We start from the raw sequence: 288,358 nt of genomic DNA on the forward strand, positions 1-288,358 counted from the left end.
ATTCGGTAATTTTACCTTAAATTCTTCGGAACTCCATCCACGATGTATGGAAGTGTTGTATTTTACTTTCACCCGATGTTCAAACCTCAGAAAACCTTCAAGCAGCATCATCTAAGGAACATCCTGTTATCAATCACCAGTCCCATTATGAATGACATCACTAGTTCAGCACACTACAAAGTAAATCAAACAGCTAGGTAGATACGGTATAACACTGTGCACACAGAACAGTTCTATCAAGAGTTTACACATGTGTACTTCAGAGAGTGTCATATCGCTGTCTTGAGGACTAGGCCTCACCGCGCATCAGCTATCAAGGCATAAGTAGGTTCTGTTTATTTTCCTAGAGCTAGAAGTGTACCAAGCCACAGTTTTACTTTCCCATCGTTGGATCCGTTTACAGTTGACAGATGTGTCAACACTTTCAAGGAGTTGACACATTGGTTCCAACAAACGACGTTCACGGTTCAAATTGTAACGGTATTGTCGTCGTCATCGTTCCTCGTGACAATGTCGCGCCGCACCCATCAGGTCTGCTCCGACTCACAATCAAAACTTCGAATGTTTTCCATCCGCAGAACAGCACTTTTCCAATTGGTTTATTTCAATAATCCGAGACGACCCGAGCAGAAGAGAAAAACAACAGCATAACAAAATGCGTTATTTTGGCAAAATAACTGCATAACGGAATTAGTAATTTTCATGTTATTAACATAACATATTGAGTTATAAACTTGGCTGTCATAAGCGGCAAAATAACAAGTCACATAACAAAAATTTGTTCCTGAAAAATCAATTTAATAACATGTTTTGTTAGTGGCAATAACAACTTAATAACAGTGAATTTGGGAAATATTTCAATAACAAATTTTGATATTAAAGAGTTATTGTTCGAAAGCAAAATTAGGGTAAAAACTAACTTTTTTTACTCATTTTTGGGTAATTATTTTAAGTGTGTTATTCTATTTTTAGAAAATAACAGGTCACATAAAAAAATTTCGAATTCATTATAAAACTTACAAACATGGACGAGATTTGAACCTCCAATCCTGCTATCGTAAATTTTCAGTCGCCTTTACCAATGAGGCTATCACAGCACTTGCAGTGAGGGACGATAGAAGCTTTACTGGTTCTACGTATTGCCAGTTTCTCCATTCCCCCATTTCATGTTTGCCTGTCGCAGGACAAAAATAGACAGAGATTTGAATGCAAGATCAAACAATGAACCTCTCTCTCTTACCAACAGCGCTATCGCGGTGCGCAGACATGTGCACTGTAACACTAATAACAGTGGTGGCGTTCGCATGGCCCGTCGTCGGCTGTTTCGGAACAAAGAGAACGACGAAAAAGTTGCTAGTCGACTATTTATGATTGAGCTTCGTCATGGGGTGCATTTTGGCGGTGACAAAGATTCTTTCCAGACGGAGATGATTTTTTTTAATTTTTTGTTTTGTTCGCGTTGTGAGAACGGCGATTATACATGTACCTACGTGAGCGAAGGTAAAAGGTAATTATATCATATGCCGATATGATTACTTCTGCAGAAGCTGTTTAGTTTTATTCTGTTTTAGATTATTTTTAGTAAGATATTTATGACATAATGTCAAACAATATATGATCGAATAATAATAGATCGAAAGAAAAAAGTTATAATAGACAAATGCAATCATCATTGAGCAGAATTGTCTGTATAGTTGACATTTTTATTGATGAGAATTATTTAGTAGGTACCATATTTGCTATCTCCACTCTCACTAACATTCATTACTTCGTAATACATAGTCTGTTCGGTACTTTTTGAAGTTATAATTAGAGGTTAGAATAGCAGTACTGTTAAAATGACATATAAATTCAACTAAGTTTACTCAATTTTGAGATAAAAAAAAAACTCATTTGCAGATGTATCACTTTTTGAAGGTAAAATTTTACTTAACCTATAAGAATTGGGAATCGTAGAAAAGTGATAGGAATTTGGCACCGTAACGGGACTGGGATATTGAAAGAAGGAAATTAACACAAAGATAAACATATCAATAGCTATGATGCTATATTTACCCAAAACTCAAATTATAGCAATGAATAAAATAAAAAATACGGAAGAGTCTGATGAAATTTCTAGAAGTTGCAATGCCTTTATTTTTTACTTCATAATATGAAACAGCAGACAATAAAATAAAGAAGGTAAACTATGTAATGGTTATATCTGCGATGAATTTTCTCCGATTTTAACAATATTGATCTCATGTGATCCAGATTTATTTTTTCCATCAACAACAAATCCGACTGAACCGATCTGGTCATCGTGAGTTAAGAAAAAACCCGAATTGCCATACACGTGGAATTTTCCATAGACCAGCTGCAATTGGCTTCTTTAGTGGTGTTGAGATAATTCCATATTCACAATCTACATGCCAAACTGAGCCGACATCCAAATTTTCATGAACTTTAATGCCCGGGAACCTATTGAAAAATCGATTTAAAGTTTGTATGGGAGCGATTTGTCGAATCACCCCTCGTCGCATTTCGTACTGGGCGGAGCTGTCAAGCAGTTGCCCAGCTGTCAAAAGGTGATTTCAAAAAATCTTTTTGTAATTGAATTTAGGTATCAAAATAAAGTTTTAAGAATCTGAAAAAAAATCATACTGGCTTAAAAAAAAGGTGCTCTTTCGAATAAAATCAAAAAATCAATATATTATTCTTAATTTGAAAACCCAATGGGTGATTGGTACAAATTAAGTACCTTACCAAGAAAAAAATGTTAAATTTAAATTTATACGTTCAATATGTAGTCCGTCCAAAGTCTTACACCGTACATCAAACCGTTTTTAATTAGATTTTGTTTTAGATTTTATAGAGGCATTTTAAAATCTTCTCCTGTGTGGTAGGGATAGGATTTTTCAAAACACCATCGTTCTTCTTCTTCTTCTTCATGCACCATCAAATCACCAATAGCATATCTGCCCAGCCTAGGCCCAAAGTATTGACTTCAAAGTAATCATTACGAAGCATAAATGTCAATTTCTTGATTTTGCTTTGGCTGACCAAGCCAAGGTTGACCGTAGCATTTTCATAATTCAAATCTCAATTTGTTCATCGAGCACATGTTCTGTTGTGCTGCACGTGGATGTCAAAGCGTTTTCAACAGTGTAATTACGAAGCATGTTTCATGGGAGACCATATCTTTTCAATACGCTAACTCCACAACAACGCCGATATTACTGCGCCACTTGGGCAGTGGCTGGTATTTTGGGTACTTTTCAGCTACAACTCAGTCAATTCCAGAAATTTAGCAAAACCTCGCGCCGCCCAGCAGGGACTTTGTTTTGTACACATTACAGCACCTCCATGTCACGTAATATACCACACCTCTTATCAAATGTGATACCGTAAGCGTACCATACTTTGTGCACCTAGGGCCTAACTGCGCACTTTTCAAAAAATCGTTAAACAGTTTTTCTGGTGCATTATGCAAACTTTTTCCCACGGAATACTAGCTAGTGATATGGGGCATGCACTTTGTCTCAGTTTGGATGTAATGATAAATGGAAGAGGAAGACAAATTGATGAGTGAATATGCAGTTGCTTTCCCTCAAATGCTGTAAATAACGTTGTAGAATGACGTAGGTTTTGTTTCAAAATTTGTTTTAGTTTAGATAGCAATACCATAAAGTATTTGTGCACTCCCAATAATACAATAATAACCAAACTTGTTCCACAACAGAATGTAATATTGAAATGTTATTTAAGGGCTGCATACCAATTGCTTGGTCATAACAAAATAAGATTGACCAACGAAACATGTTATGGAAACGTAATGCCTTGATAATTCAATAATAACAAAACAAGATATAAAAACAGGTTTTGTGATTTCGTAGTTATTAATTTGATATTCCCCTCTGCTCGGGGAGACCACCCCTTTCGAACATTTTTGACGGGAACCGTCGTCAACATACGCGCGGGCTCGCTACAATACACTACAATCCATCACAAGCGAGCAGACTGCCTGCGATGTGTTTCCGCATCGTTTCCATTTCTACAAACATTCCGACTAAGCAAAAAGCGATAAAAAAAAATCTGCACACGCCATTTCGCGAAATACAAATGTTCGTCTAATATGCTGACATGTATGCAGTGCAGCTCAGTCAGTCAGTCTCCCTTTTCCCCCGGCGGCGATGCCCCCAGCATGCCTCGTAGTCGTCAACATCAACATTGCCCCGGATTTTGCGATCGTTTTTCATTGCCAACAACGCCGTCGCCGCGCCGCCGTCTTCGCTTGAACTACGCTTTGGCCAAGCAGCTCCACATACCTACCCAGAAGAAGGAGGAAGTGGGAACCAACTCAGCGTGTCGTCGTCGACGTCTTCGTCTTGGCCATCGTCGTCGTCGTTTAGTGCTCTCTGCCTTCCTCCATGCCAGCCTGCCTGTTTGAACAGATTTCATTGATTAAACAGAATGGTAAATAACTTTATGTAAGTTAAATATTAACATAAATATTTAAGTCATCGCATGTGTGTTTGCACAAGCCAAACAGAGAGAGAAAGCCTCGAGTGAGTCGGTCGGTCGGTACATTGGCAACAACAACTGTAATAATGTTCTCTCGTTGTGGTTAGGGAACGTTCGTAATGGTCTGGAACACTCTGGCGATGATCAGCAGTGATTCAGTATGAAGGAAGAGGCTTTCATGAATTACGAAACGAGAATAATTCGAAAGACGATAGTACCAGCTGTATCCATACTCAAATTACTGTAAGGAATGCATGGGGACCTTATTGAATAGGCTAAGGATAACCACGAACTTTCTCTCTCTTGAGTATAGGGCATTGGATCTACAAACATAACTAAGTGAACGTTTCTAACACTATTAAAAAATCACGTTCACCCAACATCATGCAATAGTGAGCTCAATGATTGTTTAGGTGCCGGCTCTCCAGGTAACCAATAAGCATTTTAATAAGCCCAACAGCAGACCATATTAAGCATTTTAACTGCTTGTTGCCTTACATAAACAGTATGAATGCATAGCTGCCTTGAATCAGCATAAGCTGTGCTATTCAAAGGCTTTCATCTGTTTATTAGCGTTTCAACTGCTTGAGGTGTTTTCGCTGGGAAGCAATCAAAATGCTTTTCAACTGCTCTACAAATGCTAAGAGCAAAGAGTATGGGAGATACGTTATGCATTTGATAGCTCATGCTGCCTCTCTCTTACAGAATATATGCCCCTGTTGACAAATTTTGACATCTGAATTGCTTATTCGTTTTTCTCTCATTCATCCAAAAGCTCCGAAGCAAACATTGCTGCAGCTGGTTTGGATGTCTCTTTGAAAACATGCTCTGGGTGTCGGAACCCATGTAACCTCGTAGAATTCTACTGGAACAACACCTGTAAACGCTTTGGAACCCCTTTGAAACCCTTTTGGAACTACCCTAAGAACCTCGTAAACTTATCTTAAAGCACCTGTGTCCCCTTTGACCCCTCTAAAACACCTTGAAACGCATAAAAAACAATCTGAAATCTTTCAGGAACCCCCTAAGAGCCTCGTAAGCTATTGTAGAAGTTTTCTGACTGGGGTTTTTACATAAAACCACAGTAAACTTCTCATAAAACCCCATAAAAACCCGTATCTAAGGGAGGTTGACCGCAGCCGCTGTTGGTTTATGGAAAGGGTCACAGAAAGTGAGGGATTAGAGGTATTATATAATTTATCGAATCATAAAGATCAAGCTTTTACCTTTGCCCTTGCCTTTGCCCTTAAATTCCTAAACACACAATTGAGGATCTACAAGATCCCAATGGTCTCCTTTGGCAACCATCGTCTACGTTCATGTTTCAGGCAAGCCAGAATCATCTGGCGGCTACTGCTGAAGGATGATGGTATTTAGCTGCTATTTATAGAACAACCAACACAAACACTTTCCTGAATTCATTTAAACAAACAGACAAAAGCTACAAAATCCCTCACACCTGCTGAACGGACACTACGAACCCTTACAGAATCTTAAACACCTTGGATTCCCTTTAGAACACTTGCGAAACGTCTTAAGAACCCCAAAAACTTCTCACAGTCTCCTGGAATTCTTTTGAAACACCCGAAGTGCCTTGAAACCCATCTGATTCCCGAAAACTTCTTCAAAAGTCTTCTAAGACCCTTGAAATTCCCTGTAACTCTCTTGAACCCATGGAATGTCTAAAGCTTCTATAAAGTCTTCCTGAGACCCCCAATAACTTAATTTAAACCTTGAAAAAGTCCTTGACTTCCACTAATACCCCTATGTAACCAGTGCAAACCCCACAAAAAGCACTCTGAATAGGCTAATCACCTAGCCATTCAGCTTTCTAAAAGTTTCTTCATCGCCAACCTAGAGCACAGAGCCGTGCTGCGGTAATGTGCCAAAAAAGTTCAGCTTATTGGTCGCAGTGGCTTAATTACCCCAACAGCGGAGGAAAAAAATGTGACAGCGTAGAAGCTCTATTCATCGTCATCAAAAACGCCTTTATCATCACCAGCAAGAACAAGTTGACTGAGCTACGTACTCAGAGAGGGCATTGGATCACAGATGTCACTAGGAGGAAGACAAGATTGAGTAACGAAGGAATGCCAAAGCCGCGAAAGAGCGAAAACAAGAGGTGCCAAAGCCGTACCCCGTCAGTGCTATATGGTCGTCGAGAAGGAAGTGAATCGCTCATGTGAAAGAGCCAAAAGAGCGTGAGTCGACTACCTAGGCAATGAAGGCAAAACCCAGCGACAGTCGCCTTCTCTAAGATTTCTCAAAAAATCTTTAAGGAAATTTTAGGAAACTCTGCCAGCTATGGCTTCGGAGATTAATGTGAGAATTTCTTCAGGAATTCTTCCAATGTTTCCTTTAGAAAATAGGCAGTTTTTTTTAGATTTTTCTCCAATATTTTCTTGAGATTAAGGAAACTTAAAAATTATAATTATTTTAAGAATTTAAGAATTTAAAGAATTATAATTGTTTTAAGAACTCATTTATAAAACGTTCCTTCCAAAATTGCTTCATGAATTCCTTTGGAAAATATTTTAGGATTTCCTGTCAGAAAGACTTCCTCGAAAAGTTCTTTTAGAACATCTTCCATGGATTGCTACAGAAATTTCTCTAGATTTTCCTTCAGAATTTCGTTTAGAAGTTACTGCAGAAATTTCTGAAAGAATTTCTATTATTATCTTTTTCAATGAGGTTCCTCAGAAATTCCCACATAGATTCTTTCATAAGTCCTTTAAAAAATATTTTAGGAAATTATCTGTGAGTTTCTTCAGCGTTTGATTGAGATGTTAAAAAGTAGCAACTACATTAAAATAAAGGTACGTCCAGAAAATAAAAAACTCCAGATATTCCTTTGAAAATTTCTTTAGAAAATCTTCCACAAAATTCAATAGAAAGCCATCCAAAGTTCTCTGGAGATACCTTCAGAAAATCTTTATAAGATTCCTCCAAAAAAATGTACAAGAATTTCTTTAAGACATCTGCTATGGATTCCTTCCAAAATGACTCAATGGATTTCTTCAGAAACTTTCGCATGAATTCGGTCTTAAAATCTACCAAGGTTTCTTTCAGAAATTCTAACAAGGAATTTTAAACAAACATCTGCAGGGCTTTCTTCAGTTATTTCCTGTAGAATTCCTCCATGAATTCATTTATATAGATTTCCATCGGATCCTTCTGAAACTTCACCTGCATTTACTTCAGAAATTCTTCTAGGAATTTGTTTAGAAAATCCTTTGGAAGTTTATCCAGGAATTCCTTCAGAAATCTATACATGAAATCATACAGGTATTCCTCCATGTATTTCTCCACAAATGCCTTCGGCATTTCCTCTAAGAATTTTTCTTCGAACTCTTTAAAGAATTTATTCAGAAATATTTCCTATGAACTGTTACAGAAGTTCTTTTAAAAATAACTCAAAAGATTGTGCTAGGGATCTTTATAAACGCTTATCTTGGCGTTGTTCCAGGCATACCTAAAGGAACTCTTTCTGAAATACGTTCGCAGATTGCTCCAAGAATACTTTTAAAAAGTGTCCAAGAATGTTTGAAGGATTTATCCAGGATTTTTCCTTAAAATTTCCCCATAATCTCTTCTAGGAATTCCAACACGGGATTCCCAAGGAGTTTCACCAGGCACTCCAAGTTCTCTTGGGATTTCATCAAGAATTTCCCTGGCATTGCTCCAGATATTCCTCTAAAGATATATTCAGAAGTACTTCCTCAATCTAAATTCAGGATTTTCTTCAAATTTTCTCCAGAGACTTATTATATGGATTTCTTCAGGCAAGTGTTTCTTCAAAAGATATTCCATGGAGTTTCTTTTCAGAGATTTCACTATTCTTTTAAAGTTCTTCAGAGATGCCTTCAAATATTCTTCAAGAATTCTTTGAAAAATTCGTCTAGCGATTTCTGTACTGCAAGGATTGTTTCCAGAAACTGCTCCTGAGCTTCCGTCAGAAACATTTCCTGAGATTCCTTAAGAGATTCCTCCAGGATTTGTTTCTGTTTTTCTTCTAGGATTTTTACAGAAGATCTTACGGAAATTGATCAAATATCCTGGAAGAATTATTTGAAAAAATCCTAATATAATGTCTAAATAAATTTGAAAATTTTCTGAAAGGATTCCCAGACAAAAAATTCTGAAGTAATTTCTGAAGTTATTTGAAGACATTCCTGGATGAATTCATATAGAAAATTCATGAGGAACTTTTGGAGGAATTCTGGAAGTAGTTACGCAGAAAATTAGCTTGAGAAGTTTCTGGAAAGATTCATGGAGAAGTCGGTGGAAAAGTTTCTTAAGGAATGTCTGTAGAAATCTCTGCAGAAACTGTCGACAAAGGTACTTGTGGAATACTTGAAAAAATCTCAAAATAAATTTCTAAGGGATTCATATAGGATTTTTAAACGAAATTAGGATTTTTTTTTTGAAAAATTCTGGAGCAGTTTTTTAGAGAACCACTGAAGAAATTCCTGAAAAAATTGGACTTCTTGGAAGAGTCTGCGAAAGAATACCCTCTATAGGAATTCATAGATACAGAACATCTTGGAAAAATCCTGGAAAATATCCAAAGCATAGGGGAATTCTGAAAATACTCCTGGAGGAGTTCCTTCACAAAGGTTTAAAGAAAAACTTGAAGAAATACATACACGAGCTTCGGTAGAAATCATTGAAGGAAATAATCCTTGAAAGAATTCCAGGGTAAAATCCTGACAGAAATTTTAAGAAGAACTTAGGAAAATTACTTAAAGAATCCCGGAAAGAATCTCTGGAGGATTCCCTGGAGAAGTTTTCAAAGAAACACATGGACAGGAATACATTCCAAAGAGATATTTGGAGATCTTTTTGGAAAAAATCTTAGTTAAATCATTCTAGTAAATACTCGGAGATAATTCAGGGAAAAGTTGATAAATCCTGAAAGAATCCGTAAAGCAATTTCAAGCGGCGTATCTGGAGCTTATCGTGGCAGGAATACATTCTGAAAGAATTCTAGAAGAAATCTGCAGAAAGATTCTTGCTGATATAGAACGGTATAGAACTCATAAAATGAAGTCCTGTTATGGTTCGCGATCGTGGAAAAGTGTGCAGATTTATGACTTGATTACGGCACGGTGGCACCCCTCCAGAAGGTCCTTCTGAGATTCCACGGGAAATCTATCCGGGATTCCTTCAAGATATCCTTCGCGGTTTGTTCAAAAATTTGTTCCAGGACTCCTCCAGGAGTTTTATGAGGGATTCCCAGGGAGTTCTTGATGATTCTCTGGGGTTCTTTCTGGAGTTTCTTCTGAGATTCCTAAAGAGGTTCCGTCTTTGATTCCTTCAAAAGCTCTTGCCAGGAAGTACTCCCTAGATTCTGTCCGAGATTTTTCTGGGATTTCTCAAGTAATACGTCTTGAGATTACTTCAGGATTTCCTACATTCCTTCATCCTACAGGAATTCCATCCTAGGTTCTCCTGAAAGTTTCTTTTAGAATGTAATGTCTTTAAAAGTTTTTTTTTTTGGCTTCCTGAAGGTATTCCTATGATTTTCAGCAATTTTACACGGAATTTCTTTCGGGATTCCCCAAGGAGTTCTCTCGGGGATAGCTTCTGGAATTCGTTCCGAGATTTTTTTAGAAACTCCTTCCAAAATTTCAACTGTAAGAAATTCCTCCCGGGAACTCTTCAGGAATTCTTTTAGGAACTACTTCTGGGATTGCTTCGAGAATTCCTTCCAGGATTTCTACGGTAATTCCACCGGGAACTTCATCCGGTATTCCTCTAAGAACTACTACCAGGATTCTTTCGGGAACTCCTACCAGGAGTTCCATCAGGGATTCCTCCGGAGTTTTGTTCTGATCTTCTAACAGGAATTGCTACTAGAATTTCTTCAGGAACACCTTCGTGGATATCTTTGGAAACTTCTTCCGGGACCTTTTGGAACTCTTTTTGAGAGTCCTCTTGGAACTTATTCTGAGAAGTGCTTCTGGAATTCTTTCAGAAACTGCTTCAGGAACTCTTTCCAACTCTTTCCATTCATCTAGGAACTCTGGTTTCCCTCAAGATTTCCGTTTGGAATTCCTGCAGATTCTTCGGGAAGTTCGTTTAGGAATTCTTTCAGATGTGTTTAATGGAAATTCTTCTGAATTTTTTAGTATTCAGTATTTCGAGAATTCCTGGAACTTTTTGAGAAATCTCAGAAGAAACTCTTGGAAGGACCTCAGAGGAAACTTCGGAAGGAACCCCAAAAAGAATCTCAGATATAGCTCCCTGAGAAATCACTCAAAGTTGATATAGCAAAAACCAGAACCGTACACAAAAAAAAAAAAGAATCGGGTGTGCATTAGCACATAAGACATGTATGAGTGATTATCAATGAATTTACATTCTTAGTCTTCAGAACACGGAGATGGTCAAGTATCTTCGTAACTTAGAGGTACAGAAACAGATGTCTAGAATTGTGAGTCGTGGGATCGATTCCCACCCGAAGCACATGAATTTATTTCAAATCTTAATTTGGTTACATAATTCTGTTGTGTACATGAGTGTCAAAGCATCATCAACATTGTGGTGTCCACTTGGTTTGGTTAGTCTAAGCAGAAATCGAGAAACTGACAACTTCGGATTGCCAAAAATGTTCTCAAAATGTATGTTTAAAAATATTAACTGATATATTATTGAGAGAAAAAAAACAACCCGAAAAAACTGTTCCATTCAAATCCTCAATTTGTCAGAACCCTTCACTTTTGCGAGTCTGCTTCTCATTGGCGTAGCTAGGGGGGTTCCAGGGGTGCCTGGCACCCCCTAGAACAAATTTGGCACCCCCTAGAATTTTTCTATGACAGTCACCCAAATTTTAAATTTCGCACAATAAATTCCAATATTTATCAATGGCACATTTGAATGAAACTTAAACACACCCAGAATTACTTATATACCTGTTGTACGTTTTGGTGTTTTGGATATTGGTTAGAACAATCAACAGAATTCTCCATGGATTCCTCCAGAAATATCTTTATCTATTCATACAGTGATTTCTCTAGGCTTTCTTTATGGATTCTGATAGGGTTGCACATTCTAGAAATTTATGTAGGGATTAATTCAGCAAATTCTTGTAGGCTTTCATTCAAAATTATTACTATGGTCCTTTTTATAATTCCTCTAGGGGTTCTCCTAAAAAATTCTTTTAGATTTTTTCCAGGAATTCCTGGTGGGATTATTGGATCCTTTCAGAAGTTCCTCCGGTGATTACCCAAAAATTCCTTCAGAGATTTTGTTCAGAGATTCTTCCAGAGATTTCTCATAAAATTCCTCCAGGAGCTTATATTGGCCATCCTCCAGGAACTGTGGCTTGGATTCCAGCAATTTCTCTTAGAACTCCTCCAAAAATTCTCACTGTGATACCTTCAAAAATTCTACTAAGGTTCTAGTTCTTTCAAAAATTCTTCCAGAAAATCACCCTGGGATTTTTCTAAAAAATCCCTTCGGTGATTCTTCCAGAGATTTCTTCAAGGATATATCCAGGACTTCCTCCAGAGGTTCTTCCGGAAATTCCACAAGGGATTTCTCCAAGAACTTCTGTTGGATTCCCCCAGGCATCCCTATCTCTATAAATTCCTGTATAGTTTCCTCCTGCTATTTCTCCTAGGATTTCTGCTGCAATTTCTACAATGATACACCCCAGAGTCCTTTTAAGAATACCTCTTGAGATTTTTCCTGTGACTTTTTGAGAACCTTTCCGGTGATTACTCCAGGATTTTTTATCGAAGATATTTTATCCAAGGATTCTCTCATAAACTTCTCATGGGTTCTTTCAGCAATTCCTCCTAGAACTCCTCCAGAATTTCTTACTGTAATACCTCCCGGAATTCTTCTAGAAATTTTTCTCCAGGGTGTCATTCAAAAACTTACAGGGATTGCTCAAGGAAATCTTTCTAGGAGCCTTGCAGAAGTACCTCCGGTGTTTCCTCCTGGAAATCCTAAAAGTTTTTTATCCTGGGATTTCTCAATATATTTCTTATTGGACTCTTCCAGGAAATCCTCTTGACTTTCATCCAGGAACTCCCCTTAGGATTCCATAAGTAATTCCTGCTGCTTCTAATATTTCAGGAATGCCTCCTAGGTCTCCTGAAATTCTCACTGTGATACCTGCAGGAATCCCTCTAGGGGTTTCTCCTGGCATTATTGCTAGGATTCTTCTAAGCAGTTTTCCTAGGATACTTCCAGAAATGCCTTTGATTCTTCCAGTGATTTTTCTAAAGACTCATCCAGGAATTCCTCTAGAGTTTTTATTCGTGGATTACTATAGAAATTTATAACGGTTTAACTCCTGGAAATCCTTTTGGGCTTTTTCCAGGAATTCCAGTAGAAATCTTTAGAGGAATCCCTAAACGTATTTCGGGAATAGTTGTAATTTCCAGAGAGATCCTAAGAGGTATTAGGGGCTGTCCATAAACCACGTGGTCATTTTTTTGGGACTTTTCAACCCCCCCCCCCCGCGTGGTCATTTGTCCATACAAAAATTTTAATTTGTGCATACAAAATGATCATTGGCCGAAACCCTCCCCCCCCCCATGACCACGTGGTTTATGGACAGCCCCTTACTAGAGAAATCTCTAGTGGAATCCAATAGAAATATATGGGAAAAAACTTGTAGGTAATTACTTAGAAGGCACAGAATTGACAAATTGAGAGATGAATCTGCGAAAAAAAAATTCGCGTTCTGGTGGGATTTGAACCTACGACTCCGTATTCGCTAGACCGTAGTATGGTCATTTCTTTGAGGATTCCTTCGGCATGGTTGTTTTTCTTTTTTGAAATTTCTGCGGAAGTTTCATTAGAATTTCATCAGTAATTTCTTTGGATTTTTTTCTATTATTTCAATGGCTATTCCTCTGAAATTATTTCAGCAATTTCTTTATCAGTTATTTTGCAAATTTATTAGCCAATTTAATCGTGATTTTTTTTAATTCTTTATGATTTATTTTAATTGCTTCTAAAAATTGCTGAATTTGAAAATCAGTAATTCTCAACTGGTCTTGGTCAAAGAAAATCCTTTGAAATTCACGAAAAACTTACTGACAAATTCCCAAAGAAATTGCCGGAACTTTCAAAGTAGTTGCCAAAAGAATTCATATAAGAAGTATCAGAGGAATTCCTGAAGAAAATATTACGACTTTTCAAGGAAATTGGTCAAATCCAATCTCAATATAAATCACCGAAATATATTCAATAAAAAACAAAACAAATTTTGAAGAAATTCTCAAATAATTTTCGGGAACCGTCAAAGAAATTTTTGAAGAAAATTTAAAAAGAACTCCATTAGTAATTGCCGTAGAATCACCTTGATAGAATTTTTAGAGAACCGCCAAAGATTTTTTTTTCAAATAAATTTCCTAAGGAATTCTCTAAGAAATTTTCCTAATCAATTTTTAAAGGAATTACCAAAGAAGTTCCCAATAATACAAGTTTCCAAAATTTCCGAATAAATTCCTGATGAAATTCCCAAAAAAAGTTCAATGCAAATAACATCGGAATTTCGGTTTTCGAAATTATCTGCTGCAGGAATTCCTTACATAAAAACTGAAGAAATCTAGAAGAAATTGTCTGAACAATTTTCAATAAAATTATAGAAGCGATTTATTAGAGAATTTCCGAAGGAGTTTTTGGAGGAATTCGCGAAGGAATACCAAGTAGCATAAATAATAAAAGTCCAAAAAAATGACTTGCCGAAGATATTTCGAAAAAAAAAATGTGAGGATGTTCCCAGAGTCATTGTCGAATGGATTACCAAAGGCTTCACTAAAAGAATTCCCAAAGGAATTGCCTGAAGAGCAATCCCGATGAGAAAAATCGAAGTTTGCTCGCACCAAATTCCGGGTTTCAACTTGATTGATAATATGTTAGTGAAGCTTCAGACCGGAACTCAGGATAATCGAGTGCGAATTTTGTAGTTTTGAGAATCATACTCACATTTTTTCTATAACAGTATTTTCATGTCCAAGTGGATTATTACCAACTAATTAAAAACGCTTTTTAGCCATTAATGTTGTGGCCAAACCAAAAATGCAAATACGTATCCTGATTTTGTAATTTTAAGTATTTATAACTCTTAAAATTTTTCTTGAAAACTATTTTTATAGTAAACAAAGAGGATATGAATATGAATACTAGTTACATGCAAAATAGCTTCCTAGATTTACACGTCTAATAATTGCTTCGAAAAAGTTCTAATGGACCTGATTGTTTTCAATCAGGGTTGTCGCGATGATTGTTAAGTAGTTAAGTTCAAACTGAAAATACAAATTCCATGTATTTTATTTTTCCTTCGATGCAGTATATCATTATACTAAGAAATTGAGGGTGGATCGGTATTTCTTCTTACAAAAAAAAGCAACAGGGAAGCCACTGAAATTGGCACCCCCTAGGCACCCCCTAGGAAAAAATTCTAGATACGCCAATGCTGCTTCTTCGAACAAAGCAGATCATGCAAACCTATAATTACGCACCACTGACTGCTGTTATTCCCTGCCCTTCGCGAGTTTTTCACAGCCTGCGCTCGGTCTTCAATGATCCTGATGAGTCGGAACACACCTTTTGATGTTCAAGAGGCGCCATCCCTCTCAACTCAACGTATTTTTTGCACCACTCGAACTGGTTTCCTCTGCGCATCGGGAAAAAAATCGCGTGTTCGCTTAACTGGGGTCGGGTGATACATGTAAGTTTACGTTCTCAACCGCGCTGGACCGAAGAGAAGCTTCAGCATCAGCAGAACTCATTCATCATACGACCTACCTGCCTCCGCGAGATCACAAACCATAAATTGATACACAAAAAGTTGTAATCATTTAAAATGTACAAAGCAGAACACGCTTCGCCTGCACCGGCGAAGCCGTGTGAAAAACTCGTAAATTTAAACTACACGTTGATGATGCCCAGGCAGGCCCACTTGGCATTGCATAGTGCACCGGTGCACCGGCCGGCCGGCAGTGGCGCAGCGCGGCAGCATATCGTGGAACAGTGACTGGAACCATGCAGGGTAGGTAGAAGACCTCCCAATCTGATTACATATGCATTAAATATCAATATGCACATCACATGAACTCGAGCCGTCGTCGACATCGTCGCCGCGTCTTTCGCGGTGGATATAGGAATGTGCTCCGTTCTGTGCAAAGTGGCAGAAAAGGGAGTGGGCTTTGCTCACATACAGTGGTACAAATTCGTTTAAACGCACATACTTCTCAAAACATTATCTTTATGTTACTGCATAATAAAATTCATGATAATAACGCTCTAACTATCACTAGTAATAGTACTTGTTGAAATGTATATTGATATCAAAAATTGTGAAATAGTTTGCCACTAACGAATATGGAAAAACCGAAAAAAGTGCGTTTAAACGAATTTTCCTCCAAAAATTAGACAGTTATTCCCTGATAAAAGTAAAACGAATTGAAAAGAATTCTTCGTCACTAGTGCAGATAGCACATTGCGTGAGTGGCTATTAAAATGTATACTAATGAAACACAGATGACCTTAAAGTAAAGTTAACCGTTAAAAAATTAAGTGCGTTTAAACGAATTTGTACCACTGTATGCACCACTGACTGACTGCTGCTGGTTGCAGTCGTCGGCTATCGCGATGTGATATGGTTGCAACGTTGAAACTTTTACCGGGGAGGCCGCCTATCTGCTGCATGATGATGATGGTTGTGGCGCCGTGCCACGTTCACGTTCGGTGGATGAGCAGAGTGGCAAAGACCACTCGTGGAATATTCGCGAACAGCATAAATAAATGTTTTTATTATGTGCGCGGCGTGGCAGGGCTGCTACATTTATCAAGCCGGCAATCCTATGGCAATCCATTACAAGTTGCACGGGAATCTGTACTTCCGTACTCGTTAGGATTTTCAGATGAGTCACGCTTCTTCTTCATCTCCTTCTTCTTCTTCTTCTTCTTCTTCTTCTTGGCGTAATCCCCACTGGGACAGTGCCTGCTTCTCAGCTTGGTGAACTTCTATAAGCACTTTTACAGTTATTAGTTGAGAGCTTCCACTGCCACCACGAAGATACTGTATGCTCAAGAAAGTCATGGAAAGCTTCCTTTATGAAAAGTTCATGATCAGACCGGGAATTAAACTCGTCAACTTCAGCATGGACATCCAGAATATCCACGTCTTTACAACTGTGGCTACTTTTTCTTTTCTTCTTAAAGGGCTGTTTGCAATTCAAAAGGAATTTATCAGCCTATTCCTTACCTTACCTGTATCGCTCATGAAACCGTTTTTTCTTCGATCGCAATTCGCAGTTGCAAAGAAAGGACATTTTAAATGACAGTCATCGTAGAAAGTTTCTGCCAGGAATCTCTCAAAAAGCTTCTTGAGCGATTACTTTCGAACACGAAACTGCGCCAAACCAGGGAGGGATAATCGGCTCAATAGACACCCGAACAGTAAGGTCCAGGTAGTGTGGGGTTAAAGACTGCCTTCTACAACAACAGTGATAGCCATGATCACTCTTTCCTCGACTCACTAAACAACATTCCCATGGTCGTCAAACCTTTCGTCTCTCCGGAATCACCAAGAATGCGTTGCTTCAAAGAGGGACTAGGGCACATCGCACCCTCGAGGTTAGCTGCGTAGCCTGCAGCAACGAACATTGATGATTCGCTTCGGAGAGTCCACCAAGGTAGTTTCCCAAGTGGTCATCACCACTCCCTTTGTCCTCGGAATGCATCAGGCATTAAGAACTGATGCCTAGGTACAGATCTGACCTGCTGAAGGCAAGGGTATCACTACCCTTCAGGCCCTATTAGCTGCACCAGAAGGTTGCTGACAGTAGAGTCTCCACTTGCCCCGGCCCTTACCGGGGACCCTTTTCCAACCGCGGGCTCGGATCCAACCCAATAGACCGACGCCACGACAGAAACGCCACCAGGACGTTCTCTCCGCGGCCACTTAATCGCTGTACGGGTTGATTTCGACCGCAGGGTGCCGGCATGACCTACGAAACCGACTCCGAAATCCTGGACCACCTCTTGTACCGTATCTGAACTAGCCATTCTCCGAGTCCACGCGCCACCTCCTCTGTAGCTCCAAGACGATGTGGGCGATAGCCGTTGAAACGGCATTTCAACCAAACTCACCCCTGCACATCCTCTGGCCAAGATTGTCCGGAGTTGTGTCCTCCCCGCATGCGGCAAGCATATGGCCACGCATTGTGCGAAAACGCGGGCACACAAACAAAACGTGTGCCGCCGGTTCCTCTAAACCAGCTCAAACCAGATATGCAGGAGAACCCGCATGACCGAAACGATGTATTGCAGACTACATCCCAAATTGGACTATGTATCACACTTTTTTTGGTATGCCAAAAAAGTGTGATAAAAGTGCACATTTTCCTCGGATCGTCTCGACGTCTTCGATGCACTTATTCCTTCATTTACAAGGAATAAGTGCACCGAAGACCTCAACTCGATCCGACGTGTCCCTGCGCTGCAATCACACTTTGAAGATGTGCGCACACTATTGTGTCAGTCCAATTTGGGGTGCAGTCAGCAATATATACTGTCAAATGCAACTGTCGTGACCCGGTGGACAATCACGAAGTGCGGCGGAATCAGTTATTATTCTGGGGGGGGGCTTGTGTCCGGATTGGAGAAGAGAAAGCTTTTTTATAATCTTTTCTAGTTTTATTGTCTTCATCTATCTCCTACAATTTCTGTCACAAAACTGTCTATTTTTCTCTGCTGAAAATTATAGCCTACTAATTATTCTAACTATCCATATTTTGTGTTACCTTCTTAAGAAATTTTTCGGCCTATCTTGATGCATGGGAAATTCCTTGCCTGAATCGCCCAAGAAACCGTTTTTCTTCGATCACAGTACGCAGTTGCGAAGAAATGACAGTTCAAATGGCAGTCACCGTGGAAAGTTTCTGCCAGGAATCGGTCAAGAAGTTTCTTGAGCGATTCCTTTCAAACACCAAACTAGGCTTTAAACATTAAATTCTTAACATTCATTACTATTAATCTCATTCTCTACAGCAACCATGCCCTGGAAGGACCTGAGCCAGATGGAATGTTACTTCCCCATGGCGCCTGTTAACCCAACTATTAACCCTTGGAATCAATCAGTGGGTCTACTTTCCTTTAGTGGAACTGTCCTACGCACGCTGCCATTTGACCATGGAGGCCAATCTGACAGTCCTACGCATGCCTTTTATTTGACGGAGCGCTTCGAAGTGATAGTAGAATTGCACTGATCACCGCTTGCTGTTCCAAGCTTCGGTTGTTCACAACCACTACCTCAGTTTTGTGGTGAGCCAATTCCAGTATCCTGGAGATTATCCACTCCTCCACAACTACGATCGAGTGGATAGCAGTCAATTCCACTTCTTCGATGGATTCACCGTAGACCTCCAGCGTTATGTCGTCAACGAAACCGACGATTGCCACTCTCACCGAGAACGTTAATCTCAACACCTTGTCTTACATAACATTCCATAACACCGGACCCAGGATGGAACATTGCGGGACTTCAGAGGTTATGTGAAAGCACTTCCGACCACCTCTGTGTCTTAAACTAGTACTCGATTCGGGAAGCAACTTGCGAGAATATTATACAGATACCCGGGTATCCCAAGACGCAGAAGCGCATCGGCAATAGTCACTCAACTGGCGCTATTGAACGCGTTCCTTACATCCAGAGTCACTACTGCACAGTAGTGAAGAGGATGATCTTTTCGTGCACCTTCCCCGCCGTGTCGATCAAGCATATTGGTCTATATGCCGACGGGTGGTTTCTCCGTCTATGGCAATAGAACCAGGCTCCGCCGCTTCCAAACTTCTGGATAAACTCCTTCGTCCAGGCATTTCTGCATAGCAGACCTGAACTTCCCGGGAGCCTGTACAAGATCTGCTTTTACGGCCAAGCTCGGAACTCCATCTGGGCCTTACTTACGTTCAGGGACTTTGCTATCCCCGCAAGTTCCACATCGTCAGCCCCAGTTCTCGGTTGTCCTACGAAAGGAGGCCAAGGAGTCATGACGCGGAAAAAGCCTCTAGATGATCCTCTCCAACATCTCTGGAGACTGCTCTGTAGGAGTCATAACAACGGATTTGCATTGGCACTCTGACAGAGACCTGTCCTTATCTCAGTCTTCAGTGCAGTTTTAGCAGTGGCGAACACCACCAGCCGTTCGTTTCGCTCTTCCTCAGTTCGTACTCGCTGCATCCTCCACCTATCCCCTCGTTGAAGTATGTCTTCCACCTGCGAGGGCTTGATCTTGGCCTAGTCGCTCCTTTCTCTACCAGCTGCATGCTGTTGTTATAGTCGATACTGTAACGAACCGCCAAATGATCGCTGTGAGTGTAACCATCGTTTACCCTCCAGTTCGAACTACTTGTTAGGCCAGGACTAGGAAAAGTAACGTCGATAATCGACTCCACTCCGTTCCGACTAATGGTACTCTGTGTACCTATATTAGCCAGGACGACAACTAGATATCTAGTAGGATCTGACCTCAGTGGTTCGTAAAACGACTTCCCCATTCCTTGGCCCTGGTATTGAAGTCACCCGCTATTACCACCGCCTTACCTTCGTCTTGTCAGCACCGTCTTCATACAGTCCAGCTACTGCACGAATTGCTCTATCGACCTACAGAAGAAGACCGTTTATTTTGGCGACCACGAATCCCTCAAAGGTAGTGAACACCAACTCCTGGACGGGATATTTACTCGTCGTCCATATTGCCGCCATTTTTACGAACCCATCCGCGACCCAATTGCTGCTGACGGCGGATACTCTGTATGGGTCCGCTATGACGGCGATATCCGTCCCCCACTCAGAAACTGCCTGCCAAAGAAGTTGCTGAGCTAGGTCACAGTGGTTCAGGTTCAGCTGCGTTACCTGCACTGATTTGTTCGCTACGGCTTTTCATTAGGCCGGATACCTTAGACCACCCGTTGGGTGCTTGTTGTTCGCGGATTTCTCGATACAAATCATACACGTGGGTGGACTCGTGCAGCCTTGTACCTTATGGCCTCCGCCGCCATATCGCCTGCTCAGCATGCTCTTGTCAGGGCCTTCGCAGCCCCATGATTTGTGTCATGCAGAAAACATCCGATGGATCGTGCAAGGTCAGTTGGCATACTGACCAGCCCACCTTTAGCTTCCCTACTCTAACGGACTTATAAGCGTCCGCCACAGGTAACTGAACCAAGGCTACCTGTGTTCCTGCCAAGCTCTTCCCCAGCCGAACGGCTGCGGTGGCCACCTGCACCTCACACTCTTGCCGCACTGCCATGGCGATCTCTACCGCTTCGCTGATCTTGTCTAGGTTCTGCACCAGAGGGTTCCGGGTCGTTTGGCCGAATGCCATTTGGCCGAATGCCGTTTGGCCGAACGCCATTTGGCCGAATGCCGTTTGGCCAAAAAAAGAATGATTTACTCCAAGTGGCATGCCACTGTTCTCCACATCAGTTTAACTCGCAAGAACAGCCTATGATTCAAAGAAGGTAAAATCTCTGACAAAAAATCAAAGTTTCAACGCCAACTGATTCCCTTAATGGTAAAACTAGACAGAATAGCCTATGATTAAAAAAAGGAAATACTTCTGATAATCACATTGGCAGCTAGAATGTTACCCCGAGTTTGTACTCTCTTCTGAATTCCTTCTATCATAATTCGGCCAAACGGCATTCGGCCAAATGACCCTTTCGGCCACATGGCATTCGGCCAAACGGCGTTCGGCCATACGACATTCGGCCAAACGGCATTCGGCCAAATGGCCGGACACCACACCAGAGTCGCCTCTGCTGTAAAAACCCTCACATCGACTCCTTCGGCTAGGATCTCTTCCGCTAGACTTTTGTAGGCGGCGATCTTGTGCCACTTTTTGCGCTTGAGCTAATACTGCGCACGTAGACTATTAGATCCATGAGCTTGGCGTCCGTCCGAGTACTTAGTTTGTTCAGTCTTGATGACGAGCGCTTGGCACCTTACCCCTACCTTGCCTTGGTCTGGTGTCCCTGCGCTTCTGTTCTTCCGACTTCTTCTTCGCCTTCTTTTCCCTGTCCACTAGGGTCCAAGGGGCTTCCTCCCCCTGACCCATCCTAACATGTGGTGGCTGAGAACCTATCAATGGTCTTAACTTCCAGTTCCCTTTGATCCGGGACGGGTCGGCCTTTTCAGGCCAATTTTTACCAGCTTCCCGGAACGCCTGGGTGGGGTCCGACTTACCGGCATTTCTGCACTGGTTAACTGGCTCTAGGACAGAAGGTCGAAAGACAAATGGTCGAAGGACAAAAGGTCGAAAGACAAAAGGTCGAATGGACAAAAGGTCGAATGGAGAAAAGGTCGAATGGGACAAAATGTCGAATGGGACAAAAGGTCGAATGTGACAAAAGGTCGAATGGGACAAAAGGTCGAATGGACAAAACGTCGAATGGGACAAAAGGTCGAATGGGACAAAAGGTCGACCTTTTGTCCCATTCGACCTTTTGTCCCATTCGACCTTTTGTCCATTCGACTTTTTGTCCCTTCGACCTTTTGTCCATTCGACCTTTTGTCCTTCGACCTTTTGTCCTTCGACCTTTTGTCCTTCGACCTTTTGTCATAGATTCGGTTAACTAGCCTTGCGAATGCCGTCTGGTAGCTCCACACCTGACGGCTGTCTCACACGCTACTGTGAATGCTGATCATAGTAAGCATATTGTTAATACTATCCGTGAATACAAAGGCCTTCATCTGGGTGATTTCGGCACCTTCAACATCACGAGCTCTGTTTAACCGTCATCGTTGACTTACGAGGTCTCATTAGGGCCTGCTTAAGGTCTTACTGATGTTAAACTTCGAGGAAGCGAGCTGCCCAAGTAACAAAATTAATTTTATAATGCTTTTGAAGTATTCTTCAACACCTGTTCTTTAAAACCATGCATAAACCAAATTGCTCTACAACACGACATCAACTCAAACATAAACCCGCCATAAGATCAAAGAGGCCCATCCTAAGATGCTCTTGGAGAGTTGTTTTTAAATTTCTCTTAAAACTTGTTGTACTTCCCAAGTTGTCCTCAAGGCGAATTGCTCTCTCCTTATAGAATTCTTCAAGTGCACGATAAAACGATAATAAATTTGTCAGTGTTGTTGCTGATGCAGCTTTTCTGTCGACAGAAAAGTTCGGCGAATTAAATTGAAATTAAAAACACAATAAAAATGACACACTATTGTAATCTGGATTATTTTATTACACAAATTGGAAATATTTCCGGGATGTAGCAAGGATGCCAAATGCCAAGCAAAATTCATCGTATATATGTTGCAAGATACTTCCAAAAATTTCAACGCGCTTCCATTATAACGCACTAATAAAATATTTAAAAATATTATTCCTGGTCATGCGAACATTGCTCATGAGATTTCTCAACATGGCTTCCATTGAAATCTAGGCCGGTGGTCGGTCCATCATCGATGGTTTTAATCAACATCACCATAAGATCGTCTTAAATTTCTTTCAACTCATGCCAGAGCTAAAAGTATAACTCAAGAATACTAGGATTTATAACGTTCTCAATGCAGCCTGGTTGGCCTCCATCAAGAACGTCTTAAATTTATTTCATCTTATGCAAGGGTAAGAAGTATTACACAAGAGTACTCAGGTTTATAACATTCTTGATTTAGGTTTATGCAAACTCCGCCGAGAACGTCATAAATCATGTACGCCAAATTGTAAACAAACAATAAATTATCGCACCGCGGTGGATTTTGTGAACTTCGTGCGATAAATTTAATCATCAGCCCGGTACCGTTGCCAACCAGGCAGACCTTTTTCGGGAACCGGTCTTGATGTGGTGCAGCGCCTTATTCCTCCGGTTAGCATTTCCAACAGGTAAGTGATTTTGCAGGTCGATTATTTGACTCCCGATTACAAGGGAATCGACGTCCTGGATGAACAAACCAACCTCATTTCGGATATGACTTAAGGGCAAAGTCTTCGGTATACCAATCCGTGTGGTCAATTAATGATTTTTAATGAAACTCAACGTACATATGTACAGATGGAAATATTATTAGTAAAATTGCGAAAAAATCCACAGCTCAGGTGAGATTTGAACTCACGACCCTTATACGCTAGACAAGTGCTTTTCCAACTAAGCTACCGAGCCAATTAATGACACGGCATTTTGGTTGGTACAAGGTAATTCCAATCTCATCGATCATGCTTCATCTTTCCCTTAAATTTCACCGCAAATATATCCATCTCTTATGTACACATGCATGAAGAGCGATGCGATTTATTTACTGTTGAAACTGTTTGCCTAACTTTCAGGCGTCTCTTCATCACCGACTGTGGTGAGGAAGAACAATTGAAACCTGGTAGGCGACCAACGTGTCGTTCGCACTCTTTCATATACGACAGATTACTACAGAAGAGGTAGAAGCTCGAATATGACTTAAGGGCAAAGTCTTCGGTATACCAATCCGTGTGGTCAATTAATGATTTTTAATGAAACTCAACGTATGCTCAACGTATAACTCGGATGCTGCAACCGGAGGAACTTGGCACTGCACCGCGTCGCGGTTGGGTTTCCGGGTCAGTGTTCTTGATTGGTAGCAATAATGGAATGATGAGAATCAAAATCTGATGCTTAAGTCTTTTATTGTATTTTTCATGTACCAAACTGTTCTTATGCGAGAACAGTTGCTCTTGATCAAGAACGGATGATTGAAGCTAACTACAAGAGCCTTATAAAACTGAAAATAAGTTCAACAGTTCTTGTTGTGTTTATGGTTTTATGAACTGAACCTCAAGTATTCTCGGAGGTGTTTTTAAAACCAAATATTGACGAAGAATAGTTGTGCTCAGCTGAAACTCCGATAAGATCAACTAGAATATACAATGTTCCGATAAAACTATCATAAAAACAAATAAAACCAAATAGAATCAAGTTTGTTACTTGGGGATTCATTTGGTGGAATTTTGGTCGGTATTCGAGAAGGAATTCAATTAAAATATTTAAATTTTTCATTTCATACACAGATAGAATATTTGGTAGTTTCTGTTCGAGATAGAGGGCTCAATTTTCATATAGTTTGCTTATATATCCGTCCTAATGCATCATTTTCAATTTTCGACTTGAAGGCCATTTTAGATAAGGTCCCTTCTCTTTTTTTTCGTTTTGGGAGATTTAAATGCCCATAATTTTGCTTGGGGTTATGAAAAAAATGATGGTGGAGGTTCCTTGATATTAGATTTGATTGACGAGTTAAATCTTAACATTTTAATTTAAATGATGGGTTATTCACTAGAGTTGCTGTTCCACCTTTAAATAGTTCTTGTATGGATTTATCTCTTTGCTCAAGTAGTTTGTCGTTTCGTTCATCTTGGAAAACAATTGATGATCCCAATGGTAGTGATCATCTTCCTTTATTAATTGTAGTTTGTAACCCTGAGCGTAATAAATCTTCATCAAAAATAATAGTTCCTGATTTATCAAAAAATGTGGATTGGGTTAAATTTGCTGATTAAATATCCTTATCATTAATAAACCTCAATGGTTCAGTTTCTCCAATTGTTAATTATGAACAATTTAAAAATGTTCTCATACAATGTTTAACTAAATCCCAAAAATATATTCCAAATTGTAATGTTAAAAAGAAAAGTCGTCCAACGTTTTGGTGGGATAATGAATGTTATTTGGCATTGAGATCCAAATCTGACGCTTACAAAACATTCCGTCGTACAGGTGCTAGAGAGGATTAGTTTTCGTATTGTAAAGCTGTAGCATTATTTACCAGGATTACCAAATTTAAAAAAAACGAAATTATTGGAAGACTTTCATTGAAAGCCTTGACAGAGAGACTTCTTTATCTACATTATGGTCTGTTGCCGGGGCCCGTGGCGTAGTTGGTCACACGTTCGCTTCATATGCGGATGGTCATGGGTTTGATTCCCAGCCCCGGCACTTGCAATTTTTCGTCAGTTGCTTTTCCCCCGAGAGCAACTGACACTGACCCTCTTCTGAGCCCCATGGCTCAAACGAACCCGGATACCTGGACATCGGCGAACTGCTACTCATAATGGACCCCCCAATCGGACGGGAAAGGAACAACGGTCATCCATCATCATCCTTGTGCTCATCATTCTACTAGGTAAAAAGTAGAAAAAGTGAAAGCAGCAGAAAGGCAACCAGTTCGATAAAGTAGAATAGAATCTAGGCGCTGTACAAAATGTAAGTGCAGCTGTCAATTGAAATTGCTCACGTAGTGCCCCAGTGGACAATAGAGCTGTAAATTAGGTTAAGTGATTAAGAATAAAAAATAAAAAAATATGGTCTGTTGCAAAAAATTTAAGAAATTATGATTCTTCTTCGCCAAATTCTGTTGAATATTCTGGTAATTAGATTGATCAATTTCCATCAAAAATTTGTCCTGATTTCGTTAAACATTCAGTGAAAATCAAAAATTCACAGTCCAATTATTATTTTCCTGAATGATCTAGTGCTACAAAAATGTTATAGCCTAAGCAATTTTTTGAAATGGGTGCCAAAATTTTCTAAAATCTCATTTTTTGATATCGACGATATCTGCGCCAATACTCAACCGATTTTGATGAAAATTTTATGGTATTAGCTACACATAATATACTATTCATGGTCAAAAATTAGCTATTTTGGCGAACGCAATCAAAAGTTATACAATATTTTCTGTGTGCCAATTTCATCGTGGACACCCTTTATTCGTGGAAGAATTTACAATCGTCAAATTTTTAGTTCGGAATATTTCGCTAAAATAAAAACACATTCAAATGAAACTTGCCAGGCTGATTGGAATTCTAGTGAGAAAGGTCGTTATTGTCATTCAATATATTCAGTGATAAAAAATAATGCATGTTTCAAACATTTGAATGTTGGGCGAAATTTTATTTGCACATTCTCAAGATTAATTTCAAATCATTACATTTGCAATAATCATTTATTCCGCATCAATATTGAAGAATCTGATTTATGTGATTGTGGTGAATTATATCAGGATATTGACCATATTGTTTTTAATTGTAAACGTTACCATTTACCTCGAAGAAAATTTATTGAAAGTATTCAAAATTCAAATTATTCTTTACCCTAATCCGTGCGTGATATTCTTGGCAGTAAAAATTTATCAATTATGAAACTCCTCTTTTCATATTTACAGGATATTTCCTATAATGTTTGATAATGCTTTTGTTTGTTATTTTTTCAGTCTTCGGAATTCCGTTCCAGAAAGAGTACATTGGCCTTTGTTCATCCCTTGGCGAATCCTCGATCTTTAGCCTGTGGGGTACCTGGGCACCCCCCCCCCCCCCCACAGGAAGCTGTCCCTTACCGCGTTAATGCAGGGCTCTGGCGTGGTGGACATTCTTTCCCGTGCTACTCGTGGGATTTAATCATGAAGTCAAATAAAAATCAGAATCTAGGTGGAAATATTGGTGGGATCAACCCCTTCGCAAGAAGCGGGTTGATGAGATCTCCGACAAGGAGAAGTGAGGAGACAGGCGCTGGGAGTTGCGTACGCAGCTCAAGCGTGGGTGCTCCAGTTCACTTCCCGGCAAGCCAGCCGGTGGAGGTTATGGACGGAGCGTGGTTGTTGAGGGCCGTCAACCGAGAATCCAAAGGACGGTCCGCAATAGAGGTGGCTGAGCAGCAGCTTGGCAAAATCATCGACTTTGCGTCCACTAAGTCGAACATAAGCAAGGACCTGAAAACGGCCTTGCTTCGACTTAGGGCGTCGATAGACGATGCCAAGCAGGAGCACGCGGCACTCGCGTTGCTGACTGCTGCAGCAGCGGAGCCTGCAAATGAGAAAGTGCCGAAGTTTACCCAAACGGAGGCCTTCTCCTTCGCAGGAAGTCCGAATAAGGCGGAAGCGACTGCTCGTGACAAACGGGGCAAGCACCGAAAGTCGGTAATAATGCCGGAAGGTCGGACCCCAGCCAGGGTTCCCGGAAAGCTGGGAAGGGTGGGCCTGAAAAGGCTGGCCCGTCCCGGAACGATGGGAACAAGGGGTTGCGACCGCTGGTCGGCCCTCAACAGCCACAGAGTAGGGCGATCCAAGCGGAGGACCCCCCTTGGACGAAGGTAGAGCGGAAGAGGAAGAAGAAGGAGAATCCGCAGATAGTAGCGCAGGACGCCAAGCCAAGGCGTAGGAGGGCAGGTGCCAAGCGCGAGAAAGGCGACGCGATCGTCATCAAGACCGAACAGTCCAAGTACTCGGACGTCTTGAAGATGATGCGAAGCGACGCCAAGCTTGAGGGTCTTGGAGCCGACGTACGCAGTATTAGACGTACTCGTACGGGCGAGATGATCCTGGAGCTGAAGCGCCAGAAGGAGCACAAGGGCGCCGCCTATAAGAGGCTGGCTCGTCACGGCACTGCGGCAACAGTGCGATGTGCAGGTGGCCGCCGCAGCCGTTAAGCTACGGAAAGGGCCAGCAGGGACACAGATAGCTTTGGTTCAGCTACCTGTGGCGGACGTCAAAAAGTCCGTTAAAGTAGGGAGCATAAAGGTGGGTTGGTGTGTATGTCACCTGACATTCCACGAGCCACCAGAGGTTTGCTTCAGGTGTCTGGAACCAGGACACAAGTCGTGGGACTGCAAAGGCCCCGACAAGCGCAAACTGTGCAGGCGATGCGGCGCTGAAGGTCATAAGGCCCAAAGCTGCACGAGTCCGCCCATCTGCATGATCTGTACCGGGAAATTCTCGAACAACAGACATCCGATGGGTGGTCCAAGGTGCCCGGCCTTCAAGAAAGCCGCAGTGAACAACAAATCACAGTGCAGGTAACGCAGCTGAACCTGAACCACTGTGATGCGGCTCAGCAACTGCTTTGTCAGGCAGTTTCTGAGTGGGAGACGGATATCGCCATCATATCGGACCCATACCGAGTACCCGCCGGCAACGGCAACTGGGTCGCGGATGGGACCAGAAAAATGGCGGCGATATGGACGACGGGTAAATACCCCGTTCAGGAGTTGGTGTCTACTACCTATGAGGGCTTCGTGGTCGCCAAAGTAAACGGGGTCTTCTTCTGTAGCTGTTATGCGCCTCCGCGGTGGCCGATCGAGCAGTTCACGCAAATGCTGGACCGCTTAACGACCGTGCTAACAAAGCGAAGGCCGGCGGTAATAGCGGGCGACTTTAATGCCTGGGCCGTGGAATGGGGAAGCCGTTTCACGAACCAGCGGGGTCAGATCCTGATAGAAACACTGGCCATCTTAGATGTCGACTTGGCTAATGTCGGTACCAAGAGTACCTTTAGTCGAAACGGAGCGGAGTCAATTATTGACGTGACCTTTTGTAGTCCTGGCCTAACAAGTAGTTCGAACTGGAGAGTAGATGATGGCTACACTCACAGCGACCACCTGGCGGTTCACTACAGTATCGGCTACAATAACAGCAGACAGTGGATAGAAGAAGAGGCGGCTAGGCCAAGGCCAAGCCCTCGCAGGTGGAAGACATCATACTTCGACGAAGGGGTATTTAGGAAGGCGCTCCGCCGTGAGCGAAACTTAATCGGTTTAGCCGGCGACGAGCTGGTAGCGGTGCTCTCACGTGCGTGTGATGCGACCATGCCTAGGCGAGTCCACCCTAGAAATGGGAGGCCACCGGCTTACTGGTGGACCGACGCGATTGCGGACCTGCGCCACGCCTGCCTACGGGCTAGGCGGCGGATGCAGCGAGCACGATCAGAGGAAGAGCGAAACGAACGGCGGGTGGTGTTCGCCGCTGCAAAAGCCGCGCTTAAGACCGAGATAAGAGCAAGCAAAAAGGCCTGCTTTGAGGGTCTCTGTCAGAGTGCCAATACGAACCCGTGGCTCCTACAGAGCAATCTCCAGAGATGTTGGAGGGGATCATTGGAGGACTTTTTCCGCGTCATGATCCTAATCCTTGGCCTTCTTTCGTAGGACAGCCGGGAACTGGGGCTGGCGATGAGGAGAGGGTCACCGTTGTGGAACTTGCGGGGATAGCTAAGTCCCTTAGCGTAGGTAAGGCCCCAGGTCCGGACGGAGTTCCGAACCTGGCCTTAAAAGTAGCTATTGCAGAGGCTCCCGAGATGTTCAGGTCTGCTATGCAGAAATGCCTGGACGAGGGAGTTTTCCCAGAAGCTTGGAAGAGGCAGAGCCTGGTACTATTGCCAAAGGCGGGGAAACCACCCGGAGACCCGTCGGCATATAGACCAATATGCTTGATTGACACGGCGGGGAAGGTGCTCGAAAAGATCATCCTCAATAGAATGTTGCGGTTCACCGAGGGCGAAAATGGTCTTTCGAGTAACCAGTACGGCTTCCGGAAGGGGAGGTCCACCGTAGACGCTATCTTGTCGGTTACAAAAACCGCAGAAAAAGCACTCGAGCCTAAGAGGAGGGGAATTCGCTTTTGCGCGGTAGTGACTCTGGATGTAAGGAATGCGTTTAATAGCGCCAGCTGGTCTGCTATTGCCGATGCGCTCTTGCGTCTGGGGATACCGGAGTACCTGTACAAGATTCTCGGAAGTTACTTTCAGAATCGTGTACTAGTCTACGACACGAAGGTGGGTCGGAAGTGCTTTCACATAACCTCAGGAGTCCCGCAAGGTTCCATCCTGGGTCCGGTGTTATGGAATGTTATGTACGACGAGGTGTTGAGGTTAGAGTATCCAGTGGGAGTGATGATTGTCGGATTTGCCGACGACATTACGCTCGAAGTCTACGGTGAAACGATCGAGGAGGTAAAGTTGACTACCAACCACTCGATCAAGGTTGTGGAGGCGTGGATGCGGTCCAGGAAACTGGAGCTGGCTCACCACAAGACAGAGGTGACGGTTGTTAACAACCTGAAGTCGGAGCAGCAGACGGAGATCAGTGTAGGAGAGTGTACTATCCTGTCAAAGCGCTCCGTCAAACACTTGGGCGTGATGATCGACGATAAGCTTACCTTCGGTAGCCACGTCGATTATGCCTGTAAAAGAGTCTCCACAGCTATTGCGGCACTGTCCCGGATGATGTCCAATAGCTCTGCGGTGTACGCCAGTAAGCGCAAGCTTCTGGCTAGTGTTGCTACGTCCATACTTAGGTATGGCGGCCCGGCGTGGGGCACCGCGCTAAGTACTAAATGCTACCGACGGAAGCTGGAAAGTACTTACAGGGTTATGTGCCTGAGGGTTGCGAGCGCGTACCGTACCGTGTCACACGACGCTCTCTGCGTCATTACTGGTATGGTGCCTATCAGCATTCTTATCAGTGAGGACATGGAGTGCTTCGAAATGCGCGGCACAAGAGGCATACGCAGGACTGCCAGGATGGCCTCTATGGTCAAATGGTAGCGCGCGTGGGACAGTTCCACCAAAGGAAGGTGGACCCATAGGTTGATACCGAGGGTAGATAGTTGGATTAATAGGCGCCATGGGGAAGTTACATTCCACCTGACACAGGTCCTTACAGGTCATGGTTGCTTCCGACAGTATCTACACCGTTTCGGGCATGCGGATTCTCCCGAATGCCCAGTGTGCAATGGTTTAGAGGAAACGGCGGAACACGTTTTGTTCGTGTGCCCGCGTTTTCGCACAATGCGTGACCGCATGCTTGCCACATGCGGAGAGGACACAACTCCGAACAACTTGGTCCAGAGGATGTGTAGGGATGAGTTTGGCTGGAACGCCGTTTCAACGGCTATTACCCACATCGTCTGGGAGCTACAGAGGAGGTGGCGCGTGGACTCGGAGAATGGCTAGTCCAGATGCAGTACAAGAGGTGGTCCAGGGGTTCGGAGTCGGCTTCGTAGGTCATACCGGTGCCCTGCGGTCGAGATCGACCCTTACAGCGATTAAGTGGCCACGGAGAGGAAGTCCCGGTAGCGGTGCTGTCGTGGCGTCGGTCTACTGGGTTGGATTCGTGCCCGCGGTTGGAAAGGGGTCCCCGGCAAGGGTCGGGGCAGGTGGAGACCCTGCTGTCAGCAACCTTCTGGTGCAGCTGATAGGGCCTGAAGGGTAGTGATACCCTTGCCTTCAGCAGGTCAGATCGGGTTGCACGTGGGCATCAGTTCTTGATGTCTGCAAAGCAGTTGGGCGCGGGCGGGGTTGACTCTGCCCGCCTTCCGAGGACAAAGGGAGTGGCGAGGACCACTCGAGAAACTGGCTAAGCGCCAGCATGTTACCGTGATGGACTCTCCAGAGCGAGTCATCGATGTTCGTTGCTGCTAGGCTACGCAGCTAACCTTGAGGGTGCGATGTGCACTAGCCCCTCTCTGAAGCAATACCTTCTTGGTGGTTCCGGAGAGACGTAGGGTTTGGCGACCATAGGAATGTGTTTAGTGAATACGAGGAGAGAGTAGTCATGGCTTTTACTTTTGTTGTAGAAGACGGCCTGTCAGACCTACACTACCCTAACCTTCTGTTAGTGTCTGTTGAGCAGATTATCCCCCTATGGTTTAGAAAAAAAATCCCTTGGCGAATCCCATTCAAGACTGCGGCTCGGTTATGGATTGTTTTCCGGAGGAGCCTTTAGATATAGTTTATATTGTAACGTTTTCTGAAAAGATAAACAGGTTTTCTGCCTTTTTGAGAAAGATTTCAAAATTGCGGAAATCACTGAAAGGGGCTTTTCCCTTTATCAAGATTTTTAGTTAAAAAAATAAATAATAATAAAAGACACTACACCGTCTTCAACCAGAGGTTGTACAGACTGAACAAGCACTAACATATGACAACGGACAACACACATAACACCCAGTGGCCCAGTGGAGAATTTTCCGTTTGACGAAAAGTTTTCCCCGACTGGAGCGGGAATCGAACCCACACTCCGAGGCATACGGAACGCCTAGATGACTGACGCCTCTAGCCGCACGGCCAGGAAGCCCACTAATAATAATAATAATAATAATAATAATAATAATAATAATAATAATAATAATAATAATAATAATAATAATAATAATAATAATAATAATAATAATAATAATAATAATAATAATAATAATAATAATAATAATAATAATAATAATAATAATAATAATAATAATAATAATAATAATAATAATAATAATAATAATAATAATAATAATAATAATAATAATAATAATAATAATAATAATAATAATAATAATAATAATAATAATAATAATAATAATAATAATAATAATAATAATAATAATAATAATAATAATAATAATAATAATAATAATAATAATAATAATAATAATAATAATAATAATAATAATAATAATAATAATAATAATAATAATAATAATAATAATAATAATAATAATAATAATAATAATAATAATAATAATAATAATAATAATAATAATAATAATAATAATAATAATAATAATAATAATAATAATAATAATAATAATAATAATAATAATAATAATAATAATAATAATAATAATAATAATAATAATAATAATAATAATAATAATAATAATAATAATAATAATAATAATAATAATAATAATAATAATAATAATAATAATAATAATAATAATAATAATAATAATAATAATAATAATAATAATAATAATAATAATAATAATAATAATAATAATAATAATAATAATAATAATAATAATAATAATAATAATAATAATAATAATAATAATAATAATAATAATAATAATAATAATAATAATAATAATAATAATAATAATAATAATAATAATAATAATAATAATAATAATAATAATAATAATAATAATAATAATAATAATAATAATAATAATAATAATAATAATAATAATAATAATAATAATAATAATAATAATAATAATAATAATAATAATAATAATAATAATAATAATAATAATAATAATAATAATAATAATAATAATAATAATAATAATAATAATAATAATAATAATAATAATAATAATAATAATAATAATAATAATAATAATAATAATAATAATAATAATAATAATAATAATAATAATAATAATAATAATAATAATAATAATAATAATAATAATAATAATAATAATAATAATAATAATAATAATAATAATAATAATAATAATAATAATAATAATAATAATAATAATAATAATAATAATAATAATAATAATAATAATAATAATAATAATAATAATAATAATAATAATAATAATAATAATAATAATAATAATAATAATAATAATAATAATAATAATAATAATAATAATAATAATAATAATAATAATAATAATAATAATAATAATAATAATAATAATAATAATAATAATAATAATAATAATAATAATAATAATAATAATAATAATAATAATAATAATAATAATAATAATAATAATAATAATAATAATAATAATAATAATAATAATAATAATAATAATAATAATAATAATAATAATAATAATAATAATAATAATAATAATAATAATAATAATAATAATAATAATAATAATAATAATAATAATAATAATAATAATAATAATAATAATAATAATAATAATAATAATAATAATAATAATAATAATAATAATAATAATAATAATAATAATAATAATAATAATAATAATAATAATAATAATAATAATAATAATAATAATAATAATAATAATAATGAAGGCGAAGTGTACAAGTACCTCGGCTTCCTGCAACTTAGAGGTATTCGCCACACAGCGATCAAGAAGGAACTGCAGGACAAGTTCTTGCATCGTGTCAACTGTGTTCTGAGGAGCTTCCTGTCAGCCGGCAACAAGGTGAAGGCGATCAACACGTTTGCTGTGCCCCTGTTGACCTACAGCTTTGGGGTGGTAAAGTGGACCAAGACTGACCTCGAGGCGTTAGAACGAGCAGTACGAGTGGCGTTCACCAAGCACCGCATGCGCCATCCAAAGTCGTCCATTGAGAGAGTCACCCTGCCACGCGCAGTAGGAGGAAGAGGCGTCACCGATATCCAGGCACTGTGTGTCTCCCAGATCCAGCAGCTGCGGGCATATTTCGTAGAAAGCCAGAACCGTCACGAAATGTACCGCACTGTATGTGAAGCTGACCACGGTTACAGCGCCCTGCATCTGGCGCAGGAGGATTATCAGCTGAACTGCGACATCAAGACCGTCGACGAGATGATCGTAACGTGGAAGCAAAAGGAGTTGCATGGGACGCACCCCCATCAACTGGAACTCGAGCATATCGATAAGGCGGCGTCAAACGCGTGGCTGGTGCGGGGTGACCTCTTCTCAGAAACAGAAGGTTTCATGGTAGCCATCCAGGACCGGGTAATTGCGACGAAGAACTATCGGCGGTACATATTGCACGAGGACGTGGAGGACCGTTGCAGGAAGTGTAATTCAGTAGGAGAAACGATCGAGCATGTCGTTGCAGGCTGTTCAGTGTTAGCTGGATCAGCTTACCTCGATCGTCACAACGAAGTTGCCAAGATTGTGCACCAACAGCTTGCTTTAAAGCACAACTTGGTCGACAGATTTGTACCCTACTACAAGTACCAGCCGGACCCGGTTCTGGAAAATAGTTGCATAAAGCTGTACTGGGATCGCGAGATCATTACGGACGTCCTCATTCGTGCCAACCGGCCTGACATTGTGGTTTTCGACAAAAGGATGAAGCGAGTAACTCTCATCGACATCGCTGTACCGTTAGACCATAATGTCCAATCAACGTTCTCCGGCAAGATAACCAAGTACCACGACCTAGCGGAGGAGTTGAAGCAGATGTGGCACCTGGAGGACGTCCGTATAGTTCCGGTTGTCCTCTCGGCAACCGGCCCTAAATCTCTCCTGAGGTCCCTAGACGAGCTGGAATTGAAGAAGGACCTGAACAGCATCCTGAAAGCGGTGATTCTTGGAACCTGTAGTATAGTTAGGCGGTTCCTGAATCATCACAACTGAAAGTACATCCAAAAGCAGACTCATTAGGATAAGCTAAAAAACCGGCTAATGAGATCCACAGAGCCTAATCCCCTTTGGCATTCCGATTGCCCGGGGTAGGTGAAAGTTTCCAGCAATTTTTGCTGAGAAGTGCCAAAACTCTATAATAATAATAATAATAATAATAATAATAATAATAATAATAATAATAATAATAATAATAATAATAATAATAATAATAATAATAATAATAATAATAATAATAATAATAATAATAATAATAATAATAATAATAATAATAATAATAATAATAATAATAATAATAATAATAATAATAATAATAATAATAATAATAATAATAATAATAATAATAATAATAATAATAATAATAATAATAATAATAATAATAATAATAATAAGCGCAGAGGGAATTGGGAGAGGAGAGGACAAGATCGAGCGATACGTCGAGAAGGAGTTCTGACGGGCTGGATGCATCGAACGCGAGTGAGAGTCGTGATACGACTGCACCCACTGCTCCAGGACCAACAGCGGATATGCAACGACAGCAACTACGAGACGAACTAGCGCTCCACATGGCCACAGCAGTCACGCAGTTCCGTGGGACAGACCCCATGTCCCGGCACCGAATACCAAAGCTGCGGAATTCCTATCGGTTAACAAGTGCAGTAAGCATCCTAAACCAGGATATTTTGCCACAGTACTTGGAGGCCGTACAGCACCTTGAGGATCTGCAGTTTACGGTGTATTCAGCTGCGGTGGCTGTTGTCAAGACGCTGGGACTGCGGACGCGCCCGCAAGGCGACGGTGAAGGTCGCACACGCCCCAGCACACAGAAACCCGCGTGGATGCGACGTTTGGAGAACCGGATCGCCACATTGCGGACCAAGATTGGTCGATTAACACAGTACAAGCAGGGGAATCGATCAACGAGGCTAGTTCGTTATGTTGCTGAAATTGTGAAGCCCGCAGAACTCCGAGATCTCACAGAAGTCAACATTACGGAGATCCTCGACACCCATGTACAGCGGTTGAGTGCTCTTGCGAAACGATTGCGGCGTTATGGAGAATGTTCGAAGCGGAAGGAACAAAACCGGATGTTCAACATTAACGAAAGAGAGTTCTACAACTGCATCCGAAACGACAAGCCTGACTATGGAGAAGGCCTTCCGGAGATTGGCGAAGTCACACAGTTCTGGGCCAATCTATGGGAGAACCCTGTCCAGCACAGCGACGATGGGATGTGGTTGGCAGAAGAAGAGCGACAGTGTAATGGAGTTGGAGACATGACCGCGGTCGTAGTAACCGCTCAGGATGTACGCGAGGCTACCCGGTATACCAGAAATTGGGCTGCACCAGGACCCGATTTCGTGCACAATTTTTGGTATAAAAAGCTCACGACGATCCACGGGCGGATGGCGGAATGCTTCAACATGGTGCTAGAAGACCCCACGCAGCTACCAGAGTTCATTACCAGGGGTATCACTTATCTTCTGCCGAAGGACCAAAACACAGCTGACCCAGCAAAGTACAGACCAATAACGTGTCTTTCGAGTCTGTACAAAGTGCTGTCGTCGGTGATAGCGAGGAGGATACAAACCCACTGCGATGCCAACAACGTGATGACCGAAGAACAAAAAGGGTGTCGCAAAAACACGCAAGGCTGCAAAGATCAGGTCATTATAGATGCAGTCATTGTGGGTCAAGCCGCCGATAAGCAGAGGAACCTGAGCATGGCGTACATCGACTACAAGAAGGCGTACGACTCAGTGCCGCACTCGTACCTTCTTAAGGTGCTGCAGTTGTACAAGGTAGACGGGAACGTCATCAGGCTGATGCAACACGCGATGGGGATGTGGAGCACGTCCCTACAAATCACCGACGGAACAGCTGTGTTGCGGTCCAGAACTCTCAGCATCAGGAGGGGGATATTTCAAGGCGATACCTTCAGTCCGCTATGGTTCTGCCTTGCAATGAACCCCCTCAGCAGAGCACTCAACCAATGCAACTATGGCTACCAACTGAAAAGTGGGGGAAGGAGTACACGAATAACCCACACCTTCTTTATGGACGACCTGAAGCTGTTTGCGGAATCAGTACAGAGGCTGCATCAACTGTTGCAGCTTGTGACGGTGTTCAGCAACGACATCCGGATGGAGTTTGGAATTGACAAATGTCGGTCAGTCCATCTTCGCCGGGGTCAAGTAGTGGACGCCAGCTGTTTCCGCGTCAACGAACAGGAGGAGATTCGGAATATGGTTGAAGGCGAAGTGTACAAGTACCTCGGCTTCCTGCAACTTAGAGGTATTCGCCACACAGCGATCAAGAAGGAACTGCAGGACAAGTTCTTGCATCGTGTCAACTGTGTTCTGAGGAGCTTTCTGTCAGCCGGCAACAAGGTGAAGGCGATCAACACGTTTGCTGTGCCCCTGTTGACCTACAGCTTTGGGGTGGTAAAGTGGACCAAGACTGACCTCGAGGCGTTAGAACGAGCAGTACGAGTGGCGTTCACCAAGCACCGCATGCGCCATCCAAAGTCGTCCATTGAGAGAGTCACCCTGCCACGCGCAGTAGGAGGAAGAGGCGTCACCGATATCCAGGCACTGTGTGTCTCCCAGATCCAGCAGCTGCGGGCATATTTCGTAGAAAGCCAGAACCGTCACGAAATGTACCGCACTGTATGTGAAGCTGACCACGGTTACAGCGCCCTGCATCTGGCGCAGGAGGATTATCAGCTGAACTGCGACATCAAGACCGTCGACGAGATGATCGTAACGTGGAAGCAAAAGGAGTTGCATGGGACGCACCCCCATCAACTGGAACTCGAGCACATCGATAAGGCGGCGTCAAACGCGTGGCTGGTGCGGGGTGACCTCTTCTCAGAAACAGAAGGTTTCATGGTAGCCATCCAGGACCGGGTAATTGCGACGAAGAACTATCGGCGGTACATATTGCACGAGGACGTGGAGGACCGTTGCAGGAGTTGCAGGAAGTGTAATTCAGTAGGAGAAACGATCGAGCATGTCGTTGCAGGCTGTTCAGTGTTAGCTGGATCAGCTTACCTCGATCGTCACAACGAAGTTGCCAAGATTGTGCACCAACAGCTTGCTTTAAAGCACAACTTGGTCGACAGATTTGTACCCTACTACAAGTACCAGCCGGACCCGGTTCTGGAAAATAGTTGCATAAAGCTGTACTGGGATCGCGAGATCATTACGGACGTCCTCATTCGTGCCAACCGGCCTGACATTGTGGTTTTCGACAAAAGGATGAAGCGAGTAACTCTCATCGACATCGCTGTACCGTTAGACCATAATGTCCAATCAACGTTCTCCGGCAAGATAACCAAGTACCACGACCTAGCGGAGGAGTTGAAGCAGATGTGGCACCTGGAGGACGTCCGTATAGTTCCGGTTGTCCTCTCGGCAACCGGAGTTGTCCCTAAATCTCTCCTGAGGTCCCTAGACGAGCTGGAATTGAAGAAGGACCTGAACAGCATCCTGAAAGCGGTAATTCTTGGAACCTGTAGCATAGTTAGGCGGTTCCTGAATCATCACAACTGAAAGTACATCCAAAAGCAGACTCATTAGGATAAGCTAAAAAACCGGCTAATGAGATCCACAGAGCCTAATCCCCTTTGGCATTCCGATTGCCCGGGGTAGGTGAAAGTTTCCAGCAATTTTTGCTGAGAAGTGCCAAAACTCTATAATAATAATAATAATAATAATAATAATAATAATAATAATAATAATAATAATAATAATAATAATAATAATAATAATAATAATAATAATAATAATAATAATAATAATAATAATAATAATAATAATAATAATAATAATAATAATAATAATAATAATAATAATAATAATAATAATAATAATAATAATAATAATAATAATAATAATAATAATAATAATAATAATAATAATAATAATAATAATAATAATAATAATAATAATAATAATAATAATAATAATAATAATAATAATAATAATAATAATAATAATAATAATAATAATAATAATAATAATAATAATAATAATAATAATAATAATAATAATAATAATAATAATAATAATAATAATAATAATAATAATAATAATAATAATAATAATAATAATAATAATAATAATAATAATAATAATAATAATAATAATAATAATAATAATAATATTAATAATAATAATAATAATAATAATAATAATAATAATAATAATAATAATAATAATAATAATAATAATAATAATAATAATAATAATAATAATAATAATAATAATAATAATAATAATAATAATAATAATAATAATAATAATAATAATAATAATAATAATAATAATAATAATAATAATAATAATAATAATAATAATAATAATAATAATAATAATAATAATAATAATAATAATAATAATAATAAAGTCATAAATAATTGTATAATGTTTTACACTTGTTTGTGATAATTGTATCAAATTTCAATTGCAGTTGGTATTTTCATATGCCAATAGTTAAATTATCTATGAAAGTAGACGAACCAACTGATTGGCGTAAGCACAAAACGCACCACTTTGACTGTGCTCATACGCTACTTTTCCGCCTCGTTTCACCAAAATTACCACTTAGGCGCGCGCTGTTTTCCAAACCGGTACAATCACAAACAACTGACGTGATCACTAGGTTGTCCGTCCGTACCTACGTACCAATCGGCAGAAAATTTCCAAAGTAAAAAAGCCTCATTAATTTCATCAGAAAACCACCATCGTGGTGCGGCTGGTCGTTTCGGTCCGCTCCAGTTTCGATTAGGCGCCGCACCGCGTCAGCATCATCATCATCATCATCATCATCATCGCCGTTTGAGCTTCTGCTCACTCGTTCGGGGTACGATGACGCTACCGATTCACACTGACTGCTTGCCGCAAAACTCCGCGTTTTGGCCGTTTCCCGTTCCGAAAATCGTTTCACCTGAAGAAAATATAACGACTTGATTGTCATTAATCACGCGAAAGGCAATCTCCTTCCCTCCCCGTTCGTCCCTTCTCACATCCACCCATTCACAACACAATGGCCCCTTCAATCGACCGCCCAGCCGACCGGCATTTCGACTGATTGAGACCCCACAGAAGAAAGCATTGCAACGCCGAGCCAACAACAGGGGAAAAAAATCTCAATTTGCGGCTGGCCCCTCTAACCTTTCTTTTCCGCTAAAAACTCGACGAGCGATACCGGCCGTCCGTCCCGTATGTACACTGTTTCACGTAATGGTATGACTTGAGAGAGACCTGATAGTTCGTTCAAGCAACGATTGCGTTGTTGACAAGCACACATGCTCGAGGCATGACCTGCAATTCGGTTCAAATTAAGATATCTTGCCCTAGCCAGCCGAAGAAAACCGATTGACCTGGTACCAATTGGACTGGATGGATATTTATCTTTAACAATAACTATCTGGAGATCCTACCCTATTGAACTGCCGTGAATCGCATATCAGTCCCATCTTTGCTGGATTTCCTATGCAAATGGGACAAGTATGCGATTCACGGCAGTGAACGTGTTCGTTCATACACCATTGAAAAGCAGTACCGGTATGTACGTAGATATTTGCGCGGCTCAGCTCAAACTGAACCGAACCGAACACAGCGTCATGAATCAACCGTACCTACATGAGTAGGAAGCTGGAACGCTGATGATGGAATGAGGGCGGCGCGGCGGATGAGGAGGGTACTACCACCAGCCACCATCTCCTCCCCAACTTACTCTCCACAGTATGTACGAATCAGAGTTGGGGTTGGGGCTCATTGCTCACAGTACAGTATCTACCTACCTACATACCTACCTATCGCGCCGATGATGATGCCGGTGCCGGCTGTTGGCCCGAGAGTGCGCGCGAATGCGCATAATTTTCCATTTCGTTTCGCGTGATTATCATAATTTCACAATTATCATGTTGTTTGATTGCGCTTAATGAATGCGCGAAGAATCGCAAACGTGTGGCGGCGTACGGGCTCGGTCTCGGCGGTCGGCGGCCGGCGGTTGTTGATGGCGGCATACAGCACGCCGAGGGTGGGGAGGGTCGGTCTGAGACGAGGGGTTGTGGTGTGATGCCGCGATGTGTGATCGCGAGATCATCGCGTCACTACATGAGGAGGCGGGATGAGTGCGGAAGGGAAGATTCGGATGTAGGTCGGTACTTTACCAGGGTACTTGCAGCGGAATCTAAATGTTTTGCTCTTCTTCTTATATTTTTTTTTTCAGATTATGTATCAATAATTGTTGCAACTTTATTATAGGTTGGTTAATGAAAAAAAAAAAACAACTTTTTTAATACCCTACCAATCGTAAGTACGTTATAGCGGCATGTGTCCAAATAGGTTCATCTGGCCAAATGATCCCAGGCTTTATAGTTTTCTCCATGAACATAAATCAGTTTTACTGCGTGCTGACTGTTCTGGAGCTTAGTGCTTCAAATCTATAACATAAAGCCTTCCCGTGCAACGAATGTCTTGGAATCTCTAAGGTGATCCAGCTTAAGGGTAAAGCTCACGCAAATGAAAAAATACTATATAATTGTAGCCATTTTCGCTATATTGAACAAAATTGCATTACACTGAATCTCCCTGAAGTTCGATGGTCGTTATACATTTTGTGATATTCTGGATAGTTTGACTGGTTGGTTAGTCTACACCACTTGGAAGTATACTGGAAAATGATAGAATCGATAACTTCTATCATTTGTCTTATCATTATCGATACTTGCAATGCTTCGAAGATGCATCACCGACCAGGCCTACTGTGCAGCGTCATTGAATACAATTGAACAAAACCAGAGAGCGGCGACATCTCGTCAGCCACTCCATATAGTATGTGCTACAGTGTAAAACAAAAACGATGGCAGTGACGTTGCTGAGATAGCTAATGTCACTCCATTGCAGCTCATGTTCTGGCTCAAAAGCCTAGACTTAAGCGCTCTCTGAAATGAGAAGAAAATAATATGACAATCTCTTCCTCGGCTTTACTGAATAACCCAAAAAAGGGGATTAGCGGCATTTCAGGAGGTTTCAGAGGGCTTTAAAAGGGCTATGCTCTCAGATGAGCTTCACGATTATTTCAGAGGGCTTTAAGCACGTAGATGACATCGCTCCCAATGGATTTGTATGCAACTGGTGTGTGGCAATGTGGCGTTTCAGGGGTATCGAGGGATTCCAGGGGAATTATAAGATGGGTCCAAGTGTAGTTCCAGGAGAGCTCAGGGGTGTTGCAAAGATTCTCAGAAGGTTACAAAGGGAGTTCCAGGATGTCCAAGAGTCATTTCAGATAGTTTCAGGGGATTTCAGGGGAGTTTCAGAGGTTCTCAGGGGGTTTGAGGGAGCGCTCAAGAGTTCTCATGGGCGCTCCAGAGGGACGAGGGGCATCTACACGGTCAGAAAATTCACTCATTTTCGAGCTAAAGTGGGACAACTCAAAATTGAGTAAATTTTTTTCCCAGCGATAGCGCTGGCCCAAGTGCGAAAATCTCATCAGTTTAAGCCGTATAATATTCTTGATGATGCGAAGAATATTATACGGCTTAAACCAGTTGGATTTTTGCACTTGGGCCAGCGCTATCGCTGGAAATGCAATTTACTCATTTTTTGAGCTGTTCCAGTTTAGCTCAGTTTTGTGTGAATCTTACTCATTTTAGAGTAACATTTTCTTAGCGTGTACATGGTCAAAATTATACCTTCGTGGTTTATGAACAGACCCATATTACTAGATTACTATACGCCAAAATAGATCGTTACCTCAGCTTGGGAACCACTAAGCACACCCCTTTACTGCAAGTAATCCTTGATGACTCCTACAACTTTCGGCTTTTGAGAAATTAGCATGGTCCGTGACCCCAGATTGGCAACACCTGATTGCATAATCTCATCGCACTTTAGGCAGCATCCATTTATTACGTAACGCTAAAATTGACATTTTTTGACCCCCTCCCCCCTCCGTAACGTATTTTTGTATGAAAACCCTAAAATTTTTGTATGGGCCGTAACGCTCGACCAGACTCCCCCCTCCCCCTAGAGCGTTACGTAATTTGTGGACGGCGCCTTAGATACTTGAGGAATTTGCATGGCCCGGGAGCCCAGATTGAAAACCGCTGATATTTACAACATCAGTACATATATTGTAATAAGTACTACTTGAGATGCAGAAACTTAAAAACATTCACACCTTTCCATCGTACTTTCTATTCTTGTGAAATCAGGATGGCCCGTGAATCCTGCTTGAGAACCACTGAATTTTGAAACGCTTCTATATTGTAATAATTGCTTCTTGAGATGCAGAATCTAAAAACTATTTTCACTTTTTCATCGCACTTTAGATTCTTGAGATTGGAAATTAGCAATTGCAGGTGCATTTTCGGTCGTCAGGTTACTTCCCAAGCAACACACATGTCGTATAAAAGTTACGACCAGGGATGGGAACACTCACTTTCAAAGAGTTACACTCACTTGTTGTTTTCTCAACTCAGAAGTGTGCGATCAAGAAACGATGTATGGACGACTTTTGCCTTGTGGTTTTGTCAAAAAGTATGCCGAATAGAGTAAGGGTCGCACACGCATGCTAAAGGCGTGCAAGAGCCGTGAAAGCGATTCTCCACGAGGTGAGTGTAATTTACATTCACCTCGTGGAGAGTTGCTTTCTCAGCTCCCTGACGACTTCGGTATGCGTGTGCGACTCCTACTCCATTCGGCAAACTTTTAGACAAAACCACAAGGCAAAAGTCGTCCATACATCTTACCTTGATTGCACGCTTCTGAGCTGAGAAAACAGCAAGTCAGTGTAATTCTTCGCAAGTGAGTGTTCACATCTATGGTTACGACAGCGTAAGTTTTAGTTGTATAGAAGTTACTTTGACGCAATTTCAACATTGTGTTAGAATTACGTTAAATTCACTTCTATGCAACCAAAAATTGCACTGTCATAACTCTTATATGACATGTGTGTTGCTTGGGTTATAAACAACAATTTTAATTGTAGCCGACGTTTCGATCGTTTATTCATTCATCTTGAGAGTAAAATTAAAAGTTGTTTTAAGCTCAAGTGGATTGGAACATGGACAATTTGAACGGCTGACAACATTACAACAGCTTTCACCAAGGCACATCTAAACAGGGTTGGAAACTTCCTAGCACCCTTTTATTACAAGTGCTCCTTGAGATCCAGAATCCAAAAAGCATTTACACGTTCTCCTCGAACTTTCGGTTCTTGCGAAATCAGCATGGCCTGGGACCCCAGCTTGGGAACCACTGAACTTTGAAACGCCACTATACTGTGATAAATTCACCTTGAGACGCAGAGTCTGATAATCTTTTTGACTTTTCAATCGCACTTTCGATACTTGAGAAATTAGCACGGCCCGTGGCCTCTGCTTTGGTGCCACTGATCTGTGCAACACCTCTTTATTGCAATACAGTCAGGTCTTTTTTTACGCGGTTTACATGAAATGTATGTCATGCTCCTTGAGACGCAGAATTCGCAAAGAATTTTACCCTCTCCTAGAACTTTCCGATCTTGAGAAGTTCGCGCGGTCTGACACTCAAGATTGAGAGCCACTAAATTTTGCAATACTGCTGGTGGTAGTGCTCCGGGCAATTTGAGAAACAACTTCAAATTTCCATTATACATTATGTATCACATGTTAGTTGTTCCCGCATACCTAGAATCCCAATTTACGCCTAAGGAAATTAGGGGAGCGCTATTTGGGAATAAGTGCGTAAATGGGGGGGGGGGGGGGGGGGTCGTAAATTGAGGTTGGCGCAAACCAAGTGAGCGTAAATTGGAGTTTAGTGTAACTCAGTACTTGATAGAACATATATACCTGAGACTATGTGAGTATGAACTTATTCATAATTGATGTAGATACAAATAGTGGCTCTTGTACATTCGATGACCTTTACTCAAGGCCCGAGCAGAGGAGAATATCAAATTCATAACATAAGAACCACATTGCCAGTTTTTATATCATAATTTGTTATTATTAACTTATCAAAGTATTACTTTATTATAACATGTTTTGTTGGGCAATCTTATTTTGTTATAATCAAGTTATTGAGGTTCATCCACTCAATAACATTTCAATAATATACTTTGTTGTAGACCAAGTTTTGATATTTTCTTACTATTGAAAATGTACAAATATGTGACGAACTATAACAAAACAATAACAAGTTTTCAAATTCACTGCAAGATTCATTGTTATTAAGTTGTTATTGAATCCAACAAAACATGTTGTTAAGTTGGTCTTCCAGGAACATTTTTTTGTTATGATGTTTGCTATTTTTCCGCTTATGACAGACAAGTTTATAACATAATAAGATATGTTAATAACATATATATTACTGATTCCATTATACAGTTAAAATAACATATCCTATTATGCTGTTGATATTTTCTTCTGCTCGGGGGGATTTCTTGGAGACAGTCGAAGAATCATCTAACTCACCACTTGTTAGAACATCTTAGGCAGTGCATATGAATATGAAACCTTAATCATAAAGCTCTTAGAGATACCAACTACATTGGTAGATCCGATGACCTATACTCAAGGAAGTTCTTAAAGATCATCAAACCGGCAACGAACTCACCACTTGACAACACATAGTGTGCTTGGCGGCCGTGCGGCTAGAGGAGTAAATCATCCAACCGTTTCGTAAGCCTCGGAGTGTGGGTTCGATTTCCTCTCCAGCCGGTGAAAACTTTTCATCAAACGGAAAATTCTCCACTGGACTACCGGGTATTTCATGTGTTGTCCGTTGGCTCAAGTTTGTTATTATTCAGTCTGTGCAACCTCTGGTTGAAGATGGTGTAGTATCTTTTTTTTACATGATGCTGTGTAAGCATAAATTTTGTTCATAATGTTCCAATAGATCACTGCCCAAGTAACCAAAAGTTCCGCTTCCCATGGCAAAATGCACTTTCAAGTTCCGCGAAGTTCAGATAAAGTTTCAAATGGAACTTTCTGGCTGCTTAAGAGGCTATCGATGAGCCCTGCTGGATCTTCGGTCACAAGTTCCGGCAAGGCTCATTGTTAGCCTCTTAAGCGGCCAGAAAGTTCCATTCGGAGCTTTATCTGAACTTCGCGGAACTTTAAAGCTGCTTAAGATGCTACTCGGAACTTTGTCGGAACTTTCAAGTGCATAGAAGTTCAGTTCAGTAGCATTGTGTTTCAATGAAGATTAAATTTATTTCTTTTACAAAAAAAACAACGGTTTAAGCATACACGAATAAAAGACAAATATAAATTTATCACATCAATGAATACTAGGCTTGAGCAAAAAAAAAATGCTGCCCATCGGATTCGAACCGGTAGTCGCTGCGTGAGAACCCCACGCTCTACCTCAGTACTATAGTTGCGATTGAGTGAATAGCAGGTAAAGTCTGACTTAAATCGATTTTCTGTCGGTAGCTAGTTTGGCACATTTGTACAGTAGTGAAGTTAACTTGACTTTGTCAAGTGTCTTCAGCAGCGCAGCGGTAAGTCGGCAGGCTATCACGCAGGAGGATCCGGTTCAAATCTACATAGCAGCGACATGTATGAAAATATAATTATCAGAAACAATTTCTAGACATGAATCACAAACCCACCATCAGGGTTGTGATTCTGAAAAACACATTTTTGTTTCTGCATGAATCTTGTCAAAGTTCTGCCAGAAGCTGCTTAGAAGGCTATCCACACCCGGACAGAAGGTCCAGGTAGTGTGGGTTTGAGGGCCGTTTCATTTTCATTTATTTAGTTCACATCAAATTCATGATAATACTGAATCAACAATTTGCCGCCATAATACTCGATTTGCAGCTGCAGCTCTCCATCCTCGGTCACGCCCAACACTCGCCAGATCACGCTCCACCTGGTCCGCCCATCGTGCTCTCTGCGCTCCACGCCTTCTTGTACCAACCGGATGGTTAGCAAACACCAACTTTGCAGGGTTGTTGTGCGGCATTCTTGCAACATGCCCTGCCCACCGTATCCTTCCAGCTTTGGCCACTTTCTGGATACTGTGTTCGCCGTAAAGTGCAGCGAGCTCGTGGTTCATCCTTCTCCGCCACACACCGTTCTCCAGCACACCGCCGAAGATCGTCCTTAGCACCCGTCGCTCGAAAACTCCGAGTGCTTGCAGGTCCTCCTCGAGCATCGTCCATGTCTCGTGTCCGTAGAGAACCACCGGTCTTATTAACGTCTTGTACATGGTACATTTGGTGCGGGGGTGAATCTTTTTTGACCGCAGTTTCTTCTGGAGCCCATAGTAGGCACGACTTCCACTGATGATGCGCCTTCGTATTTCACGGCTCACGTTATTGTCAGCCGTTAGCAAGGAACCGAGGTAGACGAATTCTTCTACCACCTCGAAAGTATCCCCGTCTATCGTAACATTGCGGCCAAGGCTTGTCCTGTCTCGCTCAGTCCCACCTACCAGCATGTACTTTGTCTTAGCCGCATTCACCACCAGTCCGACCTTTGCTGCTTCACGTTTCAGGCGGGTGTACTGTTCTGCCACCGTTCCAAATGTTCTGGCAATAATATCCATGTCATCCGCAAAACAGACAAATTGGCTGGATTTCGTGAAGATCGTACCCCGGCTGTTGAGCCCGGCTCCTCGCATAACACCTTCCAGGGCGATGTTGAATAGTAGGCAGGAAAGTCCATCACCTTGTCGTAGTCCCCGTCGAGATTCAAATGAACTGGATAGCTCACCCGAAATCCTTACGCTGTTCTGCACACCGTCCATCGTTGCTCTTATCAGTCTAGTCAGCTTCCCGGGAAAGCTGTTCTCGTCCATAATTTTCCATAGCTCTGTGCGGTCGATACTGTCGTATGCCGCTTTGAAGTCGATGAACAGGTGATGCGTTGGGACCTGGTATTCACGGCATTTCTGGAGGATTTGCCGTACGGTGAAGATCTGGTCCGTTGTCGACCGGCCGTCGATGAAACCGGCTTGGTAACTTCCCACGAACTCATTTACTTTAGGTGAAAGACGACGGAAGATGATCTGGGATAGCACTTTGTAGGCGGCATTCAAAACGGTGATCGCTCGAAAGTTCTCACACATTAACTTGTCGCCTTTCTTGTGGATGGGACAGATTATCCCTTCCTTCCACTACTCCGGTAGCTGTTCGGTTTCCCAGATCTTGACTACTAACTGGTGCAGACAGGTGGCCAACTTTGAGGGCCGTCTTCTACCCAAAAAAAGTGAAAGCCAGGACTACTCTTCCCTCGACCCGCTAAACAACATTCCCATGATCGCCAAACCCTTTATCTCTCCGGAACCACCAAGAAGGCATTGCTTCAGAGTGGGACAAGTGCATATCACACTTGACATCACTCCCTTTGTCCTCGGAAGGCAGGCAGGGTCAACATCTCGCCTGTATCAAGAACTGATACCACGTGCACAGCGATTTGACCTTCCCGCCCCGACCTTGCTAAAGACCCCTTTCCATTCGCGGGCTAGGATCAAACCCAGGAGACCGACGCCACGACAGCAACGCTAATTTCGACTGCAGGGCACCGGTATGACCTACGTAGCCGACTCCGAACCCTTGGACCACCTCTTGGACTAGTATCTGATGAAACTAGTTCACAACTGCAATTTTTACGTACTATTCTCTTACATCCCACCTGAATTGAACGTAAAAAGTGGGGTGTTGCTGATCTATGTTGACTAGTAAAGTATAGGTTATAATGGTTTACATCTTCAACAAATACAATTTAAAAATTCTTGAAGGTTTATATTCGAATGATGTAACATGGTCTTCTGGTGAAACTTAAATTACCTACTAATTTGAATCATAAATCATTAAAAAAATGACTCAATACAAACATTCAAACCATGGAGCTTCAGTGATTCGAAAGCAAACCAACGATTACTGATTCAATTAGCGCAGCAGTAAATAGTGTGCTGGCCCCGGCATAACATCCTCCACCAATTCGCCCTTTCAACATCCGTTTGTTCCGCACATTAGCGCACCCATTCCGATTGATCAAATCTCCAAAGTCAATTGATGAAATTCAAATTTTCGAAACTCGGTGGACAGTTCATGTAGGGTATCGCGCCACTTGGGCGGTGGCTTCTATTTTCGTCTGTTTGCCACTATAACTCAGTCAATTTTGAATCAATTGACTTGAAATGTTGTACACGAGTAGATACTATACCTATCTCACCACATTCCAAAAGTTGTGCCAATTAGTTCAAATTTGACTGAGTTATAGTGGAAAACAGACGAATATAGAACCACCGCCCAAGTGGCGCGATTCCCTACCTACCTTGGTATGGTAGTTGCCATAGAGAGAGGTAAAGCTTCTGTTGATTCTAGCCGGTTCCGAAATTCACGATTCATGTGTTGCAAAGCAATAGTGTAAACAAAACACTCACTCTCACCCTGTATGCAGCCAGTCAATGTGCCCTCTAAAGCACGCGGGATTGGTCGGTCATCGACGAATGAGTTCGCGAAGCAGCAGCCGTAGGGGCGAGAGAGACACACGGGATGGGTGCCTTATTTGCCTTTATATTTAACATTGATTTATTTACTTTATCCATCGACTAATTTGTTTGCTTTATTTTTACGAACGTTGTCGCTGCTTCTGGCCGCGCTCACTCGGTTCCTCAATTCCTCGCACGTAGAAAGCAAGCTCGAACTGAACTTGTTCCCCGCATGTTTACCCAACAGAGCGATGTTGGTTTTTCCCTCGCCTGGCGGCTCTTGGCACCTTCTTCCCTTCATTCAATAGATATAGCCTGTCTGTTCTGTACTAATTCATTTGGCTTTCAATGCCTACAAACAACAATCCAACAACGACGACGACGATGATGACGACGTTGTTTGTGTAATTTCCGTTTAGAGTGCAAGAGAAAACTATCCAGCCACCCAACGAATATCGAATCGGCTTCAGTTTTGTCTGTCCGACTGAATGATCCGAACCGTTGAAAGAAGTGTTAACTGTTTGGAAGTTGACTTTTTCACACCCAAGTGTTGCTGGATCGAAAATTGTGTTTGAGTGTACTCTTGCTGTTTGCTGAACGATGCTGACTAATTCTGGTATTTGTTGGACAGGAAATAATTTCACCACTTTTTTGGAGGATTTCAGCAGGTCGTATTGGTTTCAAATGTGGCTTGGGAGAGGAGTGCGATATATACCTTTAAATAACGAAGAATTACGTTTCTATTTCTATAAGCTTAAAACTTTATGCCTGTTGTTGATAGTTTAGAGATGGAAGAGAATTAAACCTTTTATAATGTAATGAGCACTTTTTCATCTTATCGCGACACGAAAAAAAAAGTTTCACATATGTCTGTAAGCAGTAGCTAGTTTTCATCCATTTGTTTGGTATACATGATTTTATGGCGCTGCTTTATGATTACATGACTCAGAATCATGATGTTTGAAAAATGAAACCAAGAACAGGTTTGTCGTGACGTTTTTGGCAATCATGTTTGTTTTCGTTAAAAGGGTTAGAAATATTTATGATAAAAGTCATATGCGCCATGATGTCATGAACCTGAGTGATGATTTCATGAACTGTTTTATGGTTTTATGAATTCAGGATCGGATTTCTTGCCGTATACGCACCGCAGTTTCGCGACTTCATTCTTATTGAGCCATTTTGGATACCATTTTTTCTGGCTACACTACTAATTATCTACGGTTCAAATTATTCCACATTGACGACTTTATTTTTGTATTTGTTTTATTTTTTATCTGTATTAACGAGATTTTCAGCCCTTCATCTCGGGACCCACGCTTTACTTCCCTTCCGAAGGAAGAACTCACATTTTTGCGAGTTTGTCGGGAGTGGGATTCGATCCCAGGTCCTCGGCGTGATAGTCAAGTGTTCTAACCATCACACCAGGTCCGCTCCACACATTGACGACTTTGAAACTATTCTAAACATATGAATGTTCTTAAAAGTAGTCCACCACACTTACTGATTTAGTACTTGAAACTACAGAGGGGTTAGTATTCATTTTATTACATTTCTGACTTATACGTTCAGTCTTAAACATATGTGTAACTCGAGCTGTAGGGTGCCTAATGTAGGACATGATTATTAGAGTGGGTCAACGTTGTATGGAGAAACTTTAAATTTGATCGTATCAACCCGGAACAAAGCTTTTTCAATCCATATTAGCGTCCGAAACAACTGTGCAAAATTTGGGAGCGAATGGTTGCGTCCCCGTATTCCGCATTGCGATTGAAATTTGTATGGAAGTTAGTATGGGAAAACGTACTTTTTGCATTTTTCTCATAAATTGAAATTTTTCGTCTAAAACAATCCAACCAATGACGTTAAAGTATAGCCTAGGATATGCCGAAAAACTTTGCCGAAGACCGCAAAGTGATCCGACGCTTGTGAAAAAAGTTATTCGCCTTGAAAGTTAGACCAAAAATTGAGATTTTATTATTGATGTTATTCCTTTACATGTTAACTGTTAAGCACCACAGGGCAATCTGTACGTTATAACTTTTTTCACAAGTGTCGGATCACTTTGCGGTCTTCGGCAAAGTTTTTCGGCATATCCTAGGCTATACTTTACCGTCATTGGTTGGATTGTTTTAGACGAAAAATTTCAATTTATGAGAAAAATGCAAAAAAGTACGTTTTCCCATACAAAATTCCATACAAATTTCAATCGCAATGCGGAATACGGTGAAGCAACCAATCGCTCCCAAATTTTGCACAGTTACTTTGTACGCTAAAATGAGTCGAAAAAGCTTTGTTCCGAAAAATCGACTTTGTTGACCCAGTCTAAGATTATATACCGACATAAACCCAATTAATCCACTTTCGGTTACGAATGCTTAGCCATATCAACACCTTTCATCTATTCTCCATAAAAGCGCAAACGAAGTAACGCTTTGCTGCACTACTAAACCATATCGCGGTGGCAATGAACGTCAATAAAAACGACATGAACGGAGAAACAAAGACATTAAAATACAGAAGGAGAAACAATACAATACTCGTCGTGATTTAAATAATGCATCGCGCACACCTCTCCCCTTGGGGCCTGGGTCTGTGCCTGGGGGACGGGACGTGGCCGGAATAGAGCAATAAAAGCGTGTGGCTGGCATTGGCAACCGGCAAGCACCACACCAAGCCGCCGCCGCGGTAAGGAATGAACCACCGCAGCCGTCTCACTGGCGGCGGCGATGATAGGAATCAACGAGGTTCGGTTGGAGAGAAGTGGCTGAGCAAAACATAATAAAATACACTCGTCTATAATTACAACAATAAGCAAATGGGAAATGATAGAAACAACAATCGGAGGAATTCCACAGCCAGCGATGTGAAGACGAAGAAAACAAACACACCTAGCGGAAGAAATGGTTTTAAAAGAAAAACGAGCGAACCAAAAAAAAAACGATAACAGTTTTAAAGACAATCAAATCAAAACCGCGCGTCTGACGGGCCACGGGCAGCAGCGCAGTCGGTACCTAGTTGGTATCGGCGCGGCGTGGTGTAGCTGACTAGGAGAGAATTCGAAACCAGGCAAGAAGCAGACAATCGTAAAAACAAAACAACATTGTTGTAGAGGTTGTTGCAGCTTAGCTGTGTGGTACTGCGATTGGCATAAAAAGCAGAATGCAGCAGAAGAGTGGGAAGATAAGTGAGGGTGGAGAGGTAAAGAAAGCAACAGAAGCAGAAACATAAATACAAAATAAATGAAGTATAGTGTAACGTGGATTTGAATTGGCCCCAACATCACCCCCTCGTGGTCGTCAGCCTCGTAATGTACTACCTACCTACTGCTATACAGAACGGTATGAGGAGGAGGTCTTCTGCACGAATGTTGAAACAAAACTGTCCGAGTGGCTGGAGGAGAGTAGGAAGACACTTCGAATAGGAATACACCCAGGAACAATAAGGTCTTTCAAACGCATGCTGGCTGAATGGTGTGTTGTGCGGAATTATTTGTTTAAAATATACATATGTTTCTGTTTGGCGGTTCGTGCTAATCGACGCTTCCCTCACAATAGGTTTTATTTTACGAAATTAAAACGAAGCCGTTCTAAGTAGAACTCTGTATGCAATTGTAAAGAGGATTCTCAAGTTGTGACGAGCTTGGTGGTCTAGTGGCTTCCGCTTCGGATTTGTATGCAGAAGGTCCTTGGTTCAAATCCCTGGCCCGCCCCTTTCTTCTACTTCGTATCTTTCTATACACTTTCTCTATCCTCTCTACATATACAACTCATGAATCTTACGATGTAGAAATATCCATTTCCCTTCCTTCCAACTGTCACAGCTCAGTGTCAGTCTATCAGATAATTCCTACAAGTTATGCAAGCGAATATTTGGCCGCTTTAGCTTCACACAAATCTATCACATTACGCCTGGCATCCACACCACCAATGTGTGAACCCTTTGCCAACCATATCCCACCAATACTCCAACCTCTACATGAGTTTTTGCAGACGCAGAGGTATATTCGGTCTGCTGTGGATACAGACGGTTACAATCAACACTTGCTTCCCCTTCCCCACATTGATCTGCAACTCGACGTGGCAGGCGCCATTGCCGCCTAAAATTAGAAGATCATCAACACTCACACACTGAAGCTGCCTGCTAGATCCCGGCAGATTATCTTATTGGTTCCTTGTGTGAGTGTAGTTGGTCTGGTGATACTAGGAGTAGCATCCACGGGCAATCAAGCTCAGGTTCAAGCTCCAAAAATATGCTGCTGTTTGGCGTTACGTGTTAATCGACGCTTCCAAACAACAGGTTTCATTTTACGAAATTGAAGGAAAGCCGTTATAAGTAAAACTTCGTATACAATTGTGAGGAGGATTCCCAAGTTCAATGGTTATGAAAGGTTGACATGGAGTTAGTAAGTAGTGAATGCGTTATTATTCAGGAACACTTCAGCTTGCGTCGATGGAAAAATCATGAGTACATATTTGACGAGAAAGGCACTAGCACTACTAGGTGGGTTAGTCTGAGTTTTTAGATAAAGATTTTCAAGAAAAGTATTTTAAAAACCTTTTATCAGTAATTTCAGAAAAAAAACTTATTTCAGTAATTTTGCAACAAACATGTTTGAAAATTGGCATCCAATTTCCCAAGAAAATTTGGAAAATTCTAACAAAAATCTCAGGGATTCGCCTGACACCAGAAGTTTCATTAGCAACTTGAACAAAGATTCAGCTACCAGAATATCTTGCAGGAATGTGTATGTCTGGAGAGTTTACCAACTGTTCCAGGAATCCTCATCGTATAGCTCATAATTCACGACTTTTCACTAGTATTTAATTCGAACAAACGTCTATTTGCGTGACGGTTGTTTGAAGTGAATACTACTGCAAAAAGACCTGGGATTTCTTTATGAAACCCTCCAGGTGCACCTTCAAAAGATGCTCCAGGAATTCCTCAAGGGACTTCCCCAGAAATTTCTCCTTCGTGAATTCCTCCATGGTCGTCTTGCGAGGTTCCGATAGTGATTGTTTCAGGGTGTGTTAAAAAAAAGCTTCACAAATTCCTCCCACGATTTCTTCAGAAATTCTTGCAGATACAGATTCTGCAAGACTGCATCGACAAATTGATCGAGAATTTTTCCAATAGCTTCCTTCAGTGATTTCACTATGGATTCCTCCAGAAATTGCTCCAAGAATTCCTTTAAGGATTCCACTCGACATTCCTCCGGAAATCTTTCCTGGGACCTTTAGGGGTTCCACCATTGATTGTTTCAGTGCTTTATTAAAGAATTCTTTCAGTAGTTTCTTCAAGGAAGATTTCTTCAGGGATTTCTCCATATAGTTCTTAAAGAATTTCGCTAGAGATTGCTTGCTGGAATTTCTTGCAGGAATTCTTCCAGAAAATTCTTCCAGAGATTATTAAAAAAAATAATCAAAGATTTCTTTCTCAACTTTCTACAAAAAGTCTTTTGGAAGTTCATCCAAGGATCTTTTAATAATTCGTCCAGAAATTACCGTAGGCATGGATTTCATAGATTTTTTTTCCAGCGACTTCCCGAAATTCGTTTAGAAACCCCTTCTGGGATTTCCAAAGGAGTTCCTCATAAGATTACTTCCAGGATTTCTTTTGGGGTTCCTTCAGGAATCCCTCCAGCCATTCCTCCAAGAATTCCTCAAGCAATTCCTTCAGGGATGTCCACAGAAACTTCTTCAGAGTTTACCTCGGCATTTTCATATGGGATTCTTTCAGGAACAGCTTCAGGGATTATTTTAATAATTACGGTTCTTGAGATTACTTCAGGAATTTCTACTGGAATTTTTTCACGAGCTCCTCCATGGATGAATCCCGAAATTTCTCCAGGAATTGCTTAGATTCCCTTAGAAATTCCACTTGAGATTACTTCTAGGATTTCTCAAGAGAATCTTCCGGAATTCCTTCAGAAGTTTTCCACGAACCCTTCCACGGGCTTTCTTCAGGATTTTTCAAGAATTCCTCCTGCGATTTCTGCGATTTCTTCAGGAACTCTTCTCGGGATTTCTTCATAAATTTCTTCTGCGATTTCTTCAGAAATTCTTTCTGGGATTCCCAAGGAAATTCTTCTGAGATTCCTCTTGAAATTCCTGGAGGGATTTATCCGGGAATTCTTTTAGAAATACCTCTAGGAATTCACCCATGATATTCTCCACGAATTGCTCTAGGGATTCCTCCGGGAATTCCTACAGAGTTTCCTCCAAGTTCATAAGTTCATCCAAGGATTCATCCGGGAATTCCTGCAGGGACTTTTCCAGGCGATCCCGCAGGGGTTTCTCCGGGAATTATTTTTGAGATACCTTCAGGAACTCCTTCGTAAATAATGACCACCGAACAAAATGCGCCAAATTTGGGCCTATAAATTGCATGATAGTAGCTTATAGTAAACATTGCGAAGCGATTGACTTTACCATGTCTACTCAAAATTTCAAATATTCACATACCATTAGAAAAAGAAACTTTTAAAAACACCACTGAATTTATTTTTCTAACGTGTATTTCATAATTATTATATAATAAGGAAAAAAATATGTTTATGTATAATGTACCAGTCCACGTCAGTTGACGAAATAAAACAATTAAGAAAATTTTCAGGAATTCCCCCAGAGATTCCTCCGAGAATTATAGCAGGGATTCCTTCGAGTGTTCCTCTAGGGATTCCTTCAGGATTTCATCTAGAGATACCTCCAGGAGTTCCTCTACGAATTTCTCTCCTCCAGGAAATGCTTCAGGGATTCTTCCTACAAATTCTAAAGGAATTCCTCCAGGATTTTCTCGTGGCATTCTTCCAGGCATTCCTTAAGAGATTTCTCCAGGAATTCCTCTAGGCATTCAGCTTCGGAAAGTTTCCTTCCAGGCATTCCTCCAGAAATTCATCCAGACATTCCTCGAAGAATTCCTCTAGGTATTTCTCTCCAAGCATTCCAGGAATTGCTCCGGAGATTTCTCTAGAAATTCCTCCAGAAATTACTCCAGGTATTACACCAGGAGGTTAAGCACACAGCGTACTTCCTGAATGGAATACGCCAAGTATTGAGTGCTTTGACCAAACGCTCATTAACCATCACCATTGCTTGGGTCCCTTCACATTGCTCGATTCCGAGCAATGAGAAAGCGAACTCACTGGCTAAGGTGGGCGCTAGCGAAAGCGATATTTACGAGTGTCAAATCGCCTTCGACGAATTTGTTGCATTGGCCCGTCAGGAGAACTTGATCAGCTGGCAACATAAATGGAAAGATGGAGAGATGGGTAGATGGTTGCACTTCATCATTCCACAGGTGTCGAAGAAGCCATGGTTCAAAGGGTTGGATTTAGGCTCCGATTTCATTCGTGTAATGTGTCGGCTGATGTCCCTTGGTTTCGTTGTCCGCCATTTGGTTTTGTTGTTTGCCCCTGTCTGTCGTCGTCCCCCTTCCGTTTGTCCTCTTCTTGTCGTTGTCTACCGATAAAGTCGTTTCTTTTTAGTTCCGTTACAGATCTGGACAATTTGTCCCATCAATGTTTTAGTATAAGTCAGCAAATAATTTAGCTTCAAACCCATAAATCCCTCCTTTCCATTTTTATTTTTCCCCCAACGTCGAAACAGCCGCGAGTACTTCGGCTTCCCAAACTAACATAGTATTAAGGCAGTAATAAATTGTAAAATGTTCAATCACTGTAAAACAACAGATTTCGGTTCAGTTATGCCCATGTGGCACCCGAGCCTTTCAAATAAACGAATAAGTAAAAAAAAAAAGATTCCTTACTATTGTGATATGTTTTTATGAAATATTCTGAAAATCCTCTAGAATTACTTCAAGGTTTCTTCTGGCATTCCTCCAAGAATGGTTCTGGGTTTGCAGTAAATGACAATGCAGATCCCGAAGCTTCCAGGAATGAAAACACACCCAATATGGAGACCAGATCAAGACGAAACCGAAGAATGCCATCGCCCGAGGAGGGAGCCCCTACTGGAGCTGGTCCTGGAAGGGAGGACAGAGCAAGCGGCCAGCGGCTGGAAGCAGGCCCGGATTTGAGAGGGGCCCCAAGAATCCTGAAGCACAATATATTTTCTTCTACAAAACCATATAAAATGTACTTTATTTGACGATTATATTTTATACATGTACTAGATTATGTATAATTGGGTTCTTAATGGGTATCCAGATTATTTCGTAAACTGAATTTTAATTCGAAGTTTTATAATTTTTGATAATTTCACATCAAAATCCTAAGTTTCTCTTTCGATTTAGCTTAAATAACTATATTTTATTTGCTAAACAATCCAACCATAGAATTGAAGTATATTTCTCAACCCGTTTTAAGGTATCGGTTCTGATGCTTGGTTGCAGCAAATTCATATATGGAGAGGCATTACTGTATACAACAAACAGGTAAAACGGCGATTTTGGTATACGTGAGTTTCTACAAAATCCCTTGGAAGTTTATGATGAATTAAGTAGAAAACTTTTTTAGAACTTTTAATTACAACAAGATGTCCATCTGCATCAGTTCGTTGAGGACAGATGTTATATCAAGGGAGAGAGAAGTTGATGATTCCTAGAGATGTTCGGGAAATTTGGGACAGACTTGGATACCAAGTTTTCGAAAACATCTCGTGAACATTTGTTCACTCGATGCATATTACAATTCGAATTGAATGCTTAGTTTTGAAATTTTCATAAATCGAATTTACAATCTAAAGAAAGTTGAAAATATATGTACTATCTGGATAAGGTAGTTTACGCCGTAAAACTTAATGCGGCATCTCGACATTTTAGCAAAAATATTCGCACTATATAGCGCATTTAGTTCACCACTGGACTATCGCACTAGTTTTCACGAGTGCGAAAACGCTAATAAAAGTGCGCGATTGCATCAAATCAACTCGGTGTCTTCAGAGCACTTGTTCTCAGTAGATTGAAGAAATAGTGCGCTGAAGACATCAACCTGATTTGATGCAATCGCGCACTTTTATTTACGCTTTCGCACTTATAATGTCGCAGTTCGCAGTCCAGTAGTGAACTAAATGCGCTATATTTACATCAATAATCTTCCGATATTTTGGAGATTAAGTTTGGATAAGGTATACTTTTTAAATGTATCCTTCGAATGAACAAAACAGTTGTGTGACATAGTTTTTCCTAAACCGTAAAAATAAAAAAAAGGAATAATACACAACATTGAAAACAAAACGATGTATGTTTAATATATTCAAATTCTTGTTTATGGGGCCCACATTATATGGTTTGCCCCTGAAGCCTAAATCCGGCACTGGCTGGAAGAAGATGTGGTACAAGAGTGGCCTTCCCATGAATCATGTATGAGCCTCTGCACGAATTTGCCCTGTCCCGCTCACTCCCACAGAACATTTGAAAACAGCGCGCACAGTAAAAGTCAAATTTGACTTTTACTGTGCGCGCTGTTTTCATGTTTTCTGAGGGAGTGAGCAGTAGGCCAGATTCGTGCAGAGGCTCATACCTGATTCGCTGCTATTTTGTCTACACGAGGATGGAAACGGACATGTTCGGCAGATCAGGGATGCTGGAAATGTTCAACGAGAGATTCCCTCGCTTTGCGAATAAGCTTGACTTGAACAAGCTGTACACACGGCAGCGAGCAATTTTGCTTCATAATATGCTCACAGCTGCAGAAGTGGAGTGTATAAAGCTGGAAAAGCAGCGGGAATTGGGAGAGGAGAGGACAAGATCGAGTGATATGTCGGGAAGCAGTTTTGTTGAGCTGGATGCATCGAACGCAAGTAAGAGTCGCGATTCGACTGCACCCACTGCTCCAGGACCAACAGTGGATATATATACAACGACAGCAACCACGAGAAGAACTAGCGCTCCACATGGCCAGTCACGAAGCAGTCACGAAGTTCCGTACGACAGGTTGCGGCGTTATGGAGAATGCTCATAGCAGAAAGAGCAAAACCAGATGTTCAACAAGGAAAAGGAGTTCTACAACTGCATCCGAAACGACAAGCCTGATTGTGGACAAGGCCTTCCGAAGATTGGCGATGTCACACAGTTCTGGGCCAATCTATGGGAGAACCCTGTCCAGCACAGCGCCGAAGGGATGTGGTTGGCAACGGCGCAGTATCATAACGTCCGAGGCCATAATGTCTCAGGACTTTATGGCGCATTTTTACGGGGCATAACGTCGAAACATGTAGATATGTCACGAAGTCCAAGGAAAGAAGGCACATAGGATATTCTGACGCATTCGTATAGTGTAGAGTGTAGACCACAATGTCCAATCAACGTTCTCCGCAAAATAACCAAGTACCACAACCTAGCGGAGGAGTTGAAGCAGATGTGGCATCTGGAGGACGTCCGTAAAGTTCCGGTTGTCCTCTCGACAACCGGAGTTGTCCCTAAATCTCTCCCAAGATCCCTAGACGAGCTAGAACTGAAGAAGGACCTGAACAGCATTCTAAGAGCGGTGATTCTTGGAACCTGTAGTATAGTCAGGCGATTCCTGAATCATCACAACTGACAGTACATCCAAAGCAGACTCGTTAGGATATAAGCAAACCGGTTAATGAGATCCACAAAGCCTAATCTTCTTTGGCATTATTGCGCGTGACTTTGGAATACGGCCGAATATTTTTTGCAAAATAACACATTTCTGCTCTTTTAGCGCCCAACCTTATCCAATCTTTTAAGCCAATTTCGTTTCAAATAACTGAATGACTCCTCTACTAAGGTGACTAACAACTGGAGCAGAACAAACGCCAAACGTTACATGTTGATGTGATGATAAGAAAGATATAGACTTTTTCAGAAATTATAAATACACTTTGTTCATTAAATAAAATGAACTGTTCAAAAGATTTTTACCAACTTCTTTCAGAATATAGCATATTGTACTCCATATTTTTGAATTTCCTTTCAATTGTCTTGATATTTAGAAGAACAGTCGAGTTCTCTAACAATTAACAACATTCTCCAAATTTTCATTCACACAAAGATGTTTTTTAATGAATTCAACATTATTAATCACTAAATACCAAACATTATCTAACTTTTTACCACATTCGCTGTCTCAACAAGTTGTCTAAGGAATGCCTTGATCAAAATCTGGGAAAAATCGATATAGGCATTTCCACAACATTTTTTCTGAGATCGAGTTTCTTATTTTTTAAGGTTTTCTACGGAACATAAGAACTACCACACATTTTCTTAGCTTTCCTGAACGCATTTAATTTAAACAAATTTATTTTTTCCGCTCATTTGATCGTTGAGATGGCAAAGCTTATCATACCACAAAAACGAATGCAGTTACCAATAATAAAGACATTCGTATGCTTAACGTTTGTTGCTACTGGTGTTGTTGTGAAATTTGAAAAACAAATTTTTGCCTTGAGAAGGCCCGTAATGATGGTTCTTGATCGAATATTCCAGTAAAAATTACTCATACCAATCGAGAAATATCTTTTCTTATCGATACAGTAATTGTTATTATGTTTGGATATTAAATATTTGATTTGTCAGATTTTTTCCTTTTCTATTATGCTACATTTTTTGACCACTTTGTGCAACTGCAAATTTTAATCATCTAGTTTACAGAGCCCTATTTTTTTAACTTTTACAAGAAACATCAACAAAGTTGGTATTATTTTCTTCGTTAGCATGTTTATTATAAGAACTAGAAGAAACTTTTTTGGATATTGTGCCTAAGCTGAAATAGCAGTCAATCGTTAGTGTATTTATAATTTCTGAAACAGTCTATATCACCAAACATGTGACGCTGGAGTAAAATCACTCCTCAACGAAATCTCGTATCAATATGGAACAATGCAAAATTTGTTTCTTCTTTTCGGAAACGTTTCCAGGGACTCCTGCAGGGATATATGCAAGGATTGCTTCAGGAATTTATGCCGGGATTTCTCCAGAAATTCCTCCATAATTTTCTGCAAGGATTTCGCTACGATTTTTTAAGGCTGCACCATAAGCTCTTTTCGGGATATTCCTGCATAATTTTTTTCAAGAATTTATACAGGAACTCGTCTAGGAATGTATTGATAATTTTGTGTAGTATTTTTTTAATAATACCACTCAGAATTGCTTAGTGGATTTGTCAAGGAGTTTATCTAGGGAATTCCTATTGCGATTCCTCTAGGTAAATTCTGCTGCAATTCATCCAGAAATTTTCACTGAGATTCGTCCAGGAATTTTGTTGGTGTATTTTTATAAGATTCCTTAAGATACTTTCCTAAATTTTTCTCCAGTCATTCCTCCTGTGATACATCTAAAAGTTTTTTTTTGTACTCCTTAGGATCGGAAATTCTTATCAGGTATCAGAAGGCCGGCTCCAGAGGCACGTTATCCTCCATTTGGGACATTTGTGCCATCGCCAAAATAATAGCCTATTTCATCATCTACCTGAGGGAAAAGGAAGGAAATAAGGATAGGGATGGGGATAAGGACAGGTAGGGAAATAGGAAAAGTACCCTGGAAGATGATACTAACGCATAAGCGTACCACAACGGGTTCAAACAGCGCCCTGAAAAGGGTACTGTAATAACGCATAAAGCGAAAGAGAGCCTATAGCTCTTTACCACAGCGGGTTAAGAACAACAGAATATCCTGAATATTCAGGTCTCTGTAGTCAGATTCACTTAATAAATGTTTACCGAATACTCGGACACGCAGTTGCGTAAAAACTGGACAGTTACATATCAAATGATACGAAGTTCCATATTCGGATTTACAGCTATCACATGCAAATGAATCAGCTTGTTGAATATTCGCCATGTGATAGCTGAGTCGGCAGTGGCCAGTCAATGCTTTGACCAGAATGCTGCAATTCTGCTTTGACAGATTTGTAAGATACTTCGCCACCCTTGGAGATGGCTCAGTACAGTACAATTTGGTTTGACGACATGACTCCAAACTTTTGCAGTGTTGTCTGTGTTGAGTAGCAGCCCAGGTGTGAATCTGAAGCTTTACCCAACACTTCGATATCGGAATAGCTGGCTCAGGGCCAATGAAGTCATGTGATGCTCCGGTGTGAGCTAACTCATCAGCCAAATCATTTCCAGCGATGAAAGAATGGCCAGGTACCCATACAAGGTGAACAGCGTTTGCTGAATTCAGCTCCTCGATTTGAGTTGGATAAGCGATAACTATCTTCGACCTGGAGTTGGCCGAAGCAAGTGCTTTAAGGCTGAAGGATTCGTCATTGCTATAATCGTCATCATTGAAAATTCCAAAGCAGTTTTCTCGTACAAAACTAAAATTTCCGCAGTGAAATTGTATTCACTGTATTGTGGGAGGAGAATGTAGTACAGTGAATACATTTTCAATGCAAACAATTGAGTTTTGAACTAAAAAACTGCTTTTGAATTTCCAATGATGACGATTATGTCAACGACGAATCCTTCAACCTTAATAGCAGCCTGGCTATCTGAACGGAAGTATATTACTTTGCCCATTACGTGCTGCTGAAGTGCTGATTGCACTCCGCACATAAGAGCAAAGATTTCGGCCTGAAAAACGGTGCAGTGTCTACCAAGTGAATAAGACTGATGCAGCCTTAGCTCACGACCTTCGAGAAGGGACCCATCAGTGTAACATACGATGCCGTCTGAAATACTTCTTTCCAGATATCCAGATGTCCACTCTTCTCGGGAAGGGAATTTCGTGGAAAATGTCCTATATGGAAAATTACAAGCAATTGTAAGATCACTTGGAGCAAGGACAATTTTGTCCCAATCCACCAAAAGTGGAAACAACGAGGTGTGTGTTGATGTGCGGTTCACAGGAGTTTCCTCTAGTAGACCGAGTACCCGTAGACGGTAAGTGCAAGAAAGTGCTTCTTGTTTGAGATGAATGTGTAGTGGAGCAACGTCAAAGAGAACTTCGAGCGCTGCCGTGGGAGTTGAAGAGAACGCTCCAGACATCGCCATTAAGCACATCCTTTGGAGATGGCCTAACTTTGATTGAATTGTTCTCATTTCGCCTTTTTGTCACCATACAAGACATCCATAGGCCAATATTGGCCAAACAACAGTTGTGTAGATCCCATTTGATGTACTTGGGTTCTAGACTCCAAGTTGTACCAAAGGTTCGCCGGCATTGACCGAAGGCCATACAAGCTTTCTTGATTCTGAACTCAATGTGAGGTGTCCAGGAAAGCTTGGAATCAAGAATGACTCCAACGTACTTTACCTGTTCAGTCACATCGATTTCAGAATCAAAGAGACGCAAAGGTCGAACGCCATTACGGATTCGCCTTTCCGTGAAAAGAACAATAGATGTTTTACTCGGATTAACCGAAAGGCCATATTGGCGACACCAACCCTCAACTACCTGAAGAGCGTTTTGCATCAAGTTGAAAATGGTGGTGATACACATACCAACTAACAATGTTAGGTAGTCGTCGGCAAAACCATAAGTAGGAAAACCGCTATTATTGAGTTGCCTCAATAGCGTATCTGCTACGAGATTCCACCAAAGCGGTGATAAGACTCCCCCTTGGGGGCATCCACAAACACTCAATTTCCTAATCCCTGCTAGACGCAATGTCGAGAAGAGATATCGGTTTTTGAGCATTTGGTGAATCCAATTGGAAATCATTGGAGATATACCATGACTCCGTGCGGCTTCCAATATGGCATCGAAAGGCACGTTGTCAAAGGCACCCTCGATATCTAAGAAAACACCCAAACAAGATTGCTTTTGAGCGAATGCTTTCTCGATATCTTAAACAACCTTGTGTAAAAGAGTCACAGTGGACTTACCAGATTGGTAGGCATGTTGGTTCACATGAAGAGGCACGTTGGCCAGATGAACATCACGGATGTGATGATCCACAATGCGTTCTAAGCATTTCAGAAGAAAAGAGGTCAAACTGATAGGTCTGAAACTCTTTGCTTCTTCATACGACGCACGACCCACTTTCGGAATAAACTTCACATTAATATCCCGCCAGGATTTGGGAATATACCCTGTAGCAAAACTGCAAACAAGTATTTTTTTCAAAACATGTTTGAAATGATCAAATTCCTTCTGAAGCAAAATAGGATAAATCCCATCTGCCCCAGGAGATTTGAAAGGAGCAAAGCTATTAAGTGCCCACTCAATCGGTTCTATAGCTACAATACTTCGAGCCGAAGCCAGAGAATCGTAACTACAAGAAAAGACATCAGGTTCATCCGAAGATATAATATCCACACATCCAGGGAAGTGTGTGCTGAATAAGCATTCCAGAACTTCCTCATCAGAGGAAGTTAGATCGCCATTTGGCAAACGAAGTTCGTTCACTCGGAAATCCTTAAATTTCGCAAGGATTTTATTTAACCGACTGACTTCACTCAAACTGGAAACATTTGTACAAAGATTTTTCCAGCCGGATCGTTCAGCAGACCGGAGAGCTTTCCTGTAGGCCTTGCGAGCCGACCTGAAAGCCTCCGAACCAGCCGAACGTCGTCTGTTCCAACTCTTTCTACATTTTTTCCTGAGTTTCGCCCGATCAGAGTTCCACCAAGGGGTTCCTCTTGTGATCTTCATAGACCGTAGAGGGCATGCTTCATCAAAAGCTTCCATGATGAAGGTCGTTGTAGTATCAACGGCATCATCTAAATCACTTGGAGTGTCAATGGATGGTGAGTATCCATGAAATTTGGCCGCAATCAAATCAGTATAAAAATCCAAGTTTGTTGACCGGGGATTCCTGAAACGCAATGTTTGCGAAGTAACATTCACATGTTCAAAAAAGATGTAGCGATGGTCAGATAAAGATTCTCCATCTGACACATACCAATTGGTCAGCTCGTGACTAATTCTACTAGAGCAAAGCGTTATGTCTAACACTGCTTCTCTAGCAGATACCATGAAGGTTGGGCGGTTGCCTATGTTAAGTAATGCAAGATATGTATGTACTACTTAAGTAGTCCATCATACTGGAGCCTCTCAAGTTAATGTCTGAGCTGCCCCAGATGATATAGTGAGCATTAGCATCACTGTCAACAATTAGCGGAAGGCCTTTTGAAGTACAGTATGCGAAGACTTGTTTGAAAGCATCCGTAGGGGATGGTTCATCATGCGGTAAATAAACCGAACAATAGATGTATTTCCTGTTGAGGTTTCCAACAGATACATCAATTGTGATAGCACATACATCTCTGGTGGTTAGTTCAGAGATGAGTGTAGCAACTATTGCGTTGTTGACAAGCACACAGGCTCGAGGCATGACACGTGAGTTTTCCATTTCATGTTTACTGAAAGTAGCAAACACCGGGTTCACAAGGTTTCCTAGATAGAAATTCCCCTTACGGAAGTAAGGTTCTTGGATCAAGGTCACTTGGGCTGAACCATTTTGCATTAGTCTGCAAAGATTGATTGTTGCTGTTTTTTAATGCTGAAGATTGATCTGAGCTATCCTAACCTTAGCCACTACCCAAACTAGGCAAGATTAAACTCTTCGCAACAACAGCACAACAAAGAACAGCAGCAACAAAACCAGATCGGTATCGATTGGAAAACGTCAAAGGTGAGGATACACAGAATACTCTGTGTAAATCGTATAATGCGAAACCATATAGGTGAAAATTTAAACTAATTAACAACATCTTCAAAATCCCGCCCTTATTTAGCCTCATGTGAGACTAAAGAAGGGCAGCCGATTGTCTCGGAGAAACACAAGGTCCACTGCACCATTGCTCCGGTTAGCGCAGTAAGGGCTACATACTGTGGAGGGCGCCCTGGTACTCCACAGGCTCCGTTTGCGGTTAGGTTTTTATTGGACCCCCCTAGCCATTCATTCCTAGGCACGGTAAGCATAAAGCCGCATCACACCATGAACTAGGGGTCACCTGTTGGTGGATTCTTACCAGCGGAACAGGCGGTCCGTAGTGTTATTCTTGAGACAATCACTACCGACACTACACAGCTATTTAGGCTGATCGAGAAAAGAAGTTAATATTGATAATCAACTTCATACGGGCCCGAACAGCCGTGATACATCTAAAAGATTTTTTTTGTACTCCTTAGGATCGGAAACTCTTACTAGCATCCCTCCCCCACTATATTATCTTTTAGACATGTATCCAGCAACTTCTGTGGATTTATATTTGGAAATTTATGGCTTTGTCGGTCATTGTCTACTGAAAGAGCAAGGGAGTAGAACGATATCTGTGAATTTATGCAGGAATTTATCTTGGATTTTTTCTGGTAACTTATTTAGGAATTTCTTTAAGAATTATTCAGGAACTTCTGCTGGGATTGCTTCAGAAATTCTACCGGGGATTCATCTAAAGTTTTCTCCGGGATTTTTTCAAGGATTTAAAAACAAGATACCTTCAGTTATTCCTCCAAAAATTATTCCACCAATTTATAAAGGAATTCCTCTGAAGATTTCTGCAGGAATCCTCTATAGATTCCTCTGTGGATTTACCGGGGGTTCCTTTTGGGGTACCTCCAGGACTTCCTATTGGTATTGCTACAAACATATTGTATTGCTTTGGGCAGGAATGTCTGTTGTGGTTTCTTCCGGATTTCCTAGAAATCCTTGCTGGAAGTTATCCTGGAATTCATGCTGGAGCCTATCATGCCTTATATTCAGGGATTTCTCTAAGGATTGCTCCAGATATTCCCGAAGAACTTTTTTTCAGGAATTCCTCCGTTGATTTCCCTACGAATTCTGGAATCCTTACAGGGATTTATTTTTAAATTTCAACGAAAATTATTCCAAAGTATTTGCTATGTGCCATTCCAAGTATTCATCCAGAAATTCCTCAAGAAATGTCACTAGGGATTTCTTCGGAGATTGCAAGGAAGAAATTGGAAATTGCAGGAGGGATTCCTTCAGAAAAAACTCAAGGGATTTATCCGGGAACTCTTTTAGACGGTTCTACAACAGTTTCAGACGGTATTACTTCAGAAATTCTTGTGAGATTTTGTCCAGCAATTCCTCGAATAATTACTGCAGGAATTCTTCCAGAGATTCCTTTAGAAATTTCAGCTGCAGTTTCATTAAGGATTTCTCCAGTGATTACTTTCTCTTAGATTTCACAGAGATGTCTCCGAAGGTTTGCCAAGAGAATCCTCTATGAGTTTCTGAAGGCATGCCTTGCTGGAAGAGCAGTGGAAAGGAGGCAGTATACATTTTAAGGTACTTTATGTTGGTACATTATCATTCGTTGTTTATCTAATGCTACAGCTGCAGCTGTAGCTGCACAAACCGGATCTGCTTTACCTGCCGTCTACTGTCTCATGTAGCCCACAATAGTATTAGCTGCGAGAAGGCTGTCATGACAAGAAGAACTAAATGATTCAAAATTTCTGCTGTAAAATGCAAAAAAAAAAATCATTTGATTTGCAACCTAAAGCAAAGCAAGACACTATGCCACGGTGCTTCATTTACCGTTATAATAAAATAAAAATGACCATCAAAACCTTAAACGCCATTCTTTTTCTTTATCATTCCTACACCTCTGGACAAATTTTTAAAAAAATCGTTAGACGAAATTTTGAGTTACGCCCTTTTAAAGGGCCTAACCCCTAAAAAATCAGGGTTTCTATAGAAAAACATCATATTTCATAACGGAAGCATGCTTCTGCCAACAAAATTTGAAACGCCATTCTCTTTCTTTATCATTCCTACACCTCTGGACAAATTCTTAAAAAAAATCGTTAGACGAAATTTTGAGTTACGCCCTTTTAAAGGGCCTAACCCCTAAAAAATCAGGGTTTCTATAGAAAAACATCATATTTCATAACGGAAGCATGCTTCTGCCAACTAAATTTGAAACGCCATTCTCTTTCTTTATCATTCCTACACCTCTGGATAAATTTTTAAATTAATCGTTAGACGAAATTTTGAGTTATGCCCTTTTAAAGGGCCTAACCCCTTTAGAATCAGGGTTTCTATAAAAAATCATCATATTTCATAACAAAAGCATGCCTTGAAGTCCCAAGTAATAAAACGTATCATAAATAATGCTACAATTTGATACTATGCGCTTGTATTGGCTATTTGTATTGATGTTTGTATAAAAAATGGCCATTACGCTAATATAAGGGAAGTATTTTCAAACATGTAGGAAGCAATCATTGTTGTATCAATTGCCATTCATAGCGTGGGACGTAAGATTTTTGTATTGCTTTTTTATAGACAAAACAAGCAATGACATGCGCCTTTGTCATTCGTTAGTTTTATTGGTGAATGCCGTTTTCAATTAATAAACATACAAAAATAAGGATTGAGATGATCAATTGTAATGATAGTTCTATATGTAACTGCTAAACTACGTTACCGAAGAATAAACATGATTAAATGAAACTAAGTTTTATAATAAGTACTTATGACCTTCAAATGGGCGTAACTGGAGAATTTGATCGACATTTTTTTTGAAATTCAGTCTATGGGTGTGCAATAACTATATTAGTGAAAAAGTAAATGAACTGTCGTTTATGTTTTTCATTGTATATTGTTCTGGCTATAATAGTAAATGTAGCCAACAACGTCCGTATCCTACAGGTTAAAGAATACTTCCCTTATACTGGCGTTATGGCTAATTTTTATACAAAATGAAGTCAATATTAGTGCATAGTATCAAATTGTAGCATTGATTATAATACTTTTTTATTATTTGGGACTTTGAAGCATGCTTCTGTTATGTAATATGATGGTATTCTATAGAAACCCCTATTTTTTAAGGGGTAAGGCCCTTTAAAAGGGCGTAACTCAAAATTTCGTCTAACGATTATTTAAAAAAAAATCCAGAGGTGTAGGAATGATAAAGGAAGGGAATGGCGTTTCAAATTTTGTTGGCTGAAGCATGCTTCCGTTATGAAATATGATATTTTTCTATAGAAACCCCGATTTTGTAGGGGTTAGGCCCTTTAAAAGGGCATAACTCAAAATTTCGTCTAACGATTAATTTAAAAATTTATCCAGAGGTGTAGGAATGATAAAGAAAGAGAATGGCGTTTCAAATTTTGTTGGCAGAAGCATGCTTCCGTTATGAAATATGATGTTTTTCTATAGAAACCCTGATTTTTTAGGGGTTAGGCCCTTTAAAAGGGCGTAACTCAAAATTTCGTCTAACGATTTTTTTAAAAATTTGTCCAGAGGTGTAGGAATGATAAAGAAAAAGAATGGCGTTTAAGGTTTTGATGGTCATTTTTATTTTATTATAACGGTAAATGAAGCACCGTGTATGCATGAATCCCTGTAGGGTCCTTATAGACACAACTCTATTTTTTTAAATCCAAATCAAACACAATCAATGCTTCTTTGGCCCATCAACGCTTCTCTCCGTATCGTCAGTCGGCCCAGCTTGAGTCCTTTGAATGAACGAAAGAACCATGCTTGCTCTAGCTCTGCTAGGTACCGTTGGACGCCATCGTCGCACCAACACACCGATCCCAGCGCATGTGTTGGTTCCGCCGCGCCAAACTACCGTTTGCTCGGCCATTGCAGCTCACTACCACCATCGTCCAACGGTTTCCCAGCACCAGCAGCATGGCGCACCATGCGCTCCGTTCATGGCTCAAGCCTACCCAGTCAGTCAGTAGTAGTGCAGCGTTGGTCCCGGTCAGATCGTTCCGTATTCGTTCCCGCCGCAATCAACCAGCGTCGTCGTCGCCGTTGTCGTGTACAGGCCTCTAGGTACCGTACAAAAGAAGTAAACCGCGCGAGTGAGCCGTGCTGCTGAATTACCGCGAGCGCGCCGTCCGTCGCCACCGTTGTTGTTGTTGGATTGGAGCGCGTGGTGTGTGGCGTGAGAGAGGGAGAGAAAGTGAAACCGCGCGTTGTTCCGCCGCGCCTGGTCGCGTATTCTGGTCTAGCGGGACGCGCGTCGCCGCCGCCATCATCACCCACAGTGACCTACCCCGACCGTGTGTGTGAGTGTTCTTCGTGCGGGGAGAGCGGGTAGAAGAAGAAGACGTGTGTCGGTGAGTAGTGTGCTGGTTGAGTGGGGTATTCTGCGGTGTGTAACCACACGGCCACCCACCCGTTACCTCCTCTGCCCCGTGTGAGCGTGTGACAGTGGTGGAGCAGAGCAGATCTTCCGTTTCACCACAGCTTTTAATTCATTCAAACCGGCGAACCGCCACCCGTTTGTAACCGCTACCGCCGCGACGCCCCTCTGGAGCGGTTGTCATTCGTTTGAGTCGCCCGCCGAACCGAAAGTCCCACATGGTGTGAGCTCTGAGCTGCTGATGGTGCTCTCTGATGCGGATGCGGGGCGAGTGGGATTATAAATAGTTTGACTAATCAAGTTGTAGTGTGTTGAGGGGGGAGGAGTGCAACAAGAAGCAAAAGAAGACGAAAACACGGCCGCAGAGAAAGCCAAGCCGAACGAAGCAAGTGAGCGAGCGTTGGTGTGCTTTAATTTTTCCTAAACGATCGGACGCGTGTTTGACATTTTGGGTCACCGTCCGCCGTCGTTCTCCGCCTTTGTTGATTGGTGTCGTGAATGCCGTCGTGGCTCAGTGATTGTGCGAGACGAGCAGTATATTCACGCGGGAATTAAAACCGTTGATTAATATACGTAGGAAGATAAGTGAACCGTTTAGGGAAAAGTCAGTGATATTATTGGCCGAAGAAGCGGCATCAACTACTTGAGAAAAGTGTCGTTGAGATTATTGAGTGACGAGTTGTTGACGAGAAGAAGAACGTGAACCCCACAAGATTGGATTACGCCGACGGTAGTTTGAATCAGTGAAAGGTAGGTTCTATTCACGGAATAAAGGGATAATGAAACTTTCAATGAATGTTTTATGAAATTTTGAATATAGGAATCCATTACGAGCGGTGGTATATTTCACTGAGAATCGAAAATTGCGCCTATTGTTCTTCCAAACTTCACCCTTAAATGAAACAACACAGCGCACGAGTAACTTTCACGCAGCGAGCAAAAAGACAAAAGAATTTTCACGCAGATTTGTGTAACACCGGATCAGCACATTTTTTGTGTTGATCCGGTGTTACACAAATCTGCGTGAAAATTCTTTTGTCTTTTCGGTCGCTGCGTGAAAGTTACTCGTTGCGCTGTGTACATCGAGTTCTGCGTGTTGACACATAATGATGAGAGCTTCGTAGAGCACTTCTCTCGCTTCTCTCACTGAAATGAGATTAAAAAAAACATCGCATGTCAAAATCGGCAGAACAATTGGCATACTGCAGGGATGCCAGGTGAAATATATTCAAAATTTGATGTCTGCATACTGTATTGTGGTTTAAGCACTGAGTAATTGGTGATTTGTTTTTGCATGAAGAAGAAGAAGAAGAGCGATGATGTTTTGAAAAATCCCTATCCCTATAACACAGGGGAAGATTTTAAAATGCCTCTTTAAAATCTAAAACAAAATCTAATTAAAAACGGTTTGATGTACGGTGTTAGACTTTGGACGGACTACATATTGAACGTATAAATTTAAATTTAACATTTTTTTCTTGATAAGGAACTTAATTTGTAGTCCGTCCAAAGTCTAACACCGTACATCAAACCATTTTTAATAAGATTTTGTTTTAGATTTTATAGAGGCATTTTGAAATCTTCCCCTGTGTTATAGGGATAGGGATTTTTCAAAACATCATCGCTCTTCTTCTTCTTCTTCTTTTTCATGCAACAACAAAACACCAATAGTTAGAGCATTTTTTACTTCTGCTGTAATTTAAATACTTAAGGCGAAACTGGAAGCATTTCCTCATTTTTTTGGTTTTTGATTTTTTATTAAATAACGAAGGAATATTTTCAAAATCGGTTTTCGTGCACATGTAGAGTATGGATCAGGGTATCTTCTGATTTTTTTACGCGATCGAAAATATTTTTCGTTTTTGCAGAAACCATTTTTTAGTGAAATTTTGTTCAAAAATGGTTTCTGCAAAAACGATAAACATTTTCTACCGCGTAAAAAAATCAGAAGATACCCTGATCCATACTCTACATGTGCACGAAACCCGATTTTGAAAAAAATGCTTCGTTATTTAATAAAAAATCAAAAACCAAAAAATGAGGAAATGCTTCCAGTTTCGCCTTAAAAGGTTGTTGCAGCATTCGCCAAATTCGCGATTCTCGAGAAAATCGATCCAAGATTTCTTTGGTGTTGAACAATACATTAAAAAAAAGCGTTGCGCAGAGGAATACTGAGAAACATTCTGGAAAAAAAAGAGAAACATTCTGAAAAAAAAAAAACATGGATGAATTCAACCTTGTAGTTTTGCCGAAAGCTTGCCGAATAACATTGGGGTCGCACACGCATACCAAAGTTGTGAGAGAGCTGTGAAGGCAACTCTCCACACGGTGAATGTAAATTACATTCACGCCGTGGAGAGTTGCGTTTACTGCCTTCTGTTGACTTAACTATTGATTTTACGCTAATATCACAGACAAACAGACGTAACACTTCGAACATTTTTCGATTCAAATCATAGTCACGGAAACATATTCGCCCAATGCTAAAATGACTATGTTTGGCCGACCACCAACTAGGTGGCGGTAGTGAGCAAACGTCAAACTCGAACAAAAACTATGCGAGCCCCACGGTTGAGCAGTTGGCCAACTATCAAATTTTGAAAAAGACCGTTAAATCGGTGTACGATGGGAATTATCAGAGTGTTACGTCTGTTTGTCTGTGCTAATATATTCTTCTACAAAGTTTCAGGTAAAACAAAAATGAAAAAGTGTTTCATACATTGATTTTTGCTACGATGTTTCTGAAGCGAGTTAACAGCAAGTGAATGTAAATGATTGCAAATGAATGATCCCATCCTTGGCTACAGCAACTATTTGAGCTACAGGATTTGCTGGATGAATTCCCGGCTGAGCTTGTTCAATATTTTTTCCGAGGGTATGGAAAAAAATCTGAAGGACTTCACTAAAGAATTTCTGGAAATTTATAGAGGATTTTAGGAATCAATTTCTAGTAAATTCTCGCAGAAATTTGTAGAATAATCCTTGAAAAAGTTTCTAGAAGAATTCTTTACATATTTCTAGAAAGAATTTATGGAGAAATTTATGAAAATATCTTTGGAATTTATCATCGGAAGACTTTCTGAAGCAAGTTTTGGACGAATCTTGGTCTAGGAGAGAACTTTTAGAGAGATCTTCTGAATATATAACGGTGTTCTCGGCCTAACTTTCAGAAGCAGCATTAGAAAAAACTCCTGATGAAGAGAGATCTTCTGAATATATAACGGTGTTCTCGGTCTAACTTTCAGAAGCAGCATTAGAAAAACTCCTGATGGAAAATTCGTTGCAATTTATTTCAGGGTGTCTACTACCTGGAAAAACCTGGAAAACCTGGAATTATCAGGGAATTTTACTCGACCTGGAAAAATCCTGGAATTCTCAGGGAATTCTGGTGACAATCAGGGAATATCTATGTTTATCATTTCAATCCAAATTTTCAGTTAAAAATGCCTCAAAGGGAATAAAAATTTCGGCTGAGCCGCTACTAACTACCCGCTCGTTAGTAACAAAAAAAAAAAACAAAAAAGAAATCCCAGTGGAAACAAGTTCCTTTTAAGGGATCTCGTTAATTATTATTTATCAGATATTCATTAACCTTGACGTTGATACTAACTTGTACTTTTTCCACAGCAATCTCCAATTTTATGCTTTACTACTTTTCAGAAAATTCAGTCCACATGCTTTTATAGTTAAGATTATGAATTCTCAAATCTCTCAGTCAATTACAGCGTTAAATATTGGCTTAGTGACCTAAATTTTATAAGCTATTTTTCTTTAATTCCATGTAAATGAACTAACTGTAAAGCAGGATTTATTGAGGTTTGCCTGACAAATTCGCAATTGCCTGTAGATGTTGTAAAATGCCTGAAGGAACTTAAAGAAATATTTTAATCGTAGTTCCTGCAACTCCCGCAGAATATGATTGATCAATCGAAACTCCTGGCGGATTCGATGTTAGAATTTCTAGCGAAATTAAATAGATGACTTCTGGAAGAAGTTTTGAATATTTTTCTGACTATTTCTGAAACGTTTTTAGAACAACTCATACATTATTTTAAATAATGTTGAAAATAATTGTCTACTCCCTTTTTCCCATAGTTGGTTCTGAGCTCCACATATTTTAAAGAACTCGAGAGAGACTATTTTCGATGGACATTATGCAATAGTTTTAGAACATGGGTACCAACTTACTAGTATATTCTGAATTGTCAATTACTTCTTTCAAGAGTGAAACTATAGACAACCAAAACTATTGATTTAATACATTTTTCTCTATTAATATATATAAATAAACATATCCTAATTTTTGCCAGCAATTTCTATAAAAGGAGAAATCGCTGAGAGAAAAAATTAGCGAAATTCTTGAAAAATACATATTTGAGCGATTCATTTGCGAAACCAACGAAGGTCTCGTGCGCATTAACTGAAGCTATGCGTGATGGTTTCTTGGAGGATTGTTCAAAATCGTTAGCTGCAATTTGTTTAATTTCTGACAATATTTAAGAAAGTTTGGTTAGGAACTACTCGAAAGATTATCTGGTGGAACTGCCAAGCTTAACTTTTATAAAAATAAAGTGTAATTTCTTGTTGTTTTCCTGGTTAAATTCCTTCAGAACTTGATAAACAAAATTTTCATCAAATTATGCAGAAAATTCTCATAAAGTATCGTTAGGATTATTTTAAGAATTCCATCAGAAAATCATCGCGTGCTTCCGCCCTAAATACTGGTGGGATGTTGTCCATAAATGTCATTATAGTTGGAACTAGAAGTTTCCCAAAAAGTGCGTTTCCACGAATTTCTAGAAATCTGAAATCATGTTTAGTTTAGTCGATTTGTTAAAGTTTCTTGAACCTGGAATTACTTTCAAAAACCTGGAAAAATCCTGGAAATATCAGGGAAATTCATTTTCATAATTGAGTAGACACCCGACCCTTGAAAGAATCTTCGGAAAAATAAAGAATACTGTGGCATATGGCTAGTACCTTTTTAAACCTTTCAGTGTTAAAACCTCATACAATAATGAGTCATCACTGAATTCATAGAAATCCGAATTAGCAAAATATCTATTGGTGGGTCGGTTTATCCCGAACAAACAACATTGTCTACCTAGGCATAGAGTAAACTGTAACAAGAACATACATGAGTATGTGTTACAGCGGAAATTAAATATTGCCAATCTGTTACCTAATCTTAATCTGTAGTAACTTCTGTCTACATTGGTCATTTCTGGAGGAATTCTAGGAAGAATCATCGCATTAATATCAAATTTTTGAGGTGGAGGAACTTTAAAAGGAAGCACTTTGAAGGAATATCTGAAGGACTTTCTAAGAGATTCCTTTTTTTTAATCATTAAAAGAATCCTTTGAGAAATGTCTAGAGCAAATTTCGTAGAAATTCTCGGTTTCATCATAGAAGAAATTTCGGTGGGAGTCGCATGAGAGTTTCTATGGAAACCTTCGAAGCAATTTCTGGAGAAATATTTAGAACTTCTTGATAAAACTCTTTGGACAAATTCCTGGAGGCATATCCTGTGCAACTCCTGGAGCGAATCATAGGAATATCTGAGGATGTCCTTCTAATTTAAATTTTCAGGGCTAGCACAAATTTGTCCGCGGTTTTGCGTCGTGACATGAAGAAATGATGTTATATATTAGCAAATTAGAAATATGTATGGAATATCAACGTTAAGTAGAAACAATGGTCACAGTCCCAAGCTTATCTTACTAGATAAATTGCTCTGCCTTTGTGCCTTTGTGAACTAGTAAACAAAAGATGTACTATTTGCGCAAATATCTTTTTTAGAGATGTGCATCGTGAAACTTTTAAAGCAATGTTCAATCGTTCTACTCAGTTTAATCATATTTATCAACTGCCCTTTCGATAAGTAAGTTTTAACTCTGCTGATGATTTTCGACTGGAAATTCTATGTTTTGGAGGTTTTGGCTTCGTAGTCTAGGGAATCTTGTAGCATTTCTACACATATAGATTTTAGGTGAATTTTTACGCTTATTTTTGAAGGGACGTAGATACTGCTTGTGCACATTCATTAATTCACTTGGTACTGAGTTTTGACTATCCATAGATCACAGAGTTATATACAGAGTTCCTGCAAAAAATAAATCCTGTGAAAGACTTTGACTCGATTTCAGGTGCATTATTGGGAGCTTTTTCATGGATCTTTTAGGAGAATTTATGGTTGAATATTTCAATAAGGTATTGAAAAACAAAATGAAATTCTTTAGACACTTCTCAAGGCCAAACTCGTTAGCTTCCCAAAATTGCCGCCACAATCGCTAGCATTTGTACCTAGTCACAATTTTAAGCGCTCCAATTGCACAATACACTGTACAACCACATCGGATCGTTCTTTACTCCTATTATGAATGAGCAAGAACCAAAAATTATATTAACGTTAGATGTTTACTTCCTGACATTCGTGTTTGTGTGGTTCTTGTACAATATTGAACTGAAGTTTCACGACGTTTGTCCTTGAAAGATTTCCTTGGCGAATGGGTGCCTAATGTGTTTTTGGATGGAGAATTTCCAGTAACCTGTAAGCTGACAGAGAAGATTATTAAGTTTATAAATTATTCCTAAATAAAATATGAATTCAGAAATATCCTTACAATTCCTGGAGTAACTTTAAAGGTATTTTCTAACGAATTTTATAGCGAACATCTGACAGATCCTCTGCTGGATTTCCAGTAATACTCTTGTAGTCACGGCTGTTGCCTTAGCCGTAAAATCATTTATTTTTTGCTGATCTTTTAGAGCAATGCCCATGATTTTTCAAGTGCAGAAAATCACGGCAATGTTTCTTAAATAAAAATCGAAGCTTCTTGGTAGTTCATAAAATGTGTTAGATGGAATCTCGAAGAATTGCATTGCATTCTCTAGAAGAACATGTTGTGAAATGACAGATATTCGTCATATTCGACAGACATCGTCTACAGAATTGTCCCGAAAACAGGTAATATCGCGCCCGAAACCGGTCGACAGAAAGGGTATGTTTTTTTTAAATCCTTGACGATTGTAAGAACGATAGAGTAAAGTGGGGCAAAAGTTCGAGTGGGGCAAGAGTTTCTTTTGAAGTTTTTGAGCTCAAATCAAATTATTTCTTTCGGGTGTCAAGGTTGTTCGAACCCTTTTTGAAAAAGAGTCTTTCACTCCAAAAATCATAAAAATTGATCTATATTTCGAGAAATTATGACAAAATGTTGGTTTTTGATCAAAAAATTGTAACATGCGATGGCCCTTCCAACGCATGGAATGAAATTTTAATGAAATCGAATTCGATATTTTATTTTGGGGCGTAACTAGGTATATTTTGAAGATGCTCTAGCATGTATAACTTTTTGCAAAAAAGATTTGGAAATCGTATTTTACACATAGTGGGGCAAAAGTTCGAATTGTGGGGCAAAAGTTCGAGTCATGTGGCAACTTTAGGTATAAAACTAAAATTCTGCAAAATGTACATATTATCTCTAAGAGTGATGGAATTAGTGAGAAAATTCGATTAAAGTTGAAAAAAATGTTGTTTTATCTGAATTTGGCGGAAAACTACTAATTTTTGGTGTAGCAAATTTAACCCTGATTTGGGTAAAATCCAAATCGAATTTTAAAGTGTATTCCAGTTCTAACATCAAATATTAAGTGGTTTCAGGTATTCCTATTACCAAAGTGTCAAAATAGTGTGCTACGGTTAACGAAATTCCACAAACACTAGATTCGAACTTTTGCCCCAGTGGTGGGGCAAGAGTTCGAATAAAACACACATACAAAAAGTGTTGTAACTCAAAATTGAAAAGACATTTGGCGTAACTTTGTTCAGCAAAATTTTAGCTCATGGATGGTAGAATCCCCACACGGTATTTATTTATTTGTATCTGCTTCGATTTTTTGAAATAGGTTGAATTTTCAACTAAGGTCGAACTTTTGCCCCACCCTACTCTAAGTATTATGTCTTGTCTCGCGTCGCGTCTCGTGAATGTCATTTTGTTCTTACGTGAGCACAAAACATAAAAATGAAAGCTTCGTAGAGCAATTGTATTTTTTTATCGATTTTGCGAAGGGGTGCTTTATGAAAATTAACCAGATTTTGTGTTATATATTCTGTAAATTTTGTGTAGAATCTATATTTGTTTATAATTGTTACTAAAACTAACACATATGTTCACCTGGGCGTCCCACACGCATCGTACTTCTGTATAAACATTCTAATTCCAGAAACAATGTGGATGTCATGTTTAACCCTCTAATACCAAACCCCGCCTTTAGACGGGGTATGGTTTGAGCATTTTTGTAATTTTTGTTTCGTGGGAAATCAAAATTTTTATATTTTTGCCTGATATTTAGGACTGTTTTGTATATCTCAAAATGGTTTTTGGTGTATTTTAAAGCATATTTGAATTTTTTAAAAATCATTGAAAAATTGATGTTTTGGTCACCTTTTAGAAGTCATTGTTTATTTTGTATTGAATCGCTACAATTAACATATTTTAAATTTTTCTCAAATCATTCTATCCTAGTTTAATATTTTAAGGGAATCAAATACACTCTAAAATTATTTTCCTGAAAATTACAAGGAAAATAAAATTTTATATGAAAAAAAAAATAAAAATATTTCAACAATAATCATAAAATCTCAAAATGGTTTTATCTCAAAAAAATCCGTACCCCAAAAAGGCTTCCAGGAAAAATATAAAAGTGTGAGGATGTTCAAAATTAAAAATTAGAAAAATCAAAAACTGAATTTCACGAAATCGAGAATTAAAAGAATCATCTTCCAAAACATGTTTAAATCGATTTTAGATGACGAAAAATGATATTTAGATCAAAATCAAAAATTTGGGTATTAGAGGGTTAATGCTTCCTTCAACTAGAAACTACTCCAAAAACTCCGCCTCTGGGGCGATTCAAATATGACGTCCATCACTTTTCGGGAATTTTAGACCCCCCCTCCCCGCTCTGTCACGCTTTTTCGTATACCTTATACATGGAGTGTCACACTTTCTCAAACCCCCCCTCCCCCCTAAGCTATGGACGTCATTTTTGAATGACCCCTTAAAGGCCAACAAATAAGGAATTTCGAAAGTATTCAGTGTAGATTTTTACCAATTTTATCGCAAATTATTTCGAGAGTTGCAAGTTCAAAAAACCACCTAAGATCAGGGATAGAATAATTCACTTGCAATCAGAAGTCACAGTACAGATCATTCGCAGTGATCAGATCGTGATAACAAAAGTTAGATTGGATCCACTTCGTTGAGAGTTGTGTTCGTGTACTTCTGTTGCCTTAATCCTCCTAAGATTATAGGTTGTTCGCACCACGATGGTGTAGTGTATGTTTAGCGTGCCTGTCTGGGTCGTTTTGATCCCAATATCCTACTACGGTTAAAAATATTAACACTACACCAGATAAATGACAAAGTTTCAGGTAAAACAAATTTGAAAAAGTTCTCCATCCGTTGTATTTTCATTGAATGTTTCTTAAGCGAGTTCATGGCAAGTGAATGTAACTAAGGCCGGAACAAATCTCATTTTCTTCTTTTGTCACTTTGCTCGTTGGCTCGTCAAAATTACCCAAACAATAAGGCAAAATCGTAAAACGCATCGGATTTGTTAAGAAATTTTCTCGATAACTTTAATTTCAGTTCAAAATTTTTAAATTTTTGAATAATTTATTTGTGTCCCCCCTCAAAATGTCGAATTCCGACCAAAATTTTTTGAGGGGGGGGGGTGACATTAGAGAAAATCGAAATTTGTGTCAGACTAATTGTAAATGAATGATCCCACAAGTATGAAACAAGGATAAATGCTAGGATGAATGTCTTCATAGATCTCTAATGTGCTTGTGCTATCCTTATGTAATTCGTTTTAGAAAAAGGTACATGGTTAATGTTCTACAAACACCGATTTTCGATAACATGCTTCTGAACTGAGATAGTAACAAGTAGTTGTAACTACTTGCAAGTGAATTATTCCATCCCTGCAAATAAATCGTTTTCAGATTTTAAAATGTCTTTGAATGACAGAATGTTTTCTTATTAGGTTTCACGGGTATCGATGCTATTTCACAATTTGAATCTCCCCTAAAAAATCATTCCAAATCCTAAATTTCAAATGCATTTGAAGTTTGTTTGGGGTGAGTTGTCATGGTGTTGATGGAACAGTCATTTTGTTCACAAAAATTGGGTTCTTCTAGGGTATCCAGATTATTCCATAATCAGAATATTTCAATCCGAGAATGAATCGAAATCCAAAATTTCATATGTTTAAAAAACTTTTCAAAATTCATTTGAAGTTTGTATCAGGGCTTTTTTTTCGGAGCGAGCTGTCATTCAATCGATGGAATTGTCATTTTATATGCGGAAACTAAAACTCACGCGCTACATTTGAAAAGAGCCTATCCCTAGAACGTAAACATTGAGAAAAATCGATGCAAAAAATTTCCATCACATTTCCTATTCGTATTTCACAGTTTGAGAATTTTTCAACATGCTTTCCGTTCTAATGACACAAGATTGAATGTATCTGTGCATCAATAATCAAGATTGCATTAAAAATTATCAAAAAAGTATGAAAAATTATAGATAAACATGTTAAGCTAATTTGGAAAGTTTCACCCGGTGTAGGCCTTATTATGAGTCTTTCTAAAATTTGCTTAGCGTGGGTTGGCCACCCGAGTGAGTCTGTTGTTGACATCGAATCAAGGCTCGGCCCATTTCGGAAAATTTTCGGTTGTCGGCCTCTTAAACGAGAAGGCCTACCAATGTAAAAAAATTTTTTCCGTTACTGGTCCATTTGGAGCACGGGCTTATGAATGAATGAAAAAAAAAGCAGTGATTGGCCGTTTTGAAGATGGGGTTTATTCTGATAAGGTTTACGATTACGCGGGTGATGTTTGCACAGTAAGTTACTGTTGGGAGATGCTATGGAATGGTATCCAAATCGATTTGTTTACATTTTAAGGATAGGCCCTTTTCAAATGTAACGCGAGAACTGTTGTATTGATTTCACCATCGAAGCAAAGATTGCATTGCGCATTTAGTTCACCACTGGACTGCGCACTCAGTCTTCATAAGTACGAATACGTAAAAAAAGGGAGCGATTTCATCTAATCCAGTGATGTATTCGGCGCACTATTTTTTGCCCTATGCTGAATAAATGCTCTGAATACACTGAGCTGATTTGGGGATCGGTGCAGGCTGTGCGCGCGAGCGGCTGCATTTTCGAAACTATCACGTGTTTTCTTTGCTCCACGTTGTTTTGATTATGGCCGGCCGAATTGAGAAACGGCTGGTGTTGTAAATTTTGGCTCGGAAAGTGCTTGTAAATTGATCTCCGGATAATTCGCGATTGTTATGAGAATTTGTCTTATTCCGGAATTCACCTTCGCAAATGGCAGTCAACAATTTCGTCTCAAGAGTACTGGAATTTGTATAATCCGATTAGTCTGTTTATGTACATCGTTGTGGTGCCTAAACGTTGACCAAACGTATCCTTTGGACTTAACCCTTCCATTAACAATAATAAAATTCTCGTAGCACCTAGGCCTGAGAGGACGTATTGGTCTCTGCATGTCTTTCTTAGGTGTCCTACTAATCTTACTTTCCCATCCCTCAGCTGTTGCAAGGACGTGGCCACGACAGCTCTCGGCCGTTGGTGGATTGCGTCAATGTTGACTTAGAATCAGTGATTAGCCCCAAATCTCTGTGCTTTGGTAACGGACGGGAAGGAGGCGATTCTCTTTACTTGCTAATGCTAATTAGGACACCGAGCTAATTTGGTGTAATCGCATTCTTTTATTTACGTTTTCGCACTCGTGAAAAACTGTGCGTAAGTCCAGTGGTAAACTAAATGCTCTATATTGACAAATATTATCATTCGATCAACATAATTTTTTTTAATCGCTATAAGCATCCCAATTGAAGACACGTCTGCTCATCTGGCATCCCTGCTCCAGCATTTCTCTCACTGGAATGAGAAAAAAACATCGCATGCTAGAACCGACAGAATCGTATCCGATTCACTGAACCCAGGCTCAAAAAATGCTATTATTTTTCAATATGTACAAACAATATCGAAGCGTTATTTGCATTGTTCAATGCAACTTTGAAAGACTTCGTCGCGTCGGTTAGCTTTGTTTAGATAAATCTCAGCACTTCTGCTACCGACCGACTAACAGACTGTTCAATATTCCTCGTATTTTTTTTTTCAAATCAAAGTGTGACGCAAGCGACGGCGACGGTTGAGTGATGAATAAACAGAAGCTGACGCCGCCGCCGGTATTGTCGCTCTACTAGACTACACTGAAAGACGGCTTGCGGTTGAAATTACTATTCTGAGGGTCAACATAAATGCACAACGCCACTTGATTTGTGCAGACTGAGTTTCGTTTCAAATCAACAGAATTATGTTTTCAATTTTACCATGGACTACATTTTCAATTAAAAAAAGTTTCTGTTGGCAACCGGATTCGAACCAAGAACCTTGCCATCACCAGGCTCGCACGCTACCACTCAGCTATCGAACAGGTTGATGTGAGAAGAAACAAAACGCACACAAGAAGCGTTGGTGGGTCGATGATCATGTTTTGCCATGGTAAATTTAAAAACATTTTTATGCTTGTCATTACTGCAAGCCGCCTTTCAGTGTAGAGGAAAAAAAAAATGCCGTCGGCTCAGTTTCACATAGAGATTGCTGTTTGGTATTTGCTGTTTGCTGCCATCGTTGTCGCCACTGCTTTGTTATTTTTGTAGTCTGGTCTCTACAGAGGCAAAAAGAAGAGGCATTCATTGGAATTTGGAATTAGACTAAATAAATAGCGAAGCGAGATTTAAATTTTGCTTTTTTCTGCGTACTCACTGTTGGGTTTTTTGATAAATAACATGCTAAACGATTCAGTTCCCATTGGAAGTCGATGAACTGAACTGAACAAAGTCCACGTGGCTCAGAGTTTAGAAGTCAAACTAGTATCTCTAAGAAGTTGTTTGTTGTAAAGATAGAGTTACCAACGTATTTTTATTGATTTATTCGAATATCGATATATGATGATCATCAACAATGGAACGCATTTATATTATCAAAACTCATCATACGCAGGAAATTAAGATTAGATAAGTTTCTCTTCCGAATGAGTGAGTTTTTAAATATAGATTGTCTACTCATTACCACCAACGGATGCTCAGCTCATCCAACTAAGCATCCCGTAATTATCAGATTCTGATTAATTCATTACCCCTTTTCTTTCTCTTTCTTTTCCCGTAGGTTCTCGTTTTCCCACCACCAACAACTATTGGATTGAACGCGCCGAACAACAAACGAAGGAGAACATCAGAGGATAATCACAACCCATCAGCGCGGAAGTGTTTTAACGAGAAGTGTGGTTGCTGCTTTTTTGGTTCAGTGTAATAAGTTGTTTTTCGAGAGGAAATAAAGTGAAATTAGGCCTCTTTGTTCGAAGAGCAGTATAGTGGAAGATACCGAATAGGGGAAAATTTCGATCACATGTGAGATTCGCAGTGTTCACAGAGAAATCAGAGTGTGAAAAAAGTGTGGATAATTAAACACAGTGAAGTCGTCTTCCGCGGGAAAATTTCCGTAGCCGTCGAATCGAATTCGGGATAATTCGATTAAATATGCCGTTCTCGGTGCTGCTGGCAGCTGTCTACCAGAAATCAAGCCGAAATCTCTTTGCCGTCGTCGGTAGCCGCCGTCGCCTCTGCTGTCAGCGCTGAGTGTGTGGATTACCAGTGTTGCCCCCCTGCAAGGTTAATCGGTTGTGCGTGTGAGAAAGAAACCGCTGAAAAGCTCCAGTGCAGTGTAGTGCAGTGCAGCAGTGTGAACAACAATAGCAACGACTAATTTCGTTAGTGAAGATAATCCCTCCATCGAAGCAAAAAGTGAGGCGCGATGTATCCCAATTCAGGAATCAACGCGGCGGCCGTCGCCCGACATCCGGTAAGTGCAGAACGAGCTGCGGCGAGCTCTCTTCGCTAAACGGCTTTTTTAACACACCTCCAGTGACTTTTTATTGACCGTGACTGTGACGGACGACGACGACTGTTGATAAACATTTGCTCACAGTTCCTCAGCCAGCAGCGATCAGATCTGCTGTGAAGTGATTGCGATTGTGCGGTGGCGATGACTTGGGGGATGGGAGCTTCATAGGTTGGGCGCCAATCGTGTCGCGATTCGGGCGATGCTGGGTTCAAACTCTCTCAAGTGCGGCTACGCGATGCGATTGTTGTTTGCTGATATTGCCAATTAGCGCCATCGAGTGGCGCAGAGGAACTTGCCTTCAGCTGTTTTTCAATACTTACCCTACGGCTGCGACCGTGGTTCGGCAGCCCACTTTTGTGGAAATGTGTATTAGTTCAAGAGGATTGTCTTTTGCGTCGTCGCTTTTCTGGTGTGGAGTGGTTTAAAGTGGCCGATGCTTGTGAAATTGAGGAGGCACTCGAGATGGACCGTTGTATCACATTTCGCGGGTTTCAAAAAAGAAATTTCACACGGAGGAATTGAGTGTGAAACGAGTAATATTTGAAATTTGGCTTGATTGACCGCCAATAGTCAGTGTTCCAACATCATCCGATCAAATGCACTCACACAAGAGATTCTAAGAGCCATCATAAAACCTAAATTCTCATATTAACCTAATCCTAAGGATCAGGGATGCCAGATAAACGAACACACTAGGAAAAACATGTGTGGATATTTGAGTGCTTCTGTAGAACTTAGAGCTGTGCTTCCCTTCTAAAACTAGTTTGTTATGGACAGAATAGTAATTCCTAGTTAGTTCTGATGTCTGAAATTAACATATCTGAAATTCCTCAGAACATCCAAACCATTTGTCCCTCTCCTAGAACTCAAAAATTCCACCACATCTCATTCTTTCAGCGTCCGGAACCCCTATCCACCGAAATATTTCCCATCGCCAATTGAAAAACTAATAAATTACTCTCACACAATCAAGACCTTGATTATCGTTTTACCCCTCTCAATTCTGACAAATCTCTTGCTTTGCTTCGTAAGCCACGCGGCCACGGTAGCAGCGGCGGTGGCGACGGCTTCCCCGTAATAAAAATACCAACAACGACACTACTCTACTCCTCCCCTCTTAAACAAGCTCATTTACAAAAGGAGAGAGAGAACCCTTCTTCCTTAACTTCGGTACGCGTTTCCCTGCAACCTAATAGGGAGACATAGTCATTCAACTGCTACCGTCGTCGTCGTCGTCGTCGTCGTCGTCGGCAACGAGGCCGACGATGACAGGAAGACGATAATGGTTGTTCTATACGCACTTCAGTAGACGACGACTCCCGTCCCATACTACTGGTGTCGGCTTCACTCGACGACGACGATGACGATATAAGAGCAATACGAGACGAGCGTTCTAACAATCCAAGCAACCAACCAAGGAAGATAGGGGGACATAAACAAAGGAATCTTCAGGGTTGCTGTCGGTAAAGTACCTTCCTGCGTTCGTGGCAGAGGTTCCCAGATCGCACTCTCCAGAGCAGTTGGTAACCCGTGAACCTTAGGCAAGTGGGCCGTGATAAATTTAGTCTTGCCTAGTCATCTTGAATGAATCTTGGAAATTGATAAAATCAACTACTTTTATCATTTTTCTTGTCATTATCAATTATTACAACAATTATTACAACAACATCTTTGACGGCTTCCAAAGCTTCTGATGGATTTTTAGAAGTGTCTGAAGAAGTCTCCGCCATGAATTATTTTCAGGCGAAACATCTGGATATTTAGAATAGTTCTTGAATGGCTCTCAGAATATTTTATGAAATAGTTTGAGTTAGTTTCTAACAGTAACACGTTCTATGGATGAAAAAGTTTCCGTTAACGTCGGTGTTTAAACTAAAAAAATACTTAAAGGACGTACCTGCTATTGTCCAATGCAATTGAAGGACAATAAATTTTTGATTTTGACACAGTGTTTGTTTTGATTTCTTAGAAGCTTTAGAAGCTTTCAAATTTGATAATAAGGTCGCACTGTTTAGACTGATTAACCCCCGAAGGATTTCCGGGCAGAATCGCCGAAGTGTGCCCAAGTGGAATCTCTGAAGTAACTCGTGGATGAATCCCTGTAAGACATCCTGGACTAATCCCTGCAGGAACTGCTATATGAAATCCGGAAGGATCTTCTGCAGGAATCTCTGGTGATTCTAGAATCACTCTTAGAGAGATCTCTGCAGACACTTCTAAAATTCCCAGATTTTAATTTCAGTGGAATTCCAGGACGAATGTCCAAGGAAAGTATCCCAGCAGGAGTTTCAGCAGGAATCCCCTTGGAAATTCCGAAGGATTTCGAGAAGAAATGACCCAAGGATTTCTGGGAGGAATCAAATAAAACTATCCAGGATGAATCCTCGAAGGAATTTAATGAAAGACCCCTGAAAGAATTCGAGCTGGAATATCAGCAGGAATCCTTAAAGAAATTCCAGCGGGTATTTCTAAAGGAATTAGAGAAGGAATCCCAGAAGTTTTCTGGGAGGAATCAACGGAAAATATCCAGGGGAAATTCTCGAAGGAACTTCTGAGGGAATCCTAGAAGCAATTCCTGGAGGAATTCCCCAAGGAATTGCATGAGGAACCTCTAGAAGAATTTCAGCAAAAATTGCCGAAGGTATATATTCCGGGTGGAAACTTCGAAGAAATTCTTGGAGGAATCCAGAAAGAATTCCAAGAAGAATCCCCGAAGGAATTTCAGGAGCAATCCAGAAAGAATTCAAGGAGAGGTTCTTGAAGGATTTCCATACGGAATCGTCGAAGGATTTTGAAGAGGAAACCCCGAAGGAATTTCAAGATGGTGAATTTTTCCAGGTAGAAAAGAGTTCCAGGAAGAATCTTCGAAATGATTCATGGATGAATTCCAGGCGAATATCCTGGTAGAATCCGTGCAGAATCTGAATGGGAAGTATTTTTTTAAGAATAATTTAATTGTACTTTTGTGGAAATACTTTTGAAAAAGAATTCTTGGTGTTATTGTTGAATAGGGTCTGGGACCATTTGGGCAGGAGCACCTATTTTGGGCACTTGCTGCTATAACTCAGTCAATTTTGAACCTATTGACTTGATTTTTGATATACGATATGGCACGCACAATAACTAGGCATGTGTAAAAATTCAAGTCAATCGGTTTGAAATTGACTGAGTTATAGCAGCAAGTGCCCAAAATAGGTGCTCCTGCCCAAATAGTCCCAGACCCTACCTCCGTTATATTTGTGAATAAAGTTTTGATATAATGTCGATAACGTCTTTTAATTTGTTAAAAAAAATCGTGTTTTATAAGACAATTCACATCGTCTTCACACCTGTATTTTTTTTTTGCATCATTCCTTGTCAAATAAAAATTAATGTTTTCGAATTTTCAAGAAGTCATTTATATCAAGAATCTGGCCCTTGATATAAATTACATTATATCTCACCAAGGAACTCGATCACAAAGTGTTTCGGAAGTTGCTTCACTTGTAACTGATATTGGGACAGATTTTTTTAAATTTCTACAAGAGTTTTAGATTAGTTTAGTTTAGTTTAAAATTAGAACATTTTTTACTTTGATAGGGTGGCTATCAAGTTCGGAATTTTTGAGAAAACCGGAAACCACCACAAAAAGTAGATAAAACCTTGTTTTAATTGTGTGAATTTCCGGCAACTAGTCAAATTTTTAAAATCCTCCATTGAAGCTAAAAGCCTCTGGATCAAGAATGTTTATTTTGAAAAATGGTAATTTCATTTAAAAGTGCAGTTTCTGGAAGCATTAAAACGATGACATGCTTTCAAAAACTATTGTGTTGTTCAATACTCATACTCAATCAGGTAATGGCAATTTAATCATTTAGATTTTCTAGACTGAGAAAGTCAAACATTCCAAAACATACAATTCCGGTCAAAACTCTCCAGCAAATCGGTATAAACTTATGTAACCTATCAATTTTAAGAATCAACTGGATTAGATTCTGGTGGAAATTCTGATAGATTTGATAAACATTTCTTATTATTGTTAGATGAAAAAAAAAACTTTGTTGAAATTGAACAAGCTACCGAATAAAATTGGCTTGAACTCAGTTCGGTTTGGTTGAGCTATGTAAACTCAATAAATCCTAAAAAATAAGTAATTTATTCTTGAAAAAAATGCCAATTCCAGGACGAAATCTAAGAGTCTCTAAGAGAATGATTGATAAAGGCTTGAGACGAATTTCTGCCTCTGCCTAAGAAGTTCTGATGGGATTTTGATAAAAATTTTACTGCACTTTATTAGTGAATTAGCTAGGAAAATTCCTCATGTAATGTCAGAAGAAATTCAGTGTAAAAACTATAAAAATTGTAGCCTATCAGCTGCTCCGACGGAATTATGACAGGAAGGTCGCTGAGCACTGGGTCGTAAATTATAAATAGCAACGATTCAAACACTGCAAAACCGATCACTCACCTGGAATGAGTATCAGTTTGTTTCAGTGAGCGGAAAGAGAAACCAACCGGTTCCAAATAACCAAGGTGGACAAAACAATAATAAGGTCGAATTCCAAGGAAGACTACCCAAAGCCGAGGCTTGGATACCCCTTTCAGGTACGGAATCGATCCAAAAGTAGAAGAGATGTATATAACCTGAGGGAGTGCGTCCGTTAAATGACGTAACTACTGGTAGTTAACTTAACATTATGCTTTTATTCGCCCATTGGGCATTTTGGATTGAGAGAGAGGCGAAAGTGGTATACTTGCGGGTTACATAGACGTTTGGCGGCGGTGAGCAGGCATGCGGCGGCGATCAACGTTGATGGCTAACGGCGGTAGCATCCTCCGGAACAATAACCAGGGTCCACGGTCCACCAGTGGGCAGGCACAGGCGGGGTAGTTGTCGTGTTACACTACCGGTAAGGCTATGGCCCACCAGCGCAGGCGAGATAGGGCGGAGTTTCGCTGAACCCCAGGGCTGCGTCGCACAACCGGAAAGGCTAGGGCCTACCAGCGGGGCGGGATAGAAGCGGGTACTGCGGGCTCACCGGAAAGGCTACGGCCGTGAGCGGCGTGAGATCGATACGGCTGTTGCTGGACCATCGGAGAGGCTACGGCCTACCAGCGGGGCGGGATCGAGACGAATCTCCGACTTCCACTCGGTTGAAACACCCACGTGGCATGTGATCGGTTGACCCAGTTCGCAAAATAGTGGTTTACTTGCCAATCGACGATGGTCTCAAGTCCGGCCTTCTATGACGTCCTTGATAATTGGCGTTCGATTCGTCCTGGGAAGGAAAAAGATGTCCTCCGGGAATCGCCGGAAGCCGCGAAAGGAAAAGAAAAGGCCCGGTATTACGAACCTGTATCCCACCATTAATACCCTTTGTCTCTCTCTTTAGTAGCTAGGTACAATTACCTTTTGTTACGTTGACTAACAATGGGTTATTGTTCTCAACAAAGAACCCTTTTTGTCACTGCTCTAGTCTAATTGAACGGAAAGAACTTTACAAATTATATACATCACATAAAAAAAATAATATAAAGGTATATTTACTTTTAATTACTCTAACGGCGCGCACTACTAAGCACTTGGGTAGTCGAGTGTGGAATGCGAATTGACCAAATCGGTTCAGCAATTTTAGAAATTTTCTTTTTTTTTCAGACTTCGGCAAAAACCCGAAGTTTGACAACTTGGTTCGGAGCAGTTGGCAGCCCTTCCACCCTGGGGGGTCCACCGATTAGGTCAACTCCGTTTGTAACGGGGTTGTTGTCCTGGCTCAAACACGAAAATAATGTGTCGGAGTGAGCGAATGTTTCGACTGCTATTTAAATGTACGGTTCGGTCAAGCTTATCTCTCGAACAGCTAGGTTACGGCCACCAGTAAGGCTGTCCAAACAGTTTTAAGGTGCGGATTTGGTTGTAGGTGCTTACTGGCAGGTCATGGATTTAGGATACAGGGAACTTGTGGTGGAGCCAACAAGCCACGAATTGGGACCAACGGTTACAAAATCTGGAGAACCTTTTTCTAAATTTTTGATTAATTTTTCGAAAACCCTGTTATTTCAATATATTAAAAAAAAACATTGGTAAAATAAATTTCGTGATCGGTGTGATTTCCAGAAAAGCTTCCTAATAATTGATCTGCCCGTACTAAAATTTCAACGACTCAAAACTCAAAATCAAGTTCAAATATGTACTCAAAATCTAGTTTTGATGCAATCACGCTGTTGACAACCACTGAACAATTAGCGTGATGCATTTTCATCCAAATCCGTTCAACGGTTCTAAAAAACGGTTCTCTAGAAACTTTAAGCTATGTACTCCAAATACCTTGTCCTTTACGAATAAAATCTAAGATTTCTTCGTTCTCAGAAATTACTACTAGAATTGTTTGAATTTTCGAAAGAGTGTCTGACAAAACTATAGGATTTTCAATTTTATTAACATTGGAACATTCCAAAATAATTCACTAAAGAAATTATGCAGAAACTTGTCCAATTACGGATATGATGAACTTTTTTTTGATTTTCGATGAATGCAAGTTGCTTAGAAATCATATTTGTTTCCAGGGATTCCATTCATCACAAGCTATTGGAGGAGTTCCGCTAAAAATCCACCAGAAGTACTGATGAAAATTTCAGTATGATTCGCTATATATTTTTGCAAGAAATTCTCTATTTCCGAGAAAATCTATAGAGAGAAACTCTGGAGGGAAATTATTAAAATTGCGTACACCATATACATCCCTGCCAGAATTGCGAGTGAAATTTGTAGAGCAAATTCTGGGGCATCTTAGCAGACACTCCTTGATAAATTACGTGACAATGTTTTGGAAAACCCTTTAAAAAATAAGAAAAAAAAACCCTGTAAGAATTTAAAACTATCTTGCTGGAGAAAATCTTGAAGGGGCTCCAGTAAGCAAACCTTGAAAAATTTGAAAATTTTTCCTCCGCGAACTTTTCCAGAGGTTGCTTAGGCATTTTTTCGGTATTTTATTTATTTATTGTCGTCAATCAGAAGTAGACCGCTTGTTACATATTTTTACATTTATTTTTTTACATCTACATTTATTCGGGGATTCTTCCTAGAAGATTCCTTTCCAAGGATTCCAAGAATGACTCACAAGAATTTTTCTAGGCATTACTTAAAAATGTTTCAAGCTAAAGATAAGCATGCCTTCAGAGTATTCTCTTCAAATTGAAGCTTAAAAAAAAAAACTTCTAAAAATATTGCATCAGGTACTGATTTTTTTAAAATATTCAAAATTTTCAAGAAACTCGTCGCCGTTTATATAAGTTTTTTAGAGATACTTTTATGAATTTAAAGGAAAAATTTCTTTAAGGTTTTTTTCTCGAATTCACTAGCGTTTAGCATGTTTCTCCTGGGATTTTGTCTTACGGGCACCGACAGATATTTCTCCAAGAATGCCATATGGATTGCTACAAATGCTTTGAGGGATATTTTCGAAAAATAAAATGAGCGGAAGTTCTGGCGAAACATCTTCGAATTTACGAGCAGAAATCTTACAATAAACAAGATAAGTCGCGCTGTATTACAAAATAAAGTTTTTTTTTCAAAAAGTACTAAATTAGTTAATTTCAGTTGAAAGTTTTTTTTTTGTAGATCAACTTATGATGGACGTAAAAAGGACAAGGTGTAGAACAGAAAAAAAGCCAATTTATCCTCACACTCTTGAGGATTTGGCGCGGATTTATTTTTACCCTTCCTGTACTAACCCTGTAACTTTTCCATACAGAAGCCTCTTTTGGATTTATTAGTTTCGCAAACAGAAACTTTTAGAAGAGACTGTTGGAATTTTATTAAGTAACCAGGCCCCGTGTTGAACTAACATCTGTTAAAAAACACGTTAATAAAGATAAAAAAAAATTAAGTAACCATCCAATCCCTCTTAAAGGAATATTTCAGAGGATGTTGGGATTTCACTAAGTTACCATCCAATCCCTCTAAGAAATATTTCAGTGATTTGTACAGCGTTTTTTTAGCAATATGATACCAGCAATTGCTCCTTCGTTTGAAGAACTCTTTCACTACTGACCAGAAAAGCTACCAGAATTTTTATTTTTATTAGGTTATTAGGCCTTGCAAATGAGGTTGTCTAGAGTGTTTTGATTGAAAATGCTGGATTGCTTTCAATTGCAGAGAAATAATACAAGATTTTCCAATGGGGTTTTATTGTATATTGTGAAGTTTTGAAGCCTTACTGGAGAAATTCGTCAGTTTTCTCTATTCTATGATTAGAGACGAACAATTTTCTTATATACCCAACAAGGAACAATTTTCTTATTAAAACATTCCGAATATAGTGAAATATTTTTGAAATTAGTTACAGTATGAGATTCAACGCCCATGTAATAATGAGCCTCAACATACCAATCTGAATCCATAGTTTCGACCCACCAAACTTGTTAAAATTCAAATTACAGTTTTTTTTTTTACCAAAAAGTGCTCCGCAAAGTACAACACCCTGAAAACCCCTGGAAATATAAGGAAAAAAAACGTCTCCATGTAAGAGCAATCCATGTGCGCTTTCCAAATGGCTTGACGATTGAAAGGCTGAAGGTCTACCGTAGTGTTACAGTTTCTGGAATATGTCGTGTACTTTTTGTGTGCCTTGTCCCAACTTCTAAAATATCTTCTCCATTACATATTGATGAGATTTAAACATTCTATATTCTCAGATCTCAGATTGACCACATTCATTTGCTATTCATGTTTTCTTGAAAAATTATAATAGTTCGCTCACCAAAACTAACTGTACGTACATGTCTAGTCTATCTATGACGATGTTTTCGATTACCTCGGAGTTTAAAAACAGTTCGAAATATGTTACATCATTCCGTAGACTCACTCTTCGGCGTCACCATTTAGGGAAGCTTTAGAAGGGAAATAGGAAACCCTCATCCAGAAGTCGGATATTTCATCCAAGAAGAGTAACATCTTCGCGTTGTTGTTGGGAATCTTCCTTCGTGATGACAAGGGACGCATGGAAAATTCCCTCTTTCTGATGAAACGTCGATATTTTCACATTCGCTGTGGGAGATTCACTCCCAACGATTTGTATCGTCGTAGTCGTCGTCGTCGTCATCGTAAGGCACTGACACAGTCAGGCGATAAAAATCAAGATTGCTGTTTAGTGACTGTGGGTCGTGGTGGGAGACGCACCGACAGCGGGAGTCAATCAGCCAGTGATGAAAATGGACAGCCGACGATTGTGAATGGCCCCGGGCTTTCCACCAAACTGTCGAAGTTGAGTCAGCACTACCGACCAGTCAAAGTGGAATGATGATCGAGGGTTGAGTCGTAGCCACCGTCACCAACGGATGAAATCTGACGGACGACGACGTCTGTGAGCTCGTTAAATGGGAATAATTTAATTCCATGAAGTAAGTTTCTGATGGGTCCTGGTTGGGGGTGGGTATGATGGGGCCCGAGTCCGACAATGACGAACAGCGGCAATGATGATTGAGGATGATGTTATTTTTTGCCAGTTGATGGGGTGCCGACTTCGCTGTGGGAGATTTATTGATGATGAAATGTGCGCGCCGCGCGGGGTATGAATGGATCGGATTGAGTCTTTTGGGGAGGAAAAAGATATACGTGTAATAGGATGGGAGAGTCGTTGACTCGGAGGAATTGGTTCAGCTTGAATGATAGAAGATTTACGATAATGTCTTCGTCAAACGTCTTGAAAAGTAGCATGGAGAAAAATGTGTTGAACATCAGATAACGTGAGAATTGTAGCATATGTTCTTAAAAATAATATGTTTGTTTTTCTCATGTGCGATCTTTTCTACGACATGTTCAAATATAACTGAAAACTATTAAAAATGTTGAAGAATATTACACTTGGCCTCCGTAACTTATTTTTATAACTTTTTTCCGACAGAATCTTTTGAAAAAATTTTAGAAACGGAATGACTCAAGACCAACATGGGGCTGTCCATTAATTACGTAAGGGTTTATGGGGGGAGGGGGGGTTTGAGAAATCTTACGCGCCATACAAAAATTTTTTTGTTGTCATACAAAAAATCTTACAAGGGGGGGAGGGGGTGTCAAAAAATCGTAAAAATTCCCTTACGTAATTAATGGACAGCCCCCATGTTTTCATTCTAGTCAACCGCTCATTCCTCCGAAAAAAAAAGACGTTTCAAGAACCTCTCCATTCCCTTGCCCATAGAAGAAGCACTTGCACCACTTGACGATACGAGCCTGTAATGAAGCACCCACTTGAAGAAACGCAGTAGTTGCAAACTGTACGTACTCCCGTTTGCTCTTTTGTTTCCTTTTGAAATTCTATCCAGATGGGCGCAGGCAGACAGACGGAGGGCGACTCCGACTCCGACTTGGACTCAGACGCCGTCGTCGTCAGCCACAACCGGACCATTTTGCACATTTTTCATTAGAAACCTAGAAACCACTCAGACATTTGCGCCGCCACCAACTGCTCTACCACCAGGGCTCTGGGTGGGTACCCTTTTTCATTGAGGAGCAAGGATCCCCACATCCCAGCAGCCTCGCCCGTTGTCGTTTCGGTCGTTATTCGAGGAGAGCTTTATCGCACTTGAACTTATCCTGCACACGTTGCTCGCCGTCGTTCGTCATGCACGGTCGCCACACAGTGAGAAGGAAGTGGATGTTTGACAATTCAATAAGTCTACTATCTAGATTTTGGTCTTCAGTAAAAGAAAAGTAATGGTTTTCGTTGATTTCATCGCCAATCTTTCGATCTGGAAGTTGGAATCTTCATAAAAAACTACTTGGTTTGAACTATATGGCGACCGTGACTTCGTAACATCCAGCTGAAAAAAAAAAACAGTGTTCTAGAATTGAACCCTGATCTGTCTGTGAGGGTAGACCGCGCACGATACTCCTTGGCCATCTCACCCAGATGAAAATAAAGCGATAAAATTGCGACTAGTTGGGCACTGCTCACCAAAATAAATTTCTTAACACTTTCGAATAATTTCAACCTAACATTTCTCAGTAATTTTTACTGTGAGTCAGCCTCTGTCGCCGAAACTGCAGCCAACCCGGGACAACGGAACAACGGCACCGAACCCAGTTTCATATTCCACCAAAAGAAAGAACGAGAGGAGAGCAGCCGGAAATTGAAACCGCACTTTTGGCCGTGTGGTTTTATAATTTACGTGCCGCACACACCTCCGCAGCTGCTTGGGTTCGGTTCAACCAACCCGACCAACCGACACATGCACACATGCAAGGGTTGGTCGGTCACATATCCTTTTTTCGAGGACGATGACGACGATAAGTCGGGCGTGTGTGGGTGGGCGGGTACTACGACCGACGTGGTTCCCTTCCTTCCTGTGATGACTGCGAGTTAACTACCGTCCGGGGATCACTTGATGCTGCTGCTGCGAGACCTCGGAAAGTGCTCTGCTAGCTGAATTGAATTTTTGCCTTTTTTTGCTGCCGTTTCCTGTGTGACGACTGGTTGTGTGAGAGTATGTGTATTTGTGCGGTTGGCTTTGTTCAGCAAACTAAGTGCAGCAGCAGCAGTAGCAGGGTGGCCATTTATCCGCCGGAACGAGGGGGACACAAGTGGTTCCTGCTCTCGGAATATGCTCCTTTGGGTTCGAGATTAGGAAATGAGCGTTTATTAAGAAAAGGGGTTGTGCGACTGGGAAGGACTAGGATGGATAAATTGGTTGAATTGGTTGAGAACACCAAGAGTGTAAATTAGGGTTGGTCGTGGATAAAATGAGCGAGAATGGAGATGATGTTGAAGGACACTATGGAAGAAATAGAAAACCTGAAATTATCAAGAATTTGTATTTTGATGGGTAAAATTTGACTGATACCTAGTTAAAACTCTAACTGAAGTCACAATAAATTTATTCCTGAAGATTTTTGTGACAAAACTGATTTGCTTAAGATATTGAATTCTTTTGAATCATTTTGTTAGATATTTTTTCAGTAGAACTTGTACAAATTTGGCTGCATTTTTAGTGACAGTCTTGAATTGTTTTGCACCTAATCACTTCAGAGATTTTTTGGCAGATACAACTAACAGAATTCCTATCAGAATTGAAGCGTAATTCTAGAGAAAGACTGAAGAGCCGAGCTCCAGAGGAAATTTCAACAAATTTCCTGGGAGGATTGTAGCCTACCTACGTTGAATTTCGAGAATAAGTTCTGAAGGAATGTTCTGTAAAATAAACACATAGTATAAGATGTAGTGGAGGGAAGTACCAGCGGTACCCACGAAGGGTTTTTTGGACGAATTTCATTAATATTTTGAAAATAATGCCTGGCGAAGTATCTCACCGATTTTCTGAAAATTGTTGATAAAATTCTGAAGGCAAACTTTTGAAATAATCCATTTTAAGTTTAATTATAGGTATACCTATTGGATGAGATTCTGTGAGTGCTCATGGTGAGCTTCCTGAGGATGAAATGTAGAATTTATCAAATAATTTTTGGAAAATTTTGTTAAAATTTTAAAATACTCTGGCTGATTTGCTTGAAATAGTTGTTGAATACATTTCTGAGTAAATTTCAGAAAAATCCTAAATATTACCTTTGGCATCTGGTTTATTAAATCTTGGATTTAACAAAGATTTTCTTCACGACAGAAGACAGAAAAACAGAAGCAGATGATATATTCCATAGAAATGCCTCGTTAAATGAAGTAAATTATTCTAACGAATTTTCATGATTGTTATTACTATTTTTTCATTAAAGAGATTTCCAGCACGTGGCTGTTTCAAAGACTGCACTCGAAAAAAAGTGAGACAAAAAGTGTAGCTAATACCATAAATATTTCATCAAAATCGGTTAAGTGTTGCAGATACAACAAACACTTTAAAAATCACTTTTTACTTAAAACTGTAGAGCCAAACATACTAAACCGATTTTATTGAAAATTTGTCACTACGCAAAGCATGTATGTAGAACCATTGTGTCAAAATTTCATTCAATTTGATCAAACCGTTAAAAAGTTATAGCCAGTGCACTATATCACAATAAACAAATGTCGTTTTTGGTATAGTGAAATTCAAACTGCTTTAACATCGAAAGTATTTGACCAAAATGGCTGAAATTTTCTCTGAAAACAGTTTAACACAGCAATTTTATACTGTCAAAGTATTATGAAAATCGAGACAGTGTTGCCAGTTTTACAGTCAAAATAGTGCACATTGATATTAAAAGGTTAAATTTGCCCAAAATTTGAAAAAAAATCCTTGGTTTTTTTGTTTGAATTGCCAAAAAAAGTACTAAACCGATTATGATGAAATTATTTTACCACTTGTTATGCCTTACTTGGAGAACTTACAATCAAATTTTCAGACGTTTTCATGAGATAACAACAAAGTTATAGCCTAAACTATTTTTAAAACGAATGAGCAAAGTTTCCAAAATCACATGTTATTTTATCGACAATATTTGCGCCAATACTAAACCGATTTAGATGTAATTTTTATGGTATTTACTACACATAATATGTTATTCCTGGTCAAAATCAACTATTTTTGTACACGCAATCAAAAGTTATACATTATTTTGTGTGTCTCACTTTTTTTTAGAGTACAGTCTTTATTACTTCATGAATACTTCCAGAAAAATCTACTTTCCTTGAAGACCATGAATTCATGGGATTAATACAAAAGTGTGTTTCACTTTCAATGGTTTTTGCCGAAAATGTTGCGAAGGAATCCACCAAGTGCCCGAAGATTTGTTCAGAATCCCTCATCGATTTTGGTAACAAAAATTCTTTGGATTGCCTGCAAAATTTATCTGGAATCTCGCCGTTAATTTTAAAGGGAGGCACGCCAACTCTACCAGAAGTTTCGATTGAAATCAGGGGAAAACCTGAAAAATCGAGAAGATCAATTTTCGCCAACACCTTGTTTTTATACGGTTGTTTGAACTGTGTACTCCTTGTCAGGATACAATTTGATATGATTTTGCGCTTCTCGTTAATGCTGCAGTCAACTGCAAATATTTGATGTAAACAAATGTAATGTGAGATAATATTTCAAAAAAAAAAAAAAATGCTGGAACAAAATGTATTTTTTGAGAATTATTTCAGTCATTTCATTGGGATTTCCTTCGTCATTTTGTTGAAAAAATCCTTTCGTAATTTCTTTTGGAAATCCTAGGACAATTTCTTCAAAAAATATTTCAATAATTCCACTGGAAGTTCAATAAACTGTCAGAAATTTAGATTTGAAATTAATTTGAAAGTTTTTCTAAAATTTTTCTGGCAATTTCTTCCGAATTTTCCGGGAATCTCTTTGGTAATTTAATCGAAAATTCTTACGGTGATGCCCAAGTGAATTCTGTCGGAAATTTATTTTAGAATTCTTTCAGTAATTATAAAAATTATTTATTTAGATTTTTTGTGAAATTTCTTTGGGATTTCTACTTATGAAAACTTCAAAGTGAATAGCGTCGTAAGGTTTTTCAAGAGTTCCTTCTGTTATTTGTTTGAGAATTCCTAAAATAATTGCTCTGAAATTCTTTTAGCATTTTTTTTGGAACTCTTCCGTTGAATACCACACGATCAACGTAGTAGATCCCAAGTGAACATTGGCACTTGTTTGGAAATTTCTTCGGTAAATCCGACATTCGGGATTTCTATTCTAGCAATTTCTTGGAAAGTTTCTCCGACAAATTCTTTTGAAATTTCTCAGATCTTTGTAAGCATTTTTATAGATCTGGTAATTCCAAGGGGAATTCTTTCCGAAAATTTTTGTTCAACTTCCTTTGGAAATTTATCTAAGTATTTCTTCAGTAATTCCTTTTGAAATTTTCCCAATGAATTTCGGCAACTCCTTTCAAAAGTTTTTCGGCATTTCATCGAAAAGTTTTCGGTGATTGCTCTGGAAATTCCTTATAAAATTATTCTTTTGAAGAATCTGTCGGAAATTTCATCAGCATATAATTTGTATATTTTTCAGTATTTTCGTTGGGCAGTTCCTATACAAGTTTCTTAGAAGTTACTCCTTTTGGATTTTTTGGGGTTTCTTTCGGCAATTCTCAAGAGAACTTTGATAACTTTGAAATGATTTTTTTTTATGATTTTTATGAAAATTTCTGACAATACCTCTGAAATTTGTTTCCAGAGTAATAAAATAAAAATGTAATAATACTGGTGCATGATACCTTAAACTCATATTTTCAGGGCAGGAAATATTCCGAAGCAGGTTTCACTGACTTCTCGTGAATTTTATCTTCGATTTTCTTAATAATCTAATGTGACAGTGGTAAGATTTTCCATAAAATTCCTCCATCGATTTCTCTAAAAATTTCGTCAAGAATTCCTTTGATATTTTCTCCAGAGATTGTCCGACGATTTCTCAAAGAAATTTTCAGCGAAATTTTTGGACAAATATTTTAGAATTTCCAAAGAAAGCAAAATACTGGACGGATTTTGTGGAGACATTTTTTAGAAATTTTTCCGATAATTCTTCTAGAAATTCAGTCGTCAGATTGCCTGAACTTGTTTGAGATTTCCGACATAAATATGTCCACAAAGTATCCCGAAAAACCTTTCCATAATTTTCTCAAAGTGTTTTTGCACGGATTTTGTTTCAATTTTTCTCTAGAAATCTATCCAAAATTCAGCAAAGAACTCTTCCAAGGATTTCTTAGGATATTCTGAGATAATTTGTTCTAAAAATCGAAATTTCTTCGAGAATTTCACCAGGGGTTCTTCCGAAGGATTCACCAGGATTTTTTTTTTCAAAAAATTCTTCCAGGAATCCAAACAATTGCTCAGAGAATTTCTCTTGGAATTTCCACAAATATTGCCTCAGGAGTTTTTATTAAGGTTTTTCTTTTTTGAAAATGTTCGACTTAATGTCTGCAAAACATTTTTGGGATTTTGTAAATTTTTCGCAGATTATTGCAATTTTTCTGGGAACTATTTGTTATTTCCTGCGAGGACTTTTCCCTGGATTCAAGAATTACTTCGAAAATGCTTTCTGTATTCTGCAAGGATTCCTCCACCATTTTTACTAGAATTTTTCCAGAACTTTCTCTGATGATTGCATCAGAGAATTTTCTGCAAGATTTCCCTTAAAATTCCTCCATTGATTTATCTTAGGATTTCGTGAAGGATTTCTTTTATGTTTTCTCTAGGGATTTTTCAGAAATTTCTCCGATGATTTTCCTTGAAATTTTTCCAAGGGTTTATTATGAAACTCTTAAAAACTCGTCCTAAAATTTCTCTGAAAATTTCTTTGATTATTTCAAGTCTTCCGAAGGATTCCCCAGAATTTTCAAGAAGATCCCTTCAAGAATCCAAACAATTGCTCAGAGATTTCTCTTAGAATTTCCACAAGTACTGCACCAGGAGTTATTTTTTTTAAGGTTTCTCAAAAAAAAAGTTAAAATAAAATCTTGTACAGAATTTTCGAACCCTCTAAGCAGAATACGCTCTTCGAATGAGTGTAATCAGTCTCGTACCTTTTAATTCCGCCCTATGTTGCTTATCCTTTGACAGATACGCGTATTTCGACTACCACTTGTAATCTTCCACCATGCTATGGGGTGAGATGAGCTATGTGAGGGTTTGATTCCCGCTTCGGGCGTTGAAACTTTTCGTGAGAATATTTTCTTCACCGTTTCCACTGGTGCATGCTCCGTTGTCCGTTGTCTAATGTTAAGTTTAAAACAGTCTGTACAACCGAAAGCTGAAGACGTTGTCCGTGTCTTTTTTTTTAATTAAAATTAAAGTAAAAATTACGACGGGACGTCTGCAAAACATTTTCGGGATATTGTGAATATTTCGCATGTTATTGCAAGTTTTCTGGAAACTGTTTATTTCCTTCAAAGACTTTTCTCTAGCTTCAAGAATAACGTGGTATATACTTTCAGGATTCTGCAAGGATTCCTCCACAATTACTAGAACTTCTCCAGAACTTCCTCTGATGATTGCTTCTGGAATTCCACCAGAATTTTCTGCAAGATTTTCCATAAAATTCCTCCATTGATTTGTCTAAGGATTTCGTTTCTGATGATTTTTCCAGAAATTTGTCATCAGATTGCCTGAAATACTTCTTGGAGGATTCCGGCATAAATTTCTCCAAAAAATATTCACAAAAATCTTCCAAAATTTTCTGCCAGAGTTCTTCTACGAACTTCCTCCGATGATTTCTCTAGAAATCCGTCCGGAATTCTGCTTGAAATTATTTCTGAAGATTCATAATGAAATTCTGAGATAATTTGTCAACTGCTCAGAGATTTCTCTTAGAATGTCCACAAGTATTGCACCAGGGGTTTTTGAAGCTTTCTCCAAGAAAAAAGAAAGGTCCTCAAATTCCTCAGAAAATTTCATCGAGTATTTCACCAGAAGTTCTTCCGAAGTATTCTGTAGGATGTTTTCAGAAGATTCTTTCAAGAATCCGAACAATTGTTCAGAGAATTTCTCCTAGAATTTTCACAAATATTGCGCCAGGGTTTTTTGTTTGTTTTGATGGCGAAGGCTTGGAGAATATTTCCAAGGACTTCTCCAGAGCTTTCAAGTGTTTTATCCGCAAATTACTTGTGAAGTTTTGCAGAGGATTTATTCAGAATTTTTCTTCGTAACTGAATTCAAAACTGGATCATATAGAAACATTGTGAAACATTGCTTTTTTTAAGTCCCCATACATTTTTGATATGTTGCCAAACTCTATTAAAACATCAATTTTATTTAATTCTGTACTTGACTAAATTTTCTGCAGCATTCCCAAGTAACATTTTTGAGTCAAGTAGCCTATAAGAGGTTTCTACAACCATCATAAAACCACATTAAATTATTAGGTTTTATGACCTCTACAAGAGTAACTGGTAATCAAAATGTTACTTGGGTTGTTGATGGGTTATAGAATGGTGGAACCTTTCGTGAAAGTATTATTTACAATAATTTTCTTGTAAAATTCTTAAACTTATCTATCCTAGAGAATTGTGAGATGAAGTCCATGCATTTTGTTTTCGAAATTCATGTACCATGCTTTGATGTATTCGAATTTCTTTTGACTTTCCGTTTGAAATCACCTGAATTTGATTTTCGGGATTCTCCTAAGATTCCTTCGCCTACCTCTGCTTCCAGCGAAACTTTCAAGCAATTTGCTTATTTCTCTATTAAGTCACACCCTACTTGCTAGTACAATCAACAACGTCGACGTTGCCGACGGTTGTTTATATAAATTCAGTGGTGGCAAAGTTTTCCACCCTGATGAGGACGATAATGATGCTGGGTCTACTCATCCCATGCCACTCTCCGAACCGCCCCCGCCCCCCGTAGCGGTGTGCAAAATCAACAACAGCCACGACACGACCCACACACACGTATACGTAGGGAACGAACGATCTCACCAAGTTGAGATTATGCATATTTGAAATTCCGCCCCACCTCTCCTGCGAGGTATCCTTCTTCACCGCCTCCCGCAGCCGCTTAAATCAACAAAACGCGTCGTGTGTTAGTAAATATTGAGGCTACATAAACAAACTCCTCGTGCAGCAGCACTTCTTCCAGGGGTTGTGAACTGACTTGGGAGCGAAGCGAGCGAGAATCCGAGGAGAAGAAGCAATGCCTTTCATCACATTTTGCTTCCTGTCCCGATGCGGAGACTCTGCTGGAGTGCCAGTGCCGAGAAAACCAAGCTGTCTGACGACGACGACGGTGTTGGCGTGGATTTCGAAGAAAATGTGGTTCCCTGCCTTCTAATCTTTTCTTTATTGCTATCCCTGGGCCGTACTCCTCCGACGACTTCCGTCGTCGTCGTCCTCGTCTTCGTGAGCCTCATGGGGGCTAGGAACTGTTTGTTTATAAAATTTCAACTTTTCTTCCCAACTTTTACGGCTCATGGGCGGTGTCGTCGTCTTCGACGTCTTGGTCGACGTTTTGCAAATACTAAGTTTTGGAGAAGGAAGCGTTGTGTATCCATATGGGATGATTTTAGTGGAAGGGAGGACGAGGTGAGGCCTCCCACGCCTTTCCGCTGCTCGTTGTACACAGCAAAAAGTTAATCAAAAGCTATGAAAGAAATCTTGTAAAATTTGTTTTGGGGCAGATGAGTTGCAGCTTCTCGATAAAATGATCATGAATATCGCTGCTGGTAATAAAATAACATCCCAAAGCGTTATAACAAATTTGATCCACATGATTACCAAAATTTAACTCGGTGAGCTCGTTCCATGCTATTCCAAAAAATAGCTATTCTAAATAATTTTCCAAAAATTTCTCCATGGATTACATTGATTAACCCTTCTGAAGCTGTGTCACGAAATGCTAGTATTTCAGTCAGACTTCTGCTAAGAGAAGCTGTCAGAAAATGCGCCATGAATTTGTCGTTGGATTTTTAAATACTTTTCCAGGAATTATTTTACTAATTTTGTTAGAAATTCCTTGAGATTTCTGTGAAATTTTTGTTCTAAATGTTACTTAGAAATGTGAAAACTAAAATTGACTGTTCAAAACATTTTTTTAGCAATGGTGATCTCGAAAAGTTGGTCAAACTTATCACAACTGATAATTAAACCAGTTATTAAAAAAGCTTAAACATGTATCGGTTACTATGCTAAATACAAACACCACTCTTCACGATTGGTCTGCTGCTATGAAGCTTTTCAAATTAATGAACACCCAATCGCCAAGTTTCATCGTTCAGTCATAAAATTTGAATTAACTCCATACCTACCAAAGCGTAAAATTCCGAAATAATTTCACGCAACCTGATTTACGCATTTCCATCCTCCCCCTTCACCCGTTTACTCCAGTCCAAAAAATTCTCCGCCACACTTAATCCACCGCAGAGCCACAAAGAAGAGCCAACGCATCGTTTGTGTGCGCACTCGGCTTGCGTAAATTCAATTCTTAATGGGTTTCGACTCCAATTTCATTATATTAACCTTACTTTCGAATCCTCCGCCGCACATCATCCATACAGTCAGTAGTATTGTGCCATACTACACACCTACACGGCTGCTGTTTCCGTACGAATCGGATCGGCTCTACGCCGGTCGGTATATCATTTCGGTGTTATCCGATTACTGCCCGTCTGTGCTGATCTGAGGGCAGGCGGCCCGGAGAGCTGGGAAAATGCCGAAAACCCCATTAAGCCAGCAAATTGCGCGCAAATCATAAACTGAATAATTGCCAATCGTAATGAGGTGTGTGTGTGTGTGTTTGTTTGTGAGCCATGCGCGGGTTTTCGCTATCGTTTCCCATGTGCTGCTGCTGCATGGTTGGGTGATTGGGTGCGCTTGGTTTCGCCTGAAAAATCCGAAAAGCTTGGCTGATCATCATCATCACCGGCGTATAGGCGTCACACGTTAACATCGTCGGTGCGGTTTCTGACTGCGGCTGCGGTGGATGATCCCTCTGTGAGAAGCCGTTACAGGTGGTAACGTTGATCAGTTTAAGACGTGTTGTAGCATTTGTACGTGTATACGTGTAAAAACTCGTAGGTTTTGAAATAATTACAAAAATGACGGCGAGTCTCAAAATAGTAACATGGAAAGAGCTCACCAAGTTTTAATCTTATAGTTATTGTGCAGGCGGTGAATGATCTCTATTCGAAGCTGTTCGAGTTTTAAGAATTCTCTGTCATTTGAATCATGTGAAAAATCTCTGGTTTTCATACAATTATAAATAGCAGCATGGAACGAGCTCACCAAGTGTTGACTCATAGGTTATCGTTCATTGTAGTGTTCATTATTTGCAGGAATTGATAACGAACAGCTTTACTCCATTTGACGGTACCGGATGTATCACTTTTGGCGCAAGAAGTGTGCGCGGTTCGAGTCAGCGCAGGTGGAGGAAACAAATTTATTTATAAACATTTATAAGATAATTAAGTGTAAAGCCCCGTTTGCGTTTTGCGCGTTTATTTTTTGGCGCTCTTTCGTTCTGAATTTACGGACCTGGCACAAGTTGGCGATTCGCCACCGAGTGGGGATCGATGGGAGGGGTCCCGTCGAATTATGCCGAATGTATCCCCAATTGATTGGTCGGATAAATAAACCATTGGGTAAATATTTGCGGAATACTTTCGAGTGGCCTCAAATTGGTGAGAGGGCCTGGGGCATGGGTGCGATGCGAGACTCGTTGATTCAAAAATCAACGAAACGACAATTTTATCCAACGAAACGTGTCGGCGTAAATCATCTTGCCCGGAATTCGGAACCCTCGTCGACGAGAAGCAGTAATTGTTAATTAAGAAGGTTTCACGCATCTCGTACAAAACCGTTGCTCAGCGCTCTCCCCTCCGAGTAAATATTAATAGCTATCCGCAGCACCCCATGCTTGCTGCACACACCAAAACTGTGCTTCTGTGTTATTTCCCTCGTGGGAGATCCCCGAACGGCATTTGGCACAGCTCCGGGCGATTTTTCCTGCCTCGCTTCGTTGCCCTGAAGAGACTTAAATTAATCCGGAAATTATTATCTGTGAAATGTTTTGCCTGATTTAATGCTGGTACCGAGACCGAGAGTCGTCACCCCTGCTTCTGTTTTGCTGCTGCTGCTCCGATATCTCTCGGCCGGTCCCCTTCGTCGTTTTATGATTTACGATCGATACCGACCCCTATTCCCGGATTCCCGGCCGGCAAAAATTGACACTTTTTTCACGCCATATGCTGTCTTCTGGCGACGTGCTCTTCTTATGTGCACCGGATGGCAGAAATTGCTGGACAAACAGCAGCGATTTCCCCTAGGGGGAATAACACCACTTTTATTGGAATATTTTCATTAACTTGAGCACTCCGAGGTTCTGACGATTCGAATCGAGACAGGAGTGGAAGGGACTGAAAATTACAGAAATTCAATTTTAATCATTTTGAACCGGGTGTCGGAGTGAGATCTGCAGCAGTGTCGTCCTTTTGGGGATTTGCTTTTAAAATGAGGGTGACACGTCAAGGACACTTATTGCTTCGTCAAAACTTATTAATCGTGGTTTCATCGAACCACTGTACTGTACTGTTGAATGTTTTTCATTAATCTTAATTTTAGAACACTTTCAAGTGTTATTTTCAGTCAAATAGACTGAAAGAGGTTCTTAGAACCATCATAAAACCAAAATAAAATGTATAATGTTTTATAACGGTTTCCAAAACCTCTACAAGGCTGATTGGTCCTGAAAATGTTGCTTCCCAAGTAACATTTTGAAGGCCAATTAACATTGTAGAGCTTTTCAGAACCGTCATAAATCCTTATAACGTTTATTTTAGTTTTATGATCGTTCTAAGAAACTCTTCTAGTCTGATGATTAACCTGGGCTTGTTAGGGGAATATCTTTAATTAAAAAGAGAATCGCGTTAAGTACTGTTCCTTTGAATTCCACTAAGGGGGCATCCATAAAGTACGTCACGCTAAGAGGGGGGAGGGGGGTTCTGAAAAGTGTGACAAGCAATGTATTAAGTATAGAAAAAACCCGTACGAGGGGGGGAGGGGGGGTCGAAAATTCCCATTTTTGGTGTGACGTACTAAATGGATGCCCCCTAAGAATTTGCATCCTTTGACAGATACGTATTTCGACCTCAACTCAGACGACCTTACAGTTGAGGTCGAAATACGTATCTGTCAAAGGATACAAATTCTTAGTGGAATTCAAAGGAACAGTACTTAACGCGATTTTCTTCTTCTAGTCTATTTGACTAAACAAATGTTACTAGGGTTGAACTTGCCCTTACATTCCTGATCATTTTTACATAAGCTCACATTCTTTTACGTGGTCTGAATCTCAAGATATAGTAGTTGTAAGCATTCTAGACTTACTAGCACCACCTAGCGGATAGAGCCGAAATCCATTTGTTGACCATCGGACAGCCTCTGATGTCCTGATCAACTTCATCGAAGACAAAATTCTTCTACGTTCTATGAATCTCGAGATGTAGAGCTTCAAATTCTTAAACTCGCTGGCACCACCTAGCGGATAAACCGGGAATCAACCTGTTTGCCATCTGATAGGTTTTGATCTTCAGATCAACTTTTCCAAAAAATAAAATTCTTCTAAGTAGTCTGAATCCTAAGGTGCAGAAGTTTGAAGCATTTAATACTCGAGAGCGTCGCCTTGCGGATAAATTTAGAATCTATCAATTTGCCTAAGCAACTTCTTGATGTCCAATTAGTTTTGTAGAGGTTTTGAGTCCGTTTAAAAAAAGGTTTCTTGAGTATCATTCAGCAGCCCTTCACCTCCTGATAAGTTTTGCCGATATTGATGTTCTGTTATGTAACCTGAATTTCGAGATATCGAATATAGTAGTTTTCAATACTCACACGTCATCTACCAGATCAACCAGCTCATGATCGAATTGCACTTAATGACCTGGCCAACTTTTACAAATACATAGTTAGTTACCCTGTTTAGTTTGAATTTCAGGATACTGAAATTGCATTTTTACATTCATGTTTTATTCAAGTGAATAAAACTAGAATAAATCAGGTTATTATCATCTAATAGACCTTGGCCTCATGATTAACTTTGCCGACGGCGAAATTGCCCCATGTAGTCTGAATTTCAAAATACAGATGTTCAGAACTTTCAAGACTCACTAGCGCTATCTGACGGATAAAGCCAGACTCCATTAGTTAATTATCGGATAAGCCTTGAACTGCTGATCGACTGTTTCGAAGATGAAAATATTCTATGTAGACTGAATCTCGAGATGCACAAGTTCGAAGGTTCCCAGACTCATTTACGCCATCTAGCGGATGAGCCCAGAATCAACCAGCCCATCCTCGAATAGCACAAGGCGTCGTGATCAACTTTGCCAAAGACAAAAGTCGCCTACGTTGTCTGAATCTCGAGATAGAGGTACAAGTTGCAATGAGGAAAACTTACAAGCGACACCTGTCGGATAACCCTAAGATCGATCGGTACATCATTTAATAGCTGTTGACTTCCTGGCAGACTATGCCGAAAATAGAATTCGTCTATGCAGTTTGTTTCGGGGGCACAGAGTTTCAAAATGTTCAAGGCTCACTAGCGTCACCTAGTGAATGAAGTCAGAATCAATAAGTCGACCATCGCCCAGCTTTATCCAGGATGCAACTCCTCTATGTACTTTGAATATCAACATACTGAAGAGACGAGATTCTATTGGAGGCTCAGTAGCGCCACCTGTTGGATAAACCCAGAATCATGCAGTTCATCACCAAATAGTCCTCGCTTTCTTGTTCAACTTCACGCCGAAAACTAAAGTCTTCTATGTGGTCTAAAGTTAAGATAAAGCAGCTAAATGTCAAGACTCAGATGGCACCCTCACAAAGTATAAATCTAGAACCAATCAGTCCACAATTAGGCAAACACTGATGCTCTGATCAATTTCGCCGAAGACACAGTTCTTTCTTGTTCTTTGAAACTCGAGATATTGATTTTAACAATAAATTGAGACTAACTAAGGGTCATCATACGGATAAACCCAGAAAATATAATTTTATCGTTAGATAACCCTCAATATCCTGATCAACAATGATGAATACAAATTTTGCTATTTTTGTCCTTTGAATTTTGAGAAGCACCTTATCGATCATCGGACAGCCTCTGATGTCTTGAACAACTTTGCCGAATATTAGCTTCATCTACGTTCATTAAATGTTGAAATAAATGTAGGATTCAACCAGCTGATCATAGCACAGCCCTGCATATCCTTATCAGCTTTGTCGAAAACGAAAATCTCCTATGAAGTCTGATTCTCGAAATAAAAAAAAAAATCCAATTATGTAAGATCACTAGCGCCACCTAGCGGATAAAGCGAGAATCAATAAATCTTCCATCGGACAGCCAATGATGTCCTGATACTCCAGCACCGTCTAGCGGACAAATCCAGAATCAACCTGCTCATCATCGAATAGCACTTGAGGTGTTGATCAACCTTAGCGAAGACACAGTTCTACTATGTAGTCTTGTGTATCGAGATACCAAAGTTTACCACTTTGAAGACACATTAGCGCTACGTCTATCAAATATGTAAATCCAAAATCGTTAAGGTGTCTATCGGATGGTGCCCAGTCTACTTAATCAATGTAACCGAACCTAACTAAGTGCTACACTTGTACTAGCTATGACGTGTTTTGAAAAACCACTCTGTGAGCGCGATGATACTGGTAGTGGCTGTTGACGCGACACCTATCGGAGGAGAATGTATCATGCTTACTAGCGCCACCTATTGGAATACAGGTACCTTATTTTCAGAGTAGCTTCGTCAAAGACTCCAGGCTGCTTAATTTTAAGCAGTAATTACTAGAGTTATCTATTTCAAGACAGGTCACTGGGTCACTGCACATTCGAGGATTCCAATCTCAGTTGGGTGACTCATACATCGAAAAACTCAGCGTATTGATGTTGAGGTTATGTCACTGAGCATCAACATTTTAAATCTGATCAGAAAACGAAGCCTTGATTGCGTTGTAACAGGCTTCATGTAGGAACAGATCCTACAACAGATAAGGATGTTGCAAATAGGTGAGCTCGTTTCATGCTACTATTTTGATATCGATTACTGATACCAACAAATTTCACAACGATCAGCCGTTCCTTTTACAAAAAAGTTCAACAAAATAACATTCCATTTATAGCCCTCCCGGGTAGAGCTTATTTGTTTGTTTGAAATAAGAGTTAAAATAACAAAAATAATAACAAAATTTTGGTAGCAGAAAAACTTAAAAATAACTTATTTTGCCATTGTAATAACAAAGTAATGGTAAAGCATGCGGATTAAATTGAAGAACAAAATAAGTTATTATTGAGATATTGATAACAAAATAAGACCCAAATTAACTGTTATCGGTGAATAACAAAATATGACATTCTTGAGTTATTGATAACAGAATAAGAACAAATTCAGCTGTTTATGTGGCGATCAAAATAATGGTAGGTAGGTTGAAATTAGTCTATGGTGTAGTTGTTTAAATTCAATTTTAAAATAATGGTAGATTCAGTTATTATTTCAAAGTAGCAGAAGAAAGGTAAAATGAGCTATTTCTTTTTTTTTTCTTCAATAAAATTTAAGTTCATCAATCAATGTAAAAACAGTTTTATTTAATGGAAACTAAAAACTCAAAACGAAAAAATCCGGATTTGTTTACTTTTGCGAGATACGTCGAATTGAAAAGTTATGCTTGAAATACATATACAATATAATAGTCAATGGTATATTAAGAATAAATTATTTTATGGTGCCTAATGTTTATAAATAATTTCTCACAATATCAAAATAATGGCAAATTTAGCTAGGAATGTAAATTATGTTATTGTTTTGATATTTTATACAATTCATTATAAAAGGTGCTAAATTGCAAGTTTTACCATGATAGTAATATTTGTTATTGATGTGTTATTTAGCATTATTCATGTATAACATATCAATGACAAGATTTGCTATGATTGTATATTTTGCTATTGATTTGCCATTTTAAGTTTTTTATAATAACAGAAGAATGGCAAAACGAGATATGATGTCAAAACCAGTTATTATTTTATCCTTTGTTTGCCATTAGCCTCTACCCGGGCTACCAACAAAAATCAGCTTCATGACGAGTGTCTGTACTGATCACAGAACAGTTGTTTGCAATATCACTCAAAGTGTTGGATGGTCTTATACATTTTTCCAAGTTGTTTTCTGTTCTATTTGCTTTAAAGTCTTCATAGTGGCTACATTGGTGAGCTCTTTCCATGTTACTACCATTATTATTGATATATTTATCATCGAGGTGTTCAGCCAGGAGCTGGTTCATCTCCGTCAGTCAGTTATTGATACGAAAAAAAAAACTATCAAACTGACTACATATGTTTAAAAGTTATCCTTATCCACTTTTAAACAGCAACGATTGTATTTTGAAAAAAAGTGTTTGTTTCACATTGAATTTATTTCCGGCTCTACCAGTCGTCTCAAGTTTGTCTGAAATAGACGTAAATACTTGAAGTATTTAAAGGCCATGTAAGTTTAATTGGCAAATTTCTATTCCGCAGAATCGTAACTTGATCTGTGGCTTAGTTGGTTAAAGCGCCGGACTAGCGATACAGAGTCGTGGGTTCCAATCCAATCAAAACAAGTGGTAGCTTTTTCACAAATTTATCTCTCAATTTATCAATTACTTTAGCTTCAACGGGATTAATGACCCATAAAAGGTGGAAATTCCCAACAGCAACTTTACCTTCAAATACTTCAAGCTCTTACGTTTATTTGTTTCCTAGAAGAGGCTTGTGCGCATACCAGACAATGAACATAGCTTCGTTTTCGGTCGGTTGAAATGTCAACGCGAAATGTTGCTCAGTCGTTTTGATCTTCTAGTGTATTGCTTATTTATTTTTTCTTGTATTTGTTATTTTTTTTGTGACCGCTTGGCCTTTCTATAAAAAAGACACTTTACCGTCTTCAACCAGCAGAGGTTGCACCAACTGAACGATCACTAACATGAGACAGCGTGCAACACACGAAACACCCAGTGGTCCAGTGGGGTAATTTTCCATTTGACGAAAAGTTTTCACCGACCGGAGCGGGAATCGAACTCACACCGTCACACCAGACTTACAGATAGACGTTGATTGGTGAGCTCGTTCCATATTAGTATTGTTATTGTAAATAATAATCATGTTAAAATTGTTACAATACCGTTAAGAATTGATGAGCTCTGACAGGACTTATCGAGAGATGGTTTTAATAACATGGAACGAGCTCACCAGTTTAGCTCTTTTGGCTGTGTGGAGGCGAAAGACTACAAAAATATGATGCCTCAATTGTAAACCTGCTAACATCAAATTCACAATATTTGCTCTAAATTGTAAAACAAATAGCATAGAACGAGCTCATTATTTCGACCCCATGTGAATAAAAGCTCTCAAACGCTTCAGGATGACATTCATTTTGCCAACTTCGAGATACGATAACTCTGAAGACGAACTTCGATACTTTCTATCTACGAATTTCCCCAGAAATATCAGTGTTTGTAATTAATTTATTCTTATGGAATCAATAGTGGAATCTCTTTATAGAAACTTGCTTAGTAATTGTAGCCCTATGTCGATAAAATTTATGTAGAAATTCATAAGCAATTTCAGTTAATTTATGAAAAAAATCTTGAAATCGTGTGTCTAGAAAGTCATGCGAGATTACTAAACACATTGGGAATTTTCGACTAAATACAGAATTTTGGGAAAAATTTTGTTTGGCAGAATTTTACTCACGAGAGTAGTTCTGTGTCAATTTTTCTTCCGGGGTTTCTATCGAACTTCGTCGAATTTCTTTACCAGTTTTTGATTGAGCAATGGAATCTGGAGTAACTAAAACAGGTGTCGCGTTTCAGATGCAATCAAAAATTTGGGCAAAGTATTTAATTTTTGCTGAAGCTTCAATAAACATATTCGAGAAATCTGTTCACATATTCTTTACAAGGTTGTACACCAGTTGTTTTAGAATAGAGATACCATCAGAAATATCTACCTCCGAGAATAATACGAGTAATGCGAATACGGTTTCTTCATGGAATTCCACCAGAATTTTTGTTGAAAATACTCTACTTAGAGAGTCGGTTTTCCTTTAAATTGTGTCTAAATTAGATACCAGCAAACATGCCATGCGGAGTGCGAGAGTATGTCTCGGCTTCATAAAAACAATTCGCTTTCACTTGTGTGTTAGTGGGCACAAACGCTTGTGTGTTGTGGATTGGCATCTAAGCCGAAAGAGAGATAAATTTGTGAAGAAAAGAGTGTTCATGGTGTGGCTTTGGAGTCAGTATGGCTTTCTATTCCGCAGAATCGGTTGTTGTTATGTGGCTTAGTTGATTAAAGCGCCGGTCTAGCGAATACGCAGTCGTGTGTTCAAATCCCATCAGAATGCGATTTTTTTTCAAATTTCATTTCTCAATTTGCCAATTGGCAACATTTTGTGCCTAATTACAAGTTTTTTTTTTCAGTTTATACGATTGTCTCCATTTTAAAACGATCGTTTGAGTTGAACTGTGTTATATACGAACTGAGATTTGGAAGTTTATGCTGACAGTTGCATGATAAACTAGTGAGCTCGTTCCATGTAATTTGCTCAAGTTTTTTTTTTTCTTTTTCAACAGTTTTTTGATAAAATAATTTTAAAGTTTAAGTATACTCAATTTCCAAGAGAAGTATGAGAACGTATGTATACTGTAAAAACCCACAACATATCTCTCAGAACACGTCGCATGTTCTCAAACGTGTGGAACATCCCCCACGAAAAACAATCGATTCCTCGCAGCAGCAGCGTCGAAAAACCCACATCCATATGTATTCAAGCTCTAGGTACGTGCTGCAACTTATCCCACATTTGCATTGATAATAATGGAACGGCGGCGGCGGTGGCGGCGAACATGGACCATCGTCGTCGCTGACCTGAGCGCCGCCAACAAACGAATTGCTAGAGTGTTTCATCCCCACCCCTACGGTGAACTGAACTGACAAGCTCCATTCCGGTCAACCATGTGGGAACAAAAAAAAAAACAGTTGGTTTTGGCGTCCCGTGGTCCCACCGCTGCTGGACCCCCTTAATGGCAAACAACCTCCTCCTGCATTTGCGAGGGGGGGGGGGAGTGTATGTACGTGTGTCCACATAGAGAGGGGGGGGGTTTATCTATTTGTTATGATGCCCATTATATTGTGTTCCGATTTCCCTGTCTGGCAGCAGCGCCGACCCGACCAGCACAAACAGCGAGCAGCAGCAACGAGTGAGTGAAGGTAAACATAACCTCACCTTCTGGTCCCCCCTCCGAGTTCCCCTTCAATGTCGCTTAGCAATTTCCCCCAAGTATAGGGTTAGGACAGCGTTCAGCGATTCAGACGACGACGACGACGGGCCCGAGCAAACAGAGTGCCCGCGCTTATTTACACAGTGTTATTGTTTACATTATCAGTAACAATAATAATATTGATTCAGGCCGGTCGCAGACTAGCGGATCTGGCTGGCACTCATGGGCGCGGACGCGCGAACCACCTCCGTCTCCCGCCCTTGCCCCGGCATTCCGTAGCATTTTCAGTCAATAATAATCATTTGAAAAACCGATTCCGGTAAAATAAATATAAATCATATTTGTTTCTGGGGCTGGCCGGCCTCACACTCAGCCACACGATCGACAATCGACAATGTTGGCGCGTCACGTTTCCCCGGACAGTGTGCGAATTTGCATATCTAGCGGGACATCTGAGACGAGCGTGTTTGGAATAACGTGGAATAAATTGAAATAAGCTTTCTACTTTTTTATGGTAAAATAGGATGGAACGAGCTCACCAGTTCAGTTAATCGCCAACTTTTCATTGAACCTAGTGAAATGTATGGATTATGTAAGATGAGCTAATTCGGCATAAAGTAGAATTATTTAGCATAGCTTTTCTACGGTTTTAATGGTTAAATAGCATGGAACGAGCTCACCAGTCAAGTTAATGCACAACGTCTAATCGAATTTTGTGAAACATTTGGATATTTGAGACAAGCGTGTTTGGTTTAGAAAAATTAGAATAAAACAACATGTTTTACGATTTTAATGCTAAAAAAGCACGGAACGAACTCACCAGTTCAGTTAATCCTCAACTTTTAGTTGAATTAAGTTGAACGTTTGGATATGTGAGGGAAGCATATTTGGTATGAAGTAGAATAAATTGGAATAACTTTTCTAGGGTTTCAATAGTGAAATAGCATGGAACGAGCTCACCAGTTCAGTTCGCCCTCAACTTCTTATCGAATTCAGTCAAGCATATAGATGTGTGAAACGTTATTTTCATAAAGCAAATATATTCAAATAATTGAAAAAACACTATGGAACGAGCTCACCAGTGCCGTTATTCCTCAACTTTTAATTGAATTTAGCGAAATATTTGAATATTTTGGACGAGTCTATTTGGATAAAAGTAGAATAAATTGAAATAAGTTTTCTGGGGTTGTAATGGTAAAATAACATGGAACGACCTCAGCAGTTCAGTTCAACCTAAACTTAAAGTGTAGAATCAGCCTTAGTTAAAATACACGTAAATAAAAATTAAAAAAAACCTAAATTTTTAGTTGAATTTAGGGAAACATTTGGATATGTGAGACAAGCGTATTTGGTTTGAAGTGGAGTAAATGGATATAACTTTTCTAGGGTTTGAATGCTAAAATAGCATGGAACGAGCTCACCAGTTCAGTTAATCCTCAACCTTTAATTAAATTTAGTGACTCATTTGGATATGTGAGACGAGCGTATTTGGTATAAAGTAGAATAAATTGGATTAAGTTTTCTAAGCTTTTAATGCAATAATAGCATGGAACGAGCTCATCAATTCCGTTCGTCCTCAACTTCTAATCGAATTCAATCAATCATGTTGATGTGTCAGACGAGCTTTATTTTCTTAACCTTTCAGTACTCGCGCCAATTTTTGTAACGCTAGCAGTCGCGCGTTGTACTTTGTACAACACCCATACATTCTGAAATATCTAAGGATCCTGATTGTTTAGAGGAGGACTGTCTTTGGCAAAGTTGTTGTAAATTTCATGGGCTACTTGATGCTGACAAAGTTGATTCGTAATACGTCCACTAGGCGGCGCTATATGTTATATCTTATATCTCAGGATCCTGATGTCTTAGAAAGATGGTGTCTTCGGCAAAGTTGTTTGGTAAGTCAACGGCTTACAGATTATTGTCCGTTTAATTGGAAATTCCACCACTAGGCGGCGCTAGTGAGCAAATAAACTTTATATTCTATGTATCTCAGGATCCTGATTACTTAGAAAGATGGTGTCCTTGACAAAGTTGTTTGGTAGGTCAAGGACTTACGGATGATTCGCAGTTTAATTTGAAATTTTACCACTAGGCGGCGCTAGTGAGCATTTTCATGTTATATCTTATATCTCAGGATCCTGATGTCTTAGAAATATGGTGTCTTCGGCAAAGTTGTTTGGTACGTAAACGGCTTACAGATTATTGGCCGTTTAATTGGAAATTCCACCACTAGGCGGCGCTAGTGAGCAAATAAACTTTATATCCTATGTATCTCGGGAACCTGATAACTTAGAAAGATGGTGTCTTCGACAAAGTTGTTTGGTAGATCAAGTTCTTACGGATGATTCGCATTTTAATTTGAAATTTCATCACTTGGCGGCGCTGGTGAGCACGTAAATATTATATATTATGTATCTCTGGACCCTTATTACTTAGAAAGATAGTGTCTTCGGCAAAGATGTTAGATGAGTGACAGTTGCGCTAGTGAGCATGTAAATTTTTAATCTCATGTAGCTCAGGATCCCGATTAAAAAGGCACGGGACACCGTCTTCAGCCAGAGGCAGTACAGACTGAACAGAACTTAACACTAGACCATGGACACGACATACATAACATGCACCAGTGGATAGCATGGTGCGGTTACACGCTTGGTAACGCTAACCGAACGGCCACGAAGCTCCACTTTACTCAGAAAGATGGTGTCTTCGACAAAGTTGTTTGGTAGATCAAATGGAGGAAAAGTTACCTCTCGTGCCGACCTTCTAAAAAATCGAAAACTTACAGATAGTTGTCCGTTTGAATCGTAATTTCACCACTAGATGACGCTAGTGAACATAAAAAAAGTTTATGCAATAGTTCTCAGGATCCTGGTTACTAGAAGAGAGATGGTGGTTGCGGCAAAGTTGTCAAATAGGTTAAGTGCATTTGGTTGATGGGTCGTTGAAATCAATATTTCGGCAGTAGGTGGTGCTAATGAGTATGCAAATTTTATATCTTATATATCTCCGAGTCGATTACCTGGGAAGTTGATATCTTTGGCAAGGTTGGTTGGTAGATCAAGGGCTTTCAGTTGATTGACCATTTGATTCGTGCTTCTGCCACCAGAAGACGCTAGTTGTAAATTTGCAAAAGCATGAACGTGTTATTATTCTTCTAGAAAAAAATTAACGAGCTGTAAATTTTTATACTTCCGAATGTTTTCAAAATTTGAAAATTACACAACTAGTTGATTATAATTTATTTAAATATGCACTTGATTGTTAATTTTACATGAAGTATCTGACCGTCGTATTTCAATATACTCTATCTTAAGGTTGTCAATGTCACGGGATAAGTACATCCATCCTTTATCCATCAAACAACATTGTCGAAGACATCATCTTTCTAAGTAATCAGGATCTTGAGATATATGAGGTATAAAATGGGAATGCTCACTAATGCCACCTGGATGTGAAATTGCACGTCATATTTGTCTTCATCTTCTTGTTTGTGTTTGATCTACTAAATATCTTTTCAGAAGACACAATCTTTCTAAGTAATCAGGGTCCTGAGACACATGAGTTATAAAATTTGAATACCCACTAGCGCCACCTAGATGTGGAGTTTCAAATCATACGGCTCTCCATCAGTTAGTGTTTGATCTACTAAACAACTTTGCTGAAGACATCATCTTTGTAAGTTATCAGGATCTCGAGATATAGAGTTATAATATTTGAGTACTCACTTGCGCCACCTGGATGTGGAATTCCACATCATACTTGTCCTCATCAGTTAGTGTTTGATCTACTAAACAACTTTGCAGAAGACACCATCTTTCTAAGTAATCAGGGTCCTGAGATGTATGAGTTATAAAATTTCAATGCCCACTAGCGCCACCTAGATGTGGAGTTTCAAACCAAACGGCTCTCCATCAGTTAGTGTTTAACCAACCAAACAACTTTGCCGAAGACACCATCTTTCTAAGTACTCAGGTTCCTGAGTTATATGGGATATAAAAATTACATGCTCACTAGCGCCGCCTATCGGTTGAAATCTGAATTTCTCAGATCAACTCGCGAAGGCCCTTGATATCCCAAGTAACTTGGGAGTCAAGATCCCAAGTAACTAATACACTTATTCACATTCAGCTGTCTATCTTATCTTAAATATAGTACGTTCTTCATATTGCGATTTTCAATTTTCCGCATTATAAGGAGTTATACTGTTTTCAAAAAAGGTCTTATAATATTCCAAATAAGATTCCTGTAGAATACATCTGGGGTCGACATCGATAGAAAAGATTGTTTCAAGGTAATAGTCGATAATTCTCATGTGTTATACAAAGTACAACAGCGCGATTAACGGAAGGTTAAAACAAATATATTCAAATGATTGAAATAACAATAGCATAGAACGAGCTCACCTGTTTAGTTAATCTTCACTTCTAATCGAGTTTAGTGAAACGTGTGAATATGTGAGAGGAGCTTGTTTGGTATAAAATGAATAACTGGAACAACTTTTCTTGATTGAAGCACATCCTCTATATCTGATCAAGTTTAGTGAAAACTGCAACTGTCAGGCTAATTTTATATGATAGTTTCAGTTGGATACAAGTCGATGCACGTTTTTTAAATAGGATCTTTTGGCATATCACGCCAGATTTGTTGACATTGTTAGCTGGACGGACCACCATGCTCGATTGGCATTTTCGCAAACCGAGTTTATTGGCCGTCATTTTGCGAGGGCGCACCTTTTCCCCATCCCTTGCTCTCTCACTCTCTGTTGTATGTGTGTGTGTGTGTTTGTGTGTGGGATTAACGATTTTGTAGAAAACCGCCGTCCACCGGACTAACGGTACTGGTCCAGGGCCCGAGCGGAAGTGACGCTGTCTGTGTGGTGGATAATTCTACATCGATGGGCGAGCGAGGTGGTCGTGATTTGGTCGCGATGCGGTTTTGGCGGTTTGGGATTTTACGTTGTACTGGTACTCTGGTACTCTGGTACTGGTGATGGTGATCCCACAACAACCGACGATGTGGTGGCAGCAGCAGCAGCAGCTTCGAGGCCACAGTGGGGATTTAAATTGAAATGACCACAGATCGTTAATGATGAGGCCGGTCGCGGTCGGTGGCACCCGGTCCGATGGTGATGGTGCTGCCAAACGCGAATCGAACATGCGGTCGGCTCGGATCAGCGGTTCCTACCACCGGCTGGCATGAGGGATCTGTGTGGTTGGTTGTCCGATGGTTGGAGCAAAATTTTAGCGGGACATGTTTGGCGGTTCGGATTGGTGGTGTTCGCGGTTCGATGTTGCTGGTGGAAAAAGCGATAAACTGAATGGTTTTCTGAGGGAAATGATGATAAAAATCGTGAATTCAAATGAATAACTAAAATAACATGGAAAGAGCTCACCAGGTGACCATTTTTCATATGCATTTGAGTGTATTTTGAAGGACAAAAAAGTAGGAAAACAATCCCACATATTCATGAGAACTATGCAACTCTTATCAATGTTTTCGGAAATTCCAAGTTTAAATAGCATGGAACGAACTCACCAATGAAGTTCTCATGATCATGTTGACGAATTTTCCCGAAGATTTCAAGCCTATGATGTATACATTGTGTCACTTTTAGTTGAGCATGTCTTATAAACCGAATTTCACGTTATTTTTAATATATGTATGAAACAAATTTCATAGAATGAGCTCACCAATTTAGCCCCTTGGGATGATATAGGTTAAATCTATTATAACGATTTTAAAATGTGATGTCAAACAGCATGAAGTGAACTCCCTGGCTTTGTTCATCTGTAATCTCGTCGATTCGTTTACAATCTGATGCTTCAATGGCATGGAACGAGCTCACCAAATTTCCAGAGTTCACTTGGAGGGAATCTTGTGAAAACTCAAAAAAAAAAAAAACAAACGTTTTCATGGAATGAGTTCACCGATTTAGCCTGGCCTTAAGCCTACACATGTACATAAAAAAGCCTCTATGCCAGTTTGATTATCTGTTCACCTGTTCAGTTAGTGAACAAGTATACAAAAAAGCTTCGATTCTAGTTTGTTCATCTGTTTAACTGTTCATCTGTTCACCTGTTCACTTGACGATTGATTCTATTAATTACTTCAGAATCATTTGTTACAAATGTTCAGAAGCTTTTCTTATCTTCTCGTCGCATCTGGAATTGACACGTTTACAGCGGCACCATCACGTTATATAGAGAATTAATATGTTATGATTTCCTTTGAATATGATCTTTGTTACAACTAATTATTAATGAACACTTGATAATTCCCGACTTATTTGCAACAAAGTATCCTCACAACAACAAAGTCCCAGATTATTCGCAACCCTGTTCGCGACAACCTCCTGTCGTTGTAATTCTATCATCTGGCACACTCCCATTCTCTTTTTAAAAACCAATTGGGTTTCCATTTTCAATTATACAGTCGCCTTCACCCTACTTTCCCCGCTTGTTGTTGTCAAGCCACCCTACCCCAGTCTCAAAGCGACTGGGACAATAACAACAGAAAAATGGAACGGTTCATTAATGCCATCATTCGAGTGGTGGCAGTAGAGCGATGATGACGACGGTGGCCATAAAATGGCCCACTCGTCGTGTCCCGTCCCAACAACGGCAACAATTGGACGACGAACGGGGGTCCGGTTTTATTTCGAGCGAAAGCGTGTAGGATGAGGCTGACGGCGACGGCGACTGTTTATACACTTCAGTCGTCCATGAATTCGGAGCCTATATGGCGTCGAGGCGCGGTTGTTTTTGTGGATGATGACAACTGGCGTACAGTAGCTGGAACGCCGCCGCCGCCGCCGGCAGAGGAGTGAAGTGAAGACCATAATTATAATCGATTCGGGGATGGCACCGATGACACCGCTGGATGGTGCGCGCGCGGTGGCAGACGGGCTTCAAGTGGTGTGAAATTGATATTTTTTTTTGTAGTGGAGGGTTTGACCTATTACTTGAACCGGGGTGACGGTTATGGAGTGAGGTTTCGAGAGTTGGATGGTTTGAAAGTGAAATTTTCACTGCAACTGCGAACGGTCTGCTTTGGATGATTGGAGAATTCAACAGCGGTGCCGCTGTAAATGTTCACATATGAATACATTTAACTCTTATTCAATTTGATTTAACCATCACAGAAACGCAAAATTAAAATCTTCATTAATTTCAGTATATTTCATATAATAGGGATTTTTGAAAGATGTGCCGCTGTAAATAATCTAAGAAAACTCGTTAAAGACTAATTGACTGTGTGTGATTCCATTATTCCATTACCAAAAAGCAAATCTGCATTTATACGAATGCACAAACTCTTATTTAACCCTTTGGAGCCGGATTGTTTTGCCTCTGCGGCTGCAACCTCGCTAGCCTCGAACACGTTTCTTATACTCGGTTTCATTGCCGGGGTCATATATGACCCCTTCGGCTCCAAAGGGTTAAAAAAAAGTGCCGCTGTAAAAAAGTTTCAAACAGTTTTGGACTAGCTATGTAAACTTAACAATAATCTCAACTTGAGAACAAAAAGAGAAAAATTGTTTACATATATTCATGCAACTCGACTCTTTTCCATGGCTTCAGAAACTTGATGTTGAAATAGCTTGGAACCAGCTCACCAATTCGTCTTTTGTGACTGTGTGAGCGAATTTTTAAAACACTCAAAAAATATCAGGTTCTATCACCAACGCTCTCTTCAATTTATTTCCTCCTGGCCATGTAAGTTGAATTATAAAAAAAAAAAAACAAATATAATATATAAAGCCCAAATATCATAAAACGAGCTCACCAATTTAGTAACTCATGATTCTGTAGAATAACAATGCTGTGTACTGTGGTAATGATTACAGTATTAGACTTCTTAGGCCGGAATTGCTTCAAAGTGTTTCTTGTTTCCACCTAACCTGTATGCTGCAGTTATCTTCTCGAGGTACCGCTGTAAACATATTTTTTTAAAATTCAATTGTTATTTAACCAATTTATGAGCTCTTGCCAATACAGAAACTTTTGCATTTGCGTTTGCATGCTCTTCTAAAAGGTGTTTACAGTGGCACCTTTCAAATAACGATGTCTTGAGCTGTATCAATAATTAAATAATTGGAACTGCAGTTGGAATTATACGGCGAAACTTCTGAGAATTGGATTTTTCTCATCAAAACCGCATCTTGATTCCGCCAAATTTATATAGTGCGAGCCACATTTACTGTGTGTGCCGCTGCAAGTATAAACAGCGTACTATTTTCACTTGATGTGTTTCCATAACTTCAATGTTTTCCGATTTAAGGTGAAGGTCACTAACGGTCACTTTCAAAACAGTACCAAATTTGCCTCGCATTTTCTCGAGCACAAATCCGAAGGCTTGGCAAACGCATTGGACTGTATGTAAATGCTACTTGGTGTTCTCTGCGAGTAAACAAGCAACGAGTAGCATTTCCTGATCAATTTGCTTGATGAACTTCCAGATTTGTATTCGAGAAAAATTGAGAAAAATAAAAGGCGACCATCTTTGTACTTCAGCAACCTTGTCCTTAAAGAAAGTATATGAAGGTACTGCTGTAAATGATGTTATTTAGCTACTCGTAATGGATCGTTATTCTGCCATAATGCCTCTGTAATGAGGGTTTTGACAATCACATTATTCTAATGTAAAATCTCTCCTCGTTCTTATTTTACATTCACTCAGTTTGTACGTGCCGCTGTAAATATGCTTTAGAATTCCAACAAATTTAAATTTCAATAAACCTTTCAAGTTGAGTCAGTCCATCACTTATGGACAGTATGAATATTTACTCCTTTAAATTCTTTACTTCTTTACACCTAACCTATACTCTAGCGAGCTACAATTTACCTGTGCCGTGACAAATAGTTTGGTAATCATTCAATATACCTAGATTGAGTCTGAATAGGGCAAATGTGGTTTTTATACTTTATACTTTTTATATTCTCTCGACAATTTCTAGTAATCCAACACATGCTCACCACAACAACTTCCATGATGATCAAGTAGAGCAAAGTTCAAACTTACTTCATTTCAATAGTTAAATAGCTCCTGTATTTATTCATACATACCTTCCTCTCCCAAATGTACTATTTCAAAAAACTTCTTGAATCAAGCTTTACCAAATACGTATGCTCATAGTATTAACGGATGTGCCGCTGTAAATATCATTCAATTTGTGCTTTCACCATTTCAGTAGCTACAAAAATACGTTTTTTGTCCTGTTAATCTGTTTTCCGAAAAGTGCCGCTGTGAATACTTTTTAATGCCCATGTTTTGCATCACCTTGAGAATAAGTTGAACCTTGGTAATAACAATACATTGAGTCTTCGGACGTTAGTAGATATTCTATAGGAAAAAATTTAGTCCATACGCACGTAGGGCGCTGGCACCGCTGTAGATGCTTTAATTTGTTCTTAACATATACTTATGTGTTTGATTTGTGTTTCCACTTAACGGATAGCTCCAATCGCTTCTATACCTATAATGGTACCGCTGTAAAACACATCCCAGTAAACATTTTGGTCTGTATAATTTATAATATACACAACCATATAAGAGCCAAATCCATCGTATAAAATGCACAAAACTGCTCTATACGTACCAAAGTGGAGGCCATATACATACTCTTGATTGCTTTTCCTGATTCCTCATAACTAGTAATACGATGTCCCAAATCATCGATGAAAAGTGAACAAATACGACGAGATCTGATTTTTATACGATTGCCGAAGAAATGAAAAAAAAAAAAAATAATAAGTTGATATCCAAAAGCCTCGAACATGGGACCCTTCGATTCCTGGTCCAACTCTTTACCACTGTACCAACCTGTCTTTCTTGAACAGGATGTGAATTTTGCCCAATATAAATTTGAAACTAATCCACTTCAGTAGCCTTATCATAAATATACAAAGATTGGTTGGCATTTATTTCCTAAGTCATTGCGATTCCTTTCGATACTTTTCTAACATGATATATGCCACAATGATTTCTGTCAGTTTATACGACTTAATCTGACTTCAGATTGCGTGTATTTCGGCATGTTTTGTTTACATCACAACAGTTGCGTCTCGCCTACACGTCGTCAACGTCGTCGCGACGAAAAGTTCCTCGCGAAATTCGTTTTATAGTTGATACCTGATTGAATTAACTACCATCTGGAGCATCATGGGGCAAGGCCACTGCAACGAAGAAAATAGCCATAGGAAGATTGAAAACTGGAGCAACGTATCACCAAGGATGGAAAGGAGATTCCCACATCAAATATCGGGCACGGTCAGGAGAAAATATCGTGGTTTGCTGCCATAGGTTGGCTTCCAGAAATTCTAAGCAATTTGATATTAGTATATTGAATCGTGCGAGTGGAATCACGAATGACTGTGAGGTGGCTAGACGGACCGGACCATCACGGTATCCGTGAAAACAGTGTGAAATTTCAACCAGCTGTTGTGATGTGGGGATGTTAAAAGTGAGTAAAACTGTGCATGAAAAATAGTGGCAATAAAACATTTATTTTATCTTCAAGGATGACTTCCAGAAGTCGTTTCCTTCTTCCTATATGATCCGAAATAAAGATCCCTATGGCGTAAAAATCAGGAATAAATGACACAAACATTGTTCATAGAAAAATCTCTTCTTTTCAATGGTTTCCTATTTAAGACTTTACGATTCCATTTCACACTTTGCTGACTTGACTACGATTTGTTTAGTTTATAGAACCAGTGATGATTTTGATTTGTGCTATATACGGCTGTCTTTGGTGGTTTGGCAGTTTGTCGTTCATAAATCGCAAGGCTGATTGATATACTACTACATTTATCATTCTTATCGCAAGATTCACCATTTTTTACGATTTTGATTTTGGTTAGATAAAAATGCGATTTCGCTTGCACATCCTTTTACGATGTGTGGTTTACTGGGATCCCTCCATTTACCACTTTAAATTAAGTTTATCTGATAGATGGCAATGTTTGTTATGAGAAAGGATTTACTAGGAAGGGAACTCACGAAAGCCACTCTGATATTATTGCAATTACGACAGTGCTCTTCGAGCATTGTCCCCTTTCTTAAACATTTATATTCCGATACCCTCCTCTCGTCTACTTCCCATTCAACCAAACCAACCCTCCTCAACGTTCGATTATTATCCTCGTTGACTAATCGAACCGCACACACCACGTGTGCAGCATCGTCGATCGAATTCTACTTCTGTTCCCTCCGAGTGTTTATCGGCGTTTTAGCCAGCAGAACAGCGCAATCGAAAGCGATATCGCTTCAAGTGCGCACCCCTTTTCGATCGGCGACTTTCATCCCTCTCGCCACGGTGCAATATCCAAATAAATATACGTTCCACCCTTCATTTACCCGCATTCGCGTGGTGATCATCGCTCAGCATAAAGGGGAACCCATTTTTTCCCGAAAAACTCTGACAGGCAAAACAGGAAAATCAACTGCTGTTTAATGCCAGCACTGTTTTTTGTGCGTTCTGTCTGGTTACTCTCGCTCGGAAAAAAATATGTATCTGTCATTGCCCTGCAATCGACCGGAAACGATGTCTGTCTAGAGGGGAAGCGCCAGAGCTGATTTTGTTCCGGCTCGGCTCGAATTCAACCCTAAAAATGTTGTTTTTATTGGTGGGGGAGAATCAGACACAGCCACAAGTACTGAGAAAACAATGGAAGAGGGATAAAAATAGCTCATGACATGGGAAAGGATTGATCCACCTAGAGATTCACTAGAGGTACTCATTTTAATTTATTCTCTGTTAACTGTAAAGACGTGGCCGACACTGCATTGTTTACAGCGGTAATGCTTTTGTGTATTTAATAAAACTAAAAAATTAATTGCTTGTTTTTCCAATCTGTTTTGAATAACGTCTTGCTTTGCTTCTAATGGATTTTTATTGTAAAAGTCTTTAAATGATGAATTTGTTTACAGCAGTTCGACACTTTACGCCTGTCTATGACTGTTTATTGGATTATTTGATTCTTGTCATTTCTATTCGCTAAATCCTACCTCCATGTTCTGCCTGTAAATTGTCCCTGATGATATCATAAACTGTTTGTTTATAGCGGCACATAGTTTTCAACAAAATACACTATTTTCTATACTTAAACTTTATACTCCACAAGACTCGTTCTCCTGACTAATCTACAATACATTCGCCTGACTAGGAAAGAGATTAATCCACCTAGAAATCCAATATGGTTCCACATATTTTTTCTTCTCTAAACTAATTTTGTGCTCTTCCTGATACAGTCTTGAAGTACAGAGGATCCGTCAGTATGTATTGACAAAGAGTATCTTACACGGTTCAGTTCCTTTCCTATTGGCTCTAAAACGTAGCCCAGTACTGTCACTAGTTTTAAACAAATGTAAACTTGAATTGGCACTCAAAGAGTATGACTATCTGGTTTTTGATATAGTTTGTTATAAAAGCTACCAAACTGCCAATTTGTTTACAGCGGTTATAACTTTCTGTGTTTTCTGTATACTACCATCAAAGTGTTCTGATTGGAAATTATATATTTTGCGTTCAGTAACGACATGTCATGCTTATCATTTATTTTTTTATCTTGAAACATCAAGTTGAGAAATTTGTTTACAGCGGTTTGATATTATATGCCTGGAAATGACTGCAATATTAGATTCTTGTCACATCTATTCGAACAACCCCAACCCAATGTATTACTTGTAAATTCTTCCTGATGATAGCATTTACGGTTTGTTTACAGCGGTACTTCGTTTTCAACAACAGCCATTATTTCGTGTTTAAAAAAAAAATACTCTACAAAATCGATCCGCGTGTCAGCAGCACCATTAAACTCGACCCCGCTATAATCATCGCCCAACCACGTGCTTGCATTCCTCGCGCACAAGATACCACAACACAAATCGGGCAATCAACGAACAAATTCGCTACAGCAAAACTCCCAATGTGGCTCATATTTTCCGTACCGCTGCGCCATACCGCGCATATCCGTGCCTCTCTTCACCTCTCTTCACCACGGCCGTGCCACGCCGCACCGTCTTCGCTTCTTCGCGTCCGTGAGCGAGCAGAGCAAAAGCAAAAAAAAAAACAAGGTGCAAGAAAATTAAATTACCACTGCACCGTTAGCGAGTAATTTTCTGCATTTGTACCGACCGGGGGTTTGCTTTTTGCGCACCGCAGCGCGCCTCTTTACTCTGGTTTTGTCGGTTTCGATACTTTTGCGGCGAACGATGACGACCTGGTGCACGGTGGGATAGAAGTATGGGAATCACGTCAAAAATAAATTTTCAACATTTGCTTCTACTACTTTCGAAGTTTTAAAAGAAATTTCTCTAATGGAGTACAGGTAATCTTTCGAACTCCAATTGGTAAAAAAAACACTTGAAAGTACTTTTATGAATTGTGTTCAATAAAAACTAGTCAAAAACAAGCTCTAAAACAAAAAAAGAACTTCTTCAAGTAAGCCTAAACTATTTTTTTAAACTAAGATTTAACAGTTTTCTTGAAAATGAAATAGGGTGACAAAAACGTATTATCGGCAGGTTTTTTCTCTTCGTCATGAGGGGTTTTTGTCGGCGAAATTTCCTGAAACATGGTCATATAATTCAGCTTGGGAAATATTTGTGGCGAATTTCGAGTTAAATAGGTTTCAAAAAAACCCTCCGTGACCAAGAGAACAAAACGGCCGAAAATACGTAAGTTTCCTTATGAATCTTTTCTACTTCTGTTCCAGTTTCTAAGGTCATTGAAATTATCATTACTTTTGTTTGCTCGGGTATCGAAATATGACCATCTCGTTACCCAGTTCAATCCCACTGTGCGTCACCATCCGACCACTTAACTCCTGTTGGCTGCGCGGTACTAGTAAGTAGCAGTAGCAGCTACAACAAGTTGCTTCGCAAGTTTTGTGGTTACAGCCACTCCTCTCCTCTAGAGCTCTGTGATGCTGTGGGCTGCACACCAAGATTCGAGTACTTGACACAGGTGCAACTTGTGCGGGGTAAACAAGTGAACGACCGAACCAACGAACGAGTTACAAATTATGTAATGACGCTTCACCAGAAGTGAGTCGAATGAGAAACGACGATGGTTCGGCGTCTTGAAAAAGGAAAGAGTCAAGTGGGTTGCAATTTTAACCTTTCGAATTTTCTCGAAATTATGGTGCGCCATTCGCTGAGGGAGTGTTCCTTTTTAAACAAGTCGTAATTGCTAAAAATGGTTAGTTTCAGCTACTCTTGCGTTCTATTTTTAAATTCCGTGCTTGTCTTTTAGATTCCCTAATGTTTACAGTGTTATTTTTGAAACTTACGTGGAAATGTTTAAGAAAAATTGAATAATTGATTTATGTACCCTGATGAAGTCACATCTTTTATTAGCTGAAACGTCGAAATTTAAGAATTTGTCAAACCAATGCGGAAAACTCCAATTCCATAGATACAGGGTGGCCACTCAACCGGGAATTCCGGGAAAACCGGGAATTACCCGGGAATCGCAAACAACCGGGAAAAACCGGGAAAAAACCGGGAATTTGCTTAGAACATAAACCACCCTTAACATTGAAGGTCCAGGATAATAATTTCTATTGCATCTACATGAGAATCATTATTTTTTCTTAAACATTATCAATATTTTTGTAATCTAAAGATACTATATCGCAGATACTAGATGCAGAGTTCAAAACCTAATCATAAGATTTATTTTAGATTTTTCTTAAATTTTGATTTTAAATATTGGACTTTTTTAATAGAACTGTTGTAGATAATTACAATTGTTTTTGAAAAAACTAAGGTATAAATCGAAAACTTTAAATAATGTGTCTTGGGTAGGACAGTCAGTGTATTGTATCATTACAGAAAAAAATATTGCCATATTAAAAAAATACCTTATTTTACCGCAGTGTTCCTTTACAATTACAAATGTGTATGGTTTTAGAAATCCTGTTAAATCGATCGTCTTCAAGAATTTCATAACATTTTTCCAGTATTCCATGCTGGGCATGTTCTTTAGATAGTATACAATCGATTCTTCCAGGTTGCCTAACATTTCTCTTGATGATAAACCAACGTTTTCTTCGCAGATTCTCCAGGAGATTTCTCCAAACATTCATTAAGAGATTTAACAATATATTTTCCCAGAGATTTCTTGAAACGTCTTACAAGTAACTTTTCCAAAACAATTCAACCATATCAAGCAGTTTTACCAATAATTTCCTTTTTTCAAGAAAATTATTGATAAAATTATAAATAATTTCTAAAGACGTTCTTAAAGATTTTACATGCTTTTCGTCAAATACTTTTGGAGTAATTTATTTGGGGATTCCAACTATATTTTACCTATTTGAATCCTCCCATGGATTTCTTCAGGAGTCCCTCTTTCATTAGTATACTGTCAAGCATCTCAGCAGTGAACATTATCAAGAAATCCTTTAATAATTATTCCAGAGATTCCACAAACAGTTTTTACATTCCAGATTACCTTTACAAGTTTCTTCTTAAAAAAATCTCGGAGCGTTTGGTACGGTATGTCCACGCATCCTTCCTCCCCTGTAGATTCGAGAAGTGATCCAATTTTAAACAAAAGCTTAAAAAAAATCGAATCATTTTGAAGAATCATCTTCGCGGTAAACGCTACGCAGTAGGCCTGGCCGCTTTGACGCTTGTGTCATATCTTCGATATGCTGCAAGCATCAATATTGACAAGAAAAATAATCGGGCGTAATCTAACCCAATTATTTTCCAGGATGCTTTCTTGTACTGGCTGCGTATGTGTTAGATTAGATTAGATTAGATTAGATTAGATTACCTTTACAAGTTTCTTCAAGAGATTTTTCGAATCATCTCCCATGGATTGCTCCAGTAGATTCTCGAGAAATTGATTTGAGTTTTTTTTTCAAAAATTTCATTTGGAATTTCTATTAGAAATCTCTACCCTAACTTTGAATAGAGCATATCTTATATGTATAAAATTCCGAAAATACTTTCTTGAGAAATATTTTAAGTTTTTAAGACTAGAGAATATGGGCTTCTTACTAAATGTGGCCTATATTGGATTTTGTTTTTCCACCTAAAATGCTCTAATAGCAGGGCTCATTCGCTTCTAATTGTTAGGCATGATTTAGTTTTCGCTTTGTTCGAGATTTTACTAACGTTTTCTGAATTTTAAATTTTGATAACTTGCACATAACAAAAGAACTTCTGGTACAAAAAATCGCATTAAAGTATTTTTTTGAGCGTTAAACAGTTCAAGCTTAAAGCATAAAATTGAACAGTTATGGTGTTATGTTGTTGGGGAATTCAAAAAGTATATAAATGTAAAATATATTAAAGCCGCCATAAATTGTCAACCTCCTAGAGCGCGATCAATTGAGCTAAAAGTCTACTTCACTTGGGCTGTTTATGATGAATGGTATTTTTTGACATTGTTAGACCTTTGACAATGGTGCGCTTCCAGTAAGGTTAAACTGTTTACAAAATCAGAAAAGTGACAAAATAGAAAATAGCAATATCAGTGTTCCGATTTAACCGTATAAATCAATTTCTAGAAAACCGGGAAAAATTTTTTAGGTACCGGGAAAAACCGGGAAATAACCGGGAATTTATTTTACCGAGTTGAGTGGCCACCCTGTAGATATTTAGTCATAAATTTTTCTTCAATTTCAACTCGGGTCTGCCCCGAAATCATCGACCGCCACAAAAGTCAAACAGTCCATCAGTGACGCCCACACTTACCGCCATCGTCGTACTCCGTCGATCTCGCAGCAGAATCAAAGCCAAATCGACCCGACGACCGTGTCGACGACGACGACGACGACTACAGAACGGTCGAAAATATGCCGCGTCGCGTCGCTGTGTCTGAATAAATTAAGCGTGGGCCGATGTGAAAAGCATTTCAAGTGGTGGGCACAGTAAAAAAAAGTTAGATATTATGACCCAATTTTCTGTAAGTTGATTTTCAACTAAATAGCTGTAAATAGTGCTAGTAACTATTTACGATCAGCAAAACGAAAGAGATTTCAAATCTATCGTTATGTTTCCATTTGGTAAGTTGGTCGAGATAGTATGAATGCGACTGTCATTCCGAGGACCACTGTTCGAATCCCAACGAAATTCCTTTTTTTTTTAACTTGTTTATACAATATTCGGTCAATCTGCTACTTGATTTCTGAGAAAATTATCTCATTTTATACTTTTCGTTCTGTGTACAAACCCACTTCTCTCGCTCTTTGACACCATCAACGACCGGTAACTCTTAAACCTTCTGCTTTGAATCAGACCGTTCGAGTCGTCCGAAGGCGTTGACATGTTGAATTTACTCTGCTATGTGCCGGTCCCGCTCGCGCTCCCCTCGCTACATTCACCCACGAATCCAACCAACCATAGCTAAGCCTGACGAACGACCCACTTGAAATTAATCAACTCTGAACTGACGAGCCACCCACCAACACCCCTCACCACGTCCACCAGGACCAAACTAGACGACACCAGCGGCACCACCGTTGTGATTGAGTTTTAGCGCTAGAATTTCACGATGGCACCCTACTAATTCAATATTTTTGCTTCTGTTTTTCTCTTCCTCAACAGGGCCCACCGCAGTCGGCGCAACCGTTCAAATTAACCGTAACCGAGAGCTGTGATAGGATAAAGGAGGAGTTCAACTTTCTACAGGCACAATATCACAAGTAAATGGACGGATTTTTTTTGTTTTTGTTTTCTGTTCTGAGCGTTTAGATTTTTATGGACTTTGGCTTGGGCTTTTCGTTCTTAGTCTCTGATGAATTCCTGGACGTTGTGGAATGAAATAGACTGGTTCAGAACTGTTATTCTTTATTTTCTAACTTTGCTTAAAATGTTATCAAATAACATTTGTTTATAGCGGCACGCATATTGATGATATGATCTTTAAAGGAAACTAAACGAGATGTTAAAATCTCAAGAAGAAGGAAATTTTTACAGAAGTACTAGTGTCAGGAACGTTTCATGAAATGTTCATGTACCGCTGTAAACGAACAAATAAGATCAGTGTGTGTTCCAAGACAAAAACATATATTTATCAGACTAACAATTTTTTTTATCTGTATTAACGAGATTTTTAGCCCTAGGCTAGTTCATCTCGGGACCCACGCTTTACTTCCCTTTCGAAGGAAGAACTCACATTTTGCGAGTTTATCGGGAGTGGGATTCGATCCCAGGTCCTCGGCGTGATAGTCAAGTGTTCTAACCATCACACCAGGTCCGCTCCCTCAGACTTACAATGTCTGATCTGCTTATCAGATAGAATCCCAAGAGGAAAGTATTGTAAGACGAACCTCTGGTGAAATTCCCAGAGGAAATCTTGAGAAATTCTAGTAGAATATCTGGGGTGATTTCTACGGGAATCTCTAGAAGAATTGCTTGAAGAACTCCAGAGCAATTCCTGGAAAAAATCCTAAAAGAATCCCTTTCCTGAGATAATTCTTAGACAATACCTGGATGAACTTCTGGAGGAATTCCTGGATAAATCTCTGAGGAAACACCTAGAGTAATCCCTAAGAGAATTCTTGGCAGAATCCTCGAGGGATCACTGTGGAAATCTTTGAGAAAATTCCTAAAAGAATCGCTGAGGTAATTCTTGGAGGAATCCCAGAGGGAATTCCTGGAGGAATCCCAGAGGGAATTCCTGAAGAAATCCCTAAGAGAATTCGTGGAGAAATCACTGAAGGAATTGCTGAAACAAACCCTGGAGGAATTCCTGAAGAAATCGCAGAGGGAATTCTTGGAGGAGACCCAGAGGTAATTCCTGGAGGAATCCCAGAGGTAATTCCTGGAGGAATCCCAGAAGAAATTCTTGATGAAATCCCTGAGAGAATTCCTGGAGAAATCACTGAGGGAATTGCTGAAGCAAACCCTGGAGCAATTCCTGAAGAAATCGCAGAGGGAATTCTTGGAGGAATCCCAGAGGGAATTCCTGGAGTAATCCCAGAGGGAATTCCTGGAGGAATCCAAGAGGGAATTCCTGGAGGAATCCCAGAGGGAATTCCTGGACGAATCCCAGAGGGAATTCCTGAAGGAATCCCTGAGGGAATTCCCGAAGAAACCCCTGAGGGAATTCCTGGAGGAATCCCTTAGGGAATTCCCGGAGGAATCCCTGAGGAATTCCCGGAGGAATCTCTGAGGAATTCCCGGAGGAATCCCTGAGGAATTCCCGGAGGAATCCCTGAGGAATTCCCGGAGGAATCCCTGAGGAATTCCCGGAGGAATCCCTGAGGAATTCCCGGAGGAATCCCTGAGGAATTCCCGGAGGAATCCCTGAGGAATTCCCGGAGGAATCCCTGAGGAATTCCCGGAGGAATCCCTGAGGAATTCCCGGAGGATCCCTGAAGAATTCCCGGAGGAATCCCTGAGGAATTCCCGGAGGAATCCCTGAGGAATTCCCGGAGGAATCCCTGAAGAATTCCCGGAGGAATCCCTGAAGAATTCCCGGAGGAATCCCTGAGCAATTCCCGGAGGAATCCCTGAGGAATTCCCGGAGAATCCCTGAAGGAATTCCCGGAGGAATCCCTAAGGGAATTCCCGGAGGAAACCCTGAGGGAATACCCGGAGAAATCCCTGAGAGAATTCCCGCAGGAATCCTTGAGAGAATTCCCCGAGAAATTCCCGGAAGAATCCCTGAGGAAGTTCCCGGAAGAATCTCTGAGGGAATTCCCGGAAGAATCCCTGAGGGAATTTCCGAAAGAATTCCTGAGGGAATTCCCGGAGGAATCCCTGAGAGAATTCCCGGAGGAATCCCTGAGGGAATTCCCGGAGGAATCCCTGAGGGAATTCCCGCAGGAATCCCTGAGGAAATTCCCGGAGGAATCCCTGAGGAAATTCCCGGAGGAATCCCTGAGGGAATTCCCGGAGGAATCCTTGAGGGAATTCACGAAGGAATCCCTGAGGGAATTCCCGAAGGAATCCCTGAGGGAATTCCCGGAGGAATCCTTCGGGAATTCCCGGAGGAATCCCTGAGGGAATTCCCGGAGAAATCCCTGAGGGAATCCCTGGAGGAATCCCTGAGGGAATTCCCGGAGGAATCTCTGAGGGAATTCCCGGAGAAATCCCTGAGGGAATCCCTGGAGGAATCCCTGAGGGAATTCCCGGAGGAATCCCTGAGGGAGTTCCCGGCGGGAATTTTTGGAACAATCCCTGGAATTCCTGAGAGATATCCCAGAGGAATTCCTGAGAGAATGCCTATAGAAATTTCTGAAAGAATTCTTGTAAAAATCCGTGAGAGAATTGCTGGAGAAATTCCTAAGGATATTCCTGGAGAAATTCCTGAGAGAATTCCTGGAAAAAGTCCTGAGAAAATTCCTAGAAAAATTCCTGAGAAAATTCCTGGAGGACATCCTGAGAGAATTCCTGGAGGAATTTCTGTCGAAATTCATGAGAGAATTTCTGTCGAAATTCATGAGAGAATTCCTGAAAAAATTCTTGGCGAAATTCTTAAGAGAAAGCCTGGAGGAATTCTTAAGAGAATGTCTGGAGGAAATCCTGAGACAATACCTGGAGGAATTTCTGAGGGATTTCCTGGAGGACTGGCTGGAGGAATTCCTGAGAAAATTCCTGAAACAATTTCTGACGGAATTCCTGAGAGAATGCCTGGAGGAACTCCTGGGAGAATGCCTGGAAGCATTCCTGAAAAAAAATCTGGAAGTATTTTTGACGGAATTCCTGAGAGAATTTGTGGTGGAATTCCTGAGTAAATGCCTATAGGAATTCCTGAGAGAATTTCTGAATAAATTCCTGGAGAAATATCTGAGAGAATGCCTTGAGGAATTCCTGAAAGAATGCCTGGAGGAATTCCTCCATTCCGGTGAATGATTCGTCATTGAAAGCAGCGCCTCCATCATTAATTGTTAAGTAGTTTTTTGTTAGAAACACACATGAAATTGAAAATGTTATTTCTTTTGAATATTTTTCGTGTTTTTTTACAGCGGCACTGATTTTTCCAATATAAATAAATGTCAAATCGAGGTGAAACTATGAAACAATGTTTTCGCTGAAATCTTGACCATACATTTGATCTTAAGTGTTCGATGTCGGCGGTTTACTTTAATACACTCTCATTTTTTTCTTCAGAAACAGCAATAAAGACAAGTGAGATTATTTACAGTGGCACTCATTTCATGAACTATTGTAAATAACTTGAAATGATACGTTGGAATGGCAGATGAAAAACGTACTAAACAGCAGTACTGCTGTAAATATTTAAACCTGTAGCCCTGTGTTAATCCGCTATTATGGTTTGTAATCGTTCATTCAATCAGCTCAAATGTCGAGCAGTATGACGGAGCCGAGTGATTAATTTTTAGTATGTTGGATCCACAGCTTTCCAACAGTCCAAATTATTTTCAATTTTGCTGAACATCTGAACTGTTCCGAGTCCTAGAATTTAATGTTAAGTCATTGTTGATAATTTATTTACAGCGGCACCGTTGTTGAATCAACAAATTTAAATCATTGGCAAGATTCCGTTTGGTTACAGCAGTATCGACATTTATAATTCTATAATATTCACTGTGTCAATTATTCTATCTTTTATTTGCAGCGGTACCTTGTAATCTTACATTCTGTACATTCATTTGAACAAATCGTGTTTTTTTTTCATAAAATCAGTAGTTTCTTTTTATTAAATAAGTCTGTCCTTCTAACTCGATAAACCATTCCAGTCAGAACCAGTCTACTCCCATCCATCATCACCCCGGAAAATCCCTCCTCCAAACAGCGCAAAGTTGCCACTTTGAATGGCAACTGCCTTCCGTCCGTATCGTCAACGTCAACTCGTCAAACTTTCGCGCTCCGATTTTCCAAAATTTCATTTCACCGTTCACTGTTGTTTCCGGTCCTGCGTCCTGGTGGAAAAAAAAGAAAAATCCGGCACCTCGCCCAGGCAGGACCCGTCATATTTAGTTACTGTAATTGATTTTACCGGCGGAGCGCAACAAAGTTTGTTTGGCTGGATTCGATTTTTCCACAACAGGGCTCCCCACCTCCCCACCCCAAGATTCAATTCACCGCCCAAACGTAGTCCAGTAGAACTGAACCAGAAGAAATGGAACCAGCCAGTGCTAACATTTTTCTTCTCTTCTTCTTCTTTCTCCTCCCCGTGGCAGCTTAAAAATGGAATGTGAAAAATTAGCTCAGGAAAAAACGGAAATGCAGCGGCACTATGTGATGGTAAGTTTACTTTTTTTCTTTTCCGTCGTTTTTCAACCAACGATAAAATTGTGTTTTCATTTTTTTTTTCTTTCGCTGAGTCAGATTTGGTTTGTTGGTAGCTATTTGTTTCGAAACTCTCTTTCCAATATGCTACAGGAGGGTGCAACAGCAGCAGCAGCAGCAAAAACATAAAACAAACTAACAAACGAGCCAATGAAAATCGATCGATTTTCCGTTTTCACTTTGCTTCGGTCCGTGTCTAATGACAATTACTAATTGGTTCGGGAGTTTTGGTTGGTTGTGCAAACAGGAAGCTGGAAATGGGGAACCATTTCGAATGTTTAGGTGAAAACGTGGCACTGAATGAAGCAGGCGATTTCACTAGACATTGGAGAATGAAACATTTTGATCTTTTGGAAACTCTGCATACTTTGAAGTAGATAATAATTATATATTAAAAAATACTTGTGGGATTCAAACCCACGACAGGTGTATGTGGATCAGGTGCGTTACCACTAAGCTACAGAGCCATTAGATGACTTCTCACTTTAGAGGTAACAAGGATCTGCAAACTAACGTGGCAGGCGTCGGTACTGTGCGACTATATCAGACCATCCTTATTATAAGTAGTATTGCAAAATATTGAAAGATTGAAAGGGTACCTGCAATCTATTGTGGCAGACGTCAGTACTGTACACACAATCTATTCTTGACAATGATTGGTCTTTTTTATCAGTCAAATGTTATCATACCTCTGTTCAAAAGCTAATCGAACAACTTTTAAACAGTTTCAATTAACCCCTACAATGATCGAAACAATGTTGTTCACTTTTTGATACGAAAAGGCTAGTTGTTTCAAATGCCCCATGTGAATCATTCTCACCCATCACGGGTCCCCCCAATGCCAACGTACGTACGGACACAACATGAAATCGCGATTGTAGTAAACACAACGCCCCTGCCTGATGGGAAAATAATTTCCCGTTTTTAATTAGCTCGGGTGTGTTGTTCGCGGCCGGCGTGCGCATCAAAAGCGATTTCTGATTGGTTGTTTGATTCGATGTGTCGGACATGGAAGTATCACTGCTGGCCGCTGATGCTGCTAGTGTTGTTGTTGGTGATAACGATGGGGAAGGTACGAGTGGGGGCTGAGTGAATCAAGCATGAAAAATGGAATTTTGAACGTGATGGGAATGATTAAAAAAAGGGTGTTCTCTGTTAAAGCTGATGGACAGACTGGGCGACGGTTTAATAACTGATTGAGTACCTGAGATAGCCATTGAAATGGTAGAACAAATTTAATTAGATTTTGATGAGATCGCTATTAAGACTTTTTTCCACTGTTCTAGAAGTTCCTCAAGGGTTTTTTAAAGACTCTAGTAGAGATACCCCCTGAACTTCCTTCACGAATTTCTTCTAAGATTTCTCCGGGATATGGTCTAAAATTTTTCCAAAGATTCCTGAAGAAAAGCATTAAAGGATTTCCTGGAGGAATTTCCAAAGGAATTCCTAGTGGAATATCCGGAGGAATTCCTAGTGGCATTTTCAGAGGAATTGCTTAACGAGTTTCCGGAGGAATTCCTGGAGGAACTTCCGGAGGAATTCCTAGAGGAACTTCCGGAGGAATTCCTGGAGGAACTTCCGGAGGAATTCTAGGAGCTTCCGGAGGAATCCCTAGAGGAACTTCCGTAGTAATTCCTAGAGGATCATCCGGAGGAATTCCTAGAGGAACTTGCGGAACAACTCCGAAATTCGTCTTCCGGAGGAATTCCTAGAAGAACTTCCGTAGGAATTCCTAGAAGGAATTCCGAAGCAATTCCTTTGGAAATTTCTTCAGAAATTGCTTTGGAAGTTCCTTCAGGAATTGCTTTGGAAATTCCTCCAGGAATTTCATAGGGAATTCGTCCAGGAATTTCTTTGGAAAGTCCTCCAGAAATTGCTTTGAATATTCTTTCAGGAATTTGTTCGGAAATTCCTCCAGAAATTTCTTTGGATATTCCTCCAAGAATTTCTTCGGAAATTCCTCCAGGAATTTCTTTGGAAATTCCTCCAGGAATTTCTCTGGAAATTCCTCCAGGAGCTTCTCTGGAAATTCCTCCAGGAATTTCTTCGGAAATCCCTTCAGGATGTTTTTTTTCTGAAATTCCTCCAGGAACTTCTCTGGTTATTCCTCCAAAAATTTCTCCGGAAATTCCTCCAGGAATTTCTCCGGAAATTCATCCAGAAATTTCTCCGGAAGTTCATCCAGCAATTTCTCCGGAAATTCCTCCAGGAATTTCTCTGGAAATTCCTCCAGGAATTTCTCTGGAAATTCCTCCAGGAATTTCTCCGGAAATTCCTCCAGGAATTTCTCCGGAAATTCCTCCAGGAATTTCTCCGGAAATTCCTCCAGGAATTTCCCCCAAAATTCCTTCAGGAATTTCTCTGGAAATTCCTCTATGAATTTCTGTGGAAATTCCTCCAGGATTTTCTTTGGAAATTCCTCCAGGAATTTCTCTGGAAATTCCTCCATGAATTTCTCTGGAAATTCCTCCATGAATTTCTCTGGAAATTCCTCCATGAATTTCTCTGGAAATTCCTCCAGGAATTTCTTCGGAAATTTCCCAGGAATTTCTTCGGAAATTCCTCCATGAATTTCTCTCAAAATTCCTCCAGGAATTTCGCTGGAAATTCCTCAAGGAATTTCTTCGGATATTCCTCCGGGAATTTCTCTAGAAATTCTTCCAGAAGTTTTTCGGAAATTCCTCCAGCAATTTCTCTGGAAATTCCTCCGGGGATTTCTTCGGAAATTTCTCCAGCAATTTCTCTGGATATTCCTCCAGAAGTTTCTCCGAAAATTCCTTCAGGAATTTTTCTGGTGATTCCTTCAGGAATTTCTCTGGAAGTTCCTCCATAAATTTGTTTGAAAATTCTTTCTGGATTTTTGGAAATTCATCCAGGAATTTCTTTGGAAATCCCTCCAGGAATTTGGTCCTTCATGAATTTCTTTGGAAATTCCTCCTGGAATTTCTTTGAAAATGTCTCAAGGCATGTCTTTGGAAATCCCTTCAGGAATTTCTGTGCAAATTCCTGTAGAAATTTCTTTGAAAATTTTTCCTGGATTTTTTTTTGGAAATTTTTCCAGGATTGTTTTTGGAGATTCTTCCAGAAATTTCTTTAGAAATTCCTCCAGGAATTTCTTTTGAAATTCCCTCTGAAATTTCTTTGGAAACTCCTTCTGGAATTTGTTTGGAAATTCTTTTTGGATTTTATTTCGTAAGGTCCTTCAGGAAATTCTTCGGAAATTCCTGCAGGAATTTCTCCTAAAATTCCTCCAAGAATTTCTCCGGAATCTCCTCCAGAAATTTCTCCGGAAATTCCTCCAACAATTTCTCCGGATTTTTTTCCAGGAATTTCTCTGGAAATTCAACCAGGAATTTCTTCGGCAATTCCTCCAGCAATTCCTCTGGATATTCCTTCAAGAATTTCTTTGGAAATTCCTACAGGAATTTCTCTGGAGATTCCTCCAGGAATTTCTCTGGAAATGCCTCCAGGAATTTCTCTGGAACTTCCTCCAGAATTTTTGCTGGAAATTCCCCCAGGAATTTCTCTGGAAATTTCTACAGAAATTCCTCGTAAATTTTCTCAGGAATTTCTCCGGAAAATCCTCCAGGAATTTTTCCGGAGATTCCTCCAGGAATTTCTCCGGAAATTCCTCCAAGAATTTTTCCGGAAATTCCTCCAAGATTTTTTCCGGAAATTTTTCTGGGAATTACCCCAGGATTTTTTTTCGAAAATTTCTCCAGGAATTTCTTCGAAAATTCCTCCAGGAATTTCTGCGGAAATTCCTCCAGGAATTCCTCCTCCTTTTCTGCGGAAATTCCTCCAGGAATTTCTCCGGAAATTTCTCCAGGAATTTCTCCGGAAATTTCACCAGGAATTTTTCCGGAAATTTCTCCAGGAATTTTTTCGGAAATTTCTCCAGGAATTTCTCTGGATATTACTCCAGGTTTTTCTCCGTGATTTTTTTTTCGGAAGTTCTCCCGGGATTTTCTACGGATATTTCTTCTTACAGAATTTCCAGAAATTCTTCCATGAAATTCTCCAGCATTTCCTTTTGGATTATCTCCTTTCTAGTTTCGAAACAAATACTGTCATTCCAATCACTTTTTTACACTTTAATGGCATTTAATAATTTTTATCTTTTTCACAATTCCCCGTTTCAGTACTACGAGATGTCATATGGACTCAATGTCGAAATGCACAAACAGGTATGTATCAAGAATCTCTCCATTTCAGAATTGTAAGATATTGGTAAAAGCTATATCAATTCCAACGTATCGTTCGTTCGTTTGTTCCAGTCCTCAATTGTAACCAAATTTTCCGTCAGCAAAACACCACTCCAGAAGTCAAACAGTTGATTATCCCTCAACTCTCTATCAAAGCGTGAAAATCCGAATCCGGAACGCGTGCACCGTCTTTGTCACATATCCGTTTGTGTATGCTTGCTTTCGTACATCCGGAGTGCCGTCACGCAGCGCTCCCCGTTTCGCCATTTGTTGTCTTCGAGAAGATAATGGAAAACCGTGACTTAATCTTCTTCCCGATTGAGTTCTGACGCAGTCAAGTACCTAGATCGAATGTACAATCGATGTTCGCGGCGATGGTTGACTACTTCTAGTGTAACTATTGAAAGGAACTAAGTCATGTCTGTCTCTCTTGAACGTCCTTCTTTTATTTGTACGACTAGTGATGGAAAATGTTGCTGAGCTGGCAGCAATCAATTTCGCTTTGGGGATGATTTCTAACATGCCCGTAGACCATTTCTTCATCTTCTCGGATAGCCTTAGTTCGATTGAGGCACTCCAGTCGATGAAACCTGTAAAACATCCATCTTACTTTCTTACAAAAATAAGGGAGCAGATGGGTGCACTGGTCGAAAGATCCTACAAGATTACCTTTGTATGGGTCCCCTCACATTGCTCAATTTATGGCAATGAGAAGGCGGACTCTCTCGCAAAGGTGGGCGCACAGGAAGGTGAGATCTATGATAGAAGAATTTCACATGATGAATTTTTCCATTTTGTTCGCCAGAGTTCTCTTCAAAGTTGGCAAAATGATTGGCGAGATGGCCAGCTGGGACGGTGGTTACATTCCATTATTCCTAATGTTTCTTTGCGAGTGTGGTGGTATGGTTTGGATGTAAGTCGCAATTTCATTCGCGTGATGTCAAGACTTATGTCCAACCATTACTCGCTAGACGCGCATTTACACAGGATTAACCTCGCGTTGAGCAATGTTTGTACTAAGTGCGGTTCCGGTTATGATGACATCGACCACGTAGTTTGGCAATGCCCGGATAATGACGCCTCCAGAGCACTACTTTTGGATACCCTTGAGGCCCGAGGTAGACAACCCTTTGTTCTTGTGAGAGATGTGTTGGGGACCCGCGATGTCACATATATGGGATGTATTTTCGACTTTCTTCGCTCTGCTGGTATAAAAGTTTAATTCGCTTGTGTTTTCTTCTCCAGTTTTTTTTTTTCTCTGTTTTGTCCTCTTTGTGTTACCAAGCTACTCCTGGCCATCCGGAAGACCAAGTTCCACAACAAGTTGGTACCAACACCACAAGGCACCGAATTCGCTAGCAAGATGCGATTTACCCCCGGATGAGCAGCAGTGAAACCTTTGGCCCAATCCTTACCCTGTCCATCCCTCAAAATGTGACCTTCTAACCTCGAGCCGCCACGAGTACCCTGGCTTCCACCCATTACTAACAGATATCATTAAAAAGTTATTACTATGTATAGTGTATACTATTAAGTACAAAGAAAGATCTTCGGCTCCGTAAAGCGTTATACGCGATTGAGCCCCAAATAAATGAACTAGATAAAAAAAAAAAAAAAAAAATAGTGATGGAAAATGTCACGGAATTTCATGAGATGAAATTCATGACATTTTCATTTTTACCATTTCTTGTATGAATTTCCGTCCGTGAGCTTCACCCATCTCTAATGCTGATTGTTAGCTGTGGCAGTTTGATGATGTTGTCATTCTTAATGGGGGTCGTGAAATTAGCAAATGAAAAAATGTCATTTTCATGACATTTCTCACTTCTGGTTACGACGTCAAATGAAACGTTTAACAAAATTCTCATCCATTCTTAGGTTCTTTCGAAGAGTTGAGCATGACTTCTTCCAGTAACAGGAAGATGTAGCACCATTTCCGCTTCAGCGAACATTCACTCGCATTCGAGAAGTGTATCATCATCATCATCTACTTCTCCAGTTTTCTTCTACTTCATCTTCTTCTACCTCTCAATTGTTCACCGCAATTGTTTCAACAGCACTTCCAACGATTATGCTCCTCCAGCCAACCTCGCCGCTCCAGACTCGAGTGTGGCTCCACTCGCTTTCAACACCTGTGTTTCTCATGCTAGCCATGAGCAGGTGTGCCGAGCGAGCAGCGAGAAGCATCCCCGACGATCTGAATTATAACATAATAATCATTATGTTAAATCGCATTAAACTAACATAATAGGCTATTTTCAGAGAGTAGCATCCCATTTGTGCCCGTCCGTCCTCTATTGGGTACCTGGCATGGTTGGATCGACAAGCATGCAGACCTGGCACCATACTAGCCAGCTAGCGCAGTGGTAGTCGTCTTGCTATTAGGTGGAGAATTCTATGCTGCAGTTCCTTTCTCTTCAATACCTGCCTCTCCGGCTGAGATCAGCAGACAGGTTTGGTCCCTCTGTGGGGCTGTGAAACTGGATGGGAGTGTGGAGGCAGGTTACCGCATCAAATAGACACGCCAATGAAATGCAATGGATGGGCTCTATTGACTATAATGGATATTTCAAGTTAGGGAGATAGTCGGAGAATGTACACGGAGGAAACGCTCTATGATTGTCTGCTCAACAGCATGTACGCGCGATGTACAGTCGGTAGGTGGTTGGTAGGTGCTTATTAAGAGGAGTACAGGTATTCTTCGATATAACGTACCCTCGATATAGCGTACCCTCGATATAACGAATTCGATATAACGTACATTTTGCTTCGATATAACGTACAACATTGAAAATTTTAATTTTTTTCAGGAATAACCCTCAGATAAGCAACGAAACCACTCAAACCAATGTTTTCTTGCAGTATTAACCTTGTTACCTGGAATTAGCGCAATTTGGGGAAAAATTTAGTGTACGTTATATCGAAGCAAAATGTACGTTATATCGAAGCACAAAAAACGAAATAACTTTTTCTTGAAAACTCATGTTTTTCATTATTGCTTTTGTGAATTTCACCGAAATCATTATTTGGAATTAATTTCACGTCGAAATCATCAATATTAGCATAAAACATATTATTTTTTTCTCTGCTTCGATATAACGTACACTTCGATATAACGTACAAAGAGAAAACTTTTTTGTACGTTATATCGAAGAGTACCTGTACTTGTTGTGGAGCGGCAATGCTCCGTATGATATGGAGACTAGCTTCAGCAAGAGATATTCTAAGATTGCTGCAGTGGAACGCGACAGTTGGAATGGGATGAATTGATCAATTGTTCGATGTTAGCGTTCTACCATGATATCAAATTACGTATGGCACAAATCTCCTTGGCATATTTTTCTTTGCGAATATGTTATACAATTGATTTGTCGACAGCAACTACCATCTCAATAATTACTCTTCTAGGGGAACTTACGTATTTTCGGCAGTTTTGTTCTCTTCGTCAGGGGGGGGGGGGGGGGTTTTGTGAAACCTGTTGAACTCAGATTTGGCCTCAAATCCTTCCCAACCAAGCTGAGTTATATGCCCAAATTTCAGGCAGTTTGGCCCACAAAAAACCCCATGACGAAGAGAACAAACCTGCCGATAATACCCTTCGTCACCCTATATCCTGCAAAAAAATACCTTCAAAGCTGTCAGTTTCGAAACATATGAAAATAAGGTATTCAGGTGGCAATGAAAGCAGTAGTAGAGTGCTTGATAGAAAGTTTTTTTTTAGAAAGTCATCCAGTTACTTACCTAGGAATTCCTCCAGAGATTCATACAAGTTTCAGGGTTTTGTCTAGAAATTCCTACAAATATTCTGCCATTTTTTACAGGACTCATCTAGAAATCCCACGAATGATTTCTTCTGAAATTTCACAGGACATTTTCCTGGAAAATCCTTCAAGAATTCTTGCAGGAGTTTTCCCAAGGCTGTTTTAATACCTCTTCAGACATTCTTCTCGGAATTTTTTTAGAGACCCAACAAGGAATCTTTGCAGGAATTCCTTCAGAGATTATTTTAGAAATTCCTGAAGGATTTCTTTCAAAATTCAGGAATTCCTTCAGGAATTCCTTAACCTTCGTCGTGCATTAGGGTCATTATGACCCAAAACGCGATTTCAAGCATTAATATCTCTTTTGTTAGTTAACTTATCGTAATGAAACTTCTTGACTTTTAATATTTTGCAGAAACGAGTCTTTTGAAAAAAAAATTTTTTCTTAAGGTGAAACCAAAATGGCGCCACAAAAAAAGTTACGAATAATGCATTGGGGTCATTATGACCCAGAAAATCAAACTCTTATAGAATGATGATTTTTTCACCAATTCAAATGACCAAAGTCTTATTTGATAGATAATTACGTCAATAATGTGTTGATATGTTGAAATAGTGGTTCCGGGATCATTGGCCACCGGGAATCTGCTACACAGGGCACCATGTCGGACATGTGGGATAGCACTACATTTTGCCAGTAGTTGTAGAATATCTCGCATTCTGGACCACTTAGAAGGATACTGTCTTCGGCAAAGTTGCTCAGAAGACTAAGAGCTTTCACATAGGAAACAATTTAGTTCGAGAATCACTCACTGCGTGGCGCTAGTGTTCCTATAAGCTCCCAGTTCAGTCTGAACATCGTATATCTCGCGTTCTGGACCACCTAGAAGGATACTGTCTTCGGCAAAGTTGCTCAGAAGACTAAGAGCTTTCACATAGATAACAATTTAGTTCGAAAATCACTCACTGCGTGGCGCTATCGTTCCTATAAGCTTCCAGTTCAGTCTGAACGTCGTATATCTCGCGTTCTGGACCACCTAGAAGGATACTGTCTTTGGCAAAGTTGCTCAGAAGACTAAGAGCTTTCACATAGGAAACAATTTAGTTCGAGAATCACTCACTGCGTGGCGCTAGTGTTCCTATGAGCTTCCATTTCAGCCTGAACGTCGTATATCTCGCGTTCTGGACCACCTAGAAGGATACTGTCTTTGGCAAAGTTGCTCAGAAGAGTAAGAGCTTTCACATAGATAAAAATTTAGTTCGAGAATGACTCACTGCGTGGCGCTAGTGTTCCTATAAGCTTCCAGTTTAGTCTGAATGTCGTATATCTCGCGTTCTAGACCACCTAGAAGGATACTGTCTTCGGCAAAGTTGCTCAGAAGACTAAGAGCATTCACATAGGAAATAATTTAGTTCGAGAATCACTCACTGCGTGACGCTAGTGTTCCTATAAGCTTCCAGTTCAGTCTGAACGTCGTATATTTCGCGTTCTGGACCACCTAGAAGGATACTGTCTTCGGCAAAGTTGCTCAGAAGACTAAGAGCTTTCACATAGGAAACAATTTAGTTCGAGAATCACTCACTGCGTGGCGCTAGTGTTCCTATAAGCTTCCAGTTCAGTCTGAACGTCGTATATCTCGCGTTCTAGACCACCTAGAAATATACTGTCTTCGGCAAAGTTGCTCAGAAGACTAAGAGCATTCACATAGATAACAATTTAGTTCGAAAATCACTCACTGCGTGGCGCTAGTGTTCCTATAAGCTTCCAGTTCAATCTGAAAGTCGTATATCTCGCGTTATGGACCACCTAGAAGGATACTGTCTTCGGCAAACTTCCTCAGAAGACTAAGAGCTTTCACATAGGAATTAATTTAGTTCGAAAATCACTCACTGCATGGCGCTAGTGTTCCTATGAGCTTCCATTTCAGTCTGAACGTCGTATATCTCGCGTTCTGGACCACCTAGAAGGATACTGTCTTCGGCAAAGTTGCTCAGAAGTCTAAGAGCTTTCACATAGTAAACAATTTAGTTCGAGAATCACTCACTGCGTGGCGCCAGTGTTCTTAGCAGCTTCCAGTTCAATCTGAACGTCTTGTATCTCACATTTTGAACATCTTAGAAGGATACTGCCTTGCGAAAAGTTACTCGGCAGACTGAGAGCTTTCAAATAGAATACAATTTAGCTCGAGAATCACTCACTGCGTAGCGCTAGTGCTCTTGGTTGCTTCCAGTTTAGTCTGAACGTCGTTTATCTTGCGATCTGGACCACTTAGAAAAGTAACTTGGGAAAAGTTACTCAGAAGATTGAGAGCTTTCACATAGAATACAATTTAGTTCGAGAATCACTCGCTATGTGGCGCTAGTGCGCTTGGGAGATTCCAGTTTAGTCTGAACGTCGTATATCTCGCGATCTTAGAAGGATACTGTCTTGGGAAAAAAATGATCGAAAGACTAAGAGCTTCCGCATAGAAAACAATTTAGTTCAAGACGGAATCTACTTCAGGATTCCCTTGTGAAATTTCAGTAGCAATTCTTTTGGAAAGTCATTCGGTAATTTCTTGAGGGTGCCTTCAGCTATTTCAACATTCAAACGTATTTGGAAATTGCTTCTTGAAATATTCTGAATTTTAATTTTTGATGGTCTTCTTGAAAATACCTTGATTTTTGGAAATTCTTAAGGTAATTCCGATGAGCTTTTCTCCGGCCATGCCATTGTGTTTTTTTCATTTTGTGAGGAGTATCTAATTGAATTTCCAAAATAATAACAAACGAAATTTTGTAAAGATTTTCTAAAGGAGTTTCCAATGCTGAAAGAATACTGAAGAAATTTTTAAAAATTCAATTTTGTGAAGAGCTGTCGAAAGAATAATAAAAGTAATTGTCAGCTAAATTTCCAAAGGTATTGCAGATAAAACTTCCAAAGAAAGCCGGTATGAACCTGCCTACGGCAGAAAATTCCCGAATAAAGAGGTAAAAGAAAACTTCCAAAGAAATTGATAAAGGAAATCCCGTAAGAGTTGCCTGATAAATTTGCACACCTTCTTCAGCCAAAGACCACAGACTGTATATAACTTACACTAGACAACGGATTACATGTAAGACTGTAAGATATCCAGTGGCTCAATGAAGAATTTTCCGTTTGGCGAAAATTTTCTCCCGACCGGGATGGGAATCGAACCCACAATTCGTGGCTTACAATACACCTAAAAGGCTGGCGTTACTAACAGTACAATCACGAACCCCACAGTTATGCTGTAGGTATTTTCAAATATAATAACTTCAATCAATTTCCAATATTACTGCTGAGAAATTTCCAAAAGATTTATCGAACAAAATTTCAAAGAATTGCCGAAATAGAAAACCCAAAAAAACTTATATGAAGTTTTGGATCAAATCCACTAAAGGATTTTCAAAGAATTTGCTGAAGAAATTCCGCCAAAAGGAAATTCGAAATATTTTCGCAGGGTTACTTTTACGGAATTCGCCAAAACGATTTGCAAAAGAAATACCGAATCAGTAAGAATTGGCACATATGTTTCCAAAAGAGTGTTACAAATATTCCCAAAGTAATAAGCATAGGGTTTTCCAATTGAATTGTAAAAAAAACAGAACTTTCAGACGGGATTTCCAAAGAAATTTCCGTAGAAGAAATTTTTTGAAAAAGTCCACAAAGCCATTGCCGAAGCATATGTTACATAAGTTCCTAAAAAATCTTGAAAACTGTCACCAAAGATTTTTTTTTTATCTATTCGTATGTTTGGAAGGCTCAAGCGCCACATGGGCATAACTGAGCCGAAATTTTTTGTTATTACATTGATTTTACATTTTTCAATTTATTACTGCCTTAAAACTATGTTAGTTTGGGAAGCCGAAGTACTCGCGGCTGTTTCGAGGTTAAGGATTGAAAATAAAATAAAATAAAATTGGGAAGGATGGATTTATGGGTTTAAAACAAAATTTTTTGCTTACTTATTCTAAAAACATTGATGGGACAAATTGTCCATATCTGTAAAAGAACCAAAAAGAAAGGACTTTATCGGAAGACAACGACAAGAAGGAGACAAACGGAAGGCGGGCGACGACAGACAGGGGCAAATAACAAAACCAAAAGGCGGACAACGAAAACAAGATACATAATACATCAAACTCTGACAACAACACGTTACAAAAGCTGGTAAATCAGGTTCATGTATTCCAAATCAAGTCCTGCCAACACTTCTCTAACGGGTTTCTGTTGTTTTCCTCGGACCCGGAGAATTTCATACAGCTCAAATCTGACCTCAGGAATTGCTGCACAGATATTCAAAGTCGTAATTGAAAAAAAAATCCGAATAAACTGCATGACCCGAGATTAAACTGACAGCTCCAAAGAACACAGGTACCACGTTGTGAGAAAATTATGAAATAAACTTTCAATGTAAAAGCTTCTTTTCTTCTTGGAAGGTTTTACAAACATAGTAACACGGATACACAACGATTATATCAAGCTTTCAGCTACTAAGAACAATACACCCCAAACATTTTTAACTAAAATTTGCCGAGTTAAAAGTTTTAGCAAAATATTTGTGAAAATTCAGCAAGGTTTGCTGATTTGTTCAGTCAAATCTACTGATCATCATCAACGTTTTGCTGTAACTCAGCAAATTTTGCCGAAAGTTCAGCGAAAAAGCTTAATCTTTCAGCTCATCAAAATTTGGCTGAAAGCGTCTTGGTGTGTAGCATCACATCATGAAAACTCTTAGTCTTCTGAGTAACGAAGACAGTATCCTTCTAAGTGGTAGAGAGCGCGAGATATACGACGTTCAGACTGAGCTGGAAGCTCCTAAGAACACTAGCACCACGCAGTGAGTGATTTTTGAACTATTTTTTTCCTATGTAAAAGCTCTTAGCCTTCTGAGCAACTTTTCCGAAGACAGTATCTTTCTAAGTGGTCCAGATCACGAGATAAAGGGTGAGTCGATAATTATTGTGCCATTTTCAAACTAACGTAACTTTTTTCCTACTTCAACCAAATTTTGCACAGTTTCTCCTTATAGTCTATTGTTTACATATAATGAATTGAGCAGTTATCAGTGAGATTTCGGTCGATATAGAATAAATTTAGTTAACAGTTCTAAAAAAGATGTTGTACAATCACATGCTAAAATCAAAAATCATGGTATCGCGCCTTGGAACAATTAATGATTATACATTATCGGATCATCTTAATGTTCGTCAATAGGTTTCAGGAACGGTTGTCAGTGAAACATAAGCTTGGAGCTGGGTGAAAATCAGGCACGATGCGCATAAACAAACCAGAGAGCTTTAATTATTTGTTTCAAGTGGAGCCTGAACATGTCCATATGGAGGGCGTTAATTGAAAATGTCTTGAATTTCACTAAAACGCATCCTAAATTTGAACCTATGCCAAAAAGTTGAAATACATACATATACTAAACTACTGAGAAAATTTGGTTACATTTCGTCAACTGTAGACAATCTGCGAATCAGTTGAAGGTAGGGTGGCACAATAATTAACGACTCACCCTTTATACGGCATGTAGACTGAATTGGAAACTCCTAAGAACAATAGCGCCACGCAGTGAGTGATTCTCGAACTAAATTGTTTACTAAGTGAAAGCTCTTAGTCTTCTGATCAACTTTGCCGAAGACAGTATCCTTCTAGGTGGTCCAGAACACGAGATATACGACGTTCAGACTAAACTGGAAGCACCTAAGAACACTAGCGCCCCGCAGTGAGTGATTCTCGAACTAAATTGTTTTCTATGTAGAAGCTTTTAGTCCTCTGAGTTACTTTGCCGAAGACAGTATCCTTCTAAGTGGTCCAGATCACGAGATATACGACGTTCAGACTGAATAGACAGATTATAGGAACACTAGCGCCACGCAGTGAGTGATTCTCGAACTAAATTGTTTCCTATGTGAAAGCTCTTAGTCTTCTGAGTAACTTTGCCGAAGACAGTATCTTTCTAGATGGTCCAGAACGCGAGATATACGACGTTCAGACTGAACAGGAAGCTCATAGGAACAATAGCACCATGCAGTGAGTGATTCTCGAACTAAATTGTGTTCTATGCGAAGGATTGTATTGTTCTGAGCAACTTTGCCGAAGAAAGTATCCTTCTAAGTGGTTCAGAACACGAGATATACGACGTTCAGATTGAACTGAAAGCTCCTAAGAACACTAGCGCCACGCAGTGAGTGATTTTCGAACTAAATTGTTTTCCATGCGAAAGATTTTAGTCTTCTGAGCAACTTTGCCGAAGACAGTATCGTTCTAAGTGGTCTAGAACACGAGATATACGAAGCTAAGACTGAACTGAAAGCTCATAGGAACATTAACGCCATGCGGTGAATGATTCTCGAACTAAATTGTCTTCTTTGCGAAAGCTTTTAGTGTTCTGAGCAACTTGTCGAAGACAGTATCCTTCTAGGTGATCCAGAACGCGAGATATACGACGTTCAGACTGAACTGGAAGCTCATAGGAACACTAGCACCATGCAGTGAGTGATTCTCGAACTAAATTGTTTTCTATGCGAAAGATTTTATTGTTCTGAGCAAGTTTGCCGAATGGCATAATCCTTCTAAGTGGCTCAGAACACGAGATATACGACGTTCAGATTGAACGGAAAGTTCCTAAGAACACTAGCGCCACGCAGTGAGTGATTCTCGAACTAAATTGTTGTCCATGCGAAACATTTTAGTCTTCTGAGCAACTTTGCCGAAGACAGTATCCTTCTAAGTGGTCCAGAACACGAGATATACGACGTTCAGACTGAACTGGAAACACCGTAGAATACTAGCGCCACGCAGTGAGTGTTTCTCGAACTAAATTGTTTACTATATGAAAGCTCTTAGACTTCTGAGCAACTTTGCCGAAGACAGTATCCTTCTAGGTGGTCCAGAACACGAGATATACGGCGTTCAGACTGAAATGGAAGCTCATAGGAACGATAGCGCCACGCAGTGAGTGATTCTCGAACTAAATTGTTTTCTATGTGAAAGCTCTTATTCTTCTGAGGAACTTTGCCGAAGACAGTATCCTTTTAGGTGGTCCATAACGCGAGATATACGACGTTCAGACTGAACTGGAAGCTAGGTGGTCCAGAACGCGAGATATACGGCGTTCAGACTGAAATGGAAGCTCATAGGAACAATAGCGCCACGCAGTGAGTGATTCTCGAACTAAATTGTTTTCTATGTGAAAGCTCTTATTCTTCTGAGGAACTTTGCCAAAGACAGTATCCTTTTAGGTGGTCCAAAACGCGAGATATACGACGTTCAGACTGAACTGGAAGCTTATAGAAACACTAGCGCCACGCAGTGAGTGATTTTCGAACTAAATTGTTATCTATGTGAATGCTCTTAGTCTTCTGAGCAACTTTGCCGAAGACAGTATCCTTCTAGATGGTCTAGAACGCGTGATATACGAATTTCAGACTGAACTGGAAGCTTATAGGAACACTAGCGCCACGCAGTGAGTGATTCTCGAACTAAATTGTTTCCTATGTGAAAGCTCTTAGTCTTCTGAGCAACTTTGCCGAAGACAGTATCCTTCTAGGTGGTCCAAAATGCGAGATATACGACATTCAGACTGAACTGGAAACTTATAGGAACACTAGCGCCACGCAGTGAGTGATTCTCGAACTAAATTATTTCCTATGTGAAAGCTCTTAGTCTTCTGAGCAACTTTGCCGAAGACAGTATCCTTCTAGGTGGTCCAGAACGCGAGATATACGACATTCAGACTGAACTGGTAGCTTATAGGAACACTAGCGCCACGCAGTGAGTGATTCTCGAACTAAATTGTTTCCTATGTGAAAGCTCTTAGTATTCTGAGCAACTTTGCCGAAGACAGTATCCTTTTAAGTGGTCCAGAATGCGAGATATTCTACAACTACTGGCAAAATGTAGTGCTATCCCACATGTCCGACATGGTGCCCTGTGTAGCAGATTCCCGGTGGCCAATGATCCCGGAACCACTATTTCAACATATCAACACATTCTTGACGTAATTATCTATCAAATAAGACTTTGGTCATTTGAATTGGTGAAAAAATCACCATTCTATAAGAGTTTGATTTTCAGGGTCATAATGACCCCAATGCATTATTCGTAACTTTTTTTCAATGCCCGAAGAAGGTTAAGAAATTCATCTAGGCATTTTTTTTTCTGTGAATTGCTTAAGCTCATACAGGTACTCCTTCAGAGAATAGTTTTAAGATTCTTCCTGGAGCTTCTTCGAGAGATTCCTTCACAAATTTCTTCAAAAATGCCTGCATATATTCCTCCAAGAATTTTCCCTAAAATTCATTTTAGAAATATTTTCGTCAAGCATCAAGGAATTCCTTGAGAGACTCTTGCGCAAATTTCTTCACAAATTTATTTTGAAAATTTATACAGAGACTTCTGCAGGAGTAAGTTCAAAGGTTTGAATGGATTTTTTTCAAATAATCTTCCAGGGTTTTTTTTATAAAAAAAATCTTCAGAGATTCATGCTGAAATTGTAGATTCTTCCAGAAATCCCATTTTTGTAGGATTCTAGGAATTTATTATGAAATACGGACGCGATTTTTTCTTGAATACTTTCAGGTGCTACTTGATGGTTAGCTCCAGAAATTGTACTTATGATTTTGGTTGAAATTACCATAGCTTTTCATGGTGGAAATATCCCAGCTATTATTTTAGTACACATTTAAAGATTTCTCCAGGAGTTTCTTAATAGCTTCTACCCAGCATCCCTTTAGAAATGCTTGCAAAAACTTCTCTTGAAATACATTTCTACATGAATTACTTTAGACATTTATTCAGACATTCCTTTAGAGACTCTAGCCAGGATACCTTGAACTATTCTCCTTCAGAGAATAATTTGAAGATTCCGTCAGGATGTTTTTTTTTTTTTGAGAATCTTCCAGCCATTCCATTTGATTTTGGAAGGCTTCAAATATTTGTCCAGACATTTCTTCAGAGATTCATTCACGAACTTATTTACTAATTTATATTTCAGATTTTTTTTGTTTGTTCAAAGAATTCTTAAGGTATCCTAAAGGAAAGTTCAACTTGCATTTCTTCAGAATTATTTAGGAATCCCTTTGGAAATGTCCTATTCAGATATTCATGTTTAAATCACTTCACAAATTCATTTAGGGATTCCTGCGGAAATATCTTTATATATTCTTACAGGAAATCCATTTTGAATTTTTGCAGTTTGGCAAAAAAAAATATTATGAAATTCCTGCAAGAATTTCTCAAGCATATCTTCAGAAATTTTTCGATGGTTCCAGAAAAGACATCTCAGATTTTGACAGAAATTATTTCAACGTTTTTGCTGGAACTATTCCAGCAACTCTTTTCGGTAGCTTTTAAGGGGCTTCTACAGGAGCTCTACTAAGCTCCAAACGAGAATCTCTCAGAGATGAACCTGCCTAGGGCTGAAAATCTCAATAAAAAAGACAAATAGAGGGGATCCTCTCAAATGCATGAATGGCGTTCTCTTGAAATGCACATTGGAATTATTTCAAATATTTCTACGGTAACTCTTTCAGATAATCGTCCTAGAAATACATGTACTCATTAAAAAAAACAGAAAAGGATTACAAAAAAATCATACTTTTTTTTGAGAATTTGCTTTAACATTTTTTTCAGGAATGCCATCAATTTTTTCCGCAGGAATTTGTCCTGAAATTCATTTTGAAAATACCTCCTGGAGCTAAGTTAGCGTGTTTTTTTTTTTTCAAAGAATCATTTAGAAATCTTCCAGCAAAATTTTACTAATTGTAGAAATTTTACTTGAATTGCTTTCAAGATTTCACTTGGAATTAGACATTTAGTGGGTATTATAAGATGAGATATTGGTTTGTTATTACGAAAATGGATTAAATTACGGAGCAATATTTTCAAAATCGGTATTAATAAACATTTGGGAGAAGGATAAAGGTACCTCCTAAACTTTTCTCCTGACGGAAGATGTTTTTCGTTTTTCCAAAAACCATGTTTTTCTAAATTTATTTAGTTTTTATAAAAACGATAAAAATTCACGAGATATCTTGATCCTTCTTCTAAATTTGTATGAAAACTGATTTTGAAAATCTTGCTTCGTTGTTAAATAAATAATCAAAACCAAAACGTAAGGAAATGGATCCAGTTTCGCCTAACGGATCCATTAAGAGATTTTTCCAGAAGTTTTTTCCAAGATTTCCCCAGAAATGTCTACAGTAGGTTCGTCATAGATTCTTCCAGGAATTCCATCAGTTATTTCTTTCAGGATTTTCTCCAAAGATTCCTTCCGAAATAGGGATTTTAATTGTAATTGCTTGAGAGATATTAGTTTGTAATCACCTTAGAGGTTTATACTGGATTTACCTAAGACATTCATTTAAGGGTTCCTTCAGAGATTTCTCTCCAAGTTTTTTTCAAGACTTCTCCAGAAATTCATTTTGGTTTTTAAACCACAACCATCAAGACAAAAAGAATGAAAGAAACTTGTTTGAACTCATCCAGGAACACACAAGAGAAAAAAAAAGAATTCGAATATTCCTTCAGGAGTTTTTTTTAGAGTTTCTTACATAGTTGCCTTTAAATTCATTCTGGAAATACACGACGGAAAGTCATCTGGGAGTTCCTTCAGAGTTTCATTCGCAAACTTCTTTAGAAATCCATCCTGAAATTCATAAAAAGATTCTTATAGATGTGTTTTCAAGTTTTTTTTAAGAAGCTTTTAGGGATCATTTGGGAAACTACTGAGATTTCTTTAGCAACCCCTTCAGAAATTCTTCCATGAGTTTCTCCAAAGATTCATACTGAAATTACTGCACAGATATATTTGGCTATTCCCTCATAGATATGTAAGGTAATGATAGATTGTTTCAGTTATACCAACAGACATTCATGATTTTCTCCAGAGATTCCATCTAAAATGAATCTGATTTTGTTTTTCAGTAATTGTCTGTCTAGAATATATTGGTAGACATTACCCCAATGATTATTTTAAGAATTTCTTTAGAGATTTCTCCAAAAGTTCTCTTAAAAACCCTTCCAAAAGTTCTACAGGTAGATCTCCAGAAACTTTTTTTTAACTTACTTCAGAGATTCATCTAGGAATTCCTTCAAAAATGCGTCTTCCTTTTTCCAGAAAATCATCCTGGAACTCAGGCAGACGTTGCTCCAGGTATTCTTTCAGAGATTCTTTTTTCCACAGAGTTTCTTTCATGAAAAATGGTTTGTCTAAGAATTGCCGTTAATATTCAATTGTTTAGAAAGTTATCGAGGTGTTATCGATGGTAGGAGGTGTGACGTCATTTAGCGGATTCAGATTATTATCTCTGGAGGATCTTATCGTGCTGGTGAAAATGCCTACGGAATGCAGGGAGATATTTCTGATGACAGACGAAATAATTCCTATCAAAGTTCATCATTTGGGTTAGGATTGCAAAGTTCAGCTCGAAGAAAATTTTTGGTAAATTTTATGCTGGGAAAAAATCGTAGGAAGTTTTTTTGGGAGAAGTTTTGGATTAAAATGAAAAATATAAAAGAAATTATTTTTTTAAATTTATTAAGGTACCCCGGGGCAAGTGGGACCTAAAAAAAGGCTAGTTTGGTTTTGTCAAGCCAATAAATTCTAAAAATAATTAGTTTTATAATTCCAATGGTTCTAAAAGACATTGTTGGTATATTTCTCCTTAATAATGGACATTAAAACTGTTTCAAAATTTTTACATTCTATATATTATACATAATGAAAAGTGGAGCAGATCTTCATTTACTCCGTATCACGGGGCAAGTGGGACTCATTCGGAATGTTTGTACAAATGGCTTAATATAGTTGCTGCATATATGTCAGGTAGCATAAATTATAAATAGCTTATACGAATAACTATGTCTAGCGATTTATGTTGGCAGTGTTTTGAGGTATCGTGCATAAATTACGTAACACTCATAATAACGCATCACTGACAAAAAAGATGATTTAACATTAGCATCTTGTGCAAAACAAATTGATTTTTTCAAACAAAAAGCGCTATACAGTTACATGCCGGAAGGTTTCCAAACTTGCTTTTCATATTACATAGTTGATGAATCTCGTCAAAAGATTTTTCAAATTTTACAGATGTTATGTTTTCCCTTACATAATTTTCCGATCATCAAATAAAGATGTTTAAATCATGAACTTTGAATAAGTCGTTTTCCAATTATTTTCATACTTTATGGCCGGTTTCTTAACACTCAGAAAAACTCATTATGCAACAGAAAACGAAAAAAATGGAATGTGCTTAGATGAAAATATGAAAAATAGATGGTTTCGGAAAAAAATATGTTCTACCCAAGGCTTTACCATTTTAAACAATAGCTTCATCATCAGAAAAGTAGTAATTAAACATATTTCAACGATTTATTACTTAAGGCACCGATTTTTACTTCACTTTTGTGTCAATTTCGACTTAGGTTGAAGACAGCGAGATCAAATTATGACATTGTGTTTGTTTACTCTCATAGGTCTCACTTGCCCCAGATGCTGAAATGCACTGGGGCAAGTGGGAGCAGTTAACTAAAGGTAATAAATGAAAATAAATTATACCTTTTTCGCTTAAAATAATTTGCAAGCACTCCAAATATTATCCTGAAACTGAAAAAGTTTGACTTTATTTGAATAGAATATTTTTAAACGACGAATATAGTAGAGCACGTTAATCTCACTTAATGAATTGAAAATTACATATGAACAACAATAACATATATGGTATCTTTATGGTGAGAACAATAACATTTTTGAATTCAAAGTATCCGTTGGTGTGATACCTATGTTTTCCATGAAGAATGTTTGCCTTAAAAACAAAAAATAGATAAAATTATAGCCGTAGGTCTCACTTGCCCCGGATTCTCACTTGCCTCGGGGTACCTTATTTGATAAGAAATACTACTTTTTGGATACTGTAGTTTTTCGGATCTAAAAACTTAGAAAAAATAGACGGAATCCTTAGATGAATTTGACGCACACTTTTCTGAGTTTCCGTGAAAAATATTGAAAGTTTCTAAAAAAATATAAAAATGCGAGATTCAGATTTAGATAAAATCCGCAGGAAATTCAGAATTCCAATAGAACATTCTCGTAGTTTCTGGTGGAAGTACTGTATATTCATTTTTTTGTTGAATTCTTGGAGGAAATTTCTAGATAAAGAAATGTGACTGGATCCTGTTTCAGTACTTCTTATACTATTTCGTGAGATTTCTCAAAAATTTAGCATAAATAACTTCGGAGAACCTAAAATATTTGCAAGCAAAAATTTCGCAACAACTTCCTGCAGAGTTCAAGAACAATTTCTATCCAAATTTCTTGTGAAATCTTTGAAAAATCTTTAAATTTTTTTAACAACATTTAAATTATTTCCAACATTTTTTTAAGTTAAACCGAAAAGTTTGTTCAAGAATTCTCAACAACATATTTGAAACACATGAAATAGTTCAGGTGTTTACAAAACATATTTTCGATTAGTTTCTTTAAAAAAATCTTAGTACTCCATTTAATAATTTATACAATATTGGTCATCAATCGTACGCTGGATACTTGGTTGAAACGTCAATCCCGTCAGCTGGGAACAACGGTCCTGAGAGCCATCGACAGCCATCGACAGCTTAGACGGTGCAAGGTGGATCACAGTTATACCCGGTTCCATCCAGAAACTTCGAGTCATCCTAACACACCTGAACTTGCTCTTAGATGATAATATTATTATTTAGTTCTTAGGCTTATATAGTTTACTCTATCAAACCGCACTTCCTTAAAAAAACATTCTCACTGGAAGTGCATATAAATTGTAAATATGTTTTTTTTTTTTTTGAAAAGAAGAGGAGGTTTTATGCCTTTGGGAGAAGAGGAATATGATGTTTTGAAATCTTCACTCCCAGGGGCTTTTACCTGCTCCTAATAAAAAAAAGTGTTCAGGAATAAAGTTAACCTTCCTAAATCCACATGAAATTTTGTCTGACAGAAACTTTAAAACAATAATTCTCTAAATACCTAAACAAATTAAGATTTTTACGAGTTCTTTAATTTAATTCATTAAAATATGAATGACATTACGCAGGAAATGTATGATAAATTTAGAGAAAATTGTCATCTGACATTTCTTAGTAATGGATGATTTAGGCATTTTTTGGCATTCGCCACGAAAACAATGGTGCTACCACCTTACATGTACTTTTAAATTGTGACAGCATCGTAGTAAAATTTTCTTCAGAAATTCCACCAAATAAATGTTTTTACATTTTTCCCGGAAGACATTTCAGAAATTTGCCAGAAGATTTATCAACAAATCCTCAGATGTTCTTTACAGCAATATTTTTAGCAAAATCAGCGAAAAAATAATGAAATATTTTTTATTATTATTATTATTAGCTTTATGAGGGAGATTTTCAGCCCGCGGCAACCAATATTCTTTTTTTAACATATTTGTTCACAAATTTGTTCAAATAAAAATCAGAAATTTATTGCCGAAAGTACTCTGAAAAAAATCGCTAAAACTTTCATCAGAAGTTCGCCAAAAATAAAAAAATAATCTTCTGAAAATTTTATCAAGTTTTTACTATAAATTTTCTAAAGTAGCGCCATAGAAGCCTTCCTCAATTGAATACATATAAATACAACTTTTTTTTGTTGTACGAAACTTTATAATTTACTATTTGGTCGCTATTTTCATAAACTTGGTCCGTTTTAGTTACCAGCTCTGTTTTAATCATACTACTTCGTTTGATTTAACATTATTATTATTTTGCCACTCTAAGTAGGAAGCAAGTGGGAGCCATCATATCTGCTCGTTAAGGTGAAAATATCACGAAGACAGACTACGAGTTTTCAACAGCACAAATCTAAAAAACCAAACGACAGTTTATGCTGAAAAGTTGATCGATTGGCCATCACCAGCTGGTAACCAAACGATCGACTTTTTTTAACTGTCATTTAATTCTTCAGATATATGCTCTTGGAAATTCGGGGTGTGCCTTCTCCATATTTTCACCAGAATTAGTTTGCGCAGTATTTTGATTGCCTCCTCGCTTTTTGGAATTAGACAATGTTGAAGTTCGTTTGTGGGCGCCACAATTTTTGTCGAAAACTGTTCCTTGAAAATTGGTGAGCTCGTTCCATACTACTTCTTGTATAGATGAACTTTCTATTTTCATGTGTGAATATTTTGTTAGCGATAGCTTCAAAACAAAACTGGTTTTTTATTATTGTTATTTTTTTTTATCTGTATTAACGAAATTTTTAGCCGTAGGCTAGTTCATCTCGGGACCCACGCTTTACTTCCCTTCCGAAGGAAGAACTCACATTTTGTGAGTTTGTCGGGAGTGGGATTCGATCCCAGGTCCTCGGCGTGATAGTCAAGGGTTCTAACCATCCAACCAGGTCCGCTCCACAACAAAACTGTTAATATATATATATATTTTTTTTTGATGCAGTATTGCGTTACGCAATAGAGTTATGTTTGTAGAAATTCGACATGACCAATCTATGACACCTAATGAAACAATAACGTTTCTTGGTGATTAGTAATCTAAGAAGGATTCGTTTAGTATAAGGTAAATACTGATTTCGAAAGCTCTCAAAATTGAAACACTTCAAGTTTCAATTTCATAATATTTTTTTAAGATTTTGTACATCACTATGATGTCATACAAGTGTTAAATGTGACCTAGTAGTACGTCAAATCTAAAAGGATATTCAGACACGATTTGTAATAAGATCTCGTTGTTGCTCTTTTTAAACTCTTCTTATAAAGTGTTACAAAGATACCGTGGTGATCACGTCCCTTCCATCGCACACCCATCCAATTATCCGTCATGACTGCTGCACATTCCATCGGACTTGGAGCCATGTCTCACCGTCTAGCCCTAGGAGTACTTGTGAACCCAACAATGTAACGAGTCATGCCAAATCAATTTCCATATTACTCAACGTGCTCAACCAAACGGTAAACAGTTGTTCGTTTTACCGTTTCCAGCAACAGCAGCCCTCATCTCACAAGATTTGCCCATAGCTGGCAGAAAATCACTGACCGCCCGCCTGCTCAGGACCTGACGTAATAAATTTGTACCTCTTTAAGACTCAATCAGCGGGATCTCTTATTACCACCCGATCGGGGTCTTGGCGCGAGCTAGCTGCCGCACCGAACAGCTCCGCACCCCGTCGTTAATGGTGGATTAACGCGGACTTCGGACGGAGGTACTCTCATAAGGGTCATAAAACTCCAAAGTTTAATGCAAAGTGGTCGACTTCTGTGTGGTGGAAGCTGCTGCGGTTACGACGACTGACTGCGATCTCGAAAAAACGATCTTTAAGCACCTTCACTACGGCGTGGCGCGGCGTGTAGTTGAGCCCAACAGAGACTTTACGAGGCTGTTATTACCAGCAAATGAGGTCCATACGGTGCTGCGGTGCTCGTACGACTCGTACGTACCTACGGTTGATTATGGTGTGCCAAAGCGGAGCCGGCTTTATATGTGCTTGTGTGTGCCGAGAGCTGACTACTTTAGCCCCGGTACGGTCAGTTAGTTTTGTGCAAACATGTCCATCCGTCGTCGTTCGTTATGGGAGGCTGAGGACGACAACGGGTTCCACGGAGTCAAACTGGAAAACTGTGTTTGCCGCTGTTTCATTGCAGCTAAAGTTGGAAGTTTACGGAATGCCCATGTTAGGTTCTTCGTGTGCTGAGCAATTAAAGCTCCACCTTTTGCAACACAGTTGGATTATTTCATACTGAAGCCTACTCCAAACCTTTCCCAGCACAGAAATTGAAATTACATCTTTCTCATTATAAGTCCAAAATCCTCCGAAAAGAATCCCCTTGGAAACATCTTAATTGAACATAATCTTCTCCAACATACCGCCCCCAGAGAAATGTCTTCGGAAGATACTAATTTACCCTCATACTTCATCCGACACCCGGATTGCATATCTCGGAGTCCCGCTCGTTCCACTCGGGTTGATTTCCCTCCAGGTTGGTTGGTCATGAATTATTCACATCCTCCACCGGGCACCTCCCTCCATCCTCGCCACCGAAATAAAGACCAAGAAAGCAATTCCCGGTTCCGACACCACACCGCGCGGGGAAAGCACCACCGTACCGTCGTCGAAGAAGTTTCGACGAGGGGCGAGCGAGTGTAACGCCCTCTCCCCTGGAGTACAATTGAGCTGGCACGATAAACACCAGTCGATGCGATGAGGTACCCAACCGAGACCGGCAAATTCACGCACGGTTGAAGTCATGACTCAGCCATTAAGTGGTGCCGCCGGCCGGTTCCTCCCTCCCGCCGCAAACCTTCTCAACCGAAACGCGCGCACTTCATCGTTCAAGTCGAACAAACCCCGGGACCGAGACGGTAACGGCGACGGCGACGCAACGACGACGACGACGACGATAAGCATAGTTGATGAGCAAGCGAGCGAACGAGTTCACTGGTTCGGAAAGCCATGTGATGCCAACCAACCAACCAACCAACAGGAGTGTCGGGGTAGCTGGTTAAGCTAATTATTAACATCTCACGGTGCTTCTTGTCCCCCCCTGTGGGTTTATCTCTTCGCCGCGCGCTGGTACTCTACGGCGGAGGAGTACACGTGCACGCGGAAGAGGGTACTTGTGCGACCGAGGAAACATTGTTGCATCTGACGTACCATTTTTGCAGGGCTGGAAGTGAGTGTGCTGAAGCTGTTTAACAGCTTTTTGAAAGTTGTTCAAAAACTGTTCAACAAATTTCTAAAAACAGTTCAACAGCTACCTAGAAGCTGTCCAACAGTTACCTAGAAAGTGATCAACAGCTGCGTAGAAGCTGTCCAATAGCTTCCTGGAAAACACAACAGTTTCCTAAAAGCTTCTCAACAGCTTCCTAGAAGCTGCTCAACAGCTTCATAGAAGCTCAACAGCTTCATAGAAGCTGCTCTAAAGCTCCATAGAAGTTGCTCAACAGTTTCTTAGAAGCTGCTCAACAGCTTTATAGAAGCTGCTCATCAGCTTCGTAGAAGCTGCTCAACAGCTGCCTGGAAGCTGTCCAACAGCTGCCTAGAAGCTGTCCAACAGCTGCCTAGAAGCTGTTCAACAGCTGCATAGAAGCTGTCCAAAAGCTTTTGGTAATCACAGTCATTTTGTTTTCTGAACCTACCCTGCGTCCTTTGAAAGAAGGTTCTTGGACATGCCCCCGTTCGGAGAAGGAGAAATTTTCGCATGCGGTTCTTGTCTGATTGATGCACTCTCCCAGCGCAGCGCCGTTCGTTCGTTCGTTCGTCGGGCTCGTTACCGCCCGCCACCAACTAAGTTGATGTGGTGAGGCCTCCTCCCCCCGGGGAGCAGCAGCAGCAGCAGCATTAAATTGCATGTGAAACAGATTATTTCGCCATTTATCTTCTTGTGGGGAACACACACTCGGTAATTGGCTTGATACCGGTCGGTGTGTGGTGGCAGCTGCAATGTAACCCTAATCAGCTGGAATCGCATCGTCGAAAGTGTGAACCGGAGCGGGGCGTTGAAAGCTCCGGTGTGGTGTGGTGTACTCTAATTAAAACATTTTTCATTCCGTGTCTGAGGTACGTTTGGAAGAATTAATTACCCAGTAGTGGTGCTACCACCACGCACCGCCCTAAACCTCCGCCGAGGTGTTCAGGTTTGGGTCGATCGAGTCGCTACACCACGGTCAATTCATTGACAGCCGTTTGTACATATTATCTAACTTGTGTCTCGCAGACAAGCGCTGAACTGAGCCAAACCGGCTCGTCGTCGGTGGAAAAAAGTATCACATTTTAAATAGCCGCCGGGCAGCAATCGGGGTCTTGTTTCCTATTATGTTACGGCTTGTTTGCAATTGCGCGCGATGTACAACTCAACTATAGCTCTGCGCGCTCTGCTAGGTACCTACACCCGCCGAAGCCGGAGCCACCAATCCCCTCGTGAAACTAATTAGATTAATTCGATTGAATCAGAGAAATATTAAATTACACACTCTTCAAGCTGGTCCGTCCGACCAGTGCAACTGTGTTGTATAGAGTAGTGGACTGGACTATTATAGTGATACCTATAAGTGGAGAAACAAGACGCGAAATCGAGCCGGGTCAGCGATTTGTAACGATGGCAGGTTCATATTTTGTTGGCGTGGAACCGGTTTGTAGGTTGGCAGACAACTATCTCTGAAGTCTGCTTACGGAAAACAATTGACGATGTTATTAATGATGATTTCCTTCTGCAACTAGGGCTAACCGATAGGATTTCTGTAGGAATCCCCAAATGGTACTTTAGAAATCAAAATGGTATAAATACAGTTACCTAAGTACTTTATACTCTTCTGATTTTCAACTCGGAAATGTCTGAATTTTTACCGATGAACTATCACAAGTAACAATGATAGCTGAATAATTGCTTATTCAGCCAAAAATTTCAAAATCAAGCTTAAAAATGGTTTATTCAGCCGTTGTACAGCAATAATGTTTGTTGGGAGCAGAGATGCCAGATATACAGATTTTTCAGTATTATACAGATTTTGAGAGGTTGATACAGACAGGATACAGAGTACAGAAAAAATACAGATTTTATGATCTTGATACAGATTTTTCCTCCACATATTTTTTTCCTCATACATACATTCATGCAAGATGGAAAATAAAGTAATAAAAATTATTGAGAGTACAAATCCATTAAATTATCTATATTTTTCACATTTGACATCAATTCTCAATCATTTCATCACAGGATTTTTCTTTAGAATTGAATTTAATAAAACAAATATTACGAAACATAAAACGTCCTAGATATGTAATAAGCATACGTTAAGGGCGTTTTTTATGTTTTTATCACGTTGAAATCTTAATCTTGTAATATAAAACTTTTTAACCTTCGCCCAAAGTGAAATTTTTAAGGAAGTTTTCAAAGATTATGTAAGTATAAGGAAAACTATGTATAAGCTAATAAACTATATCAATTTTGCCCATCTTAGCTTGTTGAAGCACAGAGAAGACGGCATGTTTTTTTTTTCCTTATTTCGGCAAAAGGCGGAGAGGCGTCTAGTAATGGAACATCGGTAATGGGCAGGTTTTTTTTAAAGAAATTCTTGCAGGGATTCCTTGAGAAATTTCTAGAGGGCATTCTTAAGATATTCCTTGATTAATTTCTCCAGGAATTCTTTCGAATAGATTTCTATGGCTTCCTTCTTAAACTCCAGCAAGAAAAACATTACATACTCTTCTGGATATTTGTTTAAAAAGTTATCGGAAATTTTTTGTCGACGGATAACTCCATTGATATCTCCACGGATTCTTTGAGAAATTCATTCAGGAATATTTCCAAAGAATTTCTACGAAAATTCTTTAAGAAATACCTGAAGAATTTATTTCTGGGATCTTTGCAAATGTTTTGTAATGCGTTCCACCAAGGATTTCCCGAAATGTTTCTCCAGGTACTTCTTCTATGATGTAAAAAAAGAAATTCGGGTTAAGTACTGTTCCTTTCAATTCCACTAAGAATTTTCATCCCTTGACAGATACGTATTTCGACCTCAACTGTAAGGTTGTCTTCAGTGTCTCACACTTGACTCGACTGAACTTGACTGAAGTCGAGTCAAGTACGAGATACCGAAGACGACCTTACAGTTGAGGTTGAAATACGTATCTGTCAAAGGATGCAAATTTTTAGTGGAATTCAAAGGCACAGTACTTATTTAACCCGATTTTCTTTTTACTTGTCACTATTTTTACTTAAGAGTTAGATTTCTTTCAGAATTCTGCTTAGATTTCTCTAGAAATTCGAATGTGAAGATATATTTATCTCCAGAGATTTCATCAAGATTTCAAAATTTAGAAGTTCCTTAATGGAGTATACTTGAAAAAATATAAATTCTGAAATTCTTCAAGTAAATTATTCACAAATCCTAAAGGAATTTGTTCGGAAACTCTTCCCAGGGATCTCCAAGACTTTTTGAGAAATTCGTTCAGTGATTCCTGCAGAAACTCCTTCATGTTTTTTTAGAAAAAATGAAAAAAACTTGATAGACTTCTGGAGTAACTCTATCAATGCAAGAATCCTTGAGAAATTTCTGCAGTGATTCCTGGAAAATCCATAGAGGAATTTTTAAAGAAATCTACAAAAATGGAGACATTGCAGACAATGGTACTTCTGGATTTTTTTTAAGAAATCCTTCATCAAGTTTCTAAAGATTCCCTGGAGGATTTTCTGAAGGAATTCTTGGAAGAACTGCTGGAGGAACTTCTGAAGGATTCATCGAAAAAAAAACTCGTGCAGTTTATGAACTTGGAAGAATATTTTAGAGAACCAATAATAATCTTTGAGAAACCTACAAGAACCGGAGAACCCTCGACAAATATACTTTGAAACATTTCTAGAAAAAATCTTTGAATAAAGCTTATTAGTAGTTTGAAAAGATTCTCTCAACAATTGCTGCAGAACTAATCGTTGAGAAAATCTTTTGAAAAAAAATGAAAAAAAAAATCCCTGAAGAAAAGTCTGAACAAATCCAAAGCAATGCCTAGAGGAATACTTCAAGGAACTATTGGATAAACTCCTGGAGGAACTTTACAGAAAAATCTTTCGAGAATTTCTAAAGGAATTTCCAAAAAAATCCCGAGAAAATTTCTGAAAAAATGGAGTAATCCTTTAGGTAGAAATTCAAGCAAAATTTTCTGGAATGGTTCTTGAAGATTATTTTTTATAATCTCTCTATTTTTGTGTATTTTAACATATACTAGTTCTTCATACAAACTGAAAGTTTCTAAATTTCTGATAGAATCTCTGAATGTTTGTTAAAGAACAGTATCTCTTGGAATTCATGGAGAAACCCCTGGAGAAAATCATTGATAATTTTTTGGAGAAATGCTATAGAAAAACTCCTGAAAAAAATTTGGAGGAATTTCCCCAAAAATATTTAAAAAAATTTATTAAGAAATACAAGCATAGCTTATGTAGCAATCCCTGAAGGCATTTGCTCTTTAATCCTTTAAAGAATCCCATGAGGATTTTCGAAAAGAATTTCTGCGGAAACCCGTGAACCAGTTTCAGGATTTTGAATGAGTGTAATCAGTTTCGTACCTTTTAATTCCGCCCTATGCTTAGAGGGTTCAAAAAGTCGGTACAAGATCAGTTTCAATATATTTTTTGAGAAACTCCCAGGGAAAATGCTTGGAAGAATCCCTGGAGAAATTTTCACAGAATTCCGGCGACGTAAAAGTTTAGAATAGACATTCTATAGAATTTAGACATTCTATTGTCTATAGAAATAGACATTCTATTTTAGAATAGACAATTAAGAATAGACATATTCATTTAACTATTCAAAACCATAACGTTTTGCTATTTACACCGCTTAGTGAAAACTTACTGCAAATAGAAATGTTCGTGCAAAATTCGGGACACAAACATGTTGTTTACATGTTGCATCCACAGATTTCTAACGGGGTCTGACAGGATTTACGGAAACTTGGTGTTTTTTTTTTTTTTGCTTTCAGTCACAGTTTCAAAATACAGACAAATACAGATTTTCTAAAATCCTGATACAGATTTTTGGAAAAATCATCTGGCATCCCTGGTTGGGAGGGACCATATAGCCACAGCTATGGGTATTCTGCCTGACATTGCTAAGGATGACGGGATCGATTCCCGGTCGGTCCTGGTACGTTACGTAGAGGAAATTTTCTTAAATTCCTTGGACAAATAGCATTTTTGTGCCTGCTACACGATATACACATGCAAAATGGTTATTGGTAGAGCAAGCTCTCAGTTTATAAGTGGGGAAGTGTTCATCGAACACTACTAATAAGCTGAGAAGCAGGCTTTGTCCCAGTTGGGACGCTACGTCAAGAGGAAGATAAAACAATTGAAGAACTAAGTACGTTACAGCCTAATGTACTGCCCAAAAACATTTAAGTAATTCTTGCAATAAAATAATTGCATGGATCGAGCTCACCAATCCATAACCCTCTAATACCCAAATTTTTGATTTTGATAGAAACATCATTTTTCGTCATCTAAAGACGATTTAAACATGTGATTCTTTTTAATTCGCAAAAAAATTGTTATTATTTTTTGTTTTTGATTTTTATAATTTTTATTTTGGGACATCCCTACACTTTTTTATTTTTCCTGAAAGCCTATTTGGAATACCGATTTTTTAAGACGAAAACATTTTGAAATTTGATAATTATCATTGAAATGTTTTTATTTTTATTTTTTATGGAAAATTCAAGAAATATAATTTTAGAGTATATTCAACTCGTCTTAACTCGTTTACTATAATAGAATGATTGAAAAAGAAATAAAATATGTCAATTGTTGCGATTCAATACAAACAATAACATATGAAAGGTACTAAAACATGAATTCCACTGGTTTTTACAAAAAAAATGTGAATATGCTTTAAAAAACAAAGAAAACCTTTATAGTCTTGTAGAACCGTCATAAAACCGAATACTTTCTAGTTTGTTTTATGGTGCTTCTAAGAACCTCTTCTAGTCTATTCGACCCAAAAATTTTGCTTGGGTACGGCCCATATAAATTTATAAAATTGACGAAAGTATACGTTGAGGGGGGAGGTGTGATCTGAAATGCCCCAAAATATGGCTTCATAGTTTATGGACAGTGCCTTGAAAATCTAAACAACTCTCTTACATTTGGAGGAAGCTCAAGAACCCTCTTTACTTAGAAGGAATCCTTGCAGGAACGTTCAACGAATGGAGAAAAGCTCAGAGGAATTCCGGGAAGGCTATCCAGAGTAGGCTATACCCAACAATAAAAATCGATGTTCCAAAAGTCAAACTGTTCAACCCTATGAAAAAAATGTATATTTGAAGCATTTTCTTAAAAAAATCATTTAGAAGTTCCGCCAAAACAATTTTTGAAAAATGACCATTTTTTTATAAATATTAAAAAAAAAATTTCGTAATATTTTTTCAACTTCTAATTTTTTTTCAATAGTTTTGTGTTTTCCTATGGATCCCTAGGCATTCTTGAAGGGCATTGCCTTTGAAATATTGTGTTAATATTGACAGCAGAACTTTTTTTTTACAAAGTTTTGCAAATATTTCAAATGTTGTCCTTTTACTAAAAGCGTCTAGGCAAGACATTTCAAATCTTTTTTTTTTTTTGAGAAATGAATACGCCTGTGAAAAGTTCTATCATATAAAATTTTAATGTAAAAAATAAAATAAGTTGATTGATTGATTGATTTGTCTTTATTCAAGAGACTTTCAGCCCTTGGCTGGTTCGTCTCTTTATAATAAAAAAAAGTACACTTTTTTTCAGAAAATTGTTGATGAAAAATGCTCAGAAAATAGTCTTTGTCAGCACAAAAACGGCTCTGCCATCGATATAAACGCAATATTTTAAAAACCAATCACCATCAAAAATGTCTAGAGGTCCATAGAAAAATACAAAAATATTGAAAAAATCGAAAATTAAAAAAAAATTACGAAAAAAACATTTTTTCGGGAATTTTTATGAAAAAAGGTATATTTTTCAAATATCACCCTAGCGATATTTTTTTAGAAAGTCGAAATGTTCTACAAAAATGCTTCAAATATGCATATATTTCATTTAAGAGTTGAGCACCTTGACTTTTCAAACATCGTGTTTTTTTTTTGGAACAGTTTAGTCCAGAGGCTTTCCTGGGAAACAATTCTAATTAGAATTATTGAAAAAATAGCTAAAAGAATTCTTTTTGTATATTTTCTGGAAGAATAAATGGAGAACACTCTGTAGCAATATTTCAATCAATCCCGACAGTCCTGTTGTAGTATTCCTGGAAAAGAAACGCTAGAAGGAGTTAAGGAATTCTTAGGAGTAATTTCTGAAGTGGTTTCTTACAAAAAACTGAATAAGAAATCTTAGTATGTAGTAATATTTTTTTTATTTTTGAATGATTTTCTTTAGGGACTTCTTAGTAGTTATTTTTACCTTCGGATTGGATCTTCATTTAAAAAGTTGGGAAACATGGAAAGCAAAAATATCTGAGAAAATAAAAAAAAATAATAGAAGAATTGTTGAAATGTTAGAAATAATATAACTTAATTTTCCGAGTACGCAACGAAAATTTATTAAAGTTTTGTAATTCCTTTTGGATTTCCACTAGGCATTCTACTAAAATTTCCATGAGAAATTTCAACATTAAGTGATCCATGAATGCAGGAATTTAGACAAACTTTTTTCAAGAACTCAACGCTTGTGTCCTCAACGCTTCAACGCTTTCCAGGAAATCTTGGTTTCTGGAACTCGCTTGCGCCTATTTCTGTCTAGGAACCAGTCAATAGTCGGCCGAAAAAATGGTAATTTCTCAGAAATTTGTTCTAGAAATCACGAAAAATCAATAAAAAGTTTCTTAGCACCACATGAAAAAGGATGGATGGTAGATAATTTAGCGATACTAATTATTGTTTTCATTAATGTTTTTGTCACAGGTACCGTGCGTTTTGTGTATGTAGAGAAAAACAGTTCCGGCGAGGCTCGGCCATGCAATACGGTGTGCCACAGACCGCTTCTTTCGTTTCGTCGTTCTCCGGTGGATATTATGATGGATATTTATTGGTGAGCTCGTTCCATATTGAGCATGAGCGTGTGCTTCGTAGTTACTACTCACTGATTCACCGGAGCAATCAAAATTTCACAGAGAACCAGGCTCAATGTGCACAATTTTAGTAAGGTCTTTGCCGGCGCTGGCCACGTCCTTACGACCATCGAGGAAAGGAAAGAATGTTAGTAATACAACTACTGTCTTCCATCCGCACTCCGCCGTAGATGGTACGGTTATGGAGATCAACCATCTCTATATCTCCACGATTGTCCTAGGATGGAATTTTATGGAATTTTGGAGTCACCTTTGTTTGGTGGTGTGTTCTCGTTCCATATTATTAAATAAACTCCAAACAATGAAATATTGCCAAAGTGACATGATAGTCAGTCATTGAGAACCATAAGAAGAGCTGTATTTGTAGTGATCCAGACAAAATTGAATAATCACTGAAAACAAAACTTCGCATTAGCTTATCAAGTTTTCGTTGTGACTGCGCTGAAAAAATATCCATTCCTGCAATCATCGAACAGATTGTCCAACTCGGATTACTTGAAGTGGTCAAGTTAAAACTCTAATCCATTCAAATGGTTATTTATCCAATGAGTAAAAGTTGTTCTGTCCATGGAAAATGCTCACATTCCCAAGTGAATCAACTTATGGATATGAATCTCACAATTCTGCAGAGATTATCTCAATCTACATACATATTTCTAAACCGCATTTTAAAATCCAACCGATCCACTCGGAACGATAGGTTCGATAGGTTCTAACCTATGTTATGCATCAAGCATCAATCTCGATACCGACGACGCAACACCAGCAGCAGTAGAGTCTCAAACACAATAGCAATGCCAACCTTCTTGCTGATGACACTGCAGTATGTTTCTCCACTCCATTCAACGAATATCTCCTATCTATCAACAAGCATCATCTTCTACAGTAGAGAGCCGACGACGACGACGACGAGGTCTAGGTTTGACATGTTCAAGTGTTAGGGCATGATGCATCATCCAACAAACAGAACCCTGCCGTTTGCAAACCGCAACATCAATGAGGACCCCCACTGGCCTGGCCTCGGGTCGGCTGGAGGAAGTGGGTTTCAAGTTTGATAAGATCCTCGCCCGCACACACCTTGGCCACCCATTCGTCGTCCTCTTGGTCGTTGTCATATGTGTCTGAAAAACCACACGACTTTTGTTGTTGCAACACACTCGTCGTCCGCCTCGTCCGACCTCCATTGCGAACACGAGAGGGCGCTTTCCAACCAAAACATTTATTATGTATGTGCATAGGAGAAGCGAGAGAGTATGGTATGGCATGGCACAGTTCAGGTTCACCCGGGTCGAAGGTTGGGGAAGCGAGCTCTGCTGTTTCATCAACTGCTTCCCGTCGGCAAACTTCCGCCTCCATCCGACAGTAGACACACAGGAGGACCACTTGCCACAATCCCCAGAGACCACACCAACAGCAGCAACAACAGCAGCCACAGCAATCTTCTCTCCGGTCTGCCCTAGCAGCCGGAGCAGCATTTTGTGCACACATAAAGTGGTTTTCGGTATTTTCCTTGCCTCCTCCTTGTCCCCGGAAAAGCCACAAGCCCACACAGCTGCTGCTGCTGCTACTGCCGTTAGTCTACCACCATGGCTGCTGGCTGCTGTTGGAAAATATAAAATAGTTGAATCATTGGTTTCACTGGTCTGAGTAACTATGTAGAACACCACAATTCTGCGGTTTCCTCGGCCGCATCATATAGGATACAAAATACACCACGAGACCATTGCTGTGGCTAGAACTACTACCAGCAGTTTCACCACCTTCGAGCTCCGTACCACCTCGGTCCGAACCCATCTTCCGACGGAGCGACGACTATCAACAGGACACATGGAATTCTCGCACAAAACTCTGTCCTTCTGAACTCTCTAGGCTGAGTCGGCAGTCGGGTATCAAATGACTCATCTCATTTGCCAACGCTCCCCGTCCGAACTCGGTGCCCGTCTCTCGAAGTGAAGCAGCACACAATGGCTTCATCTCGTAGCAGTCCTTCTCCGGCATCTTCTCCGGTCGTCGGTGTGGATATAGATGGTATGCATACACACACGAACGCACAGACATTCCGGACCCGAAGTTGATGATATCAGAAAGTTACACTCTGAAGAGCCACTACTCCTACTAGAGTAGTGCTCGCTGCTCTTACAAGCTGAAGCAGTACCGGCATAGGTCTGCACTCGAAATGGATTATCCAGTTCTAGCAAACGGATAGTTGCTATTGCTAGCTAGAGAATGTAGGTAGAAGGGGAGATGTCACCTGATGCGACTTTTGAACTATTCACTGTCGGTTCGGTACTGTGCCCGGGTTCATCGAGTTTATCCGTTTTGCTTGATAATACCTATGAGGGGCAGAGCTGCGATCCAGAGGAAGTTTAAATTGCATTTTTTTTAAGAAATTGATTAGTACAGCTTGCATACTTTAGGGCGTTCACATAGAGACGATTTTTGGAGATGTTAGTACTGGATGAAATGGAGCCTTCTAGAGTGAACAAGAGCTGTCCATGATGTTTTTTTGTTATTTACACTGACCTTTTTAACACATATTTTAGGGGTGATTACATATACAAAGAATCGGGCGTAAGAAACACTAAAGAATTCGAACAAGTTGCGACAGATTATAAATATGTTCAGCAAATTCCGAATATTTTTTTAAGAAATTCTGAAACAATCTCTGTAGATGTTCTTGAAAGAGTACTTGAAGGAATTAAAAAAACCGCGGAGAAATCCCTGAAGCAACGAATAGATAAAATTTGAAATGAACCTTTGGGGAAATCCTCTAACGAATTCTGATTTTTTTTTAATTTTTGAAGGAATCTTTGGAGACATTCTTGATAGAATCCTTGGATAAAATCAAGAAGAAATCCTTGGGGGTACTTCTGATGGAACCCCTTTAGAAGCTCCTTATAGTGTAGTATCTGTGGATGTGTTCCGGAATAACTGTTGATGGAGTTTTGTAGGAATCCTAAAATAATTTTCCGAAAAAAATATGGAGCAACTCCTGAAGGACGAGTTCTTGGATGAATTCCTGAAAAAAAAACTCCTTAACCTTCCTTTTGCATCCCGTTGGGAACAGCTTGCTGACCCAGTGTACGGTTTGGTTCAAAAATGACCCTAATGCCGAAAGAGGGTTAAGGGAATTCTTAGATGAGTTCTTGAAGGAATAATTGAATAAATATTAAAACACTCCGTGAAAGAATTCTTAAAATAATCCTTGAAGCTAGTTCTTAATAAAATCTGCAAAAATTCTTGGAGCAACCCTAAGAGGAACTCCGAAACGAATCTTTGGAGGAGTTTTCTGGGGCATCGTTGAAGGTATTTCCGAAGTAAAAATTGGAAGAATTATTTGGAAAAAATCTTGTAAAATTCCTGAAACAGACCAATAAGGAGTTCCCTACAGAATCCTTGAAGAAATCCCCGACACAATGAACAAAACTGCGAAGGAACTGTTTAAGTAACGACTAGATGAACTCTGATATGAACCTTGGAGGAATCCTCAAAAGAATTCTGAATATTTTTTTTTGAAAAATTCTTGAAGGAATCTTTAGAGAAATTCTTGATCGAATCCTTGGATAAAATCATGAAGAAATCATTGGGGGTACTTCTGATGAAACCCTTCTGGGAGCTCCTTATAGTATCGTTGAAAGTGATTCCGGAATAAATTTTTGAAGGATCTATCTAAACTTCTTTTCTGAAAAATGTGGGGAGCAATTACTGAAGGAAGCATCCTTCGATGAGCCCCTGTTGAAACCTCAAAAGGGAATTCGCGGAACAGTTCCTGAAAAAATATTTGAAGGATTTATGAAAACAATCTGTGGAAGAACTCTTAACAGCATCCTTGGAGCTTCTTCTTAGAAACATCTTTGCAGGAATTCCTGGAGCAACCTTAGGTTGCATTCTGAAATATGTAAATCATTGTGGAAGTTCTCTAAGGAATCATTGGAAGGAAGGTATTTCTGATGTAAAACTTTGAAGAATTCAAGTAATTCTTAAAGAAATTTCTTAAACAGACCCTTAAGGAATTCCCGATAAAAGAGATTCTCAAAACAATACCTAATAAATTTTTGAAGAAACTTTCAGAAAGTTTCTGAAATAATGTTTGAAGAATCCCTTAGTAAATTTGTGAAGCAATTTCTGAAGGAATTCTTGAAGGAGTTGCTGGAACATACTTGGAAAAATTCATGAAGGAATCTTTGCAGATTTGCAGGAGAAATTTTTGAAGTACTTCTTGAAAATAAATAAAAAATTTTGAACATTGAAAAAAAAACATTCAGAAATCCCTGAAGAAATCCTTGGAGAATTTTCTTGAGTTATCCCAGTAGGAATTCTTGCGAGATTCCTTGAAGAAATTTCTGAAAGGAAACTTGATGGAATTACTACTGTAATCATTGAAGGAATTTTTAAAGGAATACTTGGAATAATAATTCTAAAAATCTTTGGAAGTGTTCCTTACGGAATCCCTGCAGAAATTGATGGAGCAATCCTTGGTGGATTCGCTCAAGGAACCCTTGGAAATTATCCTTTAGGGATTTATCGAGGGAATACATGGAGTAATGCCTGAAGGAAATACTCCATGTTTAAAAATTCCTGGACCAACCCTACAAGAAATTCCGAAATAAATCCTTGGAGAAGTTGATGGTATTTCTGAAGTAAAAGTTGGAAGAATTATTGAAGAATTTTTTAGAGAAAATCTTGAAACAGACGTTTAAGGAATTTCCGATAAAATCCTTGAAGGTGTTTAATAAAATCCTTTGAAAGAATTTTCGAAGAGTTATTGGATGAATCATTCAATGAATTTCTGTAAGGATCCCTTGGTGAAGCAATTTCTGAAGGAATTCTTGGAGGAATTCCCGAAAAATTCTCGAAGGAATCTTTGGTGAAATGCCTGAAGTACTTCTTGAAAAAATATCTGGAAAAACCTTAAAACATTCCTGAAGGAAGTCTTGGAGGAATTTCTGTAGTAATCTCTGGAGAAATTCTTGCGAGAACCCTTGGAGGAATTTCTTAAGGGAAACATGTAGGAAATACTGCTGTAATCATTGATGGAACGTTGAAAGGAATACTTGGAATGATTCTTCAAGAAATCTTTGTAAGTGTTCCTTGCACTTCCCTTCCCTGCAGAAATTGATGAAGCAATCCTTGGTGAAATCGCTCAAGAAATCCTTGGAATTAATCTATAGGGATTTCCTGAGGAAATATATGGAGTAATGCCTGAAGGAATTTTTGAAAGAACTCTTGAAGGAAATCTCGGTGGAGTTCCTACAGGAATCCGTGGAAGAATTCCTATCGAATTCCGTAGAAAAATGCATGAGGGAATGCTTGGAGGAGTTTATGAAAAAGTTCTTTTCAAATTTGCTGAAGCAATCATTGGAAGTATTTTTAATTTGGAGAAATTTCTAAAGAATTTTTTGGCGGAAAAGCCTGGAAGAATTCATAAGAAAATTTTAGAAGGAACCCATGAAAAGGTTTCTGGAGGGTTAGTTCCTGACGGAATCATTGGAGGGATTACTATAGTAATCCTCGAAGAAATTCCTAAAGAAATCATTGACTAATTTAAATTTTTGAAGGAATCCTTAAGGTGTCATGATGCATCACTGAGCTTTTAAACGAATCATTGACTTTTTGATTTTCAATGATTATTTGCCTCGTGTTTTTGAAGTGATGAAAAACTGATAATTTTGCAGTAACGCAGCCGAAAAAGTATCATCACAATCACTGCGAGTGAGCATATAGGATGATACTTTTTCATACGAATATTCGCTTTCTTGGCTGATAATTATCACTTTGAAATTTCGAGCCTCATATTCAACTGGCTACCGATGCTGATGATGCCGTAAAAAGCCTGAAAGTTACTAAACAAGCCAATGAATGCCTGAAAGTTACTGAACGAGGAATGCCTGAAGGAATCCAGGGAGGAGTTTCCGCAGTAGTCCCAGGAGGAATTCCTGAGAGAATACTTCGATGAGCTTCTGGTGCAAAACTTGAAGGAATTACTGCAATCCCTGATGGAATTTTCAATCGAGTTCTTGGAATAATTCTTCAAAAAAACTTAATGGGTTGCTTAAGCAATCCTTAGAAATCTTTGAGGAGATTTTTTTTAAATAATTCCCGAAGAAAATCTCGATGGAGTTCCTACGGGAAACCATGGAAGAGTTCCTGAAGGATTCCGTGGAAGAATTCCAGAAGAAATGCTTGGAGGAGTTTTTGAAGAAAATCGTTTAAAAAAATGCTGAAGCAATCGTTAGAGGCCTTTCTTATTTGGTGGAATTTCCAAAGAAATTTTTGAAGGAATTGCTGGAAGCATACATGAGAAAATCGTAGAAGGAATCCTTTGAGAATTTCCTGAAGCTTTCCTGAAGGCAGTTCCTAAAGGAATCATTGGAGAGATTACTGAAACAATCCTCGAATGAATTCCTTACGAAATTTTTGACAATTTTTTAAAAGATTCAATAAGGAAATTTCTGTACAAATCTTTGAAGAATTATTGAAAGAGTATCAGGAGAAATTTTCGTAGGAATCCTTGGAGAAATTTTTGAATGATTTTTGGAGGATTTGCTGAAAGAGTCCTTGTAGTAATTTCTGTAAGAATACTTGGAAAAATTCCCTAAGGATCTCGGAGATTAATTCCTGATGAAATTCATGCATCAATTATTTACTGTTGGATTTTTTGTAAGAATCCGGTAGTGCATTTCTAGACCAAAACACGCCATTTTTAACGATCTTCGAGGCATTTTTCCTGATTCTTTTCCTGGAGCTCCTACAGGCTATCCTGCAGTTTTTTTTTCCTCCCCTGTTGGGGAAATTAAGCCACTGCGTCCAATAAGCTGAACTTTTGTGGCATGTCCCGTTTTGATATTGCAGTTATTGTAGCAGAAACTGCTCAAAGAATTTCCCCAAGATTCTTCCTAGAATTTCTTTATACATTCCTGTAAGAATTTCTCCAGTTACACCTCGAGTTTCTCCAGGAACACTACACGTTACTTAGCTTCTTTCAGAATTTCTTTAAAGGTTTCTTTCAAGAATTTCTTAAGTTCAGAAGCAAGCTGAATGTGTTGGAGATAACAACAGAGAATGAAAAAACGAAGAAACATAATCCTTTATGTATGGGGTTTTGCAACTGGGAACTTGATAGAAAAGTCAAACGGTTTTCTCAGTCTTTGAAACAAGATTAATTTTTATCTACATTCCCGACGTTTCGGCCTGGGAATTTGCCCTCTTTCAAGGGTCGTAGTATCTACCGTCTATTGTTTGCTCTTCTAGGAGGCTTTTTATGTATATATGTTGTTATTAATTTTTTTCAACTTTATGTAATACACTGTGCACTGGTAACGACTGTTTTGCAATATTTTTCGATTAAAAATATAAACAAATTGCAATAATTTTACACCAATTATGTGTTAGTTTAAAAGTGAAGCCTCGTAGCCGTGCGGTTAAGGTCACCAAGCTTCTAATCGCACTATGCTGTGGGGTGAGGGTTCGATTCCCGCTCCGGGCGATGAAACTTTTCGTGACAATAGTTTCTTCTCCGTATCCACTGGTGCATGCTCCGTGTGTCCCTTGTCTAGTGTTAAGTTTCATTCAGTCTGTGCAGCCTTTGGCTGAAGGCGGTGTCCGCGTCCTTTTAAAAGACTTGGAATCCGGAAAAGACTTGAAGGAAAAATATAAAATGGTAGGCATCTTTTAAAATAAAAGCTAGAACAACCAAAAACAAAATGTCTTTCATCTTTTTCTACTTCTTTGTGGCTCTACGTTCCCACTGGAACTTGGCCTGTCTCTCTTCAAATTAGTGTTCTTTTAGCACTTCATTAACACAGTCATTAATTGAAGGGCTTCCTTTGCCCGCCATTGTATGAATTTGCATATTGTGAGGCATGTACAATGATACACTATGCCCAGGGAAGTCGAGAAAAGTTCCTGACTGGAACGGGCATCGAATTCGCCGTCTCCGGATTGGCGATCCGAAGCCTTATCCACAAGGCTAACTGCCCGAGCAAAGTCTAACAACAAAATGATAGCAAATCAAAAACACGATTTGTAATCAACATCAACTTGATATCACATTTTGATATCAGTTTGTCTTCATTAAATTTGATTTCATATTTTGATATCGTTTTGCTGTCTCTTTTAATTAGTATAAATATATAGTTTTGAAGTTATTTCAAATCTCTTAGACAACCTTGTGTAATAAATCAAATGATATAGCACTAGTGCAAACGTCTTATTACATTAAAGTTTTCATATTACCCGAAAATACTATTCATTTGACGATTTTTTTCCTTTTTCTCGCGCTGATAACAAAACCTGTTATTAATTTGCTATCAGTGATAGCAAGAACTGTTTTCAACTTGTTGTTACATGAACATTTTTCTGCTCTCATTTTTGATGTTTTATCCGTTAAAACAACCAAAACGACAACAACTTCAGTTATCATAATTTGCATTATCACAACATCAAAATTAGTTTTCAGTTTGCTGTCAGACTTCACTCGGGTGGAGACCCCAAAAAACAAAATTTACAAAACTTAAACACGCTGTTCAACGCTTTTAGAAGATCTATTGAAGATTCCTATAATCATTTATACAGTGCGAGAAATAAGTATAAAGACAGAGCCGTTTTCCATACAAAATAATCATGTTTAGGGATCAAAATCTCTTTTTCTAGCGATTCGATTGTTTTGGAATTTTGTCTGCAACATTAAAATAACTAGAATTTTGACTAGAAATAGAAATCATCATCCATGAAAACGTTTATATCGACTTTTCAGATTCAAATAAATATAACGACACTGATTTCCATATAAAAATGTGTCTTTATATTTATTTGAATCTGAAAAGTCGATATAAACGTTTTTATGGGTGATGACTCATATTTCTAGCCAAAATTCTAGTTATTTTGAGGTGGCAGACAAAATTCCAAAACAATCGAATCGCTAGAAAAAGAGATTTTGATCAATAAACATGATTATCTTGTATGGAAAACGGCTCTGTCTTTATACTTATTTCTCGCACTGTAGCGAGTTCCTGTTGAAATCACGATGAAAGTCTAATTAGATTTGGAGATGTTTTGACTACGCTTGTAAAGCTTAATTGATTTCATTTTGGTTTTATTGTGGTTCTGAAAACCCCATTACAACTATTTCACTTAAAAATGTGACTTGAATCGCTCTTGGAGATTTCTTTCACTGCTGCAAAATAGAAATAAACACTTTTGTTTTGTGATATTCATCTTAAGATCCATATAGAATGTTTCTGACAAGTTCATTAGCTTTTAATTACTCTTTTTGTAACTCTTTTTAAATTTTGTAACATTCAAAAATTTTGGTAATTTTTTAAGTATTATTGTTGAGATCTTGGTTTAAATTCTGTGATAATAGCAACTCCGATTGCAATAGTTTTGACAATAACAATAGAATGAAAATGTTCATCCTTGAAGTATCTTGCCCTACCATTGCATAATGTGTTTTAGTTCTTGGTTTAGGTAAATCGACAATGGCTGAGTGACTTGCTGACACCATAGTCACACTGCTCTCTAGTTAGCTCTAGCATTTTTTTACCTTACAGTCATCATAAAGAGAAGTTGTAACCTGAAGCGTGTAAATACAAGACCCCAGAGTCAGGTCAGCTGCGTGCTGGTCAACATAACTCCATCCTCCCGGTTAGGTTGCTACCGTACCTTGTTGTAGTAGCTGCTCCAAGTCCTATTCTACCGGCAAATGCAATTACAACTTTTGACACGGATTTAATTACAGCCATGTATTCTAAGCCGAAGCTGGAGATGGACGGTTGCTGCTGGTTGATTAGCTGTCAGCAGCTAGCAACGCCACCGGAATGTGTACCACATGGGGCGCGACCCAGTAGGTATTGGGTCTGGACTGGAAGAGGGCAGCTGCTTCGTTGGGGTCAGAATCATTTGCAACAGTGGCCTGACGAACAGTAGTTAAGGGTTGCACTGCGAAAAAAAAAAATATCACGTCATTTCAGTTTAATTCAATCATGTCGAAGATACGCTTCGTCTTTCTGGCATTCATCCTACATTGAGACTGAGAACTTTCTCTACCAAATGATCATTTTTGCATTCGTATATAGTATACGAAGATATTTCACCGCATAATTTGATGTCCGATTTGTTTTGAGGAGGTCCTCAAAACCGTCGTTGATGCTAATTGATTTTCTTTTGGTTTTATCAAAGCACTCCTACTAAAATAAATACCAAAAAAAAACTGCCGGTTCGGGATTCGAACCCGATCGCTCTCAGCATTGTATTTCTAGCGTTAACAGCCTCGGCTAAACAGGCGTTTACAATTTAAATTTAAAATTGTTGAAAAACTCAATGAATAGGTCATCACTCAGTTTCAATATGTTTTTGCTGTGTGTTTGAATGTCCAGTGCTCTACGGTATTGAACTCATAAACTTTTGTTTTGGGAAATTTCCACTTCTTTCAGCCACCGCTAGGTGAAACAATCACCTTTTTTATGCGCCCCTCCAATCCAACTCATGTTTGGGGAGCTAGTTTTCAATGTTTCAGTAGTGTATGCTGCATCGGAAGAGTCATGTGAGAGAGCCCCGTAGCCACCGGTCGCCGGCCGCCTCCGGATGCAATGTGTACCTCAGCTACAACTACAACATGCTGCGCTACCAAACGAACAAACCAACCGGCAATTGGTGCGGCTGGGCAAAGGGAATGGATAGCGGATGTAGTCTGAGTCTGTGTAAGCGCTTGTACCACAAATGTGTTACAAGCTTTGCACTTCGATAGTTGGGGGTTGTTTGGTTCCGGTGGAGATTCCAGGGACCACAGACCGGGGGTGCAGCGGGGTGGTTGTTCAAAAAGTTGTAGGTTGGCAAAAGAACATGCTCATGATGCTGCTGCTGATGTTGCTATTGTTGACTGCATGTAGTACAGTGCAGTGAGGATGAGGAAAAAGAGAGAGAGCGACTCTGGAGTGGAAACACAGGATGGAATTCCAACAGAGTATTGTCAATATTGACATCGGAGCTCTTAGTTTTAACTTCCCACATTTCTCAAAGTCCAACAATTATAATCGATTACATTTCACCTCAAGTTCGATAACTCCTCATCCATGGTTTCTCTGTATTTACTACCAGACAAAATTGTGATCTTCAACCAAAATTTAACCGTGTAACAGTAAAAGTTAATCTCCATTGTCATGAGATGTGGTGGGATCATACAATATCTACCATAAGAATCATTGCACATGGCTAATTGACTACAGTTTCTCCATGCGATGCTATGCGTGTTTTTAGGGCTATACATTCTATTCTCTCTATAAAAACAAAGTCGAATGACCTCCAGAATTTTGAATATTCTCATAACAGGCATTATTCACTGATTTACTGAAGATTGATGAAATTAACATCAATGTGCTGTTTTTTGTAGAACTTGGTGAGCTCGTTTCATATTTTATACTCAATATGTTTGTCTATGTTTACTGAACATCATTCAACAATACGTTTTAAAGCTCAAAAATTTCACTGCCTCATCATAACTGCAATCAATAGTTCATCTTTAAACTACAATCCTTATTCATTCCGTTGCCGGCCGATTCCGTTTCGTATTCAGTCACGCTATTCAATTCACCTATCGCAAGCTACCTAGATACAGGGGATGGCCACAATGTTTGGGATAGGCAACTTTTTTTTCTCTCACAAAAAAGTTCAGCATGCTATAACTTTTCATAGAGCGCATCAAAAAATCTCAAATTTTGACTGTTTGTCAACCTATTATATGTGCATCATTGGTACAAATTTGGGCTTGATTGATTATTATTTCGCAAAGTTAGAACCGTTCGGGTAAAACACCTTTTTTTAGACAACGCATTTTTGAGCTGTCATATCTCGGAAACCAGTAAACCAAATTGAATGAAATTTTGAACGTACACTAACAATATGTAAATGCTTCACAAACTATTAAAACATACATACTTTTTAAACGTTGAAAAAAGTTATCATGGATTGACACTTTTTAGACTTTTCTCGAAAAAAATGTAATTTTTTTTACATTAATGTGAATAAATTTTAGTGTTGATATCCAAAGATTTTCCACTTCTGTTCTCAGATTATCTCTAATCAGATATATTAGAGCCTATTTAGATTGAAGGAAAAACACATTTAATAATTTTTGTGTGGTATTGTTAATTTGACTTATTTTCCTCTATATGGGTAAAAATTTCAACCCGATATAACTTAATTCGCCGTAAGAAAATATTACATTTTATAACGTCGTATTGAGTATCAATATATTGTTGATAAACGTTAAAAAATTTATTCAATTTGGTTCACTGGTTTCCGAGTTATGACAGCTCAAAAATGAGTTGTCTAAAAAATAGTGTTTTACGCGAACGGTTCTAACTTCGCGAAAAATTAATCAATCGAGCCCAAATTTGTACCAATGATGCACACATAATAGATTGACAAACAGTCAAAATTTGAGATTTTTTGATGCACTCTTTGAAAAGTTACAGCATGTTGAATTTTTTTGTGGGAGAAAAAAAGTTGCCTATCCCAAACATTTTGGCCATCCCCTGTATGTACCTCTGTGGTTTACCTGTACCAGTAGTCTTCGAGAATGGCTGCCACCGTGCCAAAGTTCCCATTTTCACACGCCATTTATCAAATTACATTCAGAGCGTGACCTGCAGTTCTAGTAGTTGGGAACGAACGGGTCCTTCGTAGAGTACCACACCTGTGTGTAGAGAGAGCGTAGGAAACGACGACGTTCGACGAAAAAATTCAAACACTTTTCGGAAATCCTACCGCAGTAGTGGACCAGAACACCACCGACTGCCATACCACGGATCTATCGAACTGATGTCCAAACGACGACGCCGAATGGACGTCGACGGCAAAACGTTGGCTGCTGGGAATGGCGCAAATAGTTCAAGCATTCCTTGCACTCGAGCTCCCAATAGAAAAAAAAATCGTTCCAATGCGACCGAACGAAAGCCATAGCGAGCAAACGAACGAACGAACGTACGAATGGCAGTCAAGGGTCGCTTCCCGCATGTCCGAACGCCGGACCCAATTCAATTATCCTCAATTTTCATATTTATCCCTGTTTTTTCCCTTTCTCTTCCATTCCAGACGGAGATCTCCAAGAGGTTAAATGCAATAATCACCCAGATTGTACCGTTCCTGTCGCAGGAACACCAGCAGCAGGTGCTGACCGCAGTCGAACGGGCGAAACAAATCACCATGTCCGAGCTGAACGCTGTGATAGGGGTAAGTGTCTACACCACATTCCCGTGCAGAAAAGAATAACAAAATAATGACAAATGTTCATCCAAACTAGCAACAGCGACCGGATCTGCCGCGGCTCCTCCAGCAGATGCACGCCCAGCAGATCCCCGGGGCGCACGGAGCGCCCCCGATGCCCGTCGGCATGCCCCACCCTAGTCTCGGCCCGGGAGCCCTCGGAGGTCCCCTGAGCGCCCTCGGCAGCACCCCACCCCAGCACCCTTTAGCCATCCTCAACAAGCAGGAACTGCACCGGCCGGAAGAGTCCAAGAGCAGCAACAGCAACATCATGCCCCTCGATGACCGACATGTAAGTATCGGGTGGCCCTTCTCGCGGAAAATATCTATTTTAGCCCTAATGGTGTTGTGTGTTCCATCTTCTGTTTCTCTTCCCCCCTACCCTCATCACCAAAACAATTGCAGCGAAGTTCAATTTCACCCACCGATCGAGACAAGTACCGACCGCGGACGCCCGAATCTTCCCACGAGCTGAAGAAGGTCAAGAAGGAGGAGAAGGACATGGGTCATGTGAGTGACTTTTGCCATTTTCACGTGTAAACTTTGCTAGAAGATTAATTGCTGTTTTTTTGTTTGTCTCCCACACAGTCCGATGGGGAGAAGTCCGACCAGGATCTCGTAGTTGACGACGCGTCGGAGATTAATCCGATGAGCCCGATGCCCAATCAACACCACAATGGTAAGCCGAGGAATTGTTTGCTTTGCGTACGAAAATAAGGAAAAAAACGTGTTGTTAAGACTTTTGATCGACCTGCAAGACAGCTTCTTGTGGACATGACACCATATTTAGACCAAGACGGCCACATTTATGGACAGATTCTTCTAATTGTACTTGAAATTTGAACTACTTTACTTGGGAAATACATGCAGTTTATCTTCACAACAAGTATTTGTAGTATAACTTACTCTAAACTGAAAGTAGACATGACAAGAATAAACCAGAAGTTGATACTTTACACTTAAAACGTACAACGTACATGATGATGTACTACATACTCTCCCATAGAAAGATAACCCATAATTGGTTTTGGAGAACTTTTAGCTTCTATTCAGGGCCAATTTCTACACCTTCACCAATTCGTGAACCTTGTTTGGTTCATCCGCAGAAGATCTTTGTTTCAATCCCTTTTCTCGTACACTGCAACTTTTCATCTACTTTCTCATTCTTCTCTACATATACAACTCATGTATATTCACAATTTCAGAGTCATCGCTACCAGAAACTGTTTGAAAATCCTTTTCCTTTTTTTCAACTTCCACAGAATAGTGTCAATATTTTATACCTAGAACACTTACAAGTTATGCAACCATGCGAAATGTGTAGCATCAGCTGCAGAGTATTCAGCATACATAATCTATAACCTTAAGCCTGGCATCCAGGCACCAATGTGTGAACCCCTTGCCAAAAACAACAATTTCCTAACAGCAACACTCCGGCATCCGCATGAACTTGTGCAGGCGCAGAGGATTCAACGGCTTATAGTGAGCCATCGGTTGCAGTCATTAAAGTTTACCAACACTCACACAGACACACTAAAAATGCCTGTTTTAGTCCCTAGCAGCTGTCAGTGTTGGTAAAATCACACTCAAAGCGCACTCATGAACCACTCCTGCTTGAGCAAACTCGCACGCGATTCTGAATCATTTTCTCACGCGCGAGATTTTCAAGCAAAATCTCACCCTCACAAGTCAAGCGCCGAAATCTCGTTCGCTTGTAAAACGAATCCAAATCAATTTGAATGGCATTCAATGTTATTGTACGCTAGATTTGCTGTTTTTCTATCATATCCTAAAAAGTTCAATGTAAATAATAAGAACACCAAGAAATGAAGCAATGAGTGAAATAACGAGTCAACTCATGCATGATTTTTTCGGCGGTGAGTTTGGCGATTCAAGAATCGCGCGTGAAACAATTCAACCATGAGGTTTGAGAATTTGAGTTTTTACCAACACTGGCAGCTGTTTCATTGGCATGAAACCAACTTCGGATCTCGTCCGACGTCGTCGGTGATATGCATTTGTCCAGCTTGATGCTCGTAAAGCGTAGTCGAGTTGCCGAAAAACAGTTTTCAAAGTTTCGAGTATCATTAGAAGAATATAAGTAATTATCTTCATTTTGGTGCAAAAAGAATCAAAATAGAGCACTCAAATCGACGACGATGGATAGGCTGTGGAACCTCCAAAGCTACACGAGGTCAAAACTGTAACCATTAGCGGATTGAAGAACAACGAGGCTGCTGCGAAGGGCGACTCCCGGCCAAGCTTCTTAAGCACGGTAGTGAGCAACTGTATCAACTCCTACATCGTATTGTATTGAAGACATGTGAAGATGAAGAATTGTTTGCTAGTTGGTTTGGCGGTCCTATTTGCTCTCTATACAAGAAAGGGCATTGACTGAAGTGCTCTAACTACAGAGGAATAACGCCTCTCAACTCAATGTACAAGGTGTTGTCCGGAATTTTGTTTAACAGGCTGAAGTCGATTGAGGAGTCCTTCGTCGGCGAACGTCAGGTGGGTTTTCGTGAGGGCCGATCAACGGCGGATCAGATGTTCAGCCTGCGGCAGATTCTCGAGAACAACTTACAGACCCATCATCTGTTTATCGATTTCGAAGCGGCGTTCAGTGAAGAAACATGGTTTTCCGGTGAAGCCTACTTTGGCCTGCGAAACCAGCTAAAGTGTCGTAGGCAGTGATTGAAAACAATACTCGAATTGTATAAGACATTGATTTGTCTGGCCGCATCCTACGGCCAGGAATCGTGGACGTTGGAAGAAGTTGATCGGAGAGTCTTTGGAATCTTCGAACGTAAAATCCTGCGAACAACACTTGGCGATAAACTGGAGGACGGGATTTGATAACATCGCATGAACTACATATTGTATCAATCATATAATGGATATAGCGCTATAAAACACGACAGGCTGCGGTGGGCCGGGTACGTTGTTTGTATGCCGGATGAGCGACAAACTTAAACCATATTCAGCAGAGAACCAGGAAGGAGTTGTTGGCTTCGTGGCAGGTTGCGCACACGTTAGCGTTTTGCAATTAGGGAAGACCTAAACACTTTAAACGTTCAGGGCGACTGGAAGCGATTGGTCAAAGATTCTCTACTACGCGTTGTAGCCCATTAAGTATCAAGTAGCATGCTTGTTTTCTTCGGTGTAGAGACTGGGTTGCAGTTCGCCAAGTTGAACCGTCGCCACACGCTGTAGATGTAGTGCTCCTGATCAATACCCACAGCTCTCCGTTCTTCCGGTCTCCTTAATCCTAGGCAGAAGGTCGCTTCGCCAAGGTATTTTATTTGAAAGCATGATCAAGAAATCGTTCACGTAGATAGTGACGAAAATTTTTTTCTCGCCGTGGACTCGGGAGTACAGGCATGGGTCCATTTTGGACTCCCTACTCCAGTTCGAACTCCTTCAGCGCTTTGTTCAGCGCTTTGGTCGTAAACAACTGACTTGCTTGGAGGCGCCAGCAAGTCCTCCTAGAAACGCCAGATAAATGACCTCGCCTTGTATGAAAACTGTTAAAGCGCCGCCAGCTTTAGGAGGTATCAGTTGGTAGAATTCTGCACCAGAGGGTACACTTCATCGCAGTCAATACTTGGCCGTTGCGAGCACTTCTTCACGATCAGGTGTGCCTTGTACCGCTCGATCTCATCAGTAGATTCCTTCGTTGTTCCGGATAACTTTCCGGTCATTTCTATAATTGGCTCCCACGATTGCTTAACGCAAGGTCGCGATCCACTGTTTGTGATCCAGCCCGTTAAGCACCTCCTCGTGGCTTTGAGGGTTCAGAGTATTGGAAGATATCGGTGTGGGCTAGAAGGAAACAACTTCGCCAGAAGAGGAACTATACGTAACGAAATCAGAACTATACGTTACGAATCAGAAGTTGCGACGGCAACGCAGACGCATTGCTCACATTCAGAAATTCTTGATCGCTTGATTCGCTGTCGGATGATTCTGGTTCTCCAATTTCTTCATCAGTGAGGTCGCTGCCACCGATACTCGGTTCCACAGCCGGATGACTTCGCCAGTTGTAGACGGGTCTGTGTCATTTGGCATAAAGCCATTTGGCATAAGGTCATTTGGCATAAGGTCACTTGGCATAAAGACATTTGGCATAATGGTCATTTGGCATAATGGACACTTGGCATAACAAAGAAGGGTGCATTTCGATTATGCCAAATGTCTATTATGCCAAATGACCGTTATGCCAAATGTCTTTATGCCAAATGACCTTATGCCAAACGACCTTATGCCAAATGACTTTATGCCAAATGTCCCGCTCCCGTTGTAGACTGCTCGTACATCCAGTACAGCTCCATAAATTGTATTTGCTGCTGGTTCTCTTCAGGTTCGATCAAGCTTTGCGGTTCGCCTTCCTAAACCGCAATTAGGTCGCGGCTGATGTAGATGTCACGCTTGACATGTTCTTACATTACCCCTTTGGCACCGTCGGCGTATCCCATGAACATCGTTTTCTGTGATTTGGCGTCGATCTTACTTCTTCGTTGATTCAACGCTAGTGATCTAAAAGACTTCAAATGCCTCAAATCAGGCTGTTGCCTCGGCCCAATATTGGTTTGGCAGGCGCGAATCGTTCAGAATGCTTCGGGTCTACTCGATGGGCGTCAGATTCGTCATCATCACGTCATTCGAAGCCATCCGGCATCCGGCATCGTCACCAGCTTCTGCGAGCTTTGGCGACTGGGACGACCTTGCCCCCTGTACAAGATGACTGCGCTCGGTGTCATTAGGCGCTGTCCATAAATTACGTAGGCTCATTTTTGATCATCTCAGATAGCCTCCTTTCCTCTCTCCTCGTAGACTTTTGTCTGTAGAAAGTTTTCGAAATTTGTGTGGAGTGTAGATTTCGAACCGAATCTGTCCAGTAGGTATGGTGCGGTTCATCCAATCGGGTAATCCGTTTTACTCGTGAGAGTATGGGCACGTCTTCTGATGTCACATCCTATCTCGGTCCATGCTGACCTTGAACCACGAATTGACATACCTACTCACGTTTTTTGTCGCTGCGAAGAATTATCAATTTCTTGCCTGTCTGACGTTCTGCCATAGCCTTATATTCTTCGTATGCTTCCAAGGCTTGGTTCTTCGTGTCCAGCGTGTAGATCGCCACTTTTTATGATGCATCGTCGATAAAGCTACCCAAGTAACATTTTTCAGTCAAATAAACTATCATAAAACCAAATTATAGATGTATTACGTTTTACGACGGTTGTCAATACTTCTACAAGACTAATTGGTCATCAAAAAGTTGCTTGGGTCATGAAATATCGGCTGCCTCCGATCCAGGGGCCTTCATTCGGTTCGCACAAATCCGCTTCTTCTTTGCTGGACTCACGCTGCATGGAAACGAATCACGAGAGTGTTTACCTTGGATACAGGCAACACTTTCCAATTTATCGTTCTTGTTTATTCCGTCCGCCATCTCTCGTAGCTTCTGCAAACTTTGCTTGCTATGGTGCCTTATTCGGCTGTGCTACATGATCATCATATCGGTGAACGCGTATGCACGGTTGATCGCTCGTCGGTTGTTCGTTTTTGTGCAACCCCAGATGCGAAAACTTCTCCAGATTGCTTTAGGACTTGGCATCCTTCCTTCGTAAAAAGCACATCGAATCCCTTTGTGCATATTTTACTTACGTATATCAGGTTTACTGCCAAGTCGGGTATTGCCAACATCTCTTGCAAGGCATTGTCACCTTCAGCTTCAACACGCTCCAAGTTGACCGTTCCTTTTGCTTGTTCGAAACACATGGTTCCGTTTTCGACGTCCCGATTTCAAACGCTAGGTAGGGTAAGTGTATCAATTATGGCTATAGTACCAATTATTCGCTACAGTTGATTTTTACCCTTTAACTATATATATCAACAATAAAAAAAATGTGAATAACAGATCACGTTCACAAAAGATTTAAAGTCCACATTTTGCTTAAATTATGGTAGAAATAAATCATTTTCCTTAAAATTTCGGCTTCCTTGCACCCTTTTTCGCCATAGTGTACCAATTATGGCAAATCCCATAAGAAATGCATGCAAATAGTGCGAAAAGGAACCGAAATTAAAGAATGTAGCCATAACTGGTACAGGGTTCCTATCATTGGCACACGCTGTAATAAATACTAAAAGTAGGTTTGGCTCCGTTTTTATATGTTTCCTGTACAGTGTGGAAACTAAACTATCTTTCAACATATTGGTGACATTCGTTGGTCTTCTCGTTATTTTTGTACAAATAGTTTTCCTTAGGTAGCGCCATAGTTGGTACAGGCACCCTACCACTCCCTCTGTTCCACATCACCGATGGTAAAAACTGAACACATTGCTCGACCGTTGTGCCGCTTCGACGAAGACGGCCCAGACTTATCCGGCCGTTTTGTAGCGTAGTGTCCGGGCTTGTGACAGTTGAAGCAACCGCCGACCTTGCGAAGCCTCTGGTGCTCCTCTGCGCTGTTGAAAGCTCCTGGAGGATCTTGAACTTGACTGCGTCGGCTGATTAAGCTTGACCCGACGCCTCCATTCCCAATCCCATCACCATGAGGGCTTAGTACTTCAGTAATGTTCATCTCCGCCAGTTTTTAACTCCTTGAAACCATGGCCCCATGGCATTCACGTACGCTTCGGTTGTTTGAAAATTTTCCAATCGCATCGAAGTCAACTGTTGCAGCAAAGTGATTCTCCGGTAGTCTAAGACTCCGTCATCTTGAAAAGCTCTCTTGAGCTGGTCCCAGGCTTTTCTTGCATACTTAGGGGTCTATGTTGGTCATCTCCAAGCTAAGACAGATGGTGGCCAACGCCCACTACTTCGTGTCTTCATCCACGATCTCACCTTCTCGCGGCTTCACCGCGCTCCACGTGTCCTCTCGATTAAGGGTCATCTTCATCGAGAACGCCAACGTGACGTGGTCATCTCTTTCCTTGAGCTTCTCCTTCTCCAATCCTAAAAAGACACTTCTTCAACCGGGTCGTACGGTCCGGCGGTCCAATGCGGCTGCGCTTGATCCGAGTCTCGCTTTCAGATTCTCCGCCTCCGATGTAAACCGTTGTGTTGTGGTAAAATCTTCAGAACTATTTTAGAAATATCTTCTAATCTAATCTAATCTAATCCCACACTAACGCAGCCATTACTTGAATGCATCCTGGAAAATGAAGACTTTTCAAGTCTATCATTTTTCTTGTCTAACGGCCAGGCCAACTGCGCAGCATGTACCGCAGAGAAGATTTCAAGGGATAGAAAGGTTTCAACATAGTCAATATTTGAAAACATTCTACACCTTGAAATCGAGGGGAAAGATGGAAGCGTGGACCTCCCGTACCAAACGCTTCCAGAACTATTTTAGAAATATCTTCTTGCAAAAACTAGATCGCCATAAGACAAGGCTAGTAGTGAAGGGTTGCGAAGAAAGGAGAAGTATCGGTTACGGGTAAACGTGTGCCCCGGTGCCGTTTTTTAACACGGACGGTCTCGAACTGTAAGCCGCCTTACAAGGACTGCTGAAACCAGTTTGTAACTGAAAAGAAGCAACGATCGATGTATTCACCCTTACTCCGAGTAAATTAAAATGTTTCATGTAGGGAATCGCGCCACTTGGGCGGTGGCTTCTATATTCGTCTATTTTCAACTATAACTCAGTCAAATTTGAACCAATTGACACAACTTTTGGAATGTGGTGAGATAGGTATAGTATCTACCCGTGTACAACATTTCAACTCAATTGGTTCAAAATTGACTGAGTTATAGTGGAAAACAGACGAATATAGAAGCCACCGCCCAAGTGGTGCGATACCCTACTTAGTGATGAGCACTCGTCCGGACTTGTGATACATTGTTAGATACCTATCAATAATCTAGCACATTGCAGGATGTAGCTAGCATAGAACATTGGATACGAGCAAATCGAGTTCTCGTGTATGTCCAAGACACTCGAACAAACACCCGAAATTAGGAGCTGGTCTATCTTTGCAGCCGAAGCAATGTCCATGTTAACGGATCCGTAGAAGCTGATTATGCAAATGCCATTGAAGATTGTAAGAGCGTATCTGGAAGCACAGTAGCGTGGTTATCAAAGAAAGAAGCGGCGTTAGCAATAATGTCATCAACGGAAGCAAAGTGTATTGCCATAAGTAGCTGCGTAAGTTAGTCCATTTGGCTGAGCGGATTAATGATTGACTTTAGAGAAACGGTGACGTTCAGTTCTGATTTTTGATGGTAACCAAGGTGCTATAGCACATTCGTCGGGCTTCCTCCAGGAAGCCTAATACGTTATTTATCCCGAGATTCCTCGCGGTATTTCAAAAGATAATTTTTAGAAATATTTCGAAGATTTTTTCCAGGGATTCGTTCTTGGATGCGTCTAATAATTTCCGATGAAAAAAAAAACAAGGACTCTTTAAAAATTTGTCATGTATTCTTTGAAAGATTCCTCCTGCAATTCCTTCAAATCATCTCGTTTGATTCGTTCAGGAATTCCTCCAGAGTTTTCTTCAGTAAATTCTATGTGATTCCTACAAGGATTTCTCCTGGAAATTTGCAGGATTTCTTCCCGGGACTCTAGGATTCTTTCAAAAATCCTCCAGAGATTACACTCGGTATTCCAACCAGATTTTTTTCACGCACCTGCTCCATTACTCACTGCTGTTTAATTGGACTGTTATTTTACTGAGCGCTGGATAACTAGGACCAGTCAAAAAGCAGTGTCCGTCAAAAACAGACGAAAATGTTTGCAAACACACAATGCATGCACGGCACTCGCTAACTGGGACTGTCGCGAGCTAACGGACAGAAGCTCAATGCTGTATTCTTCCTAGAATTTGTCCAGAGATAACTCTCAGGATTCCTCCCAGGGTACGAGCGGCAGGAGAATGTCAGTGTTTGTCTAAAATGCTAGATCAGTGAATGCTTTCTTCTGAAAAGGTTCTGAAATGACCAGGAACAGAACCCAGACATCCTCAACTATTCGTTTAGCTAGGTACATTCACACGAAGACACAGCCTACCTGTGCAGTTCATGCGGTGCCTGAGCAGGTCGTGCGGGTGTTAAGTGTTTGGGAGATGATTGTTCGGTAGAGGTTAACGTTGATGCATGGACTGCCATTTGGTAGTCGTGAGGTAATAGATAATGATTTAAGAATACTGTGAAGGTGTGACATAGTTGCCGATATAGAGGCGTAAGTTAAATATAAGGTAATATATTACTATACTATGCTGTAATGTTGAAAGATAGGTAAGTGGCTTTTTCAACCCTTTTCTGATTTTTCGATGGCATGTGGACAGTCGGGCGTAGATCGGCAGTGTACCTCATGTACCTTCATATCAGTTATATACATAAGTTGTATGTGTAGAGAAAAGAGCGAAATTGTGTAGAATGAGAAATTCAGAGTAATAAGAAAGGTATGGGGTAGAGTGTGAACTCAAATTGAACTACAATTTCTTCCCTTGACTGAAGAGACGTAACTCGATGACTTGGTTGAGCGGACTAGCAATCAGGGATTGTAGTTTATGAATATCGTGACAATCTCCATCCGTTTGACTCATAGTAACTAATGTATTCTTCATGTCCCATCCAGGAACCGCCTCCCCTCGCGAGAATGGCATGATGCCCAAAAAGCTAGACGTTCAGGACCGTGAACGTATCGGTACCCACTCACCTCGATCAGGTAATTTCTCTTTCTTTCCTATGCAAATCAAAACGCCACGAAAACAAATTCATGTACCAGATTATTTTACTTATCACTCCATCGAAAATATATACAATTAGCAACGAATAAGCATTCAAAATAGAGCCCATTCAACACTTGCATCCAGTCTTACCTCCCGATCCACTTCGACTACCCCTAACGCAAAGCTCACCCAGCCGTCGTTTCTTCTCCTTGGCCGAGTTCTCGTCGATCCATCCCAGCTTGGTCAGCTGATCGAGCTCGATCCTCTCCGTTGGTTCCGGATTCAGCAGCTCGAAAACGGTATGCTTGGCCGCCAACGTCAGTTGTTTATCCACCAACTCGTCGAATCCGTAATTCCGATTCCGGTGATCTTCCACCAGCTTTTTAAGATTTCGATCGTCGAAGGGCATAGCTGCATTCAGCATGACGAACAGGATAATCCCGAGTGACCACACGTCCGCCCGCATCGGATTGTACGGCATGCCAAGGATCACCTCCGGTGCGGCGTAGGCCGCGGATCCGCAATAGGTGTTGGAGAAGGTTCCATTTTCTTCGCCGCAGATTCGGGCGAATCCAAAGTCCGCCAGGAGTAGACTTCCCTTCTTGGAGATGAGGATGTTCTCGCATTTGAGGTCCCGGTGTGCGATGTCGATCGAGTGCAGATAGCGGAGGGCGCTGACCAGTTGGGCGAACCATCGCTTGGCTTGCGGTTCCTTCATGAGTCCGTTCTTGTTGATGTGCTTCAGCAGGTCTCCGCCTTCGGCGTAATCCATGAAGATGAACACCATCCGTTCCCGTTTCAGAATGCTGTGGATCTTGATGATGTGCGGATGTCGAATCTTCATCAGGACGCTCAGTTCCCGGGGGAAGAACTTCTTGATGAACTCCTCGGTGCACTTGCGGACGTCGATCACTTTGCAGGCCAGCGTTTGGACGTTCTGATTTTTGCTGATGTGTTTGGCTAGGCGAACCGAGGAAAACGATCCTTTGCCGATTTTGATGCCCATGTGATATCCATGCAGGTTCAGCGCCCGTGTAATGGACGATTTCGACCCGAACACGGACAGTTCGCTTTCGCCGTTGGGTTCGGTCTTTTTGCTCGTTGCTCCGTTGTCAGTCTTGGTGGACATCACGTTGTTTTATTATTTTTGGAATTTAGTGAAATTTCGTTGCGATGTGGATTTGACTGCGCGGTGCCGGAATAAGGGCGACCGAAAAAAAGAAGATTGCGCAAAAATTTTGACCTGATTTGACGGCTACTTGCCAGACAGTGCCAATGTGGAGCCGCGGGGCGATAACGACAAAATGAAAATAAATCTGAAGAAAAAGTTAAAGGTTGCTGCGTTTTCGGTGTGATAAGCCGTTTGGCGCGTGAAGCTTGTTTAGAATTGTTCATCCGCTCAGATTGCTGAATTTCCTTTCTGTTTTTCTCCCACCAACAGGAACTTCCTCCAACGCTTCCACCCCGTCCAACAAGAAAATGGACGATAAACCAACGACCCCGATCGCGAAACCTGCCACCCCGACCAATTCGGCCGCCAGCAATGGAGTGCCCAAGGTCGTCAACAAACCGCCAGTATTGAACCCGGGCTATCCGCCGTACCTGGGTGGACCCTTGAATGGTATTTCGAGCTGGAATTTCTTCCAATGGAGAACCTTTTTTTTAACGAATTTTCCATATTTTAGGAGCGCCACACGAACTGCAAGCCGCCTACGGAGGACCCGGAGTGCACAACAACCTGCCGCACTCGTTGAACAACTACGCCCGGGCGCCGCTCGCTTTCGATCCACATCCGCAGATGCGGGCCCCGCTGGGGCCGATTGCCATTCCCGGAGGAAAACCGTAAGTGTCTTTAACTGTTTATTCTAGGGATTGGGACATTAGGGATAGACGACATCGATGTTGAATTTTAAATATTTGTCCATGATAATACTGAAAATTTTCACTTATGCTATGATAATACTTATGCTTTGATAATACTGAAGATTTTCACTGGAAGCTTGTGATTCCATGAATAAGTTGAAGATTCCTTCGGATTAAACATCCGAAAAGCAAGTTAAACGTAGAAGAAATCTAAATATTATTGATGCTTGATAGAGATACAAGGAGAGTGCTCTTAGATCAAACGATTAATTATTTGCGGCTGGCCCTATTCTGATTAGATGCTGCTACATATTTCATGTGAAGGTGGATGAAACCAGCAATTCCGTTAGGATTTCTACCTGGAACTTGTTTAGAGATACTGTAATGTCCGAATGTATTCAATGATTTCTCACAAGGTTCTTTCCGTATTTTCCGCGGTTTCTTAGTACTCATTCTTGAATTTCTCCAGGAGGTTCTTCCGGCTTCGTACCGATATTTTTTCAAGATTCGAACAATTATTTGCAGGATTTCTCCTTGAAAATCTTCCAGGGTTTCTGAACTCCGACCAAATTCGGTTCACGGGGATCCTGCAGAATTTTTGCCAGAGGTTTTGCTCAGTATTGCTCCTAGAGTCCCTCGTGTTCCTTCTGCGTTTTATCCAAACAAATTTCGTGGATTTTCCCCCAGGACAGTATTATATCTAGGTATTCTAGTTTAGACGGTTCGGATTACGTATCATTAAGAACACTTACCTAGATGCTTGCGATGCACGTTTCAACAAACAACTGACCGAGTAGCCTTAGGTCACTCATTTCAACATGCTAATAGTGGTCATCACATACACGAGTTTCTCTGGGGATGTTTCTCAGATGTTGTCACAGAATTTCTCCTGGAATCCCTCTTGAATATTGTTTCCGCAGTTCCTTCCGGTGTTTCTCTCGGAATTTCCCTAGGAGTTTTATCCGGGATTTATCCTAGAGTTTCTACAGGAGTTATTCCTGGAACTTTTACTAGAGTTTCTCTAAGGATTTCTCCAGAAGTTTTATCAAGAATTTCCTGCAGGAGTTTATCCTGCGATTTCTTCTAGAGGGTTTTCCTGTTTTGCTTATAAAATATCTCCTGAGTTGAAGGTTCTCGCGAGAATTTTCTTAAAGGTTCATCTGAGATTTCTCTCGGAGTTTCTTTCGAGACCTCTTTTGGAAGATTCCTTCCGATGTTACTCCCGTGATGTTTCTCTTAGTTTTTCCGGGTTTACCCTGGAATTTCTCTCATGACTGTTTTCGGCATAACTTTCATAGTCCATTTCAAGGACTCCTACAGGAGCTTTTGCAGGTATTTCTCATTGAGTTCTTCCCCTAGTTTCTGTAATAGATTATCCGTCGTAGTTCGTTACAGGATTTCTTACAGTGATCCACTTGAGCTTTCTCCATCAGTACTCTCAAGATGCTTTTCTATCCCTACCAGAAATTATCCCGCAGGATATTTCTTGGTCTTCATTTTTGAATGTCTCCAATAACTGGTTCCCGAAGTTCTTACCGGAATTCTTGGAGTTTCTCTCATTTTTTTTAAGAATTTTCTTCCTATCGATATTTTTCTTTGATGTTTTATCGGGTTTTAGATGTTTTCTCAGTTTTTCGATTTTCACTTCTTCCTGAATTTCATCAGCCGCTAGTAAAAGGAATTTTACAGTATTTTCTCTTAGATTTTCTCCCGAAGATGTCATCGATAATTTTCCAAAAAAAATATCTCGGAATTTTCTACATTAATTTTCACGGTATTTCTGCCAGCGGTTTTTTTTTTTTCTAAAGAGCAATATATTTCTTACAAGTTTACTTGGGAATTCTACAACAGCTCCGTCTGGGTTTTCTAAAGCAAATTTCCATGATTTTTTTTCATTCTCTCTGCATATCTTCCAAAGGATTCATCAGGATTTTTTTTTCAGTGTTTCGCTTGGTATTTCTGTAGGAGTTTATCTTGTTTTCTTTTTATTTTTATTTTTTCCAATGTTTCTTCCGCAATTCAATCTAAGATTTCTTAGGGAAAACCCTAGAATATCTTTAGGAGTCCCTTCTGGGGTTTCCATAAGTTTCTCGGGAAAATTTTCCTGGTGTTCCATCCCGTGTTTTACCTGGCCATTCTCTCTTGGATTATTTTTGGAATTCCTTATGAAGAAGAGGTGATTCCTACCGGGATGTAATTAGAAGAACATTGAGAGGAATTACGATAGGAAACGTGGGAGATTTTTCTGGATATTTTCCGGGAGAAGTCTTGAGGGGAATTTTCGAAGAAGTCTCGTAAGAAACTTTCGAAGAAATCCCAGGATGACCTCCGCTATAAATTCCGAGAGAAATTGTGGGAGTAAACTCGAGAAACTCCTAAGAACTTTGAGGAAGTTTCCGAGATGAAATTCTGTGGAAATCCTCTTATGCGCCTACAAGCGATACTGAAAAAAATATATTTGAGAAATTTTAGTGGGAACTCCGAAAGAATTTCAGCGAGGAAAGAGAAATTGCGGGATAACCGCTTGGATAAAACCAGTAAGAGGCCCCTGAAGAAGTCACGGGAGGAGCTTTATCAGAAATCTTGGAACATTTTTCTTTCTATCTAGCATTGAACGGAATCAAGGAAAACATCTAAGATAAATTTCGAATGGAATTCCTAGTGAAATGCATAAAGCTCAAGCATAACCTCCTGGATGAATTCAAGGAATCTTAAATAAAATTTTCGAAGATATTTTGCCTAAATTTCAAATTTTCTCCAAAGATTCTCGGAAGGAAACTTTCGAGAAATTTCGGGAAGAGCTCTACCAACCTCTAAGAAAATTCCCAGGAAAAAATACGGAAGATATCACGAGAGGAACTTGTAAATCCGGGAAAATCTCTGAATGTAATCTCTGAAAAATAAACAAAAACTCCTGGAGAAATAGGAATTCCAACAAATCTCCAAGAAAAATCCCTAGATAAATTCGAAGACTGACTCTGAGTGACTCTGGGAGAAATTGTGAGAAGCATTCTGTAAGGAACCGCGGGATAATTTAAAAAAGAAATTTCAGGATAAATTCTCAAAGGGGATTTTGTAACAAATTCTGGATGGATTTACAAACAAATCCTTCAATAAATATCTGAATAAAATCCAAATCCAACGGATTCTTAAGATCATAGGTTTTCTCCAAAGTTTTCTAGTATCCATCCCATTCAACACACGATCGCATAGATGTTGAATGGGATGCTAAAATGGAGGCGATATGCGTACACTTTAGACGCGGTTAAATGGAAGTATGTACCGTAAGGGGCCGTCCATTAATTACGTAAGGGTTTATGGGGGGAGGGGGGGTTTGAGAAATCTTACGCGCCATACAAAAATATTGGGGTTCTCATACAAAAAATCTTACAAGGGGGGGTGGGGGTGTCGAAAAATTGTAAAATTTCCCTTACGTAATTAATGGACAGCCCCTAAACTGGGGTGTAGTTGATAAGTGGGATGACCCTGATTACTCAATTACCCGCGGATATCGACTTTCAAGGAAGCAACAATTGTAATTTAACCATTTGCAATCTAATGACGTAACAATAAAATGGAATTATGGTAACATCTTTGAAAATCGATATTCGTGGGTAATTGAGCGATCAGGTTCACCCCACTGATCAACTACACCCCAGTTTACGGTACACTTTGGCATCCTATTCAACATCATATAAGACTTCGTGTTAGCTGGGATCGGAATAGACATGATATGGGTACCACCCGTTTTTATTTGAAATGTTTAATGTTTCATCGTATTTTCCTAATTTCCGGAACATTATTTCTGTGATAATACTACACCACCAGTAATAACCCAATCAGAACATGTAGTAAATGTAGACTTGGCAGCGCACTTTCGACGTTACGCGACGATGGGAGATGGCACGCCCGTTAGGTACTTTGTTTAATATGTTTGAAAGTTTTAGTGTAGTCAACTCATTTTCAATCATACAGTGTCGGACAAAATAATAAGACCACCGGTCCTATTTCATACAAAATGGCCAAGTTTGACGATATGGTACTCGGTTTCTAGTAATCCGATTTGGCTGAAATTTTGACAGCCGACATGAAATCACGGGAATTTTGATTTGTATTAAATTGATTGAGTTCTGTTCACTACTTTCAAAGTTACAGATATACGGTGCGACATAATTCTAACACCAATTTTTTATGATGGTTATTTGTGGTTAATTAAATAAAAATGTCCACAGGTTTAAATGACATCCTTAATTTTAGTACTTGTTTATCAATTATCAAGTATCAGATACTCACATATATCCTTTGGTAATGGTAATCTAAAAGTGGTCCTATTATTTTGTCGTTTCGTATATCCATAACTTTTGATGTAGTGAACAGAACTCAATCAATTTAATGCAAATCAAAATTCACGTAATTCCATGGAGACTGTCAAAATTTCAGCTAAATCGGTTCACTAGAAACCGAGTATTACGTCGTCAAACTTGGCCATTTTGTATGAAAAACGGGTGGTGGTCTTATTATTTTGTCCGACACTGTATGAACATGCTCAACAGGTAGTATTCCCTATCTTAAATGTAGTAACCCAAATTTATATCAATAACATGTAGATTCCAGTAGTTTCGAATACGAGTTTCAAATATGGAACGTTTAGTTTAGATATGTTAGGTTGATCCTTATGATCCTAGCAATATTGACTCCGAGGCTTCGACAAAACACCTTTAGTAGGTCCGAGAAAAAAAAAACATTGTTCTTCCGGTACGATCAGTAGAACGCGAATTTTGTCTTCATCAACGAAATACGGAATTTCAGCTGGTTATGAAGTTGTATTGAATTGCCTCGTAAAGTTGACTCCGAAGCGCTGGTCACGAATTTCATCACTTTTCTTCACCTTGTAGACCTACATCTCGATCCGATAACCTTCCGCTCCTCGGCCTACTTCACCAGCCTCCACGTTCCGTTGAAACGATGCGCCTTCAATCGTACTTCCATGGTATTGCGCCACACAGATTCTTCAAGAGCTTCTCGCAGAGTAACAAGCTCTTCCACTGCGTACGCTGTAATCTTCGAGATGTTTTGGTCCTCGTGTACCTCGATCAGACCGCTCCGATCTACAGATTGTCGAGCCTGTTTTCAGGCATTTCATCGTCAGCTTCATAAAAATCTTCCGGATCTGACTTGTTCTCATCATCCGCTTCGTTATTGCGAGCGAACCTTATTCCACTGATGACATTCCGTTCCCCCAGCTCGATGAAATGGGCATCGCGGCTAATGGTCACCTGACTCATCTCAAAGTCAACGAATCCGGTGACCGTTTCGTTCCTTCGCGTACCCAATGAAAGTTTCAGGCTTCTTCAAATTCAAAAAGCCGGTGATTGCTCAAATTCGGCTTCCGGCTCCTGACATCTGCTACGCTGTAAGTCTGAATAGACCTAGATGGGAGCGGCTTTGCTACAGTAGCGCTTCTCCGAACTAGTGTCCAACAACTACAATGCGTCATCTAGCAGGTCAGGGATTGGTTTTTGCGTTCAGCGTCGCCGTTTCGTTGTGGAGAGTGAGGGGTTGTAAACTTTAGCTAAATTCCTTCGGATGTGTAGATCGCCCGGAGCTCTTTATTATATTGAAGTCGGAGCATCCCATCTAAACTGGATTTTATATTCATATGGGAAAGCCAGGCGATTACAGGAAGTGTAGTCATCGGTAATCGTCGTGGCTGTCAGGTTATAGCATACCGATTTCCACTCGGCGTAACATTGTCCATGGGATCACATCAATCAGTATGGAACAAAATTGGATAAACCCTATCTGCTCCTGGAGATATGAAAGGAGGAAAGCTATTCAGTGCCCATTTGATAGATTCTACAGTTGCGATACTCGGGGCCGAAACAAAAGAATCGTTACTACAAAAAAAGACGTCTGGTTCCTCTGAAGATGGAATATTCCATCCGAGGAATTGGATTTTGAATAAACATTCTTGAAGAAGCAAAGTTATCTTTTGTAAAACGAATTTCGTTCATCCGAAAATCCTTCGATTTCGCAAGGGTTTTGTTCAAACGACTGACTTCACTCAAATAAGAAACATTTGAACGAAGTTTTTTCCAGCCGGATTGGTCAGCCGGCCGGAGAGCTTTTTTGCGTGTAGGCCCTGTGAGTCAACTCTGTTCTAACTCTTTCTACATTGCTTTCTGAGCTTAGTCAGATCAGAGTTCTCCTTGTGGGCTTCACATGATGAAGGACGTTGTAGTATAAACGGTATCATCTAAATCCCTTGGATGATAAATATCCATAAAATTTGGTCGTAACCAAATCAATAACGAGATCCCAGTTGGTTAACCGGGAGTTCCTCAAATACGCAGTTTGCGAAGAAACATACGCAGGGTATGGTTGGTCACTCCGAACAATAGACGTATTTTCTGTCAAGAGTTTCAACATATACACTGCCCATGATCGCATATCAGTCCCATCTTTGCTGGGTTTCCTATTCATATGGGACAATTATGCGATCATAGGCAGTACAACAGTTGTGACTGTTCATACTTAACTGGTAGTTAGCTCAAAGACGAAAGCAGCAACAACTGTTGACAAGCATACATGCTCGAGGCATAACACGCGAGTTTGTCATATCATTTTTACTGAAAGTAGCAAGTGTTCACAAGGTTACTCAAATGGAAGCTTTCCTTTCGAAAGTAAGATTTTTGGACGAAAGGTGCTGAGGCTATACCATTTTGAATAAGTCTGCAAAGGTAGATCTAGCCTAACCGTAGCCACTACCTAAACTAGGCAGGGTAAGATTCACAGCTAAAAAACACATCAGCGATAAAATCAATTCGGCATCGATCGCTTAAGGTGGAAATACACAGAGTACAGCGTGAAAAAACCCCTCCTGGAGATTCCCAAGAAGTCTTTCCGGAATTCTTTTTTATGAATCTTTCAGGATTCCTGAAAATCCGACCTATTTCTCCTAGAGTTTTTCACGCGGATCATACAGAATGTCTTTCTAGAATTGCTTCCAGAGGTTTTCCGGCTATTGCACCCACAGTCCTTTGTGGGAATTTAACGGAGTTTCTCCTGTGTCGTGCCCTACATTTTCGTGGGATTTTTATCAGGATTTATATCAAGATCTACATATGAGTTTCTCTCAGGATATATCTCAGTATCGTCGCGAAATTTCTGCTCGAGAAATAGAAATATCGAGATTTTTCTTGAATATTTTCCGTGATGCTTTCCGGTGTTCGTCTTAAGACTTCCCCAGGAGATCTTTCTGGAATTTCTCCTTGAGTTAAAACAGGAGTTATTCTTGGGATTTCTACTATAGCTCCTCAAAGGATTTTTAAGGACTTTTTCGCGAATCTTCAGAAGTCTCTCCCTAAATTTCTTTCAGAAATTTACGTAAGCTTTCTTCTAGAGTTTCTCCGTAAATTTCTACAGAAGTTTCAGCTGGCATATTTCCTAAACGATCTCACGGTATATTTTTTTGAAGTTTCACCTGAGATTTCTCTCGGAGTTTCTCCCGGGACTTTTCTTCTCTGAACATTTCTTCCGGAGTTGGATGTCTCTCAGAGTTTTTTCTGAATTTACTCTGGAATTTCTTCTTAAATTTTTCCGGAGTGCCTTCTGGGATTTCTTATGGAGCTATTCCTGATATTTCTTCTGGACTTCTTCTCGTTTTTTCGCTCAGATATTTTTCCAAGCTTTTCCACGTAGTGGTTTACCGTATCTCTTGCAGTGATACATCTGAGATTTTGTTGCGGATATTGTAGATGGGGGAGAATCGACTGTATTCTGTGCAACTCGGATTTTGACGGCTACGCAGTCTTGTTAAATCAAAACGAGTTGTTATCTAACCCGACGTTTCGACACTTTGGATGGTGTCTTCTTCAGGGGAAACTAAAATAATTATATTTTTCTTATTGAATGTGACTGTTAGTAATTGTTCCCTACTTACGATACGTATTTCGTTTTTTGTTTGCTGTGATTTTGTCTAATTTTAACTGTCGGATGGTGTAAATGTTGGTACATACTGTGGATTACATAATTTGTGTTAAAAGTTACATTATTTGTCTTGATTTCAAGTTTGATGTCTTACTCTTCGGTTTTTGTAACACTAGTTAATTTTTGGCGTAGACACTTTGGCGCAATTTTGCTTTTTGAGTTATGAACCCCTTTCTGAATTTGGTAGCAGTTCCCTAGTGGTAAAATTCATCTATGTCCCATCTGAGTTTGTGTTGCTATGCGATGTTTTTTTACGTTGGTGGATGTTTTTGATGCAGTGTAATACACCTGCATATGTGGTGCTTAAACTGTCTACATCTGTTCGTTTGTTTACAGTATTGTTAGTATTCGTTATATGGCACATTTCTAGAAATGGCAAAGTTGATGGTTTGTTGCTTTGGTCGATAATTAGTGTTTGGTCTAGGTTGAATCTGTGTGTGTATTGTACGGAATGCATTATAAGAGCTGTTGTTGATTCTGCTAAGGCTGTAGTAGCTGTGGTTGTGTTTGTGTTTACATCATTTAATATTTTGTCTAATTTGTTTATGTTTGATCTGTGTCCATTAGTATGGGACAAATATCAAATTCTCGCTCCAGTCGACTTTTTTGATTCCATTTAGGTCCCATATGAACTGTGCAAAATTTCAGCGCAATCGGTGAAACTATAATTTAGCGCAAGCGGTCCAAAGTTTTCATAGGATTTACTATGGGAAAAGTTACACTTTCAGATAAAAAATCCCAGAGGTCGTCCCTTGTCTCCTTAATTCAAATCGATCAATGCTTCTTGTAGAAAAATCATTTATGAAACTTTACTTCGAAGACCGCAAAACGATTGGATGCCTGTGGAAAAAGTTATTGATTTATTACCGATTAGTGATCCAACGAACGGCTTTTTGTTTTGTTTTATTAGCAGCACTGTAGCTGCCGCCTTGGCTGCTGCTGTTTCTGGGGGTGGTGATGCCTCCCGCCACCCCATGCAACAACGGCAGCAGCAGTGCTGCTGATAAAACAAAACAAAAAGCCGTTCGTTGGATCACTAATCGGTAATAAATCAATAACTTTTTCCACAAGCATCCAATCGTTTTGCGGTCTTCGAAGGAAAGTTTCATAAATGATTTTTCTACAAGAAACATTGATCGATTTGAATTAAGGAGACAAAGGGTGACCTCTAGGATTTTTTGTTTGAAAGTGTAACTTTTCCCATAGTAAATTCTATGAAAACTTTGAACCGCTTGCGCTAAATTATAGTTTCACCGATTGCTCTGAAATTTTGTACAGTTCATATTTGACCTAAGTGGGATCTAAAAAGTCGACTGGAGCTAGAATTTATTTTTTCCATACAAGCGTGTACCATACTAGTGTCCATTAAGTCTTTTACGTAGATTGTTTCGTGTCATTCCAATGTAACAACTGTCGCAGTTGTTACATGGAATTTTGTAAATAATATTGCTAATCTCTTCTTTACTTACAGGGTGTTTCACTTGTGGATGCTTTGGATGGTATGTTGCTGTTTGGTCGCTATGGTGATGTTTCGGTAGTCTTTGGAGAGGATTTTGATGATGCGATCGGACAGAGCTGGGACGTATGGAATTGCCCTATAAGTTTTTGGATCTGGAGTTGGTGTTTCATCGATGGTGTTTGGCTGTTCATCAATGGGTGTGACGATTTCGTTGGTTGATTGATGACCCGGTCGAGTGGTAGAAGTGCAAGGATTTGCAGTACAGGGAGGGTGGGTGGATTGTTGACACGGTGATTGGCTGGGTGGCGGGTGAGAAGGCTGGCACGATGGTCGGTCGGGTGGGGTGGGGTTTGGCTGGCATGATGGTCGGCTGGGTTGGGCGGTGTGTGGTTGCAGTGGCGGTGGATTGGGCGGAGTTGACGGTGGCTCGATGGATGCTGGTTCTTGTCGTGTTGCGGTCATTGGAAGGTTGATGTCTTCGCGTTCCGTGTTTGTTGACGATGATTGCAAATTGTTTTGCTTGTTTTGGTACAGGTGCAGAAGTCGGTTGATCAGTTGTTTGGGGTAATTGTTTTTTCGCAGGATTTCGTGTACTATTCGGTCTGTTTCATCGTTGGATTTGTTGTGGGTGAGCGACTTCACTCGATGGATGAGGTTGTTGGCGACGTTGAGTTTATATTTTGGTTGATGATAATTAAGCATCCTTCCCGAAGCTATTGGCTTAGCGTACCACTCGGTTGTTAAGGACTGGTCGGACTTCCTAATGACCGTCATGTCTAGGAAGGGAAGTCTGTTGTTCTGCTCGGATTCAATTGTGAACTGTATGCGTGGTTCGATGCTGTTGAACACTTCCAAGACCCTTTGCTTGAGACCCCTGGGTATCGCCATGAAAATGTCGTCAACATATTTTTTGAAGATCGTAGCCTCGAGTTGCGGATATTCTTGGAATTATTCCCAGAGTTCTTCCCGGAATCCCCACTAGAAAGTATCCCAAGATTCTTGATGCTAGCTTTGGGTTTCCTTTAATAGTTGCCCCTGGAGATCTTGCAGGGGATGGATGCTTATTATCTGGGAGAATCACAAGGTCAGCCTGCGGTACCGTTGCTCCGGTTAGCGCAGTAACGGCAAAATCTGTGGAGGGAACCATGATACTCCACAGGTTCCGTTAGCGGTTAGGTTTTTGTTAGACCTCCTGCATGTTAAGCACATAGCCGCATGACACCTTGAATTAGGGGTCACCTGTTAGTCGACTTTTACCACCGGAATAGGCGGTCCGTATTGTGTATTCCTCGCCAACCCGCTATTCCGACAATACACAGCTACCTATGTATGCGGGGTTGGGAAAGAAGTCATAATGATGATGAACTTCATACGGGATGGTAGAATCACTGCGCAGTATTTATTTGTTTTCATCTGCTTCAGTTTTTAGAAACTGACGATCTCTGTTGTTTAGAAACGTATAGATGATAAGGAATAAGAACGGTGCTGTCGGTCGTTTGAATTAACCACTACAACCATTCTACAATTAGCTCCGATCAATGTCCATGAGCGGCAGTTAGAAATCTGATCTCAACCGTGTCGATCGCGTATAAGACTACTCTCTGCATTTGATCATTATTATTATTTGATCAGTTACATTCCCTGTTGTGATCCACCGGCGCAGTCTTGTGAAAATGACATGGTATTTTCTATTTCAAGACTAAAAAGTTGTTCAGAATACAATGCAAAACGCCCCTGTGAACGGAGAAGAAGTCCAAGATAGAAGAGCTTAGTGTATTTTGGCCGTTTCGTTCTCTTCGTCATAGGGTGTTTTCTAAACCTTGTTGATCCCAAAGCCTCAACCTAAGCATGATTTGAATGAGTAAAAATATCAGTGCCCCCTTCCAGAGTATTACCAAATTATAACAAAGCTAACTTTCCAATCTCCCTCTGTTCCCCTTTGCAGTGCCTATTCCTTTCACGTGAACGCCGAGGGCCAAATGCAACCGGTGCCCTTTCCGCAGGACGCCCTGGTAGGACCGGGGATTCCGCGGCACGCCCGCCAAATTAGCTCCCTCAACCACGGCGAAGTGGTATGCGCCGTAACGATCTCGAACCCCACCAAGTACGTCTACACCGGCGGCAAGGGTTGCGTCAAGGCGTGGGATATCTCCCAGCCGGGAAACAAGAACCCCGTCTCGCAGCTGGATTGCCTGGTAAGTGTGAGGCTCTTCCTGGACAATTTTCATGGAATAAAGTGTTCTGACCCTTCTCTTTCTCTTCTTGCAGCAACGGGACAACTACATCCGCTCGGTGAAACTCCTGCCGGACGGTCGGACACTGATCGTCGGCGGTGAGGCCTCCAACCTGTCCATCTGGGATCTCGCTAGTCCAACGCCGCGCATCAAAGCGGAACTAACCTCCAACGCGCCGGCCTGCTACGCGTTGGCCATCTCCCCGGACTCGAAAGTGTGCTTCTCGTGCTGCTCCGACGGCAACATTGCTGTGTGGGACCTGCAGAACCAGACGCTGGTGCGGCAGTTCCAAGGTAGGTTCAGCACGACTCAAGGTTACTTGAAGGACAATGAGTAATAAACGAGTAATTCTGTTCAACAGGTCACACCGACGGAGCATCCTGCATCGACATTAGCGCCGATGGTACAAAACTGTGGACCGGTGGTCTGGACAACACCGTTCGATCCTGGGATCTGCGAGAGGGCCGACAACTGCAGCAGCATGACTTCACCTCGCAGATCTTCTCGTTGGGTTATTGTCCTACGGGTAAGTTACCGCAGCCGCCGAACGACATTTTAAGTTTGAAGAGCTCTCGACTAAATTTCCTCTTTTTCTCTTTTTCGCACAGGAGAATGGCTCGCCGTCGGTATGGAGAACTCCAACGTCGAGGTGCTGCACGCCACCAAACAGGACAAATATCAGCTCCACCTGCACGAGAGCTGTGTGCTCAGTTTGAAGTTTGCCGCCTGCGGCAAGTGGTTCGTATCCACCGGCAAGGACAACCTGCTGAACGCGTGGAGGACGCCCTACGGTGCCTCGATCTTCCAGGTAAGGCTTTTCCGAGTATTTTAGAGACACACAATCACTACGAAGAATTCTGGAAAAAGAGTTTCGTTAGGAATGGTTCTCTTCTGGAAGAGTTCCCTCAAGTATCAGGAATTCCTCCAGAGGAGGAGCTCCCTCAAGGATTCCTCCCGAAGGAGTTCCCTCAGGAATTCCTCCAGGAGGAGTTCCCTCAGGAATTCCCTCAGCAATTCCTCTGGGAGTAATTCTCTCAGGAATTCCTCTGAGAGGAGTTCCCTGGAATTCGTCCAAGAGGAGTTCCCTGGAATTCGTCCAAGAGGAGTTCTCTCAGAAATTCCTCCGGGAGGATTTTCTCCCAAGAATTCCTGTGGGAGGAGTTACCTAAGGAAGTTCTTTGGAAGGAGTTTCCTCAAGAAGTCCTTCGGGAAGAGTTCCCTCGGGAAGTCCCCACGGAGGAGTCCCCTCTGGTATTCCTCCCGGAGGCAGTTCCCTCTGGGATTCCTCCCGGAGGCAGTTCCCTCTGGTATTCCTCCCGGAGGTAGTTCCCTCTGGGATTCCTCCCGGAGGCAGTTCCCTCTGGGATTTCTCCCGGAGGCAGTTCCCTCTGGGATTCCTCCTGGAGGAGTTTCCTCTGGGATTCCTCCCGGAGGAGTTCCCTCCAGGGATTCCTCCCGGAAAAGTTCCCTTCAGGGATTCCTCCCGAAGGAGTTCCCTTCAGGGATTCCTCCCGGAGGAGTTCCCCTTAGGGATTCCTCCCGGAGGAGTTCCCTTCAGGGATTCCTCCAGGAGAAGTTCCCTCTGGGATTCCTTCCGGAGGAGTTCTCTTAATAGTTCCTCATAAATTTCTTTAGAAGGAGCTCCCTCAGGAACTCCATCGGGAGGAGTTCCATCACGAATTCTTCCGGGAGGAGTTCTCTCAGGAATTCCTACGGGAGAAGTTCCCTCAGGAATTTGTCAGGGAGGAGTTTTCTCAGGAATTCCTCCGGGCGGAATTCACTCTGGAATTACTCCAGGAGGAGTTCCCTCTGGAATTCGTCTGAGAGGAGTTTCCTCGTGAATTCCACCGGGAGGAGTTCCCTCAGGAGTTCCATCGGGAGAAGTTCTCTCAGGAATTTCTCCAAAAGGAGTACCCTCAGGAAGTTGTCCGGGAGGAGTTCCCTGAGGAATCCCCTCAGTAAGTCCTCTGGAAGAAGTTTCCACAGGATTTCCTCCGGAAGGAGTTCTCTCAGGAATTCCTCTGGGAGGAGTTCCCTCAGCAATTCCTTTGAGAGGTGTTTCCTCAGGAAGTTCTTCGGGAGGAGTTCCCTCAGGAGTTCCTCCAAAAGTAGTTCCCTCAGAAATTCCTCCGAAGGAGAAGCTTCCTCAAGAATTCCTCCGGGATGAGTTCCCTCAGGAATTTCTAGGAGGAGTTTCCTCAGGGATTTTCCTGGAGGAGTTGCCTCAGGAATTCCTCCGGGTGGTGTTCCCTCAGGAATTCCTCCGGGAGGAGTTCTCTCAGGAATTCCTCCGGGAGGAGTTCACTCATGAAATCCTAGGAGGAGTTCCCTCTGGGATTTTTCCGGAGGAGTTCACTCAGGATTTCCTCCGGGAGGAGTTCCCTCAGGATTTCCTCCGGGAGGAGTTCCCTCAGGATTTCCTCCGGGAGGAGTTCCCTCAGGATTTCCTCCGGGAGGAGTTCCCTCTGGGATTTTTCCGGAGGAGTTCCCTCAGGAATTCCTAGGAGGAGCTCCTTTTGGGATTTTCCTGGAGGTGTTTCCTCAAGAATTCCTCCGGGAGAAGTTCCCTCAGGAATTTCTTAGGGAGGACTTTCCTCAGGAATTCCTCCGGGCGGAATTCCCTCTGGAATTACTCCGGGAGGAGTTCCCTCTGGAATTCCTCCGGGAGGAGTTCCCTTTGGAATTCCTCTGGGAGGAGTTTCCTCAGGAATTCCTCCGGGAGGAGTTCCATTGGGAGAAGTTCTGTCAGGAAGTTACTGCGACTTGCTGCGCAACCATTACCTACGCTGCCGTGACTGTTTTGTGACCATGTGTGTTGCTTGGGTCCCTCAAGGATTCCTCCCGGAGTTTCCTCAGAGATTCCTGCAGTAGAAGTTCCCTCAGTGATTCCTTGAAGAGGAGAAGTTCCCTCAGGGAATTCTCCAGGATTATCTGGATCCAAGTGTATTAAAATTCAAATTTTTATTCCTACAACAAATCTAATACACCCATTCTTCTTTTTTCTTCCAGTCAAAGGAATCATCCTCGGTATTAAGCTGTGATATCTCGGCCGACGATAAATACATCGTGACCGGGTCGGGCGACAAGAAGGCCACCGTCTACGAGGTAATCTACTAAGTTGGTTGGCGATGCGCCCTTCACGCCCAGCCAGATTGGCCCCGCGCCCACAAGAGACTTCACGTCCCCACCTTCCCTCAAACCGCGTCGGCCACATGCAGAGTAAGTAAGCAAAACAACACTGAAACAAATTAGAACACCACGTTTGCGCGTTTCGTTGAAAGTGACGACGCGTCCAGAAAGATGGTGCACCAAAAGTGTCATATGTTAAAGATTGTCTTAACAGCAAGTCTTAAAAAAACGGAGAAATAACAGTAATAACGAAAAGATGGAAATTAACCTGTAAAGCCTGATTACACTCATTAAGCTACCCTGTAAGCTATAAACGCAAAAACCTTCTAAATGTGTAAAAATAGTAAGTCTTAAATAGACTCTTAGTTTGCAGAAGCAAAACAGTCTCAAATGTAAAAATGCCTAACCTTTCCCCCTAGTTTTGAGCGTAAGGACTATACAAACTCCCTTAAAATTAGTAGTAGAAAATCAGGAAAAAGTGCTCTCAAAGAAACCAGAAAACACAAACGAGACAAACTTCTCAATCTCCGACGGGCAGTGTTCCGCAACATCCTATTGTATTATAACGCCCTTCTCAACAACCAAACCCAAGTGGGGCTGGTGCTGGCTGAGAGGACCTTCTGTCTGTTTTTAGTTTGATTCCCGGACACCTCTGTTCCGAAAGGGGGAGAGACAACACAGCCTAATTATGTAACAGTTATAATAGTCGTATCGATTCCCGTTCCCGTTGTTGGGGGACGCGTAGGACTTTGTTTCTTAGTTCCGTAGTGTATAGAGTAAAAATATATATAATTAGAATTTTGTTTATTTGTCCCACACAAAGTAGAATGTAACATGGGAAAGCTTTACTTTCTGTTGAACTCATTTGTCGCGCGAACTACATACAACAAAACACCCATAGATCTAGGGAAAACAAAACGGCGAAATTAGCGATGATTCGGGTAGAATGCTTGTGTTAATACTAGTTTGTAGAGGTGTGTTCTTCCCCCATGATGGGTGGACACGAAATGGATCTTTTCTTTATTTTGTGGCAGAGAGAAGTTTAATGAAAGCATATTAGCGAATATTCGTAATGGCATCTCTACAGAACAGCTCGGAATAAGTTAGGACAAGTATAGGAAAACAGATGCGTCGCGTAATACTGCGCGAATGGACAACGGCGACTAACCTACACTCGTCGCCACACAGAGTTTCTGCGAAGTATGTAAAGATAACAATATGTAACTATTGTTTTTTTTTTATGAAAAAATAATACTGAAAATTGTTCTTATTTTTCAATCAAACACCATTTGTTGTGATTTATCCGAAAGTTCCTTCCATCGTCGCACTGATCAATCTTGTCAGTTTTCCGGCATTCCGTATTCGTTCATAATCTGCCATAGCTGGTCTCAATCGATTGTATCTTACGCCGATTTGACAAGTGATGTGTGGGCACGTTGTATTCGCGGCATTTCTGCAACACCTGGCGGATGGCGAACATCTGGTCCGTTGTAACGCGTTCACCCATGAATCCAGCCGGATATTGCCCTACGAACTCTCTTGCAATCGGTGATAGACGGCGGCATAACATTTGAGAGAGTATATTGTAGGCAGTGCTCGGTAGTGTGATTGCGCGATAGTTCCCGGGGTTCAATGGGCGTGGCCGCCAGATTTTTTAAATTCGAGCCAACTCAAATATTATCGATAATTAAGAGTTCCAAAACAAGTATCTCAAAAAATAAACTATTCTAATAATTAAGATTTTTATCCACACTTATCAACCCTTTTTTTGTGGGAAGTATGCACTTCAACAAACGGAATCGCTCAAGTAGTTTTCGTTCAGTGCATTATTTTTCCGTGACCGGAATGGTCAAGAAATTTAACACAGCAAGCCCCTAGGATAGGATGTGACACCCGCAACTTCTCTGTCTAATTTCACAGCTTGCTGTCTTGTTTTTCCGCGTTGCTAAGATTAGTGGTCCCCAAATTGGTCTCTTTTGGGCTGACTAGTTGTCGTATCCTATCCTAGGCAAGCCCCATTTGATTTGACGTTTCGTTTCAGCTCCGAACTAGAAGCCGGAATAAAGCAACGCTTGCTCATTTCTTGAGCGATTCCTTGCCTGAATTTTCCACGCATCGAGATAGGTCAATAAATTTCTTGCGATCTGCGTACTACTCATTACTCGAGAACCATAAGAAATTTCGCCAAGTATTTCTCCAAGAGAACCACTTCAATCTTATAAGGCCGGAACAAATCCCATTTTCTTCTTTTGTCACAATACTCGTTGGCTCGCTAAGGGGGAGGACAATAAATAATAAATGTATTTGACGAAGAAATACCCAAACAATTCGGCAAAATCTATAAACTCATCGGATTTGTTAAGGAATTTTCTGTGCGACTCTAATTTCACCTTAAAATTTCAAAATTTCTTGAAAAATTTATTGGTGTCCCCCCTCAAAATGTTTAATTTCGACCAAAATTTTCCAGGGGGGCGGTGACATAAGAGAAAATCGAAATTTGTGTCAGCCTAATAGAATTTTAACAAATAACAAGCTTGGTTGAATGGCAAAAAATGTGATGTTTTTTCATGGAATACAAAAACAGCATGTCAAATTTCCCAGATATGCCGGAACCAGCTCCGGGAGGGAAAAAAAGAAGGACTTTGTAGAACCATATGTTGCTATAGAGTGCAGTTATATGCTAGTGCTACACGAATTTTACTAGTATTCAATTCAAAAAACGTCATGCTAAGAGCAAAATACCTGGGATTTCTTTACGAATTCCTTCCAGGACACCTTCAGAAAGTCCTTTAGGCATTTATTCAAGAACTTCTTCAGGAGTTTCTTTTTCGTGAATTCTTCCATGAGCATCATCCAAGGTTTCGATAGTGATTGTTTTAGGGTTTGTTCCAAAAAATGCTTCAAGAATTCCTCCCAAGATTCCTTTAGATTTTTTTTACAGATACTTATGCAAGAACGCATCGACAAATTCCTCCAGGTTTTTTTTAATACCTTCCTTCAGTGATTCCATCATGGATTGCTCCAGAGTTTTTCAATAATTCCTCTATTAGTTTCACCAGAAATTCCTCCGGGAATTTCTCCTGTGATATCTTTAGAGCTTCCTCCAGTAATTTCTCCAGGGATTCCCAAAGGAATGTCAAAATAAATTATTTTATGTATTTTTGCAAGTATTCTTTCAGAGATTTCTTCAGCGATTTCTCAATATATTTGTTCAAAAATTCCACTAGAGATTAAATCTGGAATATTTCGAAGTATTTCAGCAACAATATCTTCCAGAAACCCGCACAGGAAATTTTACCAGAGATTAGCTTAAAATTAATCCACGAGTTCCTTGAAACATTGTACAAAACATTGTTTTGGTAGTCCATCCAAAGATTCCAACAATAGTTCGTCCAAAATTTATTGCAGACCTGGATTACTTCATATTTTTTTTTTCTTACAGAAATTCTTCCAGCAATTTGTTAAGTAAGCTTTCCTACGATTTCCTTAGGTATTCCTCATGGGGCTGCTTCCGGGATTCAGGAACACCTGCTGGAATTTCTTTAGGAGCTGCTACAGGGATTCCTCAAGGAGTTCCTCCACGAACTCTTCTTAGAATTCCTTCAAGATTTCTCAAAGGATTCCATCTGCAATTTCTTCAGGAACTCTTTCTGGGATTTCTCCAGGAATTTAGGAATTTCTCAAGGGATTCTTTCACGAATTTCTTCAGAGCTTCCTCCAGGAATTATTGTTCTGGAAATTGTTGCAGGGATTCCCCTAAAAATTCATCCAGAAACTCCTACAGAAATGCCTCTAGAATTCCTCCAGGAATTCTTCTAGATATTTCTCCAGGAGAATTTCAAGAGACTCCTTCGTTAATCCCTGCAGGCATTCCTCTAGCATATCCTCCACGGATTCCTCCAAGAATTTCTGCAGGGCTTAACTCGGGAATTGCTTTTGTGATTCTTTATGGAACAACTTATTTTAAAAATTCCTCCAAAGATTCTCCCAGGAACTCTTGCCTAAGATTTCTTCAGGAATTCCTCCTTGTATTCTTTAAGGATTTTCTCCAGGAATTAATTCAGTACTTCCTCTAGGAACTGTTTAGGGATTTCCTTACTAATTCCTCTTGAAATTGCTTCCGGGGTGCCTTCTGGAGTTTCTTCAGGAACTCTTCTAAGGATTCCTCCAAAATTTCAAAGTTCCAAAAAATCCATCTGCGATTTCTCCAGGAATTATTCCTGGTATCCTTCTAAGAATTCCTTAAGAAATTTATCTACGATTTTTATTCACGAATTCCTCTAGTAGTTTTTCCAGGGATTCCTCTGGGAATTCCTGCAGTTATTCCTCTAAAAATTCCTCCAGTAATTCATCTAGAGATTCCTCCAGAAATTCCGTCAGAAATTCTTCTTGAGATTTCTCCAGTAGTTCCTCTGGAGATTCCTTCAAGAATTCCTTGAAGCGTTGCTCTAGGATATCCTCCATGGATTCCTCCAAGAATTTCTACCTTTTTTCAGAGATTCCTTCAAGAAATCCTCCAAGGTTTCCTCTATGCATTCCTTCATGAATTCCTCCAGGCATTCCTCCAGAAATTGCATCCTGGATTGTTCCTAGAATTCCACCTCGAATTCCTACAGGGATTCTTTAAGGGATTTCTTCAAGGATTTTTTTCAGAGACTCGTACAAGAATTCCTCTAAAGATTTATCCAGGAATTCTCCTAGGCATTCTTCCGAGAAATTTTCCAGGCATTCTTCCAGGGATTCTAGCAGAGATTTCTCTTGGACTTTTTTTCAGCGATTCTTCCAGGAATTCCACCATATATTCCTCCAGGAATTGCTTCAGCGACTCCTGGGATTGCTTCAGGAATACTTTTTGGGATTCCTCCAGAAATCCATGCAGGCATTCTTCCAGGAATTAATCAAGGAATTCCCTCATAAATTATGTCAGCAGTTCATCTAGGAAATTATTCAGAAATTTTTCCAGAATTTTCGCTAGGAATGCCTATTGGATTTTTCCAGGAATTCCTCCAAGTACTCTTCCAGATCTTCCTCCAGGAATTACTGCAATGATTCCTCCAGGAATTCCACTAAAAGTACCTCCAGGAACATCTTTAGGGATTTTTTTCAGAGACAGCTTCAGGATTTTTTTAGGAAATTCCCCTGGAGATTCCTCTACAAATTTATCCAGTAATCCTTTCAAAAAATCCTCTAGATATTCCACCAGGAATTCCATCATGGATTCCTCCAGCAATTCCCACAGGATTAGCTCTAGGAATTCCTCCAGGCATTCCTCCAGGATTTTATCAAGAAATTTCTCCAGAAACTCCTATTTCAGGAATTCCTCTCAATATTTCTCCAGAAAATGCTCCTGGCCATCTTTCAGAAATTATGTCAGCAATTTCTCTTGGGATTTCTCCAAGTATTCCTCCAGAGATTTCTCCAGCGATTTCTCCACAAATTTATTCAAGAATTCCCCTAGAGATTCTTTCAGGAATTCCTTCAAGGATTTCGCAAGGGATTTTTTCAGAAATAGAAAAATAATAGAAATAGCAATCTCCCAGAATTCCTCAGGAGATTCCTCTAAAAATTCATCCAATAATTCTTTCAATATTTCCTCTACAGATTCCTCAAGCAATTTCCACATGAATACTTCTAGGAATGCCTCCATGCATTCCTCCAGGATTTTATCCAGGAATTTCTCCAGAAACTCCTCCAGGAAATATCCCAGGAATTTCTTCTGGACATCCTACAGAAATTATATCCGCTATTCATTCAGGAATTTCTCCATGAAATCATCTGGGGATTCCTTCATAGTTTCTTCCGAAATTCTCCAGGAATACTTTCAGGAATTTTTCAGTGATTCCTCCAGGATTTTCTTCAGCGATTCCTCCAGGGATTCCCCCACGAATATCTTCAGGGATATTCCCAGAGATTTATTCAGGGATTCTTCCAGGGATTCCTTCAAGGGTTCTACCACGAAATCCTCCTGGAATTTCTCGAGGGACTTTTTCAGAAATTTCTCCAGCAATTCCTCCCAGAATTCTTCTGAAGGTTTCTTCAGGAATTCTTCCTGGGATTGCTCCAAGAATTCATCAAAGAAATTTCTCCATTACGCCCGGAATTTGTTCAGATGTTTCTCCAGACATTCCTCCAGGATTCTCGTTAGAGATTTTCCCAGGAACTGCTGCAAGGGTTCCTCCAAGAATCCCTTCTGAAGTTTCATCAAGAATCCCCAAGAAATCCTCCAGATATTTATATAGGATTTGTTCTAGGATTTCATCATGAGATCTCTTCAAAAAAAATCGCTTTAGATATTCCTCCCATAATTTATATAAGAATTCCTCCAGTTATACTTTCAAAAATTGTTCCAGGGATTCCTCCGAGAATTACGCCCGGAATTCCACCAGAGATTTTACAGGGCTTCCTCCAGGCATTCCTGTAGTAATTGCAACAGCGATTCATCCTGGTTTTTCTTCATGGATTTATCCAGGAAGTCTTCTAGGGATTTCTCTGGGAATTCCTCAAGTGATTTCTTCAGAAATGCCTCTCAGGTTCTCTGCAAAAAATAATTCAGCAGTTCCTTCGGAATTTTCAGAAATCCCACCAATCTCCCAGAAATTGGTCATCGCTACCAGCATCACGTTGATTTGTTTAGACCAGTTGAGCTTTGTTTTAACGTATTGAACAGTGGTTGTAGCGTGACAGCTGAAGGAATAAATCATGCTTTAAGAACATAATGTTAATATACTCAATTTCATCGTGCTGCGTTTAGTTATAAAAGCTAGTAGGTACAAATTTCTTAAGGGTGCTTGGCCCCCTCCTGACCGAAAAGCTGGCTACGCCCTTGCTGAGAATTAAATCCGTCACCCTCAGCATGGCCATGCTGAATACGCACGCCTTTACAGCTGTGGCTACACGCTAAAACCACTCAGCACCTAGAATGTGTAAGCCCTACTCATAAGTGCATAATTTCCAGACCACACAAAAATGTGTAACAGTTACACATTCTCAAAAACAGCTCGTACACTCGTCTAGTTGCGAAATGCCTAAAACTACTTAAAAATGGCTATTAGATAAAAGCAAATAGCTAGAATCGCTATAACTTTATGTAGAATACCCCAATCCAAAATTAGGAAAATTTAAATAAAACTAACTTATAGACAACTACAATCAACTAAAAGTGAAAATTTGAGATTGTTGATGCCCTCTAAGAAAAGTTACAGCAAATTAAACATGTGTTTAAAGGTTTCAATTTTACCTGTCCCGATCATTTTGTCCATTTCCTGTTTATGGACGCTTCTTTACAAAAATGTAGAGTAGATAAAAAACGGAGGTAGCGTGGTGAGAATTGGTGACTTTGCTATTGAAGGGATGGCAGGTAGGTTAAAATATAGTGAGATCGGATAGAAGCGAATGCAAGCAGTGTGTGAATCGAGGTAGAATGAATGATTGAGAATGTAAGTGTAGAGTAAGAGATTGATAATAGAAAAAATCAAATAGCGTTCCTACAATAAGTATCGAGATTATCGATATACAAATAAAGCACCTAATTCTACGTGGCGAGATTGCCCAATGCTAAACAGTCCGTACGAGCGACTGACAGAATCGAAAAAAAACGTGGCAACGTGGCAAAAAGGTTCACGCAAGCTGTGCGCCGAGCTGTGCTTGAGTCAGTTGATAGACTATAGCAGTTAGCCTGTGCATGCCGGCAGGATCGACATACGAATGACACTAATGAGTGGAGCTTTTTTGTCGATCATTTAAAGCTTTCAACAGCGTTCGACATTCGGTAAGAAAATCTTATTGGAATCTAATTGGAATCGTAAACAACAGCCTTTCCCATTGAACCCTCATTGACTGAAATTCAATTGAACCGTTGCTTAATTTTCAGGTTATAATATCTCACAAATCGCAAAAATCGCAACCTGAAATTTTTAGCAAATACACATCAAGAGGTATATTTTGGTGTTTTTTGAAATATTTGATCTTTTGTAATAGTATTAGTAAAGGTGGTGCCTCTCCAAATTTTCTATAGTATGTTTGCCTAGTATTGATGTGTATTTAATAAAAAAAAATCAGGTTGCGATTTTTTGCGTTTTGTGAGATATATAATCTGAAAATTACACCATTTTTTCGATATTTTAATTTTTCTCTTCATTTTCTATTATTTTCTTCGTTTCTCGTAAAAACACCAAAATAAGCTCAAAAGCTGATTTTTGACTACTGAATTTTTCTTTTTAAAAGAACTCCAAAACAAAACAGTAGGCTGTGGAATTTTGACGTCTAAGAAAGTGTTGTTTATTTTGTTAAAATGTTCAATTTTGCCGAAGACGTGAAGTCTCTAGGACGTAAAACTAAAAAGTTAGATGGTGGCGCACCCTATGCGGAATAGTTACGAACTACTAATTTCTTCACAATTGGCTTCTTCAGCGGTGTTGAGATAATTCCATATTCTGAATCTGCACGCCAAACTGGGCCAAGATCCAAATTATCATGAATTTTGGTTCCCGGGAACCTATTCAAAAATCAATTTGAAGTTTGTATGGGAGCGATTTGATGAACCACCCCTCGTCGGATTTTGTACACTCGTTGCACTATGGGTCACACATAATTATTAGTCACTTTCCACTTTAATAGATAAATACTAATTAATTGCAAGCTTTTGTTAGCCATTATCATTTTTTATTCATAAGTTGATTTGTTTTATGTCGCTATACGTATCGCACACGGGCTTATACGTCAAAACATACATATTTTCAATATTTTTTTGTTCGGCACAAAACTATCTGTCAAAATAACGCTTCATTTGTGAATATCGAAAAGTGCGTGCGCTGCTTTCGTAAGCTCTGTGAGTTTCAATGAAGAGAATATAAAATAAAAATAGTGATTTTTGTATGAAAAACGAATGATGTTATGAAATGATTGTTCCTTGAGTGACCCATAATTGTGCAATGAGTGTACTGGGCGGAGCTGTCAAGCAGTTGCCGAGCTGTCAAAAGGTGATTTTGAAAAACCGCTTGGAAATTGATTTTAGGTATCAAAATAAAGTTCAAAAAATCTGAAAAAAACCAAACTGGTTTAGAAAAAAGTGGTCTTTCATATGAAATTGAAAAATCAATATTTTTTTCTTAATTAGTGCTCCTAATTATTACAAAATAAACGATGTTGAAGACACTATGGGCCGGAAATGCTTTTTAATTAGTAATTACTTTTGTCCCGCTAGATTGCTATCCTGGCCTTCAGTGCATTGTGACAGTAGTCGAGTTTTGTCAAACACACAAGGCTACGGTGGTGCTATCTATTCATTTCATAGCGACCGTTTTAGTTATTTTAATGATCCATTATAAGGTTCAAAATGGAATACACTCATTCGAAAAGGGTATTCTGCTTAGAGGAGATGCTGAGGAAGATTACAAGTGGTAGTCGAAATACGCGTATCAGTCAAAGGATAAGCATTAGAGGGCAGAATCAAAATATACAGTACAAAATTAATACATTATTTAATTAATTTAAGACATTTTGTTAGATGGAGGTCTTTACAATGAATAAATAATTAAATTAAACTTTCAACCGTTGAAAAAAAAAACGTCTTTCTAGTTTGTAGTTTTGCATTAATTTAACGAAAAAATGAATTAAGAAGGATTTAATTTCCAGCTGTTGTTATACTTGCAGTAACTGTTTATATTTAATTAATTTGGTTAGTTCTAAGGTAATTTGATCATCGATTACTTTTTCATTTAACGAATAATAATCTTTGAAGTATTACTTACCTTCACGTAAGTCTATTATCTTCGCGGTTGAAACATGTTTTTTTTTTCAAATAAATATGTAAAACATATTGCGCTGGACAGCAAATCTGGTCCTCTATCCAGCGCAATATTTCCGAAGTACGTCCAACATACGGTTTACAAAAAAATCGAATTTCGCGTGACAAAAAAAAATAAATTTTTAACTTCAAAATAACGGTTGGATTGAACTTCAGTCAATGAGGGTTCAATGGGAAAATCTTATTGGAATCTTATTGGAATCGTAAACAACATACAATTCCAATAAGAGTTTCTCATCGAATGTCGAACACTGTTGAAAGCTTTAAATGATCGACAAAAAAGCTCCACTCATTAGTGTCATTCGTATGTCGACTACGCCTGCGCGCACAGGCTAGTAGACGACGGACGGAATCAGGAGCAGCAAAATAGATTGGTGCGTTGGTTTGGTGCTCTGCTGTTCGGAGCATAGAAGAAGCAGCTGATTGGTAGTGAGGGAATTTGTAGATTCCTCACTGCAGGTACCTAAAGCTGCAGGCAAGTGACAGAGTTGGTAGCTCTGGTCACGACATTGGCGCAGTATATTCTCCCAAGTGAGTAGAAACAAAAGTTAAGAGAGAGAAAAAAAAGCAAACTGGCGTGAAGACGGACAGCTTGCTTGGATACAGTAGTCTGGCGTGAAAAAATGACTGACTGACTGTAATTGTAAAAAAAATAATTATAATTATTGGCAAAGCAGGTGTTTGGAGGACTGCATTGAGGGAGTGATAAAATAGCAATCTGGCGAGAAAAAGGACAGATTTGCTTATAGAAGAATTGAAATCTGGCGAGGTAAAGGACAGATTTCTTTCTAAAAAAAAGCAAGCTGGCGTGCGAAAGGACTGCTTCGCTAAGAATTGAGAAACATAACAATCTGGCGTGAAAAAGGACAGATTGGTTGAGACTGAGAAAAGCAGTGCAGACTTGTTCCGGTTCTGCAGTGATCAGAAATGCAGACTGGCGTGGAAAATGGCAGACTGGCTGGTAAATAAAAGCGAACTGGCGTGAGAGAAGGACAGTATCGCTGAAGTGAAGACGAACTGGCGAAGGAAAGGACAGCTTCGTCAGTGCGATGCGAATGCAATCTGACGTGTAAAAGGACAGATTGGCAAAAGTTAAAATATATAGCAAACTGGCGAGTAGAAGGACAGTTTTTGCAAGTGAATACGAAGTTGAAGCAGCGAGCAATTTTGACGGTATCAGTCTGGCGTGAAAAAGGACTGGCTTATTGGCGAGAATGAGGGATATCAAACAATCGTGTATCAACTCTTTGTCCCAGAATGAAAAAAAGTGAATTTTCCGACAGTAGTTTAGTTTTTAGTATATTGTTTTAGCTATCGAATTTTCGATGTAACGTAAACTTTCGAATGAAAGCCTATATTGCGCGCAAACCCCAAAATTTTATTCCCACCTTTGGGTTTCCGCGCCGAAGACCCAGCGCCAGATTCGGCGACAAAGAAAACTGACAGCAGTCGCCGGACAGTTGGCAATCCTGATATTTGACGGCGGCCGCCCGGTAGTCATGGGAGTGGATTGTTGTCACGCAAATAGATCTTTTCGCTGAAAATGCATGTGTATTGAGTTATTGTTGACAGATTTTCTGCAGTGTTAGTGTGAAATTCAGCGATTTTCTGTATCGCGTAAGCCTTCGCTGGAAGAAAACGTCATGTTGTTCAGCGAAGCAAGGAAAATTTTCAGTGAAAAAAGCAATACATTTTATGAGTTGAGACGGTACTTGAAACGAAAGCGAACTGACGTAAGAAAAAGAACAGTCGCTGAATGAAAGACGAGCTGGCGCGGAAAAGGACAGCTTCGTAAATGGGATTGCGATATAATGTGGAGAAAGAGCAGATTGGCAAAAAGAAATAGTAAAAAGCGAACTGGTGAAGTTTGACAGTTTTGTATGCAAAATTCAACCGTGAGCAAGTGTGATACTAGCGAAGTAGTCTGGTGCGAAAAAAAAGACAGACTGACTTGCAGATAAACAAAACAAACTGGCGAGAATAAAGGACAGTTTTGCTGAAAAAAAGTACCTAACAAATTGCTGAAAAGTTTTCGTTTCACTAGAACAAATTGATAGTATTGTCACGCTTATCTTTTATATGAGTTCGGCGGCGGTCATACACTCGCAAGGCATACAGCCGCAGTGACACCTGCAAGGCAAAACAAAAGCACGTGGGTTTCGCGAAGTGACAGATGTTTTGAATTTATTTGTGATGAACGGCAAGAGTGGCTCAGTGAGATGTGTGTGCTTGCTGTCAAATCCCATGTAATGGGATACAGTTCTATTGCAATCTGGCGACGCTCTGTTATGTTTAGTAACTGTCGCGCTAATATCAGCCGGAGGCAGATAATCGCCATATTCTGACTTTTCTCGAGAGGCATAATTATTTACTGTTTTGCATATTAAGTGGCAGGTTGGTGGCAGAATTGCATTTGCTAGCGTATTGCCGATGCAGCATACTTAAAAAAATGTTAGCAGGAAATCCAACGGCATTTCAAAAAGCTTCAGTTGGAACTGTAGTGCTTTGGAAAAAAAGATAAGTAATATCTGAATGCAATCTGGCGTGGAAAAGGACAGATTCGCAACAAGAAAAATTGAACTGACATGGAATGGGACAGTTATGCATATGGATATTGGATTTTGAGTAAACCGTTCAAGGAACCGCTTTTTCTTCGATCATAGTATTTACACAGTTTTGAAGAAACGAAATGACACTCATTGTAAAAAGTTTCTGCAAGGAGTCAGCCAAGAAATTTCACGAGCGATTCTTTCTGAACATGATATTTGGCTTATGGTAAGCTGGCGAAATAAATGGAAGCGTTTGGACGGCAATTGTAATCAGGAGTTAAAAGCACACGTGTTCAAAGAAATACAATAGAACAGATTTCCAAGTGCATATGAAGTGAAAATGAGCAAGTGTGGCAATAACAAGTAAGCGTGAAGGACAGACTAGCTGATATAAAAAAAGCTAAGAATTTTAAAAATAAGAGCTTCTGAATAAACGCAGATTATTTTTTTCGATCCTTACCTTTGGAAAAAAAAGATCCAAATCCCATTAAATCACAAAACAAATCGAGTTTTGCGGAATAAAATGCATCTTTTTATAAATTATGAAAAAAGCATGTCATGGAATAGGATGCATGGATAAACAAAAAAAAATGAAAGTATGGGATTGATTTTTGGAATGTATGTTGTTTGATAGTAAATTTCAGAAAGACCGATGCAGATTTTGTTGGGCAATGTGTAATATTTACGATGCAAGTTCAGATATACAATTTTAACTTACTGAGCATAGCATTCAGAAAATGGAGAGATTGTCCTCGAGTAAAACAAAAGAAATCAATAAGTTTAATATGCTTCCATATTTTTTATTTCTTTGTTTTGACTCAGACATCATGATCAAACAAGGTTCAGATCGAAGGGCTTCCAGTGAGTGATAATAATATTCAACAATTTTTTTATCAGGTGAAATAAAGTCAACAAGAAAACAAATTGTTAATGCTAAGACACTTTGCGAATTTCGCTTTGATGCGTAGTAAGCTCATTTTCAAGAAACATAATCAAAGTTCCTATTACTGAGGTATATTGACATGGAGTACGATATTTAAACATTTCAGAAATAAAGGTCACCACATGACCAGATGTGATGTGATGACTGCTATAACTGCACGTGGTATTTGCATTGTGATTGAATTTCAATATCTCTTAAGGTCTTGAAATATAGTCGCCATAGTTGTGTTTTTCATGCAACGCATAGAACGCCTAGATTCAGGAATACAAGTTTTCAATACTATAAGTGAAATGATTTACAAGCTTAATAATGTTTTAAACCTGACAGACTGCATCCAAAGAAAAGTATGATCGGTAGACGATTGTTGATAAGAAGAACGTGTAGATTGTGAAATGTTTTGAAAGTTGAAAAACATTATTTGGGGTTTAAAATTTAGAAAAATTTATTGATTTTTTAATTTTATACGAAAGAGCACCCTTTTATGGGCCAGTATGATTTTTCTCAGATTTTTAGAGATTTATTTTGATAACTAAAATCAATTCCAAAGAGATTTTTCAAAATCACCTTTTGACAGCTGGGCAACTGCTTGACAGCTCCGCCCAGTATAAAATCCGACGAGGGGTGATTTATCAAATCGCTCCCATACAAACTTATTTTTTTTTTAAATAGGTTCCCGGGTACCAAAATTCATGAAAATTTGGATTTCGGCCCATTTTGGCATGCATATTCAGAATATGGAGTTATCTGAATACCCCTAAAGAAGCCAATTGAGAAATATTTTGCAGTTTGAATGAAATTTTGTGATTTTGAAGATCGGGACACAATCGAATATTTGAATCGACCGTTGGAAAGGTGATCGATGGAGAGCAAGCAGAATGTGATGTCTGTTTCTCTGTGTAAGTTATAGTACACTATAGAGTTGAGTTGTGAAAACTTATCTGTAATGTGAATAGAGGTGTAGACGGATTTCATGATATAGCAATATAATATAATATTAAAAATATAAAGATTCCATGCATTTTTGTCTGTAAACAAAAAACTTAAACAATACATACTACATGTTTGATAGTTTCACATATTGATCTAGAATTGTAGAGCACTGCTAAGGATTGCATATAATTAGAGGATTATATTACAACTAGAGCTTTATGCATATTATTACATTTTCCGAATATTAGATTTTTGTCTTGTGGCATGAAGAATTTAAAGCAGGACATAAAGTGCTTGAAACCAGGAAAATATTGCACGAAAATCCGATGCGCACGTGTATTCAGCACGACCATGCTGAGGGTGATAGGTTCGATTCCCGGTCGTATCAGGAAGTTTTCGTGATGGAAAATTCCTTGACTTCCTTGAGCATGGAGTATATTCGTGTCTGCCACACGATATACACATGCAAAATGGTCATTGGCAGAGGAAGCTCTCAGTTAATAACTGTGGAAGTGCGCATAGAATATTAAGCTGAGTTGCAGGCTTTGTCCTAGTTATGGACGCTACGCCAAGAAGAAGAAGAAGATTGCACGAGATTTATTGAGACTTAAAAAAAATATGTATGGCCATATTGAAACATTAACTCAAAAAAAAATGGAATTATTCAGTTTTTTTTTCTTTTTTTGAATGTATTTGTACTGAAAATTGTACAACATAAAATACAAGAGAGTAGGGGTGAGGGGGATTGTAGAGTAAGAGATTGATAATAGAAAAAATCAAATAGCGTTCCTACAATAAGTATCGAGATTATCGATATACAAATAAAGCACCTAATTCTACGTGGCGAGATTGCCCAATGCTAAACAGTCCGTACGAGCGACTGACAGAATCGAAAAAAAACGTGGCAACGTGGCAAAAAGGTTCACGCAAGCTGTGCGCCGAGCTGTGCTTGAGTGAGTTGATAGACTATAGCAGTAGACGACGGACGGAATCAGGAGCAGCAAAATAGATTGGTGCGTTGGTTTGGTGCTCTGCTGTTCGGAGCATAGAAGAAGCAGCTGATTGGTAGTGAGGGAATTTGTAGATTCCTCACTGCAGGTACCTAAAGCTGCAGGCAAGTGACAGAGTTGGTAGCTCTGGTCACGACAGTAAGATACACCTAAACCTTATTTTACGTCCACTATTGGCTTGGCGAAATAAAATTCTACTGGCAAAATAAAAATCAAAATGGACATTTTTATATTTTTGTACATTTTTCCCAAACACGGAGATGTTTTAAAAAATATAAAAATGTTGAGTTTGCTGATTATTGTCTTGGCGTTTAGTCAAGCACAGACGTAAAACAAGGACGAGGTGTACAAGAAATGAAAAATTGAGAGTGTGTGCGCTCAGAGAGCCAAGGATATAAAACGTCTCGAATGCGGAGAGAAGATCAGTCTTCTGGCTACCGGCGTGACGGATGGACGTGTTAAAGTTTTGTTCCGGGAACAAAATGGCGAACCGGCAAATTCTGAACGAAGAAAATCACCGCACTGTGAGTGTGCGTAGCGCAAGCGTAGGGAATTTAATTACAAACTCTGCTGGTACGGCGGGAGAGGTACTGGATGGATCGTGGTAAGTTAGGAATTCCATAAACAGGAATCGCGAAGGAATATCTACAAGGCTGATGGCGACGGAACAATTCGATGCGGCCTCGAAGAGCAGCATCATCTCCAATGATGCGTATTATAATCGAAAGGATAATGGCGACTAACGTACACTCGTCGCATAGTTTCTATGAAGTATGTAAAAATAATAATTTTAAATATTTAAATTTAAATATTAAATAAAAAAACGTAACTGAAAATTGTCCTCATCTATTATCGTTGTTGTGTTTTATCCGAAAGCTCTCATACTAGCTTGTATCTAAACTTGTCTTCTTGTTACTTGTGAATAAAGTTTCTTGCCAATTTTGGCAACACGAGGAGAATAATCCTCCATACAATTATTGTATGTTGCCAAAATGTGGTGTGGTGGTAAAAAAAATTATGATTTATTTGCAACTTTTATGCGTTATAGGTATTATCTTATAAAATAAAAATGGATTTTTTACGAGCTATAAATGCTTCGCTCAGTGACGTTCATAAATTACGTCATGATTTGTGAAATTACCAATTTTGGAAAACTTCATGAATTTCAAGTTTATGTTTTTTTTTTTCAAAAGAAAGGTTAGGCTATGGTTAGGGTAGCGAGCAACTTGGGCAGTGGCTGGTAATTTGGACACTTTCTCGTTATAAATCAGCCAATTCCAAACCAATTGACTTAAAATTTTGTACACTGCTAGATTCTAGGATAGAAGTTTCAGTTTTGGCCAGCCCGGAGTTTTGACCATAGTGCGGTTTTCAGCCTGTTACGATCTAAATCGGCATAAATTTATTTTTCACTATTCATTTTTTTTTTCATTTATTTAGTTAACATCAAATTCATGATAATACTGAATCAACAATTTGCCGCCGTAATACTCGATTTGCAGCTGCACTACCCCCATTCGCACAACAGTCCCAAGTGAATAGGAAACCCAGCAAACATGGGACTGTTATGCGGATAGGGGCAGTGCAGCTCTCCAACGTCGGTCACGCCCAACACTCGCCAGATCACGCTCCACCTGGACCGCCCATCGTGCTCTCTGCGCTCCACGCCTTCTTGTGCCAACCGGATCAGTTGCAAACACCAGCTTTGCAGCGTTGTTGTCCAGCATTCTTGCAACATGCCCTGCCCACCGTATCCTTCCGGCTTTGGCCACCTTCTGGATGCTGGGTTCGCCGTAAAGTGCAGTGAGCTCGTGGTTCATCCTTCTCCGCCACACACCGTTCTCCTGCACGCCGCCAAAGATCGTCCTTAGCACCCGTCGCTCGAAAACTCCGAGTGCTTGCAGGTCCTCCTCGAGCATCGTCCATGTCTCGTGTCCGTAGAGAACCACCGGTCTTATTAGCGTCTTGTACATGGTACATTTGGTGCGGAGGTGAATCTTTTTTGACCGCAGTTTCCTCTGGAGCTCATAGTAGGCACGACATCCACTGATGATGCGCCTTCGTATTTCACGGCTCACGTTATTGTCAGCCGATAGCAAGGAACCGAGGTAGACGAATTCTTCTACCACCTCGAAAGTATCCCCGTCTATCGTAACATTGCTGCCAAGGCTTGTCCTGTCTCGCCCACCTACCAGCATGTACTTTGTCTTAGCCGCATTCACCACCAGTCCGACCTTTGCTGCTTCACTTTCAGGCTGGTGTACAGTTCTGCCACCGTTCCAAATGTTCTAGTAATAATATCCATGTCATCCGCAATACAAATTGGCCGGATTTCGTGAAGATCGTACCCCGGCTGTTGATCCCGGCTCGTCGCATAACACCTTCCAGGGCGATGTTGAATAGTAGGCAGGAAAGTCCATCACCTTGTCGTAGTCCCCGTCGAGATTCGAATGAACTGGATAGTTCACCCGAAATCCTTACGCTGTTCTGCACACCGTCCATCGTTGCTCTTATCAGTCTGGTAAGCTTCCCGGGAAAGCTGTTCTTGTCCATGATTTTCCATAGCTCTGTGCGGTCGATGCTGTCGTATGCCGCTTTGGAGTCGATGAACAGGTGGTGCGTTGGGACCTGGTATTCACGGCATTTCTGGACGATTTGTCGTACGGTGAAGATCTGGTCCGTTGTCGACCGGCCGTCGATGAAACCGGCTTGGTAACTTCCCACGAACTCATTTACTTTAGGTGAAAGACGACGGAAGATGATCTGGGATAGCACTTTGTAGGCGGCATTCAAAACGGTGATCGCTCGAAAGTTCTCACACATTAACTTGTCGCCTTTCTTGTGGATGGGACAGATTATCCCTTCCTTCCACCCCTCCGGTAGCTGTTCGGTTTCACAGATCTTGACTACTAACTGGTGCAGACAGGTGGCCAACTTTTCCGGGCCCATCTTGTTGAGTTCTGCTGCGATACCGTCTTTACCAGCCGCTTTGTTGTTTTTGAGCTGGTGGATGGCATCCTTAACTTCCCTCAGCGTGGGAGTTGGTTCGTTCCCGTCCTCTGCTGCACCAACATAGTCATTTCCTCCGCTGCCTTAGTCCTTCGAGCCTACATTGTCTTCGCCATTCAGGTGCTTGTCGAAGTGCTGCTTCCACCTTTCGATCACCTCACGTTTGTCCGTCAGGAGGCTCCCGTCCTTATCCCTGCAGATTTCGGCTTGCGTCACGTAGCCTTTGCGGGATGCGTTGAGCTTCTGGTAGAACTTACGTGTTTCTTGTGAACGGCACAGAAGTTCCATTTCCTCACACTCCGCTTCTTCCAGGCGGCGTTTTTTCTCCCGGAAGAGACGAGTCTGCTGCTTTCGCTTATGTCTGTATCGCTCCACATTCTGTCGGGTTCCATGCTGCAGCATTACCGCCCGCGCTGCATCCTTCTCCTCCAGAACCACTTTGCACTCCTCGTCGAACCAATCGTATCGTCGACTCCGTTCTACGTACCCGATAGTGCTCTCGGCTGCGTTGTTGATGGCTGCTTTGACTGTACTCCAGCAGTCCTCTAGATGGGCCACATCGAGCACACCCTCGCCCGGCAACGCTGCCTCGAGATTCTGCGCGTATGCAGTGGCTTCAGTCGCTCTAGATCGTACCGGGGCGGCCGCCGGTACTGTACATTGTTGATAACGGAGAGTTTTGGGCGCATTTTAACCATCACCAGGTAGTGATCAGAGTCGATATTAATGCCACGATAGGTCCTGACGTCGATAATGTCGGAGAAGTGCCATCCATCAATCAGAACGTGGTCGATTTGCGATTCCGTTTGTTGTGGTGTTCTCCAGGTGTAACGATACGGGAGGCTGTGCTGGAATAAAGTGCTACGAATGGCCATGTTCTTGGAGGCGGCGAAATCGATAAGGCGTAGGCCATTTTCGTTCGTCAGCTGGTGGGCGCTGAACTTAACAATCGTCGGTCTGAATTCCTCCTCCTGGCCTACCTGAGCGTTTAGATCCCCTATGATGATCGTGACGTCGTGGCTTGGGCAGCGATCGCACTCACGTTTGAGCTGTCGGTCAATGCGCGTAAAATGCGTCCTTGTCATCAGGCCCGGATTAAGCATTGTGGGGGCCCGGGGCCCGAGCGGATGTGGAGGCCCCTTGGAGGGATGACCAAAAAAGTTTTTCCCAATTTTCGAACAGTACTTGAGCAATATGAAAAATAAAGCTAATGTTAGCAACCAAAAAAGGTTTTTGTGGGGGCCCCTAAAATGTGGGGGCCCGGGGCCCGGGCCCCCCGGCCCCCCCTTAGATCCGGCCCTGCTTGTCATCATCAGTGCTTCCGGAGTGCGGGCTGTGCTCGTTTATTATGCTGAAGTTGAAGAATCGGCCCTTGATCCTCAACCTGCACATTCTTTCGTCGATCAACCACCAAGCGATCACGCGCCTCTGCATATCACCCATCACGATGAAAGCTGTTCCCAGCTCGCGTGTGTTGCCGCAGCTCTGGTAGATGGTATGATTACCTCTAAACGTTCGCACCATGGATCCAACACACCACCTGCAGCGCTACGATGCCGAACCCGTGGTCCTTCAGTAGATCAACGAGTATGCGGGTGCTCCCAATGAAGTTGAGAGATCGGCAGTTCCACGTACCGAGTTTCCAATCGCAAGTCCTTTTTGTTCGCTGGGGTCGTTGCCGTTGGTCTCGATTCGTATTATTCTGTTGCTGATTTTCCGTTACAATGTTTTTTACGACTGACTCGCAGGGCCTGACACCAACCCCCTACTTTCCGGAGGACCATAGTGCACAGTTGAGCTTAGAGTCCTTCCCTGGCACTCGGACGTAGATCAGCCGCCCCTAACATGGGGATCAGACGCTGTTGTGAGCCGCTCCTCCTGGAGAACAGACGCTCAGGTTTGCCGAAACTGTGGGGTAGCACTGTAGGCGTATATACGATCAATAAGCATTAAACGCCTTGTCGTAAAGGCTGCTATAATGCTGTATAGATGCTATTATGAATGCTTGCTGGTTACTTGGGTCATAATAATGTATCGAAAACAAAGTACATGATGGCAAAGGGCTCCAGGGAGGAATCACCGCGCCCGCCACCCGGATTTTTTATCGACGGTGATGAAATCGAGGTGGTAAAAGAATTCGTGTACTTGGGCTCACTGGTGACCGCCGACAACGACTCCAGCCTCAGAGAAATTCAGATGCGCATTGTGGCAGGAAATCGTGCTTACTTTGGACTCCGCAGAACTCTACGATCGAATAAAGTTCGCCGTTACACGAAGTTAACTTTCTACAAAACGCTGATTAGACCGATAGTCCTCTATGGGCACGAAACATGAACCCTACATGCAGAGGACCAACGCGCCCTTGGAGTTTTCGAACGGACGATGTTGCGTACCATCTACGGCGGAGTGCAGATGGAAGACGGGACTTGGTAAAGGCGAATGAACCACGAGCTGCATCAGCTGCTGAGAGAACCAACCATTGTCCATACCGCGAAAATCGGGAGGCTATGGTGGGCGGGTCACGTCATAAGGATGTCGGCTGGCAACCCGACTAAAATGGTTCTCGAGAGTCACCCGACCGGTACAAGAAGACGTGGAGCGCAGCGAGCTAGGTGGGTCGACCAAGTGGAGGACGATCTGCGGACCCTACGCAGAGTGCGGAACTGGAGACAAACAGCCATGGACCGAGTGGAATGGAGGCGGCTACTATGTACAGCAGAGGCCACCCTGGCCTTAGCCTGACCGGTAAGGTAAGTAAGGTACGTTAATTGTGGCCATGATAAACACACACAACACAATTGACGAGCATTTTTTTGAAAAAGAATATATACTATAATGAATTTAATTATTAGTTTTTCGTGTTTCTATTGTTTTTTTTTTGTTTCTTAGATTATCGTTCAATAAATTCACTTCAGCGATCACTAACTGTTTGTTGTTGTTCATTCAGTTTTCTTAGTCTCGTCTCTTATGTAAGTTTCCGTTATTGTCAGTGGCGTCTCGTAACCTCACTTTTTACCTGTTCAACGACCCTAAAAGTTGCATTTGCGGAGAATTCAGGATCAAAATCGAATTGAAAATTGGCGGAAACGGCTATTCTCGTCATTTTCTACAAATTACAAGTCAATTTATTGAGAAAATTCAAGAATTTGCATTCGTTGAACAGGTAGTTTTGAGGTTAGGGAATCGCCACTGGTTATTGTTGCAATATGGTGTATTAGATATAATGCGTTTAGGTTTTTTATTTCGGTCAGCGGCCGTTCGGTGAAGCCCTTGAGATGGGGGTCGTCTATTTCCTCGGGCAAATAAAAAATGAACCGGTGGTTTCTCGTACGCGAGAGTGGCGCAAAAGCCATCGAGTTTTCAGAATCACTCAAGCGAATTCGGTGAACGGTTACAATAATTGTACCAAAGTTTCTTCTACCACAATTTTGTTTTAAAAACAGTGGGTTAGTAGTCTTACTCACTATGATCAACTAATGCGTTAGATTGAGTATGTCTAAGCCACAGTTCTCTGTAGGCAGCATCCATTTATTACGTTACGCTATAAGAACCAACCTTTTTGAACCCCCTCCCTCCTTCGTAACTTTTTTTGTGTTTAGGAAGTCCTGAAAGCTTTGTATGAGCCGTAACACTCGACCGTACTCGCCCTCCCCCTAGAGCGTTATGCAAATTATGGACGGCGCCCTATGAAGTTTGCCTATTATCAACCTTGACCTTGATTGACCGTCCGTAGATAAAACTCCTGTTTCGCCAGATCAGCTAGCTACACTCACACAACAAGGAATTAATGAGAAATAGGCAAGAATGGCGTCTACGTCAATGCTGGGAAAGAGAAGGTAGAGATGATTGTAATCGCTTGTCTACGGCAGATAGTTGAGTCCTTGCTTCGGCACAAGTTCAGGTGGGAATATCGGAGTGTTTTGGTAAAATCGCGTGCTTAGTATCATACGGGCGTATCTCTTCATCGATTTGCTCTTTGAATTATACAATCCATGTTCGGATGATCTATCGCTGCGTTACGGTAAAAGACTACTAATACTTGCATGTAATGTAATACTTGGTTCCCTGAGAAATAGCCCGAGGGCTTCCTCCGAGATTTTTTTTTTTAATGGAATCTTTAGATAATTCTCCTAGAAATTCTAGCGGGATATTTTCCAATAATTCGTTTGAGAATTCCTCAAAAATGTCTACCGAAAATTTCTCCAGAAAATAAATTGAGAGATTTTTTCCAGACATAGAGTAAAGTGGGCAAAAGTTCGAGTGGGGCAAGAGTTTCTTTTGAAGTTTTTGAGCTCAATTCAAATTATTTCTTTCGGGTGTCAAGGTTGTTCGAAGCCTTTTTGAAAAAGAGTCTTTCACTCCAAAAATTATGAAAATTGATCAATATTTGCAAAAGCTATGACAAAATGTTGGTTTTTGATCAAAAAATTGTAACATGCGATTGTCCTTCCAACGCATGGAATGGAATTGTAATGAAATTGAATCCGATATTTTATTTTGGGGCGTAACTAGGTATATTTTGAGGATGCTGTAGCATGTTTAACTTTTTGCGAAAAAGATTTGGAAATCCTTTTTTACACATAGTGGGGCAAAAGTTCGAGTCATGTGGCAACTTTAGGTAAAAACCTAAAATTCTGCAAAATGTCCATATGATCTCTTAAAATGATGGAATTAGTAAGAAAGTTAAAAAAAAAAGTTGTTTTATCTGTATTTGGCGAAAACTACTAATTTTTGGTGTAGTAAATTTAACCCTCAAATATGAATTGGTTTTGGGTATTCCTATTACCAAAGTGTCAAAATAGTGTGCTACGGTTAGCGAAATTCCACAAACACAAGATTCGAACTTTTGCCCCACCACTGGGGCAAATAAGACACACACATACAAAAAGTATAGTAACTCAAAATTGAAAAAACATTTAGCGTAACTTTGTTCAGCAAAATTTTAGCTCATGGATGGTAGAATCACCACACGATATTCATGTATTTTTATCTGCTTCGATTTTTTGAGAATTACTGAATTTTCAACTAGGGTCGAACTTTTACCCCACCTTACTCTACCATCTGAATTTTATAAACTCTTGCGCTTAAAAGCATACAGGCGTATCTGCAATGATCGATTTCTTTTCATAGATTTTCTCTTTGATTAATAACTTGGCCGATTAATCAATTGCGGTTGTTTTTCTTGTTACGATCAAGAGAAATCGAGCATTGTAGATACGTGAGAATTATTCTTTGGACAATTTTTCAAGGGATTTGTTTGGGCAATTCCCACCTTGGAATTCGTTGGAGAATTCTTCCAGTGCCTCCTTATAGACCTTGTCTAGGGATTCCATCGGGAGTTTCTGAAGGTATTTCGACGACAATTTCTTTTGGGAGTCTTTGACATTGTTATAGGGAATTTCTCCAAGAGCTTCATCTGGAGTTTCTCCAGAAAAATATTTCAGGAGGGATTCGTTGGAGAGGTTTTGCTAAAATAACCGCAGGAAGTCGGGAATTCAATCAGGTATTTTATCAATGAGTTATTTTGGGATGTTATCCAATTTTCTCATGTGTTGCTTTGGCGCATTTCTTCTTGACGAATCTCTCTTTTTGGGGGCTTTGATCGCCGTTAAGTGTAACATTTCCGAGTTGTTCTATCTTTAGGGAATTTCTACAATGTGTGATGATTTTCTGAAAATTCCTTATGGTAATTAATCTTAAAATTCTATCGGGAATCCTTTCAGAAAACCATATGAAATACATCCATAGATTTTGTGAGATATAAGATGTACTGCATAAAGCTGTGGAAAGGAGGTTGATCACAGCAGGCGATATAGAGCATTTGAATGTGATGCGAACTGTCAAGCAGACAATGTTAGCATCCCTGCTTGCGTAGCAACAACTCCAGGCGTCACCCAACCGCGTTCACTCTTGCCACTTGTGAACCGACGTCAGCCTGGGTAAGTTGTGTGTGCTGCACGTGAGGGGTGATTCCTTCCCAGTGAAATACTAAACTCCACATTGGCGAATTCCTGCCAGTTTTTTCGCTTAATTGAGGAAATGGAACCTATATTTTTGCTGGGAGGAATCACCTTTCAATGTGCATGCATTAGTGAACAAGTGAGGGAAACACAAAACCCATATGAGAAAAGTGGAAGTTCGGTGTGATATTTTTCGGGGACGTAGCTCCCGCTGGAGCATGCGTGCGGAAAACTGTTTGTGCATGGGCAATTATTGACGGGAAAGAGTGTGAAAGTGCAACAAAAGAACAAATTCCAGCAGCTCTAGAGTGATCGAATTGTTTTGTTTTGTGCTTACAGCGTGTTGTTTGTCGTGGAGAAAGACTCCCGGCAATGTCCGCTTACGAAAAGCTAGGTTAGAAAGATCCCGTTGTTTTGCTTCGCGCAAATGTCGGATCGGAAGCTTACAGCGTGTTGTTTGTCGTGGAGGAAGACTCTCGGCAATGTCCGCTTACGAAAAGCTAGGTTAGAAAGATCCTGTTGTTTTGCTTCGCGCAAATGTCGGATCGGAAGCTTACAGCGTGTTGTTTGTCGTGGAGGAAGACTCCCGGCAATGTCCGCTTACGAAAAGCTAGGTTAGAAAGATCCCGTTGTTTTGCTTCGCGCAAATGTCGGATCGGAAGCTTACAGCGTGTTGTTTGTCGTGGAGGAAGACTCGGCAATGTCCGCTTACGAAAAGCTAGGTTAGAAAGATCCTGTTGTTTTGCTTCGCGCAAATGTCGGATCGGAAGCTTACAGCGTGTTGTTTGTCGTGGAGGAAGACTCCCGGCAATGTCCGCTTACGAAAAGCTAGGTTAGAAAGATCCCGTTGTTTTGCTTCGCGCAAATGTCGGATCGGAAGCTTACAGCGTGTTGTTTGTCGTGGAGGAAGACTCCCGGCAATGTCCGCTTACGAAAAGCTAGGTTAGAAAGATCCCGTTGTTTTGCTTCGCGCAAATGTCGGATCGGAAGCTTACAGCGTGTTGTTTGTCGTGGAGGAAGACTCCCGGCAATGTCCGCTTACGAAAAGCTAGGTTAGAAAGATCCTGTTGTTTTGCTTCGCGCAAATGTCGGATCGGAAGCTTACAGCGTGTTGTTTGTCGTGGAGGAAGACTCCCGGCAATGTCCGCTTACGAAAAGCTAGGTTAGAAAGATCCCGTTGTTTTGCTTCGCGCAAATGTCGGATCGGAAGCTTACAGCGTGTTGTTTGTCGTGAAGAGAGAGTTCCGGCAATTTCCGCTGACGAAAAGCTAGATTGGAAAGATCCCGTTGTTTTGCTTCGCGCAAATATCGGATCGGAAGTTTGCATCGTGTTGTTTGTCATGGCAGATAAACATTGGCAATGTACGAAAAAAATATTAGAAAAATCACGTAGTTTTGATGCGTGCAAATGTGGTATCGAATGGTTACAATATATTATTTATCAAAGAGTGTCGTCAATGTTGGCTGGCCAGAAGAAGGATTATTCATGCAGTTTGTTTTCTGTGACTAGTGTTCCAATGAATGGCAAGGCAATAAACTTTATCTATAATGTATTTTATAAGATATCTCGAATTTGAACAACGGAGCAATGGGATAAATTTGGGTATAAGATTAAATAAAGACTCGAAGAATAAGATTTTTTTTTCTGGATCACCCAGTACCAAAACGGTTATTTATTTTAAATACTACAAGTATAGAGGCTTGCATTACCAACATAACTAACGAAATGAGATACAATTTGTAAGCATTGCCCTCAAAATTATTTCGCGAGCAAGGACGGCTGTATCGAGCGACCCCGAACGAGAAAAAGAGAGAGAGAGAGAGAGAGAGAGAGAGAGAGAGAGAGAGAGAGAGAGAGATGATGACGTCACTGTGCAAGCTCCTATTGCTCGTCGGAAAATATCACTCCCACAATTAAGCACTAAAATGTTCGAGCTATTTTGAAAAAGTAGCGGCAGCATAGTCAGAATGGTACCTCACAATGAAACTGTATTCGGTAGCTTCATGGCAGCAATTGCAACGTATGCGATGATGTAATATAACAGTAACTTATTGCCCGTTGTGATGATTTATAGATTCCGACGCAAATGATTAGGCTCATTTCCAGCGTAGGTGCGTTATAAACGTTTGCTTACAATGCAAAACTATTACCAAATGTGTAGCTAGCAACACAGCGTAAAATATTCACCAGGACGCGGTCTGGTTTTATATCTGTGGGCCCACGCAACTAATTTTCGCGCAGAAGTCTAAGCAGGTGGAATCTCCGCAATATGTTAAATCGTTGTAAGTAAACACTCCAAATTGAGATACGGAAATTCATTTTTTTTTGTTAAAAATGTGTAAAACTTTTTTAGAGTAGAAGGAGGATGTGAGATATAAGATGTACTGCATAAAGCTGTGGAAAGGAGGTTGATCACAGCAGGCGATATAGAGCATTTGAATGTGATGCGAACTGTCAAGCAGACAATGTTAGCATCCCTGCTTGCGTAGCAACAACTCCAGGCGTCACCCAACCGCGTTCACTCTTGCCACTTGTGAACCGACGTCAGCCTGGGTAAGTTGTGTGTGCTGCACGTGAGGGGTGATTCCTTCCCAGTGAAATACTAAACTCCACAGATTTCTTCAAAAATGTCTCAGGGTATAATTTATAGATTTATTTTACTAGAGAATTCTTCTTGTGGAATTCTTACAGGTATTCGATCGGGTTTCCTCCAGGGATTCAATTCTGAAATTACCCAAGTAACCACGGTGCTGAAGCCTTATTGCATGCAGATATACGGTGTACTTAGAGCAATCATTACTTTAAATGCAAACTTAAAGTTGATTTAAAGTGGAAATGAGCAATTATGCGACTGCTTCAAGATTATACCAGTATAATCTTAATTTGATTCTATAATTGCCCACTTCCACTTTAAATCAACCTTAAGTTTGCATGTAAAGTAATGATTGCACTAAATACACCGTATATCTGCATGCAATAAGGCTTCAGCACTGTGGTTACTTGGGTATTTAGGAGCTCTTTGAAAAAAAAATCTTCAGGGATATGTTGGGAGATGCCTGCGAAGATTCCTTGGGGTACTCCATCAGTTATTTTTTCAGAAATCCTTTCAGAAAATTATTGGAAATTTCTCGAGGAACTCTGTAAGAAACTTTGCATGGGATTGTAAGGGTAATATATACAAAAAATCCTCATTGTAGAACTCCTGCAGCGACACCAGCAGGAGTTATTGCAGTTTTACCATCTTGACATTCTTTTAAGATTCATTGAAGAATTTCTCCAGAGACTTCTAGTGCAATTTATCAAGGTATTTGTTCATGAATTCATCATTATTTCAGGTACCGAGAATTTCTCCTGGAATCGTTTCCAGAAGTTTCTTTGGGAATATCATTTAGGATTTTGTTTTGGAGATTTCCTCCAGCACTTCCGTTAGGGATTACTCGAAGTATTTCCCAAGATTTTCTTCATAAATCATTTGGGTATTTCTCCCGGAATTCCCTGAGATTCTTCCGGAAGATTTTAGAAGATATTACAGGGAATTTCTACAAGAATTCTTCGGAGGTATTTTCCGTGGTTTCCTGAAGAGATTCCTCCCGGAATTGAATCGAAGATTCTTATTGAGATACTATCGGTAAATTATTAGGAGTTTTCAACGGGGTACGCTCCTTGCTCAAGGTCCAGGTTTTTCTTTTATACAGTGCTCGGAGAAATGAGCGATATGGTGATGGGAGGATCGCCATTTTTCCATCGACCAGGGCATAAAGTGACATGGATTTCCCGTGGTGGCTTCACGGCAAATCAAATCGACCCTATCTACATGAGTCGAAAATGTAGACGTAGTCCTCTTGATATGCAGAACAAACGTCACGTCCACATTTTTTTTTTATCTGTATTAACCTGTCTTGTAAGAGATCACAGTCATTCGAACCTTTTCGTCGATCTTCGGCCTCCATTGTCTCCGACATTCGCAACACAAGCAATCAAACTACCGTACGAAACAAAAATGTCAAATGAATGCACCTCGGACCTCGATAGCTTCTTCGGGAGACGGTTCGGCTTTTGTTATTCCTGTCTTCTTCGAAAATAAGACCTGTGTTTGGCCATATGTGTGTCGTATTCAATGCAACATGCAAGAATAAAGTAATATTAACGTTCATAATCGAAATTGGCTGAAAATATATGCAAAAAGCTAGAATTGGACAAATGTCATCGTGTCAGAAGACATTGATTTGACCTTTTGTGATGTTTATTGATCTTCGTTCTACCGTTTGTGTTGTGTGTAAGAGGTAACGGTAGCGCACCTGTGTAACAAAGCAAGCTGACACACGACTGCGGCAAAGAAATGAAGATAGCGAAAAGTGTCGAATTTTTACAAGACTGGTATTAACGAGATTTTTAGCCCTAGGCTAGGTCATCTCGGGACCCACGCTTTACTTCCCTTCCGAAGGAAGAACTCACATTTTGCGAGTTTGTCGGGAGTGGGATTCGATCCCAGGTCCTCGGCGTGATAGTCAAGTGTTCTAACTATCACACCAGGTCCGCTCCATTAGTGTCGACAATGCATCCGACCATCATCTCCAAATCGATTCCGAGATCCAGCTACGCATTACTAGGATTCATCGGCATGTGTTCAACACACGCCGACTGGAAGACGCTGCGGCGACAAGGTCTCTTGTCGAGGAGCTTGAGAACCATACTGAGGATATCCCGGAGGATGACAAAAAACGCTTCAATAGCTACCGGCGCACTCAGAGAAAGCAGTAGATCACAGATGACACCTGGAAGAAGACAAGGGAGCGAAGGAACGTCAAAACCGCGATAGAGCGAGCGAAAACACGAGGAGCCAAAGCTGTAGCCTGCAGCGCTATCCAGCTCTCAAGAGGGATGTTAAATGCTCATGTACACAGGTCAAAAAATCGTGGGCGTACTCCGACTCACTTCCTCTATGATATCTCCCGTTGCTTCTGTAGGACTAAGAATAATGCTGCGGTGCCTATGAAAGACAAGTTGTGCACCGATGCGGCTAACCAGTTGAAACGCTGATTCAAGCCCTTTTAAAATCTTTTCCAATTGTCAGTTACGTCACTACCATCTGGGCATGACCTACAAATGGTCCACCGAAGCTGCCATCCGTAACATGTTCACTCTACGGCGACCCTATTGCATTCAAAAGGCAGCCAGAGTCGTAAGGATACGATGAGCAGAACATTTCGTTAGAATGCCGGACAACAATCCTGCAATAAGTTTGTTTGCTGCTGATACAAGTGGAGCATGATCTGGCGACTGTTGGATACGACCAAGCTAGGAGTGTTTCACCCGTCAACCGAGTGATTTAGCTCAGTTTTGTTCAGTGAGTGTTATATCAAAGGTGTAACAAAATGTCTAAATTTGTCTTTTATATAAACTATAAACTTTATTTCGCTGCATCATTTGACTTACATAAACTCTTCAATAAACACAACATACAGCATACGTATTCTTTATCCTTACAATCTAGATCATTACTATCTAAGCTAATCCAAAAATTCTCTGAAACTACATAACTGGGAAATTTAAAAACATTCACATCTATCAGTTTGGCATTCCTTAATTTCAGTGGCACTGTTGATGAAGAGTTAACTTCGGTTCACCCCGTTGCGTTGCGATGGGGAGGGGGGAGTTCGTCGATATGAGCATTCAAAATTCTATTTCTCGGTATTGAGAGCGGTCAGTTCACGGTTGTACTCCGGTTCGGGAACCTCGCGCCTGAACACCGTCTTGTACAGGAAGGCAATGCTGAAGGCCGCCGACAGCGGTCCAACCCAGTAGACCCAGTGGGCCGTCCAGTCACCGTTCCACAGCACTGGTCCCAGGGATCGAGCCGGGTTCATACTGGCTCCTGTGTAGGGACCCTAGAATTTTAAAGAATAATTAGATGGGTCTTCAACAGATTGGTTACACAAGTGTCCTTACGGCAGCGACAGCCAAGCATCCGATGGTGAAACCGAACTTCAGCGGGACCGAATCGTGCAGTTTGGAGTTGCGAGGATCCCACACTCCGCAGCATACCAGAACGAGGACACCGGTGGCCAGGAATTCAATTCCTACGGCTTGGGCAATCGAGATTCCAGCATTGGGTTGGGTAACGCAGAACCCGGCTCCCTTCTCCAGAGCTCCCGTGAACGCTTCCGACGGAGTCAACATTTTGAGCATACCGAAGCCCATGAAGGCTCCGATGCACTGGGCTGCGACGTAACCAAGAGCCAGCTGAAAGAATACGTTGAGAGTTGTTAGGTTCGTAATGGAAGGGTATTCAGAAGGTCAACAATACCTTAGTAGACACCATTTCGTAAACCCAGGCAGCGGCTGTTACGGCGGGATTGATATGACATCCGGACACGCATCCGAACACCTGGACCAGAATCATGACCACCAGGCCGAAGTTGATGCATAGCTCGAAGTGGGAAGGCGTATGACCCAGAACTCCAACGCAGCCCATGCATCCTAGCAGTACCAGCAGAGCGGTTCCCACGAGCTCTGCCAGCAGGATCGATATGGTGTCGAGCGTTGCCTTCTTCATCGTATTTCTCTGCAAGTGAACAGAAGAAGAAATTCCAAACTTAGAATCTGCTAGAAGCGGATCCGTTGAACGTCTTGTATGCTCCATCGCAGGTCACCGTCGATGTGACCCGGTTGTTCGCGTATCATCTCCCTCAGCCAGCTAAGAACACTGACTCCGGTGGATGAAGACGACGATGGTAATCAAAACAACGGGTCGCACGATAGTTGTTACGCCATCCCGAATACTACAGGCTCGGAACGGCGTAACGGTGAAAAACAAACTTATCAGTTGCAGGCTCTTATCAAATGCCTTATGCCGCGGATGGATTATTTGAAGTGGAATGGGGTTCGCTACTCGTTGCAACTATCAGAGTCAATTTGTACGCAACTAAGTGATCAACCGTGAATACATTTTCTAAAAAACTGTGATAGTCTAATTGAAAGTTGGAGCGCCTGAAGTGGTGGCACCAGGCGATGACTGATAACAGCACTCAACTCACCACACGATATGCTGTTCAATCAAGGCCGCCTGATTACTCCGATTGAGTGATGCCTCGCCATAGCTATGACTATCTGCTCTGCATAGAGGTGTTACGACATCACCAAATAACACCAGATTTCGTTTTTTTTGCATGATTCTTTCCGTCATTGCTCCTCTAGCCTAGAGCCGTGACGCCTCACGTTGATCAGCGAACACGACGCCTTAACTGATAACGCCACAGTCGGTCGGTCTCAAACCCAGCAGCGGTAGGAAAATTTCAGAATTACAAAAAAAATGTAGATAGAGATAGAGCAGGGTTGTTCGGTTACCGAAGAAGCATTTTTCGGAACAACTTGAATGATAACCGTATATTATTGACACCATAAAATTTGTTTGGCTTTGGTTACCGTAGAGTCGTAAAAGATGATTGCGATTGTTACTTTATGGGTGGCAGTTGCCGAGATTTGAATTTTATGGCAGCCATCCGTTGGGATTTGTTTTCCAGTAGTTGGGTTGCTATTTGAAGAAAGAATCCTTATGCAAACGGTAGCCAGTATTTTTAATATTCTAGATTAGTTCCATTATCTGAGAATGCGCATGTCATAGCAAACACACTTGCATTCTAAACATTTTCTTTTCTATAATAATAATGAGATAACACAATTAAGGGCAAGCTCACGCCAACAAATGAGGCTTGATGATGTGTCTATCAAATCTCGACACGACCGACCAACGTTACATTCGCAAGTATCACGAAGATTATCTCGGGAAAATCTTGATGATTTCAGGTGCACAACCATCCTTTCTAGCTGCTTCCTTGGATATGACCCTTACTTCCTCAGCTTTGGAATTGGCTTGTCTTCTGCTGTACTAAACTGCCCATGATCGAATAGTTGACGTGACCACCATTGCCAATGTCAGTATACACAAGCTAATATCTATCACATGTGCATATTTTTGATCAGTTTTCGATGCTCATCGAAGTGCTGCTTCCACCTTTCAATCATCTCACGCCCGTCTGTTCGAAATGCTACTGTCTTTTTCCCGACACATTTAGCATCCGAATGTCGCTTCAGCATACGCGCAGAATCTCGAGGCAGCGTTGTCAGACGAGGGCGATAAGGCCCCTATAGATGCTAGCTGGAACTCATTTTTCTAGTTCAGCAAATTTTCTTCAAAAGATTTCTCCGAGAATTCTTTTAGAATACATTCCGTCCCATGTAATTCTCCAGAATTTTCTTCAGATTACCTCTACGAACAACTCCAAAAAATCTTGTGTGGCTTTTTTAGCGTTCATATGATTTTTCGGAATGTTTAAGGAAAAAATATTCTCGCAGGTTTTCCTAGATTTCAGGATTTTAGCGATAAACTCTCCAAAAATTCTTCTTGTTTCCGTTGGAATGCATCCCTGTTCACGTATATCTTTGAAAAATTTCAAGTATTTCCTTGGATCTTCGTCATGAGTTTCTCAAAAGATTCATCTTGAAATAAGTCAACGGTTTTATTTTTAAAAATTCCTTCAAAAATACCTCTTGCGATTCTTCAGAGATTCTCCAGAAAATTCCTTCAAGGATTGCTACAGAAGATCGCGCATGTGTTCCTGTAAGTATTTCTTCCAATATTTCTTGCAGCAATTCCTCCAGGAGTTTTTTTTTGTTTCACCAAGAGTATTTCAAGAAATTTCTCGAAAAAATGTATTGGAATTTCACCAGTGATGTCTCCAGGAATTCTTACAAAGGTTTCCTCAAAATTGAAAATGCTGGAGAAATTTCTTTTACATAGATTCGGAGTTCTTTAAGGGGCTCCTTTAGAAATTCCTCTGGAGTTTTTCTTTAATAATTTCAGTTTTTTTTTTCTGGCTTATTTTCAGTATTAGTTGTTGCAGTTTTTCCAAAAGTTGTTTTTTAGGTGTTACTCCATATATTCAGGGATACTTTCTAAGTTTTTATTTAGGCATTCCTCTAGAAAGTTCTCAAGATATGCTTCCGTAAGTTCCTCCAGGGGTTTCTTCAAATGTTCCTCCCAAGGATTGCCTATGATTTATTCAAACCTTTCTTCAGAGATTCTCTCAGAACATTTTTTTTTTGCCGAAATTTCTTGAATTACACCATCGATTCTCTTACCAATTTCTGCGAAAACTACTCGAGAAGCTTTTCTCTGGCATTTTCCACGGAACTTTCAAAGAATTCATCTATGAATACCTGCACGAGGTTCTCTTATTCTTCCAAGTATGCAAAGATTCCTTTCAGAGATCTTTCTTTCCAGAAATTTATTCTGGTGGTACTTTGAGGACTTTCTTTTCCTTGTATAAGAAATTCCTTTTCAGCCATATCTCCAGCAGCTCTTCCAAGGATTCCTTCAGCAATCCTTCAGGGGTCCCTCAGTTATTTTATGAGAAATTTCTACAAGTATTCCACTAGTATCTTTGTCTGCAATTTCTGCAGATACTTTTCAAGAGATTTGTTCAGAAATTCCTTCACGGATTTATTCAGGAATCCCTCCAGAAATATATCAAGCAATTTTTCTTTGGAATCAATTCCAGAGTTCCATCAGAAGTTTCTCATGATTGTTTTTCTCTAAAAACTTAGGGAGGTATCATAAGGACTTTGATCAGATATTCTTCCAGCCATTCAAGAATGTCAAGATTCGCTCCACAGATAACTTCAAATATGTTTGATAAGGAATCACTTCAGAAAATTCTCAAGAATTTGTTCTAGGAATTTTCCTAGTTATCATCAGGAAATTTCCTAGTTATATTCCTCCTAGTTATCACTAGGAGATTTCAAGGGATTCCTTCACACAGTCCCCCGGGGATTTTTTTTGGAAACTCTTCAGGAATTCTTTCAAAAATTCCTCAAGTATTTTTAGTGTAATTTATGGAAGAACTTCTGATAAAAAATCGCGTGGAATTATCTGAACAAATCCTGCAGGATATCTCTGAAAGAGATATTTCTGGCGGAGCCGCAGGAGCAACTTCTAAAACGAAGTCCTTTCTGAAGAAGCTGGTTTTGGAATTTCGGAAGAAATCCCTGTAAGATTTTCAAAGAATTTTATGAGGAAAACATGAATGAACATTTGATGAAATTTCTTGCTAGAACTTCTGAAATCACTATTATTCTGAGAAATTATTTTTTTTGAAGCGATCTTCAAATTAATTTCTGATAATTTAATCTCCAGTAGAATACCCGTGGAAACCTCACGAAGTGCTCTAGAATAAATTTCCAAAGGAATGTCTGAATAAAGCTCAAGGACATAGTGAAAAAAATACAAGGAGCAATTTGCGAAAAACTTCGTAGAGAAACTTTTCAGTAAACCCTTCGTAGAGTACCTAGAAAAGATCATTGAGGGTTTTTTAAAGAAAACTTCTGAAAAGTTCTTCAAAAAAAATCTTGAAGGATTTTCTAAAAGAATTCCTAAGCAATCTGTGAAGGTAATTCTGAAAGAATTCCTGTAAGAATATCTGGAGAAACGCCTTAATAAGCTGCTGTAGAGATCCATAAAAAACCCTAATTCTAAAGGGATTTCTGAATAAAATCCCCAAAAGAATTTGTGGAAATTTTCTCAAAGTTATGCTGAGAGGAAATGTCGGAGAAATCTGGGGAAAAAGTGGAGGAATGTCTGAAGACAATCCATGAAAAAATCTCTGAAAGAAATTCTGCCTGCATTACTGAAAGAAATGCTAGAATGTTCAATGGAATTCCTAGAACAATTCTGGGAAGAACTTCTTGAAGAAGTACCTTTACGAATTTCTGAAGTAATTTCTAGAAGATTTCCTGAAGAAACTACTGGAAAAATTTAGGAAAAAGATTCTTAAGGAACCTTTGTTTGAAATTTTGATGTCATCCGGAGAGAAATCTTGAAAGAAGTTTTTTAAACGCGTCCCTAGGTTTCTTCATTAATTCACGGTGAATTTTCATCGAAATCTTCTCAAAAGAAAAAAAAACTTTGAGAAACTTCTGGAAAAAATGATAAAGAAGTGTCTGAAAGAAACTATGGAAAAATTTCTGAAGAAACCGCTGGAGGAGTTTCCGAAGGAAAACTTTGGTAGAGATTTTAAGACCAAATTATTTCAGAAGGAATCCGTGGAGCACTATCGAAAAAAAAAATAAAGGAGACTCCTTCAAGGAACCCTTCGAAATTTATAGAGGAATGTCATGAAGAATTTCTGACGAAGCCACTGAAGGATTTCTGAATCTGTTAAGAAATTCAGGAGGAATAACTAGAGAAATATGTGAATCTATCCCTGTAAGAAAAGTGAAGAAACAAAGGTCAGACTGGTGGTGAATGCGTCTAAAATAAAGTACATGCTGGTAGGTGGAATCGAACACTTTCGGATTCATTAAGATAGTAATGTCGGGGATACCTTCGAGTTGGTGGAAGAATTCACCTATTTCGAATCCTTACTGACGGCTGACTGGACTAACTGGGTCTCTAGTTAGCCTAAGGGTTAGGCTATGGATCGCCAATCCGGAGATGGCGTATTTGATTTCCATTCGGGTCGGGAACTTTTCGTGGCTTTCCTGGGCATAGTGTATCACAATATACAAATTCATGCAATGGCAGGCAGAGGAAGCCTTTCAATTAATAACTGTGGAAGTGCTCAAAGAACACTAAGTTAAAGAGAGGCAGGCCATGTTTCAGTGGGAACGTAGATCCACAAAGAAGAAGAAGAAGAAGAACTGACGGCTGACAACAATGTGAGTCGTGAATTCTAAAGGCGCATCATCAGTGGATGTTGTGCCAACTACGGGCTCCAGAAGAAGCTGCGGTTTAGAAAGATTCACCCCGGCATCCAATACACCATGAATAAAATGCTTATTAGACCAGTGGACCTCTCCGGACGCGAAACATGGAATATGATCGAAAAGGACTTGCAAGCACTCAGAGTATTCAAGCGAAGCATGCTAAGGACGATCTTCGATGGTGTGCAGAAGAACGGTGTGTGGCAAAGAACCGGAGAACCCTGCATCCAAAAGTTAGTCGAAGGTGGAAGGATACGGTGGACAGGGCATATTGCAAGAATACCTTACAATATTCCTGCAAAGTTCGAAAGTTGCTATTGATCTTCATCGCAAAAGAAGGCGTGAAATGCTGAGTGCACGATCAGGTAGAGCGCGATTTGGACAAATAAATGGATGTATGAGTAATGTCCTCCAAGAGATTGAGAAGGAGGATGGCCGGTTGAAAAACAACAAAGCCGCTGGAGCAGATCAACTACCAAGCTAGTTACTAAAATATGGTGGAGAAGTACTGGTGAGAACACTACACTGGGTCATTACCAAGATTTGGGAGGAGGAAATATTATCGAAGGAGTGGATGGATGGTATCGTGTGTCCCATCTACAAAAAGGGTGACAAGTTACATTGCGGGAACCATTGCGCGACCACACTACTGAGCGCTGCCTACAAGGTACTCTCTCAAATTTTATGCCGCCGTCTATCACCGATTGCAAGAGAGTTTGTGGGGCAATATCAGGCTGGATTCATGGGTGAACGCGCTACAACGGACCAGATGTTCGCCATCCACCAGGTGTTGCAGAAATGCCGCGAATACAACGTGCCCACACATCACTTGTTCATTGATTTCAAATCGGCGTATGATACAATCGATCAAGAACAGCTATGGAAGATTATGCACGAATACGGATTCCCGGATAAACTGATACGATGGATCATCGAGTGATGTGCGTAGTTCGAGTATCAGGGACACTCTCGCTCGAGTCCCTTCGAATCTCGCAGAGGGTTACGGCAAGGTGATGGTCTTTCGTGCTTGCTGTTCAACATTGCTTTAGAGCAGGGGTTTTCAGGCCTTTTGACTCGCGGTGCACTTTTTGGGATCAAACTGCCACGTGGTGCACTTGATCAAAAATTTCAAAAGATGAAACTTGAGGTTCGTCAAAAATGTTAATGCACTCTCTGATACGCGCTCGATGTTCTTCGCACGACGAAGCAATTTGGCATTGACTTTTTTTATCTGGTTTCTGGTGAAATCAGTAGTGTCTGGTTAATTTCCAAAGTGGATTCCTGGCAAGATCGCCGACGAAGCCCAGTGTTGTTCGCTGGATTTCTAGATAACTGGTATGATTTCTTTTTTAATATTCTTTTTCAAAGATATCTCAAGAGGTGTGCGAAAAAAATCGTTTAAAATAGTTCTGTTTTCAGCACAGTTTCCACTTATGCAGGGAGCGAAATTCGCAGAAAAATGATAACAATCTTTCGTCAATATTCGTGGTAATTTACTTCGAAGATAATTAAAAGATCCTTGCTCAAATTCTTAGAAATACTAACCAAAATTTGGAATTCTTAGTGAAGTTCTAGAGAATACGTTCCTCTATAACTTGTAAGATTTTTGGTATTGGGGATATCATTAATGGATTTATTAGAATTGTTTCATATCTAAGAAGTCCTTTGGCATTCTTAGGAAATTTACTAAAGAATTCATTACGCATTGCTTACCAAAGAGCCACGTTGCTTTCATTTTCTTCCAGGTATCCTAAATGTTATATTTGAGATATATACTGCCCCTATTCGCATAAGAGTCCCATGTTTGCTGCGTTTCCTATTCACATGGGACTGTTGTGCGAATTGGGGCAGTATATGACTGCTATATAACAGTGTTATCGTTGGTCGATTTATAAACCTAATATTTTCCACCAAGCTTGTAGCCTGTTCAAAACAGTCGCGGTGCACTTGGCAAGGCTTGACGGTGCACCAAGTGCACCGCGGTGCACGATCTGAAAACCGCTGCTTTAGAGGGTGTAATAAGAAGAGCGGAGATAAACACGAGTGGGTCGATTTTCACGAAGTCCGTTCAGCTGCTTGGTTTCGCCGATGATATAGATATTATTGCTCGTAAATTTGAGACGATGGCGGAAACGTACATCCGACTAAAGAGTAAAGCCAGGCGAATCGGATTAGTCATTAATGTGTCGAAGACAAAGTACATGATGGCAAAGGGCTCCAGGGAGGAATCATCGCGCCCGCCACCTCGAATTCATATCGACGGTGATGAAATCGAGGCGGTTGAAGAATTCGTGTACTAGGGCTCACTGGTGACCGCCGACAACGACACCGCATTGCGGCAGGAAATCGAGCTAACTTTGGACTCCGCAGAACTCTACGGTTGAATGAAGTTCGCCGTTACACGAAGTTAACTATCTACAAAACGCTGATTAGACCGGTAGTCCTCTATGGGCACGAAGCATGGACCCTACGTGCAGAGGACCAACGCGCCCTTGGAGTTTTCGAACGGAAGGTGTTGCGTACCATCGAAGACGACTAATAACAAGACAGACAGCTCCCACCCTGTTTCAGGCGTCATGGTCGAAACGCCCTCAACGATTCACAGGAACATTAAAACATGATTGTGTGCGTGTACATGCAAATACGTACACGGAAATGGTATCATCGCATGCACACTCATTCATGATGTTGTTCCCTGAAGTCGTTCGTGGCGCTAGTGTGCTTGTAGCTCCCAAAGTATATGGAGCAAGAAGGTAGATGTCTGTCTTGTTATTAGCCGTCTTCGGTACCATCTACGGTGGAGTGCAGATGGAAGACGGGACTTGGAGAAGGCGAATGAACCACGAGCTGCATCAGTTGCTGAGAGAACCAACCATCGTCCACACCGTGAAAATCGGGAGGTTACGGTAGGCTGGTCACTTCATCTGCGGATTCTTCGCAGAGTGCGGAACTGGAGACAGAAAGCCATGGACCGAGTAGAATGGAGACGGCTACTATGTACAGCAGAGGACACTCAGGCCTTAGCCTGACCGGTGAGGTAAGTATGTGTAATGATGATTTGAACCAATCTCGCCTTTCTGACACAACCACACGCTATCTAAAACATTGCCTTTGCGTCTCTTTATTACCCGGTTCAATTTTGTACGGAATTGTATAAGGTATGCGCACAGCAAAATCTGGCCAAAGAAAATCAAGCAGTAATAATTCATTCCAACTTATTCCCAAACCAAAAGCAATTCATAGTAAAAAAGCATTAATTTACTTTAAATCAACATCAAGACATTGCTGATTTGACTTGTTATATCCGTCATCTCGAGTTTTGAGCTTGAGTCCTTCCGTAAAGTTTTGCACAGTACCTTCGACCGCATGCCAAGAAATTTTTACCACCTTTGTGTCAAAATCAATCTTATTTTTCGATGGAAGCTGTCGTTCTTGACATTTTTTGAAGATTCCAATTCACGGTTACTCAATATTTTTCAATTGGGTTGAGTTTTGAAGTGTATGAGATTTTACGTTTTTTTGGAAAAATGCAGTACAATTTCTACATAGTTTTCTGCATACAAACGCAAGCACTCTCCGCCAAAAACAGGGGACAAAAATCAATTCAAATCAATACACAATATCTAAGCTTTTGAATAAGGGGTGCCAGCCATTTTTCCCGACATTTCCCGTAGTGAAAAAGATGATTTGCTGTACATGTATTTCTAAAAGTTCGGTTTTTCAAACCACAAATTTATATTGTTGACCAAACTATGTATTTCTTGCCAAACTTCGATTTTTTCTTGCTCTTAAGTTGATCTGCAACCTTTCCAGGTTGTAATGATGTATAGAACCGAATACTTGAAAGCTAACTTAGGTCTGCGGGGACGGTCGCTTTAATGTACATTGTCAGATTTTCAGCACGTTTGTGCAAAAACTTTTCGAGGACTTCTTGTTCCCTTGACTCTATTTTAAACACAATGTCAAAATATATCCCGAAGTAAATATTTTTCGATTCCTTACACAATAAGCTTTCATTTGCGCCAGAGATTGCCACGATACGTTGAAAATAGAGAAATTTCTATCCAAAATGCGGTGGCTAGATTTTGCTGTGTGCATACCTTAGGGATGGATCATTCATTACAAGAAGTTGTGAAGCGCCAGTTGTGATTGACAGTGATACCATCATCTCTTGACCGACGATAACCTCGCTTCACCGGCTTACTGTTGTCGAACACTACTAGCACGACTGGATTGTAGGTTGCATGACAGCAGTTAATTCGTTTGTTGACTTTTATTTTGAATTTATTTTTTTTTCCTAGATTGTGACCGAGTACCACTCGGTGCAGTGTTCGGGACCGGTTGGAATGTAAACTATTGTAATTTATTGCCGGTAGGTAAGGGTGAATTTTTAAAAGCTGCTCAGCATATTGTATTGTAGTAGATAGCTCTTCGATACTGCCCTCTGTAATGAGCTAGGTACCGGAATTCGACCGGTTTGAACCGGCATCACCCCCTTACAGATCCATATGATAGCAATGCGCCACAAGACGGTCCCAATTAACTGCACTCGTGCCATTTACCAATCAACGAATTAAAACGTGTCAATCCGAGTGATAATTATCTCGGTAATCACAGGCAATGAGCAGAGTAAATCACCCGAGTGCTACTCTTGCCATATAACCGGGACTGTTCCCATCAGAGAGATTATAAACGGTGGTAGATGGAATTGTCACTCTGCTCGTTTAATCTCGGGGCAAATATGATGCGATAGCGCATGGCTGCCACACCGGTGTGGAGTGGTACTAACTGCACGCATCTTATCTGTTTTAGCAAACCAACTGAATGAGACGAATAAAAATCTCGACAGTCACAAGGTGCTACCGATTCAGTAATATTTACGCAACAGTGGAAATACGACTAAAATGCACTTTTGTGAGGCTATTTCAGCACACAAATCTACACTGCAACCGTACCGATATATCTCACCGGGATCGGGAGCTGGAGCTGATTGCGCCGAGATGCCGTTCGCCGTCAAATTAGAATCAGTTCTCATTATACATATGTACAGAACTAGCACGTTCGAGGTCACTTCAGCGAGATTCACTACAAGATTGGGGTAATTTTCTAGGGTGATTTACTATTCTTCAAGTCGTCGATCCCTCCTCGGTGATAGAAACACTTTTCTGTTTGAATCGTGCCAATCCGAAGTAGACACATTCCACGCGTTACGTTTTGCGCGGCAAAAGGTTATTGCAACCATAACAAATTGCAAATGCTCCATAGAAAATCAAAAAGCGCTCCATAAAGAATGAACATATGTTCCATGAAGATGTGCAATGTTACCCATAAATAATTGAAAACGTTCCATACTTTATAAAAAATGTACCGGTAAAACATAAAAATTTCTCATTAAAAGTGAAACTTTGCACCAATAAATAATTCTGAAATGCTCCATAAAAAAATACAAAAGCTCCATAGAAAAATGCAAACGCTCCATAAAAAATTAAAATTGTACCCATAGAAAATTGAATATTGCTCCATAGAAAAATAAAATTGCACCATAAAAAATTGAAATTGCACCATAGAAAATAGACAAATGCTCCATAAGTATTACCAACTGCACCACATAAAATACAATTTGCTCCATAAAAAATTTAAAATTCTCCATAATTTTAAACATTTGCACCACTACAGCAGTGCAATGTAAAGCAATTCAGCCCTGTCGAATTAAATTATTAGAATATGCTATCTATGGAGGATTTTCAATTTTTCATGGAGCAATTCATATTTTCTATGGTGCAGTTTGATAATACTTATGGAAAATTCATCTATTTTCTATGGTGCAATTTCAATTTTTTATGGTGCAATGTAATTTTTCTATGGAGCAATATTCAATTTTCTATGGGTACAATTTTATATTTTTATGGAGCGTTTGCATTTTTATATGGAGCATTTGTATTTTATTATGGAGCATTTCAGTATTATTTATTGGTGCAAAATTTCACTTTTAATGAGAAAATTTTATGTTTTACCGGTACATTTTTTATAAAGTATGGAACGTTTTCAATTATTTATGGGTAGCATTGCACATTTTTATGGAACATATGTTCATTCTTTATGGAGCGCTTTTTGATTTTCTATGGAGCGTTTCTATTTGTGTATGGGTGCAATAAATAGGCTGCCTGGTTTTGCGCGAGCATCCAGCTTTCGCTTCCAAAAATTTATATGTTAGTAAATACATGCTAACCAGCATATCAAACGATCAGATTTGAATAGAAGATTCATTTTATGCTTTCTAATTGGGAGTTGGACCTTTGTACTTCGAAAGAAATCGAGAAATGCAACGTAACGGGACACCATCGCAAAAAATGACGAATTTTGACCAAACGCCAAAAAATTTGTTGCTTTCTAGAAAGAATTTCCAAAGGTTCAAATGCTATTAGAAGAATATAAGTAATTCTCTTCATTTTGGTGCAAAAATAATCAAAATCGACGGCAGTAGACCGGAAATATCGTTCAATGAAGCTCAAAAACCGCGGTGTAGAAGTGCGTGGAATGTGTCAGTAGCATTTTCAGATTGGCAGCCTATTTCTTGCACCCATAAACAAATAGAAACGCTCCATAGAAAATCAAAAAGCGCTCCATAAAGAATTAACATATTTTCCATGAAAATATGCAATGTTACCCATAAATAATTGAAAACGTTCCACACTTTATAAAAAATGTACCGGTAAAAAAAGAATTTCTCAATAAAAGTGAAATTTTGCACCAACAAATAATACTGAAATGCTCCATAATAAAATTAAATTTTACCCATAGTAAATTGAATATTGCTCCATAGAAAAATTAAATTGCACCATAAAAAATTGAAATTGCACCATAGGAAACAGATGAATTTTCCATAAGTATAATCAAACTGCACCATAGAAAATATGAATTGCTCCATGAAAAATTGAAAATCCTCCATAGATAGCATATTCTCAAAATTAAATTCGACAGGGCTAAATTGCTTTACACTGCACTGCTTTAGTGGTGCAAATGTTTAAAGTTATGGAGAATTTTCAATTTTTTATGGAGCAAATTGTATTTCATGTGGTGCAGTTTGATAATACTTATGGAGCATTTGTCTATTTTCTATGGTGCAGTTTAAATTTTTTATGGTGCAATTTAATTTTTCTATGGAGCAATATTCAATTTTCTATGGGTACAATTTTATTATTTATGGAGCATTTGTATTTTATTATGGACCATTATAGTATTATTTATTGGTGCAAAATTTCACTTTTAATATGAAAATTTTATGTTATACTGGTACATTTTTTATAAAGTATGGAACGTTTTCAATTATTTATGGGTAGCATTGCACATTTTCATGGAACATATGTTCATTCTTTATGGAGCGCTTTTTGATTTTCTATGGAGCATATGCAATTTGTTATGATTGCAATAGCCTTTTGCCTTTTCAGATTGAAGCAATACGCGTTGGTGACGATCGTAGCTCTGTGGGGGAATTCAGCGCAGTCGCCAGTTCGTACGCCAGACAAGCTTCTAACTGGTATGTTTGTCTTATCGATTAATAGTTCCGGTTCTGTTAATCTATTAACATGTGCAGCGAATTCAAATTAATTATCGTTGTGACAACAGAACAAGAAAAAAAAGAGTTCTATGTCTATCATATCTATAAGATATGTTTACGAACTGCGGTTAGAAGCGTTTAGCGTGGATGCAATTTCCGTTTTCTTTTATCTATGTGCGTGAGAAGAGCGCTAGTAATAATTATATCTCCAATTAGTAACGGAAGCGGTGAGTGATACGCGATTAGAAGATTACTTTTGCAGTTGAATAAAAATATATTCAGTGCATTTAACTGGTCTCTTTTGGCTGAAGAGCGGTGTGTGCAGAGGACGAGCGATTGAGTTATCACTTCTTGACCCTTTCCTGTATTGAACAGTAAAAAGGGTAACTCTCGCCCAAAAATAAATGATCGTTTGCACTTATACACTGAAGAAGATACCTATTAGTCACAATGGGTTCCTCGTATAAGAACAGTTGAGCCCAGAAAAGTTCCAGACAGGACAACTGACGAAACGACCATGTCAGAGCGGCAGAGGACTGATCCACGTTCTAAACTGAGGGAAACTGAGGATGCCATTCGCTACCTTAAACCCAACAATGCAATTGGTAAGGATGGTATCGCAACTGAACTCTTCAAAATGGACCTAGAAGAGTTGACCACCAGCCTGCTCCGATTAATATTCAAGGTCTGGAAAACCGAACAGGGACAATTTGCTTCATTCACAAGAATGGCGACCACTTTCAAACTTTGAAAGAGCAATTCCAGATCATTTTCTATCGACTGTCACCTAATGACCAGATGTAAGCCCTCGAGCAGTCACGTCTTCGTCCACTCTTTGCTACACCACACTCACGCTGTGTTCCACAAGCGCGTTTTTTTCATGGTGTGTGAACTCAGTATACGACGTGATCACTCCCGGGTTAACCGTACAACAAATCCTTTAGAATTCCCGCTAATACCAGCTCCCATCACCTGTTTATCGACTTCAGGGCGGCCAGTATCAACCAAAAAATACCTGTAGAAAATATGACAACAACGGACTGCGACAAGGTGATGGACTTTCACGCCTGCTGTTCAATATAGCCCAGGAAGGAGTTGTACGACGAGCCGGGATCAACTGCGATTTACGACTTTAACGAAATCCAGCCAATTTTGTTTGTTTTGCGGATGACATGGATATTATTGCTACTTAGAACATTTAGTACGGTGGCAGAGCTGTACACCCGCCTTAAACGCGAAGTAGCAAACGTCGGACGGTTGGTGAATCCGTCAAAAAATAAGTACATGCTAGTAGGCGGAACCGATATTAACTTCTTTTCCCGATCAGCCTAGATTGCTGTGTAGTGTCGGTAGCGGTTGGTTCAACTGGCTAAGAATAACACTACGGACCGCCTGTTCCAGTGGTACGAGTCCACTAATCAGGTGACCCCTAATTCAAGGTGATATGCGGCTTTACGCATACCGTGCCTAGGAATGAATAGTTAGGGGGGTCTTATAAAAACCTAATCGCAGCCTGTGGAGTATTTGCCCTTACTGTGCTAACCGCAGCAATAGCGCGGTGGACCTTGTGTTTCTCCGAGACGATCATCTGCCCTTCTTCAATCTCATACTTGAGGCTGAATAAGGGCGGGATTATGAAGATGTTATAAATTAGTTCAAATTTTCACCTATATGGTTTTGCATTATGTGTTTTACACAGTGTATTCTGTGCATCCTCGCCTTTGGCGCACTCAAATCGATACCGATCTGGCTTTATTGTTGCTGTTCTTTTTTGTGCTGTGATTGTTAAGAGTTTAATCTTGCACAGATCGAAAAGATAGTGTAAATTTCTGTGACATATAATGCACATAATTGGAGCGTGGGAATTCACAGAAGTTTACATGATATGTCATGTAAATCTCATGAAATATCATGTAAACTTCCATTATATGTCATGTAATTCAGCAAGACTCTATGTTTTTACATGGCATATAACACAAATTTACATGATATATGATGTAAACCATCATAACTGGAAGTTACATGACTAAAATGAAGCTTACATGACGTGTAAACCTCATTTTTTTTTTATCTGTGTGCCTAGTTTGGGTAGTGGCTACGGTTAGGATAGCTCAGATCAATCTTCAGCACAAAAGAACAGCAACGATCAATCTTTGTAGACTTATGCAAAATGGTACAGCCCAAGTGGCATTAGTCCAAGAACCTTACTTTCGTGAGGGGAATTTCTATCTAGGAAACCTTGTGAATCCGGTGTTTGCTACTTTCAGTAAAAATGAAATGGCAAACTCACGTGTCATACCTCGAGCATGTGTGCTTGTAAACAACTCAATCGTCGCTACACTCATCTCTGAACTAACTACTAGAGATGTATGTGCTATCACAATTGATGTATCTGTTGGAAACCTCAACAGGAAATACGTTTATTGTTCGGTTTATTAACCGCATGATGAACCATCCCCTACGGATGCTTTCAAGCAAGTCATTGCATACTGCACTTCAAAAGGCCTTCCGCTAATTGTGGGTAGTGATGCAAATGCTCACCAGCTCAGACATCAATTTGAGAGACTCCAGTTTGATGGAATACTTAAGTAGTACAGATCTTGGTTTACTTAACATAGGCAACCGCCCAACCTTCATGGTATCTGCTAGAGAGGAAGTGTTAGACATAACGCTTTGCTCTAGCAGAATTAGTCACGAGCTGACCAATTGGCATGTGTCAGATGAAGAATCTTTATCTGACCATCGCTACATCTTGTTTGAACATGTGAATGTTACTTCGCAAACTTTGCGTTTCAGGAATCTCCGGTCAATCAACTGGGATCTCTTTACCGTTTTGGTTGCAGCCAAATTTCATGGATATTCACCATCCATTAACAATCCAAGTGATTTAGATGATGCTGTTGATACTACAACGGCCTTTTGAAGAAGCTTGCCCTCTGCTGTCTGTGAAGACCACAAGAGGAACCCCTTGGTGGGACTCTGATCTGGCGAAGCTCAGGAAACAATGTAGAAAGAGTTGGAACAGACGACGTTCTGCTGGATCCTACCAGATAGCTCTTCGGTCTGCTGAACAATCCGGCTGGAAAAACTTTGTACAAATGTTTCCAATCTGAGTGAAGCCAGTCGGTTTAGCAACATCCTTGCAAGATCTAAGGATTTTCAAGTGACCGAACTTCGTTTGCGTGGTGAATTGGTGAATTCACTTCCTCTGATGAGGAAGTTTTGGAATGTTTATTCAGTACACACTTCCCCGGATGTGTGGATATTACATCTTCGGATGAACCTGATGTCTTTTCTTGTAGTTATGATTCTTTAGCTTCGGCTCGGAGTATCATAACTTTAGAATCGATTGAATGGGCACTTAATAGCTTTGCTCCTTTCAAATCTCCTGGGGCAGATGGGATTTACCCTATTTTGCTTCAGAAGGGATTTGATCATTTCAAACATGTTTTGAAACAACTACTTGTTTGCAGTTTTGCTACAGGATATATTCCCAAATCCTGGCGGAATATTACTGTAAAGTTTATTCCGAAAGTGGGTCGCGCGTCGTTTGAAGAAGCAAAGAGCTTCAGACCTAACAGTTTGACCTCTTTTCTTCTGAAATGCTTAGAACGCATTGTCGATCATCACAAGCGTGATGTTCATCTGGCCAATGTGCCTCTTCATGTGAACCAACATGCTTACCAATCTGGAAAGTCCACTGTGACTCTTTTACACAAAATTGTTTACGAAATCGAGAAGAAATTCGCTGAAAAGCAGTCCTGCTTGGGTGTTTTCTTAGATATCGAGGGTGCCTTTGACAACGTGCCTTTTGATGCCATATTGGAAGCTGCTCGGGGTCATGGTATATCTCCAATGATTCCCAATTGGCTTCATCAAATGCTCAAAAACCGACATTCTTCGCGACATTGCATCAAGCGGCGATTAGGAAATTGAGTGTTTGTGGATGCTCCCAAGGGAGAGTCTTATCACCACTTTTGTGGAATCTCGTACATAGCAGATACGCTATTGAGGCAACTCAATAATTGCGGTTTTGCCGACGACTGCCAAACATTGTTAGTCGGTATGTGCATCAGCACCCTGTTCGACCTGATGCAAAACGCTCTTCAGGTAGTTGAGGGTTGGTGTCGCCAATATGGCCTTTCGGTAAATCCGAGTAAAACATCTATTGTTCTTTTCACGGAAAAGCGAAACCGTAATGGTGTTCGACCTTTACGTCTCTTTGATTCTGAAATCAATGTGACTGAACAGGTAAAATACGTTGGAGTCATTCTTGATTCTAAGCTTTCCTGGACACCTCATGTTGAGTTCAGAATCAAGAAAGCTTGTATAGCCTTCGGGCAATGCCGGCGAACCTTTGGTACAACTTGGGGTCTAAAACCCAAGTATATCAAATGGATTTACACAACTGTTGTTCGTCCAATATTGGCCTATGGATGTCTTGTATGGTGGCAAAAGGGCGAAATGAGAACGGTCCAATCAAAGTTAGGCCATCTCCAAAGGATGTGCTTAATGGCGATGTCTGGAGCGTTCTCTTCAACTCCCACGGCAGCGCTCGAAGTTCTCTTTGACGTTGTCCCACTACACATTCATCTCAAACAAGAAGCACTTTCTTGCACTTACCGTCTATGGGTACTCGGTTTACTAGAGGAAACTCCTGTGAACCGCAGTTCAACACACACCTCGTTGTTTCCACTTTTGGTGAATTGGGACGAAGTTGTCCTTGCTCCAAGTGATCTTACAGTTGCTTGTAATTTTTCATATAGGACATTTTCCACGAAATTCCCTTGCCGGGAAGTGTGGACATTTGGTTATCTGGAGAGAAGTATTTCAGACGGCATCGTATGTTACACTGATGGCTCCCTTCTCGAAGGTCGAGCAGGTGCTGGCGTTTATTCTCGTGAGCTAAGGCTGCATCAGTCTTACTCACTTGGTAGACACTGCACCGTTTTTCAGGCCGAAATCTTTGCTCTTATGTGTGGAGTGCAATCAGCACTTCAGCAGCACGTAATGGGCAAAGTAATATACTTCTGTTCAGATAGCCAGGCTGCTATTAAAGCACTTGCTTCGGCCAACTCCAGGTCGAAGATAGTTATTGCTTGTCGAACTCAAATCGAGGAGCTGAATTCAGCAAACGCTGTTCACCTTGTATGGGTACCTGGCCATTCTTCCATTGCTGGAAATGAATTGGCTGATGAGTTAGCTCGCACTGGAGCATCACATGACTTCATTGGCCCTGAGACAGCTATCCCGGTATTCAAGTGTTGGGTAAAACTTCAGATTGACACCTGGGCTGCCACTCAGCACAAACAATACTGGAATAGTTTGGAGTCATGTCGTCAAACAAAATTGTGTTGTACTGAGCCATCTCTAGGGGTTGCAAAATATCTAACAAATCTGTCAAAGCAGAATTGCAGCATGCTGGTCAATGCATTGACTGGCCACTGCCGACTCAGCTATCACATGGCGAATATTCAGCAAGCTGATTCATTTGCCTGTGATAGCTGTGAATCCGATTATGGAACTTCGTATCATTTAATATGTAACTGTCCAGTTTTTGCGCAACTGCGTTTCCGAGTACTCGGAAAACACTTATTAAGTGAAACTGACTTCAGAAACCTGAATCTTCAGGCCGTTCTGCTGTTCTTGACCCGCTGTGGTAAAGAGCTATAGGCTCTCTTTACGCTTTATGCGTTATCACAGTGCCCTTCTCAGGGCGCTGTTTTAATCCATTGTGGTACGCTTTTGCGTGTATGACGATCCTATTCCCTTACCTATCGTTTTCCCTGTTCTATCCTTTTTCCTTCCCTTCTCCGTCAGGTGAATGATGAATAGGCTCGTGTTCATGGCGATGGCATAAATTTCCCAAATGGAGGAGAACGTGCCTCTGGCGCCGACCTACTGATACCTGATGCCTGATGCAGACAATGGAAAAAATAACATTTACCAACTATAAATTTAACTAAGCACTCAAACACCTCATTTTCTCTCGATCCAGATTTGGAACATCAAACTGGAAGTCAATTATCGCGAGCCAAATAATCTCTTTTCTGTTGTTCATAAATCGAACGATTCCGGTAACAAAGACCTCCGTTGTTTGTGACGCACAATTTGCGAAATTCTTCATTCAATTGGCATCCTTCATCAGTCATCGAGCTTTCATTAACAATCAACAAAAAGTCACCGCAGCGGAGGTAGCTGGCGCTTATCTCCCCGAAAAATGAAAAATGTGAGAACCGTTGCTTATCTGCCGAATGCTCCCAGCTTGTCGACTACGCGATTATTTCAACCTTTGAACGACGGTACGTAATATGTATATTTGTACGTTGATGTCGATTGGAGGCTACAGAACTGAAGGTGCCATGAGTTGCCCAAAAGACAATGCATGGCGATTAGGTAGAGGTGAAAATATGGAACTGTGTCATGGTCAGTTATGATAGCAAACCTAGTTGGAGTCTATTATTTTGTTGTCAAGATGTTCCGGATTACCAAATAGTCTACTTTGCAGAGGACATGAACATTATTTGCAGAACATTTGATGGACATAATGCATAGAAATTGGCAGATTCTTCCACAACACGATTCGTCTAGGAAGTATTGTTACGATAGACAGGGATACCTTCGAGATTGAATGAGAATTAGTCCACTAAGGATCCGCGCAACTTTCTGACAACATCGTGAGTCATGAAAATTTAATATAAAAACGAGCAATCAGTATTAAGTATTTCATAAGTCCTGCAAGGACACGAGACTTAATAAACCATCCTCGAGAATGGTCTGCAAGGACTTAGAGTGGCGGAGAAGCATGAGCTACGGGATAGTTGGTGTTCGCGACGAATACGACAGGCACAAGAAATCCATCGGGAAGGTGAACGAATCAGGGGTAGAACGATTTGGCGAACGTTAGATTTTAGACTAGACAAATTAAATAACACAAACTATGTGCCAATTGAATAAAACGGCATCTGGCCAATAAATATGAAATTATCACTTGTTTATTTCCTCAGTTGAACGCCGCTTCGGTAGAAATTACCATTATCCATCATATAAAAACCTGTTTGCCGTTTAGCTAAAACCATCTTAGGGGCTGTCCATAAACCACGTGGTCATTTTTTGGGACTTTCCAACCCCCCCCCCCCCCCCTGCGTGGTCATTTGTCCATACAAATTTTTTTATTCGTCCTTACAAAATGGTCATTGGCCGAACCCCCCCCCCCCCTAATGACCACGTGGTTTATATGGACAGCCCCTTATTCATATGTTTTAGACTCATTTGTCTCCGATCCGATCACACCACATATCGGTCGAGAGATAAACTTTTTGCATTATCATCTTATTTTTGGCAGATTGCGCTTTTCTCTCTCCTATTTTGTGCAATCCTTGAGTTTGGTTTTGTCCGGTTGCGAGCGTCGGTTGCACGACAAGTGACAAGTGGATTTTCGGCATGTGCCCCGTTCTTTTGGACGTCACATGCGTACGGTTGGTTGGTTGGCTGGTTGGTCTATTTTGAAAAAGTTGTTGGACTTCGAAATTAGGCTTGCGTTCGGCCATATCTTACCGGTGTAGCCTCAGGCTCAGCGGAGATCAGGAAGACACTTACGCTCATGGTTGGTTGTTTATTTTGAGATGGAAAGTGACTTGCAGTTTCACGAAGGGGTCACAGTTATGTATTTTGGAATACCAGTATAAGTCAAAAATTAAAATGCTAAATATTCTATTCTAAATGCCACTGTCCTGAATTATTGTTGGCAAATATTAACACTCATGTAATAATTTAACTATCGAATTCAATTCATTTCCAGCTGCTGACAGTTGTTCGTGAGGTAGAGATTCCAGTTTTAATATTGCAATTTGACTCATATCATTTGGCGGGAATTGGATTTCGAGCCAAACCAATCCTCATCCCTATAATAGGGTATTGGTTCCCTTGTTAAGCATGTGGCTCCCATTTTCATCCTACGAAAAACAAAGGAATGAAGCACTGTTTGTTTTGTTTCTTATTTTTGTATTTTTTGTTAGAAGTGAGCACGCATGAAAACAAAAAGAACGGAATCAATCGGTGCCGTAATCGCTTGTTTTCGAATAGGATGAATATGGGAGCGTGAGATTACTGATGGCACACATACCCTATGTTACTTAATCTTAAACAGGCGTTTTACGCGAGCAAGTTAATTGTAGCGGGTGATGAATATGACAGCTTGTGAATATTTTTAAGCATCTTATCTTTTGGTCCGAATACCGCTTCCTATGGCACACAGGTTTGTTTATTTGCTACTGGCGCAGTAGCGACACTACACACATGAAAAATATCGCTCGTGGCAGCAGTTGACGCTTGTCTTTTCTCAACACCTTAAAAGAAAAACTACGAATGTGGCTTGAAGATGGTTATAAGGGGATGACGTCTGCACCGCAAACAATCCACAATGACTGCGTGATTTCAATTTGGGTCAGAATGAGTAGAGTGGGTTGGGATGTTTCCCAACAGGATCGAATGGATGCTTGGTAGTACCGGTAGTACCTGTTATCATAGAAACATGATCATCTCGATTAATGGCGGAATGAAGACAGAACACATGTATCCATAAGAAGGTAATATCAAGATCGGCGAACATGAACCGTTAAGTTACTACTTCAACCATCCGCTATTGGCAGCCGCCCTAAGGTGGTTGCCCAGCGCACTCATCATCACATGTTGATAACCCTCACGGTAATTAATGTGGTTCACCACAACTTTTATGATGATCAACCGGACGATGTGAAGCAGCTTGGGGATTGTGCAAGGTGAATTGCTGAACCGGGAATTAGAATATTGGAAGGCTTAACACGAAACAATTAATTGAACCCGTTACCAGACAAGCTACATGAACTTCAATGAGTCTTCTGATGGATGTCTATTTTTCTATCCAGTGTTTCAATAATAGTTTTTTTATTGGGGCTAACTCAAACCATTAACAACGTTAAAATGTCATTATAAAACCTAATGGACATGCCAAAAGCGATTAACTTTAGGATGAGTTTCTGAGGAAATTCCAGATTGTGAGATTCCTATGCAGTTCTGGGACCTTGCAAGAGAAATGCTGATGAGAGTTATTTCGCCGGGATTAGGGGAACTTTTAATGGAATTCGTGAACTATGAAAGGATGCTAGTAGGAGGAAACTCTTCTTCTAGCTTTATGGAGATCTAGAAGAAATATTGGGAGAAAGTTTTACGGGGAATTTGATGGGAATTGTAGGATTATTATTATTATTATTATTAGCTTTATTAGGGAGATTTTCAGCCCGAGGCTGGTTCATCTCCAGAATTGTAGGATAGGAGATCGACGTAGGAATCGTTTTGGCGAATCTTATGGCATTCCGTAAGATGGTTTGTCTTGGGCGTTTACAAAAGATCCTCTTGAAATTCTTTTGGGAATTCCACTGGAAAATCCAGCAGGAGGGGTATTCATTTTTTTAATAACATTGCAAGTTCCATCAGAAATCCTTCCTTAGTTCCTTTTGAGATTCCTCTAGGAGTTGGGTTGCGTGGGTTCTTCCAGGAGTTACTTCAATGTTTCCTCCAGGGTTTTTGTTTTTCAAGAATCACCCCAGGAATTTCAACCGGGGTTTCTTACGGGATTCTTCCAGAAGTTCTTCAGGATTCCTTCAGGAATTCTTCTTGGACTCACTCAAATATTCATTTCGAGATTCCCGCAGGAATTCCTTCTGTGATTTTTGCCTTTGTCATTTCTTCTGGAATTTAGTCTAAGATTCGTCCAGCAGTTCCTTCTGTGATTGCTTCATGAGTTTTTTTTTTTCCATTGGGAGTTCCATCTGTGATTCCTCAAGGTGTTCCTCTGGTGGGGCCGTTCATAAACCATGTAGACTTTGGGGGGGGGTCTGACCGAAGTCTACGCTCCATACAAATTTCCAAATTTTTGTATGGACGAAAGCCTACGAGGGGGGAGGGGGGTCTGAGATGGCCAAATTTTGATCTACGTGGTTTATGAATAGCCTCTCTTGGATTCCTCAGAGAATTCTTTCTGAGGTTTCTCCAGGAGTTTTATGTATCCTTTTTGCCTTTCTCGTACACTAAGTGTACTGGAAAGGCTATATGTTCACTCCAAAAACGACTTTTTGATAGAAGGCCCGGAGGGTCAAGTCACATATACCAATCAACTCAGCTCGACGAATTGAGGTGATGTCTGTGTGTGTGTATGTGTGTGTGTGTGTATGTGTGTGTGTGTGTATGTGTGTGTACAAAAAACTCACATCACTTTTTGGCAGTAAACCTCAACCGATTTTAATGACCGACGATTCATTCGACGCGGAATCTAGTCCCATTGTTTCCTATTGAAAATGGTTCTGATCGGTCCAGCCGTTCCGGAGCTATGGCCATTTACGTGTTCCGGATCAGTACCCTTGGAAGGGGCTATACATAAAAATGTAACAAACGCATACATGCGACACATCAAACTGCGGCATTTTGGATAACCTGAGGAGCAGTTAGCAAGAAAACAGTCTCAGACCATATCTGAACCGCTAGTGTTCCAGAACCGGTTCCGGATGTCCCGCCGGAAGTGGCCAAATATAAAAGTGAACCAAATCCATGCATGCGTCACATCAAACTGCGGCATTTTCGATAACCAGATGAGCCGTTAGCAAGAAAACAGTTTCAGATCATATCTGAAGCGGAAGTGTTCCAGAACCGGTTCTGGATGTCCCGCCGGAAGTGGCCAAATATAAAAACGAACCAAATCCATGCATGCGACACATCAAATTCCGGCATTTTCGATAACCTGATGAGCAATTAGCAAGAAAACAGTCTCAGATCATATCTCAACCGGTAGTGTTCCGGATCCGGTTCCGGGTGTCCCGCTGGAAGTGGCCAAATATAAAAGTGAATCAAATCCAAGCATGCGACACATCAAACTGCGGCATTTTCGATAACCTGATGAGCAGTTAGCAAGAAAACAGTCTTAGACCATATCTGAACCGGTAGTGTTCCGGAACCGGTTCCGGATGTGCCGCCGGAAGTGACCAAATATAAAAGTGAACCAAATACATGCATGCGACACATCAAATTGCGGCATTTTCGATAACCTGATGAACAGTTAGCAAGAAAACAGTCTCAGACCATATCTCAACCGGTAGTGTTCCGGAACCGGTTCCGGGTGTCCTGCAGGAAGTGGCCAAATATAAAAGTGAACCAAATCCATGCATGCGACACATCAAACTGCGGCATTTTCGATAACCTGATGAGCAGTTAGCAAGAAAACAGTCTCAGACCATATCTGAACCGGTAGTGCTTCGGAACCGGTTCCGGGTGCTCCGCCGGAAGTGGCCGTACATAAAAGTTGACAAAACTTTTGCATACGGCACATCAAGTAACGGCTTTTTCGACAACTTGATGACCGGTTATTGAGTAAGTGGGCTAAAACCACATTATGGACTGTCAGTATGTAGTGCCAAAACTAGTTCCGGGTTTCCCTCCGAAAGCGGCTAAATATAAAATTGAACAAAACCCATGGCTTTTTTGATAACCTAATAAACTTTATCAAGCATACAGTCTCAGACTATTTAAGAGACTATCGGTAGTGTTCCGCAACCGATTCAGGGCCGGAAGTGACACCAAACCTATGCATGCGATAGCTCAAATCACGGCTATTTAGGTAACATGTTGAACAGTTGCAAGAAAATAGACGCAAGCCATATCAGTGTGTTACGGAACCGATTACGGGTGTCTCGCCAGAAATGGTCAAATGTAAAAGACAACCAATACATGCGACGTTTCAATGACTTTTTCAGTAACAAGATAAACGGTCAACCAACGAATAATCTCAGACCATATTTGGGAGAACCGGTAGTGTTCCAGAACTGGTGACAAGACGAGTAACGCGTCGGAAGTGGTAAAATATAGAAGGGAACTAAACCATAGCGGCGTTTTTGATAATCTATTGAACGGTCAACAAGAAAATAGTCTCAGGCCACATCTAGAACTTGTAATAATATTTCGGAATCGGTTGCGGGTGTTCCATCGGAAGTGATGTAATAGAAGTGAACCAAAATCATGCATGCGATACATAAAATCGTGGCTTATTCAAAAATTTGCCGAACGGTTAGCAAGAAAATAGCCTCATATCACATTCAATTTCGGCTTTTCAGTTGACAATAACCTAGTCCCAGACAATATTTGAGACCACTGGAATCGGTTGCAGGTTTCCCGCCGGAAGTGGTCAAACGCAAAATTTAACAAAACCGATGCAAGCTGCACATCAAATAGCGGAATTATAGTGAACAAAATAAATGTCAAAGCGATAAATCAAATTGTGGCTTTTTTGATAGCATGTAAACGTTGGGTAAGATTATAAGATTATATATGCAAGAGAACAAAATCGTGACCAAAGCGATCTCTTCAAATCACACCATTTCAGATTCCTGCGGTGTAAATGTATAGTAGGATGGATCAACGTTTTATGGAAAAAAATTAATTTAATCGCATAAACACCTTATACAGTTTGTCAATCTTCAATCTCCTTATGCTTTTTTTTAATGGAAATGAAATTCAAGAATTTGAATGCATTTTTCTCGTGGGAAGGTCAAATTTTACATGAATCATGTTACCAATGATAATAAAATATAGCCTAAAGTGTGCTGAAATAAACATTGGCGAAGATCACAAAGTGATCTGTGATTGTGAATACAGTTAACCTTCTTCACGCATTAGCTGCCGTAGTAAATGGAATGGGGTCATAATGACCCCAATACACGACTAGGGTTGAGGTGGTCAAGCAGTCAACTGAGAGGTCTGATATTTTTCAGCTCTGTTTTGCTGTTGAACATAACATCGGAATATGTATCATTAATAAGTTTCGAAAATCGATGATGGCTTTGTTAAAATTGTTGCTTTTCTATATGAAGTGTTTTCAGGATTCAGGAACATTTTGGCTAACGTCGACGAAAAGTTTATGAGTACATATTCGACGAGAAAGGCACTATCACCACTAGGTGGATTAATCTGGTTTTTTTTATTTATTTATTTTTTTTATCTGTATTAACGAGATTTTTAGCCCTAGGCTAGTTCATCTCGGGACCCACGCTTTACTTCCCTTCCGAAGGAAGAACTCACATATTTGCGAGTTTGTCGGGAGTGGGATTCGATCCCAGGTCCTCGGCGTGATAGTCAAGTGTTCTAACCATTACACCAGGTCCGCTCCCATTTCTTGTATCCTTTATATTCATTTCCAGCAGCTCTTTTCACTAAGAAATTCTTCCAGGATTTCTTGGTCAATTCCTTCCGAGATTCCACCAGCAACTCCTTCTAGGAGTTTCTTCACGAGCTCCTCCCATAGTTCCTACTGGAATTCTCCCAGGATTTTTTTCTGAGATAACCCCGAAATGGCATATGGTGGGGAGAATTTCCACCCCGGGGTTTTTTTTTCCAAAAGTCCTTACCGGGTTTGTTGCGGTTTGACTAAAGAGAAAATCCTGGTGGAATCCCAGAAGGACCTCTGGGAGGAATTTCAAGAAGGAATCTCAGAAAAAACATTTGAAGAAATCACTGAAGAACTCTTGCACGAATCGTAAAATGAATTACTGGAGAAATCCCAGAAGGTATACTTTTCGAGAGGTTTTGGATTATTGAATTCCTGGAATAGTCCCGGAAGGCATTCTCGAGAGAACCTCAGAATGAATATCTGAGTAAATCCCGATTAAAATCCCGGAAGTAGGAATCTCAGAATGAACTTGTTGAGAAATCCTGGAAGAATTTCGGTTCAAAATCCTGGAGGTGTGTCCGAGAAAACTCCTGATGGAATCTCAGAAGAAAACCTTGGAGGAAACCATGAACAACCTCTAGAGGAACCTTAGAAGCAACTCCGGAAAGGATTTCATAAGGAAAATCTGGTGAATATTAGAAGTAGGAATCTTTAGAAGAAGGTATCTAGACGAACCTCCTGGAGAAATCTCACAAAGGAGAATTTTCAAGTAGATGAATCCCAGGAAGAATCCTTTGAGTGGGCTTCGTTGCCGAGCGGTTAACGGCGTTAGTCGTTTAGGTATCTCGTAAGCCTCGGAGTGTGGGTTCGATTCCCGCTTCAGTCGGGGTAAACTTTTCGTCAAACGTCTTTATAAGTCTTAAATGAAGGTCTTGGAAAAAATCTAAGAATGAACTGCCGGAGAAATACCAAAAAGGTCCTCCAAAGAAACGATGTTTTATTGTGATTTCAATTTAAAAAAAATAACAATTTAAAATACGAACATAGCAGATTTATTGGTTAAGATTGTTTTTAACTCATGTATTCAATACAACTTCTTAGTACATATGGTAATTGAGGAGGGACCACCATTTCCGAAGCCATACTGAGCCGCGTTTTTTTGCGAAATAACGTCCAAACGTTTGAACGCATCACAATATCCAATGTGCCTTCTTTCCTTGGACATCGTGACGTACCTGCATGTTCGAACGTTATGCCACGACAATATTCGTCATATAGTACTGGCGCATTATGACCTCGGACGTCATAATACTGCGCCATGTCATTTATCTCCCATCTATTAGTTTTAACCCTTTTGGGTAGGAGTGGCCATAAATGACCCCAAATAAAAATGCATGTTCACTTTTGTACATTTTGAACGCCTTGCCACGCCCAAACCGGTGAACGAAAACATATTATACTTATATACGTATACGTAAAATTCAGCACATTAGTAGTTCCATGTCAAAAATTGAGCTTAATCCATCAACGCAAACCGAAATTACTGCATCCCAAACATGGCCATTTTGTATGAAAATCGGCGTTTGTCCGATCAATTATGCAGCACAATGGGAATAATAAAGTAATTGATACACCAGTAGCGTCAAATTGAGGGCATGGTTTGTATTCCTACGTATTTGAATAGAATATGTATAAAATGTCTATATCTTGAGATGTTCAAGGTGTTCCAAACTGTTCTGTAACTTAGTCCTTTTAATCTACATGAGTAATTTTGTTCGTTTTAGAAACAAATGGTGACATTCCATAATCAGCAGTGTGTTTCTTGAATATTTTACTCAGTAGTTACTCATTATTGACATTATTAGGATAATGCAGGTCATCTTAACTAACTTGGAGTTTTAAAACTTATACGGAGTAATGTTGCATAGTCTTGAAGCCTTGAAGACTAAAATTCAAAGTTTGGGATATTTTAGATCGTTTTACTCAACTGAATACAAGAACAGCTTCATGGAGATCCTGCATCAACAGTTACTTATAGTATCTCTGAGCTTCTCGGAGTGTATCATTGTACTTGCCTCTCAATATACAAGTACAAATTCATGCAATGGCAGGCGAAGAAAGCCCTTCAATTAATAACTGTGGAAGTGCTCAAAGAACATTAAGTTGAAGCAATGGCACAAATTTCCCAAATGGAGGAGTACGTGCCTCTGGAGCCGACCTACTGATACCTGAAATTGAAGCAAGGCAGGCCAAGTCACAGTGGGGACGTAGAGCCATAAAGAAGAAGAAGAAGAGCTTCTCGGAGTTATGTACATTATTCACGGTTCATAATGTTGCGTAATTCAAAATAAGAAAAATAAATATTGACATAGGATCTACATCCCATGTTCTGAATTGCAATCCTGAATATCTCGTATTTCATAGTCCAAGTTAATATACGATGACGTCCAATAAGCCTAGTTGGCTCAGTAACACAAGTAATCAAACGTTTCACTTCCCATGACAAAATGCACTTTCAAGTTTCACGAAGTTCAGATAAAGTTCGGAATGGAACTTTCTGGCTGCATAAGAGGCAAAAAATGAGCCTTGGCGGAACTTCGCACATAAGTTCCAGCAAGGCTCATTGTTAGCCTTTTAAGTAGCTTGAATGCTTCATGCAGTAGCGCAATGAACTTCATCATATTATGTATCTATAGCGGCGTAGCGGTACGACAGCATGTTTTCACGCAGTAGGTCCCGGTTCAAACCTACACAGTTTGACATCTATAGTAACAGTAAGATTGGTCATGTTTCACGCAATACGAAAATCAGCACAGGGTGGTGAATCTGTAACGTACATTTTTGTTTTTACATTGATTTTGAGAAAATTACATAAGAAACTGCTTAGAAGGCTAACAAGTTTCCTCATGTGAACATTCAAGTTCCAAAATTACTTAAAGATGGAGCTGCTTAGACTAAAGAGCAACATCTAACAAGCTGTTTAGCTTATAAAGTATCCTCTTATCCGAACTTTTGGTTACTTTAGTATTGCAACCGTAGACTTTTTGATTTAAATTCAAGGACAGTTTGGATGACCTATTACATCCGAAAAAATATCTTCCATCATATTTTGTCATTTTAATGTTTTTGGTTACCGAAATTATAGAAATCTCTACGTTAACAAAACTGTATAACTAAGCCTGTAAAAATCAGGTTCCAGAAGGATAAATTGCTCTATCGTATCTGCGTTCACATATTCGATGCTTCCCAAAACTAATTTCGTACTCACCAATCTTTCAATATGGCTTCGTACAAATCTATTTTAATTGGCACCATAAGGATTCCATTTTTGTTATTGTTATAAAAAGCTCATATTTCACGATGCACATAAGAAAATGTCTTGCATTACACCCTGCAAAGTCATGCATTGCAATTAATTGTTGAAAAAATTAAGAGCGAAAAGCCGTACCTATTGCTGACAGGACCGGTTGCACCGTCAAATGCTTGTTCCAAACAGCTTGAGCATGATGATGCAGATGTTGTACGCAGGAACGTGTGCTGCATGGTTTTTAAAGCGTATATTATGATTGAAACACATTTATTTATCAAGCCAGCGTATATCGAGGCTGATAACTTTTTTGATAACAAAAGCATTTAACTACGTCATAACAAACTAATAGCCACCGATAATATAGCGAATCGCGCCTCCAGCTTACAATATCTAAAAGCTTATTCTCACCAGTCGCGTAGGTAATTCCCTTCGCTTTATAAGCTGATGATTGCGGCTGGTGTGGAACTGATTGGCAAAAAGATAATATTAATTTAATGTAATTGACGTAGTGGGCAGAATTGCAAATAGCAATTAAAATGGGGTACTTTTGATCTGGTACTTGGATCTGGAAACTGATTACTTGAAGCTCATCCCATATAGCCAGGAGCCCCTATAGCCTTATAGCTGTAAAGGCGTGGGTATTCACCATGATCATGCTGAGGGTAACGGGTTTGATTCCCGGTCGATCCAGGAAATTTTCGTAATGGATATTTCCTTGACTTTCTTGGGCATAGAGTATCTTCGTGCCTGTCACTCGCTATAAACATGCAAAATGGTCATTGGCAAAGGAAGCTCTCAGTTGATAACAGTGGAAGTATTCAGGATCAAGCTGAGAAGTTGGTTTTGTCCAAGTTGCCGCGTTGCTCCATGATGATGAAGAAGATGTAGATGATACAAATTGGGTTTTTAAATTAAGAAAAAATCAATGATTTTATAATTTTAAACGAAAGATCATTTTTTTCTAAGCCTCTATGATTTTTTTCAGATTTTTAGAACTTTGTTTAGATACCTAAAATCAATTTCAAAGAGATTTTTCGAAATCACCTTTTGACAGCTGGCCCACTGCTTGACAGCTCCGCTCAGTACAAAATGCGACGAGGGGTGATTCGACAAATCGCTCCCATACAAACTTCAAACTGATTTTTAAATAGGTTCCCGGGCACCAAAATTCATGAAAATTTGGATTTCGGCTTAGTTTTGCATGCAGATTCAGAATATGGAAATATCTCAACACCGCTAAAGAAGCCAATTGCTCATTGGTCAAGAAAACTTTCAGTTAAGAGCTGTGGAAATGCTTAAAGAGCATTACACTGAGAGGCAGATTCAGTGGCGATGTAATTCTACAAAGAAGAACAAAAAGTCCCTAAGTTAATCTATCAGCGAAGATTCAGTTTCACAAACATCTCGGTTTCGGTGATTCTTGCATTTAAACCCAGTGCCTTTAATACTGGTGGGTATCTCCGTCGTATTCTCTAGATTCGTTATCACTCTGACTGACAAATGGATTCAATAAATTATGTATGAAATCACCCGGTAGGGCGCGCAAAAACGTTACATTGATAGACAGCAACAACAACAATCAGTGGTGTGTGGTACTCATTTGAGGTCGTGCATATATTTTACGGTGTCACGTTTAACGCCATAAGCAACCACCAAAATCTACCGCTGCTGTTGTTGGTGGCCACGCAGGTTCAAGCGAAGAATTCCGTCGGTCATTGCTTGCCACCGCACCGGTGTGGTGCGGTGCGCTGTATTGACGCGTTTCTTTCTTAAATGCAGAATTATTTATTTCCCCTCCGGCTATTCACCAGCCGGCCAGCGCACGCTGACCGATATCCTACTTGTTGTGAGCCCGCGCCACGTTAATCCATCAACGATCATTAATCCACTACCAACTGGCTTCGGTTCGATATCAGTCTGACCGAGGGCACACGATTTTTATTACACGGAGATATTGGTTGAAGGGTTGATGTAACTAAGACGATTGGTGTTGGAAGGACAAGTATTTTATGTCTTGAATTTAAACGTCGATAAAGAAGATTATCTAATGTTATGATGATACGATAGTTAGTGGTTTCAACAGTACTTTAAATCGAAGACCTCAAGAGATTGTTGAAACAACTCAACAAAATTGTTGAATCAACAACCCTTTATAGTTGAATCAATCAAAAATTGTAACCTCAGAACTTGAACTTTTTCTCTCCGTGCACTCATCACCGTCCCATTATGATCACCGCACTTGAGGCATTGAAACTCACTTGCTTATTAATTGATTCGGCGTCCTTAGGTACAGGACTATAATAGTGTAAATGCAGTTGACAAATTTGCACAGCACTTCTCCGCAAACACACGTCGTTGTCGCCGTCGCCGTTGAACACACTCTTCAAAGTCAACCCAAACGGAACGCACTTATCTCGGGAGAACACACCTCCGAACGCTTTGCACTCACTCTTCCGAGTGTAGATCAGTCTCTAAAATGAGGAACTTTTAAATTCACCTGCAGCTACTATCCACGAACTACGCCAACAACAGCAAATATCACCGGTGGAAATTCTGGGAAAGAGCGGAAGAATCCTGCGCGTCCTGCTTCAACCGCCGACGAGACAGCACTGCCGTTTGAAGATTAGCCTTTCCTTCCGAGCAGAACTTCTGTGCTTCCGAGCCTTGCCCTCGCTGCTGAGCTGATTACGACAGTCAGTGCAGTGGCTACGCGCACGTTACCCGTAACTTGGAAGAACAACTCTAGCTACATCGCTTACCTACTGATAGTGAAGCTCCCCGTTGTTGGTTGATTGTGAGCCGTCCGCGTCGTCGAGCCACACACTTGACTGCTTCTAGGCGCGCGCGCGTGATCCGATGCGTTTGTTGTGCTAGAGCTTATCGAGCTAGAGCAGCAGCGCGGCGTGCGTCGAGACCGAAAGTGCTCGAATACGCGCGAGGGACTTTTCTTCACTTTGAAGATTTCCCGCACACTGCCACTGACTGATCGATCGCGATCGGTTTAGTCCGGACGGACGGATGGGAGAGATCAGTGACTTTTCCAACCAGAGCGTTGTTGATTGTATATTTTTGATTTTCTATAGTCCTGTTCAACGACGTAGGTTGAACTTACTCGAAGTTACTGCATCCCGCTCTTACCCATTTGATGACAAATGGGTAAGAGCAAGATGCAGCAACTTTGAGCAAGTTCAACCTGCGTCGTTGAACAGGACTTATTTTGTACAAACACAGCACGCGGGAGCCTGTGCGTCACATGTGTGTAAAACGGCGGCGACGCGACTTGGTCAAACACATGATCGATGATCTCGTAGATATATTATAGTACACAGTACTACACACGCTTCACGATGCGCTCGCTGGATATTTGGATGTGATTGTCTCGCCGGGACACAAGTAAATCGGAAACTGAGATTGATTATTTTTAGTGATTTGTTGTACTCACTGTGGCTTATGTAAGAAAGGGTGGCAGATGTGGCGGGGATCGAAACAGTTGAACTTTAATTAGTTGCAGTCGGTCCGACGGATAGGGTCGTATTGACTAGCTGACCTAATGTCGAACGCGACTAACGTGTTGAAAGACGTGCCAAAAACTGAGGAAAATAGTATGTCTTGCTTCGGCTTTCTCTTTGATATCTAATGGCGAGAGGCATTGAATTAAACTGACGCTGAAAAGAGATGTAAAACAAGCGACGAAAAAGTCGCGCAAACAATCCTTGTGCCTAATTTGTTCACATAGGTATGTAATGTCGAAAAAAGGCGAATTTGTTGAGTATTCAACTGGAGAATAGGGCACTGCATGAAAGTCTCTCCTCTTATTCTTACAGGAATTTTGTAAACAGCAACGCCAAGAAACATCAAAATCACACTTAACCCGTAAACACCCGGGACGTTCTACTTTTGGTAGAAATGCAATATCTTCTTTGTTTTAAAACATTTTACCCCGGATTTTTTTTATAGTCAAGAGGAATAGTTGTGCTAAGAAATGCATGGTACCTCCTCCCTTTGCACCCTTTCCCCTTATGCTAGAAAATACGTGGCTATTTTGTGTTTTTTTTTATAAATTCTACATGTTTTTGCTCAAATTTCATCGTTTTGATAATCATTAACAGTTTTCACTGATCCATGCAATGTATTACTACCCATCATAGTCTGTCGAAGTTTTGATCCCAGAGCTGGGCATTTTTTTTATTATCGTACAAATTGGGCCGAAGGGTCTCAGATTTACATGGAATTTTTTCCACAGGCAGGGCTCATGGATAAATGAATAAGAAAAATTTGAGAATAGTTCAGGGTCCCCTATTTTCCCGGAAAATTCAGGTGGAAATTCTGTGTTTTCCCCTGACACTACTTACTTTGAAAAATCATGACTCAAGCACGAAGCATCGTAGAAACTAAGTTTTTTTTAGAAAATGAAAGCAAATTTTCTCAGGAATCCAAAAAAATATGAACTGGACAAAGTTTTCCACATAATTTTCCACAGTTGAGAAAATTTGTAAAGAAAAGCCAAAAAACTAGGCCCGAACTCGTGGAAAATTATCAAAAAAATATTTTTGAGAAGTTTATTTCAAAAGCTTTAATTGCTGAAATTTTTGGAATGCACTTTTTTTTTCGTTTTTGAGTTATGGCCAATTTCGTTTAAAATTTTCCAAATGTGCCATATAAGCCTTATTTTGAAAAATCATAACTCAAGAACGAAGCATCGTAGAAACAAAGTTTTTTAATGAAAATGAAATCAAATTTTCTCAGGAATCCAAAGCTTTAATTGTTGAAATTTTTGGATTGCACTTTTTATTTCTTTTTTGAGTTATGGCCAATTTTGTGGAAAGCCTATCCCTGATAAAAACGAACACTTAAGGCTATGGGAGAAACAATTGAAAAACAACAGATTCTTATGTTAACATTGCTTTCTATTGTGAATGTATTATACAGTATTTTTAAAATTTAATTCTTTATAGTGATTACAATAGGTTTACATTAGATTCCATGGTGACATAGCCAAATAATAGATTAACATTTGAATTCATTGTTATTTTTGGATTCAGCGTTCAAACCATTAGTTTACAATAGAATGTATCAGTAACATTGAAATGTACCGTTTTTCAATGGTCTGGACGTTTAAAAAAAAAACAGCTTTTGAGTAATTCCGAAACAGTGTGTATCGATGACAGCCAAGTTACGTTGAAATCAGCTCGGTCGTCGCGAGCAGTTTCGTGTGCGGAACAATTTGGAAAATTCACGCTCAAGTGCGTAAATTTTCCGCACGGTAGTATATATAATGTGTGGTGCAGTGCTAAATCCTTGGCTACATCATTCAACAGTAGCGGCATTTCAACAGGTTTGTATGTGTTTTGTTTGCACTTTTGCGGAAAGTTGAGTTGGCAGGGCAGGGTTGGTAGCGAATCACACTTTCACAGACAAATTAACAGGGTTGGTTCGACCTTTTTTATTATATAATAAAATCATCTAAACTAGTAGTTTTTGACCTATTTGTAAGATTTTTTAACAATTTTCTAAACTAACATTTGAAAAGGGCTTATTTTATTGTACCAATATTTTAAAAAATATTAAAAGAAAATATTGAAAAAAAATTGGAAATATAGCAAGAAAAAGTTGCAAGCTTTTGCTTATGGATGCTACGAATGGTTTGCTTATTTAAAGACCTCTCCAGAAAGTATGAACGCATAGAGAAAATACTGGCATTCAAAAATTATTTATTGATTATAGACATTACATACTTGCACAAACGTTCTGTATACAGGACCTGCGATGCGACGGCGCCTTCAATTTTGACATCGACAGTACTTTTTAGTTGGGTTTTGCCCCAACCAGCGAACATCTAACCATCCAGGCAGCCCATCTCATGAGCCCCCAACGAACGCCGACTGTACATAAAATTCTAAGGTATATTTGAACCCACTTATCGTTATTAATCACCCCTTCTCATTCCTCAACAGTCACAAGGACGTCAAGCCGGTGCATAAGCAATTCCGATGAATGCGCACGATCTGGATTGGTTCCTGCGGAGAGAAGAGGGCGAGGGCAAGGTGCACTGCGAAGAGTACGGCCGGATGCTGAATGCCGATCTAAGCAAGATCTACATGAGGGACAAATAGTATAATGGACTTATTGTAAAAATTCTGATTTTTTCCATTCTTTTAATTTGACTGCAATAGGTTTATCATCAAACTCTTTTGGTGAAATCAAATGTGAAACTGAGTAGAACCGTAGAGCCATCTTTTGCATTTGGTAGCTTTGTAAGGTCTTTTAATATAGGTTCGCTCTTTAAACCTGGAATACATGCATGCGTTTGAATCAAATTCTATATTGTATGTTGTATTCCACAAGCTATAGTTCATCAAATGTCTTTAAGTGCTGCAATAATGGTTAAACACGCTGTAATGTTACATTTGTACCTCATCACCCACTAAATGAAGCTACATTAGCGGACTAATAACACTTAGAGCGCTGGGCACGGTTCCATCATGCCGCTTATAGTGTTGCCATATATAATGCTTAGTCTGCTAAACCCAGTTATCTGGCTGGTGGGGCATGGGAGCCTAAGTTTCGACCATCAATGCAATCAGACGTTATTTGAACTACAAAATGAGCGATCCAAATATTTGAAGAACTATTAAAACTATATAGAAGCTTGTGCATAGTCAACATTTAACGAACCTAATCTATGCAATATTTTGCATTTTAACACTTCGAACGATCTTCAAGTATTATATATAGGTTCAAGTTGTAGTATATCGAGTATTTTTAAGTGCTACAATGAAGGTTAAGCACGCTGTAATGTTACTTTTGTACCTCATCACCCACTAAATGCAACTACATTAGTGGTCTAATAACACTTAGCGCGCTTCGGCACGGTTCCATCATGCCGCTTATAGTGTTGCCACATATAATGCTTAGTCTGTTAAACCCAGTTATCTGGCTATGGGGCATGGGAGCCAACGCTTCAACCATCAATGCAATTAAACATTACTCGATTTACTACATGAGTGATCCAAATATTTGATAATTGTTCGATCTGTTTTTGAAATGTAGCTTAAAATATACAAGCTTCTAGTCCAAATGCATAATAATAGTTCAGTTTCGCTTCATTCAGGATTTGCTCAAGCAGTTTATATTTTTTGTTAAGTTAAACTTAGAGGCTTGCTTAGAGGTTGAAGTTAGAATTTTCTGTTTCACAATAGAAAACAATTTTAGCGTCCGAAAAGCGTCCGACCGTGCCGAGCTCTCGACGCATACTAATTAGACACCAGCAAAACAAACTGCCTGGTGGCTAGGTATGCGGAGTACGAGAGTAAGTCTCGGCTTCATATAAATAATTCGCTCGCACTTGTCGTTAGTGGGCACAAACAGGAGTGTGTTGTGGATTGGCATCTAAGCGGAAAAGAGAGATGAGTTTGTGAAATAGGAGTGTTCACGGTGCGGCTTCGGAGTCAGTTTGGCTTTCTATTCCGCAGAACCATTACCTGTTCTGTGGCTTAGTTGGTTAAAGCGCCGGTCTAGCGAATACGGAGTCGTGGGTTCGAATCCCACCAGAACGCGATTTTTTTTCACAAATTTCATCTCTCAATTTGTCAATTAGCAACATTTCGTGCCTTCTAATTACAAGTTTTTCCAGTAAGAAAACAATTTCCTTGACAATTTCCAAACCATTCGATTTAATGTAAAAATAGTGCAAAACAGTATGTTTTGCATCACAATAGGCAACAATTCCAAAACAATTGAATCTAACGTGGAGCCAGTAATAAAGTCACTACTCAAAGCAACACGTTTACCGTACATTTCACTGTTTAGAACAATTTAAAAACATAAGAATCTTCTGTATTACGGTAGAAAACAATTCCCACACCATTGAATCAATTGTGGAACCAGTAGTGAAATCACTACTCAGAACAATACGTTTACCGTTCGATTCACTGTTTGAAACAATTCGAAAACATAAGAATCTTCTGTATCATAATAGAAAACAATACCCAAACAATTGAATTCAATGTAAAAACAATGCAAACAGTATGTTCGGCTTCACAGTAGAAAACAATTTCAATACAATTGAATCAAATGTGGAACCAGAAATAAAATTACTACCCAAAACAATACGTTTACTGAGCATTTCACTGTTTAAAATAATTCGAAAACATAAGAATCTTCTGTATCACATTAGAAAACCATGCTCAAACCATTGAATCTAATGTAAAATCACAGTTTGAAACAGTATGTTCTCGGCTTATTTAACTGTTCAAAACAATACAAATACATAAAAATCTTCTGTATATTTGATACTACGTATCGGTATTACATACCAACATTTCATTTACCAACATAAGATTCTATGTATGGAAAAAAGTCCTTTCTTGTATTGTTACGATACCTAACAACCTATACAATTCAATGTGAAATCCTCATTCACATTTGATTCTATTGTTAGAAACATTTGATTCTATTGTTTTTCTATTGTTATTTTAACATTGAATTCTATTGTGAGAGCATGGTTTTCAATGGTACTGTTACATTAGAATCCTATGTTTTTCTATTGTATTTTTTATCCGGGATGTTATATGGTAATTTTCCAAAAATTGGCCAAAACTCAGGAACGAGAAAAGAGTGTATTCCAAAAATTTCAGCAATGAAAGCTTATGAAATTACCTTCTTTAAAATATTTTTTCGAAAATTTTCCGCGAGTTCGGACATAGTTTTTCCGACTTTTCTTTATGAATTTTCTCAATGGCGGAAAATTTTGTGGAAAACTTTTTCCACTTCATATTTTTTTTGAAATCCTAAGACAATTGGCTTTTATTTTTATTAAAAAACTTTGTTTCTACGATGCTTCGTTCTTGACCCAACTAACAATCACTCATTTTTCAAGCACCTTTACGTCGAATTGATTCAGCATGATGTTGAATAACATTTGGATAATTTTCATGCACAACCTTTGTTCGGGTTTTGTTCACACAAATTTGGAGAACCTATAAAGCATAGTGTTGTGACCCAGCTGAACTGTTTGCTATTAAATCGTTTTACAACTATATAGAAAAAGCTGTTATTCAGCTTTAGCAAAAATGATTAAAAATAAAAAAAAAAACAAAATTTTTCAATTTCCATGAGAGTTTATGATTGGAAATTAATGCTGGAAACAATAATTGTGAAATAAGAACTACATATAAATTAACCTAAATCCAGATTCGAAGTCGAGACTCGTCGATTGTCAGCCGCATGCTTTCCTATCTGCGCCATCCTAGAGATAATGAATTGCAGCGCTCAAATCAAAACATAAACTTCCCGTGGTTTAATAGTGATCAGACTTCGACTCCTATTCAGCAGTGGTGAATTAGCACAACATTATGGTTAACGACTGAACAACAGATTAAATCAGCTGTTGTTCAGTAAAAAAACACGTGTTTTTCATCCTGTAGTAACTATGTTGTAAAGGAATTACTGTGAGTCGAATAAAAATCATATCAAACGCTAGAAAAGTATTTTAAATTATCATTGTTAATACCAATACGAAAAGTTGAACATTGCCTACTTTTTCAATTGAAATAGCATTTGGACAGTAATGTGTACAGCACAATTTTAGTTCAGCTATAATTACTATTATAAAGCAACAATTCAGCAAGCATGCTTGTTTGCGGCTGGCGCTTGTTGGTTGGGGAGTTATGATTTTTCAAAAAAGGCTTATGTGGCACATTTGGACATTTTTCAACATAATTGGCCATAATTGAAAAACGAAAAAAAGTGCATTCCAAAAATTTCAGCGAATAAAGCCTATCCCGAGCAGAGGGGAATATCAAACTAATAACTATCAAATCACATAATCTGTTTTTTTTTTTATCTTGTTTTGTTATTATTAACTTATCAAGGCATAACTTTTCCATAATAAATTTTGTTTGACACTCTTATTTTGTTATGGTCAAGCTATTGATATACGCCCATAAACTAATATTTTAATAATATGTTTTGTTATGGAACAAATTTAGTTATTTTTATACTATTGAGAGTGTACAAAAATTTAATAAACAATAGCACAACATTAACAAGTATTGAATTGAAAATAAATCATTCTAGATTTACATTGTTAACAGCATATTATCTAATTACTAGTTCCTCTACGAGCTTTTCAGCTTATTATATTATAAACTCTACAATAAATATGACATGTTTCATGTTCTTTAAGTATTTTGTTACAAATATTCGTGATTATTCCATAGAGAGGTTCCATATAGTGAACCTCAGAATATTGTTCTACTTGATGAGTTTGTAGTTCACCAAAACAACTTAGACTAATACTTTTTTTTTATTATTTTCGTCTTTACATTAGGATTGAGTGCCCCGTACAAAGCATGCATTAGGGAGGAATAATTTTGAAAAATCTATATAATTTCCTATGTGTTAAGGGATCTACTGGTTGAAATAAGTGAGCTGTGCAAAAAAGAGCGATTTCGGTCGATATTTAGGGTTGACGCAAAGGGTTTAAGTGGAATTTTCAATTAATTTTATATAATTACTAGCCATGATTTTTATATATTCTAAACACTTGTTTTGATATTCATATCGGGTCTTGTACCATTTGGGGAGGTGTATCTGTTTTAGGCACTTGATGCTATAACAAAGTCAATTTCAACCAATTGTTTTGAATTTTGGTATAGAGGGTTAGACAATGTACGTAACTCATCTCGTGCCAATTAGGAGTACAATTAATTTAGTTATAGCGGCAAGTGTCCAAAATAGATACACCTGCCCAAATGGTACGAGACCCTAGCACCCTATTATTTACTTTATTATTAGTTTGAAATCATAACTAATTTTGCTTTCTGATTGTTATCAATAACTTTATAATAACAACTTTTGTTATTGAGATATTTTCCAAATTCATTGTTATTATGTTTTTATCGAAACTAACAAAACATGTTACTAAATTGGTCTTACAGGAACATTTTTTTGTTATGACTTTTGTTATTTTGCCGCTTATGACAGCCAAGTTTATAGCATACACTGAAACCTCCATTTAAGTCGATGCATGGCTGATCGAAAATATTTTTTTTGCAATTTCTCATCGTAATAGGCTGTTTTACCTCACGCAAATCTGACAGGAAAAGGCCTACTTTCCCACACCAAATTAACAGTGCTGTAATGGTTCATTACAGCACTGATTTGCGTTGCGTAATGAACCATTATAGCACTGTTTTCAGTGTTGATAAACTTATTGATGCTTTCTGGACGCAGGTTTGAAAAATTGTGACAATTGCACAGTATTACCTGCTATGATCAGGCTTCCTTAATCATGGCTATGAACATCAGTGTGCAGTCTGATGAAAAAGTTTAGTTAAAAACTATCCTCAAGTGGTAATTTTTGAAGGTGCAAAAAACGTTGTACGCAACTCGGTGCAGAACTCGATTTTTACAGCACTCGTCGTAATTATCCAACTCGGCAAGCCTCGTTGGATAAATGTGCGACTCGTGCTGTAAAAATCTTCATTCTGCACCTTGTTGCGTAAACTACTATTACCGTGCCGGCAATGACTAAACTATACAGTTTTATATTTTTTGACAAATCTTCTTTGTCATGCGAAGTGTTAAAAAATATAAAAGTCTATAGTTTTGTCATTGCTTGCACGGTAAAAATTATTTTCGATCAGCCATGCATCTACTTAAATGGAGGTTTCAGTGTAATTTGTTATGTTAATAACATGAAAATAATTGATTTCAATACTCAGTTATTTTGGCAAAATAACACATTTTCTTATGCTGTTGCTATTTCCTTCTGCTCGGGATGAAATAACCTTCTCAAAAATATTTTTTTGAAAACTTTCCACGAGTTCGGGCAAGTTTTTCTGGCTTTTTTTTACGAATTTTCTCAACCGTGGAAAATTTTGTGAAAAACTATGTCCAGTCCATTTTTTTTGGATTCCTGAGAAAATTTGCTTTCATTTCTCAGAAAAAAAAAAACTTTGTTTCTACGATGCTTCGTTCTTGAGTTATGATTTTTCAAAGTAAGTAGTATCAGGGGAATTCAAAAAATTTCCACCAGAATTTTCCGGGCAAATAGGCGACCCTGAATTTTCTCAATTTTTTTTGTTCATATATCTATGAGCCTTGCCTGTGGAAAAAGTATTATAAAATCTGAGACCCTTCGGCCCAAACCCGTACAGTAATAAAAAAAACTACTCCGAAGTTTGTGACGCAAAGCCAACATTCTCATCCAAATTTTATACACGATGAATGATCACAGAACATAGTCTACGGTACTCAAAAAGCCCCAAAGCAGCACAAGAAAATTCATGGCACCTAAATGAATTGGGTTATCTAGGTCATCCAAACTGCTCTGGAATTTATTTTCCTAAGATCTACAACTTCTACCATCGTATGTGTTCACACTGTTCAAGAAATTTAGTCACGTTGATGTCCATTAGACCTCGCAATGCTATGAGCAACTTGATGTTGTGGTAGATGGTCTTTCCGTGAAATGCAAATGGCCTTTGGAAAATTTTGAAGTTTGGGTTGCCATATATGCATACTGTATCATGCTTCAGTTGTAAAAAAAATCATGGAATGTAGTCTATACTGGTGATGGAACCTCAGTGCACAGCTATGATGCTTTTGGTACATTCATGGGATATTCCAGGCTTACCAAACTATTCTGGAATTAGGACCTCCAAGGTCTACAGGCTCCACTCTTGTTTTTCTGGAGGTATTCCGGGTTTAATTCGTGGAGAAATTCGTGGAGATATTCCCGGAGCAACCCCTGGAAGAATTTCTGGTGGACATTGTCGAGGAATTTCTGACGGAGTACCTTGATGAATTCATAGATAAATTAGCAGTTATACTTGGAGAAATTCCTGGAGGTATTCCTGCAGGAATTTCTAAAACAGTTACTCGGAAAAATTACCCGTAAAAATTCCCTGGAGGAATTTCTGCAGTAATCCCTGAAAGAATTCCTGGAGGAAACTCTGGAGGAATCCCTGGAGGGATTTCTGGAAGAATCCCTTGAGGAATACCTGAAGAAATCCCTGGATTAGTTGTTGGAGGAAATCTTGGATGAATTTCTGAAGGAGCTCTGGAGGAACACCTGAATGAATTCCTGGATGAGTCCATGGAGGAATCCATTGAGGAATTCGCGAAGGAATCCCTGGAGGTATTCCTGAAGGAATCCCTGAAAGAATCCCTTAAGGAATCCCTGGAAGAATTTCTAGAGAAATCGCTGGAGGAATCCCTGGAGAAATTCATAGGAACATTCCTGGAAGAATCCTTGGAAAACTTCCTGGAGGAATCCCAGGAGAAATTTCTGGAGGAACTCTTGGGAAAACTTCCTTGATGAGTTTTCAGGGAACTCCTGGAGAAATCCATGGTTGACTCCCGTGGAATCCTCGGGGAATTTCCGGAGGAATTCCCGGGGAACTTCCGAAGGAATTCCCAAGGAACTCCTGCAGGATTTTTCGAAAGGTTCTTAAAATAATTCCTGAGGATCTCTTGTTGAAGGAATTCAAGCATAGCTCCTGAAGAAATCTTAGAGAAAATGCTTAGAAACTCCTGAAGAATTTCACGGGAAGTCCTGAGGCATTTCCTAAGAACTCATAGAGGTATTCTCGGAGAACATCACGATGAATTCTGAGGGACTTGTGTAACTCCGCTAGCAATGATGGTTCTCCGTAGTTGCATGTCCGAAAGATCGTGAAACTATTGAGAACTTGAGCTACAGGTCCTAAGCCCTGGTAAAGGAGGAAGGTTGCGATGGCTGTTATTCATGGCCATCGTGTAAAGAAAAAATGGATAAACCCCAATGCCAAGGTGTCATGCGACCCGTGCCGAGGGCTGAATGGTTGAGGGGGTTCTAAACATGCTCAACCGCGAACGGAGCCTGGGGTGCACCAGGGCGAACACCCCAGTAAGCAGCCCTTACTGCACTACGGCGGGGCACTGGTGCAGCGGACATTTATTTCCCTAGCTACTCGTGGGACCAAAAATGAGTACAAATTTTACAAACAACCTTCAAGGTGACGACTGCCTCTCTCAGTCGTGTGAGAGCGAAGTGGAGAATACTCTGAGTCAGCTTGGCCTTACCGAAGACCAGCTACTCAGTAGTTCGCAGGAGAAGATGGAAATATCCTGCCCCTCAACGCCTACCTCCCGGAGCAGCACATGTTTCGACAAAGCTGATCCAGATCTACAACACCCCTCATCGACCGACTCCAACCTGCTGGACATGGAAGATAACGAAGATCATGGTATACGGATCGTCATCAACCCCCAAGAATCTTCAGCAAGTAGCAAAGGATCCGAAGATAACAAGGGTTCTACGGAAGCCAAGGGGGCTCCGAGTAAGAAATTCCCCACACTCACACGTTCGCAGAGGAAGCAGCTTAGAACTCTCCGGGAGAAGGGAAAAGACCGGAATGAGGCCTTGTCCATAATCCTGAATAAGGAGAGCGAGCCCACTTCCTCAAAACGCTCGAGAAACGACCTAGACAAATCCGCCACAGAGGACCCCAAACAAAAAAGGGTGAAGCACCATCTGGATCCGAGAGAGCGCGCCCAACAGTCCACAAACAGCGCGCCTCAGAAAAACGTGTCTGGACAACAAAACCCACCCATGAGGAAAACAGTTGGTATCAGCTACAGTGATATGGCCAAAAGCGTGAAGGTCGGGATAATACCCAAAGACTTTCCCACCGTCCAACTCACTACAGCCCAGCTAGACCTTCTACAAGAAGCACTCCTGCTCAGAGTAGTTCAACAACGAAACGAGCCAATAAAACCCAAATTCAACAACCTCATCTACAAGTCCGGTTACATGGTTCTAATCTGTAAGGATCAAGAGACTGCTGAGTGGTTAAAGAGAATATCCCCATCCATGAAACCCTGGGAAGGTGCAGAGCTGATAGCAATGGACGAAGTGGCGATTCCACGTCCAGAGATGATCCGAGCATTCTTCCCACAAAGCTCCAGCTATGACGACGACCGAATAAAGGCTCTCATAGAAAGCCAAAATGACATCACAACAACTAATTGGCGTATTGTGAAACGATCCATTCTGAAAGACATTCATGTCGAATGGATCTTCACAGTAGAGGGTGCGTCGATGGAAAAGTTGAAGAAGTCCAAATACACCCTCAACTACCGATTTGGTGAAATCCAACTAAGGAAGATTACAGATCAACCGACTGCCGATACCGCCAATCCGACTGGAAGGCCGACCCAAGAGCAATCTGAGGAGGCCTCCTGTTCGGGCAAGGTTCGGCTAACTGGAAGGCCGACCCAAGAGAAATCTGAGGAAGCCTCCGGTTCGGGCGAGGTTAGTAAATCTCACCCCAAAAGCACCATAAAGGCTAGTCAGTCCGCCTCTAAAGGAAAAGCTCGAAGCTTACATGCGACTCCCTGCTCTAGTGGTACCAAACCAAAGGTATCTAAACAGGGCAAAGGGAGTGCAAAAAGCGACAGTTTGACCACAGAGGCGAAACTGGCGGGCCAGGTCGCTACAGGGAAGAGAAACAACTCAAACTGTAACACCAAACGACACCCTGATGATCCGCAACATCCAAAGCCGGATAGTCGTCGTCCGGAAAAAAGCGGTAACCCCGGAAATGGCGACTAAAGTTCTGCAAGTGAACCTCCACCATGCTGAGAGCGCCACGGGTGTGCTCTGTCGGAGGTTCACCAAAGAGAATCTAACCGTGGCCCTCATTCAAGAGCCATGGGTCAATAAATCCAGAATACAAGGTATTCCACAACACTCATGTAAGTTGGTATATGATGACAGCCAGCTTTCTCCTAGAGCGGCTATTTTATTACATAACAACTGTAAATACTTTCCAATTTCAGAATTCATAAAAAAGGGACATCGTAGCTGTCAGGATGGAGGTACCTTCCGCTAGAGCATAGGTTCCCAAACTTTCAGGTCGCGCGACCCCCTTTTGCCAGCTGACATAGTTCTCGCGACCCCCCATAGAAATTCCCACATTTGTTGTCCTGTTACAGTAAAATATTTTACTGTCCCTCGCGACCCCCTGGATGGACGCCGGCGACCCCCCTGGAGGGTCGCGACCCACAGTTTGGGAAACCAAGCGCTAGAGGGAGTAGAGAGATCTTGATGGTCTCGGCATACTTCCCAGGTGACGTGGACGAAATCCCTCCTCCAGAAATAGCTGCGCTCGTAGCCTACAGCCACCGACACAACATCCCCTTCGTCATAGGGTGTGACGCAAATGCACATCACACCGTATGGGGAAGTACAAATATAAACACCAGAGGTGAGTACCTGTTACAGTTTCTCTCTTCCAAGAACATTGACATTTGTAATGTTGGTGACAAGCCCACGTTTGAAAACCTCATTCGTCAGGAAATTTTGGACTTGACTCTATGTAGTCGGTCTATCTCTGATAAAATAAAAAACTGGCATGTTTTTGAAGAAATATCAATGTCAGACCACAAACACATCATCTTCGAATGGGAAGGGGGTCTAACGATAGAAAAAACGTTTAAAGATCCATAGAAAACTGATTGGGAATCCTACTCAGCTATCCTACAATCTGAAGAGTACATCATAGAAAGTCACATCAAGTCCATTACACAATTGGAAGATGCGTCCAAATCCATTAAAAACAAAATCCTTAATGCCTACCAAGAGAGCTGTCCAACTAAATCAATTAGTTCGAGCAGAGACGTTCCATGGTGGAATAAAACTCTTGAGAAGCTTAGGAAAACTGCGCGTAGGGAATTCAATCGTGCCAAGCGAACCGGCGATTGGAGCCTATACAGAAAGGCCCTGACGAACTACAACAAAGAAATAAGGTCAGCCAAACGGAAATCGTGGATTCTAATGTGTGAAAGCATAGAGAATACACCCGTAGTGGCCAGACTCCAAAAAACTCTTTCAAAAGACCACTCCAATGGTGTGGGTAGCCTCCGAAAGACGGATGGTTCGCTCACTGTAGAGCCTAGCGATACACTGAGCGAATTGTTAAAGATCCACTTCCCTGATTCAATCCCTGAGTCGAGCATCGGCGACCAAGACATTGGAATTGCTGTCTCAGATCCACAAGAGATCCAATCATGGGTTTCTGGATCTAAAAAAGACGCAATAAAGGTTGCAAAGGAAGCTTTCACTCGGGCCAGGGTTGAGAGGGCTGTGAGATCTTTCGAGCCATTTAAGTCTCCTGGCATGGATGGAATATTCCCAGCGTTGATCCAAAAAGAGGAGAAACCACTGGTTCCACCCTTGGTTGAGATTTTTAGGGCGAGTCTGATTTTGGGGCATATACCCAATGATTGGCGTCAAATCCGGGCTGTCTTCATTCCGAAGGCAGGAAAGAGGGATAAAACCAACCCCAAAGCATTCAGGCCGATAAGTTTATCCTCTGTAATGCTCAAAATTATGGAAAAGGTACTATGCGAGTACATAAATCACAAATTTATGAAAGCAATGCCTTTGTCAAAAAAAACAATTCGCTTATCAAAGTGGAAAATCTCCGATCTCGGCACTACATACGGTAGTTCAAAAGATCGAAAAAACACTCAATGCAAAAGAAATTGCTCTTGTAGCATTTCTTGATATTGAAGGCGCATTCGATAACGCTTCTTATTCGTCTATAGGGTCAGCAATGTTGAGGAGAAAATTCGACCCATGCATTGTTACCTGGGTACATGCTATGCTAGCTAATCGAAAAATCTCCTCTGAGCTTAGCGGTTCATACGTTACTGTTAAAGCAACAAGGGGATGTCCGCAAGGCGGAGTGCTTTCTCCTTTGTTGTGGTCACTGGTGGTGGATGAGCTTCTAGACAGCTTAGAGAGAAGAGGCTTCGAAGTGGTTGGATATGCTGATGACGTTGTCATTATTGTACGAGGCAAATTCGAAAGTGTTATCGTGGAAAGAATGCAATCTGCCCTAAATCACACTTTTTCCTGGTGTCATAAGGAACAACTAGGCATAAATCCTACAAAAACTTCCATTATCCCTTTCACCAAACGGAGGAAGGTCCAACTGAAACCCCTTTTCTTGAATCATACACAACTAGTTTATTCAAGCGAAGTAAAATATCTAGGTGTCACACTCGACGCAAAACTGAATTGGAACTCTCATCTCCAATCAGTTGTGCAGAAAGGTCTCAATACACTTTGGGTTTGTTCAAAAACCCTGGGTAAAAGATGGGGCCTAAAACCAAGTATGATCATGTGGATATATAAAACCATTGTTCGTCCCAGGACTACTTACGCTTCCCTTGTCTGGTGGCCTAAAACTAATGAGGCTGCTGCAAGGGCGAAGCTCAACAAAATCCAACGAACCGCTTGCATAGCGATCACTGGTGCAGTTCGTAGTACACCCACTTTGGCCCTAGACGCAATGCTTCACCTGCCCCGGTTAGATCAATTCATAAAGCTGGAAGCGGAAAAAAGTGCTCTAAGGTTAAAGAGAACAAAAACGCTGCTGTCGGGAGACCTTACGGGTCACCTCAGCATATTAAATGAATTTGCCATAAATCCCGCAATAGGAATTTGTAGTGACTGGATGGAAACGGTAGTCAATTATGA

The 288,358-nt window shown here is 40.1% G+C and overlaps 4 protein-coding genes across 6 annotated transcripts; 2 read left to right on the plus strand and 2 right to left on the minus strand.

The window, feature by feature from the left end:
* Positions 1 to 70,168: 70,168 nt before the first annotated feature.
* Positions 70,169 to 210,678, plus strand: LOC109428914 (protein groucho). Of its 2 annotated transcripts, none has more exons than XM_062855365.1 (17): positions 70,169 to 71,471; positions 83,989 to 84,681; positions 131,951 to 132,048; positions 136,498 to 136,561; positions 140,749 to 140,793; positions 183,268 to 183,405; positions 183,482 to 183,730; positions 183,844 to 183,948; positions 184,027 to 184,117; positions 193,029 to 193,118; positions 194,564 to 194,743; positions 194,808 to 194,964; positions 206,379 to 206,628; positions 206,702 to 206,960; positions 207,029 to 207,193; positions 207,276 to 207,475; positions 209,677 to 210,678. In XM_062855365.1, exons 2-17 carry the CDS (start codon positions 84,634 to 84,636, stop codon positions 209,782 to 209,784), a joined length of 2,247 nt encoding a protein of 748 aa, XP_062711349.1. In that variant the 5' UTR covers positions 70,169 to 71,471; positions 83,989 to 84,633; the 3' UTR covers positions 209,785 to 210,678. The 2 variants fall into 2 exon arrangements, with proteins under 2 accessions (XP_062711349.1, XP_062711348.1); XM_062855364.1 differs by having other exon boundaries at positions 70,179 to 71,471; positions 183,476 to 183,730.
* LOC109408708 (testis-specific serine/threonine-protein kinase 6-like) lies at positions 193,169 to 194,487 on the minus strand. The gene has a single exon (XM_019682068.3). The coding sequence runs from the start codon at positions 194,249 to 194,251 to the stop codon at positions 193,250 to 193,252; it is 1,002 nt and encodes a 333-aa protein (XP_019537613.3). The 5' UTR covers positions 194,252 to 194,487; the 3' UTR covers positions 193,169 to 193,249.
* Positions 210,679 to 239,387: 28,709 nt separating the features above from the next.
* LOC115253482 (aquaporin) lies at positions 239,388 to 272,476 on the minus strand. Of its 2 annotated transcripts, none has more exons than XM_029874968.2 (4): positions 272,321 to 272,476; positions 240,311 to 240,568; positions 239,953 to 240,246; positions 239,388 to 239,891 (listed from the first exon to the last, which is right to left on the minus strand). In XM_029874968.2, the coding sequence occupies exons 2-4, from the start codon at positions 240,557 to 240,559 to the stop codon at positions 239,685 to 239,687; spliced, it is 750 nt and encodes a 249-aa protein (XP_029730828.1). In that variant the 5' UTR covers positions 240,560 to 240,568; positions 272,321 to 272,476; the 3' UTR covers positions 239,388 to 239,684. The 2 variants fall into 2 exon arrangements, with proteins under 2 accessions (XP_029730828.1, XP_029730827.1); XM_029874967.2 differs by lacking the exon at positions 272,321 to 272,476 and adding an exon at positions 272,082 to 272,314.
* Positions 272,477 to 283,457: 10,981 nt separating this feature from the next.
* Positions 283,458 to 285,677, plus strand: LOC134289502 (uncharacterized). Its single transcript, XM_062855385.1, has 2 exons — positions 283,458 to 285,064; positions 285,125 to 285,677. Exons 1-2 carry the CDS (start codon positions 283,796 to 283,798, stop codon positions 285,422 to 285,424), a joined length of 1,569 nt encoding a protein of 522 aa, XP_062711369.1. The 5' UTR covers positions 283,458 to 283,795; the 3' UTR covers positions 285,425 to 285,677.
* The last annotated feature ends 2,681 nt before the right edge of the window (positions 285,678 to 288,358 follow it).

The sequence above is a fragment of the Aedes albopictus genome, chromosome 3 (genome assembly GCF_035046485.1).
Source record: "Aedes albopictus strain Foshan chromosome 3, AalbF5, whole genome shotgun sequence".
In the NCBI taxonomy this organism is placed as follows: domain Eukaryota; kingdom Metazoa; phylum Arthropoda; class Insecta; order Diptera; family Culicidae; genus Aedes; species Aedes albopictus.

Bases quoted from the DNA above. Each gene is read 5' to 3' on its own strand.
- LOC109428914 (XM_062855364.1), top strand. From the start codon at position 84,634: ATGTATCCCAATTCAGGAATCAACGCGGCGGCCGTCGCCCGACATCCG. The intron at 136,562-140,748 runs GTAAGTTTACTT...TCCCCGTTTCAG, and splicing joins TGCAGCGGCACTATGTGATG to TACTACGAGATGTCATATGG. The intron at 183,731-183,843 runs GTAAGTATCGGG...AAACAATTGCAG, and splicing joins TGCCCCTCGATGACCGACAT to CGAAGTTCAATTTCACCCAC.
- LOC134289502 (XM_062855385.1), top strand. From the start codon at position 283,796: ATGAGTACAAATTTTACAAACAACCTTCAAGGTGACGACTGCCTCTCT. The intron at 285,065-285,124 runs GTTCGGCTAACT...GGTTCGGGCGAG, and splicing joins AGGCCTCCTGTTCGGGCAAG to GTTAGTAAATCTCACCCCAA.
- LOC115253482 (XM_029874968.2), bottom strand. From the start codon at position 240,559: ATGAAGAAGGCAACGCTCGACACCATATCGATCCTGCTGGCAGAGCTC. The intron at 240,247-240,310 runs GTATTGTTGACC...GTATTCTTTCAG, and splicing joins ACGAAATGGTGTCTACTAAG to CTGGCTCTTGGTTACGTCGC. The intron at 239,892-239,952 runs GTAAGGACACTT...TTAAAATTCTAG, and splicing joins GATGCTTGGCTGTCGCTGCC to GGTCCCTACACAGGAGCCAG.
- LOC109408708 (XM_019682068.3), bottom strand. From the start codon at position 194,251: ATGTCCACCAAGACTGACAACGGAGCAACGAGCAAAAAGACCGAACCC.